This window comes from Callorhinus ursinus, unplaced genomic scaffold (assembly GCF_003265705.2).
Source record: "Callorhinus ursinus isolate GAN/ISIS: 27379988/994484 unplaced genomic scaffold, GSC_fseal_2.0 scaffold5, whole genome shotgun sequence".
NCBI classification, from domain to species: Eukaryota; Metazoa; Chordata; class Mammalia; order Carnivora; family Otariidae; genus Callorhinus; species Callorhinus ursinus.
Genome location: NW_027397067.1, coordinates 72230679 through 72481670, shown reverse-complemented (window position 1 = coordinate 72481670; position 250992 = coordinate 72230679). Strand labels below are relative to the sequence as shown.

Here is a 250992-nt window from a genome sequence, read left to right as displayed (position 1 = left end):
GAGCCAAGATGCCCATCGACAGATGAATGGATAAAGAAGAGGTGGTATATATACACAATGGAATATTATGCAGCCATCAAAAGGAATGAGATCTTGCCATTTGCAACGACGTGGATGGAACTGGAGGGTGTTATGCTGAGTGAAATAAGTCAATCAGAGAAAGACATGTATCACATGACCTCACTGATATGAGGAATTCTTAATCTCAGGAAACAAACTGAGTGTTACTGGAGTGGTTGGGGGTGGGAGGGATGGGGTGGATGGGTGATAGACATTGGGGAGGGTATGTGTTACGGTGAGCGCTGTGAATTGTGCAAGACTGTTGAATCATAGATCTGTACTTCTGAAACAAATAACGCAACATATTTTAAGAAAAAAGAAAAAGAAGAAGATAACAGGAGAGGAAGAAAAGGGGAGTATGTCAGAGGGGGAGACGAACCATGAGAGATGATGGACTCTGAAAAACAAACTGAGGGTTCTAGAGGGGAGGGGGGGAGGGGGATGGGTTATCCTGGTGATGGGTATTGAGGAGGGCACGTTCTGCATGGAGCACTGGGTGTTATGAACAAACAATGAATCATGGAACACTGCACCAAAAACTAATGATGTAATATATGGTGATTAACATAACAATAAAAAAATTAAAAAAAAATGCAAAAGATCCTTGCAAAACACATAGCCTTCCTCAATTGTTTTGGAAGATATTTTTTCCCACATGTTTGTTTGTTTTGCTTTTGTTTTTGATAAAGAACTTCTTTGCTTCAACCTCTCAGTACTAATGCTGGATGATGTAGAGGAATTAAGGGGGTCTCATAATGGGTAAAACCCTGATAAAATCTTTTTCTTGGTTCTGCAGTTTTACTCTAAACCTTCAGCATAGCACACAGGGCTGTCTTCTCAGAGCATGCCCTCGAGGCCGTCATTCAATGGACCATTCATCCCCTCCATGAATATTCCTTAGGCATTTACCCTGAGTCAGGTACCTATGCTCCATGCAAGGGATATGGTGGTAAATAAAATGAACAACAATCCAGTTTTCATGGAGCTTATATTCTCAAGGAGAAACACAAGGAAAACAACATTTAAGTAGAGTATGTGACAGAGAAAACTTTCAGACTGTAATCAATTTTATGGGGGGAAAAAAGAATTAATTAGGAGTAGGAGGGATGGGGAAATTGGGGTGAGGAGGTATTTCAGGTAGGGTGGCTCTGAAGAGATATTTTAGGGGACATCATGTGGCAAAAAAAAAAAAAGGCAGCCAATGGAAGATCTGAGGACCCAGAGGGCTACCAGAGGCAAGGGCAAGCACCAATGAGAAGTTGGGGAATTCAGACAACACTGTTGAGGTCTCCCATGGTGGCTTACTAGTTGTGTGGAATCAAAACATCTCATCTGATCTCCGGAACTTACTCATCTTCTAACTACAAGTTTATCACGCACAGCATGGTGATTACAGTCAACCATACTATATTGTATACTTCAAAGCTGCTAAGAGACTAGACCTTAAATGTTTTCACCACAAAAAAAGAGATGATAATTACAGACGTGATGGGTGTTAGCTGCCCCTACGGTGCTAATCCTATTGCAATAGAGAAAAATATCAAGTCAACACACTGTACACCTTAAGCTTACACAGTGATATATGTCACTGACGTCATTCATTCATACATAAATAGATACATAAATAAAGCTGAGAATGAAAGATGAAAAGTCTCATTTGACCTCTTTGAACCCCGGTTTATCCCTATGTATTAGGGATTATAATATTGCCTCAAAGGATTGCTGGAAGGATTACATGGAGCCAAGAAAAGTCTTTCAGTACCATCCCATGGTCTGCCAACTGAACAAACCCCCGGCATAGCACCCTAGGTGGTCTGGACCTACTTTTCTAGCTGCACTTCAGCCTATTTCTCCTCCCTCACATTTGACCCAAATACAGTGTGTCCGCACAGATCCCTAAATGTGCCAGTATTTTCCATTTGTCCCTGCCTCACACCGTTGTTCCCTCTACTTGAAATATTCTCTATGTCCTTCTTGTCTTAACTCACTTTTACTTGCTTATCAAGACCTGACTCAACCAATACTTCCTGCCACTCTCTCACAGTCCAGTGACAAGCTGAGCCCCCTTGATCTGGAGCCACTAATTCACTACTTTGGGTCTCACCCTCTCTACTGTACCCTCCCTGAGAAGGGAAACAACTCCATACCTGCACATCAGATTCCTACATAACCTGGAACAAGTGGGTGCTCAATGAATGTTCATTGGGTAATCCCCATGTCAGCTTGGATCTCCTTAGTGCTGAAAATCTGGATATAACTGGCTCCCACTGTGAAGTCGCATTTCTAGTGTTAGTCAAAAGAAGCTGGATTGTTCCATAATAACAAAGATCCCCAAAGCTCAGTGGCTTAAGACAAATAGAATTAGCTCTCATGCATGGGACATGTTCAACCCAGCTCAGCTAGGGGATCAGCTCATCATAGTTTCTAGGACTCAAAAAGTCAGAGGCTCCTTCTTGACACCTGATTCCTCAATTACCACCACAGAAAGAAGGGAACTCTTGAATGTCTGAAAGGGTTTGGCTAGAACATTCTCAAAGACCATTTTCTAATTTCTCATCAAATTCTCAGTTTCCAATTTGACTAAAATTTGAGAGAACAACTCCTTTAAATACATTTCAAGAGCTAAGTAGGATGGGGAGAAAAGGTACACACACACACACACACACACACACACACACATACACAGTGCACATGTGCATATGGAGGCACGCACACAACTTTCAACAACTAGTATTGAAATATCACAAGAGCTTAAAGTCCTGTAATCACCGGTGCCAATTGACGCATGTTCGGGAGAGAAGTGATTTACCTGGTGTTCTGCTACCTGGGCAGTCATATTGCCTTAGGGTTAGGTTTCAGGGGCATACATATGTAGGAGTTTTTTCCCCTCCACCTAAAATAAAATCTAGTTCCACCAGTAGATAGTGAGTGATATTGAGCAAGTCATTTAATCTTTCTGAAACTCAATTTTGCAACTCTAGTAATCAATAGCACTGGGGTCATAATAATAAAGCAGTTTACAACCATTGGGCATCTATGCACATGAGTTACCTTAATTCATTCTCATTCTTACACACACACACACACACACACACACACACACACACACACACACTATTGACTGGTGCTATTAACCTACTGCAGATTAGGAAGCCAAAGCACAGAAAAGAGACGAAACGTGCCTTGGGCCACAATGAAGCCAAGTTGAACTCAGGTCCAACTCCAGAACTAGAGCTGTTAATTCTACTCCTACACGTCAGTAAAAGAGGACAATAGTTTCAAGAATCCAAATCTGTGAATACATTAAATGGGAACAGGTTTATGGAAAGCTGGTAAAATGTGAAGATTAATTCTTCAAGATTACTATAAACCACTGAAGACAAGAATCATGTTGCATTCATTTGCGTGTTCCCTGGCATACAACAGATACTCAATAAATGCTTGACGTATGCACTAAACGCTAATTCAGGTGGTCCACACGGGGTATTATGGGACCATGCCTACTTGACCAAATATGGTACTCTAGGTAAAAGTACCTGACCAGACTGTCAGTGAAGCATTTCTACCCTCTGAGAATGAGAAACCTGGAAGTTTCCCGAGACCGAAGGGCCTTGGAGCTGTGAGTTAGTTCAATGAGTGTAATGTAGAAACAGAGAGAGAGGAAAGAAAAAAAGGAAAGAGGAAGGAAAGGATGAAGGGAAAGAGGGAAAGAGAAAGAAAGGAGGAGGAGGAAGAGGAAGAAGAAGGAGGGGGAGGGGGAGGAGGAAGAGAAGATGAAGAAGAAGGAGGAGGAGGAGGAGAAGGAGGGGGAGGGGGAGGAGAAGAAGGAGGGGGAGGGGGAGGAGGAAAAGAAGATGAAGAAGAAGGAGCGGGAGGAGGAGGGGAAGGAGAAGGAGGGGGAGGGGGAGGAGAAGGAGGAGGGGAAGAAGGATTAATGCCAAAGGGTAGCTCTGTGGTCCTCGGTCAGTTTAAGGCTTGGGACAAATGGGCCTTGGATGTTGGGAGCCCCACTCAGGGCCACATCACAACCCCAAGCCATCTCATCACCATGGGGGCTCTCAGATTAAGTGGGGTGGGGTGGGGTCTTCGCTCTGGGCACATAGAGAATGTGTAACCAAATCCCACCTTCCAGCCAGTCAGCCTCATGAGGAACTGAAGCCAAAGGACGCAGCTTTATTTGTGACGACCTCCTTCCTGGTTCCACAGCCACAGTGTCTAGACACTATTTATTGGCAACCCCCTGGGGTTTGTAAGGAGTACACTTGAGTCTAATTAATCAACCTGACTAACAGTGTGCGCAGTCATTAAAGAGTAACCACAGCTTTAATGAAGACAAAAGGGCGCCAGATGTCCCCTTTGATCATAACTTGGGCTACTTTGTCTCTTCCTCCCGGTTCTTTCCCTTCCTTGCCCAGCTCCTCCCAATCCATACTCATTTCCTGTCATACTCCTGCCTTTTCTCCTGTGACACGCACATGACTTTCAAAGCCTCTGCTGATGCTGAGTCCCATTCCTGAATCATGCAGATGAATTGCTGTGTGAGCTGGATGAGGCCTCAGTTTCCCCATCTGTGATGAGGGTGATTGGGTTCCATACAATAAAGTCTGTGGAAGTGCGAGGCTCACCCTCCATCTCTCCCTCCTGCCTTTCTCACTCCTCTGTTCTTCCTTCTTCCGCTTTATGATGTTGCTCTTTTTGAAATCTTTACTGCCTTTCTTCCCTACTTCCCCTTCCTTTCTTCTTTCTTCTTTTCATTTCTTTCTTTATTTCTTCCCTCCTGCTTTTTCTCTCCTTTTCCAGGTTTTCTCCTTTGCTCACCCTCTCTCCCTTTGCAGTCAGAAGTCATCACAGGCACAGTCAACTTGAGACTTCTCTGGATGTCTGGCAAGGCTGGCAAATTTGTAAAAGACTAAAGCACAGGAATAGCACTTGAAGTGGCAAAGCAGAGAAGGTGTTGGTTGCTTGTTGTTGTTCTAAGACTGTCTTTCTCTCACCTTCTTGGCTGGTGAGGAATATGCAATGAAACAGGAGATTGAGGAGGCCAGGAGAATCTCCATCTAAACATCTTGGAGATTCTGGCTCAATGCTTGCAATTACCCTACCTGAAGAAAAAGAAAGCACTAAGCTAGTTACGTATGTGTTGCTACGGACTGAATCGTGTTCCTCCCACCAAATTTATATGTTGAAGCCCTACCCCCCAGTGCTCTAGTGTTTGGAGGTGAGGTCTTTGGAAGGTAATCAGGGTTAGATGAAATCAGGAGGATGGGACCTTTATAATGGAATTAATGGCTTTATAAGAAGAAGAAGAAGAGATCACACATAATAGGAAGACAGCCAATCTGCAAGCCAGGAAGTGGGCTCTCGCCAGGAATTGGATTAACGAGCACCTTGATCTTGGACTTCCCAGCCTCCAGAATTGTAAGCAATAAATGTCTGTTGTTGAAGCCCCCCCAGCCTGTGGTATTTTGTCATGGCAGCCCTCATAGACTAATACGGGTATGCTGTAACTTGCAGCTGAAAGTAATACTAATCAATAACCTCTTGGCCTTTGGAAAGAAATTAGAGTCCCAACTCTTCCACAATCCATATCTGAGTGGGGGAGTTATTCTGGATGCATGCAGTTGCATTGAAACACCTTCCTGACCCCCTTACAGAGTAGCACTAACCCTGCTGTTTAGTAGGTGCTCTTAACAACTGATCTCATATACTTTGAGAGTGATTGCCCGATGAGGAAGTGCCCCACTTAGAATCCAATTTAACATTCTTGGGGCTACAGTCTTTCCTTTTCTAATTTTGAAGATTTTTTTTTTTTTTTTTTGCTCCAGCTCATAAAAAGTGTAGGTTTTCTCCTGGCCCGGCTAACTCTGCTTGCATGGTTTGCCTATATAAGTCACTAGCCAACCAGTTAGTTACCCAAACTAGGTCATTCTCACTAATTCATTCAAAAACTGTTTACTAAGCTAATCCCAGCTCAAATCACTGAGGACTTTATAAAAATAAAACTTTTTACTGAAACTAATACAAGACTTCTTCCCATATCTTATGAGTTATTCCTGTATTTTTATGAATGAAAAAGAAAGAAATGCTTTTCTGCCATTCTGATTAGTGTGCAACTGGTTCATTGTTGTTATGGCTTTGGTTTGGTTTGGTTTTTGTCTAAAGAAACATACTTTGGGGCACTTGGGTGGTTCAGTCAGTTAAGCATCCAACTCTTAATTTTGGCTCAGGTCTTGATCTCAGGGTTGTGAGATCGAGCCCCACATCAGGTTCCACGCTCAGCATGGAGTCTGCTTGAGATTCTGTCCCTCTCCCTATCCTCTGCCCCTCCCCCTGTTCATGAGCTCTCTCTCAAATAAATAAATAAATAAAATCTTAAAAAAAAAATAAACTTACTGTACCAGAGGCAGTCAGATAATGCATCTGTTATCTATAGCTGCATAACAAATAACCACAAAATTTTGGGGGGCTTCAAACAATAAACATCTATTGTCTCACAGGTGATATGGATCACAAATTCAAAAGCAACTTAACTGGATGATTCTGGTTCACAGACTCTCAGCTGGAGCTGCATCACCTGAAGGCTTGACTGGGGCAGGAAACTTCACTTCCAAATAGCTTCTGGAAGGGGACATCAATTCCTCCTTGACTATTGGTGGGAGGCCTTAGCTCCTCAATACATAGGATGCCTGAGTGTCTTCACAGTATGGTGGCTGACTTCCCCAAGAGTAGACAATGCAAGGGAGGGCAAGCAGAATGGTCTAGTCTTAGAAATGACATGCCACCATTTCTGCTGAATTCTATTGATCAAACAAACTAATCTCACACGATGTTGGAGGGGACTATGCATGGGCATGAACACCAGGATGCGGGGGATTCTTAGGGGTCATCTCAAAGTCTGACTACCACAGATGAACGAAGAGAAGGGGAGGTGACTGGATAGAGCTGAGATGGAGATGTACAACTTGCTAAGCAAAGAATTAATAGGGGCTATAAGATAATCTCTGTTGCCTATTCAAGACCCATCTCCCACATGCTTCTTTGTATCAGATCCCTTGATCACTGGAAAGGTGGCCAGGTCCTGGCTTTAGGCGTAAGCATGAGATACAGTTCTGGCCAAGGACACATATATGGAAGTCTTCTAGGTGATTCTGGAAAGACTTTTTCACCTCTGATAAGGAGGAGGTACTCAGGAGAAACTCTGAGCAGTGCTCCTACCTTTGCTTTGATCTTTCCATGTGGTGCAAGAGAATGAATGCTAAAAGAGGCTGTAACCATCTTGGAACCATGAGGTAAAGGTCAAAGGAATTCTAGAGTCACCAATACAAAGCCCCAGATATAACCGATTTCCTGAACCAAACCAGCAAATTTCTATATTCCCCACTTCTTGTTGTGTAATAAAAATAAACTCTTATTGGTTTAAGTCACTCTTACTTGGGTTTTCCCATTATTTGTTGTCATTCTAACTTATAAAGGCATCTAACCCAGACATAAGAGGCCAGGGAGAGCTTTCCTGGAGAAAGTGATATCCATGCTAAGAGCAGAAGGATAGGCAGGAAGAGACTCTGAGGAAGGGGGGCAGCAAATCCCTAGATTCAGAGAAAAGGGAGAGCAAGATATGTTTGGAGAGCTGAATGTAGTTGAGTGTGGCTAAAGGCCTGAGGGCAAGATGGGCAGCAATGGGAGAGGGGACTGGAGCGGGCCATCCTAGAGATATTTGTCTTTGATTCTAAGGCATAGGAAGGCAAAGAACAGTCACTGCAATGTTCTAAGCAAGGGAGTGACATGTTGGCATGGGCAAAGGAGGTGGGGAGTTGTTCTTTTGTAGATATAAAGTCTCAGTCATGGAGGGTGGTGAGGGAGTTCTGGGTGCACGCTGTGCAACAGTGTATGTGAAGTTGACAATATTGTACTGGAAACTTGGAAATTGCTGGTAGGGGGAATTTTATGTTGTATTTTTTCCACAATAAAAAAGAGTGACACATTCATATTTTTAATTTAGAATGATCACAACAGCTGGAGAAAGGAGGCAGGCTATAACTAGAGAGACATGTTCAGTCTACTACCATCACTAGGTGAGACAGGATGGCGGCCAGAAATAAGAAAACAGCAGTGGAGGTGGCAGAACTATAAGAAAGTTTTCATCTACTCTATCAGTAGTTAACAGACCTTATTAATTTAGTGGATGAGGTAGGGCGAGCTCTTAAATATTAAGCGTTTGCTACGTGTGTTGTACCATATCAGGTACTTCATGATGAATTGCCTGTAGTCTTCACAAAACCTAGCAAAGTTTTTGTAGACTTCACAAAACCTAGCAAAGGTAATTCTCCCTTGTTATGAAAATTCCAAAGTGTTAAGGAACTGGTCAAAGTCACAGAGATAGCACCTTGTAAAGTTAGAACTCAAGAATGAGTCTTCCTGACTAAAAAATCAACTCATTTCACTAAACCATGACTTTGGGTAAACATAATATTTAATGATTCTAGTAAGCATCTGAGGACTAGGCCAATCAATTCCAAACATTTTGTTTACTTCTATCCATATGAAGAAATCCACTTTACATCGTGCCCAGTACATGTAGTGTGTGTGTGTGTGTGTGTGTGTGTGTGTGTGTGTGTGTGTGTGTAGCTCACACTATCCAAATCTATTTGATTCCTATTTGTATAACAAGAGTTCAAATATCATTTTGGAGAATGAGAAATACCATGTCAAACTGAACTTTATGTTTTGTGAATTTCAGATACTGTAACACCAAGAACTTGATAAGGTATTTTTCTGAAATTTTATCAAATTTTCTTCTGTTCTTTACTTCAGAGAGGAAGAATTTGGATGCTAAAGAATGCCTTTGTACAGAGTAGCAAGACATAATTGTCCTTATTATTCTATTTTACTCCCTTTCATTAATTTATTCTTTAAATGCTAATTATGACCCACCAAGTAATTTTGCAATCTCTGATTTGGTTGGAACCCACAGTGGGGAAAAAAAAAAAAATCTTTGATTGGGAGAAAGAGTGAATCTCCTACATTTGTATATATGAATCATATTTTGAGATATTAATTCAAGGGGTTTACTTTTGTGTGCTCCTCTTTTTCTTTGCCTTCATTCAAGCTTTCTTTAAGTCACTTCCATAAAGAAGGGGCAGAAAGCAAAAGTAATCTTTTCATCTTTTGTTTTTACAAAAATATAACCTCCAAGGAGAACTTAAAGGTTTTAGAGGTACAAGGAGTAGAAGTTTTAGAGGGAAGCATGTGCACAGGGGAAAATCAGATGGGCTTCAAGGAAACGTAAAGGATTTTATCGGTCTAAAGGAGACACTCCCAAGCTGGAACAGGAAGACAGACAGACCGGAAGACAGACAGAAACAGAGAAAGCCAGCAAGTCTCAAATAACGACATTTCAGTAGTGCCCTGGAGAGGGTTCATCACCCCAGAGACGAAGGGCAATGTGTTACACCGAGCATATGGGACCATAGGCAGACCTATGAAGACTCTCCCACAGGGACCATGAGAGTTGGACAAAAGATCCACTCCCTCAGGGGTGACCTTTATGAAGGGAGAGCCAAAGACCAGAAGGCATGCACATTCACGGGTGCACACCTTCCTCCTGACACGCCTGGGCACTGAGTAAGAGCCCCGAACCAGGGCATCTCTCCAGGATAAGGATACAAATGAAAGCCTCAAGAAGGATGTGAGTCAAATGTCTCATCAACTGGGTAAAAACAGAAATACATTGTTTTTTAGAAGGTGAAGAAATGTATTTCTTTGATACTTATTTAATGGACAGAGATCCACACATACAATTACATGAATGTGTATAAATACCTATATTATAATGCCATCTATAAATTTTTAGCTTGAATATTCTACATAAACCCCAAAGGTCTCCTGGGGGGCAGGGGTCAGTAGTGGGGGTGAAATACTTAAAAAATAAGATGTTTCATGTTATTGAAATAGCACTAAGGTAGGGTAGTTTTTTTTTTCCCAAAAGAGAATGAGGAAAATGATCTGCTTTATTTCTCACTGAGTCTGATCATTTTGTCCCAAAACTTCATATGTGTGTCAAATTAAAAAGCAGGTCTTAAACCATGGCTAAAAGAGGTTTTGGTGATATGGGTGAACTAGGTGGAAACTCTCATATTTTTTCTTTCATTACTACTTCTTTTAGCTAACTTCTTAATGGTTCTTCCAATGGTCTGTGTATGTGTGCTATGAATTTTATGATTTCAATAAGTGAAGCCTTAGTAAGTAATGTCATAGTAAGCTCATGCTGTAGTTAAACCAGAGACAAGGGGATCGTCTTTTTTTTTTTAAAGGTTTCTTTTTAAAAAAAAAAAATTCATTTACTTATTTGACACAGAAAGAGAGAGCACAAGTAGGCAGAGCTGCGGGCAGAGGGAGATGTAGAAGCAGGCTGGACCCTGGGATCATGACCTGAGCCAAAGGCAGCCGCTTAACCGACTGAGCCACCCAGGTGCCTCAGGGATCATCTTTTTAAAAAAGATTATTTATTTATCTATCTATTTATTTATTTATTTATTTAGAGTGTAAGTGGGGGAGGGGCAGAGGAAGAGAATCTCAAGCAGACTCCCCACACCTTGGAACCCGATGAGGGGCTTAATCCCACTACCCTGAGATCATGACCTGAGCCGAAACTAAGAATCCAACACTCAACCTACTGAGCCAACCAGGTGCCCAGTGAATCATCTTTTAAGAAGAAAAAAAAGGAAGAAAAAAAATCATCTTTTAAGATTTCTTCCTCTCACTTGACTAACTGCTGAATTCTGCATATAGATACATTGTTTCAGAATTGTTTTCCCACTGATGAGACTCTCTTCTCCTTCCAGGCACCAGAATCCAATTTAAATTAGTTCCTGTGAAGATCCAAAATGTATACAAAGGGTTTTTTTTCCGCTTTTGCATTTTTTTCAAGGCAAAAAAATACAAGATAGGAACAAAAAGATACTTTGTTTTTTCTATCATACCTTGTGCTCCATTCCAGATGAAATGTGAGTCCAAGGTTTGTAATTAATATACTGTTTTCACGGATGAGTCCTACTTACTTCATTTTTTTAATTGAAGTATAGTTGACATACAATATTATAGTAGTTCTAAGGTACACCATAATGATTCGACATTTATATACACTTTGAAATAATTGCCATGATAAAAAGCAAGCCCTACTTTCTTTAACCATTGACTTTTCCTTGAGTTCCATCAAAGCAGTTAATAATGCCTTTGATATTTCCTAAGAGCAGTGCTTCCAGGCAAGACAGGCATGCCCTCCCCCTGACCTCCAGGTTTATTGGGGTATAACTGAAAACAAAAAATGTGCATATTTAAAACTTGTAAAACTTGATATAAAATGTGAGTTAATCACCACAATCAGTAGTTAACACATCCATCACCTCATGTTGTTACCATTTGCTTTGTTTTTTCTTTGTGTGTGGAGTGTGGTGTGCAGTTAAGATGTACCTCTTAACAAATTTCATGTACTTTTCCTTTAAGGCTTTCCAGCTTTGGAAGCTGCCCTGTCACAAACACCCTCCTTCCCCTGGGAAACAGGATCTCTCTGGTTTCAGGTCCCCTTCCTGAACTGAGTCCATCTTTTCTTTTACGTGTGAATATTTTATGTCTTCAGTGAGTGTCAGGGTTTCTATGGGTATTTTGCAAAGGGCCCAGTGCTTATAAAATTTAAATTTATATGTTAATATACTTAACCTGCGAGGTCAAAGATGCATTGGAGGGAAACAAATTTCCTTTTCTTAAACATATCTACTGTAAATGTGGCCAGTGGTATACATCAGCATCACAAAGCAAACAATGTTATTTTCTAATGGGGCAAGAGGATGTTTCCCCCAGGACCACCCAAAGGAAGTAAAGTAGACCAAAGCAATTATTTTAGTTAAATCCAGTATGTGAAAATCTGCTTTTGCACAAACTGCAGAAATAGTGTCTGTTCTGTGGCTTGACCTACACAAAAAACTAACAGACCCTCTACCCAAACAAGAATTAGTTCTGCTACCTGTATCTGCCACTCGGGGTCATGCTACCAGACTTCTCAAAGCCTAAATATCTCAGAAGTCTCTTACTTAATTTGTATTTGGAAAGTCCAAATATATTTGATGTTTTCATTTCTATCAGTCCTGTTTAAATTAGGTCAACACTTGTTGATTTCTTGTGACAGCATTTTTATTAAGCATGTGAAAGCTAGAATTATACAGTCTAAATTTAATTGCTGGAATTTTATTGTCTATTAACCATGAGGTCCCAAGCAAGTTATTTAGCCACATGGAGTCTCAGTATCTTAGTAAAATGGAAGTAATATTTTATTCTCTTTAACTCAGAGACTTGCTGAGATGCTTAAATGAGAGGATGGTAAAGATCTTAAGTCCTCAATAAATTGTTGCTGATCTTATTATCTTCATGTACACTTGGGGAAACCTCATTAAAGTGAGTAGGGAGGCTGGAAGGGGGAGCTATACAAGAATTACAATTACAGGAAGAATTGTAACATAGGCTTCAACAGAAGACTCTTCAACAAGAAAGAATGATCAATTCCAGGTCCCCAACAAGGAAAGACCTACACTGAATCTTCAAGAAATCCACTACACTTGCAACTTACCTGTAAGAACCTGGCATCACCCTGAACTCTTGCTTTTCTCCAATGGACTTGCTTTCAGAACAACCCTTCCTATCTTTCTCCTTCTCCTCCATAAAATAATGTTCCTCTCCTTTGTTTGTTGGATTGGCCTATGGTTTTTCCATAGTTTGCATGTCCCAAATTGCTATTCCTGAATAAATCCATTTTCTCCTGGTAAAATAACAGACAGCTTTATGTTTAAGGTTAATACTATAGTTGCTAGAAACTGGAGGTTATGGGCCCAGTTCTCCCCTTCGATGAGTTCACTGCTTCATGGGGAGAGGTGAGAAACAAATGGGTGAGCAAATGGGACAGAGCCAATCCCCATAGTAAGTGCCACACTAGCAGTACCAGAATAGACTGGCAGACAACAAAGAAGTGTCCACCAAGAAGACAACAAGGCTGTAAAGCAACCAAACATGTTTATTTGGGGTCCTAAGAATTGCAGTCCAAGAGATACAGAAGACACAGAATCCACAGAAGTCAAACATTTGCCCTGAAATGTGTAAGTGGTGTGCAGGTTTGTAAAGGCAAAACCCACAAGGCTACACAAGTTGTTTTGAAAGAATTATGATTGGCGCTGGCAGAGTTTGAAGTGACTTTCTGTACATGGCTGGATATTTGGCTAACAGGTGTTACATTATCGCTATTTCAGTCCAAAGTAGGAGGATGTGTTCCAGGAGGTGGTAGATTTGCAATTGACAAAAGTCAAAAGTTCTAAGAATTACAACAGGGTATGTGCCTAGGTCCTAGTTCCTCGAGATCCTTCTGATTCTATTTTGAGTGACTCTTTTAGCAATGCTTCTTCATTTTGGAAGCTTCTTTCACAGAAGGAAGTTTTTAATTTTCACTGGGAATATCAGGAAAGGATTTGCACAGAGACATCGCTCAGGCTTTGAAGGATGAGGTGAGTAGTATTTTGAGGGAAGGAAATGGCAGGGGGAGGGAAGAAGATACAGGGCCATTCTAAGAGAAGGCATCTATGTACAAAAAGATAGTGAGTTTGCAAAGTACTGTCCCTGAACATAGCAGAGACCACTCATAATAAATAGGCAGGGGACAAGTGAAAGCATGATGAGAGGCCCATTGTAGCATCAAAGCAGCATGTTAACTTGTTTTAAGTGATAATCATTTGGTGGTTTTCCTGTTTCAAAAAGCCTCTCAATATTTGTGTAAAGCCAACTTTGTCATTTGAAAACAGAATGTTTTGGGGGCTGAATGGCACTGTGTCACCCCAAGAAGAGGAAAAATAATTGAATCTAATTGTCATCTGTGCTTATTTTAAAATAACCTGTTCTAACACCCCTTAACAGCAAAGGAACTTTCAGAGGAGTCAGTTGACCAGATGCAACTTTCTCCCTGATATGTTAGTTTCAACCTGAGTTCATTAAATTCTTCGGGTTTTTCTTTTCTGTAGCATGCTATGCTCATTCATCAGCCTGAGTCATTTTATCTGATTGGGTCCAATCTCCCCCTCCTTGGCATGCCTGCTTTGCTGCTGAATAAATCATCCTGGGATATGTCCAGAAGGAAGATTTTCATAGGAAAGTTCCATCTGCATTCAACCCCTCATTTATTCAGGCTGAGTTCTTAGGCTCCCAAAGAGAAAGATTGAGAAAATAAAGAGGTATCTTCCACCCCCAAGTTTACTAATACGGTCATTAGCACAGATGACTTGGGGCAGTGCCTGCAGAAAGAGGACACAGTTGGTCATACAACCTGGCACAGGGTCTGCAGGAACCCACCTCCGTCCCCCACCAGCCTTCTGCCCTCTTTGGGCTCCCTCCTCAAGTCAAAACACTTATTACCCGCCAGTTTCAAGAGAGGGAGCGAGGCTGATGAGTCCAAGCAATTTAGAAAGGGAGAAGCAAGCAGTGTTTCTTTTCTGGGATGATTTCATTAATGTCTAGATAACTGCAAAACTGAGTTTTGGGGTGCGCTTTGCCCTTAACCCCCAGGCCCTTGGGAGTGGGACAGCTACCCCAGGAGATCTTTATAGTTAAATTAATTCATCCACAAACCGGCTTAAAAATAGAACCAACCTTCTTTCTATTTAGAGTTGAGCATTTAGTTTTGTTCTCTTGAGAGATGGGGGACTACAACTCTAAAGATCTGGGATTAAAGGAGTTTTTCGGGGTGTATATTACATCCCAGAAATCTACTGTTAAGGGATAGGGGAAAATGTTAGTCGTTTTCTCTCTTGGGATTCTCCTGACAAGGCAGTGGACCAGTTCCGGATTTAAACCGAAACCCATGTGTGTGGATAAGAAAGAATAAAAGGGAAGTAATTAAATCCCGTGTTTCTGGAACACAGTGGACACAAATAACTCTGGAGATGGAGTATGTGGTTGGGGAAGAGGGCCATCCAAAGCTATTCCCCACTCAGGGCAGGCAGAGTGCGGGGAGTTTCTCCTCGGGAGAACAAGGGAAATCGCTCATTCTTGAGGGCTGAGGGGGCTGCGAGGCGGTCTTCTGGGCTTTCACGGGACGCCACGGGGAGCCGAGAAAGCGCCCAGGGCTTGACGTCATTGGCCATCAGCTGACTGTGCTCAGGGCTCGGGCTCCACCGGCTGCAGCCGCAGTCGCGGTGGCGGAGGTGGCGGCCACCGCGGCTCCGCCACCTGCAGCCGGGCTCGGGACTGCGGCGACCACACTTGCCCTGCGGCCCCGGGACCGGGCGCTCCCGCTCGGCCGGGCGTGGGCGCGGAGCCGGGAGGGCGGGAAATCCGGGCTTGAGCGGGCAGCTGGAAATGTTTTCCCCTCGTCCTCCCCCTCTCCTCCTATTGTAAGCAGGGAGAAACTTGGTATGCGCGGCACTCGGGGACGAGCCCTCCACTCCTCCGGATTGGTGTAGTAAAGGCTCTTGCTGGAAGCCGTCTCTACAATTACGGCTTTTTGCTTTTAGCCCGATAGTTGGTTTCATCAAAAGATGCCCGGGTGGGGAGGACAGAAAGGAGACCCTCTATTTCGTCGCGCTGTGCTCTCGGAGTCCGTGGGCAGAGCGGCCTACGAGTCCTGGCTCTGCACCTGCCGAGGACCGGAGCCAGTGCCTAAAAAAGAATAGCGGAGGAACCGGCCCGCGCGGCCAGCTGGAGCGCTGGATACTCGCGCGGGGGGAGACAGGGGCGCCTGCGGTCGTCCTCACCCACGCCGGCCTGCGCGTGTTGCTGCCTCCAAGACCTGGGGCGTCCTGGCCAGATCAGGGTGCCAGCTCCCCGCCACCACCCCCACCCGGTTCCGGGGGCGTGGTTTGGCGTGGGGGCGGGTTTAAGTCGCCGCGGGTGTCTGACCGATCTGACAGGTCTCCAAATTCCTCCCCGCCGCCGGGTGCCCGCAGCGCGCTTCAGAGCGCCAGGGTGGCACGCGGCGCGTCCCTGGATCCGGTGGCGTCTCAGTCGACTTCCCCGCGGCTTCGGGCCTCCCTCCTCGTCCAGACCTTACACCCACCGCACCCGCCAAGCTTCTGTTCTTAGGCTTAGGGATCCGCACCGGTAGCTTCTCGGCGATCTCAGAGCTGTTGGCTTCGGAGCCCTCCCCACTTTTTCCTGCCCCCGCCTCCCAGCTCCGGGCCAAATGGACTCCGAAGAGCGAAGTGAAGGGAATGGGAACTGTGGGCTCCGACCCTTCGGAAGCACAGCTGGAAAAGCTTACCTCGTCTTCTAGCCACGACTGGGACCCTGCCGCCCTCCCCCTTCCCCGAGGGATGCGACGGGCCAGAGCCAGCGCCGCGCGGTCAGTCCTCGCGCAGGAAAAGGAGGCAGCCAGAGATGAGCCGAGGAGGGAGCCTCAGCACACCCCCTGCTCCAAATTAACTGTTTGCTGACTTGTTAGCCCCGAGGCTACCACCTCTCCAACCCTTCCGCGGGGCACCCCACCACTTCCCCGTCCCCCACACCTCCCCCTTCTTTGCCCCCGCCCCCAGCTCCGCCCCGGCTCCCCATCCCGGCGCAATGGAGTTCTCCGAAGGGCTCTGCTCCAGCCACAGCGGCTAACTTCTCACCCGCCGCCGTCGCCGGTCACCCTCGGCCAGTCCTCCTGCAGGCGCCGAGTCGTGGGTGTCCCGAGCCCAGTGCCGCAGCCAGGACCCGCCCGGCGCGCAGCAGAAAGAAGCACGGCGCCCAGGCGCCTTTTGGAGAGCAAAGGCTGCGCCAAGACGCTGAGCCGAGGAGCGGCCCAGAAGCCTGAGCCCGAGAAGGGGGCTGCGTGGCTCAGAGCGCCGCGGCTTCTGCGGACACCGAACCACCGCCGCCGCGCACCCCAGCTGCGCGGTTTGACTGGAGGGCGGCGCAGAAGGACGCAGGGGTCTGCGGCAATCTTCCAGACGCCCTTTGCCCCGGGGCGCACTATGACCTGACGCGCGGAGCCTCCTGTCCAGGGCTCGCGCGACCCGGCGGCCGGGGATACCAGGGCTCGCCGCCCAGCTCCCGCCAGGCCGCCGTGGGGTCTTTGGGACCCCTCCCCCAGCTGCCTCCTCCTGGCTGTGCGCCTCCCTGCCTGCGGCCCGGCGCCATGGAGCTCTCCGATGTGCGCTGCCTGAGCGGCAGCGAGGAACTCTACACTATCCACCCGACGCCCCCGGCCGGCGACGGCGGGAGCGGCTCGCGGCCGCAGCGGCTGTTGTGGCAGACGGCGGTGAGGCACATCACCGAGCAGCGCTTCATTCATGGGCATCGGGGCAGCGGCGGCGGCAGCGGGAGCAGAGGCTCCGGCAAAGCCTCGGACCCTAGAGGCGGCGGCCCCGACCATCACGCGGCGCAGCTCTCCGGCGACTCGGCGCTGCCCCTCTACTCGCTGGGCCCCGGGGAGAGAGCGCACAGCACTGGTGGCACCAAAGTCTTCCCGGAACGCAGCGGGAGCGGCAGCGGCAGCGGCAGCGGGGGCGGTGGCGATCTGGGCTTCCTGCACCTCGACTGCGCCCCAAGCAACTCGGATTTCTTCCTCAGTGGGGGCTATAGCTACCGAGGGGTCATTTTCCCCACTCTGCGCAACTCTTTCAAGTCCCGGGATCTGGAGCGCCTCTACCAGCGCTATTTCCTGGGCCAGAGGCGCAAATCCGAGGTGGTGATGAATGTACTGGACGTGCTGACCAAACTCACCCTCTTGGTCCTCCACTTGAGCCTGGCCTCGGCCCCGATGGACCCGCTCAAGGGCATCCTCCTGGGCTTCTTCACTGGCATCGAGGTGGTGATCTGCGCCCTGGTGGTGGTCAGGAAGGACACCACCTCGCACACGTACCTGCAGTATAGCGGCGTAGTCACTTGGGTGGCCATGACCACCCAGATCTTGGCAGCAGGCCTCGGCTACGGGCTTCTGGGTGATGGCATCGGCTACGTTCTCTTCACGCTGTTTGCCACCTACAGCATGCTGCCGCTGCCGCTAACCTGGGCCATCCTGGCCGGCCTGGGCACCTCGCTGCTGCAGGTGGTCCTGCAGGTGGTCATCCCCCGGCTAGCGGTCATTTCCATCAACCAGGTAACTCCTGCCTGCCTTGCTCTTCAGCCCCCCCCCCCCCCGCACTCCCCTGGGTTATTTAGAAATAGCTTTCAGAAAGGCCGGCTTGCCTTGCTTATTTTGAGGCCCCTCCCCCAGCCTGGCACAGTGCCTCGCACTTGGGAGGTCCTGGGTGTTGGTGGGATGGTATTTCGCTCATCTTAGAGGAGTTGGAACTAAATGACCTCTAAAGTTTCTTCCAGCCCAGTCCTTCTCGTCGGCTTCTGTTAGTAATTCTTCTCTGACATCAGCTAAGAAACAGCCTCCTTTCTGCTCTGCACATGTCCCCCAGGCTCTGTAGTCTCTGGAGCAGGAAACAGAAAGGGAGGAGAAGCACCCTGATTTAGAAGGTGACCCACTCCTTAACAGCTTTTACTCACAAGAGTCGCAGCAGGGTGTTGTAAGGGACTCTGGGATTCAGAGTTGGGTTTCTGTGTATCTCTGTGCCACAAACCCTCAATTCTAGAATTTAATAGCATTTTTTGAACACATAGCAATTGCTGGTGGGGACCCTACATATGTTATATCGTCCAGTCTTTCAGTCCCATGATACGTATTTTACTTGGGAATTATTCACTGCTTTGGAGTTCTAAGAGGGTATCTTCTCTTATAGGATCCGAACCCAGTGCTTTGCATAGATCAGCCTCATCTGGGACCGGTAGGGTAGGCAGGGAAGTGTCTTTGGCAAAGAATGCAAGTTTTGCTTAATTGATAAAGGATATTTTGATGTAGATGGTCTGAAATATTTAGGTGGAACCTGACCCTCCGTCGCTTTTCTTCCTTTCTTCCTGTCTTTCCTGTTAAATGTGGTTGTGTTTCTGGGAACAGAGTTCCCATTGTCTGTGAAGGAGAAGGTAGATGGTGATTTTATTGTTGAAATTCATTCAAATCAATAGATAATTAATGGTCTGGCACTTTGTTTGCCAAATGCTTGATAAATAGCAGGAGACTGAATTGGGGGGCTTCTCCATAAAAATGAGGGAAACATGTCAGCTGAAGTGTTTCCACATAAGAGGCTGACACAGGTGCTTGGACAGGGGCCTGCTTTATATGTTCCTGTTCTAGGCTCAGCCTCTGCCTTTGGCTCTATCAGAAGCTTAAAAACTCCTCATCCTTGTGTTCGGGTTTGAATATATCGTTGAATAACCAGGTACAACACCTCTGAAAATGGCTTGTGGTTTCTGGAACGCAGACACCTATAGAACGCTTTACCCATCATTGACCTTCTGGGTTTCTAGTAGATTTGGGATTCTCTCTCTTCTCTGATGGCTCTGTATCCATTCGCTCAGGTTACTTATCTGGTTGGCTGCTTTTACAATGCTTTTTGAAGTCTCCCTGGGTAGAGCAGAGTATTACGAAGTACATGGCTGTGATCATCAGACATGAAATGGAGAGATGAGAGCCTCTGTGAGTAAGGGCTGACCAGCTGAACTTGTCCTTATAAGACAGTAGTGAATGTTTTCTCGAAATCACTGTGAACCTTTAATACCCACGTCTGATAAAGTCTCAATTTGGGATTGTGTAAAATATGTCTTCAGAACTACGTTTCTCAGTCTTCACACTTGGATCTGAACCCCACTAGCCTCTGAAAGTCTCAATTTCTTCCAAGCCCTCCTCCTTTTTTGCATTTTCTTTATTACGTATCTCCACATCATCAGACTCTCCTTCCCCATCTTGCTCCTCTTCCCTTCCTCTTTCTCCTCTTTTTTCCTTCTTCTCCTCCTTTTTCTTTATCTTTTTTCACTATGAGTCATTTTCACGATCTATCACAGGTATCTGCTCATTTGCAGAAAATCCCATTGATCATAACCCACTGCTTTCCATGTAGGAGCCTTCCTGAGTACACATTGCTGAGAGACTTCATCAAGTAAGTTTGGAATAGTATTTAGAATAACAACATCCCAAGTGGCAAATGATGAATATTTTCAAAGTTCTAAGTATAGAGACGCTTTGCTTGCCAAATGAATCCAGAAAGTAAATTTTGGCTTCATTTTTGTTTTATGCTCTACTCAAATACTACCAGATGGGAGAAGATTAAAAATAACCCCAAAATGTCTTCCCACTTCCATCCCATGATAAACAGTCCTTCGCTTGAAAACCAAGGTCCAGGTACATGCAAACCAAGCTCATTTGACTTTCTGTTTGGGTAGGAATTGTAGATGAACTACACTTTCCCAGTGGAATCAGCTTTTCCCAGACTCCTGGGGAACAGCCAGAGCGCTCTCCTCTCACTTCAGGTGCTGAAAAGACCTTTGTGGCTTTGGTTACCAAATGTTTTCCTTTGGCGCCCTCTAGAGGTCCAAGCTTCTTTCTTAGATCTTGCAGGTGGGTGAAATGGAGCATTACTCGCTTTTAAAATCATCTTTGATTTTTGAATAGGTACTGTTTGGTTTCCTTGTTTGGGAACATATAAGGCATGCCCTGCTAATGACCTCTTATAGCAATTAGAATAACATCCTAACTCTTTCCCATGGTCACCCGGTCCCCTTACAAACTGGTTGCTCCTTCTCTCTATAATTGTGTTTCCTTCTGTTCTCCTCTTCAGGCTCCAAATACCCAGTACCTTTTCCTGCTTTCAGAGATCCTGAGCTCTTTCCCCACTTCTTAGCCTTTGTGCTTGCTGCCTAGAATGATTTTTCCCAGGTTTTCCCATTATCCTGGATGCAGTTCACACACCACTCCCTAGTGCTTCGCTTGTTCTGTTTTCTCCTGAGCACGTACACTATCTGAAATTATTTTATTTGTTTATATTTGCTCTGTTTCTTTCCCCAGCCCACCCGCACAGAAACATAAACATCACCTAAGGGCATAGACGTCTATGTGTTTACCAATTTATGCTCATCACCTAGAAAAATGCCAGGCACCCAGCACAAAGATACTGAATGAACAAGACTGTTCAATGCAAAGGTAATATAAAATATCCAAGCCCCCTCTATTGTGCTAGTGAAAGTTTTCTGCGTACACAATCACATGTAAGTTGTATGTGTGTAAGGCAGTCTTTTATACATAAACGCCCTTGGCAAAACCAAGGCACAAGGATAATCCTTCACATGTGCACAATGCTTTACATGTAACTAAGGGCCTTTACATACATTATCACATCTAATGATGACAAACAGATGGTATCCTTCATTTTCATTTCATAGAAGAAAGAACAAATTCCTGGGAACTTTAAAGAGACATCCCAAAGATGGTGATCCCAAGTGGTGAGAACATGATTCAAATCCTAGCTCCAAAGTCATTCATTCTTAAGAAACCTTCTGAGAGTTTCTTTCCAAACCCACATTTGAATTGACTCAAGACTGAGGGGTACCTGTTTCACGACTCAGGAGGACAATACCCAGTATAGCACATGAATGAACGTTTAATGAAAAAAGCCAAAGGGAAACCATGAGAGAAAAATGTCTGAATTTTTAGGCATAAGCTCTTTGTGGCTAGCTCATCATCTTGCTCATTGGATACAAACTTGTCAAGTGAAGGCCATTGACACTGGAATATCATCTTTCTCCACATTTATCTTGATTCCCATTAGAGGATGGCTCACATTTAACTTAGCATTTTCAAGAAGCAAGAAGCTACATGAGAGTGTAAAGTCCACACACCTCAGCAACTGTTCCACTTACTGAAAATGCCATTTTCAGAAGTAACAAATGAGTCAATGATTGCCTTCCCTTAACCCAAGCTACGAGAATCTGTTTCTGTTCTTTTCCTCCCGGCGGAAATTTTATCTGTGGCTTGACAGGGTAACAACCAAGCTGCAAATCTCGGCAGATGCCCTATATGAAGAGACAGGGCCCTGTGTTCATTTAGATCATCATGTGCTTTCCACTGTGGACACAAGATGCAACTGGAAAAGGGCCACGCAGGAGGCCCTTGCCATCAGCACGGAGATAGCTTATGTTTTCTCCCCTCGGTGAACCGTTAGACCTAAATCATGGATTTCCCACCCAAACTAAGAGGTATTGTCCTCTTAGTGGCAGATATATAGGATCACCTGTGTATGTTCTAGGTCCAGGTGGTACTGGACCTAGAGGTACAGAGGAACCTTCAGAAGGTTCAGAGCTCAGCTCACAGTGTTGCTTTTCTATTCACCCTGACAAAGCTCAGTTACAGGTAACACAAGGGCTGCAGCCATTCCTTCTTCAGGATGCCTCATCCACCTCAAGTTAAACCTGCTTCATGTGCATCATTTAGTTCATCAATAGTACTGCCTTTGTCCAGAGACGACAGATTTTTTTCTCCACATCTTAAATTGTTTATCCTGCCAGGTCTCTTTGTCCATCTAAACCTTGATTACAAAATCGGGTAATATGTATGAATAAAATATTAATAATAAGGGTCTTATTTGCTAGGTTCTTTCACGGCTCAGGTAAATCCTAAGGACTGTTGCTGTAATTCGCATTTTACTCGGTCTTAATTGCTGGTGACCGTAATGTGAGCTACTTCACGTTTGAAACTCATCTTGTTCTCATTCTTCAGCTCATTAGTGATAAAATGGTGAAGATCATTTAGTTATTGGAAAACTGAGAGGCAGCAATATTTAACCAGAAAGATCCCTGCATTATGTTTCCTCCTGGGGATTCTGAAATGTTAAAGCTTGTGGCTAATTAGTCTTCTGTATCTCTTGGCGAGGCAGATAAGCAGAAGTGTCAGAGTAAAGGTGATTTCTCCAAGATAACTCTAGGAGCGAAATCAGCCAGGTATGCAAATCCAGGTTAGTTAGTGCTCAGGGTCATGCTGTCAGATCTGAATTTCCATGCAGCATTTTTTTACTGTCTTATACAAATCCCATCAAACAATAGAAGCTAGAGCCAGAAAAAAAAAATACTAATTAAATCATGATCATTAAACTTGACTAATGAGGGACTTTTAGTTTACATTTGGCCTTTAAAAACTCCTTTGGGAGAAAATGCACTGTTTGTAGGGGGTAAGATAGTGGTTAATGGTATGAGCAGGTTTGGGTCAGGTGAGAAGCAGCTTTTGTGCATGCTTTAGAATGCATTCCTGCTGATTTAGGGGTGCCTGGGTAGCTCCGTTGAGTGTCTGTTGATTTCCGCTCAGGTCATGGTCTCAAGGTTATGAGATCTAGCCCTGCAGGGGCTCCACATTCAGCGGGGAGTCTGCTTGAGATTATTTCTCTCCCTCTCCTTCTCCCTCTGCCCCACCCCCTGCATGTTCACGCACGTGTGCTCTCTCTCTCTCTCAAAATAAATAAATAAATATTTAAAAAATACAGAGAATGCATTTCTGATTATTTAAATGAAGGATTGGCTTCACAGTAAACACAGAGTCAGTATAATAGAATCACCAATATCTCTCCCCCATTTGTAAAATTTAAACATAAGTGTATATTCTGTATTCTTTGTCTAAATCTGCTAACTCAAATCAAATCAAAGGAATTGTATGACTACTTAATGTACAGCAAATGGCACGTAATTTGAATCATCCCAATTTGGTGGTTAGTATCAAGGTAAGTGCTCAATTCCAAAACACAAAATATCCGTTAAATGAGTGGAACTGGGCTTCTATTTAATGCACCTTGCTAGTTATGGTGTGCATTTTTTAAAACTCCAAATACGTTCGTTTCTGTACATTTTCCTTTAGCAAATTCATACAGGCTTAAAAAAAATAATTGCAGTGTCCCAGCATGTCTCAGAAAATGTCTTTCAAAACCAGATTTGACTGTCACCATTTCCAAGAGGTTCCTCTGAATGCCAGAAAATGGAAATAATACTTTTTCATTCTTGTGAAAAATGCCCAGAGACTTGTTGGTTCTAATCCTTCCTTCCTTCCTTCCTTCCTTCCTCCCTCCCTCCTTCCCTCCAGCTCTCCCTCCCTCCTTCGGTCCTTTCCTCACCACCCCCAGCCTTTTTTTGTGTGTGTGATGGAGATGTTAGGCTTTGCAAAGGATATTTTTAATGACTGCTGGAGTGACCAGTTAAATTCCTTCAGCCCTGTCCTTTACCCACTTGGCCCTAGAGTTGCAAATAAGCTTGGTGCCTGTGTATTTAGAAATAGTTGTAAAATGGTTATAAGTTGTGTGCTTTGCAAGATTGAATTATGAATTTGTTTTCCTTCCTATCCGGTAATGTCACCTGACCGGTATCAGTGGGTCAGAACATAATTAGATCAAAACCGGGAAGGCCGGGAGGACTTTTCCTTCTGGCACAACTGCTGCAATGTCATGCTAAGTAGGACAAATGCATTAGTCATATTTACACCTTGATGATTGATGGCACTGTAAGAGCTCATCAAAAATAAGTGAAACCAAGTATAAAAAGGAAAGATTAAAAAAACAAAGCTTATCCCACATTCTGTGCTGCTGGTAACGTGTAATCAGAGGATTCTACTACAATCATGCTGCCGTGACATTTCACTGTTGTCTAAATATTTCTTGAGATGTTAATTTATTCATTTCACAAGTATATCTCTTTTAGTTGATCCTACATGGGTTTATTTTCAGAACATAGGAGACACTTGCAACATTCCTCTCAAACCTTTCCTCTTACCGACAAATGGGCACAATATTAATCCTTCAAGAAACCAGCAGGTCCAGAATCTTCAGCTGGACAGCATATCAGTTCACTTGACGTATGTTCTTTGCTTCCTCTGGGCTGGAAATCAAGGTAACAGAAACTGAAGGTTGGCAGATTTCTATGGTACATAGGTTTGAACCTTAGTTAGCAAGAGGATGGATCCTGGAAATAACGTCTTCCCTGGCTTTTCTCGGGGCCTGAGTGCAGGAACGCCGCCTCACCCAGCCAGCCACGGCAGAGCAGTGGACGCCCGGACCATCTGCTCTGTGCTTTCCCAGGAAATGTAATTGGATTTACACACTCAAATTATATCATGTGTGTTTTGTTTATGAAGGACTATTTTAAGGAGTCAGGTCAGTTAAGCAGCGCTTGGAAGCCAGCTCTTCTCACTGCAAGATTTCACTGTCAGCCCTGCAGGGTAGAGAAAGAACAAGGCAGATTAATTAACCACTGAGGTGCCAGACATTCTGAGGGAGGCCAGGCCATAGCCTGGTAGGAATAAAAGCCATGCTATCTGTAAATACAACCGTGTGACCACCTCCCTGACCAATGAACTGGGGTTATAGCTCAGTGTGTTGTCAGATAAACCTGCCAGTCCTTGTTTCTTCGATATCTGTGATTTGATATTTGAATTTGAATTCGCTAGATCATGTATTTTCATATGTACAATATCTTACACATTGCTTAGCTCCTGGGGGTTTATCTCCCTTTGGTCCCATGTCCTGCCTTCTATGCCAAGATGTCTTTGAGGCACAAAATTCTCGGAAATCAGGAAATGATAAAATTCTACATGGTGAGGGACATGAGCTAGATGTGAAATTAAATCACATTAATGGGGTTTTTTTAGGAGGAAATTTTAAAAACTGCCCTCTCTATGTAGAGTACATACCGGTATAAAATTTTCACATAAAGCAAGAACTGTTGCCACTTCCTTGTGTAAACAACACATCTTTTCCTGTGTCAGCTAGCTTTCCAGTTGACTGGAGGAAATCATTTCAGATCTTTTTTTTTTTTCTTTTTGGGATTACATGTTGAAAACACATGATCGCTTATAAAACAGAGATGACCAAGGATTAGGGAATGCATAATCAAAAAGTATATATTTCTTTAACTTAGAACATGGGAAGATGAAATGCAGCATAAACAATTTAACAGAACAAAACCAAGAAAAAAGGAAGAACCCTCGGAAACCTTGGGATACAGGGATGTAGAAGAGATATGGTGGGTTTTCCCAAATGTTTGGGGTGCTGTCGTGGTGAAGAGAGACTCGTTATTTTACGTGTCTCCTCTGGGACAGAATACAGATCAACTGATGGCCCCTATAGTGTGAGAGATTTGGGTTCATCTAAGGTCGAGATTTTAAAACAGACAGACCTGCCTGGGGGGCTGCCTTTTAAAGCGATGAGCTCCCTGTCATGGGGATTCTTCAAGGGAAAGTTGTACAGCAATCCATCAGGGATGGCCTAAAGTAGATTTCCATACCAGGCGGACTTTTCCATCAAGGTCAGTCGAAAGCCATTGGCGTTCATCTCCAAGCCATCAAGGCGTCTTTGTAGACAGGAAAAAGGAGAGGGCAATGGGCAAAAGGCAAAAGGTTGGGATGGCCAACGGGCATTTGCCAACCGAATGGGTTGCCCTTCTAGGAGCTCTTCTGGATTCCTGCCCAATGACATCTGTACATTTTGGGGACTAGAATACTGACACATAGCCACTCCATGGGTAGACAGGGTGGCAAAAGTAGATGAGATTTTACTGCGTCTCAAAAAGTCAGGATTGCATAGGAAGGAGAGAATAAGGATTGAGTAGGTAAGTTGTTCAACAAATATTTGTTGACTGCCTGTTGGGTGCTAGGTTCTGGAGCCCAGCTGTGTACTGGACAGTCAAAGCTGTTGCTGTAATGACGCTAATGCTTGACTGGAATTTGGAAGGGAGTTTGTGACTCTTGGTGCGGAAGTAGGGAGGTTTGTACCTGGTTCTTAGAATACATCTGGAGGGGTGCCTGGGTGGCTCAGCTGGTTAATCATTCAGCTCTTGGTTTTTGGCTCAGGTCATGGTCTCACGGGTCGTGAGATCGAGTCCCGCATCAGGCTCATTGTCCAATGGGGAGTCTGCTTGAAAGATTCTCCCTCTGCCTCTCCCCTGCATAAAGAAATAATTTTTTTTTTAAAAAAAGACACGTGGAACACAGCATTCGGTACAGATGCAAGTCTTTGGCTTTTTTTCTCTATAGACGTCTAAAGTATGAAAAATCAAAGCTGTGGTGTGTTGCTTTTAGGAGTTGTGTGAAAGGAAAGGTCAGATTCTAGAAGACATTGTGGACGGGTATGGATCTTCCTTCTTAGTGAAGAGAGTGCACGGGGACCCAAGAAAGGGCTAGAGGATTGGTTATTTAAGTAGTTCCTTTCCACAAACTGAATGCATCCCAAGCCTGGACTAGAAGATGTGGCAGGAGGGAGTGTCTGCCTCATGCTGGGGAGGGTCAGGCTGGTCTGCAGCTCTGGGCACACCCAGTTGGTCTGCGTTCACAGTAACCCCAGCTAAAAATTTGGGAGCTGCAGGAGACCTATCCCCACCCACAGGTAGGCAGACCAGGTATTCAGGTAAAACTCAATTCCCTCCCCTTAGTACATTGTACACCCTGCATTTGTCCTTTATCAGAGCAATGTCATAACATTGCCTGGGAGCCCCTTGAGGTCAAGGGCAGTGTTTTACTCACCTCTGTGTTCCTAGCATATAGCATAGCACTTGGCCCCATGGAACAGTTCTGAGCATGGTACTTTTAAACAAATGGAATTAATGAATGTTACATGACCCCTCCTTTCCTCTGCCCCCCCCCACCCCGAATCACACAGTTATCAACAGGGAATGAGTAACCAGTGAGAGAAGAGAAATTAGTTTCTCTAAGAAAGAAGAGAGAAATCAGAAGAGGAGGTCAGTGAGAAACCAGAAAACACATCAAAAGCTACCCCCTTCTAAAGTGCTTTGGGCTGGAAGCCCCAAGTTGAGTTTTTGCTAGACATGTGTTTAAAAAGTTATAGTAGACAACATGAAGAAAAATCCCAAGTGAATCCCAAGTAAATCCCAGATCATTTAAGTCAAAAAAGAAAGAAAAAGGAGAAAGGAGGTGGGGAAGTTTAGGCACCTAGAATATCCATTAAGTGTTTGTCCATTCATGAAAATTTTATATGGGTCAGGCCCATCCCCACAAAATAGAGTCCTAACAAGGGGCTCACCTCATTCACTTCCTTCTTGGTTCTTTAGGACCTTGGCTCTGAATCCCAACACCCAACACCTTGCTCAGGTATTCTTTGAACACACCACAAATGGCCCCTTTGGCCTGACTTCTTGTCACCAGTCAATGTTCACCTTCTAGCTTCTGTGCAGCTGTGGGCAAGAGGCGCTCTCACCTTCAGACCTCATTTCTGTCACTCCACACCAGCAGGGCTAGTCGGCCTCACTCCTCTAAGGGGAGAACATTGCACAAAACTGGTTGACTTTGCTGAGCATGGTATACAGATCATTGCTTAGACTACTGTTCATTCCCCTCAGCTTAAAACTTATCACAGAAAGGCCAGTTTGTACCCTAACTGGATCAGTTTATCTGTATACTGCCTCAGAGCAAAATCAAGCCTGATTTTAGATATTAGAGTCCAATGCAATTAACTAAAACAGTCATCATGAAGTCCCTTAAAAGGATGAGTTAAGTCTTCCCTTTTTGGAATTATCCCACTTAATTCCTCTTTCTACTGTCAATTAGTTCAAGAAACAAAGTCAGAATCAAGAACAGCAAGCTTGTTTTCTTTTAAGTTCAAAGTCAAACTCCCCTCATTACTTGGGTGAGCTTTCCTCGCCTGTTGGTGGTGGGCAGTGCATATGAAGATGGGTTCATGACCCCAACAGTCAGTTTCCAATGAACAGAGTCCCCTTCCTTCTCTATTTAAGAGTCAGATGTAGCTTCTTGCCTTCTACCAAGTGAATAATCGCATCATAAGCAGTCCTTGGGGCCCTGCCCATGCCATTTCAGCCAGAGACCAACTCTGAGCTCTGCCAATGGACAGTTAGAGATATTTTTGAAATCATATAAGTACATGTCCTTAAAACAAATTCTCATCCTATTTTTGCCATGATTTTTTTTTTCTAGCAACTTTGACCAAATGGCCTTGGCTTCCTTGGCCACACGTTTCTTTATGCCTAAAACTTTTGTGAGCAGTGGAGAGAAATACAGGATCACAAAGGGTTCCCAGGACCCCAGACCAAGTTAGGTATTCCTGTTCTGCTGCCCGCATCACCCTTTCTCTGCCCGTCTGTCCTGCCGCATGCTGCTGTCATTGGTCTCCATGTTTCTCTCGCCAGCTGGGCCATGAGCTTCACAGAGCAGGGGTTGTACCGGAGCCATGGTGGTGTCTCTCTCTATGCTATAGTCTAGCGCCGTTTACATTCTCTTCCTTCTTAGATGCTTCAGTTCTCCTCTTCAGTGTTGGGGCTGCTTAAATTTCCATTGCACATATCTCCTTGTTACCTCACTCCATACATCCCCCTGGGCAATCACTCCCTTCTTCCATTACTGAGCATGGACCTAGGTGCTGCTTACTCCTAAATCTGTATCTCGAGCCCAGTTTTCTTGGTTAATTACCAGGCCATCTAGTGACCTGCTGGGCATCTCCAGTTAAGGGTCTCACAGGGAGCTCAATCTCAACAAATCAAAAATCATCAGCCTCCCACCCAACATCCGTGTGAATGCCTGATGGTGTTGTCTTCCATCACTGGGATCTGTCCATAGCTCTCCATCCTTCTTGCCGTTCCAGTGCAGCCCCCATTATCACTCAACTCTGTCATTCCCTGTGCTCCTCCAAGCCACCCCTCACCCACCAGGGAGTAGGCTTCTCCCAAATTCGAGTCATCTCACCCCTTGTGCCTGAGGGTAAGTTCCACAGTTGAACACATCCCCAGTTTCCTGACACCCTGTGCTGGCTTACTCCTGTGTCTGCTTTCTGGGGCAGCTCTTCTGTCATCTTGTCCCTTCCCTGTCTGCTAGTACCCACACAGGGGTCACCAGCTCCAGGAAACCTTCCCTGTGCCCCTTCTCCAAGACACATGCCATCTTAAGAACAAATGGCATTTGTTTCATCGGAGGATCATACGTGCTTGTTGGATTTTGAGAATCTGAGCTCAGATGAGGTGTTTAAGGGAGGAGGGGTAAGCAGACACTATGGAATTTGACAGAAAGATAAATAGTCTTTCGAGCAAGACTCTTTCAATGGGTCAGTACATGTATGGAGGGCTGCCATGAGCCAGACCCACCCATATCACCAGAGAGCACTTGTGTGTGAGCCCAGTGCAAGATGAGGATTCACACCGCCTGGGATTGATTGCCATTGGTAATGTTAGGACATCAATGAGGGTCTTAATCTTTTTGCACCTCGCTTTCTTCAGCTGTAAATGGGAATAATAACATTAGCCCAGAAACTTGTTGAAGAAATGAAATAGACATGGAATATTTAGATCTGAGCTGGTTCGTAGAATTGCACAGTACATTTTATTTTTTGTTGTAACTTAATTTTTAAAACTGACCACCTTTTCTGTGGAGTCCTCTGCCCTGAGGAGTCCTTTCCCAGGCTTTACCTTTCTAAACACCTGTGTACGGCAGACCAATGCTTGCAAACTTTAATATGCGCAGAAATCACCTGGAGGTCTTGGTACAGCCTTTGGATTTAGGAAGGGGGTCCCAAGAGTCTGCATTTCCAGCGAGTGCCCAGGTGCTGCATGCTGCAAGCCTGTGGATCTAGTCTGGGGAGAAAGACCTCACTTTCTCTGCAGTGGTTTCCCTGACACTCCACTGATGGGCTTAGGTCCCTGACTCTGGGCTGTCCTCATTCTCTTTACACACCCCCATCATTTGTTGGTTCACACGTCTGTTTAGCCCTTTATCTGACAGATAAGCATGGAGTACCGTTGTGGGGGGGTGCAAGCAGTGGGATAGTGTGATGAGGTCAAGAACGCACGGTCCTGCTATGAAATGGATTCTAATCTAGAGTGAGAACCAGCCATCCATCAGATAATGGCCTAAGCATGTGACTCGTTTCAAACTGAGTTAAGTACTTTTAAACCAGATGACATGGTTTGGTGCCAGGCTATGACGACGTTGAGGCTAGGAAGGCGTCCAGGGTAGAGTTTAAAGAGGCACTTGCTGTCAGGAGCCAACCCTGCGATGTAGTGAATCCTACGCATCTAGCTTGCCTCACCCTATCTTGGCCCTGGTTTCTCTTTCAAAGGAGAAACCTGACTTGGGCTGAGATAAGGAAATTCTTCCTGATTAAGACCTGAAAGGGGAAAAGGGGTTGGCAGGTGAAATTGGAACCGTGGCATCTTTATTTGTTTCTGCTACTAAAACATGTGCTCTCTGAGGTCGATCTCCCCTTGTATATACCTCTGGACTAGACATTGGCACATCCCAAGGGAAGCTTGCAGCAGAGGCTCACCGAATAAATGCCTGAACCGTCATCTTAGCATGGGTATGGCTGCTTCCCTTCTCGTAGCAGAGGATGCTGAGCTCAGAGTATTACGTCATTTCCCTTTTGGTCATAGCGCTAATAAGGGATTCTCAGCCACATCTGTCTCATTTCAAAACTACCCCTGGATTTGATGGTCTTTTAAAGCCACTTTATCTCAATTAACTCTGCTAGTTTCAGAGGCAAGGAGCTAAAAGTAACAAAGAAGAGGAAAAACGAGATTTCTATTCAAAATGGTAGCAAATGCTTATAACAATGGTCTTGCTCCATGGAGCCAGGGGACCCCACATTGTATTGAAATAGCACCTCAACCGTCGTCAAAAGACTGACCCCAGATTTTACATCCAGTGTGGTAAAACTTCGTACAGACTACTCCACGTGTCTCGGCCTCAGAATGAATTCCTTACAGCTCTGAAAGTCTGTCACCATGAAATGATTTCTGAGGTTCCTCCCAGCTGTAAAATTTTTATTCCCGTGAATTACAGGGAGTGCGAATGTGGGGATTTGTATGCTTTTCTGGTTTGTTCGGCTCCCAAGATCAGATAATGACATTTCTTATAGAAAACATAGCTTGCCGAGGTCTCTGACCTCTGAGAAGGAGGAGAACTATGATGAATAATGATTTAGCACATACTGAGAGAATTACTTACTAGGTGGTATTTAATATTTAATTTTTCCTCATGGCTTAATTACATTGACACCATGAGTTGTAAAATTGTGGATCATTTTAGCGATTCAGTTTGTTTCAAAGGGAATAGTGATGGAGAGATTTAATTGACAGACAATTGTTCCTTTTGAGTATTTAATTAGTAACTTTGTGGTGCCTGTCAGAATTGCCTATCTGGCTTTTGCAAAGTGGGAATGTCCGCTGTGATCAACAAGCCATTTTATGTCGGTACTACCCAGAAGCAATTGAGCTGGACACTTAGCAGCCTGAATAGCCACAAACTGGGGGGTCTGGCTTTTGTGGTTCCCTCTTCTTTGTCTGTAGACCCCGGGAAATAGAGGCTGAACCCTGGAGGAATTCACTTAATCTTGCTGCCCATAAGTCACTTCATTGGTAACAACCTGAGATATGAGATTCCTCTTGTCAAGAATTTCACTGTTTTTCGATATGGTGGGAGCTGAAGACTATGAAAGGTCACGAACAGAGAAACAACAGTTGCCAAGCACTGGGTAGTAGTAGTATTACTTCTGTAACACAGATGGGTCTGCTTGCTGTGGTCACAGGCAGCAGGCTGTCTTACTCTGGGGTTGGTGTGGAGCTCTGCCCAGCACAGGTTGGTTGCCTGAACGGTGGGTGAAATGGGAAGGCCCTGCCACTTCCAGCAGTAATGATCATCACAAGAGCTAGGAGCAACAATCGGAAGCAAAACTGCCCCCAGGATGAGGGGATGTCCACTAACTTTCAGGCTACCCACTGCTACCCCTCTGTTCCTTTTTGTGAACAAAACCACCAGTCATTAGGAATCACCCTTTGCCATGGATTTAGAACGTTCTTACAAGGAAGAGAAATCATTTTGCCTTTGTTGCTGCTATGTCTCCCTACAGATAACCACACTCAAGCCCTCTCTTATGGAAAGTCCTTCCTAATTTTATGGAAGGGAGAATCACATGCTCATTTGACATCCTGCAAATAAAGACTTTAGTTCAAGGTAATTTGAACTGTAAAAAAGGCTGAGAAGATCATTTTAAAACCTAGTTAATAAGCTATTTTTTTCATGCACACAGACAGGATTCAAACCGTGAACCTATTCCAATATTAAACAACCGTTAAATGACAGCAAAACAAATCCATTGTCAATAAAATTAGTAGGAAAACTCATAGTAGAGTAAACATCAAGTTACCTCGAACAATTAGGATAAACAAAAGATTTTAGAATAGCAGGGATCCCTTTTTCAAACTAGACGAAGTAATAAAACATGAAAATAAAGAAAGAGGCACGGCATTGTTAGGGGAGGGAGGTCCATTCTTTCTGTCTCCTTCCTGCATTGCTCTGTCCCACCAGCCAAGGCACCACCAAGCTTCCCCTCTGTCAACACCACTTGAGGACCACGCCCTTAGAAAACCTCTTCCAGGCCTCGGACTTTTGAGAACTTAACTTAGATGTTTCAAAAAGCAGAGCCATTATATGGTTTCACACACAACCTATCCACTCCTAAGGGTATTCCTGTACTATAGTAGAATTGTAACCTCCACTTCGAAATGAAGAAATTGAGGTTCAGAAAGTGTGCACAGAAGTTAATTTCCCTGAAGTCATTCAGGATGTGTGTGGCCAAGTGAGGATTCAGCTTCAGGTTTGTTTGGATCCAACCATACATGGGTTCCGGCTGGCTCCCATCACCACCCTCCTGCACATACCAGGCTGCCATTGAAGTAAATGTATACTCATATTTAATAGAGCATGTTCCTTTCACTCAGCTCTCTACCATGTGCTGAACTTGAGGACTGCAATTTCAAATAAGATCCGTTTCCTATCCTCAAGTCACTTTATATTTTCAGGGCGAGAAGGCAAGAAAGAAAAGTTTATCCATTGATACCTGGCTGCCTCCTGTATGGTCTCTTCATACCCTGAAACTATAGAGATATGAGAAATGGTACACTTCCTTACCTGGCCTTCTGTGCACACTTCATGTGCCCAAAGTAGAACTAACATTTAGGGAAGAAACTGAGACAGAAGAACTTAAAGTTTTGATGACTTCACAGTTCACCATCTGTCTTCAAGACCGGATTAGTGGCTACACCATAAGGAAAAGCAGAGGATCATTACATAATTTATTAAAATATGCAGACAAAGCTCTTTTTACCCAAGTCCCTTCTAGCAAAATAAATAGCTTCTTGAGAGTAATATAGACCTAGTTGCCCATGTGATTCTGAGTTACCCTATATTGTTTCACGTGCTTTAAAATGATAAAACAGTTGAGGATATTATTTCTCTACCTCGGGCAGGTTTCTGTATACTGTTGTGTTTTAGAGACTGCTGGGTGGTTGCAATATGCATTGTCTTTTCTTCCTTATATGTAGAGCCAAATTTTTATCTTGGGAAGTAATGTGTATGATGTGCACTTATATAGAGAGAGTGGGTGGGGGAGTTGGCAGGGACTGTGTGTATACATGCATGCACACACAGATGTACCTCCTTTGTACCTACGGGTAGCCAATAAAATAGAGGTACTCATTACTGGAGGATTTTGGAAAGTTTTGAAAAGATGCCTGATTCATCTGGGAGGACTTCCTTTTTAACCCACCCCGCCTCCTTTAGCCTTCTTACTGCCTAGTAAACAGATATGACGGCACCTCCACCAGCCATCTTGGACCATGAGGAGCCGTTGAGGATGGAAGCCACACAGCAGGATGGTGGACCACAAAGAAATCAGAATCCTAGGACACTGCCAATGCTCTGAGGTCACTATACCAGCTGTAGACTGCTCATCCCTAGGTATTTTTTTATGTGACATAAAATAGACTCCAAATGTGTTTCATCCACTGTTATTTTAGTTCTCCATTACAGCATCCAAATCAATACTGGCTGCAAAATATATTCGTGGTGCATCGGACAAGAAATTAAAGTTGTCTATTCTTCGAGATAACATTGCAACTCTTACACTTGATGATCTGATCGTCTTAAGAGAACAGACCCATTTTCATTTTGTGATTTTTTTTTGCTCTGTAGTTGAGATTTAGGGAACAGAAAGACCCAGATCAGATGTTGTGTCATCTGATATATAATTTATAGCACTAGAATAAATGGCAGGCAATAATTATGGCTGGAGAAGATGTGAGGGACTATTTCCCAAAGGAAGAAACCGATGTTTCCCTATTTATAGCTCTTTGAAATTATACTAGGCCTTGTGAGATTAAAAAGTCATTGCTGAAGGTGCCCTGCAGAGGCCAGCTGCCCATCATCAGGGGTATGGGACAAAGGGGAAGGGGTTGAGCTAAATGATTTTTGAGATCCCTTCTAATTTGAAGCTTATGAGTCTGTGGCTTGATGTTATAAATAATTGGTTAGATGTAGAATAATTGGACTCTAAAAAGGAGAGAAGTCCCAGAAACCTGAATCTCAGAAAGGAGTACTGGATATTTACATCCAGCTGCTCCCCTGACCTTGTCCTCTTTGTGGATCCCCACTTCAGTGAGGCTAGGGGTCTGTCGTCCATCCTTGCAGCTGCCCGAGCCCGAAAGCCCAAAGGCACCCCCAGCACTTCTCCCTCTGCCAGTCCCCATGGCCAGTCTATTGCTTTCCTGACAAATTTGCCTCCAGAATATCCTCAAGGCCACCCACTTCTGTCTCTGCTCCTTCCTCTTTGGTGCAGGAAACACTGTTCCTCATCTGAATCACAACAGCCTTCCTGCATCTGCTTTCAGCCTTTTGCAGTCCATATGATGATGGCTTAGAATCCTTCAGTAGATGTCAGTAGTTTCTGTTGCTCTTAAAACAAAGGCAGAACTCCCTCTTGGGACCCACCTTTAGATCTGCCATTCTTCCCCCTGTTCTTCTTCAAGTCACATGACCTTCATTCGATTCCTCAAAAGACCCGTGTCTTTTGCCGCCTCTGAGCTGTCTGAGTTTCTATTCCTCCTTTGCCTGAGGTGCCTTTCCCTCTTTCTCAGCTCAGAGAACCTTTCTCAGAGAAGCTTCCTCTGCCCTCTCTTAGGTCACCACTTAATCACATTTTCAAATGTGATTTTCGTACTTTTCTTAGAAAACACATACCACTGTGTGTGTGTGTGAGAGAGAGAGAGAGAGAGAGAGAGAGAGAAAGAGAGTATTTGTTCCGTGTCTGTCTTTCCTACCAGATAGTAACTGATGAAAATGAGAATGAGTCAGGGTTGCTTGTTCACCAGAATATTCTCAGCATCCCATGTTTAATAAATATGTATTTAAGAATTAAAAAAAGAAATTCACCAATCCCATTTATCAACAATAAAAGTAAAAAAGATAAAAAAAAAAAAAGAAAAACTATGGGGAAAGAAAGAATGAATGAATGAATGAATGAATGAATGAATAGGAATGGCTGGGGCTGGTGTTCAGGCCCAGTGGGTACTTCTGGTTTCTCTCGAAGATGTGTAACAGATTTCAATCATCCAAGAAGGTGAGATGATGCTGGTTTGGACCAGGGTTTGGGTTAGTGTTTCTGCTGGGTTTCTGGCCCATTTCTCTATGGCTCAAATCCTGGTTAAGGCTAAAGCTTGTAGATAAAATATTTCCAGTACCAGAGACTGAACAGGAATCCTACCAGAAGAAGATGACCTAATGAATCTGCCAAATTGTAACTCCAGCAATCTACACAAAATTGTTATGCCAGGGTGATGCTTTTCTTTTAATAGTCTATGTTCTGGTAAAAGTACTTGTGACTTCCACAGTCTTTAAATAGATGATATCATTAAAGAGGCAAACAACAATTTTATGAAATGTAATTACTTGCTCTTATCTTGTTGCTTATTTCTTATGATGGATCTCATTATGGCTGACTTAAATAAATATAAAGGACTTTATGAAGAGGAAATTGACACTAATATTGGGTCAGATAGATAGATAGACTACTGAGGAGGATTTTTGAGTCATGCTGCTGTTCATTTATCTTTTCAATTTTGGAAAAGGGTCTGGGAGGAGTAAAGAAACAACATAAGGAAGTGGGATATAGATTAACCTATTTAATCTATAAATTTCCTACCAAATTTTTATCCCAGTTCTGCTTGAGTATCCCAATGATGGGAACTCTTATCCCGAGGAGCTCTTTGCCTTATGTAACAACCCTACTTATGGAAAATAATGTTTGCTATGGACGTGATCTAGGCAGCTGCCATAACTGTGTGTTGCAAAAGGTGAGTGCTGCCTAAGATAGCACACATTATCATTTTTATGACTATCAGCATTACCATTGGTTTCGTCACTGCCACCATCCCCTTTCTCCTCTTTCATCATCCCCACGAGAGTCCCCAACATTTGCAGAGTATTTTAAGCTAGAAGGCAAGTGGCATTAATTCTGGCTGAGGAAGCCTTCATCATGGAGGTGGCAGATGAACTTGAAATTCAAGGGTAGGGGGCGCCTGGGTGGCTCAGTTGGTTAAGCATCTGCCTTGGGCTCAGGTCATGATCCCAGGGTCCTGGGATCAAGCCCCATGTTGTCCTCCCTGCTCAGCCTGGAGCCTGCTTCTCTCTCTCTCCCTCTGACGCTCCTCCCCACTTGTGCTCTCTCTCTCTCTCTCTCTCTCTGTCTCAAATAAATAAATAAACAAAATCTTTTTTTAATTTTTATTTACTTTTTTTAAAGATTTTGTTTATTTATTTGACAGAGAGAGACACAGCAAGAGAGGGAACACAAACGGGGAGTGGGAGAGGGAGAAGCAGGCTTCTCGCCGAGCAGGGAGCCCCATGCAGGGCTCGATCCCAGTACCCCGGGATCATGACCTGAGCTGAAGGCAGACGCCCAGCGACTGAGCCACCCAGGCGCCCCTAAAATATATTTTTTTAAAAAAAGAAAGAAATTCAAGGGTAGGATATGGAAAAACCCACACAAGGCGTGGTGACAAGGTTAGACCCCCATTGGGAGAAGATGAGATCCCTACATTCATGCCCTTCACTAGATCTTAATCTTCAGGAAACATACACTCTCCTGTATTTCGTCTCAAATAGAAGAAAATGTTTTGGCCAAGTGAGTGAGAACACATGCTCTGGAGCCCAAGCGCTTGCGTTTGGATTAGCTTCTGAGGCGGCAAATTACTCAACCTCCGTGAGCTTCGGTTCCTTCATCTGTAAAATGGGGCTAGGTATGGTGTGTGTCTCATAAGGGAGGTGTGAGCTTTCACAGAAGTGATGCGGGTAATGTCTTGGAACGGCACACACCCTGTAAGTATCACCTGTTAATTATGCAGGCTGCAGGGCAAACTGTGAAGGCAGAGACTTTGATTCTCTGATTTACTGCCATTACTCCAGCTGCTAAAACAATGCCTTGCACATAGCTGGTGCTCCATAGTGATTATGAATGAAGAAACGGTTACTGCGGAGAGTAGCGTGGCCAAACTGAAAAGGCTGGCAGTAGGCTCAGGTCAAAGCACTAGCAAATAGCTTGATTTATGAAAATGCATGCCTCTGATTTTTTTAAAAGGTTTATTCATTTATTTGAGAGAGAGAGGGAGAGAGCACATGAGCGGGGGGTGGGGTGGGGAGGGGCAGAGGGAGAATCTCAAGCAGACAGAGTGCGGAGCCTGATCTCAGGACCCTGAGATCATGACCTGAGCTGAAATCAAGAGTCAGAAGCTCAACCAACTGAGCCACCCATGTGCCCCTGCCTTTGACATTTCCAATGGATATTTCCAAATCCTTTGAAAGCTGGAAGAATACGTGTAATGCAAACATCACTTCTCCAAGATGGTGTATTTTACCAAAAGAAGAAGAAAGACAAAGAACCACCTCTCTATCTTTGAGTGTTCTCTTTGACCTTTAAAACATAATAATAGCTAAAGGAGACAGCATCGGAACTAACGTTGAGTCACTATTTTGATTAAATGTTGAAAGAGAACATGTATTTCAAAGCCCACTTCTTTCCCTTGAACCAACATTTACTCCAAATGATCCACTCAGAGCACTCATACCAAAAAAAAAAATATACTTGGCATTTGTAATATAATTTATATTTGAAAGTTTTCTCATATTTAATGTACCAGATGGTATAATAACTCAGTCATAGAGGGCCCATTTCTAGCCCCATTGCCTATTGGACCAGGAAGCTCAGGCCTGAAAGATTCCTTAATATCCAAACACTGGGCAGGCTACAATCCTGGGCTGTTCATCTTTTAGTTCATTTCCTACTGTTTTTTTTTTTTTTCCTCTTACATGTCATACTTCTCTGGTGCCATTTCTAAAACTCTGACGGGCAAAAGGAATTAACTGGTCATGGGCTGTGACTGCTACGGGCTCCAGCCTCACATCCTAGGCAGTGGGGTCAGACCCACTTGATGGGCACAGATGAGAGCAGCGACCCCTGGTGGCTGCCCCCCACAGACACCAGGACAGGGGGCAGCTCTTCTTGCAACCAGCACCGGCTGCTCCCTGGCTTTCTGGCATTACACTTCTAGATCCTAAAAAGCGTTTATGCAAACATATTTTCTCTACTTAAATTCAAAAGCCAAGACAATTATCCATCGAAGGATTTTGGGTGGGAGCAAGGAATTCTAATCTGAATGAATCCGCTCATCCAGCTCGGATTTCTACCTGCTTTCCCTTTAGAATCATTGGCATTCCAAGTCAGAGGGGGTGTTCAAGGCAACCGAAGACCCCTTTGGATCAAAGCAGGTGTCTTTTATCCAGTATTCTGGATGGGGCAGGACAGCGACTCCTGGAGCTAAAGAAATTTTCGGAAGAGTTCAGGAGACAGCCAACACGCCATTTTGTACTCTGCCAGTTCCAGCACTGGGCCAAGAGCTTTTTGGAGGATAACCCCTGAACCGAGCATACCATCAAGGCAGCCCCTCCTCTGCTCCAAACCTAACATGACTCCCCATTTCATGCTGGGTCATGCTTGTGTCTGTCTGCTGCCCTGTCTCCTGCTACTTTCTCCATTGCTCACTCTGCTCCAACCTCACCTCTCTCTTAGAATTTCTCTGAACATACCCTCCTGGCTTTACCATTGGTGCTCCTCCTGCCTGGAGTGTCCTTCACCCAGAGAGCCCATGATCCATTCACTCTCCTCCTCCAAGTTTTGGAAGAAAAGTCACCTTGGTCTCCGCATCCATCCTGGTGTTCTCATTAGTAATCTCTCATACGACATCCGCACCCCCACACCCCTCAACCTGTTACATTGCCCTAGTTTAAAAAAAAATCACTTTTACCTTCTACTACCCCAAATAATTTACTTAGTTTTATTGTTTACCTCTGCCAGCAAGGCAGGCACACAGAAAATTGTGTCCATTTTCCAAAAATGAATCCCCGGAGTCTAGAATGGTTCCTGGCGCGTAGGAGGCCCTTGGGAACGATGAACGAAGGAATGGATTTTCCTCAAAAATTGTGTCTTGACGTCTGCTGTCACTCTCTCATGGCCACAGGCTTCTCATCTAGGTATTAGTACTAGAAGCAGAGTCTTGAGAAAGGAGGCCAGACACTGGAGACCAGTAGACTCGGATCTGCGTTTCAGAGCCAGCCCCAGCTCCCTAACTGAGTGCACAGAAAGTCTGCCACCTCTGTGAGCCTCAGATTTCTCACCTGGAAAGTGGGTGTCTTCTCCATACTGACATGTTATTGTAAGGAAGGACATATTGTTTATAAAGCACCAAGCAACTGGGAGAGACTTAATGAATTCAGCTGTTGTTTTGTACTGGCAACAGCTGGATAAAGCAATAGATGATGAATGATTAAATATCCAATAACCAAAATTATAAAGAAGACCGTAGGCATATCTGAAATGAGTTGTTAAAATCTCTATAGCACTGGGTAACTTATATCTTGCCTATCATCCTTTATTTTTACCTTTTATGTCTATCAAGGCATTACTGTGAATGTTCTTGATAATGGAATATATATGGACGTTATTCCTTTGGATAGCTGCATGGTTTGAGTCTCTTCAAATACAGCCTATCAGAGATATCTTCTTGACCCCATATAAAATAAGGGTTCATTCCTTTCTCCCCTTCATCACCTTTAATTCTCTCCATAGCATTTTTTACCAATGCGTAGGAAATGCTATCATTTTGTATGTGTTTTTTTTTTTTATTGTCTATGTCCCCATATGGTGAGGGAGAGATCTAGTTTATTTCATTTATTGACATACACCCAGAGATTACTCATACATATACTATGAATTGAAGTGACTGCTCTTCATTCAGCAGCTTCCCAGGAATATAGTCTGAAGATTTATATACTTGGCCTCCCCCTCACCCAGCGGTGTGTGCCGTGGGTAGGATGACCACACATCACAGTGTGCCCATGACACTCCAAATAGATGTCTGTCTCCTCTCACTCTCCAGAGTGTCCCAGTTCACCAAATAAATGACACTGTCATGATAGTTATGAAGTCCAAAAGGATTACGCATGACACATAATCCCTCATTAGAGGAACTTACGGACTTGATGAGAAGGGGAAAGAAATCACTATTGATAGGAGCAACTAATGGGAACTGAATGCTCCTCCTATGTCTAGGGCTCTGTGTCATTACCTCTCTCAGTCACAACAACCTGTGGCTTATCACCTTTTAACATGAGTAGCCTGACACTTATAGAGGTTAAATAAATGTCTCCTCTTCCCACAACTAGTAAGAGGCAGGGTTGGGATTCAAATCCCAGCAGGAGACCTGTGCTCTGCCAAGTAAGTGTAGCAGGTGCCAAGGCGGGGTGTTTCCGAATGTGACATCCTTGTAGTCTGTGGCAATCCTGGAAGGTTAGTGGTTCTACTTCTACTTCTTTAAATCTGTAAAATTGGCTTCACTGCATTCAGTGGCAGAATTAGGCTTCTAAGTTAGAATAAGCATGTTTATGAGAAAATGGCAAACAGCATGGTGGGAGCTAGTCGTCATCATGAGCTGAAGACATTGTACGTTCCTGGCTTCCATGATACTTGTCACTTCCTACTGTGTCATGAGGTATATACCTCAGCAGTATAAACCAAATCACATTGCACTTAACTCATAACCCTTGTGTCTTAAATTTTGGAAGAACATCTTATTTGATTCAGACATTAAATGAGTTTACTTGAGGGGCGCCTGGGTGACTCAGTTGGTTGGGCGACTGCCTTCGGCTCAGGTCATGATCCTGGAGTCCCGGGATCGAGTCCCACGTCGGGCTCCCTGCTCAGCGGGGAGTCTGCTTCTCCCTCTGACCCTCTGCCCTCTTGTGCTCTCTATCTCATTCTCTCTCTCTCAAATAAATAAATAAAATCTTAAAAAAAATAAATGAGTTTACTTGACAAATCAAGGGTAAATGAAAGCCTTGTTAATACATGTATTTGTTCATGTTTATTCCCTCCTGCAGATGTCGAGCCAATGTTGGCCCTTAGATAAATTGTCCTTTTTAAACCACTCTGTGGTCTGTACTCCTCAGAGGAAAGGAATTCTGCGAGACTTCTTTGTCCCCCAACTCTGTAAAATAGGACAGTTGAGAAACTTTGTGAAATTTGTAAAGTCACCTTCCTTATGAATTAGGCTACTCAATTTGGACATAATAAACTATTTTCTTTCTTCTCTCTTAGGTCAATGTGATGTTCCTTTGTAACAATAAACACTTTTTTTTTCTCTTTTTGGTAAAGCAGAAGGTGATTTGGCCTTCTTTTGAGAAGTCCAGATCAGGACGTGGATGACTTGGGGAAAATGCTCCGATTTTTGGTGCATGTAACTGTACTTTATTAACCCCGAAAAACAGATGCATTTTAAGAGAAAACAAGCTCTTGGTAAGGTGCTGTTTTTAGCTCAGTAACTAATGATGAATCAAAATGTTTCTTCAAACCCAATTACCCAATAAAAATTGCCATAGTAACCATCACATTACACAACACATTCTCATGCTCACACCACAAACTTCTTTAGGAACTGCTGCCACCACCTTCTTGACACCGACATCTGCTATGTAGTGAGAAGGAGAGATGGGGGGAACGTCTAAGGAGGGAAAGGTAATTCTGATTTGTGCAAATCATTGCAGGGAAAGGGAGTCTTGGGGCAGAGACATACTGGTAGAAAGATCCTTTTCTGTGGAAGTCTGGTGGTTTTCACCTTGATCTAGGAGTGGCTCAACCCAAGAGCATCAGAGGAAATAAGATTAGACCTTAAATAAGGGTCCCCCTCCCCCCATCACTGTGTCTGCAGTAGGTGTTCCCTTGTTCTTTCCTTGGCTGACTCTTCCTCATTCCTCAAGTTTCATGGAAATATTTCATCCCCAGAGAGGTTTTCCCTGCACCACTTGATCTAAGTTAAGGTCTCCGCAGGATGCCTCCTAGGGAAGGGACATTAGTTATCTCATTTGCCCCTGGAATCTAAAGCAGTGCCTAGATCCTACTTGGGACTCAGGAAATATCTATAAAAGGAATGAAGAAAGGGGAAACTACCTATGAGACAGTCATTATCATCATTTATCTGATGGTCTGGATGGTATTCATTAGTTAAATCACCCATTCTACAAATACTAGAGGCTGACAATATTAGGAAGGGCAATGAGTGCTTTCTGGCTGGTACAGGTTCGATCCTCTGAGTAGCAGACTCTAGGAGCGAGGTTAGTGGGTAAGAAGTTTATTAGGGGATGCTATTGGGATCAGCACCCATGGACAGGAAGATGTGGAAGCAGAAGTAGGCAAAGGGACAAGTTGAGCTGTGATGGGGTTTCCAAAGAGACCTGTTGCTGTGGTGGGGAGTTCTGAGGCTGGGATGGTCTTTCTGAGATCTCAGAGTTGGAATTATGAGTGTATTCCAGGTGTCCTCCCGGTTGATCAGTCCTGAGCATGACCTTGGTGAGAAGGTCCCCTTCAGCTAGGTGATATCCCAAGGAGGTGGACAGCTGAGGGCTGTCTGCCCGCAGTAACCATGGGAAGATGCATCCTCCATTCCTGAGGGGGATCTTGTCCTACCACAGTCTACCCCTTGTGCCTCTAGGACTTACTTCACCACTGAAGTTCTGAGAGCCGTTCTATGATCCTGGGGGGCCTTTCTTCTTGGGGAAACCTAGAGGAGGACAGCTAATGGGATCAATTGTAGTCCCTACTGCTGCAGCTTGTCTCGGGACCCCTACTGATGTATGTTGTGTCCCTCCTTTCTGCTTTGTTCTAGATTCTCCTCTCCCTCAGCTAGTACCTCTGCTGGTCTTGGTCATTTACCTGATGGCATCGTGCAGATTCTAACCATGCCTTTCTCAGGCCAGGGTGTAACTCCTACCTGGATGGTAACTCTTCCTGTCTAATGGCCACTTGGCATGAGGAGCCCAACATGCCATATGTTATAATTCAGTGGGACTCTTGCTGCGTCACCTGGTGGATGTGCTCAGCCTGAGGAAAGCTGGAACTCTAAAGCTATAGAACCCAAGGTTCAGGCTCTGCAATCACAGGCTTCCCGGTTGGGTTACCAGGAGTGATGGCAACTAAGGCCACTCCTGCTTCTGGAAACACCCCTTGTTTCCCAGACTCATGCATCCTTCCTATCGGGCACAGCACCATATAGGGCCTTTGATGGAAAGTGGCCATTGCATCCTAGAGGGTGGCATCCCATCCTTGGAAAGTGTTGACTACAAGATGGCACCAGGGAGCTCGCTTGTTCGCTCATGGGATCAGCTTCTGGGAGTGGGTAAATGATGTAGCCACTGGGCCCCACAGCCTTGTGCCCCGTCCTGTCCCATACCCCTTCTGCCATAAGGGAGGTCCCTTGGTTTGACACGAGACCCCTGGAGCAGGACTCTCCCATACACATCTGTCCCCAAAGCTCTAGTGGAACCACCCCAGGCTCACACTGTCCCCTCCATTTCTAGAATAAACCTAACCCGGGAAGAATAAACACTTGAGAGCAGCTAAAGCAGAATTCCCAGCTCTTCCCTGCCCTGGGTGTCAGGAGCAAAGGGAGAATGTAGTAAAGGTGGCAGTTTCCTCAGTGACCTTCTGGCAACCTGACCAGGGTGGGGCTCAACCAGCACGGGAGCGAGTCACCTGAGTCTCCGCCAGGTAGGCCCTTTGCCTCCTTCCAGCCGCATCCATAAAGCACTTTTGATGTGCTGCTTGAAAAGCTCTAGGTGAGGAGGGAAGAGAATTGAATCAGTGCCCACTTGGGTTTTCAAACTATAGCTGATTTGCCTGCCAGCGAATATTTATAGACTTCATTTCCTACACAGTGTTGCAAATGCCCATGCATGAGGAGCCTTTCCAGAAAGTACTCCTGGTTCTCTTCTGACCGCCAACAGCACATGGGTCATGGATTCATTTTTTTTATTCTAAAAACATTTATGATGCCCCCACCATCACTAACTACTCTGCCAGGGGTTGTGTGAATAAAGATGTTGGCTTTTCCTGCAGCTGCTTCTTTGGTTAATGCCTCCGTTTCTCTGTAACATGTTGTAATGAGCCCTGTTGCAGCTTGTGTGGAGCCTACACCATACTGGAATCACAGCTTACACTGGGGTGAGGTTTGAAGGCTAACAACTTAGTCAGAAATCCTGCTGGAAAAAAAAAATCCCTGAAATGCCAGAAGAGTCAGTAAATGGGTGTATCCTCTCCGGAACCCAAAACAACCAGGTTCTTCCCTGGTATGAGTGAGCTCCAAGTGAAGCAGTTGGTTTGTGTTCAGGGACCACGTTGTGTGAAAAAGATGGAACTTTAAGCCTCGTACACACCCAGTCCAGTCAGGTGGGCATGCTGCTGGAGGCCAAAGGCGTGAAGCAGACTGTAGAGACTCATCACCTCATGCCAGGTCATGAGTGCTCATGAGCGGACAGCATTCTCAAGCCATTTAGAGTGCTTTGTCTTTTGATTTCTGTCCCCTTTTCTTCCTCTCCTTCTCTCTCCCTCCCTCCCTCCCTCTTCCTCACCCCCAACTTATAACAAATACATAAAAACTAAATGCACATATGTGAAAATTCCACTGTTCTAATTTGTCACCTTGTGGAACTCAGGGTCAAATAGAGAACCTTCCCCCAGTGCTCCATGCACATTGGACAAAACTTTTCCAGACCTGGCTCTTGGTTTTCCTTATAAAATGCCAGCTAAGTGGGCATTGTGCCTACGCCCCTAGAAGAAACATTTCTTCCCATCACGAAAGCCATTAGCAGTGATGCTCGTAACCATTCCTTGACGCCATCTCTAGCTGGGATGCTCAAGGAAGTATTGCAGACTCCTAAAATAAAGACGGCCAAGTGTTCTGCAGTCAAGGATTAGATGTAGTGAGATGGAATGGATTTTGGCATCAGACATACTCCCAGCTCCCCTGTCAAATGTAGGCTTTGGGAGTAGGAGGGGAGTCTAAGACTCTGTTTTCTTATTTGTATAAAATGGTAAAAGTTCTACTTTGCAGGATTGAGATGAAGATTTATTTATTTATTTGAGAGAGAGAGAGCATGAGCAGCAGGAGAGGTGGAGTGAGAGGGAGAGAGAACCTCAACCAGACTCTCACTGAGCACGGAGCCCGACATGGGGCTCGATCTCACAACCCTGACATCATGATCTGAGCCGAAACCAAGAGTCAGACACTTAACCGACTGCGCCACCTGGGGCACCTCTAAGATGAAAACTTAATGAACTAATTGGCCCTGTCACATGTAGTAGATGCTTCTCCTGCTCCCACCCCCTATATCCGGCCACTCCAAGCTTACAGTCCTACCCTCCGGCAATGCTGGACACTTTTCAGCTTCCCAAATGGTCCCTGCTTATTCTTGCCACCAGGCCCTTCCACATATTGCTGCTTCAATACCCCTTTTCCTGTTCTTGACTTGTACAACTCCTCTGCATTATTCAAGCTTCAACTTAAATGTCACCTCCTCCAGAGAGCCTTCCTGGATCGCCTGCCCTCTATTAGACTCCACTGTTATGCACTGTCTTTACAGCATACTGTTGTTAGTGCTTAAATGAGCAAGCTCTGAAGGCTGACTGGCTGGTTTCCAAACCTGGCCCTTCCACTTATGGAGGGGTGACTGGAAGCGAGCTCCTTAATTTGCCTTTGTCTCAGTTTCTTCATCTCTAAGTAGGGATTGGGCAGCCGTGCAACCCTGTTTTCCCCCCAGGGTGGGGGGTGACGTTCATGCCTCTGATCCCAGAATCATCGAATGACCCCCTTCACTGTCAGAATTGTTTTATTTGAATAATTAATTATGGTGTCACCTAATAATAGTAATCATGGCACCCACTTCGTTGGATTACCGTGTGAATTAAATGAGTTGGTACAGGTACAACATTTAAAGCAGTGCCTATCAAAAGTTGACAGGGCAAGAAACAACAAATGTTGGAGAAGACACGAAGAAAGGGAAACACTTTTACACTGTTGGTGGGAACTCAAGTTGGTACAGCCGCTTTGGAAAACAGTCTGGAGGTGCCTCAAAAAATTAAAAACAGAGCTACCCTGTGACCCAGCAATTGCACTCCTGCGTATTTACCACCAAAGACACAGATGTAGTGAAAAGGAGGGCCATATGCACCCCAATGTTCATAGCAGTAATGTCCGCAATAGCCAAACTGTGGAAGAGCTGAGATGCCCTTCAGCAGATGAATGGATAAAGAAGGTGTGGTCCATATACACAATGGAATATTACTCAGCCATCAGAAAGGCTGAATACCCAACTTTTACATCCACATCGTTGGGACTGGAGGAGATGATGCTAAGTGAAATAAGTCAAGCAGAGAAAGTCAATGATCATATGATTTCACTTATTTGTGGAACATAAGGAATACCTTGGAGGACATTAGGAGAAGGAAGGGAAAAATGAAGGGGGGGAATCGGAGGGAGAGATGAACCATGAGAGACTATGGACCCTGGGAAACAAACTGAGGGTTTTAGAGGGGAGGGGGGCGAGGGGATGGGTTAGCCCGGTGATGGGTATTAAGGAGGACACGTACTGCGTGGAGCACTGGGTGTTATACGAAAACAATGGATCGTGGATCACCAGATCAAAAACTAATGATGTACTGTATGGTGACTAACATAACACAATAAAATAAAATTTAAAAAAGCAGTGCCTATGACACAGCAGGTGCTCAATACTGTTTAATTAGTTAATGATGTCAGCTGTTGGCATGACAGCCATCAGTTGCCTTTGGGGTGTCTCTGTCCTGACACCTGTCACCCCATGTGAGAATTGCATACTTAATCGTCTCTCTTCCCCACCAGACCCAAGCCCCTTGAGGGCAAGGACATCATCTGTCGTATTTTTGTACCCCCCAGTGTGCCGCTCAGTAGATAGCTCAAGGTTAGTTACACAAAGAAAAAAATCCACATAACGGGGTTAGAAATGTGAAGATACTTGAAAGAGAATTGCTGTGTTCTGTAAGCAAAGCGAGTTTTGAAAATGAAGCTGTGCACTTCCCACTTACCCAGCAGTAAATTTACTGAGCATCTACTGTGTGCTGGTGACTGCAGGACTCCCGAGGAGGGTTTCTCCCCCTCGGCACTGTTGATTGTTGAGCAGGGTGATTCTTTGTTGGGCAGGGAGGCTGTGTTCTTAGGATGGTTAGCAGCACCGTTGGCCACCATCACCAAATACCAGTATTGCCCCCTCCAGATGGGACATTCCAAAATATCTCCAGACATTGCTGAAAGCCTCTGACTGCACAAAATCTCCCCTGTTTGAGACCCACTGCTCGAAGGGTAGGACCTGCCTTCTTCACCTTCGTAATAGTGTGGGGAAGCTGGGAGGTCTGGCACTTGTCGGTTTTGTACGAATGTGATCTTGACGTAGCATAGACACGGGCCTCTGATTTTCTCCCTAGTCATTAATATTTATGACAAGTTAATTCAGTGATACTCATTCTTTTTCGGGGGAAAGAGTTTATCAGACCATCAATTCAATACAAATATTTCTGCATGAAATATCTCATGTTTTCTACTGTTTGTGCATTCACTCATTATCGTGCACCTACTGTTTCCCAGATGTGGCTTCTCTCCATCTCTGCCGTGATCTGTGTTGGATAGAATACCTTTCTCTTCCCTCCTTTGGTTTGATAATCAAGAAGTCTTATATGTTTGTTGCAAACAAGAGTCATGAATGGTTTTGAAAGATCAGTCTCATCAAAAATGAAAATCTTCTCTTTGAACAAAATGCCTCCATGGAAGGGTTGTCATCTGGCCTTGGCACCCACCCATGCCTTTCTGGAGAATTATTCAGAAAACATCAGTTCTGACATTTCTCATGGAGATCTAAATAGTGTTGTGAGAGAACCAGTTATGGTTATTTGTATCTTCTGAAGCACCTTTCCTTTTTTGCAACATTGGCCACCATTTGCAATGGCCCAGGAAGTGATTTGTTCACTAAGCCACCAAGAATTGTGACAAGGTGGAAACACCCTCTGTGGGTTTCCTTCTACTTCACGGGGAAGAACACTGGACTAGAAACCAGAAAACGTGTATTCTAGTAAATTCCCCAATTTTTTATAAGTTTTTGACCCCTGACAGGTTGGTGAGCCAATGTCACCCATGACCTGTCCCACCTTCCCCTTCTGCCTCCCACACTTGCACGTATACACACACTGACACACAAGTGCTGTTACCCCGAGACCACCTTGAAGACCAAAAGGACCCACCTTCTTTCCCTAAAATTACCCCAGAATGATGGGGGAGGCAGGGTCAGCAAAATTTTTCTGCAAAGGACCAAACAATAGGGGTGCTTGGGTAGCTCAGTTGGTTGAGTGTCTGACTCTTGATTTCGGGTCCGGTCATGATCTTGGGGTCTGGGGATCGAGCCCAGAGTCGGCTCTGCACTCAGTAGGGCATCTACTTTAAATTCACTCCCTTTCCCTCTCCCTCTGCCCCTCCCCCTGCTTGTGTTTGCTCTCTCTCTCTCTGTCTAATAAATAAATAGAATCTTTAAAAAAAAAAAGGACCAGACAATAAATAGTTAAATATTTTAGGTTTTATGAACCACATAATGAAATCTTCCTCTCGCTCCACCTCCTCGTCCTTCGCCTGCTCCTTCTTCTTCCACTATTCCTTAAAAAACGTGAAAACCACTCTTTGCTAATGAGCACTACAATAACAGGGGCTGGACTGATTTGTCTGGCCCGTAGTTTGTGGATTGTGATGAAAAGCATGGATGAAAACTCCTCCTGATTTTCCCAGGACTGTCTAGATTTTAAAACTAAGTTCTGTGTCCCAGGCAAGCCAGGACAGTTGGCCACCCTGGTACCCCTTCTGATCTCTGCGACCGCAGGTAATTACTTAATGTCTCTGAGCCTCACCTTTCTGTGAAAGGGGGCTAATAAGACCAAGCAGGATTGCTACTGAATTGTCTATAAAATGGCACATTTGAAGGCCAAAGGACAGTGTCTGGTACACAATCGGGGCGTGGAAACAGAAGTTCTTCTAAACTCCCCTTATGAGGAGGTGGACAGGAGATTTTAAGTGGTGGAGTCACCTCAGGCTGCAAAACCGTCTTGGAACAATTAGGGCTACTTGTTCATCTGTTTGAGGACAATGGAGTAGACATTGTAACCATGTTAATATCTTACCTGCTTTGCATGAGCATGGTTTATCTTTAAAATTTGGGCAGCCAGCTCCTATTTAAGAAACAATTGACTTCGTCAATTTGTACCTTGTCCAGTTTTAAGGGGTTTAACCACTTATTTTTCCTCACTTCCGGTCTTTCCTGTGGTTAGCCTTTTCAATTTTTACTTCTTCCTCACATCAGTTTTTTAAGTCCGTGAGAAAAGTCTTCTAACTCCGTTCTGTTATTCTTTTAATTTTTTTTTCTCAAAATTCTCTCTTTCGTGGTCTTCTGAAAAGACTGCGTTGTCCCCTCATTATGTTGTCGTTTCTCAGGACACCAGTTGGGGAAGTCAGGTTTTTCATGGAGGTTTTTCATCAGTCTGTGCGACTTCTTACTGTTTGCTAACTGAGTTCAGCAGGACTTTTTTTTTTTTTTATCTTTTTCCTAGATGTTCACTTAAGTTCACTACTTGATGGCTCTGTTATATTTTTTTTAAACTTCATTCCGTTCCCTTCATGATTTATTTTTCCAGTTCCGTGTGTACTATTTATAAAGGGCAGGCAGGAAGCGTGGTCACGGGCCGGCAGCTGTGGGAGAGCCCACGACCCTGGCAGAGGATATTGCTTGCACTGTCTGTCCCACCCGTTCGCTCAGCCACTGCTGGGGATCCAGCTAATCCTTCCTCCATGCCATCAGCTAATCCTTTCTTCATGCCATTCTTCACCAAAGCCTCACAGACAGGAGTGTAACCTGGGTGTACGCATTCTGCATGCCACGTCATGAGTGATCTTTCCAAAACATAGACATGACTGTTTGCCTACCCGCTTGGACCCTCACTGAGTCACCACTGTGACATAAAAGATGACAAAGTAGTAATGACCACCACCACAACCACAGTCAATACTCATTGAGTAATTACTGTGCTACAGGCCCTTTGCTAATTGCTTTTCATCAATTGACCAACGATATTTCTAGGAAGGTATTCTTATTTTACAGGTGAGGAAATAGGAGGACCAGAGAAATCAACTAACTAGGCCAAGGTCATGCAACAAGGAAGTGGCATTATTGGGAGACCAGATCCTTAATCACTGGGCTAGGCTGCTGAGCTCTATACCAAACAACAAACTGAGCTGTTTAGTATCCGGCCCTTAGTGAGGGGAATGGTTTGCCTTGGTCACCCTGGGGGAACATGGTGATTTAAGGCCCACTCTGACTCCAGAGTTGGCTCCCTAATCCCCACCTCCACTATCTTCTCTGAGAGTAAATAATGGGAAATAAACATTCTTTGTAAAGTAGCATAAATACAAAAGATTTTAGTACTTTGTGGTTCTCTGGGGTGTTTCTTAACCTGAAGGAAGAAAATTTGTAAGGTATCATTTATTCAGAAAAAAAGTTTGTGTGACACCATAGAAGAGAATTTAGAAAAAAAGATGGCCTCATATTTAAATATATATAGAACATTTGTTGCATGTCTGCTATAGGTGCTTTCATATATACACATGTAGATGCAGATATGCATATGTATACATTACTTCTATAAGGTGAAGTTTTATTCCCATTGTTCAGATGAGAAACTTGAGGCCCAAAAAGGCAAAAGGTGACTTCCCTAAGGTCATAAGCCTAGTAAGTGGTGAAGATGAGATATGCAAATCCGGGCCTCTGGCTACAGAAGCTCTAGCACCAGGCAGGTGCAAAAGCTTCTTGTGGGTAGCTGCCCCACTCACTTTGTCAGGACCCCCTTCCACCAAACCTGAATATCCCTGGGGATTGTGGAGAGTATTATTTTCATCATTCGGCCCCGTATTCATGCTTCCCACTTCTGCAGCTTCTCCCTCTGCCCAGGATGCAGCCATCACTGTCCATGAGGACAAGCCTCAGTCCAAACGCAGAGAGGCCCAAACAGGAGGACATTTCTCCAGTTGTAAGAAGGACTTGTAAAAACATGCCACAGCTTGCCAGGAACATGGGCGTTGGGGTTAAAGAGCCTGGTGCTACTCACGGCTCTTGAATCTTCTAACCTTTGGGCAAGTTACTCTCAGGGTCTTGGTTTTAACATTTATGGATGGAGGTAACTGGTGCCCTAGAACATCTTTGTCGGGAGAAGAGTTAAGAATGCAGACATCTGGCTAACACAGGGCCTGGTTCACAGTCAAATGCTCCGTGAATCTCTGAATCGATTTAAGCAACCGTTTTTAAGATGTGTTCGAAGGCCTTTTCCGTGCCTTGGGTGACTCTCTTTTATGTCCTAGAACCACTTACATGGCTTCTGGACTATGTTAAAACAAGCCTGCTGGACGGCACACACATCTCTTGCACGGTTCCTTCCCCTTTCCAGGCTTCGCAACCGAGCCACAAAAAATGGCCAAACCCTAGTGTCTGCCATGCATGTGCCGAGTCTGCATTTGTGGCTCAAGTGAACTTTGTGTTCGTGCAGCAACGGGCTCAGGGAGGAGGGTGGAGGGCACAGTAGTTCAAAGTGCAAGAAGTTCTGATGCCAGTGAAGCTCTGCCGCTGGCTTCATCTGTTCTCTCGAGCAAATGAATGAACAGTGCCTCCCGCATTGGGCTCTTGTGGGGTCTACGTGAATGAAAACCTGCCAGGAACTTAGGACGATTCCTGGCATATACTAAGTGCTCAACAAATGCTAGGTTTCAATTAGAAAAGGACGCCAGACCCTCGTCTGCCAGGCTCATTCACCTGCAGATACCAGGCCTCTACCTGCATGGTTCACCTATGCCCATTATGTGGCAAAACATCCAACATGCCTCATGCGTGGTGCAGTATTTAGTTGCTAAATTCTACCCTAGTCTCCTGAAAGGCCTCCATTTCTTCTGACTATCCAAGGTCTCCTTCAGGTCCTGGCCAACCCTTGCTTGGATCCCGCAAAGTCAGACTTCCTGCGTTCAGTTCCCTGCCCTACCACGGGGAGGGCTGTTTAATCTTAGGCAAGTTCCTTAACCTCTCTGAACTTCAGCCTCCTTATATGGACATAACAATACTTCCTTCCCCATTGAGATTATGTAAGAACATGTATGAAAATTACTTGGTAAGATACCCTGTGCTTAATATGAACTCAAAAAAGTAAGTTATACGTGCGATTAGGTAGTCTCCCAATTTCAGCCTGTATATCCTCCAAAATTTATGATGCACCATTAAAGCAAAGGACAAATCAAGGTGGAAATCCTTTAAAAATTAGTTTTCAGCATTTCATATAAATTAAGCTGCAGGGTAACACCTTTTAAATTTCTGGTTTCTATTAAAATATTGGAAATTATCCAAATATAAATCAATCCTTATGGGATTACAACACATCTCTTCTTCATTTTCTTTCTAAGTTTTAAAAATAAAACTATCTCCAGGGACAGAATCACTTTTCCAGAACTGGAAAACACACACAACGGCACTTGAGTGGATGCTCTCTCAAGACCCAGAAACAAGTGGAAGGAGGGTTTTCCCCGTTTTTTTTTTTTTTAAGATTTTATTTAGTTATTTGACGAGGGTCGGGGGAGCACAAGCAGGGAGAGCTGCAGGCAGAGGGAAAGAGAGAAGCTCCCTGCTGAGCAGGGACCCCGATGCAGGGCTTGATCCCAGGACTCTGGGATCATGACCTGAGCCCAAGGCAGATACTTAACCAACTGAGCCACTCAGGCGCCCCTCTTTCCCCTGTTCTTAATAAAGCAGGCCGCCTCCAGCCATCAGCAGCTTAGGCTGTAGACCATGGTGAGGTTTCCTGTACAAAGTGAGCCACAGACAAAATGCAGTGCATCCTCCGTGGCACCAGAAAGCACACACTTTGGTTGTGAGGCCCCAGGGACCCGGTCCTCTTTCTCCACCTCCCATCTAGCTACTCGGCAATGAATAGCAGTGGATTTTTTCTGCAGTGACAAAATGCAAATCCTGTATCAAATGGGGAAGCCGACTTTGTGAGCCCTTCCATCTCTGAGCCTCCTGGCCTCAAACAGCAGTGTCCACACGTGGTCACCACCCCGGGGTGGAGGGAGGCACCTGGGGCCCACAGAGGACCCTTCCAGTGCCAGAGGTTGGGGGAGGCTGTGGGGGAAGGTAGGGAGGACTTGTTCTGTTCTGGATGAGGTTGTGGAGGGCTGCCTACCTCAGTGACACCTCCCTATTCCCAGTGATTACAAAACTGGACCAGAGCGGTGGGTGATTGGAATTTGCTCCTGTGACTGTGTCAAATCAGACTGGACAGGTGTTTGCTGAGCACTAGGATCCTAGGCCCTGCATAAGAGATGGAGATACAACAGACATGGCCTCTGCCCTCTGGGAGTTCAGAATTTAGTAAGGCTGGCGGTCCTACAAAAAGGAGGTCCTCCAAAAAGGAGGTCAAAAGGTATTGCTATGTGTGATCTTCAGACCATTTTTTTGAAGCAGAGATTCTCTTATGCCAGCCTGTGGACCTACTGCTGTAGATCATTTTGTGAGCTTTCTAAAATGAAAGATTCTCCGGCCATATCGTTAGGTATTTTTACCCAATAGGTCTGAGTAGGGCCCATAGGACTGGCATCTTTGTAAGCCCCCAGGTGCTTCTCCTGTGCAGTCACAGTAATGGTATTTCTGGAGGCCATTTGGTCTCTGACTTTTTCTGATACTCTACACAAAACCCATCTGTAAATCGGGCTGTCTCTTCCTTTGACATATTCAAGGTCCAGCCATATCACAATGCCTGCATGATTGCTGCCCTGGTCTGAGCCAAACTCTCTTTCCAATGGAACTTTTGTAAGAGGCCTCCAGCTTGTCTCCTTTCCTCTGGCCTTGCCCTTCCTGCAGTCTGTTCTGTTCCTGGTAGCCAGCATGACCCTTACAACATGGAAGATAACCCATCTTCTGAATCCCCAGAACTCAGAGCTCCCTTCCCATCTCATGGAGAGAAAAATCATTGCAGGTTTCCCCTGCTTTCCAAAAGTTCCACTTTGGAAGTTTGGAAGTTTGGAAGAGAAGTTAGAAGTTTGGAAACTTCTCATAGGCCAAAAATGGTGCACAGCCAAGAAGCAATTAGCATTGACTTATATGGAAAATTTTTTGAGCATTCCCAGACCCCTAAAATCACCTCATAGGCTTTTCTGGTCTACTTTGTACATGTGTGGCTAATGGAGGCACACAATAAGTTGAGATAAAAGACAGATGCTCCCAGACACAGAGCTCTGGCGGTTGCTGCTGAGATGCCGTGTGGTCCCTGGGAAGGAGCTGGGCATTGCCACTCTCCCTGCTCGGGGTGCCTGTGGCTTCTGTAACATACCAATGTTGGACACTATTTTTACATATGGCTAAAGCAAAAATCCTCTTCGGATTTCCTTCAGGTAACAAAAACAGGTGCTAATGTAGGTCTTTTGTAAAAGTGAAATAGCATAACATGAACTTTCAAAGAGGGACATACCTGTATCCCTCTCATGGTGCAAGACCCTACCAGGCTTGGCCCTTCGTTCCCTTCAGAGCTCAGCTCCTAAATGTGTCCCCACCCTCACGCACCCCTCTCCACTGCAGCCACAGTGGGCTTCATGCTGGGCTGGAGTGGGCTTCTTCCTTCTCCTGCCACAGAGCCTCTGCACTTTTCTATTCCCTCTGCCTGGAATGTTCTTCCCAAATATCCTCATGACTCATGGCCTCACTTCTTTCAGGTTTTTACTCAGATGTGTTCGTATCAGAGAGGACATCTTTGAACTCCCGAGGAATGAGCAGTCCTACCTCTCATTGTCACTTTCTATGCTGCTTATGCTGCTATATTTTTCGTCATAGCATTTATCACACACCACCACCACTTATTAAATATTCCTGGTTTATTTGTTGATTGCCTGTCTCCCACTACTAGAGTGAGAGGAGGCATTTATCTGCTTTGTGCACTGCCAGTTTATGAAACCATACCTGATGTAGAACTTGCTCCATAAATAATTTTGAATGGTTACATTTATTAATAGGAGCGAGGGGCTAGGAAGGCTTATCCATGGCAGTTTACAGATCTATAAAGGTAGAAAAATAGAGCATTGATCAACAAGTGCTTCTTAAGCATCTCACACTTAACATGTCAGCTCCAGGGCAGAGGTGGCTTACAGAGGGGTCTCACAGGGACCTAGGTAGAATTAGGTAGTTTGGAGGATTACAGAATATGACCAATCCAAAAGAGTTGTCACAATATATGCCGCTCCTCCATGGACCCACAGATCTGCAGCTGCCACAGTGGAAAAGTATTTCTTTCATAAAATTTAGTTATAAAAAGGAACAATAACTTATTGAACAATGTAGGGTTTGGGGGGGTACTTAGTTGATGCTGAAATGCAGCAGTAAAGATATTTGGGAAGTCAGTTACTAAGAATCAAGTCCATATAGGAGTGTGTGCTTCTGGGCTCTGTTCTCCTCCAGCACCTCTGCACCATTGTCTCTCCTCAGCTTTTGTTTCCCTGGTGCCATCTTGTTAGATCTTCGCAAGTGAGTTTGTCCTATTTCAACACACGCACATATATGCACACATTTACACATAGGCAAGCACATACACCTGCAAATATATATATATATATTATATATATATACATATATATATGCATTTCCTTTTATACATGTGTACACATATATATTTCCTTTTATTTTAAGCATGAGGATTACATTGGATTTATAGGTTTGTGTTTTAACACAGCTTTAAATTGAAAAGTTTTAAATTAAAGCTTTTAAAATTGAAGTTAATTTAGATTTAATCTTAAAAGTTTTGAATTAAAGTAAAATTACATTTTACTTAATGTATCATACAAATTGGCTCATGCCATTAAATATTTTCCTGTGATTTTATGTTCTTTTGTGTATGCACATCTCCAATGCATTCAGCCATTTCCCCAATGGTAAAAATATGCAATTTTCTTTTTCTCTCCATAAGAAAGCTTCAGTGAAAATCCCTTAACAGAAGTTTCTGGTCCTATACCTGATTATTTCCTTCAAATAGATAACCAAAAGTTGGGCCAGAGGGTCAAAAGAAATGAGTAAAACTTTGCAACATGTTGCCAATTTGCTTTCTACTTCAAAGATGATCAGGTTCTTTTAATTTAAAAAATTTTAGTTATATTTAATTTGAGATTTGGGTCATGCTTTTGTGCTGACTGGCTCATTTTCCACATGTAACTCTTTAATCCACTGGCATCTATATGCATATATATCATGAGATGACCTTCAATCTTTTTTCCCGTAGTTGACCAATAGTCAGTCCCTTTACTGACAGTTATTTTTCCCACCGAATTGTTGAGCTATATGTATCGTAATAAAAACTCGTTGTCTTCTCTTTTGTCTATTTCTGGGTGGTGTACTCCATTTTATTCTAATAATTTTTCAGTTGAGATTTTTTCTACTGCCACAGAATTTTACTTACTGGAGCATGATGATTTGTATTACCTTTTGGCTGGGCAAGCCCCCCACGTTCCCCACTTCCAAATCCCTTTTGTAAAAATGTCTTTGGTATTCTAACTCATGCATTATTTTTTTTAAAAGATTTATGTATTCAATTTAGAGAGAGAGAGGGCATGGGGGCATGGGGCAGAGGGAAAGAGAAAATCTCAAGCAGACTCCCCTCTGAGCGCAAGCCCGATTGGGGGCTTGATCTCATGACCCTGAGATCATGACCTGAGCCAAACCCAAGAGTCGGGCGCTTAACCGGCTGCACTGGCTTCCACTTGGGAGTATAATATTGAAGCTATAAAGTGATTCGGGCACATTTACATAGTTGATAATAGCATCCCTTTACTAGAAATACCTCCCTCCTTTATCCTCTGTAACGTTGCATACTTTAGTTACTCCCCCCCTACCCCCAGCTCTCACACATTTGCTATTGTTATTGTCAAGGATATTCTTTGGTGTTTTACATTATCATTGCTCTTGTGAATAAGATCACCGTCTCATCATATCTTGTAAATGATGATTAGTGGTACATAGGAAAGCTGTTTATCCATTCAGCAAATATATTTAGTACTTAGTGGTTGCTGAGCACTTAAACAGGTACTCTGCTAAGCACATCCACTATGCTAGGTACTAGGTGTCAATCAATGTCTAAAATGAGCACCATCCTTGCATTATTAGAACTAATAATCCAGCGTGACAGGCATCAGACAGCCAACCAAGCAAATAAATACACAATTACAATCTGTGATAAGTGCACAGTGTGCAGGAACAAAGAATAACAGGCAACTCCTACTTTGATGTAGTGATCAGGGAGCATCTCTTTGAAAAAAAAACAATAATAAAATCGAGAACAAAGGATAAGAGGAATCAGCTAGGCAAGAAATATGGGGAAGTGTGTCTCAGGCACAAAAAACAACATTAATAATAACCCAGAGGTGGGACAGGCCTATTGGAAGAATAGAAACTAAACCAGGTTGTTGGTTGGAACAAAATGAGTAAGGGGAGAAATGGTATGAAATGACCTTGAAGATGATCAAGCAGGCTTTATTGTCACGATGAGGAGTTCGCATTTTTCTCATTTTTAGCAATAAATTTATCAATCTTTTTAAAAATCCATGCATTGGGATAGGTACTACATGCACATATTCAAAATATAAAAGGTAGGTATTATAAACCAGACTTCAGTTTCTGTCCCCAGAATTACCCACTGCCTTACTGAAGGAGTCTGTGCATATAAAAATGAGAACAAATGTTAGACCTTTGCTCTTTCCCCCCACCTAGCAGTATATACTGGAGAATGTTCAGCACTCATATACAGAAAATCAACTTGGTTTTTTCAGCATATGATCTAGTTGTATGGCCTTATAATTTAACCAGTCCTCTGTTCATGAGCATTTACGTTCTTTCTAATTACATGTAAATGATGCTGTGTTATCCTTTGATGCTAACACCTGGTAGTCATATTTATAAGTCCATTGAAGTGGAATCACTGGGCTGATAAGCATGAATATTGTCAACTTTGATAGGCATTGTGAAATTCATATCTTCAACAACTAGGCATGAAATGACTTGATCCCACAACCTCTCCAGAGGAGTATGTCATCAAATTTTTGATCATTGACAATTTGATGGGTAAGGGAAAAAAATGCCATCAGATGCTATCTCATGTGTCCATAAGCAATATATTGTCTAGTTTTATTGCTTTTATCTCTATGTCACTGGATTATACCTTTTAAAATATTATTATTTTCTGTACTTATCCATTTGGATGCATGCAGCGATAGTTCATATATTTTCAATGCTCAGTAGTATTTCATTGTTTTAATTCATCACAGAATATGTATCTATTCCACTATTGGTGGACATTCAGAGTATTTCCAGTTTCAAGCCCTTATGAAGAACGCTATTCCAGACATTCCTGGATATGTCTCCTGGCCACACATGCAAAGGTGGCTGTGGAGTGAAAAGGTGAAGTTCTGGAGTGGCGCAAATTAAATAGTAATGTGTAAAGTCAAAGTAGTTGCATCATTTCACATTCCCACTGGCATCCTTGACAATTTGATGATGCTCCACTATATATTTTCTTTTTGGAGCCAACCTAGTAAGTGTGGAATGGGTGTGGACTTTAACTTAGAGTTCCTAGATGGTTGCACTCAGTTTCATATTTGTCTTTTCTTGTCTTTGAAATATCTGTTTATCTTTTGCCCTTGTGTTCTATAGGATTGTTTATGTTTTCTTATACATTTGTACAAGTTCTTATAAGCTAAAATTAATTCTTGGTGGTTATAAGTATCACAAATATCTTTTCTTAGTTTGTGAGTAGTTTTTTTCTTTCAATTTTATTTGTGGTGTCTTTGAATGTATAGAAATTCTTTAATCAAATATACTCCTCTGTTCTTTCTAGTTTGTATTCTTTGTGCTTTATTTATTTTTATTTTTTAAAGATTTTTAGTTATTTGAGAGAGAGAGAAGGAGAGAGCGAGAGAGAGAGAGTGCATGAGCCGGGGGGGGAGGGGCAGAGTGAGAGGGAGAAGCAGACTTCCCGCTGAGCAGGGAGCCTGACTTGGGGTTCGATCCCAGGACCCTGAGATCATGACCTGAGCCAAAGGCAGATGCTTAAATGACTGAGCCACCCAGGTGCTCCTGTGGTTTATTATAAAAATCTATCAAGGTGGTAAAAATATTCTCCTAGATTGTCTTTAATATTTTTGTCTTTCGTAGTGAAGACTTTAACCCACCTGCAGTGTGTTTCCATGGGTGGTATTAGGCAGGGGTTTACTTTTACTCTAGTTTCTAACTGGATAACAAACTGTTCTGGTACCCTTTGTTGAAAATCCCTTTTTTCTCCTTAGACCTGTGGTGCCCAAACTTTGTGCCTTTGTGTTTCTGGGTTCTCTGTTGACATCCACTGGTCAATTTTTGGATACCTATATCAATACCATGATGTTTTAATTGCTGAAACATTATAATAAGTCTCAATATCTGGTATCACAACTCTTTCTATTTTGTTCTTCTTTAAGAATATCTTTTGTATTTTTGACCCTTTGCCCTTCCATATAAATTTTAGAATCATCTTGAATTCCACTGGGGGTAAAAATACCTACTGAGATTTGAGAACTTTCCTGGAGCAATTCTTTCCTATCCATAACATGGTATATAACCCTCCATCTATGTAGGTCTTATTTGATTATTTTAAATTAAATCCCATTATTTTCTCCACTAAATTCATTTCTTTCTGTTTGTTATGGGTGCATAGAAATGCAATTGACATTTTATTTTGATTTTATATCCAGCATCTTTGCTAAATTATTATTAATTTTAGTCATTTTTCTGTAGATATTTTTGGATATTCCACATGGATAATCATCTGCAAAAAATGAAAGTATATTTCTTCCTTTCCAAACTATCATTTTTATTTTGTTTCTGTGTTTGTCCTATTGAGATGGCTAGAATTCGAGAATGGTGTTGAATACATTTGATGGTAACTGCTACCCTGGTCTTTAAACAAATGCTCTTGAACCTTTTTCCATTGAGCAGGATGTTTGCTTTAGGTATTTTTGGTTTTGTTTCTGTACATATTCTGCATAATGATTAAGAAAGTTTATTTTTAATCTCAGGTTTTTCTTTTAATGAAAACATACTGAATTTCATCAATGCTGTTTCATCTCAATGGAATGATTATACGTTTTTTAAAAGTTATAAATGTGAATTACATTAGTTGAGTTGATAATTTTAAACCATCATTGGATTTCTGGGAGAAATTCCCTGTTGTCAACTTGAAGTATTTTTTCTATACGTTGATGGATTTGATTTGCTAATATCACATGTAGTAATTTCTCTCCATGTTCATGAGTGAGATTTACTTATCCACCAACCATACCGGTTTTGGTATCAAGGTTATGTCAGCCTTATAAACTGAGTTTGCAATTTTTTGTTCTCTGGAAGAGACATGAAATATTTAAATTATTTCTTCCACAGTTATTTATAAAATGTTCCAATGAGGGCATCTGGGCCCATTGCTTTCCTTGTGAAAAGATTTTTAATTATGGTTCCTTTTATTGACTTTTTCTCCTTTTCCTTGAGTCAGTTCTGGTAAAGATGTATTTTGAGAAATACACCAATTCCATCTCAGATTTTTTGTAGCATTAAACTTCATAACATATTCTTATTACCTATTGATTTCTGCAATATCTTTGTCACATTTCCTATTCTTAATATTGCTTATTTGGACCTTTTCTCTCTTTCTTTTAAATTAAGCTTATAAGAATTGTTATCCTTTCTTAGTCTCTTCAGAAAAGGAACTTTTGACTTTATTTATATATTTTTCTTTATTGTATATTTGCTTTTATTTTTGCTCCTGTTTTATTATTTTTTTTCCTTCTACATACTTTGGATTTATTCTGCTTTTTGTTTTTTGCTAAATCCTTAAGTTGAATGGCTAGCACATTGATTTTCAGTTTTTTAAAAAAATAAAGCATTTATTACTATATATTCCTCTGTGAGGACTACTAAATTTTGTTCAGTAGTATTTTCATATTATTCTTTAACTATACCTTTTTTCCATTATGATATATTCTTAGATCCATGAGTTATTTAGGAATATTTTTAATTTCCAAACACATGATGTTGTCTTTGTAAATTGATTTTAGTGTAGTAATTGACTATAGTTATATGCTACTAATTCTTTGAAATTTGCCGAGACTACCTTCAAGTTTTATCATAAAATCCTATTTATAAATATTCAATAAGTGCCTAAAAAGAATTTGTACCATCTAGTTGTTGCATACTGTATTCCATTTCAAGTTTGTTAGTTGTATGTGATACTTAAGTTGTCTCTGTCTTTGCTGATTTTTTTAATCTGTTCGATCTGTTAACTGCTGAACATTGTGTAAAAAATAGATCACTGTGATGATAGGTTCGTAAATAATGCCATAGACTTATGTTACACTTGGCATTGTGTATTCTGAGCTATGTTGCTAAATGTGCTCAAGTTCATAATTTTTAGATCTTTCTGGTGAATTAAAGCTCTTAACATTATATAGTGACCTTATTTATCGCTAGTAATGTTTTTTTCCTTCAGTTCTCTTTCATATAGTATTTACACAGCAAAACCAGCTTTATTTTGTTTCGACTTTCAAACTTTTCAGTGTATTTTATTATTTTTTTAAGATTTTATTTATTATTTATTTAGAGAGTATGAGCAGAGGGAGGGGCAGAGGGAGAGGGAAAGAGAGAACCTCAAGCAGACTCCACACTGAGTGTGAGCCTATGCAGTCCTCCATCTCACAACCCTGAGATCATGATCTGAGCTGAAACCACGAGTCAGATGCTGGACCAACTGAGGCACCCGGGTGCCCCTCATTTCAGTGTATTTTAGTAATGTCTTCCTTTTTTATTTACCTGAAAATCATTATCATAACTAGAGGGCATGTCCCCTGTCTGTAACATTTTCTCTGACTGCTTTCAAGGTTATTCTTGGCTTATTGATTTATCTTTAAATTTATTGGTTTTTTTCTTCTGTCATTTACATTATCCTATTACTATCCTCCAGTGACTGTTTTAATTTTCAGTGTTGTGTTTTCTGCTTCTAGAATTTTCATTTTGTGTGCATGGTTTCTATTTCTCTGCTAAGACTTTTTTGCATTCATTGCTAGTATATTTACTTCTGTATCATCGAAAAAAGTTGTAAGAGCTACTAGATATAATAGTAGTACTATTAACTATTTCTTACTAGTTCTTTTCCCTTCTTCTGACCTGCTCCTCCAACCATTTAGAAGGCTAAAAACTTCAGCTAGTGAAGGGGGAGAGGTAAGGCAGAGTGAGAGAGAGAAGTTCTCCTATCTAACCTCAAGTTTCCAATTCACGTTCAAATCCACACTTGCAGTATGAAAAGCTTTAAATTGGATGGAAAGGCCAATGGGGGGGGCTGACATTTCACCCATGACCCAAATGGTTCTATTAGGCTGATGCTAAATGTTTGGGTTACTACCTTAAGATTTACCTTGGAAATCTTTCTTTATGTTTTCCTCTTTGTCTCCAAACAGCTCTTGTTTTAATCATCTGACCAGCCTATGTTTGCAAATGTGTTTTAGGTTGTGGCCCAGGCAGTGTTATTCATGTGTATGAACACAGCTGGAATCTTCATCAGCTACCTGTCAGACCGGGCCCAGCGCCAAGCCTTCCTGGAGACGCGGAGGTGTGTGGAGGCCAGGCTACGCCTGGAGACGGAAAACCAAAGACAGGTACCAATTGGAAAGGCCTAGTGTCTGAGTTACATGGAACTTTTTTCCTCCCCAAGCACATCCTGACTTCAAGTGTTTTCTTCAGGTTTGTGTCATGGATTCCAGAGTCTAAAATAGTTATGTTAAACTTATAGCTCAAAGCAGGTTGGTCTTGTTTCCCACATTCGATTAAATGTTGTCTACAAGAAATAAAATGATTTGTCACCAAGTGCATTTCTGACACTTTGACATCTGTGTTTGCGAACAAGGCCATGGTTCCTAAAAACCATTAGCATTCTCATTTTTGACCCTCTTTTTTTGAAACTGTGAACTCTTATTTGAAATAAATATTTTCATTACATACCAAATCATAATAAGCCTATGGAAGAATCTTGTACATGTGTAGTTCCTTATACCTCATCCTGATTTTCAGAAGAGATTCCAGAACACAACAAATTTTGTGGAACATGATACCAATCCTAGGAAGGGGATGCAGTAGGGAAAACAGGTTGTGTTGGGTCAGAGACCAGGTGTTTTCAGTTTGAAGAGATCGAAATGAAGATTCTTGGACATCCCGATTGGGTAGTTGTTAAAAGGATTTAAAAAATAGCTTTGGCCCTAAATTATATGTTTCCCCAAAATGAAATCAGCTTTCAAAAAATAAAGATTTGCCCCATGAAAATTATTCATGTGATATTCAAAATTCATGCCTATCTTTGCCTCTGATTGCAGTTTTCAAAGAGGGGTAGCAGGAATATATGGAAAAAATTGGTTATGGAATCAACATATAATCTCCTAAATATATATGCTCTTGGGAATTCTATGCTCAACAGATATATTAGTTTTATCACCCAAGGCTCTCATCTCTAGATACACACTTGTTATATTAAGCTTTATGCCATAATAGTTTGAGAAACTACCAAAAAGTGCCACATTGTCTTCAGCTTAATTTGATCAAATCATCAGTAAAACATGGATCTTTGAAGTGAGTGAAGCCAGGTCTGTGTGATCATGGATGGGCCAAAACTCAAGTCCCACTGCCATATGTCATTGCCAGGGGCACAGAGAAAACTACTGAATTTCCAGACCCTACGTGGACTTCACAGGAATCAGAGCTAGGAAATTTTTTAAATTAATTTCTGGAATACTTACGCAACCTCATAATAGATTTATTATAATTGTCCTGAATATCCCTATAAAATAATTTAGAAAAATAACTTGAAATCACCTTGTGCAATCAACACCAGCATCTCCCAGGATAAAATGTTTTGTTCCTCAGCAAAACAGAACAGTTGCCAGACTGGCACGTCACTCTTTCCATGGGATGCCTGCCAATTCAGAGAATACTGCTGCATTAATAATTTATTTGACTGTTCTTGATGCCCTATTGCAATGAGAACGGCAATTGTGGGTGAGATGTCTGGGAAGCTCAGGCTTTTATTTAATGTTTATGAAATATTGGAGGTCCTACAAATGATTGCTTTATCATACCCATAAGACTTTTCTTTTCCCGTCCTTCAAGTTGAGTGTCTTGGAGTCCCTGTGATGTAGTCATCCCACATGCCAGAAGGACCTTCCTCCGTCCTTTAGATAAGCTTTATTTTTTTTAAGCTGATGGAACAAGGAAGGAAAGGATACTATACAGGGAGAAGAACAAGTGACAGCTGGAATGTAGGAACAGTCGCTAGAGTTCATCCACAGCCGTCTTACCCTCTGGTGGGGTCACCAAAACCAGTGAACTCCCTGTTCTGGTTCCTCATCCATACATGGGGCAGGATCTTTCTTTCCAGCTTTGTGTTTCCCTCAAGTGAGATAAGGTGTATAAGTCAATACAAAATTATAAGTCAGGGGGCACCTCGGTAGGTCAGTTAGTTGAGAAACCAACTCTTGGGTGTCAGCTCAGGTCATGATTTCAGGGTAGTGAGATCAATCCCTGCGTCAGGCTGCATGCTTAGTGCAGAGTCTGCTTGGGTTTTTCTCTCCCTCTCCCTCTACCCCTCCCTTCCTCTCTCTCTCTGTCTCTCAATAATAAAATCCTAAAAAAATGTGTAAGTCAGCCTCATTAAAAGAAAAAACTGTCTTTTGGTGGAATACTCTTTGTTCTAAATATACAGCAAAATATGCTATAAGTTGTTATAGCCCTGTGCTCACCATTATAATAACGTGTTTCTGGTATATTGACCATGCCCTGCCCCCAGAGGCAGTAGCTAAGCTAGCTCGCTCTGTATCATTCAATGCTAAGGTTCCTTTCCTTTGACATGTGGTCTCTGCTTAAGGTCTCTGTTGTCTCTGAGAACTTCCTCAGTGGTAGACGGGCAGAGAAGGCTTTCCAATGAGACTGCTCAGGATTTGACATCTTTGGTGAATTAGTTACTGTCTTAGTGAGCTCAAGCAAGCTCTGAGCTTTAGTTTTTCCATCTGTAGCATGGGAATGATAATACCCTTCCTGAAGAGGCATCTTAATGAGAAGTAATGTATGTAGTGCTCTTGCAGCTCAGTGAAGTTTCTATTAGCATGATTGTGCAGAATGATTTCTATGAGTCAGCCAACAGAGTTCAATGCCAGGAGGACTCCTATGAGAACACATTATGGATTGGCTTGTCTCACTTGAAACCCCAAGTGAAAGTTAACTCATTTGGAGGGAAATCAGGATGGTGGTTTGACTTTGGTTTCCAGCGGTCAGAGCTCAGCATTAGGCTCCATATCTGTTAAAATATCGTGTGTCATTAACAAATCCAATCCCATTTACCTCTTATCAGAGCTAATTATAATACCATAATTGTTAGAAATTCTGTACCCTGCAAAAGAGACGCTATAAGGGCCTGAGTGACAGCGGATCCTTTTTCCTTGGGAAATTATCCCAGAGGAGACTAAACCGCATTTTTTGGTACCTATAAAAGTATAGAATTAGGAGGGCTTATTGCACATAAACATTCAGGTTTTGTGGGATTTTTCAAGACCTGGCTTTATTTCATGGTAGGCTACAAAGGAAATATTTAAATGACATACTTTGTTCAATCATGAATTAATTTATTTGAGAACCTATTATGTGCCATGAACTTTACTGGACATTGGGAACATAACAGTGACTAGCACTTGGTTCCTGGTCTTCCAGAGGTTACCAGGTATGGAAAAGGATGGCTACCCAGATGCCTCAAACCTAGAAGCAGGCTGAAGCAGGCTGATGGAAGCCTACCTAAAAGAAATGATGCCTGAGTTGCTGTATGAGTAGGATTTAGCTCAGCGGAAGAAGCAGTGAAGATTGCTACATAAGGGTCTAACCATACAAACAACCTGAAAGAAGGGAGAACACAGTTTGTTGGGACAGTTATGAGCACTCCCATGATGACTTCTCCCATCATTCTCTATTTACTCTCCATCCATTCTTGGTGGGGTTACAGAGACAAGTCAGTCCCAGTCTGCACTCTGGAGTGGGCCTGGAGGATGAATAGAACTTTATTATTGGAAGAGAGGGAAGAAAGAATTAGCAAAGATACTGATGACAGCAACATGGGAAAGTAGGTGTCCTCGACACCCTAGCAAAGTTACGTACTTTCTTCAGTGGCATACCACTGTGCTCATTTTCCATTCAGTATATATTTATTGAGTGTTAACTATGCACTGACATAGCTCCCTGCTGGGCATACCAAAATGATGAAAATCTGTTGCCCACCTCTGTTCCACCATGGAACACTGGACCTCGATCACTGCATGCCTGTTACCCTGTTAAGGTAACTGACCCCTTAAGAGTGACCCATGGCTCATTCCTCTATATAGCCCACCAGCAGTTCCTGAAAACCAGCATGGAATGGATGATTATAAAATGACCGAGATTGTCAGTATTTAATGGTGGTTACCAATAATTTTTCCAAAGAAAATTGCCAAGCAGTAGTTAGAGGCTAAGTGGCACATGAGCCCTCTTGCTTGGCAGGTCCCATAGTATGATGATATGCTTGAGGCCAAGGGAAAGAGGCTTTTTCCTGGGATAACCTGAGGTTGGGTGTGTGGGTCTATCATTGAGAGCAAGCAGGTAGGTCTCTTCAAAGAAGGTTTTGGGGTTGTTTTGCATTTTATTTTATTTTATTTTACTTTGATGTAGTGATCCACGATTCATTGTTTGCGTATAACACCCAGTGCTCCATGCAGTACACGCCCTTCTCAATACCCATCACCGGGCTAACCCGTCCCCCTCCCCCCTCCCCTCTAAAACCCTCAGTTTGTTTCTCAGAGTCCATAGTCTCTCATGGTTCGTCCCTCCCTCCAATTATGCGCCCTTCGTTTTTCCCTTCCTTCTCCTAATGTCCTCCCTGCTGTTCCTCGTGTTCCACAAATAAGTGAAACCATATGATCATTGACTTTCTCTGCTTGACTTCTTTCACTTAGCATCATCTCCTCCAGTCCCATCCATGTGGATGTAAAAGTTGGGTATTCATCCTTTCTGATGGCTGAGTAATATTCCATTGTATATATGGACCACATCGTCTTTATCCATTCGTCTGCTGAAGGACATCTCAGCTCTTTCCACAGTTTGGCTATTGCGGACATTACTGCTATGAACATTGGGGTGCATATGGCCCTTCTTTTCACTACATGTGTGTCTTTGGGACAAATATCCAGTAGTGCAATTGCTGGGTCATAGGGTAGCTCTGTTTTTAATTTTTTGAGGCACCTCCACACTGTTTTCCAAAGTGGCTGTACCAACTTGCATTCCCACCAACAGTATAAGAGGGTTCCCCTTTCTCCACAACCTCTCCAACACTTGTTGTTTCTTGCCTTGTCCATTTTTGCCATTCTAACTGGTGTAAGGTGGTATCTCAATGTGGTTTTGATTTGAATTTCCCTGATGGCTAATAATGATGAACATTTTTTCATGTGTCTGTTAGCCATTTGTATGTCTTCTTCAGAGAAGTGTCTTTTCATATCTTCTGCCCATTTTTTGACTTGATCATTTGTTTTTTGGGTGTCGAGTTTGAGTTCTTTATAGATCTTGGATACCAGCCCTTTATCTGTAGCGTCATTTGCAAATCTCTTCTCCCATTCTGTGGGTTGCCTCTTTGTTTTGTTGACTGTTTCCTTTGCTGTGCAGAAGCTTTTTATCTTGATGAAGTCCCAAAAGTTCATTTTTGCTTTTGTCTCACTAGCCTTTGGAGATGTATCTTGAAAGACGTTGCTGTGGCCGATGTCAAAAAGGTTACTGCCTATATTCTCCTCTAGGATTTTGATGGATTCCTGTCTCACATTGAGGTCTTTCATCCATTTTGAGTTTTTCTTTGTGTATGGTGGTAGAGAATGGCCGAGTTTCATTCTTCTGTATATAGCTGTCCAATTTTCCCAGCACCATTTATTGAAGAGACTCTTTTTTCCATTGCATATTTTTTCCTGCTTTGTCGAAGATTATTTGACCATAGAGTTGAGGGTCCATATCTGGGCTCTCTATTCTGTTCCATTGGTCTATATGTCTGTTTTTGTGCAGTACCATGCTGTCTTGGTGAGCACTGCTTTGTAATATAGATTGAAATCGGGCAACGTGTTGCCCCCAGCTCTGTTTTTCTTTTTCAACATTTCCTTGGCGATTTGGGGTCTTTTCTGATTCCACACAAATTTTAGGATTGTTTGTTCCAGCACTCTGAAAAACATCATTGGAATTTTGATTGTGATGGCATTGAAGGTATAGATTGCTCTGGGTAGCATAGACATTTTAACAATGTTTATTCTTCCAATCCATGAGCATGGAATGTTTTTCCATCTTTTTGTGTCTTCTTCAATTTCTTTCATGAGTGTTCTGTAGTTCCTAGAGTATAGATTCTTTACCTCTTTGGTTAGGTTTATTCCGAGGTATCTTAAGGATTTTTTGTGCTATTGCAAATGGAATCCTTTCTCTAATTTCTCTTTCTACAGTTGCATTGTTAGTGTATAAGAAAGCAACTGATACAAAATCAATGCACAGAAATCAGTTGCTTTCAAACTAGGTTTTTAGCTTCTTGAAGGTGGTTCTCAACATCTTTCCTTCCCATAGCCACGGCACAGTGCCAGGCAGAAACTACTGAATGGATCCAAATTTTGACATGTTTCATTTAGATTGGCATCAAGAGGTTGAGCACATATTGGCTCTTTCCTTTGGGGAGGCAAGGGCATTGCCTTTTTTAAAAATAATTTTATCCCCAGTTGTAACCAGCACAGCACATACTAAACATCTAGCTGGTCTCTTGGTCTCCAGCTTCTCTTCCTCCAATCTGTTCTTTCCAAATCCCTGGTCTGGTTTAGAGCCAGTATGAGATAGAGGTTAAGAGCTAAACCTTCAATGTTTGGAAGATCTGGATTCCAATCCTATTTTCTTTGCTTCCTGGCCTTGGAAATGTATGTAAACTATTCCCTTGGGAGACCTTGACTTTGTCGGTTTAAGATGAGCATGATGATTTTGCCTTCCTCCAAGGGTTGTGGTGAGGGTTAAGGATGAAATTAACCGAGGCAGGGGATATACTCAAGCTATATGAAAGAGGATGCTGTGATGATAATGACATTGATGTCACTCTTGTCTGCAAGAAAACCCTTCAGTGGCCACGTTCCCTCCCAGACAAAATCCAAACCCCCACATGGGGCCCAACAGCCCTCCACCTTCTAGCCCCCATTGTCTCTCCCCAGATTCTTCTCCACTCCCTCTCCATTCTTGCAATACCATAGGACCATCAGCTCCCTGAACTGCTCTTCGATGGCCCCGTGGTCTGTGGTTCTCTCGGCCTGGAAAGCCCACCTCCCTCCTAATGTCTTCACCCTGAAAATTCTGCACCAGGATCCCTTCCTCCATGAGGCTTGCTTTTCATCTTTCCAAGTTGTATGGAAATGCTTTGCTCCTGCTTCCAGCATGCTTTAAAGTTAACTCTGTTATAGAGCCTGTCACACTTTATGACATTTGCTAGCCTGAGTGTCTCTCTATCCTCCATGGCCAGTACAGACTACTTAGAGGCACCTGCTCTTTCCAATTCATCTGATTCTCCTGGCATTTACCCAGCACAATGGCTGGAATATAAGATCTTCTGATTAATGTCTATTTAACTCAGTTATATTGAATTCAAACTTTGGCTCCTGGCCTTATTTTTACCTAAGCGAGGGTTGTGTTGTAATAATTCTCCTATGTAAAAGGAAAGGGACTTTGTGCTCCTTGTGACCCCCATGAATAACGGTTGGGGGAGGACACTTACCCAATTCAGGATAGACTGGGACAGCCTGAACACATGTCTTACACAGACCTGTTAGGGGAATTTTCCATCTAGAAGCTGAATCTTAGAACATCTATCTTTGGGGAGCTGAATTCTAATTATTGTAGTTACTGAAATCCCATTTCTCCTCCCAAATGATCCAGTGGCCCATGTTTATTTTAAATATTAAAATGAATTAATTGTTTTTCTTTTAGTTTGAGAATTACCGAAACCCGCTTATGGTAATCCTGGCATTTCGAGGTGTCTCAGAAGCTCCGGGTGCACTGGAATAAAGTTTCTGTGATGCCATATGTTGCAGCAGCAGGAAGATTATTATTAAATGCAGCAGATGTTTTAGCTGTTTTAAAGCAATTCTGTTTAACTTAAACGTCTTCGTTAGACAACATTGGTATAAACTAGTGGTTAGGACAATAGTTTGGGTGAGAAAGTTAGGTTTCCTACTTGAGTTCTGAGGTGTTTGGCTCATATTTGTGCCCTACAGAATTGTTTTTAAAGTTACAGATAACCAAGTAAGGCAGTGCCTTGTCATTCGTTCATTCATTTATTCATTCATTTAAAGTTGACCTGAAAATGCCAGAATCTCAAAATATTTGGATTTTCTGCTCCAACTTGCTGTCTTCCCATTATATTCCAAAAAACCTCTTGAGTCTCCTATCATCAAGTCATTTTTCTACTGTTTTCCATCTATTGCATTTAGGACTACCCATGTACTGTCCGCCATGCTCATCCTTATCTTTTATTAATGATTTCATATTAACTGTTCTCTAGTGTATACTGGAATATTCTTGTTCTCCTAAACATTCTTCTTACCTTTTTACACTCGTGCCTTTGCTTCTGCTCTTCTCCCTTCCTGGTCCAACACTCCTTTCATCACTAAACACTTGGCTCAGATGTCACCTCCTCCACAAAGAGCCTCTCTTTTCTCCCCAACTGTGACTTCCATGAGTGTTGTGTGTGTGTACGTATGTGTGTGTGTATGTGTGTATTTCTTTATGGCGTTAATCTCCTTCTCCATTCTGCTGTGCTCTCGCTTTATTTTTCCTTCTACACTGTAAACTCATTGCAGATTGGATATATGTTTAAGTTGTGTGCCTCACAATCGCTCTGGATCCAGAAAGGGAGAAGCCCAAGCTGGGAAGAAAAGCAGAGACAATGACCATAATCATGAGTGCTGTCATTGTGTTTTCCCAGTAGTCTTTCATGCAGAACTACCTGTGAATAAATAGATCTGGGAAATCCTCTCCTCTCGTGCTACGGTGTCCAGGGTCTTTGTCCTCCAAAACCAGGAGTCCAACCTCTCTTTGGCAGTTAGCAACTCCATCTTCCTGATCTTCCGGTCCAGCTTCTCCTTCTGTTATTCCTTCACATAAATGACTTCAGCCTTGGCAGAGTTGTGCCTCGAATTTAAAAAAGTAAATCTCACTTCAAGGCATCTTCTTGATTATCTGACTCTTGCAAGTTTCTCCATCTCCATGCTATTTTTGTCATAGCGTCATTTCATTTCTTCTCATGGTTTCACTTTCATTTCCCTCAGGTATTTTGGGGATAAAGAGTGAAACGTTATTCCAGTCACCATCTTCCCCCAATATATAATGCTCTGCAACTCTGTTGTCCAGTTCCTGTGATGATGGGAAAATTTTAGAGCTGTATCATCCAGAAACCACCAGCCACATAGGACCACAGTGTAGAATGTGCCGTGTGGTTAGTGTGACTGAGCAATTGATTATTAAATTTTAATAAATTTAAATAGCCATTGAACCACCGTTCTTGTCTCTTGTCTCTCCTGTGGTGAGTTATCGTGACTTCAACCATCACTTCTGGATTGTTCCACATCAGTATCTCTAACACCATGTTCTTTTCTGAGCTCCCCATGCCCATCATCAGTATCCTGCTGGGCAGCTTCATCTGCATGGTATCACTGCCTCCACCTGTTCAGGATCCTCTCACCACTCCCAAAATGTACTTTCTTCTGATATGACACATTTTTTTTTTGACCTGATCCGTCCGAATCAACTGTGGCACCAATTCCTGTTGATGCTGTCTCTACCATATATGTACTAACTGTCCCTGAATTTCTTTTTCTAATCTTGTTTAAGCCCTCCCACACTGGTTAGCTTTCTAATGGGTGTTAACCAGTTTCTAACTAGTGTGAACTGGTCTAGCCACCGGTAGGCACTTCACCCTGAGGTTCCTCTTGAGAAAGAAGCTGTCTTTGCATTTTCTTTATGATCTATGAAATCAGAGACACTGCAACCATATGACACCTCATGGAAATGAATGAAGCATGATCCACAGTTTTCTCTCCATCTATTCTTGTCCCTGTCCATCTTACAGAGAGGAGGATTCCTGTGTAATGTGTTTATTTTCCAGGTCTCTTTGTGGAGTGACAATGAGGATCCTCTCCTCCAACAGGGAGCCCACTCCTGCAGGCTACTTTTCTCCCCACAGTTAGCGCACCGAGGCAGTGAGCCCCACAGTGGCCCAGCTGCCCTCTCTTTGGCTGGAGATCTGTAGCCAGTACAGAAATAAGGCATAGAACCCCATGTTCACTCACTTTGCAGCCACAGTCCCAATCCCTTTGCCAGCAAGACCAGTGTCTATTATGATTCCTGTATACTTCAGCTGTCTATTTCTCAGCTGGTTCTTCTGAGAGGTGAGACATGTGACTAATTCACATCTGAGAGCCCTACCCCAGTGTAACATCTGTCAGGATCATCATCTTAGTGTTCCCATTTTTTATTTATATTTTTTTTTGAGAAAGACACTTTTTTTACTTTTTTTTTATTATGTTATGTTAATCACCATGCATTACATCATTAGCTTTTGAGGTAGTGTTCCATGATTCATTGTTTGTGTATAACACCCAGTGCTCCACGCAGAATGTGCCCTCTTTAATACCCATCACCAGGCTAACCCATCCTCCCACCCCCCTCCCCTCTAGAACCCCCAGTTTGTTTCTCAGAGTCCATAGTCTCTCATGGTTCGTCTCCCCCTCCGGTTTCCCCCCCTTCATTTTTCCCTTCATGCTATCGCCCTTTTTTTTTTCTTAAACATATAAGGTGTTATTTGTTTCAGAGGTACAGATCTGTGATTCAACAGTCTTGCACACTTCACAGCAATCACCATAACACATACCCTACCCAATGTCTATCACCCAGCCACCCCATCCTTCCCACCCCCTACCACTCCAGCAACCCTCAATTTGTTTCCTGAGATTAAGAATTCCTCATATCAATGAGGTCTTATGATACACGTCTTTCTCTGATTGACTTATTTCACTCAGCTTAATACCTTCCATTTCCGTCCACATCATCACAAATGGCAAGATTTCATTCCTTTTGATGGCTGCATAATATTCCACTGTATATATATACCACATCTTCTTTATCCATTCATCTGTCGATGGACATCTTCGCTCTATCCATAGTTTGGCTATTGTGGACATTCCTGCTATAAACGTCAGGTTGCACGTACCCCTTCGGGTCCCTACATTTGTGTCTTTGGGATAAACACTCAGAAGTGTAATTGCTGGGTCCTATGGTAGCTCTATTTTCAACTTTTTGAGGCACCTCCATACTATTTTCTGGAGTGGCTGCACCAGTTTGCATTCCCACCAACAGTGTAGGAGGGTTCCCCTTTCTCCGCATCCCTGCCAATATCCTGTCATTTCCTGACTTGTTAATTTTAGCCATTCTGACTGGTGTGAGGTAGTATCTCATTGAGGTTTTGATTTGGATTTCCCTGTTGCTGAGTGATGTTGAGCACTTTTTCATGTGTCTGTTGGCTATTTGGATGTCTTCTTTGGAAAAATGTCTGTTCATGTCTTTTGCCCATTTCTCGATTGGATTATTTGCTCTTTGGGTGTTGAGTTTGATAAGTTCTTTATAGATTTTGGATGCTAGCCCTTTATCTGATATGTCATTTGCAAATATCTTCTCCCATTCTGTCGGTTGTCTTTTGGTTTTGGGGACTGTTTCCTTTGCTGTGCAAAACCTTTTTATCTTGATGAAGTCCCAATAGTTCATTTTTCCCTTGCTTCCCTTGCCTTTGGCAATGTTTCTAGGAAGAAGTTGCTGCAGCTGAGGTCGAAGAGGTTGCTGCCTGTGTTCTCCTCTAGGATTTTGATGGACTCCTGTCTCACATTGAGGTCTTTCAACCATTTGGAGTCTATTTTTGTGTGTGGTGTTAGGAAGTGCTCCAGGTTCATTCTTCTGCATGTGGCTGTCCAATGTTCCCAACACCGTTTGTTGAAGAGACTATCTTTTTTCCATTGGACATTCTTTCCTGCTTTGTCGAAGATGAGTTGACCATAGAGTTGAGGGTCCATTTCTGGGCTCTCGATTCTGTTCCATTGATCTATGGGTCTGTTTTTGTGCCAGTACCATGCTGTCTTGATGATGACAGCTTTGTAATAGAGCTTGAAGTCCGGAATTGTGATGCCACCAGGTTTGCTTTTCTTTCTCAATAGTCCTCTGGCTATTCGGGGTCTTTTCTGGTTCCATACAAATTTTAGGATTATTTGTTCCATTTCTTTGAAAAAGGTGGATGGTATTTTGATGGGGATTGCATTGAATGTGTAGATTGCTCTAGGTAGCATTGACATCTTCACAATATTTGTTCTTCCAATCCATAAGCATGGAACGTTTTTCCATTTCTTTGTGTCTTCCTCAATTTCTTTCATGGGTATTTTATAGTTTTCTGAGTACAGATTCGTTGCCTCTTTGGTTAGATTTATTCCTAGGAATCTTATGGTTTTGGGTGCAATTGTAAATGGGATCGACGCCTTAATTTCTCTTTCTTCTGTCTTGTTGTTGGTGTATAGGAATGCCACTGATTTCTGTGCCTTGATTTTATATCCTGCCACATTACTGAATTCCTGGATGAGTTCTAGCAGTTTTGGGGTGGAGTCTTTTGGGTTCTCCACATAAAGTATCATATCATCTGCCAAGAGTGAGAGGTTGACGTCTTTGCCGATTCGGATGCCTTTTATGTCTTTTTGTTGTCTGATTGCTGTGGCTAGGACTTCTAATACTATGTTGAATAGCAGTGGTGATAGTGGACATCCTTGCCGTGTTCCTGACCTTAGGGGGAAAGCTCTCCGTTTTTCCCCATTGAGAATGATATTTACTGTGGGTTTTTCAAAGATGGCTTTTATGATATTGAGGTATGTATGCTCTATCCTTATACTCTGAAGAGTTTTGATCAAGAAAGGATGCTGTACTTTGTCAGATGCTTTTTCTGCATCTACTGAGAGGATCCTATGGTTCTTGTTCTTTCTTTTATTAGAAAGAACATATAAGCTTATTGTGTCACATTGAGTGATTTGCAGATGTTAAACCAACCTTGCAGCCCGGGGATAAATCCCACTTGGTCATGGTGAATAATCCTTTTAATGTACTGTTGGATCCTATTGGCTAGTATTTTGGTGAGAATTTTTGCATCCATGTTCAAGGACATTGGTCTGTAAGTCTCCTTTCTGATGGGGTCTTTGGTTTTGGGATCAAGGTAATGGTGGCCTCATAAAATGAGTTTGGAAGTTTTCCTTCCAATTCTATTTTTTGGAACAGTTTCAAAAGACTAGGTATTAATTCTTCTTTAAATGTTTGGTAGAACTCCCCTGGGAAACCATCTGGCCCTGGGCTTTTGTTTGTTGGGAGGTTTTTGATGACTGCTTCAATTTCCTTAGTGGTTATAGGTCTGTTCAGGTTTTCTCTTTCTTCCTGGTTCAGTTTTGGTACTTGATACATCTCTAGTAATGCATCCATTTCATCCAGATTATCTAATTTGCTGGCCTAGAGTTGCTCATAATATGTTCTTATAATTGTTTGTATTTCTTTGGTGTTGGTTGTGAGCTCTCCTCTTTCCTTCATGATTTTATCTATTTGGGTCCTTTCTCTTTTCTTTTTGATATGTCTGGCCAGGGGTTTATCGATCTTGTTAATGCTTTCAAAGAACCAGCTACTAGTTTCGTTGATCTGTTCTACTGTTCTTTTGGTTTCTATTTCATTGTTTTCTGCTCTGATCTTTATTATTTCTCTTCTCCTGCTGGGTTTACGCTTTATTCGTTGTTCTTTCTCCAGTTCCTTTAGGTGTAGGGTTAGGTTGTGTATTTGAGACCTTTCTTGTTTCTTGAGAAAGGCTTGTATTGCTATATACTTTCCTCTTAGGACTGCCTTTGCTGCATCCCAAAGACATTGAACAGTTGTGTTTTCATTTTCATTGGTTTCCATGAATTTTTTTAATTCTTCTTTAATTTCCTGGTTGACCCATTCATTCTTTAGTAGGATGCTCTTTAGCCTCCATGTATTTGAGTTCTTTCCGACTTTCTTCTTGTGACTGAGTTCTAGTTTCAAAGCACTGTGGTCTGAAAATATGCAGGGAATGATCCCAATCTTTTGGTACTGGTTGAGACCTGATTTGTGAGCTAGGATGTGATCAATTCTGGAGAATGCGCCATGGGCACTAGAGAAGAATGTATATTCTATTGCTGTGGGATGGAATGTTTTGAATATATCTGTGAAGTCCATTTGCCCCGGTGTGTCATTTAAAGTCTTTATTTCCTTGTTGATCTTTTGCTTAGATGATCTGTCCATTTCAGTCGGGGGGCTGTTAAAGCCCCCCACTATGATTGTATTGTTGTCAATGTGCTCCTTTGGCTTATATCATTGGCTGCTCCCATGTTAGGGGCATAGATATTTACAATTGTTAGATCTTTTTTGGATAGACCCTTTAAGTATGATATAGTGTCCTTCTTCATCTCTTATTATAGTGTTTGGTTTAAAATCTAATTTGTCTGATATAAGGATTGCCACCCCAGCTTTCTTTTGGTGTCCATTAGCATGGTAAATGGTTTTCCACCTCCTCACTTTCAATCTAGGGGTGTCTTTGTGCCTAAAATGAGTCTCTCGCAGACAGCATATAGATGGGTCTTGTTGTTTTTTATCCAATCTGATAGCCTGTGTCTTTTGATTGGGGCATTTAGCCCATTTACATTCATGGTAACTATTGAAAAATAAGAATTTAGTGTTTTTGTATTGCCTGTAAGGTGACTGTAACTGTATATTGTCTGTGTTCCTTTCTGGTCAATGTTGCCTTTAGGCTCTCTCTTTGCTTAGAGGACCCCTTTCAATATTTCTTGCAGGGCTGATTTCGTGTTTGCAAATTCCTTTAGTTTTTGTCCTGGAAGCTTTTTTATCTCTCCTTCTATTTTCAACGACAGCCTAGCTGGATATAGTATTCTTGGCTGCATATTTTTCTCATTTAGTGCTCTGAAGATATCATGCCAGTCTTTTCTGGCCTGCCAGGTCTCTGTGGATAGGTCTGTTGCCAATCTAATGTTTCTACCATTGTAGGTTACATATCTATTGTCCCGAGCTGCTTTCAGGATTTTCTCTTTTTCTCTGAGACTCGTAAGTTTTACTATTAGATGTTGGGGTCTTGACCTATTTTTATTGATTTTGAGGGTGATTCTCTGTGCCTCCTGGAGTTTGATGCCTGTTTTCTTCCCCAAATTAGGGAAATTCTCTGCTATAATTTGCTCCAATATACCTTCTGCCCCTCTCTCTCTTTCTTCTTCTGGGATCCCAATTATTCTAATGTTGTTTCATCTTATGGTATCGCTTATCTCTCGAATTCTGCCCTCGTGATCCTGTAGTTGTTTCTCTCTCTTTTTCTCAGCCTCTTTATTTTCCATCATTTGGTCTTCTATATCGCTGATTCTCTCTTCTGCCTCATTTATCCTAGCAGTTAGTGCCCCCATTTTTTATTGCACCTCATTAATAGCCTTTTTGATTTCGACTTGGTTAGATTTTAGTTCTTTTGTTTCTCCAGGAAGAGTGTCTCTAATAACTTCCATGCTTTTTCAAGCCCAGCTAGTATCTTTAAAATCGTCATTCTGAACTCTAGTTCTGACATCTTACTAATGTTCATATTGATCAGGTCCCTGGCAGTTGGTAGTGCCTCTTGTTCTTTTTTTTTGAGGTGATTTTTTTTTGTCTTGTCATTTTGTCCAGAGGAGAATAGATGAATGAGAGAATAAAATGCTAACAGGGTAACAACGACCCCAGAAAAATATACACTAAACAAATCAGAAAAGACCTGAAATGGGGAGAAGAAAGGGAAAGAAAGAAGAAAGAAAAAGATAAAAACAAACTTAAAAAAAATATGATCAAATATGATCAGGCTGGTGCATAGATCAGTGCCACACACTAGATTTTGGGCGTATTTTGGTCTGTTAGAAGAACGTGCCTCCCAAAATTTTAAAGAAAGAGAAACATATATGTACAAAAATAAGGGTAAATATGATGAAGGGATGGAATACGACTGTAAAGATGAAAATTATAAAAGATTTTATAAAAGGAATTGATAAGATAAGAAGTTGGTTGAAAAAAGAAAGAAGAGGATTTAAGAAAAAAATGTGGGGGGAGAATGTGATTAGGCAGGAGACCAGAACAAAGCCATACACTAGAGTTTAGGGTATATTTCGGTCTTTTAGAAGTAACTATATCCCAAAATTTCAAAGAGAGAACAACTTATTTATATATACCGAAGATATGGTTAACTACTGTGAAGGGGTAGAATATGACTCTAAAAATGAAAAATAAAAAAGATTTTTTTAAAAAAGGAATTGATAAGATGTTGGTTGAAAAAGAGAAAAAGATAAATTAAAAAAAAATAAAGTTTAAAAAAATTAACTTTGAAAGACTAAAGAATCATGGTAAAAAAGCCATGAATTCTATGTGCAGTATTCCCCTAGCGCTGGAGTTCTGCCGTCCTCATTGATCGGTAAACTTGGTCTTGGCTGCCTGTTCTTGCTTATCTTCTGGGGGAGGGGCCTGTTGCTGTGGTTCCCAAATGTCTTTGCCAGAGGCAGAATAGCCCCGCCCTTGTCGGTACAGCCTAAGTAATCTGCTCAGGTTTGCTCTCGGGAACTTTTGTTCCCTGCCAGCTTTCCGTACAGCTTTGGAGGATGAGAGTGAAAACAGCGGCCTCCCAAACTCCGCCCCAGAGGAGCCGAGAACTCGGGGCCCCGCTCCTCAGTGCGCCCCTAGAGCAAAGCAGTCAATCACTCCCGTGTCCCCGGTCTCCGGCCGCACTCCGTGCTCACCCGGCCTGTGACCCAGCGTTTCTATCTCTGGCACCCGACCCCGTGTGGAGTCTCCAAACCCAGCAGATGCCTGCGGTGTGCTCCTCGTAGCTCCTCTGGCGGGGGGGAGTCTCCCCGGATCTGCCGCTTATTGAGTCCCTGCTGGAAGAGCAGTGGCCCGACTGTGCCGCGGATTATGGTTTATGGCCACCCCGAGCTGAAAGCCTGTTCCTCGGCCCCGTCTCTGCAGCCGGCTTCCCCGCTCCGATACCTGGGAGCTCTGCCACACTCAGGCACCCCCGGTCTTTCTGTGACCCCGAGGGTCCTGAGACCACACTGTCCCTCGAGGGTTCCACCCCCCCCACTTAGCCGCTGGAGCGACGTCCCTCAGTGGAGCTGACTTCTAAAAGTTCCGATTTTGTGCTCCGTGGCTCTATCACTTGCCAGAAGCGGCCAAAGGAGGCCCCCTCCCCTGCCGTCTATCTTCTCCGAAACATTGCCTTGGATTCACTTCTCTGCACGTCCTACCTTCCAGAAATCTGTCGCTTTTCTGTTCAGAGAGTTGTTGCTATTGTTTTCTTCGATCTCCTCTTGAGTTCGTAGGTGTTCAGAATGGTTTGATCCCTATGCAGCTGAATTCCTTGGACCAGAAGAAATTCAGGTCTTGTACTCCTTCACCATCTTGCGCCTCCCCCGTCCCCATTTTTTTTAAAAGATTTTATTTATTTGAGAGAGAGGGAGAGAATCCACAAGTAGGAGGGAGGGGCAGAGGGAGAAGCGGTGTCCCCCACTGAGCAAGGAGCCTAACTCGGGGCTCCATCCCTGGACCCTGGGATCACGACCTGAGCCAAAGGCAGACGCTTTACTGACTGAGCCACCCAGGCATTCTCTTTTTTTCCATTTGATTATATAAGCCTTTACAGTAAAGCTCCCCATTGATTGCTACTACCCACACAATACAATACAATTCATTTACCCAACATTATAGTCCATCCACTACTTGGCCCAGTCTGACTTTTCAATCGTTTTACTTACTAACTCCATTCTCGTACTCCACCCAGACCAGCAAACATGCCCCATGCTTCTGTGCCTTTGACTTTTTGCTGGATGTCCCCTGCTCACCCTCCAGATCCAGCCTTTACCCTTCTCTGCCTTCTCAGTGCCCCTGAAGGCTAACCTTATGGATGCATCAACAAGCTCAATACCATCTAGCTTCTGGTTGGGTTTGGCCGATGTGAAGTACAGAATGAAGATGGGAGGGCAACGAGGTCAATGGTTTTATCTCCTCATCAGCCTGGCCAAGCTGTGAAATGAGAATGGCTACATTTCTCTACCAAGGGCCACAGCTTCTCTCAGGCTCCCCTGTCCTCCCACTACAGGATTTGCCAGGTTCCAAGAGTATTTGTAGATTCACTCTTTCTAGCCTTAGGATGTTTTACCATTCATTGTTGGGTTCCTTAACTCTTCATTAAGGTCTCTTCTGTTACCCTTTTTGAAGTACCAGTTGTGTCCTGCTGGGACCCTGAATTACAAGTTGCTATTGCTTCCTTTGGGTGAGATGCCCTGCTGCCCTCCCTCACTCCCTGTACATGTGAGGCAGTTTAGGAGAGCTGGAAAGACAAGGAGTCGGAAAAACTGCCCTGCCCAACATGGTAACCACCAGCCACATGTGGCTATTGAGCACCTAAAATACCCTTCATCTAAATTGAGACGTGCTGTGAGAATAAAATACACACCAGAGTTTGAAAAGGATACCAAAAACAAAAGGAATGTAAACTATTTCCTTAATAACTTTTTAACTATTGGTTACATGTTGATTACACACCAAAATAATATTTGGACTATGTTTGATTAAATAGAATATACTATTGATGTGAGTTTCAACTGTTTATTTCTACTTTTTAAAATGCATACACTAGGGATTTTGAAATGTGGCTCACACGATATTTCCACTGGACGGGGCTGCCCTCGATGCTCCTCCCATTTCCATGATGTGACCGAGCAAGTTGTTGAACCCCTTTGTGTGTGAGCGTTCTCATCTCTCAATTAGAAGTGATAAGTCCTGCCCTAACTCATGGTGGTGTTCTGAGAGACAATAACATAATGCCTGAAAAACTGTTATTTCAACTGTAAAGAACTCTACAAATGGTAGGGCTCTATCTATGAAAATCTCACCAACACCCCCTCTAGGAAGCTGGTGCTCAGACGTCCCCTCTAGGAAGCTCCCTCTGCTTTTCCCAGTCATGAGCTATGACTGGCATTCAGAGATTTTTAGTTAGCACGGTTTTTTTTTACACTTTGCCTGGTGTCTCGATTAGCACCATGATTCCCTCCAAGTGCTGGTAAGATGCTGAGTGGTGAACAGAGACCTCGTGTTAATAGCTTTGACCCTCTTGGAAGAGCTGACTTCACTCAAGGGTCTGTGTTTACCCCCTGTGGGTGGAACACCAGCTCTCGCATTCCATCTGGCTGCCTTGTTCTTTGTGATCCTCCCTGTACGTTATTTGCATTTTCTGGCGCAGTGGAGAGAGTGTGAGCTCTGTAGAACAAACTTGGATTCGATTGCTAGTTCCAGCTCCATATCTGGGTGACCCTGGGTGCATCAGTTAAACTCTCTGAATTTTGGATCTTTCGTCCATCAAAAATGATAATCCCTCTATCTCAAGGTTGCTGTGAGGAAATCAAGCTTATGGGTGAAAGTTGGATGTCATAGTTGATCCTTGCACCTGGGTCATATGCTGAACTTCATAGCAGAACACACTCTGATTCTAGTAACTATAGTTTTTCTTCTTGCGGTTTGTGTTCTTATTCATATTTGCCATCCTGGGCAGTACTAATTCTAAATACTCCCCCTCTTCAAAGAGAGGCCGGCACCCTGTGCTCATTTGCATACAATTAACATTTCCAAAGACAGTTCCAATGGGAAAAATCAATCACCATCCCTGCCCTTAATACCTCTGATCCAGCCTGGAGAAGCTGAGGAGCAGCCAGAGAGCCAAATGGGCCCCTTTTATCTCATAAACCTGTCCAAGGAATTTTGACTAAAGAAATTGGAATTGGAAACCCAATACAGCCCAGCTATAAAATGCTGAAGGGAGGGCATGCTCTGTTGCCTGGATATAGTTGAAGGCACATCTCAAAAGTGGTAGGAGAATAGAACAGGGGAAAATAAAATAAGTGTTTTTAAAAAGTGATTCATACGGGGTGCCTGGGTGGCTCAGTCGTTAAGTGTCTGCCTTCAGCTCAGGTCATGGTCCTGGGGTCCTGGGATGGAGCCCCACATGGGGTTCTCTGCTCCACGGGAAGCCTGCTTCTCCCTCTCCCACTACCCCTGCTATGTTCCCTTTCTTGCTGTGTCTCTGTCAGATAAATAAATAAAATCTTTAAAAAAAATGATTCATGCCTACAATAGCTTATTTCAGCTGGATTTAAGTACAGGTCGAGTGATGGGAATTCTGTATCCTCTATTTGGTATAAATTGCAGCCAAAATGGATTGGCCATAAAAGAGGACAAATAATTTAAGAATACTCTTAGAGCAGTCTGAGTACAGAACCATCCTAGAATTGTTTCTAATCTTTTGTAAATGTCTTGCCCACACCTAATTTGAGAGCAATATTTTAGAGGAAACTAAGTATTTACAAAGTGTTCAATTTATTTTTCATAGAAACAAACACTTGCTTTCTTTTCATGCTTATATTTTGTTGTTTACATTATACTCAATTTAATTTGGTGATAGCAATGGCAAGTATAACTCATATAAACAGATTTGGGAACAAACATTACTGCCTGTTCGTAGAGATAGGACATAACTGAGGGAGCAGACATGGGTGGTGGATGGCCAGGACTTGATATGCATATTTAGCATGGTGGAAGCCTCCATCAATCAGTTAAGTGGAGGTCTACTGTAATGCAATGACATTTTAAAAATTATTTATAAAAAAATCAAAGGAATCCAAACTGATCTTTTAAAAATATTGAAACTACTCTTGATTAGCGGGCAGAGTTTACAAAGTTGAGAGAGCCTGAGAACTCTGGTTTCAAGGCAAGAAGACACACAGAGACAAAGAGGAGAGACCCCTGGAGCAAGCGCCAAGAGCAGAAGGAGGCGGAGACTGGAATTGACAGATCTAGGACTCCATTTGGACTTGAGATTGGAGAGATGCACAAGCCAAGGAAAGCCAAGGACCGCTGGTACCCAGCAGAAGCTAGTAAAGTGGCATGGGGCCGTCTCTTTCTGAGAGCTCCTGGAAGGAACCAACCCCTACACCTTGATTCCAGACTTCTGACCTCCAGAACTGTGAGAGAATAAATTGCTGCTGTGTTAAAACTGCCTAATTTTGTGGTGATTAGGAATCCAGTGCCAATTTCCATTGCCTTTATTTTTTTTTAAGATTTTTTATTTATTTATTTGACAGAGAGATACACAGCAAGAGAGGGAACACAAGCAGGGGGAGTGGGAGAGGGAGAAGCAGGCTTCCTGCGGAGCAGGAAGCCCGACCTTGGGCTCGATCCCAGGACCCTGGGATCACGACCTGAGCCGAAGGCAGACGCCCAACGACTGAGCCACCCAGGCGCCCCTGAGCCCCTCCATTGCCTTTAGAATCCAGTCCACTTCTTACCCCTGTCTTCACCTTAAACATTACCTGGAGAGAATTAACAACAGCTAGTCCTTATAAAGCATTTACTGTGTGCTGAATGCTGTATTATGATGCTCTTTACATATATAGGTGACCCTTCTTGAATAACACAGTGCATCCACTTACTACTCAGAGAAGGAGAACCAGCAGCCTGTGGAGCTGCTAGCTTCCAATGAAAACTTCAAGGGAAGCTTTCCCTTCATGAGAAGGCTCTTGCTGACAATGGGAGAGCCTGGCCAGGCCAAGGATAGTGTTGGATTTTCAGCAAATTCTCTTTGCTTTTGTCACAGCCAAAGCATCCTGGGTCCTCCCAACTATTCTAAAGGCTCCAGCTTCGTGCCTACCTGCCCACCATGGCAACAAACTGATAATGACCTCAGAAGGTCATCTTCCAAGGTATGTGGTCCTCCTCCCAGAACAGCTTTGTCCTGCCTGAGTTCCATTCTTAACAGGCTTCAGGCACAGATTGAGCCAGGGGCCATCCAGTACACTTGGTTGACTTCTTCCTTATTTAGGACTCAGTTAAGTCATCAAAATCCAATCAAAATTCCACATTAATTGACTTTTACTCAGAGCCTTCTTCAGAGCTTTCCTGATAGTAGTAAGTGTTATTATCACTATTCCGGTTAGTGCATTAGGGAATGTAGACAAAACCCTGAGTTAGATGTCAGGAGTAAAATAAGACGAGATTTTGTAGATCAAATTTCTCATAATTAACTGGAGTTTGGTAAGCTTGGCACTTTCCAACTTACAGTTATATGTGGCATGTCTTATATCTCTTCACTAGAATCCAAGTTTCTTGATCAATGGAAGACTCATGTTTTCCCCCCTAATATCTAACTTGGTATTAAACACTTAGTATTGTACCAAATAAATAAAGTAATGACTGAATTAAGGAGCATTTTCCATGAATCCCTTCCCCAAATATGAGTATTATTGACAAATATTGAGGAATAATTTCCCTTTCCTCCTTAATCAGTTTGATGATAAATTCTGCAGTGGATTTCATTTACAACAGAGGGTGTTCCTGCTCAACTTTCTTCTCCATCAGCTCCTTTTCCTCTTTCCCCATTATCCAAGAGTCTACAGTTTAACTCGGTGGAAACCACCTCTTCTATTAATCACTGGAATGTAAATATTTCATCTTACACCTCTTGACTCTCCAACGGCTCAAAGCATTTCATTTTTCACATCTATTAACTTGTTACCTCTTTGAAACACACAAGAGGCAGGTAGTTCCCTGTACTGACTTTTATCCTAATGCCATTAATATTTTATGGCAATCATTTTTAGTCTCCAAGTCAAGTAGACTGCAAGCACAGTGAAGGTCATCCCTTGCTTTGCTCAGTGCATGCGTGAATGAGTAGCGGATGATATTCCACAATATATTATACAAACAGGTGGAAAAGCTTGCAACAGGAGAGTCAGCCCTATGTGGTCCATTGCACCCACACAGAGCCTGGTGGATAGCACTCACTCACTAACAAATCTCGATGCCTGGATTTGTATCCGGGGGCTGCCACTTAACTCAATCCATGCCCTTGGGAGAACTATCGGACTTCTCTAAGCCTCAGTTTCCACTTCTGTGAAATAGCAGGAAGAAATGTATCTTACTGTGTGGATGCCTTGTGCGTTGCTGTGAGGATGGAATGAGATAAATCATGGACAGAGCTTGACCCATAGTCTAAGTGCCAAGTAAGACCCGTTGTTGGCTGTGGGGTTGTCACTGTACTTGTCAGTCTTTTGAAACATTTGTTTTAATCATAAAGTAATACATCGTACATTCCATCGAAAATGGAATCTTTGGACTACCCCAGGCTGAACTGATTTTAAGTAAGTAGAGGGAGAGACACACTGGTAGAGTGGCAGTGTGGAAAATTGGGGAAATCAAAGGCAGGCAGCCGAATTACACCTTATGTTGTAAGGAGTAGCTTGTGTTTGACCTGAGTTCAAGGGGACTAATGAGTGAGCATTGCATGTATTTTCCAGGTAACCTTACTGATTATGATATTTTTTGTTTTTTCAAATATAAATGAGGAGGGTTTAATTGTTCTTTTCATGAGCGGAGAATGGGCATAAGCTCATAATTAAACACTGGGGTGAAAGTAACAATTCAGCTCAGCAGCCAGTTGGTTTTATAGCCTGGGAAGAAGGGGGTTACAGAGACCACATGCCCACACCTGATCTGAACAATTTCCCCGGGCAGTTTTGCGGAGGTAGCAGCTGAGGGGCCACCAGCCACATTGCCCCTGCCGTGCCCTCTGGCCTCTGACTCCGTTTCATTTTTGGAGCTCAAGCATTGATAGCCATGCTTTTTTGAGATGCAGCAGAAGTGGGAAATGCAGCTTGGATTCTGCATTAATACATAGATTGGCCTCAAGCCGATCACTTTTCTGAGCCTTAGTTTCTTCACCTGTAAAATCGTTTTAATAATTCGTACCGGCAATTCCTGGGTGGCTCAGTCGGTTGAGTGGCCAACTCTTGATTTTGGCTCAGATCATGATCTCGGGAGGTGCCTGGGTGGCTCAGTTATTAAGTGTCTGCCTTAATATCCATATCCAGCTCCCTGCTCAGCAAGGAGTCTGATTCTCCCTCTCCCACTCCCCCTGCTTGTGTTCCCTCTCTTGATGTCTCTATCTCTGTCAAATAAATAAATAAAGTCTTTTTTTGAAAAGATCATGACCTTGGGGTCCTGGGATTGAGCCCCCCTCTGGCTCTGCGCTCAGCAGGGAGTCTGCTTGGGACTCTCCCTCTCCCTTTGCCCCTCACCTCTGTGCATGTGGTCTCTCTAAAATAAATAAATAAGTCTTTAAAAAAATAATTCCTACTTCATAAGATTCTTGTGACCATTAACTGAGTTGGTACATATGAAAGTTAAGTTTTGAACTGTAACCACATTTCAGATGAAAGTGACAATTTCTTCATTTTTTAACTGTTGTCTTTGAGGAGGATATATAACCTCCTGATAATGCTGCATGCAAGGGGCTCCTTTTTTAAGTTTTAACTAATCTTTTAACTTCTCAATTAGAGCTACTTCAATTACCATCACACATACAATGTTCTTGAATAAATATGAAAAGCCCTGCTCAATATCAAGATAAAACATAAAGACGGTGTTTAAAAAAAATGTCCGTGGATGAGTGTCTAAAGCTCTTGTAAATTAATAATTACATAGATCACAGAATCATAACAATTGAATTAGAAACTAAGAACTCCCTGTGTTGGATTCTCATCATTTGGCCTTTAGCACAAATATACCCTTTAAGTAGGTTGCACAATTACATTGTGAATATATATACGCTTACTCGGTTATTGTAGGTCTCCCGATTAAGAGTAATTCGGTAAAAATAGGGGTCTTATTAGTTTTGTGTTTCATTATATCTCCCAAACTTCAAAAGATGTTTCTTGAATGAATGAATGTTTTCTGGGAAAGAAAGAAAAAAGAACCACTGTGTTGGAAACAGTGTTCACATAGCCTGGGAAGCATGCATTGTGGCAGTTATAGGCAAATGTCACAGCTGCATAGTAATACTTGCAGTGGGCAATAATAATCGGTTGTATCTGTCCATATGCAGCCACGGGCTAGGTGGTGCTCCAACGTGTCGGCATCTTCCAATATTTATAGTAATAAAAGTTTGCCTGCTCAGCACAAAAGACTGTTTGCCTGCTATGGTGAAGTATGCTTAATGAAGTTTAAGCTTCAAGACCGCTCATTTAAAAAGCTCTTCCAAGGCCCTCCAAAGGGCCCTAGCAAGTGTGTACTGACTACTTGTGGTGTGGAGGTTTTTTGTTTTTTTTTTAAGATTTTATTATTTGAGAGAGAGAGAGAGAGAGAGTGAGAGAGCACAAGCAGGGAGAGCAGCAGCAGAGGGAGAGGGAGAAGCAGGGCAGGGAGCCCAATGTGGATTCGATCCCAGGACCCTGGGATCATGACCTGAGCCAAAGGCAGATGCTTAATTGACTGAGCCACCCAGGTGCCCCTTGCGATGTTTTTCTTAAAGAGGATCCCTCTAAAGTACTTAAGTGTGACAACCCACAAACCTGGATCAAGCCACTGTCCCTCCCCCCTTGGAGTGGATGGAATATCCTCTCCCCCCACTATACTTTCAGGACCTAAGCCTTCGCCTTGTAAACACCCAAGTGGTTTACTGGCCTCAGACATGGATGCCAATTTGAAAATGTGTGTGTTCTGCCGAGTCTGCTCAAATGTTCACAGGGGCAAAAAACTTAGAATGTGGAGGTCTTTTCCACATCAAGATTTGCAGTTGTCCAAAAGAGGTGTGCCTGTGTAGCATCTTGAAGCAATACTTGGTAGTTTTGTAACATTGTTCCTCATCACCGATGATAGCTCGCTGTGATAAATTTTGAAGTTACCATGGTTGGACAGCAATTTATCAGAATCGAGGGGTGTATAGCAGACAGTGCTTTAAAGGCAAGTCTGTTTGTGACTTCTGCTTTTTCCTTTGCTAGAATTTCAATGGGAAATTTATTTCTGAGGAAATCCCTATGGTGTTTATGGGCAACTTCATTATTGTGTGGACGGTGGAGTCAGATACACCTGGGTTTGAATCCCAGCTTTGAGCCTCAGTAGCTGTGTAAACTTGGGCAAAATTGTACCTCGATGTGCCTCAGTTTCCTTATCTGTTAAACTGGAATAATCCGATGTACCTCACTGACTATGGTGAGACTTACTTGAAATGAATGTTTGTGGTGTGACCCAGGAACAGGCACCACAGGTCCCTGCTTCCCCACGTCACAACTCGGGTTCCAAAGCGCGGCCTTCTTGTTTCCATGATTGAGCTTGTTGAATCAAGCCATCGGGATGTTCCCACATCTTGGATGCCCCAAGATGTGTGTTCTTTGGGGCCAGGGTCTGACTCAGCTCCCAGGAACACACTCCGAGCCTGGCACACATCAGGCATGATTACCGTTTATTGAAGGAAATCGAATTGAATAGTTAAACAGAGCCACATATGCATGTTTTTGGAGGGGTACGTAATGGAACAGTAGAGAGATGAGTGGTGTGACGTTTGCAAACATGTAGTCAGGAGGATTTCCAGGGTGTTTGTAATTTCTCCTGGTCTGATGAATTTTAGAAAAGATTGCTGACTATTGATGAAATTCTAAGATACCTTCCTGCTCTAATCCCCTGCCAAGGTTACACATGAAGACTTTTCATCTCCAATGGCCTTGGAGGAGGGTTAAATCCTCTCTAGGGACATCGATGTTCCTCTTCTAGACCTGGTGGACCAGCTTCCCAGTCGCGGTGAAGGGCAGAGGTCGGGAAAACACCCCCGCCACAGCTGTGAGCTCCAGAGCCACTCTGCCTTCTGGGTCCACCCTGGCAAAACATGGACAGTGGCCACCTTCTGGACCACCACAGATCTCGCCACTGGACACCAGAATGACGCTGCTGAAAATTCCAGTATCTCCATGACCATGATTGCCCGTGACAAAAAGAAGAAATAGCTAAAAAAAACCAGCCTCTGTCTCACCTCTGCATTCTAGATCTTGCATCTAATTCGCACAATTCAGATCCTCTCCAGAGCTGCAGGATTTGGGGAAAATGCAGGAATTAACTTTCCAGGCCTTTTAATTCAGAAAGGGGATACTTGTGGCTTTCTCAGTCTTTGGACCACACCTCCCAGTAGGAAGTTCATTTTACTTGGTGATCTAGCAGCATGTACTTAAAACAGAGAAAATGCCCATGAAGCCACATTTAATGCCCAGGAAACTGTTCTGATGTTTTCTGTTTTTACTTATTTCATTTTTTAATGCTGTGTAGGATCCACTACATTTGATTTCAGGCTCACAAATGTGCACAAAGTCCAGTTTTTAAAATGCTGCACTGTTTGCACATGGTGGGGAAGAGCAGGGAGGGCTAGATCACCACACCCACCATGCCCACCGCATACTTCGTTATGTCCATTCCAGCAGACTCTGTAGTCCCTGTGGCTGAAGCCTATGGCTTGTAAGTAATTCTGATGCCTCTGGATCCAGGACCCCATGGGGAAGCATCCTGGGAGCAGGGCATCCATACCTCCTCCAAGATGCTGGCTACCACTCTTGACTCTAAAGCACAGAAAGTAGGGGAGGTGGACAGCCCATTGAAGGATAAGGAAGCAGAAACGTGAATGGTGCTTTGGTGGACAGGGTACTAGCTTCACTTATAGACAGAAGGGCAGCTTTGGAAACTTGTGTACCTAAATCATCAAGAGTATTCAAAAGAACACTGGCTCTTGTGCCAAACTTACCAAATTTTTTAGTCCAGTTCTGCCACTTACAGTTAGATTTCTTGGGTAAATGTTTTCACTTCTGAGCCAGTATACTCATCTATAAAACAGGATAATAATTCCCACTTTGTGGTATGTCCTTGGACAATATATAATATCTCTCTTGTTTTTCTTGGCTGTAAAATAGGCTTTGCTCCATGGGCTAGTTGTAAAGATCAAATGAAATAAATTGTGTGAGAACTGTCACACACAGGTGCTCAGATGTCATTCCCTTTCTTAGTCATTTATCCTAATCAAACTCCTTTTCCTTCCATCTCTATTAACTTGGAGTATTAGTTATCTTTTGCTTTGTAATGACCCCAACGTGTAGTGGCTTAAGATAATCACCATTATTTAGCTCCCAATTCCGCGGGTTAGCTGGGGAGTCAGTCCTTCTAGGCTCTAGTGAGTGTATCCAGTCACCTTGTGGGACCGATGGCTCTCAGGTGATCTAGGGCAGCCCCCTAACACATCCAGCAGTGTGGCGGACTAGAGACCAGGGCATCCAATTCTCTACCACATGGCTTCTCATCCTCCAACAGGGAGTGCAAGCGCACTCACATGGTGGTCTCAGAGTTCCAAGCATTGCAAGAGGTAATATAAGCCTCAGTGAACAAGCACATTGCACACCTCTGCTTCTGTCGTATTTGCTATTGTCCCATTGGTCAAAACAAGTGATGTAAGCATGCCAAGAATCAACGTGGGAGGGCGCTACCTGAGGGTAATTATTATGCACATATTTACACACAGTCTACCACGATTAGTAAGTTTGGACTGTCCATGGTTGCCCTTCCCAGAAGCTCTGCAGAATACTGGACAAAAACCACATCCCTCAGGGGCACCTGGGTGGCTCAGTCGGTTGAGCGTCTGCCTTCGGCTCGGGTCATGATCCCAGGGTCCTGGGATCGAGCCCCACATTGGGGTCCTTGCTCCGCGGGAGACCTGCTTCTCCCTCTCTCACTCCCCCTGCTTGTATTCCCTCTCTCGCTGTTTCTCTCTCTGTGTCAAATAAATAAATAAAAATCTTAAAAAAAATTTCTATAAAAACCACATCCCTTATTTTTCTCCCCACCTATAGGGCTTACAGGAAGTGAGAAAATGTTTGTTGTAGACCATTGTGTCTTATCCAAAAAGGCACATGTTGAACGTGGATGGCCTAATAGTATATAATTCATATTAGATACAATATCTAGTATTAGATGTTTATATTATCTAATACAAACTTTCTTTTCTGGTACATTTTGGGAGGTTAAAGTGTAGAAGGGAAGGAATGTGGGGGAAGGAAAGGAGACAGAGCAGCCCATCAGCCTTGGTTGAGCCCCCACCATCCATCAGCAGCTCTAGTGTCTCTTCCACATGAAACCCTCACAGAACCATTGAGGGCTGTTTATCATCCCTATTTCCCAGATAAAGAAACTGACAGTCCAGCAAGATCACTCAACTAGAAAATGAATTCAAACCTCATCTGCCTTACATCAGAGCAAAATCTCTTCCTTCTCCGAGGTAGTATGAAGACCCAGGCTGGTAAATATGGGGCCTCGTTCCTGTGGTTTCCTAAATGCCCCCCAGAGAAAACATTTTTCATTTTAAATGAACATAGCATGCTCACCTCTGACTACAAAACGGGTTTACAAATACGAATGGATTCCTGAGAGAATATCAAAGTGTTTTGGTCGCATCGATGTATTTAAGAAATGTCATTTTTCAGGCTTGGAAAACCATTCCAAAATAGGTACTTTGGACTTTTTAAGTTTTATTTTTAATGTTGTCTTATTTCTGCTTTCATTGTTACAACCTTGCAAGTTGTTTTGTCCTGACAAGGCCAAATGAATCGAAGTCTTAAGTTTTGATCTTTCAGTGTGTGTGTGTGTGTGTGTGTGTGTGTGTGTGTGTGTGTGTGTGGCAAATTGATCCCAGCCCTGTTGACAAAAGGAACATAAAGTTTAGCAAAGCACGTGATGAAAAACCATAAGAGACCTACATTGACCTACGTACACTGAAATTTCTGTTCTCCCAAAATGTTGAAGAAAGGAATGTTCTAGGCGATTGAATATGCTGGTTAGTCCACAATTCCGTATGGATCAGCTGCTCTCAGATGTTCGTTCCCAGGGATCCCAAACGCTCTTGAGAGGGCTGCCGTGGGAGCACCAGTGTTTGATGGTCTCTCACTAAGGACTGTCTTCTCATTCATTCTGGAGTCACCCATCTGCTTCCCTCTTGTCCTCCTCTGATCCGTCGCCATTCCTTAGCCTGAGTATCTCTGAAAGATGCAGTGTGAGTCATTCATAAAGTAAGTCAGCTGGCATTTATCGAGTGCCCACCACGTCCCAGACACTGCTCCAGGTTCTCGGGATACCACTAAGATCCTTGCTCTTGTGGACTTACGGGGAGAGGAGAGGAGATAAGCAGTGAGCTGATGAACAAATGAATAACCATGAAATTATTCATGATGATGAATGCTATGATTATGGGAACTGATGAGGTGACAAGAAGAACCTGGAACTCTACTCCAGACTAGGGGTCAGATGCAATGTAACCTGTTGGAAAAGGCAAACCAAGCAAGGAACTGGGGGAAGAACATTCCAGGCAGAAGGAATACCTAATGCAGAGGCCATAAGATGGGAATAAGCTCGCCAAGGAGCAGAAAGGTTCATGTGGCTAGAGGATGGTGTTTATTGGGATGAGAGATGGAAAACTGGGCCAAAGCATGTATCTGGGTCATGTGAATTTAGATTACTGTTGTTCACCCTAGTGGAGTTGTCAAGTAGGCACCTAGGTATAGAGTCTAGCAGCGGAAAGGTTGAGGTTGAAATACAGACTATGGAGTGGGTCAACATACATATGGTGTAGAAAGTCATGTCTTAAAAGAGTGAATCCAGGAGAAGGTAGTGTAAACAAAGAAAGGAAGAAGCTGCAGTACTGAACTCTGGAGTTCCCCAACATTTAAAGGGGTAAATAGATGTGAAACAATCAACAAAGATGTTAAAAAGGTAAAAAATAATAATATAAAATGAAAACCATGCCACCACCAACAACAAAAAAAATCAGAAGAGCAGGTGCACAGACTGGAACCAAAAAGTGTCTCAAGGAGGAGTAGTGGATGACTCCCTTCAGTGGCTGCCAGAAGGTCAAGAAACATGAGACCACAAGTGACCCATTCCTTCTAGATGTAGAGTGATAGAAGCCAGACGCAAAGGAAAACATACCATGTGATTCCATTATACGAAGCTCAAAAACAGGAAAAACTCATCTATGGCACTGGGAGTTCTGACTCCAGTGGTTCAAAGCATTTCATCTTTCACGTCTGTTATCCTGGCATCTCTTTGGAACATGCAAGAGCCAGGTGGTACCCTGTGCTGATGTTTATGTAATGCTGTTAATATTTTATTAGAGCCATTTTCAGTCTCCCAGCCAACTGGACCACAAGCATGGTGAAGGCAGAAGAGAAGAACATCCCCAGTTTTGCCCAATGAAGTGCAAAGCAAAAAGCCCACCACTCACTCCTTCCTTAGTACCTGCTTGCTACATAACAGTTCATCAGATTCATGAGTGGGTAGCGGATGATATTACACAATAGATTATACAAAGACGTGGAAAAGCTTGTGACAGGAGAGACAGCCCCAGGTGGTCCACTGCACCTGAGAAAAGAATGAACCCTAAGTCAGGCTCCATAATGCAGAGCCTGGTGGATAGAACTCACTTACTAATGGATCGAGACACCCAGGTTTGCATCCAGGTGCTGCCATGTACTCGTTCTGTGCCTTTGGCAAGTTTCTTTAGTCTCTGTGTGCCTCAGTTTCTACATCTCTAAAGCAAGGATAATAGAAGTATCTTCTTTATGAGCTGTCGTGAGGACAAAAGGAGATGATTCATGTACAGAGCCTGACACATAGTAGTGATCAACAAGAGTTGGTGTTGGTGGTAGGGGTAGTGGTGGACAGAATTATACTCTGGCAATATGATTGCTACTCTTCCTTAGGCATTAGCTCTGTTAAATAATGTGTTCCCTACTTCTTGAAGTTGTGACTTGTTGGAGACACAAAGGGCTTTTGGGGTAATGTCATGTTCTGCTTCCAGGTCTGGGCTCTGTTCATGAAGAGTGTGTTCAATTTGTGAAAATTCATACAGCTGTCCATCTAGGATATGAACATGTTCCTCTATGTGAATCACACTTCAATACAAATAAGAAAAAGATCCTTCAGTGGCTCCCCTTAGCTTTCAAGCTGAAGTTACTGTTTCTTAACTTAGCACACAAGGGCCTTTAAGACCCAGCCCTTATCTTCTCCACATCAGCTCTTTGAAGTGTTATGAATATACCATCTCTGTTACTTCATCATGGCTTCACTCATAAAATTTCCTCTACTCAAAACCAAAACTCAGCTCAATACCATCTCTTCCGGGAAGACGTCCCTGACCAGGTCAAGATGTCCTTAATGGGATTCACACTGTCCCTGCACTTCCATCCATCACTGCATTTACCACCCTAATATCTTTATGTACTTGTCTGAAGTTTGGTGAGAGTAGCAACCTTTTTCTTTTCATTAAATTGTGTCATTTTGAGTAAGAGCTTGAAAAATAATGAATGATTACTTAATTAAATGGATGAATAACATTAAAAGGAACCCCTTTTCAGATTTATGACCATAGAGAGGTGGCAATGGAAAAAGACAGAGCTGGAAATTCTTTAGTACAGGTTACTCGGGTTTCTCTGAGGATGTGCATTAATATCATGGCCTGTCTCAATTTTATCCACTTAACTCTGTTGTAAGAGGTGTTCTCTAACTGAGAGCAACGCTTTTACTTCTAAACAACCTAAACGGGAGTATTGAATGCAAAGGACATAGCTATCTCTGTGACCAGTAGTTTATTATTAACATGGAATAATTAACATGACAATGGCCACCTGTTAGCACAGAAACAAGCAAGAGATATTTAGTAAGCATTTATTGGGTTCCTACTGTATACCATAGTATACACTATCCAGGTGGAATTCAGACTTACATGTTCAGCAACTCTGGAAGAAAAAACTGAGGTGGCTTTCATGGAGCCCCTCTATGCATTAGGTATTATACAGATTATCTCAATTCATTCAACACCCCCCAAGGTGGGGGTTATCAGCCCAATATCAAGAGATGTAGCTGTGTAATCAGACAACTAGTAGAAGAACGACAAGCAGTACAGAGGTCCTTTCATCTCTAAAATCCAGGTTCCCCCATCCCCTAGATGCCAGTTCTTAAGCAGAGCAGTGGGAGCTAGTCAATTTGCTGAGTGGTTTTTTTTTGGAGGGTTGGAGGGATCAGGGGATGCTGATGGAAGAGGCAGAGAGCTCCAAGACTCATATTTCTCAGGTTAGAGAAAGACCCATTGCCCTTTCCTTACCATGCTCTCCCTTGCCAAGTCCCACGCCAGGAGTTTTGAAAACCAGAAGCAGCAATTTGTCAAGCAATTTCCTTTTGGTGCATGCTATGTAAGAGACAGCCATGGTGCGGCTTTGCGGTGGTTGAGATTTTGAGTGCTTTTGCGCTAGGGAGCGTGTCTGCATACTTCCTTGAGCCCGGGCAGCAGGTAAGCAGTCCCTGCTAGCACTGAATGTTGTTTACACTGCAGTGTACAGAGACTGTATAACTCCCGGTGCTCTGTGTTGTTCAGTAGGTCCATCAGCATTGCTGGGCATCACTGAAATGACCATAGTGAAATAGAGAAGACAGAGCACTTTGGGTTCCTAGGCTACTGTATAAGCAGGGTATCTATCTTTCTGACTACCTATTGATTGATCAATCTATATCTGTATTTGTCTACATACATATTTACATATTACATATTTATAATTTAATATATAATTTATTTATATCTTTGAGATAGATATATAGATATATAGATATATACACACACATACACACACACACATACCATTTTCCCTCTGTTTTGTATGGTTTCATCCCTTGTGGAATTTCAAAAACTTTTTGGAAAATTTTCCAGCCCATATACAATCACAGTACCTTCCCTTTGTCTCTCCATTCTAACCTTTCTCTTTGCCCGCTGCACTGGCCCACATTCAGATCTGTTCTCCTTGCTGGAGACATGGCAACAACTATGTCACGTATTTTCTGTCTGTCCCCTAGCCTTGCAATCCATTCTCTAGAGTCATGCAAATAATGATGTCACCTCCCTTCTCTGCCCCCACTTAAAAAATCACTCGTTCCCTATTTCCCTATTAGCTGAAGACCAAATTCCTTGCCACAGGATACAAGGGCCATTCCAAGGGCTCCTGGGTTGCTCCGTGGTTAAGCGACTGCCTTTGGCTCAGGTCATGATCCTGGGATCGAGTTCCACATCCAGCTCCCTGCTCGGCAGGGAGTCTGCTTCTCCCTCTGACCCTCTCCTTTCTCATGCTCTCTCTCACTCTCTCTCTCTCAAACAAATAAATAAAATCTTAAAAAAACAAAACAAAACAAGAGCCATTCCAAACTGTTTCCAGGGAACTCTCAAGTCTCAATTCAGACCAGTCTTTCACAGAGAACCTTCAACCATGGTGAACTCACCCACAAACTTGCCATCTGCTGTCCATCCCCTGTGTCTTTGCTTGTTGCCTGAATGGTCTTCCCTAACTCTAACTGGCGAACCCCTATTTTTTAAGACACTGTAATATCCAGCTGGAATGTCACACCCTCAGTAAAGCCGCTCTGTGAAGTAGGCAGAGCAAAGGTCAATGACTGCCTTTACATCTCAGAAAACTCAGATTCAGAGAGAGGAAGGAGCTGGTCCAAGATCAGACAGTGAGTACGCCCATGCCAGAAAGAGACTCAAATTCAGGTCTTCCGATTGTGATTTCCGACCTATATGTTAATGTCTCTTTGTTGAAAATGGCTCAGTACTTTTCTGTGTCGGAGAAAAGTGGCAAACTTTACGTGAAAGAACCTTTCAGCACTCCCTAAAAGGACTGAAATCCTCAAGCCATAAGAAGTGCTTAAAAGAAAATTTTTCAAGAGGCGATGCTTGGCAGCAGATTGGGCGCCTAATGTCTGCTGCATACAGCAAATGTGCTCTTTTGCACATTTGACTAAATTCCTTTCAGGAGAACTCAGCATTGTGCTTTTAGTGTCATATTGCCTTTGGTTTATTGTTGTATTACCAGAGCAAAAAACTGCCTTCCTTTTTATTCGATTAACATTATCGTGGGAGTGGAGGGGAGTATTTTGTCACTGACTTTGTTTCAAATAGTCCGTGAGTGGTGATAATGATAAAAAGCAAAGCAACTTTTAGTCCTCTTACTATTGTTTTAAGTTCTCTACAGACCAGGGACCCGCTTATTGCCTGCACCTGAGACGGACCACTCCCCACTTCATCCCCCCGACTCCCAGGGCATGTTGATCAAATGTATCTCACGGGGTCCTGAGGATAACCGCAGAAGGGAACTACTGTTAACATTTTGCACATGAGGATAATAGGCTTGGAGAAGTTAAGTCACTTGCCCACTTGCCTAGGGACACACAGCAGTTACAGGATCTGAGTCGTGATCTGTGAAGGGCAGGGCCTTGATTGGCTTTGTGCGCTGGGGTCTCCCGGTATACAATAGGCATTCAGCAATGCTTAAGCAAATCAAAGAATGAAGAAAGAGCTTTGTCTGGCAACTACTAAATGAAGGGATCTGGGAAAATCTTAACTCCTTAAAAAGAGAAACATAAGAAAAAGTTCCCTGAAACCTGAATTTTGTTACTCATCCCTTTAAGTTCTATTCCGTATCGTGGACCATAGACTATAGAGTAATGCTGGTTATGATCTGTGAACCAGCCACCGGAATGAATTAAAACACCCTTGACGACTACTGCTATTTAATAGGCACCTACTGTGTGCCAGGATCTATAAAAAGGGCTTGAGTGTAAACCACAATCCTGGGAGGCAGGCAGTATTTGTTCCCATCCTGTAGATGAAGAAACTGAGCCACAAAGTGGTCATATAAGTTATCATGGTCACAAGGCAAGCCACTTGTTGAGCTCAGCCAGGACTTAACTCAAGATTGCCTGACTCCAGAACTTTGGTCTTTGCATTTCCAGGCAGAACTAAATTTCCTGGTGGTCTTAGACCCCCACCAGGTAGACACAGACGTTATCCGGACTGTCAGCCCCCTCACTGAATCAGCCTAAAGAGCATATACAGACTATGGCTTTCGGAGCCAGCTCAACAACACCTTTTGCACGGCTGGGTTCACACTTAGCTTTCAGAAACAGTAACAGTTCTGGGTGACAGTTCCATAAATTCCCTTTCAGATACAAACTCAACTGCCAGAGTCAAAATTTTGGTAATAAAAATGGAAGAATTTTCATTTTTACAAGTGTGACTGAAGCTTTTCATTGTGTAGTACGATGGCTTTTTTATATTCTGTCTATTCATCCCTCCCATACTTCCTGTGGAACGTTCCTACTTCAAGAGCTTAAAGCATTTGCACCCAAGTACAATTCGAGTTCTAAAACAATGCTTAAAATAGAGCATGCTTGCCAGTGAAATTCATCAACATTTGGGCTGTGGTTACAGCAAGCTAGACACTAGATCTAATTCTTTTACCAACACTAACTCACTTCATCCTCCAGCCTTGTCAAAGAGGTGCTGTTATGGGGCGCCTGGGTGGTTCAGCCGTTTAGCATCTGCCTTCGGGCTCGGCTCATGATCCCGGGGTCCTGGGATGGAGCCCTGCATTGGGCTCCTTGCTCAGCAAGGAGGTCTGCTTCTCCCTCTCCCACTCCCCCTGCTTGTGTTCCCTCTCTCGCTGTCTCTCTCTCTGTGTCAAAAAATAAATAAAAATCTTTAAAAATTAAAAAAAAAAGGTGCTGTTATGATCAGCTCTGGGTTACAGACGGAGAAACTGTGGTACAGAGAAGCTAAAGGATGTGGCCCAAGTCACAGAGTTAGGAACGGGCCGAGTTAGGTTTTGAAGCCAGAGCCTACCTCCGGGGCAGTGCACGTGACCACCAACCTACACTGCTGCTTCCGCTTACTGACCTTCCCTCCAGGTTCCCTGCTCTCCACCCCTATGGTCAAAGTGGGACCCTTTTCAGGGACAGCTATTTATCTTGTACTCATCTATTCCTTCCACAAGTGTGCACTGGCTACTGTTTTGTGCATCTTTGTTTTCTGCCATGTCCCCACTTGGTTGGGACTTACTCTCTCCCCTCTGTATCCAACCTGCCCCTCTCTTAATGGTCACTTCAGTGATGACCACGCTCTTTATTGTGGCCCTGCACCTGACCATGAGCCTTAGGCAAGACTGGATGTTTGACCCAAGCAGACTCCTTCTGCACACACGGTGAGTCTTGAACTGAGCAAGAATCTTCTCAAAATGGCCAAAGAGAGAAGGCATAAGGTACAAGGCATACAAAGATAGAAGGCATAAGAACTCTCAGTAAGGGAGAAGTGAGAGAGCCTTCTTGCCAGTTTGTAGGACAAGTAGAAATCCAGGTTCAAGGGCCATAGTCATTAAGGGTCACTGGGTCTTTTTGTTCCCAAGACCCAGCCTCTCAGTTTTGCCCTCAGCTTCCATGAGACACTGCAGTATCCTTAGGATAAAGCCTGAGTTTTCTGAAACTGTGTTGAGTTGGGTATCGATCTGTCACCAGAGGAATCCAGATAAATATGGCTACCCCTTCCTTCTTAAGCCTGTGTTGGGTTCTGGAGGTGGACAGGACACCGCCTTGGCTCTCAAAGGCTTCGTGGTCTAGAGGGGTGACAGACATCCAAACAGGAATTGTAAAACCACTTTAGTGGAAGTAATCAGGGCGCACGGTTGCTTGATTCATTGGAAAAGTAGGTTAAAATGGGGAACTATTGAAAAATTATACTTGAACATTTTATTTATGACTTAAACACAAAACAATACATTCATTATCTGGTCTTCTAAAATAAGGCCAAGGCATTTATTTTTAGCTTTGATCTGTTGTTTCTTATTGAGACCATAGCTAATTGTGCATCAGCCAAGACTTCTGGTTCCTTAAAATGGAGCAAGAATTTAAAAGTTCTTGCAATATTATCAGAGTGACTTTTGAATTTTCATCACTTTTCCCATAAACGTTCATGGCCACCTCACCCATGTCTTAATTCGGTGTTGATGTTTTGGTTATTCAGCATTACCAAGTCTTCCTGAAGCATTCAATTCCATTTTCATACAAACAGCAACACTCATTCCTACTTGTTTAAAAATTTTAATTTGCTACCTAATTAAATAGAGTGAACACACTCACAGATAAACCGACATAATTGCATTTGGGAATAAGCCCAGAGGCTCCTGGCCAACATGGGGCTAATATGGAATAGAAGCTGTGGGCATTTAGAGAGCTCCTTATGAGCTGGGGACCTTCAGCCCTGTAAGTGCCCAGCTGACAGGTGTGAGGGAGGGACTGGAAAACGGACCCACTGAGTCAGGTAATCCAGAGTGTCGGTAAGTGGAGGTCAGCCAGGAGAACTGTTACTGCATTCAAGTAGTACAGGAACTGGTTCACAAGTTGGTGGAGGTTGCCATCAGGGCAGAAACAGGCGGGTCAACATGGCATAGGATTCAGGGCGGGTGCTTCACGGAGGATGTCACTTCCGCAGAGCAGTTAGAGAAGGCATCCCCCGGGCAGGTCCAGGACGATCAGAGGAAGGCGTGGCTCATCTGAATAACTGCCTGGTTTAGAACACTTGGGTGGCAAGCCCCTGGACCAGGGATGAGCATATGCCTTCTTCCTGAGACTTGCCACAAATGTTTAGGCTCTGCAGATCCGAGTTCCCATCACTTGCTCTGTGCCTGGCTCTGAATCTTGATGCCAAAACTGGGTAGAAGCCCGGCCTCTCCTCCTTTACCTTTACAGCTCTAGCAAGGCTCCCAGGACCTCATCGGTGGCTTACAGAGCGGTCTGCCCCAAGTCACTGGGTTCTCTGCCCATGCTGCTAGTGAGAGCTTAGCCCTGACTTACCGTCAGAGTGCTTGTCAAGCTCCTGCCAGCCACATTCGCCTGACCTCTCTGCTACCATGACTGTCACTTCTTGAGCCTGGCATCTCTGAGATGGAGCCTGTCAGCCCGCCCCCCCCCCGCCAGGGAATTCAGGATCGCATCTGTTTGTTCACTCCTATCTTCATAGCAGCTAACCTACTTGTCTACAGAAGAATCGCAGTAAACGTGTGGAATGAATGAATGAGTGAATTTCAAAAGAGACCGTATCCCACAGCCTCAGTACTAGCTGCCCCCTGTGCCTGCAGCACGTTCTCTAGCTTTCTATAGGACCGCTCTTTCTGTCCTTTAGCTCCCTGCTTCAGTCACTGGGTGGAGTCCTTCACTGGCCGTTTGCAATGGACAAAGGAGTAAACCACTGAGGCACTCAGCTAAAGCAGCCACCAGCTCCTCTTCATCTCTTCCAGGATCCGTTTATTAGCTCTAGAACACTGGCTCTCCAGAGGCGAGTGCCATGCCTGTTTTGGTTTTCTGCCAATTCTCCACGCCCAGCCCTGCACCTGTCACATGGCACCTTCTCCTTGACATGGTAACTGAATGAATAAATGGATGAATCATGATCCAAGTTCCAGTGAGGGCGAGGAACTATAGGCTTAAGTCTCTGCCATCTGTGTGTTCAGCATTTGTTTAGGAAGCATTTACTGAACTTCTCCTATTTTCAGGCACTCAGTGCCCCTCAAAGCCGTGATTAGCACCTGCTCCCATGCAGCAGGGATGCATGAGCAGGGCCACGGATACCCAGGAAGCTGGAAAATTGTGATAATTAAGACAAAATGGACATGATGCAGGGTCATTTGCAAGAACCACGCTTCTCAGTCTCATGATGAGACAGCTTTCAAGAGCGGAGAAGCCTCATGTATGAAGCTCCGTGGGCACTTCACTGATAAAGCCCTTTGCATGGGAGCAGAGTTAAGGGGAGCAGAGAGGAGGGAAGGAAGTCATGCTAGGCCTATCGCACGTTTTATTTCATGGAATGCTCACAACAAGTCTGGGAAGTAGATGATTTTATTGCTATTTGCCAAATTAGGAAACTAAGGCACAGATATGACCAAGCTCACCTAATACTACTCGACTATCAGTGATGGAGACAGGGTCTCAGACTTGCTGGTCAGCCTAACAAGCCTGTCCCTCTCCATTGTTTTGTTCTAGGAGCGGCTCGTGCTCTCTGTGCTCCCCCGCTTTGTCGTCCTGGAAATGATCAACGACATGACCAATGTTGAAGACGAGCACTTGCAGCACCAGTTCCATCGGATCTACATCCACCGCTACGAGAACGTCAGGTGAGAACCACGGCACCCTCCCCCCCACCCCGCACCCCGGCTCCGTGCGTGATCTGGGTGTGCACCTCGCTGCTCTCATCACTTCTGTCTGCCTGAATGTCAAAGCCTTTCTTTATTTGGTTGATTAATTCATTAACCTGTGATTATTCATCATAGAGTTCCTTTCCAAATTGAGGCTCAAGAAGAATGTCAGAGAAATGCAATTATATTGGCTTGCCTGCCTTTATATTTTGAGTGGAAAAGCAAAAGTCTTTTACATTATGATTGAAAAAAATAATTCCAAGATGTGATCTAGAGACCTCAGGAGTGATCACATAGCTCCTCTCCTTATATCCCTTATAACTTTCTTCAAAACAATATAAAAAAGGATTACAGCTGATTTTTCTTTTGTGAACATATTTTTGGCCAACTATCCATCCATCCATCCACCCATCCACCCAACTACCCACCCACCCATTCTTCCATCCACCAACCCACCTTCCCAACTATCCACCCACCCATCCATTCACCCGTCTACCCAACTACCCACCCCTCATCCATCCATCCACCCACCACCCACTCATCCAGCCATCTACCACCTTTGCACCCACCCACCCTTCCCACCCATCCACTCATCCGTCCTTCACCCATCCATCCATCCATCAGTGCCCCTCTCTGCCGAGCACTACCCTGGACAATATGGTATGTACCGAAAAGTTAGAGGTGGGGGCTCCTTGATGAGGCAGGGCAGTTTTAAAATTCCAATTCTACTTCTTCCTTGTGTGTGACCTTGGACAATTTACATAGCTGAATCTTAGGGCCCTTCTCTGTAAAACGGGCATTTTAATAACCACCTTGCAGGGTTGATGGAGATGATGTGAGTGAAGATACATATAAAGCGTAGAATATAGGGATAAGCATATAGCAGAGCATTGGGCATATTGTAGATGGTTTCAGACATGTTTCCTAATTATAAGCAAAAACAACCTAACCCTGGTTGATTTAAAAGAAGTCTGTAGAAAGGCTGAGTAGTGGCTCACAGAGTAATTGGGGAAGGATGGAGAGGCAGGCTCAGCAAATGGGCTAGAATCACAGCAGAACACTAGGCCAGTGAGTACGCTGCCTCCACTGTTTCTGAAGAATCCCCTGCTTGTGCTACCAACTCTGTCGCCTTCCCCAACACAGCTGCTACCTCTTGGATTCCTCCTGCAGTCCCCCAGGATCTGGAGTAGCTGACTCTTCCTTGCCCCCACTCCCTGTTCCCCCTGCCTCTTTGCGCTGCGAGTTAACTCGGGCAGATGTGTCTGATTGGCTTAGCGCAGGCACTCACCAGAAGAGCAGATTTTTCATGAGAGGATTAATAAACTAAGAATGTTAAAAAAAAGAAAAGTGCCTGGAAAGCAGATATCTGACCTTTTCAGCTTGTACAGTAGAATTATATCTCCTTCCCACTAAATACCATAGAGTGAAAATTCCCAAATGGAGAAAAGTTTATATGTTAAATAGCTCTAAAACACCAGTGTATCCTCTTGGTTCCCTTCTTCTTGACTTTGGTCAGAGGGAAGAACAACTTTTCCTTCTTACCAGCCTCTCTGGGCATTCACCTGGCATGCTGGGACACTCATTTGAAAGGAAGTCCAGCGGAAAGCATGGTTCTAACCCAGCAGACATATTCGTAGAGGTCATTATCAGAGTTTTGTCCAAGAATAGAGCTACACTGGTTTAGATGCCTGGGTTTGCAAAGCAGCCTTTTGTCAAATAGCCACTCCCATAAAAGATAGTCCCCAGATCCATGAATTGGTCCCATCCGTAATGGGAACTCATCAATACCAACTGTAGACAACAGGCTCAGGGAAGCATGTATAATTATAATACATTGTGGGATTCTATTTTTACGGTAAGCAAAGGGTGCAAATGGATCATAAAAAGAGGAACACCTAGAGAGGGGGGTGGGGTGATAAAAGAAACCTTCCTACAAGAGATGATTCTTATTTGCCTTATTGGAAATTGAGTCCGCTTAGTGAAAAATATCAAAGAAAAGGAATCCTAAACCGAGGGATTAGTACAAGTGAAGGCTGAACAGTAAGCGATATCTGTCTATATCTGTATCTCTATATAATATATACCATATATTTTATGTATATATGATGATATTCTCTGATATTGATGATTATCATTATTATATGAGATATATAGTTATGTAGATATGAAAAGAGTATTATGAAAGTGCCTGTCACCATGGAAAAAGTGATGGTGGGGGAGGAGAATTACCCTTAATAAAGAAAAAAAAAGGAAAAAATAAACAAGCCTGCACACCCACAACAACATACTTGGGCGCCTTAAGTTCAATAAATGACATGTTTGGCTTTCTTTCTGCACCGATCAGTTTTCAGTGCTTCCCTTAGTCGAGAACAACTAAAGTGACTTCTGTCCTCCCCACCTCACCCATTTATTTTAAACCATTAAACGGAGTTCTTAAGCTTGAGACGGACCCTCTTGCAGAAGTGCACACTGCACTAAATTAGAATTGGGTTTGCTGCCCTGCATTTCTCAACGGCCTCAGCCCACGGCAAAGAAGCCGTTCCTAACAGCAGAGTCTGCAGACCCCTGCTGCCACATTGGGCCTCTCTGGCCCAATCACAGAGGCGGGGCGGGGGGAGGGGGGCGGTGGGCGGGATGCCCACCGCTCCTTCTGGCATAGGGAAATGGAATTCTGGGAGGGGTGGTGGGGTCCCTCCAGCCACTGCAAGGTTGCTAGTTACTAAAATAAGACCAGAGATGAGAAAAGCAGAGGAGGATGGTCCTTAGCCCATGTCTGAGAACAAAGCCAGACCGGCTGCTCTGCCCTGTTCCCCAGCCCCTAGAGCACACCCACTGCAGTGGAGGGAACATTTTTAAAATTATTTCCAATCCTGTGTCTATCTCTTCAGGGCAACCCACCTAGTTCATTCTTTCTTCTCTGTTGCTTATATTATTGTCTGTTGTTTTGTGACCCTTCCCTAAAAACAGTCTGCTGTAAATGTCTGACTCTTGATTATATTTCCTACGATTCTTGGCCTCCTGTTGTGTATATAGGCCTCCGCATGTCGGTTCAGTGTGTCTGGTAAGGCATGCACGCGGCCCTTCCTGTGCCCAGGGGACTGGGAGCCAATGGATTAGGCTTCTCATTCCAGAACACATTCTCTGAGCCACTTCTACTGCTAGACTTTGGCTGCATCATTTCATCTTTTGGGACCTCATTTTCCTAATCTAAAAGCTGCACTGTTTGCAATGGACAATTTGGATTCTCATGTTGATTTCAGCTCTGTGCATCTGAGACTTCCCTGGATTCTCTCTGGAGACCTACTTGGCCACTTGATGTTTTACTGGAAGCCTTTCGGGCTTCTAGTACACACCCCCCCGCCCAATTCTATTTATTTCTCCTATTTTTTCCCATATATTTAAGACGCTTACATTATTCAGAGTAATACTGTCTGCTCTAACAAATCACTTCTCAATTGCATTGATTTAAATTCAAAAAATTTTTCACACAACTGCCCACTGCTGATGTTCCTGGTCAGCGGGTGACTCAGGGACCAAGGCCCCTGAGTTTTATATCTGTGTCCTCCCCTGAACTCAGGGATTTTGGCATTTGGCTCTTGGAGGAAAAAAGGGTAGAAAAGGCACACCTGCTTCTTCACCACCTTGGCCCAGAGATAACACATATCGCTTCTGTTCAGATTGCATTGATGAGACCCATGATCCCATGGCCCTACCCAGACATGAGAAGAAAACAGAATCCCTAGCTCAGTGGCCTTTCCTAGTGACAGGGGAACATGGATTTGGAGGATGGTTCGCTTCTTTCCCAGAGCTCCCTTCCCCTTCCTCTCGCCCAGCCCCACGCCATTGGCACACTTGCTGGCGCACAGTTTGGATCTACTCAGGAGGCAGATTTGTCTTTACCTCTCCCAGTGTTAGATAGTTCAGTGAACCTTCATCAGGGATCAGAAAATCCTCAATTTTAGAGGCTTACTCAGTCTACTCGCTTTCTGGGCTGGCTGTTCTCTCCAGTCAGCCCTGTCCACATGGGTAGCCACCACATTGGCCATGTAGACCAGAGTTTCATGTACAAGCAAAATGCAAGTGAATGCGCCCAGAGAACCTGTTGGCTTTTGAGACCTATCTGCATGACAATCTATTAAACGCTCTCTGACTCCCAAAAATTTCCCCAAGGAGTTACATATCCTCCACTTATCAAGAACTATGTTGTGATTTAAAAGTTACCCACTTGTAGGTAATGGTACAGAGTTGCTTCAGTGATCTCTTCTTTATTATCAAGAAAATGGAAGCTCAGAGAGGCTAAATAAACTTTCCAAGGACACGCAGTTTAGGAAGAAGAGTCTACCCAGGGCCCATGTTCCTAACGATTCTTTAGAACCGTGCTAAGGCTTTCTTGAAGTCTCTCCATTTGCAGAACAGCTATTAGGTAACAACACTTATTTTTAGCCAAATAAACAACATACATAAGCAAATTAGATTTGAAAATTAACATGGCCTCTTCAGTACATTCCTAAATGAATACACTCCAAGATGATTATCATGGAAGGTTCCAAGTTCATACGTAGAATCAAGAGACCTGACCTGGAGCTCACCACATGGAGGGTAGTAGAATGAGCAATGCAGAGAGGCCAGAGCCCTGGTTTCTGTTTTCCTCTTTTAGTCAACAAACTCTCATTGCGTAACTATGACTTAAACAGGTGCTCCTCATCTTGAATGTGCACATGAATCACTAGAGGCTCCTTTATTTTTTTTTTTAAGGATTTCATTTATCTATTTCAGAGAGAGAGCGAGCATGCAGGAGTGGTGGGGGGGGAGGGCAGAGGCAGAAGAGACTCCCTGCTGAGCAGGGAGCCCAACTCAGGGCTTGATCCCAGGACCCTGGGATCATGACCTGAGCCGAAGGCAGACACTTAACCAACTGAGCCACCCAGGCACCCCTAAGGGCTCCTTTTTTAAAAATTTAATTTAATTTTATTATGTTAGTCACCATACAGTACATCATTAGTTTTTGATGTAGTGATCCATGATTCATTGTTTTCATATAATACCCAGTGCTCTATAAAGTACATGCCCTCCTTAATACCCATCACCAGGCTGACCCATCCCCCCAGCCCGCTCCCCTCTAAAACCCTCAGTTTGTTTCCCGGGGTCCATAGTCTCTCATGGTTCATCTCTCCCTCTTATCCCCCCCCTTCATTTTTCCCTTCCTTCTCCTAATGTCCTCCAAGCTATTCCTTATGTTCCACAAATAAGTGAAACCGTATGATAATTGACTTTCTCAGCTTGACTTATTTCACTGAGCATCATCTCCTCCAGTCCCATCCATGTGGATGTAAAAGTTGGGTATTCATCCTTTCTGATGGCTGAGTAATATTCCATTGTATATATGGACCACATCTTCTTTATCCATTCATCTGTTGAAGGGCATCTTGGCTCTTTCCACAGTTTGGCTATTGCAGACATTGCTGCTCTGAACATTGGGGTGCATATGGCTAAGGGCTCCTTTTAAAGCGGATTCTGATCCAATGAGTCTGGGGTGGGGCCTGAGATTTTGCGTTTCTGACCAGATCCCAGGAGATGCCAGTGGGGGCCTTTGACCACATTCTGAGAAGAAAAAGACTTCATTCTGAAGATTTCTGTTGATTCAGTTCAGGAAGCAGGTCAATAGGCCACCGTGTGCTAGGCAGTTGGGATACAGAAGTGACTTTCTTCCTGTCTTTTAGTTAATAGGTGGAGCACACTTAGTCTTCAATGATTGTGTTGTTGAGTGTTAAGTGTCATGACAGAGGGGCCACAGGCTGGGTAGAAAGCTGGAGTAGGAATGACTAGCTGTGCTTGGGAGAATTCCCTATAAAAGCAGGGTCTCTACGTAGGAGTGGGTTCTTGGAGGACAAGTAGGAGTTTCATAGGTAGCAGCAGGAAAGAGAACTATGCCAGGGAGCAGGTACATCATGTTCAGATGCTGTTGCATGAAGTACGGTGTGTTCAGATCACAAGAGATTTGATGATATTGGATCACTGAGCACATCTGAAACTTTTTTGACCTTTGGTTTCTGCAAATCCATTTTTTTTCAATAGGTTGATGCCCCATAAGGGCTGCGATGGTTCTTTCTGCTCACCACTGTCATTCCACCGCCTGGCACAAGTAGGCATTCCATTAATTAGCTGTTGAATGAATGAATGAATGGACCGTCCTTGGAATAGACAGATAGATATCAATAGTTTTGGGTGAATGTGTTGGACTAGATGATCTATGGGCCCTTCCACTTACACCTGCCATGGCAATGACCATCCTTACTTCAAAGGTAGCACACCAGAGTGATAAAGAGTACAGATTCCAGAGCCAGGCTGCCTGGTTCAAATCCTAGCTTTTCATGTCCATGGGCAAGTTACTCAGGTCTCCATGTCCTTATCTGTAAAATGGAGATGGTCACAGTAGGTCCCACCTCATGGAATGTTATGAGGAACGAACGAGTTAATACATGTGGAACTTAGGACAGTCCACAGTAGCTCCTCTGTAAATGTTGCTGCTCCTCTTATTCCCGTTTGTGTCAAGTCAGGAATTCTTTCAGCTGCAGGTAACGAATGATCTAATTACTTTCTCCTCTGATACCTCTCTCCTCCCGTTATCTCTCAAATGCAATCATTCAGTTCTAGTACATTTTTGTAGAATAATGAAAAGAGCTAACACACTTACGGAACACTTACTATGCCAAGTACTGTGCTAAGCATTTGCTACCCACCAATGAGACAGATACTAGAATTATCTCCTGCTCGCAAATCAAAGGCTTAGAGAAGTTCGGGAAGTTACCCGAAGTCCTGGTATTCCTAAGTGGTGAGCTGGGCTCTGAACTCTGATCTGTCCAGACTCAAATCCTATGCACTTGGCGGATGCTGTGCCACCAGAACACAGGACAGTGACCGTGTAGTGACTTGCCCGGAGGAAACTGTATACACTAGAAATGTAAAGGCATCAGGCCCATGCTTAAACCCCTTCACTGGCTTTCCATCACTTTCAAGACAAAGTCTGTATTCTTGAACCTGGCTTACCAGCCCATTGCCAACATTGCCCTGCTCCACATCTCTAACTCACACACACTCTCTGTCTCCCCTCTTCTTTTCCCCACCCCATTGCTCAGTGCTACCCTCTGACCAGCTGCCCCTGAATTCTTACAGAGCTTCGGTACATTTGCCCCACTTCCACCAGACCCTAAGAGGTGCCGATTGCTCTGCTCAGACCCCCCATCCTACTCACTTAACCATCTGTCTAGACACATGGGTCCTTCAAAACTCAGCTGAGACTTTGTTGCATCGGGAAACTCTTGATCCCCTGTGACTGGTCATCCCCCAGTGTGTCCTTCTGTCAGAGTACAGCGGTCCCCCTGTTATCCGTGGTTGCAGTTTCCCACGGTTAACTGCAGTCCAGAAGCAGATGACCCGCCTCTGACTTAATGTCAGAAGGTAAACAGTAGCTTCACACTGGAGTGCAGTGCCTGGGTCATGCCGTCACTCACCCCTCGCTTCATCTCATTACGTGGGCATTTTATCATCTCTCATCACAAGAACAGTGGGTACAGATGTTTTCAGAGAGACCACATTCACATAACTTTACGGTATATTGCTACAATTGTTCTATTTTATTACTATTGTTGTTAATCTCTTGCTGTGCCTAATTTAGAAATTAAACTTTTTTTTTTAAAGAAATTAAGCTCTATCATAGGTATGCATGTATGGGGGAAAAATAGTCTCTATAGAATTCAGTACTATCTGCAGGTTTAGGAATCCCCTGGGAGGTCTTAGAATGGATCCTCCTGCCCCACCCACCATCCTTGGATAAGGAGGGGGCTGCTGTATTCATCTCCTGTGTTGTTTCTGTCTTTCTCCCTGACTGGCCTACCTCAGTCCCTACACTGTGAGCATCTTGAGGACACACACTGCATCTTTTTTATCATTTAATCCAACTTCCTAGTACAATGTGTAGCTAGACACATGGTAGATGCACAAATATTTGTTAAAATAATGAAGGCATTACATAATTAATTCAAGCAATAGTTGTTGCTGTTTTTTTTAAACCGGGGCCTGATTCCTAATCGGTCCATAAATGGGCTTCAGGGAAGGTGCACATGCCTTGAAATGAAGTACAAAATTGTGAATACTCGTGCATTTTTAGGAGAGAGAATTCATAGCCTCTGTCAGATTCTTAAAAGGGTTTATAATGGAGATAAATTTAAGAACCACTGAATACTGAGGTTAGTAACCAACGTAAGTCAACACACATTCCACAATGTCTTCTGGCTAATGAACCTATCGCATTAAAACTAAGTTACACTGATTGTAAGACTCGCCATTACTTTATGCAACACTAAGAAAAATAAAAATGAAAAGTTTGAAACACTGCTAAGATGGTATCCTAGCTTCAAAGATGATACAACATGAAAAGTGCCTCTGCTCTTTTTTATGTTCTTCTTCTTTTTTTAATTTTAATTCCGATATAGTTAACACACAGTGTTATATTAGTTTCAGGTATACAATATAGTGATTCAGTAATTCTATACATGATTCAGGGCTCATCACAGTAAATGCACTCTGAATCCCCTTCACCTATTTCCCCCATCGCCCACCCACCTCCCCTCTGGTGACCACCAGTTTGTTCTCTATGGTTAAGAGTCTGTTTCTTGGTTTGTCTCTCTCTTTTCCCCTTTGCTCATTTTTTTGTTTGTTTGTTTCTTAAATTCAACGTATGAGTGAGATCATATGGTATTGGTCTTTCTCTGACTGACATATTTCACTTAGCATTTCTAGCTCCATCCATGTCATTGCAAATGGCAAGATTTTGCTCTTTTTAAAGGCTGAATAATGTTCTATTGCGTATATATACCACATCTTCTTTATCCAGTCATCGACTGATGGACACTTGGGCTGCTTCCATATTTTGGTTATTGTAAATAATACTGCAAAAATAATAATTTTTTCAAATTAATGTTTTCATATTCTTTGGATAATTACCCAGTAGTGGAATTACTGGATCATTTAATTTTTTGAGGACTCCATCCTGTTTTCCACAGTGGCTGCACCAGTTTGCATTTCTACCAGCAGGGCACGAGGCTTCTTTTTGCTCCACACAGAGGGACCTCTGCTCTTGCCTGGGTCCCTGAGCTGGTGCGGAGAGGTGGGGTGGGGAGGCAGTGCCCTACAGTTTAAGTGGACAACCCCAACTCTGCCACGTATTACGAGGGGACTGTTAGGCATGTCTCCTTGCGTCTCTGAGCCCCAGTTTGCTCATCTTCACGGTGGAGTGGCATTCCTACATACTTGCTGGGTGGATGAACTAAGGCAGTTCTCATACAATGCCTTGCTTTCAGAGGGCTTTCAAGGACTACCCCCTTCCCTTACTTTCCTCATCCTTTATGCCTAACATATGCAGCGCTAAGGCCTGACCTCACTTAAATCCTTAGTCAGTGTGAGAGTTTTAGGCAATGAACTATTCTGCCTGAGTCTCCCAGCTCTGCTACCTATTCCCATAATTTTTGAAAAATGCCACTTTCTATTTGCCTGCAATTTTAGGTATGTCATTTGCTGGAGATAATGAGATTTTTTTTTTTTATTCTTTGTTCTCCTGTGTCCATTTCACGCTATGTTCACAGCATCTGCATTGTTGTTCACTGTGAAAACAGGTAATTCATAAAGCTTCATGTTGCTTTCCACAAATTGATCTGTTCATAGTGACAAATTCCCTTTGGGGTTGTTTGCATTGCCCACACTCCATTGGCCCTGCACAGGAAGAAGGGCTTTCCCTTGCCCCCTTGCCCTTCCTGAACCCCTGGGTGAACTCTGTCTGCTGAGATATTTGTTAAATACTGACACATTCCTCCTGACTCCCATGGCAGGGAGAACTAGAATCTCAGACCACGGCTGGTTATTTGGACGGTGTTGATGTTTTCCAGGATGGAGTAAAATATTAATATGCTTTCTCCCCACCCTGTCCCTCCCCTGTTGTCTAGTATTCTTTTTGCAGATGTTAAAGGATTTACCAACCTCTCCACGACCTTGTCCGCCCAGGAGCTGGTCCGGATGCTCAACGAGCTCTTTGCCAGATTTGATCGACTGGCCCATGTGAGTTGAATTTAATTCCCTTCTAGTCTTTTGTGGGAGTGAGGGACTGCATGTGGAATTAGGGAGAGGAAGACTCAGGCTTCATCACCAATGATCTCCTGTCCTGCTTCCTCTTCCCTGGTGTGGACTCTCAAGCCCCGCACCTTCTGGGAACCGATATTAGTTATTTACAGACCTCGGACGGGAGGTTTGTCAGATTAATTTTCCCAACTGAGAGATAGCCGGTTGAGTGACAGTTAAGTCAAAGCCCTTTTTTTCTGTTTTCTGCCCCTTCCCCCTCATTACTTCCCTCTTCGTGTGGCCAGGTGCCATCCAGCTGCAGCCTCAGTTTAGTTCAGGCAGTGATGGCTGCCTGCAGCCTTCCAGCCAACTCCAGCCATCTGAAACAAATTAGCCTGTTCTTTAGAGCCAGTAATCCACTGGACCGCCATTTTGTTTGACCTAGCCTAACTGCTTTGTTTTTAGCCAACAGAACACTATCTTTATTTTTCAGCTGGCTCGAGAGAACAGGCTAAAGGAGATGGACATTTGCTCTCAAAACACAGATTGCTAGTCCTAAAGCATACAAGTTGCAGAAGAATATCATTGTCACACTGTATTTTAGAGTGGGCTTTAGGTTCAAACAGGCATGCCTTAATTTCCTTCTTTGTAAAGTGTGTTTCTGTCAGTGCCAACTTCACAGGGCTCTTGAGAGAATCCCATGCAATCATATCAAGTGGCAGTTCATTTTTCAGAGTGTCCAAAAGTCCGAATTTAAGGCTGCCTCCCTCCCACGAGAGCCATTCATACTTGCATCTGAGGACCTGCTAGGTGTTGTGCACTGTGCTATGTGTCGGGAGTGTGGGAATAACAAAAACATACTTTGTCCTTCCTGGAATTAATTCTAGCCAGGAACAAACACATCAATAAATGATCAATGCACAATGTGTTGTGTGTATGATGAGGGTGAGTCTGGGATGCTGTGGGAAGGCAGACTCCACACATAACCCTGGCATCAGAGAAGACTTTCCGGAGAAAGTGACCCTAGACTGAGTCTTAAAAATGGGAAAAGAAATACAATTGAATACTATTCAGCAACAAAAAGGAGTAAACCACTGAGGCACACAGCAATATCAGTGAATCTCCAAAGCAGTATGCCAAGTGAAGGAAGCCAGACGGAAAAGCCTAGATAACTTTATGATTCTGTTTATAAGACATTCTAGAAAAGGCAAAATTATAAGGACAGAAAAGAGATAAATGGTGGCCAGGAGTTGGAGGTGGACAGAGAGGATTGATTGCACAGAAGCATGGGGTGCAGTGATTTGGGGAGTGATGTAGCTCTCCATATGTGAGCATGACTGTACCCTTTTTCAAAATAGTCAGCTTTATTGTTTATAAATTGTACATCAATTAGCAAAGTGAAGAAGACAAGGACGGTCATTTTTTAAAAGATCTATCTATTTATTTGAGAGCACGAGCGTGAGGGGCAGAGGAAGAGAGAGAGAGAATCTCAAGCAGACTCCAAGCTGAATGCAGAGCCTGCCGGGGGGGGGGTGGGTTCAATCCCAGGACCGTGAGATCACGACCTGAGCTGAAACCAACAATTGGATACTTAACTGACAGTCCCACCCAGGCGCTCCTGGCAGGGAAGATCATTTTATGCCAAGGGGAGAACGAAGATAAAGATGCTACCCTGTATGTGTGAAGAAACCAGAAGAGATTTAGCGCTGCGGGAGGGGCGAGTGAAGGTAGTGAGCGGTGGAGATGAGGCCGGAGAGATGGCCAAGGACCTGCCAAGGAACCCGCCTTGTCACCTGTAGTTACTGGACAGCTGTAAATAGGAGACTTGACTTGGCAGAGGAGGAGGGGCAAACCGAGCCCCCCTCCAGCCCCCCTACCCCAGGAGAAGGGTTGAGTTTACCTGAAGTGCTGGAAATTTGGAGGTGGAAAAGAATGTATGCCACTTCTTTTTACTGTTGCACCTCTGGGGCTTGGTGCCAGTTCCAATAGTTATTCTACTTCATACTACGGTTCTATTTCTGTCCAAAGACCTAAGATGACCAAAAATGGCCCTCCAGTGAGAACCAACAGATGTGATCGGGGTCAATTTTTAGTGTCACGGTAAATAAACTCCACTGCCCCAGGGACGGTTGCTAAGTAAAATCTAACCCAAGTTGTTCAGCCAACATTTATTGCTAGGTATCGTGCAAGACTCTGGCAAGACAAAACCTGTCCCAGCCCCCAGGAAGCTCAATTCTGGTAAAGGGAGTGCAAATCCATAAGAATTGCAGGACAGAGTGGGTTCAAGCCATAATAGGCGCAGAAGTCCTGGTGGAGGAAGGAGCAGCCAGTGCTTGGGCGACGGGGCGGGGGCAATGGTGGTGATTTGGTAGCACCCAGAGAAGTGGCCATGTGCAGGCTGGGTCTTGAAGAAGAGCAGAAGCTTTCCTGGTATCAGATTAGACCAAAACAGACAAACAAAAATACCTTTTAGGCTGAGCTGTGGTGCACACGCAGGAAAATGTGAAAATTCAAGAATGTGCTGCTTGTTTGGAGAGTTATAAGAAGCTAAAGATTGGGGCACCTGGGTGGTTCAGTCAGTTAAGTGTCTGTGTTTGGCTCAGGTCATGATCTCAGAGTCCTGGGATGAAGCCTTGCATCAGGCTTCCTGCTCAGTGGAGAGTCTGTTTCTCCCTCTCTCCCCGCCTTTGCACGCGTGTACACTCTCTCTCTCAAATGAATAAATAAAAATCTTAAAAAAAAAAGCTAAAGATTACTAGAACATCAAGGGCAGGGATACTGTAGTGAGAAAGGAGCTTAGAGAGCAAGCAGAAGTACGTTTGGAGGGCATGGTGCAACTTTTTAGGGGATGTGAACTTTGTCCTGTAACTGGGCCGAAATTTCCCCTGGTTACCTTACACACAGTGCAGGGGGAGCAGGGAGACAGGGTACACAGCCCACTTGGTCCCCAATGGGTGCAAGAAGCTATCATCCATCATCTGGGATGAGGCTTACTGAAATTTTAAGAAAAACATTTTGGAGAAAAAAAAATTAAGCACAGATCCATAGTGGAGTAAAATTATTATTAATTTGATAAGACTATTAAACGCTCATCAACTGCCTGGTGTATGTTACTTACCGTTCTGGGTGTTTGCCCTGGATTCCCCAATTCAGTTCTCGCAACAGACCTACAAGATAGGTTATTGATTGTTCCCATTTTACAAAATGAGTGACTGAGGCTCAAAGAAGTAATCTTCCTAGAACCTGGTAGTTGGGTGTATTTGACTCAGGCCGACTGGGCCAGCTGCTCACTTTTTTTTTTTTTGAGATTTTATTTATTTACTTATTTATTTGAGAGAGAGAGAGAGCAAGAGCACAGGAGAAGAGTAAGAGGGAAAAGCAGATTCCCTGCTAAGCAGGGAGCAGGATCCTGGGATCATGACCTGTGCAGAAGGCAAAGGCTTAACCCACTGAGCCACCCAGGGGTCCCACAAGTGCTCCATCTTGACCACCAAGCAATGCCACAGGCATTTCAGGAGACAGAACACAAGACATTGGCAGATGTGTTGCTGCCCATGCGGGAGCTTGAAGGGTTAGATCCGTGGGACTTCAGGTGTGGGCTGGACTTGAATGTACCTGTGGAAATTCCTCTCTGTGTCTCTGTTTTCTATCAGAATTGCAATGGAGGATAAATGAAAAGGAAAAAAAAAAAAAGACAAAACACACGAAATGTCTCTTAACCTAGAGACTGTCTCCAAATAAGTACTCAGCACCCATTAGCGCTCCGTAGCTCTCACCCCCACCCCAGGTGCATCAGTATCTATTACTCTCAGGGACCTCCCTGGAAAAGTTTGAGAAACACTGCCAATGAAAACAATTCTACTCATCTTGGAATGAGAAAACCTACTTTCAGGGCTTTTTGCCCCCAGCGGTGGGCCAGTCACTTAACCAACTGGGTCAAACTCTGCTTCTCTGTATGAAAAGGTTTTAGAGTTGACCATTTTTGCATTTTTTAGCATCAAGATTCTGTGGCTTTATAAAGATTCTCTATCTGCCTCACCATGATTTTTCCACTGTAGATTTTTTTATGTTGCCTATCAGAGAGAATTCACCTTGCATGTGAATTTCATACACTGTGCCTCTTTCTCTACTGCATTATTGAAATGCAGGAAACTTCAAAGCTTCCTCTTAAAATTCCTCTTAGTTTGATTGAACTCCTGAGTGCCCTTGTGGTTCAGGCTGCTCAGAATAGAGCTTTGTTGTTTGGTTTTTTTTCTTTTTTTTAAGATTTTACTTATTTATTTGAGAGAGAGCTAGAGAGAGAGAGAGCACGAGCTGAGGGGAGAGGTAGAGAGAGAGAAGCAGACTCCCTGATGAGCAAGGAGCCCAATGCGGGACTTGATCTCAGGACCCTGGGACCATGACCTGAGCCGAAGGCAGACGCTTAACCAACTGAGCCACCCAGGAGCCCCTAATTTTGTTTTTTGACCCTTGACAGTGCCCTTGGCAAATTTTGTAACTTTCTGTCTTTGATCTTTTTTTAACATACTCTCTGCCTACTCCTCCCACATCCAAATTAAGAACGAAGAATTTGCATACTATTATGAAGGCTTTAAAATTGTAAAACAAGGAACATATTTACTGTTACGCAGTTGACATGATTGCATCTTAAACTTTATTTTAAATTGCTGACAAACTGGAAGCAACCTAAGTTATTGCTGGAAGGAATAAATCCAACACTATGGAAAGTGAATGAACAGATTAAAAAGAATGAGCTAGCCATTTCGGTACTGACATAGAAATTCAAGACCTGTTTTGCCTGAAAAAAAGCATGTCTCAGATCCATAAACATGGTATAATATGGCTAAGGGTGTGATACGGCTGCAGAGGATGAAAAATAGTACATATATATAAACATGTAATGTACATGTAGACGCATAGTAGCCTCTGAGGAGGGGAACAGAGCCAGGCTTCCAGGCGGCTGTGTGTCTGAGGGGGAGGGGCTTCCCAGGGGGATTCATTTGCGAGGACAATATATTCATGTCACTTGTGTCATGACAATTAGATAGAATCTTATAAAATTGTCATGATTTCTAATACAACTTTTTCAAAAATACATAATGCTTTTGTTCTGAGAGTCTTTCATTTTTTTTAAGGTTTTATTTTATTTATATGTCAGAGAGAGAGAGCAAAGGCAGGGGAGAGGCAGAGGGAGAAGCAGGCTCCCGCTCAGCAAGGAGCCAGATCTGGGACTCGATCCCAGGACCCTGGAATCATGACCTGAGCCGAAGGCGGATGCTAAATGGACTGAGCCACCCAGGTGTCCCATGGTCTTTTACTTTTTATTGACTTTTTTCTGATTACTAAAGCCAATCTTAGTCATTATGTAAAATTCAAACATCAAAGGTATAGAGCATACAGCAGGTATACATCCCCGTAATTCCCTCCCTCCCCAATAATATAACTACCTTTGATAATTTGGTGCTTTTATCATCTCATTATCATCTATGATCAACATGATTTCATAAATGTCCAAAATTTTTATACTATATCATAGCCATCGAGATGGGAAGAAAAAGCTTATATTAAAACTCACTTAGTAAAATTTGCAAGACCCTCACCCTACTTTATTTTTCCTTTTCAATATCTTTTTTTCAAAGCAACCTGCTTCCTTAATATTTTAAGGAGTTTCTGGTAAAAAGAAGCAGTTTCTGGTAAAAAGAAGTTGCTTGGATATTACTGTCAAGTCATCTGACAGCTCACAGGAATTGATCAGAAAAATGTGCCTGCAAATTGACAGAACTTGACAGACCAGACAGGTCTTTTATGTATGTATATTTTTATATTTCACACACACACCCCATTTGTGTTGAGCTCAAAGTTTTTCAAAGAGGCTGCCAAGCCTCACCTTTTGTTTATAAGCAAAATGGACCCTGGGCACGAACATATTCACCCTATTATGTGTGTCTGCTCCAGAAGGATGATAAACCATTTTACACCCTTTGTTTCAAAAACATATTTTTGTCAGGAGAGCTACCATTCTGGACTCTGTCATCATGTCTTCAGGTTCCTGGAGAAAGAGCATGGAGTCCAGCAAAGGTCAGACAGACTCAGGTGTGAATTCCAGGTCTGCCTCTTACTTGCTTTGTGACCTTCACTTCCTTAAGCCATCTGTGAAATGGCACATGACTCAAAATGGGCTCATGAAGACTCACCAACATAAATGCAATGCAATTAACTCATCGCCTGGCGCATAGTAGATGCTCAATAAATATTACTTCCTTTCCCTACTTAAGTTTTTCCAGAATGCTTTTACCTCTGTTTCCATGGAAAAGTCACTGATTAAGAGTTGATGAATATCACATGTAGTCCATAACCTTTTTTTTAAATTTTTTTAAGTTTTTATTTAAATTCCGGTTAGTTAATACACAATGTGATATTAATTTCAGGTATACAATACAGAGATTCAGCAGTTTCATACATCACCCAGTGCTCATCCCAACAAGTGCGCTCCTTAATCCCCATCACCTATTTCACCACTCCCCCACCCTCTTCCCCCCGGTAACCATCAGTTTGTTCTCTGCAGTTAAGAGCCTGTTTCTTGGTTTCCCCCTTTGCTTATTTGTTTTGTTTCTTAAATTCCACATATGAATAAAGTCATATGGTATTTGTCTTTGCCTGACTGACTTATTTTGCTTAGAATTATACTAAGACGATAGACTCTGAAAAACAAACTGAGGGTTCTAGAGGGGAGGAATGTAGGGGGATGGGTTAGCCTGGTGATGGGTGTTAAAGAGGGCACAATCTGCGTGGAGCACTGGGTGTTATGCACAAACAATGAATCATGGAACACTACAACAAAAACTAATGATGTAATGTATGGTGATTAACATAACAATAAAAAAATTTAAAGAAAAGAATTATACTCTCTAGTTTTTTTATTTACATTATTTACAATAGCCAATGCATGTTGTGCAAGTGGCAAGATTTCATTCTTTTTTATGGCTGAGTGATATTCCATTGTATATATATATGCCACCTCTTCTTTATCCATTCATCAGTTATCAAAAGAAAAGTCTTCTGCACAGGAGAGGAAACAATCAACAAAACTAAAAGACAACCTTTTATGGAAGAATGGAAGAAGATATTTGTAAATGACGTATCTGATAAAGGGTTAGTATCCACAATATATGAAGAACTTATAAAACTCAACACTCAAAAAAACAAATAATCTAATTAAAAAATGGGCAGAAGACATGAATAGACATTATTCCAAAGGAGACATCCAGATGGCCAACAGACACATGAAAAGATGCTCAACATCACTCATCATCAGGAAAATGCAAATCAAAACCACAATGAGATATCATCTCATACTTGTCAGAATGGCTAAAATCAACAACACAAGAAACAACAGATGGTGGTGAGCATGTGGAGAAAATGGAACCTTCATGCACGGTTGGTGGGAATGCAGACTGGTACAGCCACTCTGAAAAACAGTATGGAGTTTCCTCAAAAAGTTAAAAATAGAATTACCTCTATAATCCAGCAAATACACTGTTAGGTATTTACTCAAAGAATACGAAAATACCAATTCAAGGGGATACATGCATCCCAATGTTTATAGCAGCATTATTTACAATAGCCAAACTATGGAAACCGCCTAAGTATCCATCAACTGATGAATGGTTAAAGAAGATGTGGTCTGTATATACAGTGGAATATTACTCAACCACAAAAGAGAATGAAATCTTGCCATATCGTTACTTTTAGCCAGCTGATCTGTGGCACACGAAATTTTTCACATATTTCCTATCTCTCATACTGAAACGTTCATATATAAAAACAGGTGTAAATCCTAACTGTCCTCCTGTGTTCAGGGCTATTATGACAAGACTCAAAAGAAGAAAGATCACTGAACACTGGGATGACTGTTTCCAAGGTGTTTGTTCTCATTGCTACCATTGCTAACTGATGGCCATGCTTACATTATTATGTATTAAGAACAAGATGGGTTACTTTGACACGTTTTCTAGATGGGGAATTGAAACTCACGTATCAGTGGCTTCAGTGATTTAGCCAAGGTCAAACAGCTGGTAAATGAGACCAGAATGCAGATGTTAGATTCTTAGACTAGAGCATTTCCTGCTCTACCCTTCCCCTCCTCCTTCCCTACTGCCAACACACAGTGCTCCAGACTATCATTAGTCTGAGTCACGCAGAGCAGATTCTGCCCCCAAAGAGTATGGTTGACTGAATTCACCTACTGAACCTCTCAGCCTCAGTGTTCCCAGCAAAATCTCCATCAGTGATCTATTTGATCAGTGGTTCTCAAATGCTCTTTCACAATCAAATATCAGGAAGTTGAATTTGTGGCCATGAGATAAAATATACACATATTTATCTGCAATGTAGTGAGTTTTCATAATGATTTTATTTAGTTCAAAAAACTTTCTTTTAGGAATTTTTTTTACTTTTTTAGTGTTAAAAGTGTCCTTTCTTTCAGAAAGTCATGGGGATAGTGGATGGTACTTGGGTTATTTTGTTTGTTGATGGATTTTTTTCATATTTCTTTGGCAAAATACAAAAACTGAACTTTATAGCAGTCCCTTGAGCCCTCTGGTTTGTTTTTTAGTTTTTTGTTTTGTTTTGTTTTGTTTTTTTAGTATAACTGTACCATGGATGCCACAAATCTGGAAACTGCCAGGACCCGTAGGCCAAATACTCTCTGGCTCTGTTCCAGCCATACACTAGGGGTCTTAGAAGACCCAGCTGAAGGTCTGGAGTTTCCCTTGTTGATCAGACCCCCACCAGAAGGTCTCTTGCAAAATTAGCTGCAACAAAGCAGCCAGAGGACAGGAACCACAGGTTACTAAAAATAACCCTGGGACAGCTGTGCATGCCATCAGAGTTCTGAAGATTGCATCTGAGCCCATTTGGGAAGGTTGGCAAAGTCCTGGCAATCTGATCGAGGCGGGGAGGCTCTCGTGCCTGTTCTTCTCTTTTCCCTGTCAGATATTTGTGTTTTGTATTGGGAGAGTGATTTCATTCATTCATTACCCAAACACAATGGCTGAATCCCCCGATCTGATGAGGAAACCAGCATGGTGCTGTGTAGGTTAGCAGGACAAAGGTGTCCATTATACTGCTGGTGTCTCAGGGGGTCCTTTTCTGTGTGTGCCTCCTCTCCTCTGCCCTTGGACCCTGCTTTCCCAAGGAGAGCCTCGCACTCAAAAAGCCCGTAAGCTTTTAGGACTTCAGATTGGAGATGCATTTCAGAGGTCATTCAGTTCCACCCATGTAGCCGAGGAAGCCGAAAAGGAAAGTCATCTGCCCACGATCACAGACAGATGTGAGAAAACTGGGGCAGGAGTCCCACTCGTCATCACAGAGACAGGTCACACTGATGTAGTACTCTGTCTGCTGGACCCCATACTCAGCCTCCACACGCATCATCTTATGGTCCTCGCAGTCAAACAATGAGGTCGCCTTCATTTACCATTTTACGGATGAGGCAACTGAGGCTCAGAAGTTAAGTAGCTGTAGGGAATGTAGGATTTAATCCTGTGCAGTGTGACTCTTTAGCTGGTGCTCTTAGCTCCTACTTTATGCTGCCTCAAGGTCTCTTTCCTCGAAAACCTGCGTCATCCGGCCTCTTCCCATCCAGTGCGAAAAGGCACCATTTCCCTGTGCTTTTTGCCCTTTGAGACTAGGTAAGAATCGTGTCCTCAAGACTGCGAATCTGCCAAACAACTGTGCCATCCTCCTTACCTATGAGGTATTGAAGGTACTACCCTTACCTTAACGAGGATAAAAACTGTACCTACTTCATAAGGTTGTTGTGAGGGTTAACTCTGTTTAATATAGTGTGCATCATAGGGATGGTTATTAATTATCTTTGTGTCAGGGACAATGCTTGACTTAATCATCGTGCCCTACTGGCATTTTTTTTCAATGAACAAGCATATGAACTCACACATGAATAAAATGATAAGTAAGACATAGTCAGCCCCTCTTCTTAAGGTGCCAGTACCCTAGTAGGGAAAGGGCCTAAAACAGAGTTGAAGTAGTAGGTATCCCTGCATGATTTATATTTTTATTGAGCTAAGACTGCTAAAAAGTGTTAATTCAGAAACATGTCCTGTGAAAAAAGACATTGATGAGCAGGATTCACAGGGGAACACTGAATATGGGTGTTTAATGCCCAGACTTTGGCAGGTCTGCCCACATGTTGGGTGTTCATCTGAAGGCTAGTACATGGCAGAGCTGGGATACAGCCCTGTATCTGTTGAGCTCAAAGTCCAGTGTTTTTCCATGACTCCATTCCACCTCTGAGGCCTTCAAACTCTTATTTAGGGTACCCCTCCCCCAATCTCTTAGGAAGATGATAGAAGCGCATTTCAAAGGTAGGTGCTCCCCCAACCCCAGGGTGAAGACCGCCTGACCCCACTGCCAGCCTTTCCAAGCCTTTCAGAAGCACTTACCTGTGTGCTGACTCAGTCCTCTCCTCTCCACCCTGTTCCTTCCAGGAGCATCATTGCCTTCGCATTAAAATCCTGGGGGACTGTTACTACTGTGTTTCAGGGCTTCCCGAGCCCCGCCAGGACCACGCCCACTGCTGCGTTGAAATGGGCCTCAGCATGATCAAAACTATCAGGTAATCTGGCGTCTCTTCCATAATACCCAGGCCTTCAATGTGCATGAACACAAACCACCCCATCTGTCCTTTGTGGTGGATGATGTGTTTGTTGAAAGGTGACACACTTTGACTTATGGCACAAAAACTTCATGCCCATTAACTCTCATATGAACCCATGAACCTGCCAGCTTCATTATGTTCCTGGTGTATCTCCCTTTCAATAATTGTCCAGCATATTGGTATTACCAGTGTCCTTGTGGGGATACAGCTGTTTTCTAAAAGGTGAGCAAACCTTAGATCCTGGGGGAGTGGAGAGTGTGATTTGACACGTGGGGGGTCAGGATGTGCTACAGTGACAGCCTGGGGAGGAAAGGGTGGTGACAGATGCATTGCAGGTTGGAAGCCGGCAGGGCTCACAGGGCTTTCTCAGCCTTGATAAGGATTGTACTTTAGCCTGAGGCCAACAGGAAATCATTATAGGGCTACCACCAGGGTTGGCTTTATGAGTGTGTGACAAGTGCTTTTGGCTATGGTCAGTGTATCTGCCAAATAGAAGCTTAATCAAGAGGGCAACAGTTATTGAGGTCAAGGATTTTGGAATTAGACTGTGGCTTTGGGACAGAAGCTCAGTGGTGTCAGAGCTCCCCTTGAGGTTCCAGATAGGAGGCTCCAAATCGAGCCTACAGGCATTGCAACCTTCCCCGACCACAGCAAAGACAATAAAGAGGGTACATGGGTAGAAGTCTTCTCTGTGGCTTATGCCTTCATCTTACAAAGGAAGAATAATCCTGCCATTAACAGGCCAGAAAAATCTTCCAATGAACTCATGCCTTGGTTGTGTGGTCTAGTAGTATGTTCATGATCCTTGGCTGTATCAGTCTGATTTAAAGAGCAGTAGGAGGACAACTCATGTACCCCACACACATCCTCCACTGAAGGCTCAGATCACCTGCTGGCTTCCAAGACCAACCCTGGAGTGGGCAGGAGGGATGTAAGCAATTGGAGCCATGACCAACACAGTGTGCCTGCCTCCTACTTGCTGACAGATCCCTGACTTCATTCAAATTTGGGGCAGAGGTCTGTTGACATCAGGAAAGGCTGTGTAGTCCCCTAATTCAGAAAAAGATCGAAGCTCTTTCCCTAAATATGATTTTGCTTCATCGATGTGACACTGGTCGTTTCAAGACTTAGCCAGATAATCTCATTCCTGGTGGGCAGATATGCTACCCTGGCAGACCCTAGGGTCCCACCTCTGGAACCAGCCCATCACCAGGGCCCAATCAAGGTGGCACTGTGCTTTGCTATGGGGTGTATGATGAAAACCCAACCATCACCATCCCCAAGAGCAAGTAGACTGGTGGAGAAAGAGATAGGACATGCCCCCTCTTTGACAGAAATGCAGAAGTTCTCACCTTTAGGAACTGTGGAGAGAGGAGCCTACAAATTCCAAACCAGAGTTTCCTTTTTTTTTTTTTAATTTTTTTTATTGTTATGTTAATCACCATATATTACATCATTAGTTTTTGATGCAGTGTTCCATGATTCATTGTTTGTTCATAACACCCAGTGCACCATGCAAAACGTGCCCTCCTCAATACCCATCACCAGGCTAACCCATCCCCCCACCCCCCTACCCTCTAGAACCCTCAGTTTTTCAGAGTCCATCATCTCTCATGGTCAGAGTTTCCTTTTTTTAAATGGAAAAGCTTGCAGATGCTTCTTGGTTGTTAATTTGGACACTTGTGAGTCTTGCTCTGAAAACTGGAATGAATTGTAATATTTTAACTAGCTTCAAGGGAGGCAATGGGACTGACATGCAGAAGACTTGCTGTCTTGTATGCATTCTACAACTAATTAAGTGTGTGAACTTTATTCTACCAGCCAGTTGGTAGAAAAAGAAAAAACCAAAACAAAACCTGTGGAGCTCTACCAAGTGTCAGATGCCGCCATGTTAGTTGCCAGAAGTACAGTGATGAACAGGTCACAGGGCGTCGTTCTCTTGCCCATGGGTGTCCATTAGGGAGATGACTTGGATTTTCTGTTTGTGAAATGAGGAAATTGGGCCAGACCAGCTCTGAAGTCTTTGCCAGTTCTGAAAATCTGTGATTTTTGGTCAACCACATCAAAATCAAGTTTAAGTAGCAAAACTTGCCACAGGCTTTCTTTTTAACTTATTTTTATTTTTTGTGGTGATATAATTGACCAAAAAAAATGGTATGTATTTAAAGTGCAGAGCATGATGATTCAATATATGGATATATTGTGGAATAATTATATAGTCAAGTTAATTAACACATCCATTGCCTCACATAGCAATCTTTTTCTTTCCTTTTTTTTTTTGTGAGAACGTTTAAGTTCTACTCTTCTGGCAAATTCCAAGTACAGCATTATTAACTGTAATCGCCATGCTGTGCATCAGATCCTCAGAACTTAATCATAACAAAAAGTTTGTGCCCTTTGACCAGTATCACCCCATTTCCCCCACCCTCCCTTAATGCTGGCAATCACCCTTCTACTTTGTTCCTATGAATGTGACCTTTTTGTTTTTGGTTTGGGGTTCTTTTAGATTTCACATATACAGTATTTTCTTTCTTTGTCTGGCTTATGTCGTTTAGCATAATGCCCTCCAGGTTCATCCTTGTTGAGGCAAACAGTAGGATTTCCTTCTTTTTTAAAGCTAATTAATATTCCGTCCTTATATGTGTGTATATACAGGGATTTTCTTCTTTTTAAAAGCTGATTAATATTCCAGTGTATATATGTGTGTGTGTGTGTGTGTGTGTGTGTGTGTGTGTGTGTGTGTGTGTCTATAGATACCACATTTTCTTTAACCATTCATGTACAAACTTGCCATAGGAGTTTGTATCTTGAGCTTAGAAGAAATGCTGCAGAGATGATATTGCAGAAAAAATGAACGGTGATTATCAAAATGCTTAAGATACTTAGGACGTTACCATTTATCTCTCTGGGGGGACCTTATTCCTCCTGACCATTTTATCCAATCTGAGGGCTCCTCTCTCGAGTTCTGGAGTAGGTCAGTGAGAGGTGAGAAGTTGAAATGACTCAAGGACTTTCTCTCATCCGTTGCTTAAGGGCTGCTTTCATTCTCTTAGAATAAGACAGTTCAGTAGGATATTTTTTTAACTGAATGAATCAGAGTCTATTAATACTCAAACACTCCTTGATTATAACGTAGGTGACAGGAGGTCCAGCATTAATTCTTCCAGTTAGCACCAAAACATGATGCAGAGGAATACATGAGAACTCTGGAATGAGACAACTTCAGTTGCAATGGGCTCAGACTTCTAGAGCTCTCACCCTTACAGTCAAGTGTTGCAGTCTGAGGAAGGATTGGCAGACAATATTTCTACCTGAATGCATATAGAAGAGAATCCCATTTACATAACTTTATCACAATCTTAACATTGCTTACACAAGATGCAATTTTCTTCTTCAGACCCAAAGGCACTTGTTCCAACCGGGAAACTCAAGAGAAGCCATAAAGTCTGGAACCATATATAACATGACGCTGTGTGTGTTGTCATATAATGAAAATAAGCCATTTATTTACTGGTATGCCCAGACTTGATGGCTGCTCTGTATATTTGTCATCAGAGATGGATCCCTATTTGAGGTATTGTCCCCAATTTGTCAGGGTCTCTCCTTGTTCTTTTTTTTTTTGGCATTTCCTCAAAGAGTTAGGGTCCCATGCTGGTCCACAGAGTGCAGACTGGCAGTGAGGGGCTGGTGTTTTGTTGGAGAGATGGCATCTGGATCTTGGGTCTCTAGATCTCAGGAGCTCCAGTAGTTTCTTTGTTCGGTGAGATTTACAATTTTGGCACAAATGGCAAGCCAGCACTCAAAACGACCCTGTACCTTAGTCACCAATGAGTCTAAATATGGGATGGAGGTCCTCCTACAATTGTAGACAGGTGAGGACAGGTGCCAAGCTGACCCCGAGGTCAGCTGCTGCTGCTTAGAGCACTGGCAGGATTCACAAGTGAGCAAGAGTCGAGGCAGTCAGAAGAACAAGCATGACAGAAGTAGTTTCCCCTGCATTTTGTCTTCAGATGTATCTCCACAGTAGTCATTTTGACGGAGAAATAGAGGTGTTTTCCTGGAAACAGAGACACGAAGAATATGCCCTCCTAGCTGTTAGGAATGGCAGAAGCCGCGCACGCGCGTGTGTGTGTGTGTGTGTGTAAATGCGTGTGCATATATATACATGTGTTCATTTCTATCTGAGTGTATGTGGCATGTGTGTGCACAGACGTGTGGTATGTAGGTGTGAGTGCATGAGTGTGTGTGCGTGTCTATACACGCGTGTAGGCATGTGTGTGTACACGTGCATATTTGTGCAGGCGTGTGTGTATTGAGCATTTGAAGCAGCCTTTTGTGATCACACTTCTAAATTCAGACAGTGAATTTAGAGTCAGAGTTAGCGCACAGTTAGTTGATGACCTTGTGAGACAACTGTGGCTTTGTCCCTCGGGCAGTGGGTTCTCACCAACACGTAAAGTAGGGAGGCATCATTTCCCAGCTGGGGCATGAAGAAGGTAATTGTGGACATAAGTAACTCTCTCTTCAGTTAACTCTAGAGAAGAGGAGGCAGATGCTGAAGGAAGGAAACTGGTTGGAAGATATTTTTGTAGCAATTCAGGGAAGAGAAGTCAGGCCCTGAATAGAACACGAGCTCTGGAGCAAAAAGAGGACGGTGGTAATATTCCATCCGACCCTAGATCGTGAGAGCCTCTGTAAGAAACAGTACATGATATGGACATTTAAATTAAACAAAACACTTGTCAGGACAGTGAGGTTATATATCGCTTGACAATGCTCCAATAATTTTAGACAGGATTCCATTTTATTAGAGATAGAGTTCATTGCTAGATCTTGCTGACATGGCCATGTTCCTTGAGTGGTGACTTCTGGGGAATGTTCTGAGGGTACGTATGGAGGGAGTCCCTGGCCTGCAATCAGCAGACCTCATCTGGTTTCTGCTTCTTCCTATTATTAGGTATGTGGCTGGGGACAAGCGTGACATCACTTCTCAGAGCCTGTGTGGTCTCTTCTTTAAATGGGGATCATAAGATCCCAACTTCAGAGTGTTCTTTTGAAAATTCAAATAGATGGCAGGCACATGGTGACCATACAAATATTTAATAGAATCTTGTAGTTAGGGCTGAGTTTGGACACTGGGAAATTTGACTCAGTTAAGTTATAGAAACCTATTCCTTTCTCATGGTTTCTATTTTATTCCAGTAAAATAATGATAGTAGCTGGGTTTATTGAACACCTGCTATGCTACTTGCCAAGCACTGAGACAAGTGTTTTACATATTTTATCTCATTAAGTCTTAATGACAATTCTAAGAGTTAGGCAGGGGTGGTAGGCAAAATATTGAACAACCAGTGTGGCCACAGTACGGACTAATCAGAATAGTCCAGGGCAGCTGATGAGAGCGGATGTCAGCCATTAGCAACAAGTACAAATTTGGGGGTTCATCCTGAGTAACTGAAGCTCTGGAAGTTGGCCTCTCCTTTACCAATGAGGAAACTGGAACTTACAGAGTTTGTGTAATTGCACAAGATCACACAACTAGTCAGTGGCAGAACAAGGAACACCCATCTGGAGCCATCTGAATCCAAAGCCATTGGCCTTAACCATATGGTACCCTGCCTCTCAGCATCAGGTTTCTACGATTACTTCTGATGCCTGAAGCCTGCCATTAATAGCCAAAGGCTCAACACACAGCTCAGGAGATCCTCCATACATCCCTAAAAAATTAGCAGAACCAATATTGAGGGGGAGGGAAAGTCAGTAAACATCTGAGAAGAACAAGATAATAAGTTGTAATCAAGCCTCACAGTAAATCCATCCCATCAAAAATACTTGATTTTAGAAACATGACATTAGCTGGATGAATGGCAAAAAAAAAAAAGTGATTGTAACTTTATTTCTAATGAAGCATTTAATACCATCTCATGCATGTCTGTTCATAAAATTAAATTAATTAAAATTGGCTTAGATAATAATTCCATTAAATAGATTGAGAAGTGTCTCCAGGTGGCTCCTCTTCACATGCCCTGGGTCTATTTTGGGGACGCTTGATAGCTGAGAAGACAGTGGAGTTAAGGTGGGCTGTTATGTGCAGGATCTTTATTAATGATTTCAAAAGGCTTCCTTGATGAATCTTAATGAAAATTGCAGAGCCTGGTCTTTTCATTGTGGTTGCTAAAAAGTCATAGAATGACACCAGAATGCCAAGCAGGAACTGGCTGTTCCCCAACAGTTAATTGGAGCAAAGATCTTAATCCTTGTGGCCGGGTTCCCCTGCCAAGCAACATAGCAGGACAAGGAATGAAACACAGGAGATTCTGCTGCCCTCATTTGAGGCAAGAATGCCCAAGCCCCCTCTTGGTGTCTCCTACTCTCTCTCTCTCTCTTTCTTGTACTTCCTTTTTGCTCTGTTTCTCCACTCCCCCACTGTTCCCCCTCCTTTCCTTCCTTCTTTCCTTCCTCCTTTTCCCTCCCGCACCAATCACTGTTTGTCTCTCATCCTGTCCCCCTAAGAGCCCCCCCTTTCTTATTCATTGTTCTGAAACGCCATTCACTATAGGATCCATAAAGTCCCCTCTCCTCTCACAGATACAGCAGTCAGAGTGGTCCTCAGTCCATGGACAGGATTTTTAAATTTTTTTGCAAAATCATTTATAATGGTGAAGATTGAATCTATCTAGTAATGATAGCTGATAAAGCTATTTTTAAGTGAAGGCTCACCATGTGCCAGCCACTAGACTAGAGTTCCTGGCTCACCTCACCTAAACCTATTGAGGATGCTACTATTACTTCCCCCACTCTTCAGAGAAGGAACCTGAAGCTTTGACAGGAGAAATAACTTCTGAACAGTGACATACAGCTTGAAAGTGGCAGAGAAAGAACTTAAGCTGGTTCACTGGACTCTGTAAATGCCCAAAGGCAAAGAATTACTTAAATAAATTTTGGCGTACTACAAAATAGGAAAATGGGGAACTATGAAGCATCATGGTTTACATTAATATTCAGTGGCACAAGAAGACGGTTGTGAGTTTAAAGAAGTATGCTTTGTGGAGCACACACACAAACACCTATCTGGGCAACCTCAGTTTTTTAAAAATCTATTTTAGCAAAAAAGAGAAGAACATAAAGCTCTGTGATGGAAAATGGATGGCCAGATTGTTTCTCTCACTAGGTCCACACTGTTTTGGAACAGGAATGCAACATTAGATCTTTCCATTACTTTCCACTCGAGAAACAAGAGTCTAATGCTGAAGGGAGTGCAGGCAGCGGTTAAGTTAAGCAGAGCACTCAACTTGGAGTCTGGCGCAGTGTGGACCGATGGGGCCATTACCTACTGTGCTTGACTGAATGACTTAGCCTCTCTCTTGCTCAGGCTTTCTTAGCTGTGCAGTGGAGTAAACCCTCCTCATGGAGCTCTATGAATACGGACGCTGACTTCCTGACTCGTCCATTTGATTTACTATGGACGCTGACTTCCTGACTCGTCCATTTGGTTTACTACGGACGCTGACTTCCTGACTCGTCCATTTGGTTTACTACTTATATTGGCAGAGGTCTTCAAGAAACGCTTGTTGAATGAACGAGCGAGTGAATGAACTCTGGTGGCATTGGATGGTTGTGAGGATGCAATGAGATCATGAACATAAAAGGCCTGACACAGAAAAGGTAATAGAGTGGGTGCCTGGGTGGCTCAGTCAGTTAAGCATCTGCCTTCAGCTCAGGTCATGATCCCGGAGTCCTGGGATTGAGCCTCTCATCGGGCTCCCTGTTCAGCGGGGAGTCTGCTTCTCCCTCTGACCCTCTCCACTCTCGTGCTCTCTCTCTCTCTCTTTCTCACTGTCTCTCAAATAAATAAATAAAACCTTAAAAAAAAGGTAATAGACTCACCTGAATTGTCTTGGAGCCTCAATTCCTGCATCTGTAAAATGGAAGCTTATAATCCTTATAGTTCTCTACCTCTCAGAATCACTGTAGGCATCAAAAGGAAGCACTTTGTGAAATTGCAACTTCTATGCTAGGATAAGACATGGTGGCTTTCGAACATTTTAAGAAGTCTGATGACTTTGGAATTAATTGGTAGAGACTGTCATCGGCCTATTGGGCAGAGACCAGATCAGACCTCAGTGGTCCATATACCCTTGAGCATGGCTTCTTGGGTTTAGACTCATACATCCGGGGTGAAATTCCAGCTGTTTCACCGGTAGCTGTGTGACCTAAAGAAAGGAACTGCTTGAGACTCAGTTTCCTCATTTGGAAAATGGTGTGGATGATAATAATATACAGGGTTATTGTAAAGATAAGGTGTGACACAGTGATCGTAGATGACCTCCGTAGCTAACTCTCTCACCTTTCCTTTTTTCCAGAATGTTCAAGGGCACTGTTTCTCCCAGGTAGCTGAGGAGGACCCAAGTTTTTATTAAATTATAAGTTAGTTCTTCCTTTTGGAGCCAATTTATGCCTAGGAACTCCTACCTGGTGTATGAAATGGGTTTGGTTGCAAATAGAGTGAATGCAGGCACAGTTTAAGCAGGAAAAGTTTGTGTGATCAATTTATAATTTTTTTATCCAATTCAACATGTGTAGTTATAAGTTGTTATTACTAACAAAAATTAGTATTTGTTATTATTTTTGCATGTTCACCAGTTTAAGGGCTTTATATACATGAGTTTATAAAGCATCCTAACAGTTCTGCAAGGGACCCATTCTCTTTCCCATTGTACCTTAAAGAGCAGGACTTGGGGCCTAATGCATGCAGCCTAAGGGCCACATCCAGCAAGTGGGGAAACCTAACTTCACATCCTGGTTTGCTTCAGTGCACACTCTGCTCCTTGGTGGTGTTGAGAGTGATTTGCTTTGAGGAGCTGATATCATTCCCACTGACAGAGGAGACGGGGGAATGCGTACATGTGTTTGTTCTAGCTCCCACAGCCAGCGAGGGATAAAGCCAACATTGGAACTCTGGTTTCTGCCCCCATAGCTGAGGAGTTGGGTATCCTTCCTCCCACAGTACCAACTGTTGCAGTGCTGAAGTTGGTCTCTCTCTCTTTTTTTTTTTAAAGAGAGAGAGAGAGAGAAGCATGGGAGGCGGGAGGGGCATGAGGGGAGTTGGGCAGAGGGAGAGGATGAGAGAGAATTTTAAGCAGGTTCCACACTAAGGGGGAGCCCCACACAGGGCTTATCTCACGACCCTGAGGTCACGATCTGAGCCGAAATCAAGAGTCAGACGCTTAACTGACTGAGCCACCCAGGTGCCGCTGAAGTTGGTTTTTTCATTCATCCATTCATTTAACAGTAGAGAGAGTCTGATTTACAGATCAGTGATGGCTACTAGATTATGCTTCCTATCGTTCCTCCAGCATCTTCTACAGATTGATTAATTGGCTAAAAAAAATTTGAAGCATTGAAATCAAAAGAAAAATTCTCAGGGTTTTCATGTTTTACCATTTACCAAGCACTCTCCTCTTTAATGGTTCAAATAAAAGAAATGACATCTTCAATTTTTTTGCAAGTTGTGTTACTGGTTCCCGGCTTGACATACAACTGCAAAAATTCATAATAATTAATACTTTCTTTACTTAAAAGAAATCTTAGATGGAAGCCTGCCATGAGAAACAGATGAGAGCAAAGCTGCCTAATTTGAAGGGGGAAGATGCGGCAGGTTCAAAGACACCTCTGTGGTTTCCTGGGACTCTTAGAAGCATCCTGGGACAACATGGAGCCACAGAGCAAGAAAGCCTTTGAGCTTTGTCCATTAATTCAGTAAATACTTTTGAGCACTGACTATACCTACGCACTCAGCGTTGTGCTATGGTCTGGGCATGTGGAAATAAAAGATAGTAAGTACCCCTGCCCTCCAGAGGCTCAAGAGTTTGTGGGGAGGAAAGAGAGGGTACACATATGTAGAATGCAAGTGATCTCTAGTCATATTCTCTTTATTTGTGGCTGATGAGGCGCACAGCAAAGCATCCCTAGGGCTCTGCCTTGGAAGAAGTGAACAAGACTTGTAATGCAGAGCAGAATTCCTTCATTTTAGCTTCAAGGATGCTCACAGGTCCTCCCCTCCAGAGCTGATCTTGAAACACATGGTGTGTGTTTGCGATTCTGTACAACCACCGGGTCGCCTTTCCAAGGAGGATCAATACCTGTAAATTATTCATTACTTTTACACACTGTTTATTCCTATCTTTCATTTAAGTCAAATCCCAGACATAACAAAAAGAAAGGAAAAAAAACAGTGCAATAAGGAAATTTTGTCTTATGATTTTTGTTTTGCAGAAGAAAATAAAAAATCTAAATGCCTTTTCATTAAGAGGTTCCAATGTATTCCCTGTATCGTGTTAATTACCTAATGGCATGAGCACAGTGTGCTGTTCAATAGTCTCTCACAATTAGTTGGCAAAGCATTTTAACATCCATTACCTCCTTTGGGACTCACAAAGGCTCCATGAGTGAGGCAATCTGCTAGAGCTTTATTTTGTAGCTCTTGAAACTCAGGGTCAGACCAAGCTATTTGCCCAAGATCACATGCCGTAGACAGTACCTATGTTACAAAGAGGGTGAGGGGTAAAGACACACAATCCCAGGCTGGTCCTAGAATCCTCCTTACCAGCTATGTGACCATAAGCTTTTACTTCCTTTTACTTCTCGGCTGCAGTTCCTTTGTATGTGATGAGCAACCAAGTCATTCTTCGCCTGTGCCAGACACTTTCTCAGCTCTCCGTTCATCTGTTCACTTAATCCTGACAGTGCTATTATTATTTGCATTTTGTAGATGGAAGTTAAGTAATTTGCCGAAGGTCATACAGCTAGGAAGTGGCAGAGCAAGACGTACACTCAGGTAGTCTGGCAGTAGAGTTCATATTAAGCCCTCCACTGTAGGGGTAATGGGAAGAAGGTAGATTGGGACTGATGACTGTACCAGTCAGCATGGTCCCGGTTATGCTGAAGTAACAAGCATCCTCCCAAATCTCAGTGGCTTAAAAGAGCAAAGAGTTATTTTTCACTCATATTTTCTGTCCCAACCCTATGATAGGTTTAGGGGGAGTGGCAAGGGACCACTAGACATCATCCTCATTCAAGAACCCCAATTTCGAACTCTCTCCCAAGTGTGCTTGAATGACAATTGACACAGAAGGAAGGGGGGGGAGAGAGAGAGAGAGTGTGTGATTTTTCAAGCTCTTAAAGCTTCTGCCCAGAAGCAAATCATACATGTCACTTTGTTTACATTTTATTGGCCAAGACAACATGGAATATACAGGAGAGTGCAATCCTGCCACGTGCTTGGTATTGTAGTACTTGACCCAGCCAGCCGACAGCACAGATGACCTCTCCCAGCGACCTGCCCCACACACATTCACTGGGTGACTGTGTCAGAGCTGAAATGCTCCTCTCAGCTGCTGGACGCTGTTTCTCCTCTTGTCTTGTTAAATTCTTCCACATGGCTTCTACTATTTGCTTCATTAGTGGATGGCGGGGTACTATATAATTTTAACATAAAAGTTAAAGTTAAAACCTTGGCCCAGAAACTAGAATCTTCACCAGGGACAAGAATTATTTCTTTAGCCACAGACATTCTCCCACGACTGCCTTCCTAGTATCTGATTTATTTCAATATTTCTATATTTTCAACCCACAGCAATTTTGCTTTCTTATTTAAATAACTTTGTATTATCTTACCACTTGTGAGGAACAGTGAAGACAGAGATTCGGGTTTTGTACGTGGAATCATCCATTCATTTATTCTTTCAAATAAAGGCTGGAGGAGAGGGGTCATGTTTTTTTTCTTTTTTTTATTATTATGTTATGTTAATCACCATACATTACATCATTAGTTTTTGATGTAGCGTTCCACGATTAGCGGTCACGTTTTTAAGCCCAACTATTGGCAAGGCTTGAATCTCCACGCATGATTTCAAGGGTTGACTGTATTATGTTCTACCATTTGAATTTCTTTCTATGAAAACAACATCATTTAACTCAAACTAAAATTGTTTGAAATGCTCTGAAATCGAAGAAGGGATGTGGGTGCCTGCAGAAACCTTCCAACAGCAGAAGTGCTTTCTTTCTTCAAGAAGCTTCCTCCATGCTTACAATCTGGCATGGACCCTGTGAAGTCAATGAGGGCAACCCATATATCAAATTTGGGTAAAGATTTTTAAAGAGCTATAAATGGAGGTTTTAACATTTCCTTCCTGCATGCCAGGGATGAACCCGCTCAGCCCTGGGACGTGAGCGCTCTGCTCTGGAGTCCACTGCTCTCGGGGTAGGAGGTCAGCAAAGAGTCTTCAATGAAGGAGTGATGGAGTGACGAGGTCACATTTGTGTATGTGATAGCCTGGCAGAACATGGGCTGGAAGAAGTTCAGCCTGGGGCAGGGAACCCAGACTGAAGCCTGCTGAACTGGAGTGTTGATGGAGAGAGAAGGAAACAAAATGAAAATGAAAATACTTGTCTTGGAAATGGAGTATGCCATGGAGGGCAGAATCTATAGTCGATCCCAGGTTTATGCACTAGTGGGCGGAGAAAGATGTTGATGCCATTCTCTGAGACAGATTGTATAGCATGAGCAGGTTTGGGGAGAAGGGTGATAAGGACACTTAAAATTTCAGGTAGAGGGGTAGGGGAGCTCAGGGGAGCAAGAAATTCCTTCCTGTTACCAGAAAAACCTAAGAAAGCTTCATGGAAGAGGTGGCATATGAACGGGCAGGAGTTGAACTTACAGAGTTGGGAAGAACTGGGCTGCCACCAAAGCCAAGAGTGTCCACTCCGGCCTTATGCATGTGTCTCCATTTCACCTATGTCAACAGGTATGTGAGGTCAAGGACGAAGCATGATGTGGACATGCGGATTGGAATCCACTCGGGCTCAGTGCTGTGTGGAGTGTTGGGCCTGCGGAAGTGGCAGTTTGATGTCTGGTCCTGGGATGTGGACATTGCGAACAAACTAGAATCTGGAGGAATCCCTGGGTAAGTCAAAGCAAAGCCATCTTCTTGTTTAACCCCCATCGTTTTGCTCACTCTGTGGCAGTTGGTTTCCTGTGTGCAGAATTCTGAGGTATCGATCTATGAGAAGCAGTTGTTTAGGAGGAGACAGGACATTAAAACGTCATACAAATATTGGCCTCAAAAGTCTAGTGAAATTCATCACAGGTAGTGAAGGTGGCGGGACGGCAGGCAGATGTTCAGGACCCAGCCCTGCAAAACTTACTGCTTTCCAGACTGGACTCCCATTCTAATCAACGGAGGAACATTTTAAAACCACTGGTGTCCAGACCCATGTCGGTACATATAAAGCAGAATCTGTGCAGAGTCTATAACTTCTTAAAGCAATTCTCATGGGCAGTCAGGGGTAAGACCTCCTGACCTTCTATATGACCTTACTTACCTTGATAACTCAGCTCTCTGAATTTGGCTGGCAAGACCAGTGGGTATAGAATCCCCAGTGGTACTAGTGGCCTGGAAGGGGTCACTGAACCCTGAAAAGTAGTAGTGAGATTCTGCTTATGCAGATTGGGTCTAATAAGATTTTGGATATATGTGAACCGGTAAGTTGTACTGAGTTCTTGCACATACTTCTCTCTAACAGATGATAAATATTAGATGATAGATAGATAGATAGATAGATAGATAGATAGATAGATAGATAGATGATAGATAGACCAAGAGGCAGACAGAAAGTTTAGACAGACAGGAGGTGTACACATATTCCTTTCCCTACGCCTCATCCCCAACCCTACCTTTGGAGTCAGAGTTCTCTGGTGTCTGCCATCATTCCTTGCTAATTATATTTAATATCAGGTAACATAGTATCATGGGAAATAAACTGTAGGAGGTGGTATCAGAGAAACTAGGATTTCCACGCTGCCCCATACCAAGCTCTGTTGCCTTAGCAAGTCATGTAAAACACACATACCTCCTGGCATGTGATTTTAGCACAGACTTGGCTTTTGTTGCTCTGTCTGCATGATCTCAGGCCAATACTTAACTTCTCTGAGTCTCACTATAAAAAGAGAGATGATAATACTGATATGGTACCTTGTGATTTTATGTCCCTTCTCCATGAGGGTTTGTTTTCTCATCCGCCAAATAGGCACAGTCCACCTCACAGATTTTGTCTGAGGCTATGTCGGGCAGTGGGTGTGAAGCGCTTTGTAAACCATGCAGTGATGTCCATCCTTTTAAGGGAGCTTCTGTCTTTAATGGTCACCACTCCTTGCCATGCAGCTTGGAACTAAGATAAGCCTAACATGTCACCACTGGGTTTCTTAAATCCTTACATTCTCTGGGATTTTCCTACAATAACTACCTGCTGGATCCAAACAAACCAGACAGCTAATCTATCTGTGTATATGTCTTGAAAGCGTAGCTGCATGAAGAGTTGCCGTATACCTGGTAAATTCCCTTTGCAAACTGCAGAATACAGCTCTGTGGGTGTGTGACATAATTCTGGAGGCCAGTTTAACTAATATTCTCAATCACACCAAGAAACACAGCAGTGACTGAGTTTAAATCTGATGATGTATTTGAATGGTGGATTTACTACTTACCAGTTATAGAGGCTGGGGCAAGTTTCTGAATCTTCCTGCCTGGTTTCTTCACCGTAAAGTTGGGCTGAGAATGCTTTCGACCTCAAGAACTTGGCTTCCAATAAGATAGTACTTACAAAGTACTTAGTCTTCTATACATTATCCAGGTCTGCTGAGGCGTAGGATGTGCCCATGTGCAGAAATGTAGTAAAACTGAGACATGTCTCCAAATCCTACCTGGTTTGGAATTGTTGGGTTTTGTTTGCTTTTCAGATGTCTACTTCCTTTTCCTGTCCATCAGGACATATAGGAATAAACTCAGCTTACTTTTCCTTTTAGTGAGAATTAGCCCCCAATTCCAAACATGTATTCAGTACCTACCACGCACTCACAAGTCGGCTAACTACCATCAATATGTTATATCGTTTGGTCTTATGACACTCCACATAGTAAATACAGACATACCTTAGAGATATTGTAGGTTCAGTTCCAGGTCCTCTACAATAAAGCGCAAATTGCAATAAAACGAGAAATGAATATTTTGGTTTTCTAGGGCCTATCACAGCTATGTTTACACTCTACTGTAGTCTCTTAAGTGTATAGTACCATTATGTTTTAAAAAAAAACAATGTGCGCTAAAAAATGCAAACTATCATCTGAGCTTTCAGCAAGTCCTAATCACTGATCACAGATCAACATCACAAATCCAATAATAATGACACTGATTGAAATATCGTGAGAATTACCAAAATGTGACGCAGAAAACCGACGTGAGGAGACACTGTTGGAGAAATGACGCTGATAAATTTGCTCAATGCAGGGTTGCCCCGGACCTTCAACTGGCAAAAGATGGACTATCTGCAAAGCGCAGTAAAGCAAAGAGTACTGAAAGCAGGTGTACCAGTCTTAGCTTTCTTGTGTTCATAAGGAAACTGAGGCTCAAAGATATTAAAGATGTCACATAAAAACAGCTTGTAAGTGCCTCACTGTCCCTCACTGTTAAATCACTGTACTCTCTAATGTATCTAACTTGCTCATGACTGTCTTCTTATTATGACTGTCCGGGCCCTCACTGTGTCCCCAGAGGCTAGCACGAGGCATAGAACAGAAGCGAGAGGGAGGTGTACAACTCCATGGCATAGTGGTTAGTACCCTGACCCTGAGGTCATGCAGAATTGGATGAAAATCCTTTCTCTGCCATGGACACCGGCCACGTGGCCCCAAACAAGCAGGGATTCTCAAAACTTGGCATGCGTCTGAATCACCTGAGGGCTTGTTAACCCGTAGGTAGCTGGGCCCCACTCTTGGGGTTTCTGATCCATATGTCTGGAGATGATCTAAGAATAGGCCTTCCTAACAAGGTCCAGGTGATATTGATGCTGCTGGCCTTGGTACCACACTTTGAGGACCACTGTTCCGGAGCTTCTGTTAAATGATATAATGCATATAAAGTCCCTTGTCCTGTGCTCGGGACATATTCACTGTGGTCACAGCTGTCATGGTGGCCATAGGCTACAGTGTAGGGTCTTGAAAAGACTCTGAAAATGCAAGTCCTTGTCTCAATCTTGCACTGTCATCTTCCACTGATAGAACCTCAGGCCAGTTACTTACTCATTATCTCCAGGCCCATCTCACCATCTGCGAAAGGAGGTGAAGAAATGCCTGTCCCCGAGAGTGGTTGGGAAGGATGGAAATTATATGAGATGATCCACAGAGCCAAGCATCTAGGAATACCTTTGGCTACAAAATAACATTTATGCAAAATAAGTGTCACCCAACTGTTACATCTTATTTACTTTCATAACTGTTATTATTATATGCTGGCATTTGAAATTACCAGAAAATGTTGACCCAACATTCCATGTATGAGAATATTGTCTGAGACTGGATTCATTTCTTTAGGGGGAAATGTAATTACCACACTGTCATCTGCAAATACCTCACTCCCAAGCTCAAGGCACTAACAAGGATGAAAATGAACATCTGAAGCCCAGTTTCTGTCAAAACATTTAAGTGTATATTGATTATAACTTCAGCAGAACAGTCAGCAATAAATAAAAGTGAGGATGTCTTCCACAGTGTTTGAAAACATACTATTGATTTAGTATATGCAAATATTAGTCTCCTTGAGCACTGACAGCAGAATAATAAAATGTAGAACCCATATAAAATATCAAATGAGGTTGATATTTAACTTATTTAAAATCAACCATCGGACTTAACAAAACCCTCCCAAGAGTTTTGTTTTGCCTGGGAGAAAAAGACAGCTTTCTAGCCCCTAGCTCTGGACTTGATCTGAGAAAGAAGACTGGAGCATCCATTTCATAGAAGGTCAATGACTTTTCTATTCCCCTAGGTTAACATGACTGAGTTCCCAGGTGTTAACAAAATTCATCATGAGAATAATTTGCACTTACACACATTACTCACATTTCTTAAGAAAGCTCAAAACATGTTTCACATGCTTTTATTTTTAATATCTTCCCTTGCTTTTGAAATCGATGACTACGTATAATGATACTTGTTTGGAAAACATGGAGAATGTATCTTAAATGATCAGAAATGCATTTTCTTGTAATTTCTATTTCTTTCTGTGTCCTTTGCAGTGAGTTATTCTCTATAAACAGGAGCTTAGCAGGATGGGTAAAAAGGGTAACGGGGAAGTAGAGATAGTACTAAAAAGTACGATGCATTTGGAAATGCTCCTTTTAAAAAATTTTATTGTTTCCTTCCTTGGATATATTTTTTCTATGATTGCAAAAGCGAAGCAAAATTTTAAGCATTTCCCTTATTCATTCATTCATTCATTCATTCAGAAGAGCGGTAAAGTCAGCCTAAGGAAAATGACTTTTGAGCTGAATTGGGGAGTAAGAAATTGTCCTGTAGAAAAGATGGGATGAGCATTCCAGGAAAAGGGCATGGCTTGTTCTGAGTTTAATAGGCATGAAATGGTACCTTGGCTTTAAAGAAATGCCAGTTACTTGATTAGCTGGAGAAAGCATAGGGTACAGGAAGGGAGCAGTGTCAGAGAATGAGTTTTAAAGTGGTAGAGCCCAGAAGAGAGGGGCTCAGAAGCCTTCTTCAGAGCTTAGGTTGTATCCTGTAAGCCTTGAGGAGGCATGGAATAGACAACAGTAATTTCACAGTGGCATTTTTGAGAATATTATTTAAGCATGTGCTTTTATAGTATGTTCAGTGTACCGTACACACTGTCTTTACACAAATCAACTTTGGAATACAATGACCTTAAGAGATGGGTACTTTTATTTTCCCATATTTAAGGTGAGAAAACAGACTTATTGAAAGTTTAAGTAGCTTGCCCAAGATCTCTCAGCTAGCAAGTGGTAACGCTAGGATTTCAATCCAGGCAATCTGGCCAAACAGTCCATGCTCATCATCACCATACTAATCTACCCAGACCACAATACAGCACAAATAAGTAGTCTGATTGAATTAGACAGTTAAGAGAACAGAAAAACTCTTCCCCAAAGGGTTTACGATGTGAAGTTTCCACAATTCAAGTCTGATCCTTAAGGCTCTTGATGTCATCTGTTGTTTTGCTAAAACAAATATAAAAACAACAACTTGGATCATGAGCTGTGATGGAATGGTGATGCAGGAATGAGCACTTACCTTGTGAGTGAGCCTAGCCAGCCACCTGCCTACCTGTGTTGACTTCTCTGTTCCCTGCTCCTTGCCATATACACCTTCTAGAAGAAATTGCATCTTAGAGTAGTTTTCCGAAAGGACCCTCCATGCAGCCGTGTGAACTCCTAAGACCTGCCTTTATTTTTAAGAAGATGATAGACAAGTAGAAGAATCCAGGCACAAATATATGAAAATTAAAATGAGGAGAAAAGTCCCAAGACACTAAGGGAACTGCTGTGGTTTCATGGTGATTTGGACAATAATTACTTTTGGGCTCAGAAACATTTATGGAGCTTGGTTTTCCAATACAGTCAACAATACCAAAAAATCACCGATTCTTGAAGGTTGCTGGGATCAGGCTGACAGTCATAGGAAAAGTCAAAAGAGGTGCTTAGGTATGGCTCAGCAAGGCTGGATTTTATCAGAGGCTGCAGTGTCCCTTGGGGTGAAGTCAGCGATACGCTGCTCACTGATTTATGCCTGTACTTCTGTTTTCTTTTATTTTTTTCTGCTTTTAAGGGGAGCACATATTGTCCTTGAAAATATGTCTTCACAGTACCCGTGTGTAGCCCTGATGTTGGCTTTGCCCAGGACGGCAAACAGCAATGGTCTTTGCAGGCCACCTCGGGGGTGTATAATGACCTATGCTTTGTGCACACAGGAGGATTCACATTTCCAAAGCCACGCTGGACTGCCTCAACGGTGACTATAACGTAGAAGAGGGTCATGGTAAAGAGAGAAACGAATTCTTGAGGAAGCATAACATAGAGACCTATTTGATTAAGCAGCCTGAGGAGAGTCTGCTGTCGTTGCCCGAAGACATTGTCAAAGAATCGGTGAGCTCCTCAGACAGGAGAAACAGTGGGGCGACATTCACAGAAGGATCCTGGAGCCCCGAACTGCCCTTTGATAACATAGTGGGGAAACAGAACGTAAGTCCTGGCTTCCTTCTTCTGGTTAGCCAAGAATGCATGCTCGAGTGCACCCCCAGCCCAGACTCCTTAGAGAAAACTGATTCATCTTTAACCTTTTCTCTGTGGAGCACCATAATTGCAAATGATTAAACATCTCTCCTCAGGACAGATTTAACCTATGTATGCAATTTCAGGAAATACCAGAAATATCAGAGGGTTCCCAACACCCTCTCTCTCTCTCTCTCTCTCTCTCTCTCTCTTTTTTTGATCTAGCTGAAAATAAACATCATGTGAAGGTGGATTAATAATCCCCTCCCTCCCCCACCCACAAAACTACTCATGTCGGAGAACCTGACATGATTAAACTAGCAACAAAAGTAGAAGGTAGAAGTCCATGAGAATGCCATTTCTCAGGGAGCTGGCAGGCCAGGAGTTCTGAGTTGCCCTCTGAAATTTAAAATCAGGAGGGCGCTGTTGATCTGGGAATATAAAAGCAGCACCGAGTGAGGCCAAGGGTGAGTATGAGCGCTTTAGGAGGAGCCTGCAATTTCAAAGCCACCCACATAGTTCTCTTCCTATTTAGTGTGGATTTGCATCTTAAATGAGGGATAGGGCTACAGAGTTAGTACAAAGGTATAAATCACCAATAATCAAATTATTTTAAAAAATTATTTTTTCCAAATCCCAGAATCACTCTAAATCCAATGAGATGCTCAGACTCCGAGATGTACTGGAGAAGTGAGAGAACCAGAGGGATTCAGAGATGCTCTTGTCCCCAGCGTGCTTGTCCAGAGCACAGGCAAAATCACCTGCTCTCCTAGGAGTTTACTTTTAATCCTTTAGGCCAAGTACAGGATAGTCGAATTCATGTAAATTCATGGTGTAACTCCAACATACCTTTTTAAAGAAACAAACAGAAGCCAGTATATAACACTTAGAATCAGTTTCCGACAGGCTCCTGAGCCAAGCAAAAGCTGAAAGCAGTGTGAAGAGTGCTGTAGCTTTATGAGGACATAAATGGGTAATTGTCCTCATCCGTGGACCTGAGCTTTTCTCATTAACTTGCAGATAAGACAAATCTATCTGCTTAAAGGCATTTAAAATGGAGCAGGTTAAAATGATGAAAGCCTTCCCTCTTTCTTCAGCACTTGAAAGATGGATGTGGGGTGCCCCAAAACAGGTTAACCTGTTTCTTTCCAGTTCTGTGTGAAGAAGCTATGGAACAATCCATGAATCAGATTCCACTGGGGAAGGATGTAGGTCCAGCTAAGCCCACATGCCTTGTAAGAGTTTTACCTTTAGGTCTTCACTTGTCTTTTGTGAGTGTTTAATTTGCCCCCAAATTATATGTCCACACAAGTCATCATTGAGTTCAATGTCTACTTCTTTCCATCCTTGGATTGGTATGCATGGTACAGTTTGATGTTACATAAAATAACTGTCTTGTACATTTGCTGCAGTGGATGCATGGCCAACTGACAGTGTCCTCCCAGCTCCCTCTGCCTGTTGTTAGCTTGAGCCTGAATGCTGGTTATTGAGAGGAGATGCGTGCCTCACCCTGGATACCTCAGTAACTGCATAAAATTCTCTCTTTGTTTTAGTGTTTCTGTTTTTCCCTTTTTGGTCTTTCCATTTGAAAAATTTTCTATTCAAGCTGATCGTAGAAATTGGGAAAATTCCTAATTGTCCTCACCTCAGTTGTACCCAACCTTGCCACTAATAGTTGAGAACCAAGAAGAAAGAGGTGGAGATGCTTGGTTTTATTTCATGATTGAGCCATCTGGCAAAATTGTATAGGGAGAGTGGAAATATTTTCTTTGCTGATTTCCTGAAGATATTTTCTGGTGTCATGAAATATTTGGGATGACATATCATTATCAAAGATTATTAATCTCGGTGTTTAAGCATACCGTGCATTTCTTGTGATGCCTGAGTTTTACCTGGATACCACCCATCTGCTCAATGTTCAGCATGCATAATCTCAATTCATTTTGATGCCATCAGACCTACAAGCCAGTGAATGTGTATCGAAATTCATAAATAACCAAGTGGAAGTGACTGAATCAATGGAAATGCCCACAAGCTCTCAGAGTTCATCCTTAGGCTTAGCTCTAGAAGTCAGTGAGTCGTGTGTGTGATTCAGAGATAGGACGTGCACCTGGAAGAGATCAGGAGTGATCTGGCTAAGCCCATGCTCTGCCAGACACCCAGTCAGTTCCACAGACAGTCCAGACCATCTGAGTGTTTGCATAACACAAATAAAACATACTAATGCTTCACTGGGGGGTGGGGTGGTTTCCAACTAAATTGGCCAGATGTTTTAGAGTCTATTAATTCATAATGTGTGCTTAGAAATCGTGTTAATGACATCAGTATGCTGAGCCCTAATCTGTGCTATGCAGATGTTCAGATAGTTACATTCTCATGTATTCATTCATTCATTTGATAAAGATAAATAGAGCATCTATTATATGCCAGGTACTGCTAGGAATAAAAGATAAGGGGAGACAGAGGAAAGAGACACTTTAGAGGTAAAGTCAGACAGTGGTTTATATGCATCATGAAGACAGGAATTACGTATTTCACTTACCCACTGTTTAGCCTGCAGTTAGAACACTACCTGGTAAATAGAAGGGCTTGATTACAGTTTGTTGAATGAATGAATGAGTGAATGAATGAATGAATGAAATGATAGCGACAGATGGCAAGGGAGAGGAACCAGTCAAGTTTGACGTTCAGATTTCTTGTTTGAGTGACTGGGTCAACGATAGAACTGCCCTCTAAAATAAGCACTACTGGAATGGAAGGAGACAGAGGGAAACATTAGGAAGTCAGTTTGGGACATGAGGAGCTTGAGCCTGGGATGGATCAGGGAAAGATCTCCAGAAGGCTATTGGACACACACTTCTGAAGCTCTGGTATGAAAGAACAGTGCAAGAGAGGAATCTGGCAGTCATCAGGATTTGCATGCTCGTTCAAGGCATGAGAATGGCACAGATCACAGTAGGGAATATGTAACATAAAACAATAAGAAGACACAGGGCAGATACTGGAAGGCACCAGATGGGAGGTGAAAGAGAGGAAGGATCCCATGATGGAAATAGACAGGAAGCAGTCAGAGTGATCAGGAGAGAATTAGGGAATGTGGTGTCATGGAAGCCTAGAGAACAGAGCATTCTGATAAGGAAGGGGAAATCAACCATGTCAACTATAACGAGGAGGCCCAGTAAGATGAAGACTAAAAACTACCAATTGGAATTAGATTGAAAAATATCACTGGCAGGAAGCAGATTTGATGAGGTGATGAAGTCGGAAGCCAAATTGTCACAGTTGATAAGAGAGAGTTCTTGGGTTTTGAAGAACCCCAACGCAATCCCTCTCCCCATCCCAACGCCCATTTCAGGAGTCTATCAGTGGTTTGGAAGAGCAAGAGAAGTCACTAAGCATTCTCTCTGGCCCCTTGTATGAATCTTCCAGTCCCTGTCTATGCCTGAAGATAATCTCTTGATTTTGATGTCCTGCACCTTCCCTGCCCATATATCTGTATCCATTTGGGTTAAACTTGCTGGTTCAGCTCTCTGAGTTCTGGTATCCAGGTTGTGTTTGGACACACTGAGCATTTCTGCTTTGCATCTCTAACTCTTGACATGGGCAGGTGTTCTGTTCATTGATTTGGTGTCTTGGCTTTCTGAACCCAAGGCTCAGTTACCAGTGAGGCTTCCTATGCTCTGAGCCTATGGGTGGAATGAAAGTAAGAAAATTGGAAGGCAAGAAGCTTAAATCCCTGATGGACTATTGAAAGTTGAGATTGTAATAGCAGAAGTAGGTCATTGAAGTAGACCAAAAATTAAAATGTTGACATTTAGGGGAGGATGTCCAGAAACTTCAAGGTGAGATTATTGGGTAAGTCATCAACATGGTCATTGGATCTCTCAGAATAAAGACAAAACTTGAGATGTGAAGTGAAAACTTAAGAAAATGATCTTTATGTTAAAGATCACATTTCTCTGCTGGTTGCATGCTGTATCTAAAAATCTGTTTGTGGGCTTGAGCTCTTATTCATTTAGTTATTTAATAGGCACTCTATATTCTAGATCCTGGGGATCCAGTAGTGAGCAGACAGACTTGGACCCTGTCTTCCGGAAGTTTGCCTTTTAAGGGAATGGGGAATGCAGACAATGAACTAAAACATATAAGTGCTACAAAGGAAGTAGAGATATATGAGTAGGAGGTGGATAGAATTACTGCAGAAGAATTATATAGGCCTCTGCAGATTCTGTTTGAGTGCTGAGAGGACTGTAGATGCAAATAACCAGGAGAAGAGCTTTGCAGACAGAGAAAACAGTAGTGCAAAGACCCTGAGGTACGAAAATTTTGGTCTGTTAGAAAAAGAACAGGGCGCCTGGGTGGCTCAGTTGTTTAAGCGACTGCCTTCGGCTCAGGTCATGATCCTGGAGTCCCGGGATCGAGTCCCACATCGGGCTCCCTGCTCAGCGCGGAGTCTGTTTCTCCCTCTGACTCTCCCCCCTCTCATGCTCTCTCTCTGTCATTATCTCTCTCAATAAATAAATAAATAAAAATCTTAAAAAAAAAAGAAAAAGAACAAAAAGGAAGCTAGAACATAAGCAAAGAAGAAAGGGGTATGAGATGAAGTTTTAAAGGAGACAGGAGCTCAGTGTTACAAGCCTGCTGGTTTTAGATTTTATTCAAAGGGAAATGATAGAAAGTTTTTAAGCAGGGCAGTGACATGATCAGATTTAGATTTTTAAGAGATCACTTTGGCTGCCTTGTGGAGAATAGGTTCTGGGGGCAACAATGGACTTATCCTCAGACAGACTGCATCTTAGACTTACCATTTACAAGAGGATACCAAAGGGTGAAGCTTTCATGTTGCAGTAAAAAGTATTGTGTGAGGTCATTAATAATTTTAACTTGATTTTTATGACAAGCAATAGGCCAGGGGAGGTGCAGCTGCTCTTTCAGAAGCAAGACCCTCTCAGTGCCTGGGTTCTGTCCTCAAATACTTTGAAATCCTCAGCCCCGTCCCATCCAACCCTTTCACATTCACCATGGCATCCCAATCCAGACATTTTGCTATTACTCCTCCAGGCTTTTTAGAAGAATCACCTCGAGAAAAATACACATTTGCCACTTAATTGTATATATTAGTCATTTCTACACCGTAGACTGACTTTGGTCATCATTGTTACCATGAAAATAATGCCAGCCCTGTGAAGATTGAAAACATAGGTAAAACTTGTGTATTCCACACAACAAAACAGAACGTGAATGCACTTCATTGCTGAGGGTATAGCTAAATAACCACAGCATCGCTAATGCTAACAGAGATCTAGGGTCTGGGGTCAGGTGCCATGTTGGGAATATTGTTCCTACCCTTTCCATTTAATTTCCGTACCAACCTTAGAGGGTAAGTGTGATGTGCCTGTTTTACAAATGAGGAAATTGTGATTCATAAAGATTAATTAATAGCCTTAAAGGACGTGTAACCAGTATATAGCAGGGCTGCAATTAGAACCCAGTTATGTCTGATTTCAGGCCACACTGCCTCCCCTTTGTGACCTGAAGGTAGATGCTGGGTGTCTACCTTCTACTTTGTTTCCAGGTCAGTCAGTCAGTCTCAAAAGTGTGTGTCTGTGTGTGTGTCTGTGTGTGTCTGTGTTCACCCACTAAAGATGGGTAGCCACTGATATTTAGGAATTTTCTGTGAAAGCTCCAGGAAATGACCAGATTTCCCCGCAGCTTGTCCTGACATACTAGGTAGCATCTCATCCCGTGAGTGTCCTGATGTGATCGCTGTTTGCGTGGCAAAGGCTAAGCTGGGCAGCCTGCCATGTCTACCTTGTGATAAAATGACAACACACCATTTGATGTAGTACCACTCTCACTGGAGAATCTTGAGCCCAGGAGACAAGGAGATGTGGAGAGAGTGAAGCTGGCTCGGCTGGAAGCAGGACAAAAAACCTTCGTGGGTTATTATGTCTTCATCAGTCCCAGACTTTTCTTAGGTCCTGCTCTCTTTGTCCATAGGGAGAAAAGAAAGAATTCTCATTTGATTGCCTGCTGATCAAAACCCTCATGTTGACCTGATGCTGAGGGTCACAGGTTCCTCATACTAAACTGGTTAGTCCTGTAGGTTGTGAGTCTCATGATCCTGGGACAGATCTCCGCAGGACCCAAAATTTGTCCAAATGAGAGTGGGAAGGGCCTGAATGGAAACTCCAGAGAACCAAGTTGGAGCCCTGATTGCTCCACTTACGGCCTTAAGGCCTTGGGCAGTCACTTCCTTTCAGCACTGACATTGGCCCATTCCATTTCTCAGCCGCAGACGCATGCCGGGAGTCCGTGGCTGTGCCAGGGAGTTACCCACACCTCAGAATCCCACCCTCCAAAGCTCAGGAAACACATAATTCACCAGGAAGCAATGGGGCCACCTACTGTTTACAGTTATCCTAGTATATAGGATGGCAGCTTAGCACAATTATCATCCAGTGAACTGTCTTAAAACATCAATATCAAGCTCAGCAACAAGTTAAAGCAAAACACTGGAAATATTTGAGGTAAAATCTTACCTAACTAGACAATGCAATCTCTCAGCACTCCGGATAGTTGAGTTTTGATTATATGAGCTAAACACCCAGACATCATCACAAACATCATCACACTTTGCCTTCTTTCAGCATCTTGCTTTCAACATGATCATTGTGTTCTGTTGAGTAGTGTTGATCCCTGGGTTTGGTGTCTTCACTTGGGTTTCTGCCCCTAAAGGGCACGGGGCAAAGTGGTGGGTGCCTTTTTTGTGTAAACCAATGCCCACAAGAAGAACTCTCTAAATTCAAGCTCATTTTACCTCTGTGATCCACCTGATGATAGCAAGTCACTTCCCATCAAGGTGTTCATTTGTTTGCTCATTCAGTCATTCATTACTTGGCTCCTCTTTGAGTAAAGGCCAGGTGCCAGGCACTGTGCCGGGGGCTGGGGAGAGAGATGAGAAAGGAGGTCCAAGTTGTCAAAAGACCTCATTGTTCCTGGGATCACCGCCAGGTCAACAGCTCAGTGTGAACTTGCTATCCTTCCAGCAGGACAGTGTTAGTAAAGGACAGAAAATTGAACCAGGGTAGTTGGGGAAGATCTTCCCAAAGAAGTGACTGTAAAGCTGAGACCCACAGACAAGTAGGAGGTAGGCCAAGGGTGAGAGAGCAAGATCCCAGGAGGAGAGGGATGACAAGGCCACCATCTGCTGCTCAAGAAGAAACACCTGCTTCTCCCCCCAAACCCCCAAGAACTCTGACCTGAAATTCCCACTCCTAAAGATGCCTGAAATACTGGGTATTAGTTTTAAAGGAAAAGAAGGTGTGTTCTCAGACCTTGCTGCTTCTGTGATAAGCTGCTGAATATCTAATTGTCCACATTCAGTCTTGTATGCAGGAAATCACAGGCGGATTTTTCTCCATCCGCAGTTTATTTTTAACTATTTAACATCAGATTAAGTCTTGATGTTCCCTGGATGGGACATCTGCAGGCTGTTTGGGCAGAGAAAATGGAGGGCTTCGTCCATTTCCCTGCAGTGCGTCTGCACTCTTCCCGTAACATGTTTTTTTCTGACAACAAATCTCCCCAGGCTCTCCTTAGCCCTGACTCGGAATATAGCCTCTGGGTTGAGCCAGGGAGAGTCATTAGAGGGGTCTGGTTTTTCACTCTCTTCAGACAGGCAAGTGGATTTGAAGCCTTCGGGGAGTGTTGAGTGGATTAAGTAGGCAATTTGATCCATTAACTTTGACTAATCATCCTTTTCTGTGAAGTTCCAGAGCTAGCCAAAGGTGGGAGAGAGAAAGGTAGAGGTGAGCTTGTGGCTCATGTGGGATCTCAGGCCTGCAAATGTGCATTAGTTGGCAAGTGTACAACACACGGCCTATGCTTCCCCAATGGTCAATACCTGGCTGAAACTTTTCTAAACAAACCGGCCGGACTTGACTTTCACTAGGGGTTGACTTGTTGTTCGGGGAGTCACAAAACTGTGGCCTGAGGAACCAGAACCAATGAACTCTTGGTATCTTAAATAGGAGAAAGTTAATGTATGATATTTTAAATATTTGAAGATACGTAGCAAAAGAAAGAACAAAAATCTGGATTTTTTTTCCCCTGACTCCATTATATCCTTGAACTGGGATCTCAGTTTTATTAACCTTGGCGCTAATGTGACCAATGACCGGGATAAGATTCTTCAATGTAAAATTTCTTCATTGAGCTGCATCAAATTTTTTCCTCTTTTCGCCACCAAGGATACTTTTTATTATTTTGACCCAGTGCAAGGCATATGTATGAAGGTTTTTATTTCCACACAAAATTGCATCTGATGTGAATGAGTGTGCATGCCCACTTTTTAAAGCGGTGGGGTAGCATGTGGCATAGCCCACCATCATGGCTGTGGCTCTGCACAGGGAGGCGAGGGTTACCACTCTCAGGTGATTTTCATTCCAGTGCAGAGCAAATGCTTGACATTTCTGGTGGCCTCAACAGCCTCATTTTGGTTATTCATGCATGTACTTATTTTTACTTCACTTAGGTCAAAAAGGTATTGCCCTGCCTTATACTTTCTTGGGTACTGATGGAACTTTGTGAAAGGTTTACTCACATCTCAAGGCCCCAGCATGTAAGAGGAAGTAGAAGACACAGTGTCCCAAAGACGTAACATGACCTGAGTAGCTTCTTTTCCGGGTTCTGTCCTACCATACCTGATGAGAAGTAAGAGACGTTGGGCTCTTGAAGGTCAGTTATTGTAGCTCCACTGGAACCAAATTAAGAAAAACATCAATAACCAGATTTAATTAACAAATTGCAGAAAGGAGCCTGAAAAAAAAACCCCAGACAGAGAGACTTTTTAAAACACCGAACAGGAGTCATTTATCAGCAACTCACATTTATAATACTTCTTTCTCTTTTTTTTTTCTATTTTTATTGGTAACTTTTATTTTAAATAATTTCAAGCTTACAAAAATCTTCAAGGATAATACAAAGAACTCTTTTATGCCCTTCACCCAGATTCTCCAATTGCTCACATTTTGCTAATTTGCTTTATCCTCTTTGTTTTGCACATATGCATATAATTATAGGTTTTTCTGAACCATTTTTTTATTATTATGTTATGTTAATCACCACACATTACATCATTAGTTTTTGATGTAGTGTTCCATGATTCATTGTTTGCGTATAATACCCAGTGCTCCACTTATTCCTTATTCCTACATAAAACGAGTTACTTCAGAACCTTACAAAAAATAAACGTTTTGGTAATGCTTATATTTCAATTCTCTTCAAATTTCTAAGAACACACACATACACACTCCACCCACAAACGTGCCCCGCCCCCACACACACTTCCATTTTCCCCTGTGGCACTGACATTCTGAAAAATATACATCTTAGATGTTCACACACACACACACACACACACACACACACACACACACAAAACCAAATAACTTAGGTCCTCATATGTTTGTTGATTCATTTCCTGAGCTGAAAGTACCCATTTTGTTAACCCCGAAGGTCATTTGGTCAGTGTGTAGTGGTTACCTCTCCAACCGCAACCTAGTTGACATTTTGGTCCAGTTATTACAGCGTTACAAGTCCTTTGATCCACACCAGCCCTGTGGCCCTATACACAAACCATTAATGTGTCAGAGTCTCTCCAACTCATGAGTCATGTCCTGAGCAGGAATCCTGCCTCCCTCCCTGGGCTTGCCCCATCCCTTTTACTCATTCCAGCTTGATCCTGAGATGAGGTCAGTGCTGGGGTTTACATATGTAATCCACGCATCACAACGGATGTGATATTTTAAAAGCTAAAACTTCGATTGGCAGCTTGCCTCAAATCATGTGGCTTCAAAGTGGCTACATCTGAATGGTTGTGCCAAGTTCTGTTTCAGCCAATTCTACAGTTTAGCGACTCTTTTTGATTAAAAATGGCCCAAGTGTTTAGTGACTCAAGCACAATCACATTCCCATCCCAAGATGAGCATCTTTCTGAGAAACTCAAAGGATATTATCAGAGTAAGAAATCCTGAATTAGCTTAATAAAGGATCGGCTGAACAGAGCCAAACAATCTTCTCAGGCAGGACAGAATCCATGTCAGGCACCACTTGTCCTGGGTTAACCTGGCTCTGCGGTCTTGAGCCAGAGCTTGGGGACAAAATCTGGGACATTGGTGATTCCCTCTGTGGGCTCTGAGCCCCCTTATTCTGAGAGCTCTGTGGTTGGCCTGAAGTTTGACCACAGCGGACCATTTGCCCACACCTCATTCAAAGAGAACCAAAACCAGTGAGTTTCCAAGACGATGAGCCTCCGATAGGATGAACTGAGGCAAGGAGCAAAGCATTAACTGTCAGACAAAGCACACTGGGAAGAGAGCTTAGCATGTCTGAGACCTAAACCCCCAAATGAAGAAACTGTCTTAATGATCTGGCTTATCAATATTAGTTGAAAGTTCAAGAGCGAGGATGCGGGCTTTATATAAGTAGCAAATTCTAGAAAATTCTTCTTGTGGGATCTACCAGAAGTAGGGTACCTGCCACATCACTGTTTTATTCTCTTAATCATAAATTTCAGGACACAGAGTGACAAAGGCCAATGAAAGAATTTCATACAACTTTGATTCCTCATCAAATGTACCATCCAGACAATATTTGCAAACTTTCAGTTCAGCTGAAAGCTGGAAAACAATGATTGCCCAGATAGTCTGGGCCCCGGACTCATGCTCATGATTGAAGTTTGGGAACCAAGTTACACAGGGTTGCTGGAATCCAGCACAGGCTGACTGGAAACTTCTGGACTATTTCAGCAAACCGCCCCCTTGTTATTTCATTTCTTGGAGCAGAAGCTAGGAGCTTATGAAAATTACTGAAACCTCTTCCCATAGCAATACCACATAGACCTCTCCTGCAAGAAGATCTCATTGGCTATTATTTGGCTTTGTTTGGAAGACAGATTATGGTGACATAAATATCCAGAACATAAAAGAGAAGTAAGTACTGTTGGGCATGTAATCTGAATGTGATTCTTCATTTTCTTTTAGTATAGATGAGGAAAATTGTAACAGTCTTGACTAACACTCCATAACCTCGTTTATGGAGGATGGTCCAGTTTGCTAACGCTAACATTCCTATAAGGGGAAGAAATGTTAGCAGTGGGTTCCAGGAAGCCCCATAGGGATAGTTTCCCAAGGGTCCCCCAACTCAGTACTTACCCAAATGCCACTTAGAGCCTCCTCACCAGGAAAACAGTATGTACCACATTCCAAGGAAATCTCTGCTCCCCTACCCCTAGATTGGAGGGGAAATATTTGTGTCTCTTTCAAACACAGCAAACGTTACCCCTGAAGCACTGAATGAAAATCATCCTGGATTAGATCACCTCAAAGCTTTCCTAAGAAGTGAGCTTAGGGAAAAAAAAGAAAAAAAAAAAAACCTTTCTTTTTTAAAAAGGTAGGAGCTTTCTATTCTGGGGGTGGGATTGGAGTTTTAATAAACAGAGAAAAAAATAGCTCTAATGTGTGCCGCTGGGTACTCTTATTCAGGCTTAGTGTTTGTTCCTGGCCATTTCTTCTTACATTTGTAGGACCTGGGAAGTGGGTTTGGAACTGAGTGAGGTAGAAACCTCCGCCTTTTGCACAACTCAAACCGTGCAGGTGGCAAGTTTGATGTAGAGCTGCAGAGACCTCCAGGGCAGGCACAGGGAGATGCTTCCAGGGAGGCAATGCAGGAGCAAAGCAGGAGTTGGCTGAGGAAGCCTCAGCCTTTCCTGCTTCTGAGTGCAGGCTCCAGCCTGAGCCTGGAAGCAAGCAGGGTCTTGGGAAAAGATAAGACATCTCAGCACAAGAGAGGAAGGCACTGAGCCTGCTGGACTTGGCATTTTCTCTGGGTCTTTCCCAGATCAGCAACAAGCTGGCCCATACTGTGGGGTCCCGATCACAACCGCCTACAGCTAAATCTCAAGACTGCCATGTCCATCTCCCAGAGGCACTCACAATGATGACTTCAACCTCCACTTCAGGCTGTGTTGTGGCAACCACTCAGGCTGATGTGAATCCAGGCTTTGGTCTTTGTCATCTGTGACCTCTGGTGCTTCAGTGGCCAGCACTGGGAGGTAGTAAGGGGGTGGTGCATTCTCTGGATTCCAAAAACCTGGGTAAAACCTCATGTTGACAAGCATCATAAGGCTGCCTTTCAAGGCTCTTGCTCTTGGCTGGAATTATATTCAGCTGTGTGCTAATGCCTTTTACTTCCTGCTGATCAAATACTAGGCATTTGATTGAATGGTAGAAAAAGAAACCAGGTTTTATTTAATAACCACAGTTTGCTAAACAGAATCTTTCCCAATCAGAGTCCACTTGGGAGAGAATAGGAAAAAAATTACAGGGCTTTTGATAGCAAGAGTTTGGAAACAATGCCCTTATTAGTGCTCTATAGTCTCTCAACCTTATAGCCGCTCATTCACGCATGCATGCACGCATTCACTCGACACATACTTATTAAGAACCTACCAAATATTCCAGATGCTTGAGATTCAGTTATGGATAAAACACAGTGCCTGATCCTCAAGGGGATCATAGCCTAAAGGAACAGACAAACTACATCACAGTAACTGCTCTTCTGAGAATAAGTGCAGGCTCAAGCAGGCTTCCTGGAGAAGGTGATGTCTAATTTTTTATGTTATGTTAGTCACCATTAGTTTTTGATGTAGTGATCCACGATTCATTGTTTGCATATAACACCCAGTGCTCCATGCAGTACATGCCCTGCTTAATACCCATCACTGGGCTAACCCATCCCCCCAACCCCCTCCCCTCTAAAACTCTCATATTGTTTCTCGGAGTCCATAGTCTCTCATGGTTCGTCTTTCCCTCCAATTCCCGCCCCCCCCTTCATTTTTCCCTTCCTTCTCCTAATGTCCTCCATTCTATCCCTTATGTTCCACAAATAAGTGAAACCATATGATAATTGACTTTCTCTGCTTGACTTATTTCACTTAGCATAATCTCCTCCAGTCCCATCCATGTGGATGTAAAAGTTGGGTCTTCATCCTTTCTGATGGCTGAGTAATATTCCATTGTATATATGGACCACATCTTCTTTATCCATTCATCTGATGAAGGGCATCTCAGCTCTTTCCACAGTTTGACTATTGCGGACATTGCTGCTATGAACATTGGGGTGCATATGGCCCTTCTTTTCACTACATCTGTGTCTTTGGGGTAAATATCCAGGAGTGCAATTGCTGGGTCATAGGGTAGCTCTATTTATAATTTTTTGAGGCACCTCCACACTGTTTTCCAAAGTGGCTGTACCAACTTGCATTCCCACCAACGTGTAAAAAGGTTCCCCTTTCTCCACAGCCTCTCCAACATTTGTTGTTTCTTGCCTTGTCAATTTTTGCCATTCTAACTGGTGTAAGGTGGTATCTCAATGTGGTTTTGATTTGAATTTCCCTGATGGCTAATGATGATGAATATTTTTTCATGTGTCTGTTAGCCATTTGCATGTCTTCTTCGGAGAAGTGTCTGTTCATGTCTTATGCCCATTTTTTGACTTGATTATTTGTTTTTTGGGTGTTGAGTTTGAGAAGTTCTTTATAGATCTTGGATACCAGCCCTTTATCTGTAGTGTCATTTGCAAATATCTTCACCCATTCTGTGGGTTGCCTCTTTGTTTAGTTGACTGTTTCCTTTGCTGTGCAGACTCCACCCCCAAATTACTACAACTCATACAGCAATTCAGTAATGTGGCAGGATACAAAATCAATGCACAGAAATCAGTTGCTTCCTTATACACTAACAATGCAACTGTAGAAAGAGAAATTAGAGAAATGATTCCATTTACAATAGCACCAAAAACCATAAGATACCTCGGAATAAACCTAGCCAAAGAGGTAAAGGATCTATACTCTAGGAACTACAGAACACTCATGAAAAAAATTGAAGAAGACACATAAAGATGGAAAAACATTCCATGCTCATGGATCAGAAGAATAAACATTGTTAAAATGTCTATGCTACCCAGAGCAATCTATACCTTCAATGCCATCACGATCAAAATTCCAATGATCTTTTTCAAAGTGCTGGGACAAAGAATCCTAAAATTTGTATGGAATCAGAAAAGACCCCGAATCGCCAAGGAAATGTTGAAAAAGAAAAACAAAGCTGGGGGCATCATGTTGCCCGATTTCAAGCTATATTATAAAGCAGTGATCACCAAGACAGCATGGTACTGGCACAAAAACAGACATATAGACCAATGGAACAGAATAGAGAGCCCAGATATGGACCCTCAACTCTATGGTCAAATAATCTTCGACAAAGCAGGAAAAAATTTGCAGTGGAAAAAAGACAAGTCTCTTAATAAATGGTGCTGGGAACATTGGACAGCCACATGCAGAAGAATGAAACTCGACCATTCTCTAACACCATACACAAAGATAAACTCAAAATGGGTGGAAGACCTCAATGTGAGACAGGAATCCATCAAAATCCTAGAGGAGAACATAGGCAGTAATCTCTTTGACATTGGCCACAGCAACTTCTTTCAAGATACATCTCTAAAGGCTAGTGAAACAAAAGCAAAAATGAGCTTTAGGGACTTCATCAAGATAATTGGTTTTTAAAGTAGTGGTAAGGCATGCAGCTTAGATGCTCCATGTTTGAATGCATAAAATAGAATGTGCTGAGGAATTGTTTAGTAGATCATATTATGGCAGGTATCTAGACTCCAGCACAAGGTCAGATGTCATTTGCATTGGGTCTGATTCTATACACTTGAAGAGGGGCACATGGAGGGAAGTTAATAGGATCTTACTCAGCGATCAGAGACAGGACCCCAGGTAGAATTGTGAACAAAAACAGGGAAGAACTTCAGACCAACGTTTCCCAAATGATATTTCATGGAACATGTAGAGGTGATTTGAGCCAAAAAGCATTTTGTGGTTCTAAGTTTGGAAAATACAGAGTTTTAAATCTCATTTCTGCAGAATTTATCAGTACCTTAATTTCAGTGACATGTACTGTAAGTCTCTGAACAAACACGTGCTGAGTGGCTATGATGCAATGAACCATAATGGATCCGTATTCCCTAAACTGATTGGTCCACAGAATCATTTTGTAAAGAAGCATCCCTTGATTCCCTGTGTTCTTGGAACAAGTTTTTTGGAAAGGACTTAACTAGGAGAATTAGTGATGACTTCCCCAGATGCCAGCACTGCAACTATGTCAGCGGATTTGCAGTATCTCCAGGGATGCTTTAGAGGGTGTTTTGCAATTGGAATATGCGATCCATAAGAACTACAGTGTTTCTGACTCAACAAAACTGGATGTTTCTGGAGAGTACACCTTCAGCCGGAAATCTTACTGGGAAGGATGTATTTGCTGCCACAACCTGATGAAAGGACTACCAAAGTTCGTGGCCATCCATGAAGTGAGAGGACAGTAGGAAAAATGGATTTTCACTCTGTATGTTGTATAAGACAATTCCCAAAGAAAAGTCACGGGCCAAACCAGATGGTGAGTTTAAGAGGATTTATGACTTGCTCCACCCCATTCAGATGCTGTTTACAAAAGCATAACTGGGACCTGTGATGCTGATTTTCACCTGAACCCCCAGATTCTCAGGCAGACCCTATGTTCAGAAACTTGGGAGAAGGGGCTCTGGGCTTCTCATCTGGGCTTTGATCTGTCCTAAGTGCCTATGAGTAAGGAGGTCATTGAAATGCATCAGGAGGGCATGGATCTTGGTTAGGATAAATCTCAGGGCTCCTGTGCTTTTATGTGAAGAGACTCAGATATGAGAGGCCAGCTCAGCAGCAACATTTTTTTAAATTTTTTATTGTTATGTTAATCACCATACATTACATCATTAGTTTTTGATGTAGTGTTCCATGATTCATTGTTTGTGCATAACACCCAGTGCTCCACACAGAACGTGCCCTCTTTAATACCCATCACCGGGCTAACCGATCCCCCCACCCCCTCCCCTCCAGAACCCTCAGTTTGTTCTTCAGAGTCCATCATCTCTCATGGTTCGTCTCCCCCTCTGACTTACTCCCCTTCATTCTTCCCCTCCTGCTATCTTCTTCTTTTTTTTTCTTAACATATGTTGCATTATTTGTTTCAGAGGTACAGATCTGTGATTCAACAGTCTTGCACAATTCACAGCGCTCACCATAGCACATACCCTCCCCAATGTCTATCACCCAGCCATCCCATCCTTCCCACCCCCTACCACTCCAGCAACCCTCAGTTTGTTTCCTGAGGTTAAAAATTCCTCATATCAGCGAGGTCATATGATACATGTCTTTCTCTGATTGACTTATTTCACTCAGCATAACAACCTCCAGTTCCATCCACGTCATTGCAAATGGCAAGATCTCATTCCTTTTGATGGCTGCATAATATTCCATTGTGTGTATATACCACCTCTTCTTTATCCATTCACTGTCGATGGACATCTTGGCTCTTTCCACAGTTTGGCTATTGTGGACATTGAGCAGCAACCTTTGATATTTCCCAACATTGCTGCTCTAATCTGACCTCCCAAATATCTGGAAATAGCAGCTAAGGTAAATAAATGAATATATACACTTATGATTGTATATAAGCATAATATGTATTTGAGCTATACATTGAAACATACATTCAGATACATGTGTTCAATTTTGTATGTATGTGTGTGTATGTATGTGTATGTGTGTGTATATATATATTTCTATTATTCTCGGGCATTTCCCATTTCCTTCCATTTCATCCATTTGTTTTCTTAGTGCTAGCCAACTGCTTAAGTTGTTTACATAAAAGAATAATATCAACTTTTAAGAGGTCAGTTGCAGTTAGAATCCTATTTGAAAGCTTATGCTATTTTTTAATATGATCTTAATCTTGCTCCCACTACAGCTGTCCATCTCGAAAAGAGAAAAAGGCATATTCTATTAAAAACAACTGGTTCCATAATGACTCTAAATCTGCAAATGAGACCCATTACCCATTTCCCCAGTACCACTTACAAAAGAATCCCTGTGAAGTATCAGCATATGGATTTTTGGTGTTGACAACCGTATCCAACTTGGTCAAATCTTAGTGGTCATCACTAATGGAGGAGGAGAGGTATACCAGTTCATCTCAAACCACAGTCACCCCCAAAGCGAGCCATGCTTTGCAGTGGTGCATGGGGGGTGAGTGAAAGCAGATGATTTCCCTCCCTAATTCCAGTTCGCTTGACTTCTTGAGTTGATGCTGGTCTTCCCTTGAGCATATACATCCTGAAGCTGTGGGGTGGGTACCAGAGACATTGCTGGTCAAACAGCAGATATGATGGTCCTATGTCATTGACAAAGTGAATGATCAGGAAAGGGTCCACTGAACACTGACAACTTTAATAAAAACCTAGGGATATAACTGCAAAGAATAAAAATAATTGCCCGGAGAAGAAAAGAATTCTCCAACACAGCATCATTGACATGTTGATACAAGGGCTCCTTCCCAGCTCTTAACTATGACCTGGTAGCAATGATGAAAAAGAGAGAGGTGCTTCCAGACTTTTATTTGAAGTAGCCACAAAGCTGGTAGAATTTTGTGGGGGGTAGGAAAGCTCTGACAGGGACTCAACTGGTCTCTGAAGTGGCCAATGGTACAGGCAACCAGGAAGCAACGTGTATTGTTGGTTTTCGGAAGGACTGCTTATAGACCAGAGTCAGTCTTTCATGACATTTTCACCAGTCCCAATCGACATAAGAAAAAATGAGCAGAGTTATCCATTAATTTAAATGCATCCAATGTAAAGGACTATCCTTTGTTTCGAGAGTATAGCATTCTCATTGAAAAAAAAATGCCCTTTATTTTATGAAGTGGTGGTCACATCAGAGACCTGTCATGGCACTGGTGGCAGCTTTTGTAATTTATATATATCTGTCCCAAAGATATTTTTTGAAATTCCCCTTCTCTGTGAAATCCAGAGGTTCAAGAGCCAGTGAAGGCATGAGGGACTGGTAGAGTAAGTAGGATCAATTTCGTTCCAGGAAGGAAAACCGTGAGAAAAATAAAAATGACAGGGAGAGAAAGAAGTACCTAACGATGAATGTACTAAGCCAATATTTAGCCGATTCCACATCCAACTGTTGGACCCCAGCTCCAAGCACTTGCTGGGGAAGCATCTTGGCATCTCTAAACCAGAGGATAAAAGTGCATGCCCAGACGACAACAACAACGTGAACATTTCCCCCTCCCCTCCAAGATAGAGAATGAAATCTTGTCATTTTCCAAACTGTGTGGGAAGAATCTCTGCCCAAGAAACCAGTGTGGGATGCACCGTGTGGCTGACAGTACAGATGCCTTTGCCTTCTGAGATTCTGTTGTAACAGCATTTAGTCCCAGGGGCTCAAGCCCTCTGGCCCTGCATGGTTCCTGCTGTTCAATTTTCTGGAACATTGGTCCCTGCTTCCTTCTCCCTGCTCCTCACTTCTCATCCTGCCATTCCTCCCCCTAACATCTATCTTTTTCTCTGCAGTAGCCTCCTTGGTAATTCAGAGCTGAAATTAACTGCTTCAGCGTTCTATGAGCATGTACTTTACTTTCTTATGTTGGCACATGCAACTCCATCCTTTATCCTGGGGCTGGAGAAAGGGTTTCAGTAAATTCTACTGGTGATGAAGCCGTACTATGGAATTCCTTAGAGACCTTGAATTTAGGTTACATTAAATAATCTCCATGAAAGTTAAAATGAGGTACCAGAGGAAGAATCCTTATGGAATGGGCTAGAAGTTTTCCATGAGCTCAAAGCCCCTGACTCTGGCTCTGGAGTCAGAGGATCTGACCCGACTGTAGATGAGCTGATGGCTCTTGAGCACATGCCTCTGAGGCTCAGAGATACATGAAGCGTTTGGGCAAGACAGCATCCCAGGTGCTCTGTCAGGTCCCACAGGCTGCCATCTGATGGCTCCATCACCTGACCCCAGTCTAGTCTGTGGGCTCAGCGTGGCCAGGCTGGGAGGCTGGCAGAGAAAAGCAGATGCGGTGAGCGTGTACAGAGAGGCAGGGAGTTTTCAGTTCCTGACTCTACAAATGCACCGCATCCTGGACCTCTCCCCAGGAAAATCTCCTGGAGGAGGAGATGGACATCCCTTGTCCCCCTATCCCTTCGGCTCTGACTCCCACTATTTTGTCAAAGCAGTTGTCTTTAATTGGAGCTGTGAGCAAGCATTGCATTTGGCTTGATCCAGCCAGTTGGTGTTGTCACCTGCAGCTGAAACAGCGGGAGACAAAGGCCTCCGTGTCACACCTGGTGGATCTTCACAAGCCAGTGCTGTTGCTGCGTCCATGTGACCAACCAGGGTGGTCACGCCTTTCCCCACCTCATGCTGTTTAATCCCTGGGAAATGTTGAGAGGCTGCAGCTGCTTGCATTTTTTGCCTAAAAGGAATGAAGCATTATATATCATTATATATCTATATCAAGATATAGATCTATGGGGAAAAAGGTATTTGTGAAGTGCAAAAATCTAACAATCTTCGAGTTTAAGTAAGAGCTCCTGGCACGTTTGGCTCTCCGTCCACAAGGAATGTGAAAAACAACAACAACAAAAAAAATGCAAGCCCTGGGTCTCCCAGTCTCTCCCCCGCCATTAAAGGAAAGACCACACGAAAAGTGTGGACTCTGCTCGGTGAGAGATGATCATTTCTGTGGACTTTTCAGCTGTTTTACTTTCTGTTATTTCTGGTGGTTCTCTTTCTCTCATACCAGCCATGTGCCTGGTTAGAGAAAGGGTCTTGATTAACATCTCCAAGCCAACAACTCTTTAAATACCTGAACCAAAGGAATTCAGTGCACCTACCCAGAGGAAAGGCAAGTGATCCTCCTGATGTGATATTTTGTGTTTCTCTGAAGCAAATGGCTAACTGATCGACTTCGGTAGGTTTCACTGAATATGACTGCATGCATGGAGTGCTATTACTGTTTGCAATGCAACCTGATCTAAAAACATTGCATTTCTTTTTAATCCAAAGGGGACTAGCAGGTTTATTGTGTTTGCATGTGCTTTCCCCCTAGACTCTGGCTGCCCTAACAAGAAATTCAATAAATCTACTTCCAAACCATCTTGCACAAGCTTTGCATGTCCAGTCTGGGCCTGAGGAAATTAACAAGAGAATAGAACATACCATCGACTTGCGGAGTGGCGATAAATTGAGAAGAGAGCATATCAAGCCATTCTCACTGATGTTTAAAGACTCCAGCCTGGAGCACAAGGTAGAGCTGGGTCTCCATAGTGGCTCTTTTTCTGAAGTTACTTGTCATAAATGTTTATGGGACCAGAGAGAGAGCCCAGGGGCTGCGGTGTTGGTTGGTGTGTTTGTCGTTTGTTTGTTCGATTTGGTTTGGTACTGTCTTTCCTTTTTCTCTTTGCAAATCATGAGTAGACTGAAGGCCATGAATGGAGATGCTAGTTAGGGGAAGAGGGCCTCAGCTTTGCTCTTTAAGGAGAAGATAAGTAAAAGAACAGAGGAGATCCCTCGACTTTGAGGTTTTTAACCCTAAGGGACATTAGCAGCCACTTGCTTTTGCTTTTAGGAGAACTCATGTCCGTTGTAACCCTTGTCACATAATGTATGAGAACACCCAATAACTAGACGCAAGCATTAGTGATAAAGACTGCCTTTCTTAGATTACAGACACCTCTTCTCCCATTTTCCCAGTTGTCTGATGGCTCAGAGGCCCCCTGATGTAGGCATAGTGGAAAGGAGTTGGGTGGTGGGTTCAGCATTCGGTTGGAATTCCACCTCTGCCACTTCCTTGCCATGTGACCTTCAGTAAGTGAGGTAGCCTCTCTGAGAACGAGTTCCTCAATGCACCATGAGGATCTTGGATGTGCGTCCCACTTAGGCTATTATGAGAAGCTCCAGGCAATGCCTTGATTAGGTTTAGTGTTCAAAAGTGGAAGCCATCCCGATACTGATAATGACGTTTTCCCATGCCTCTCTCCCTCCCTAGCTCTAAACTGTAAAGGGTTGTGGGGAGGTAGGCGCTGTCCCTGCCTAGCTGGGCTGCTCCTCTGCACTGAGGGAAGCAGACAGACCTTCCTGGACTGAGCACAGGAGATGCTTGGCCCCTGCAGGAGCCTCAGGCAAAAACAGCAGGGAATTCACAAGCAAATTTCAGGAGTTTGATCCAATACTCTGCAAAGCTCCAGTGAGCAATTTTTTATTACTTTGTTCAGCTGCCTGGGACATTCCTCTTTCCTCGATTTGGAGAATTCACACTTTTGTGCACATACACCATTCCCAGTGAGTTTCTGTGATTAACTAACTAAAGGTTGCAAACTCCAAAATTAGTATCTTCACCTCTAGTTCACAATTTGAAATGGATTGTGTCTGTGTGCTAACAAAAAGAGAAGAAACATTTTGTCTCACTCAGCCCCTCCCCTCCTCCAAAGAGCAAGTAGGCTTTTCTTACTTGTAATATATTTAAGGGGCTTAGGGTCCAAATTAAAAGCGTTTTCTTTTGTGGTTGCCACATTGAAGGAGTTAGGAAGAACAGGGTGGTCTAGCAAAGAATCTTCTCAATTAGCCTGGATACATACCTACGTTCAGAGCTATACAAAACCCTTTTGTTCATTCTTGCTAAAGATGTAGTTGCTTTGCTAATGACCTGACCCCTGCAGACTGTAGATAATTTTTAATGTGTTTTATTCAATAGCATCTGCATCTCATCTGCGGGACCTGGTGTTGGAGCAGGAGTGGGCTTGCGGGGGGCGGAGGGGCGGGGAGGGTGTAGAGTGTGTCTGAGGTTGATTTCTAGGTCCAGGAGAGATTCTTCTAGGAGAAGCAAAGGGTAGCATCCTGAACTGACATGTGGAGATTTGCCCCCTGACTGTCCAGCCTTGCACTATCCAGCGTGGGCTCTGCCTTGCATGGGTTCCCCATGGTGAGGACAGTGGGGCACATCAGAACGTTTGTTCACTCCCCCCTTTCCTGTCACAGAGACCCTCGCATTGACTTTTGCTCTGAGACTCTCTCTAGGGGCTGCATTACTGTCGAGCTGAGGATGTATCATAAGTAGTAGCCATTGGGTGTTTACCAAATACCAGGCACTATTCTAAGCTGTTATCACAAATTCACTAACAATGACAGTGTGAAGTAAGTGCTCTTATGAGCCTCATCTTATACTTGATGAAATGGAGACACAGAGAAATGATTAAGTGGCCCACCCCAAACTCCACCTGTCAGTAGAGGGGCTTCAATCTGAGCCCTCTGTGAGCCCCCAGCTGCTGCCTGGTCTGTTCACCACACTGCCTCTCCCAAGAGTCCTGGAGCTCGTTCTCTCCCAGGCCTTCATATAAAGACAACAATCCTGTGCTATCTGCATTCTCTCCTCTTTGAACTTTGGATGGGGTGGGAGGCAGGAGGCAGAAGGTTCTGGAGAGCGAATAAGTAGGAAAGAGTCCTGGAGCCTTAGCTGACTTAACACAGCACCTTCAAGTCCATAAGTTTCCAGAACTGGACAATATTATCAATGTGCATCTACTGTGTGCCTGGTGTTTATGTGTGTCAGCTTATTGCATCCTCAGAGAAACATTACTATCCTGCTTACAAAAAAAGAAAACTGAGCTGTCTAGAGGTTAAGTAGAGGTCCTAGTTCTCAAAATTTGGCTGCCATATTCTGTTGACTCTCAGGTACCATCATCCGTGAGATGCCCCATTTTCTATGCAGCACTAAGAAAGAAAAACCCAGTATGGGGAGTCTGGAAGGAACTCCTCCCGATAAGCTGGGCTTACCCCTTGAGGTAAGGATGGACAGAAAAAAATCCCACCCAGCAGATAATCCCACCCACATGCCCATTCCCTGGGACTGGTCTGGAAAAAAAGGAGCTCTCCAAGAGGTTAAACTCCAAAATGGAATCCATATAGCCTTGCCACCTGATTTCACACCCTCGATGTGGTCTTTAAAAAACCTTAGTCAGGGAATTGGATGTGAAGTGGTCCCGGGTTGATATTGCCCCCTGCTGACCAGCAGAAGCAATCACAAACCTCTCTGAAAGAACTCAAGGCTTTACCACTCCATGGAGAGTTAAGATGATGCATCCTGGTTTCAGAGATGTTTAAAAGTGGGGGGAAAATTGTGCATCTTAGGATTGTTGTTATATATATATATATATATATATATAGCATTTGTGACTCCAAAGACCTCTTTCTCCCCACTGCCCTACCCTGCTTCTTAGGAGCAAGTTTGCACCCCTAAAAGTATATTTTCCAAAAGGAAAACAGGAAATGGAAACATTGATTTTTACCATTGGAGCTTTTGTGGGGAAGAAAAGGCTTCATTTTGTTTGAACAATAAGATGTGTGAACAAGGGAACGCCTTCCCTTCTCCACCCATGTAGTGAGTTAGAGAACATAAAATCTCCTTCGAAATGTCATTCAGACATTTCCTGATCACATTTGCTTATAAAAATGGGCACTGTTTCACAGTGTTCTGTGAAACAGGACCTTTATATGCCTCGTGGTATTGCACAAAAATACCTGTTGAATGAATGAATGAAGACTTGGGTTAAGGAGCAGTTTAGAGGAGACTGTCTTGACTCCTGTAAGCTGGTCTTGGGATATTTTTTAAGAACTCCAAGAGCCAAAAGACATGAGTCAGTGTTGATCTGACTCTTAGCAGTGGAGCTTCGAGAGAGAAGACTGTGAAGTTCTGCTCGTGTCCTACCATGTCATTTCATGGTGGTACACACACACACTTACACACTCACACATACACTCACACTCTTGTACACTTATACACTTACACTTTGTCACACACATACCCACACAGAGGAATCTTTTGAGTTAAGCTTCAGAGCAGCATGCTCATGACTCGTCGTCACCAAGGTTGGGCAGCACGTGTTTGCTTCTCTCTGCGGTCCTGTTTCCTCATCTGTGAAGAGAGCTGGACAGGCCCTGGCATCTTTCAGCAATCGATGCCATGAGCCCCACAATTCCCTATGACCATGGTGACCATACGTCCTGGTTTGCCCAAGATGTTTCTTTTCTTTTTTTTTTTTTTAAGATTGATTTATTTGAGAGAGAGAGCCCAAGCAGGGGAGGAGGGGCAGAGGCAGAGGGAGAAGCAGACTCCCTGCTGAGCAGGGAGCCGGACGTGGGACTCGATCCCAGGACCCTGGGATCATGACCTGAGCCAAAGGCAGTTGTTTAACTGACTGAGCCACCCAGGCGCCCCAAGACATTGATTCTCTCAATGTGATTATCAGTAACACCTCCCTTCACTTTCAAAACTCACCACTGTGGATGACAAGAAACATGAGCCAGGGCTTGGACCTCAGCCAGGTTAGAATCCATGGTTCTTAGCATCTCTAGTTCCCAGCATCCCCATGAGGACCTGCTGAGCAGACCTCTGGGTGGGATGGGGGGCATAATCCAGGCAGCAAAAGTCCCCTCCAGTCCTCCCAAATTTCACGGAAAAATCCTCTGCCCTTCTTTAGCCTCGAGCTAAATACTTCCTGAGACAGCTTACAGATCTCAGGGGCAAACAAAAATCAGAATTATGGGAAAGGGATGTGGAAACATGGCAGGTTTGTCAAATACTGTTGATCATATTGGATTTTTTTCTTTCCTTACGTATGACTTTTTTCTTATAAAAAAATGAATGCATTTTCACTAACAAAAGTTTATGCCAAGCATATAAGACAAAAAGAAGAAAATAATATCTCTTGTGACCCTTACAACCCAGGATAACCCCTGCAAACATTTTGGCATCTGACTCGCTACGCCTTCATGATTACAATTCTGTCTGTATGCTTATCTACGCGATTTTTGTATTAAAATGGGACCATTTTGTACATAATGATTTGTGATACAGTGTTAAGCACTCTTTGCTTGAGCCTTTTCCCTATTATCAAATATGCAGTTACCAAAAAAATTGTAACTACATACTACTGCATTGCATATTTTAACCATTTTTGGCTTTGTTTCCTTAGTTTTTCACTCTTATAAATTATAAACTGCATTGCAGTAAGCATTGTCTTAGTTAAATCATACACCCATGCTTAATTCTTTCCTTGGGAAGAAGATCCTAAAAATGGCTACAAAAGAACGTACATTTAAAAATACTTGATGTGCATTACAAAATTGATAAGAAACAGCGTATCTCTGTCCCTTTTATTTTTTTTAAATTATTCTTGAGGTTGAAAGTCTATCTGTATATGTTTTTGTGTTTTGGTCTTCCTGTTTCTCCTTTTGTGATTGTCATCTTTCATTGCAGTGCTCACCTGTTACTGATTTGTCAGTATTCTTTATATATATAGTGAAAGACTTAACCCCACAACACTTACAGGAAGGGGGATCAGCCTCTGGTCCTCATTTCTCTTCTAGGACAAGGCTCTTTATTTATTTGTGAAGCTTAGGATGGGGAAGGCAATTAATCATAATTGCTTATGGATGTTTCCAGGCCAAATAAATCAGCCTAATACCTGTAGTGCCTGAAGAGAGCTCAGTAACATAGGGATACATACTTGGAGGGACTTTGTTAAGCTTAGTTTTCGAAAACAGTATCGCCATCTCCGAACAACTCAGCTTCCTCATCACGAGTAAAGATTAGGCTATGTTTAATATATACTTCAGAATTGGTTTATGGGAATTATACTTTTGATGTGAGCATTTTAGGAGGCTAAAATGTATTTAATCAAGTATTAAACCAAGTATTAAAATCAAACCATATCAATGATGACTAGATTTCCTTCTTCTTTTTAAATGCCGGCATCTTTTTTTGCTAAATTCCAAAACCTTTTCCATTGAGAAATGACGTCCTTTATGTGATTGTGAAAATTTTAAGGTTAAAAAGCCTCTTTGTCCTAGGCTGATATTTTTCCAAGTAGAAGAGTATTTGGGGATCTTGTTAAAAATACAGGTACCCACCCATCACTCTGTCCCCAAGATTCTGATTTTCCAGGGGGACCTACATTTAGGATTCCAGGATTCCTTTGTCCCAAATTGGTGGCCAACTTTCTCTGTCTTTGGCTGCGCATTAGGATTTGGGGTTGTCACTTGCCAAACACCCTCAGAAATCAGGTCATATCAGAAGGTCCTAGATCCACACTGGATGCCAGTATGGCCTCAGGGAATGTCTCCATAAGGCTCACAGTGTTCCTAGGAGCTCAGACTCTAGAGTCAAGCAGACTTTGGTTCAAATCCCACTTTGGAAATAGAAGTGGGTGCAAAGAAAGGTTGATGGATTTATGGGTCATGAGTGGATGCTGACACACTGAGAGCCTTCCATCATGCCGGAGGACATTCATACACCTCCTTTATCTCACAAGTGTCTGGTCTTCGTTAAACAACAGAGAAAAAACATACACTTGATTGCTGGATAGACATGCTTGAATCCAATTCCTACCAATTACTGACTGGGTGACACAGGACAAGATGATCTCACTGAGAGGATGATGATCATAATACCTGCCCCTCACTGGGTTGTTGTGAAATTTAGTTGACATCATACTCATGGAATAGATGTTTGAATAAATGCAATAGTTATTCTTTTCCCTTTCCTTGTGATTGATCCTATGTCAATCCACATCTGGGTGAGGCTAAACCCTCACAAATCTCACATTTGTAGAGCTTCCGTAAAGAAACTACTTCATTAAAAATGGTGGGAGGAAACAGTGTTCCTGTGGCTTGTATACCAGGGTCACAACCTTCACAAATACATAATCACATAAGTACATAAAGGTGCGAACTAACTAAGTACACACGGACAGCCCATTGTGCGAGGCCTTCCCAGCCCTGCCTTCAGGTCATTAGAGCACAAGCAGTGGCCATCTTGACCCCCTGGGATATATTTAAATATGTAAGAGTCATTCAGTTGTCTCTTCTCTAAATGATTTTATTTTTCCAAATTCTCTATTATCACTACCTTCCAAATAAGATGAGAAAGATCGGCTCTCTCTAAGGGCATTTAGTGTTTGATCATTCCCAAAGGCCATGCCCTTCTTCCTGGGAGACCAAGCCAGCTAAGGATTTTAGATTTCACAGAAAGCTCTCTTTATGCTCCTGCAAGGACTGTCCTTCTGTCCATGCTCGTGAGTCCTGGGAAGTCCCTCAGGCCCAGTGCAAAGCATATGGTACCTACTGACTGCTTCAGACATAGACCAGGGCAGGTGCTGTCAGAAGACAGAGAGACGTGGCTTCCACTCCCTTCAAACTTACACTCCAGCTTGTGATCTCAGGCAAGTCATTGAACTTCCCATCCCCACAAGGTTGCCGTGCAGATGAAAGACAGATAACTTGTATGGAGTGCCTCGAGGCAGCAGTGTTGCAAGGGCACTGACATTCGTTGATCACTTGCTACTCTATCAGGCCCTACTGGAAGCATTTTATATTTGTTACCTCATTTAATTTTTACAACAGTCCTTCCATGTAGGAATTAGTTTTATTGTCTGATAAATGAGGGAGGCTCAGAGAGTTGGAGTAACTTTCTCAAGGCTCAAACATGTAGAAGATAGCAGAGCAGGGATTCAAATCTAACTCTTTTTCCAAAACTCAGATTCTACCATACTTTACAAGATCTATTGTTTTCAGGGTGTCTACTTTTCACATAGTTTGGAATTGTGTTGAGGATGAGGATGATGGGGTGTGCTGGAGATTATATCGCTGTGCATGTGGCAAATACCTTGGAGGCAGAAAAAAAAGCAAAATTAAACCATGAAAATGTCTCTCATTCTTTGTTTACTCCCCCCACACACACCCATGCACATGCACAGACATGTACACATGCATGTGTGTAGACACATGCGGGTGCACAGACACACGTGCACACATGCACACATACCCATGCACAGACATGCACACATGGACACATACACCCGTGCACATGCACAGACATATATACATGCATGCATGTAGACACACGCATGTGCACAGACACATGAAATGCATACATGTATACACCCATGCAATGCACAGACATGTACATGTGCACACATGGACACGCATGCATACATATACACACCCATGTGATGAAAATACATGTACACCTGCATACACAGACACACATGTGTATGTACGTACATGCACACACGTGCATATGCACAGACACATACACGTGCATGTATGTACACATGTGCGGGTATACAGACACATGCACACGCACACATGGACACGCACACCCGTACACACACACAGACATGTACACATGCAGGCATGTAGACGCATGCATGTAGACACATGCACGTGCAGACACATGCAATGCATACATGTATGCACCCATGCAATGCACAGATGTGTACACGTGCACACATGGACACACATGCATACATATACACACCCATTCGATGCACATACATGTACACATGCATACAGACACACATGTGTACATACATACATGCACAGACGTGCATATGCACAGACACATGCACATGCATGCATGTACACATGTGCGGGTATACACACACATACACGTGCACACATGTACAGACATGCACACATGGACACACACACCCGTACACATGCACAGACATGTACACATGCATGCATGTAGACGCATGCACGTGCATAGACACATGCAATGCATACATGTATACACCCATGTAATGCACAGACATGTACACGTGTGCACATGGACATGCATGCATGCATATACACACCCATGCAGTGCACATACATGTGCACATGCATACATGCATGCACAGACGTGTACATACATCCATGCACACACGTGCGTATGCACAGACACACATGCACATGTGTACACAAGCACATGCATAGACAGGTGTGCATGCATACATGTGCACACGCCCATGTGCATGCATAGGCACATACACATGCATACATGCACACATGCACAGGCACACATGTACATATGCAAGACAGGTACACATGCATACATGTACACAGAGAGACACATGTAGACACACATGCATATACATGCACACACAATCTACCACATTTCCTGGCAGCACCCAGATACAACAAGGACAACCCCATCACTCTCACTGTCCATGCACCTGTGAAAACCCAGTAAGTGACTAAGCAGACACGTGAGATAGCTCTGTCTTAGGGCCATGGGGGTGGGCATGCTGAGCCCTCAAGTTGCCCCTGAACTGTGTATCCAGACAGAAGGCTGGGTGGTGTGAGCCATCGAGGAGCAAGCTGTGTGAGCCAATGGTTTGAGAGAGCAGGCAAACCGGACAAGAGCCTGTCTGAACAAAACTGACAGTGAGCTTCCTCTTCACACCCAAGTCAGCCACCAGGTCTTGCCCACTTTTTAGGTAATAATAATAATACCTGTCATAGACAGTACTTGCAATGACCCAAGTTTTGTGCTGAGTCCTTTCAAAACATTCATTTGACATTACTCTTCTTTCTGTCAGCAGCCACATAAAAACAAGGACAACAAAGACTTGTCACACAAGGGAGCCTTTGGGTAATCCTTTCGGAGTACAGGTGGTTCTTATCTGCATTCAGAATTTCTCTCAGTTTCCTCTAGCCTTTATAAAGAAAGTTAAGTAGGGGCTTGAAAGAGTTCTGGAAAAATGCATATAAACTTTGACATTTCTCTTTCTTGTTTTTCCACCCACTCCTGTTGGAGTTATGACAAATGGAATGACATCATTAAGGAGGACTTGTGGCAAAGCCAAGAAATCTAGGCAGATGAATGAATTTTCCAATGGATTAGGATTTTGGACTCTGGAATTAGGTGTTCAGAATTTGTTGAACCATTCCGTTTCTTATTTAGGTGCAGAAAGGTAGGAATCTGGAGCCTGAACCAAATGGTCTCAGGTCTTCTTTCTTATTTTTCTGAATCAGACACTTCCTGATCCTCTTCATGACCTTATTTTTTAAATTATTTTTATTTTTTATGTTTTTTTACTTTTTTATTATTATTATGTTCAGTTAGCCAGCATATAGTACATTGTAAGTTTTTGTTGTAGTGTTTTAAAAGAATTATTCTGTTGTAGTCTCAGGTTACTCTTGAGTTTTACTCTTAGTAAGGCCCAAAATACCAAGATTGTTTAGGCCACCTCCTTCCGGTGGGAAGAACAGATTTCAAAGAAGCTTAGGAAGAAAATCCTTCTCTTATTCAAACAGTAGCTTTGTGATACTCCTTAATATTCATGATATTACCCTGTAAAATTACTGCTATTTCTAACACCCTCTAGGCAATCAAATGATATCAAGGGTCATTTCACCTGTCTCTTTTTATCAGACCAATTAGCTAGTTCCAGTCCCCCAAAGCCAGTATTATCAGAGTCAAAAGTACCAATTCCATCCATAAGTGCAGTGTAGAATGGTAGAATTAGGATGATTTCAACCCAAAAGACATTGGCTCAGTCCTTAGAGCAATCCTAATGCCTCATGTGTAGACCTCATCAACACCTACAACCAGCGGCTTCTAGGCAAGGAACACAAGAGTAGTTATCACTCCTTTGGGCTTATCGTGGCTTGGGGAACTGGGCCAGTAAAGAAAGGAAGAGTCTGTCCTCCCAAGGATGAGAGATTTGAGAAAGGGTGAGGTGGAAGATTCAGGTGGGAAGCTTTGTAAAGTCCTGCTTGGAATTCTCATATGTCAGTCAACCTCCCTACCAAGGAAGATGATAACATAGTATCATAACACATTAACGATATTGTATTGTCATTAAGGATCTTCTATAATGCCCAGTGTAGTGTCCTCTCAGCCTCATTCTTCTGAAGCTGTCCATCTTAGATATGTGTCCACATGATTCCTCGTGAGTTTATTAAAGATGAAGAAGTCTACCTTTTTCAAAGGTCAGGTTACCTGGGAAGAAGTAAGACAGTGAGACATTCTTCAGACACACCTGTCACTCATAGAATTATTGCTGATAATGATTTGGTTAGACACTAGACAGCAAGAGAAGGAAGATTATTTCAAAATATGAAATTATTGAAAATTAGTCCCTCCCTCTTTTATTGCAATTATGTCTTTTACTCAAATGATCAATTAAGGGTACTCTAGCCATTGTCATGCTACATAATGCATGAGTTTAACAACAGAAGTTAAATTCCTTCATTCACTCATACAAAACGAACAAATTGTCCTGGTTGAGATTCTTTAATTTAACAAACATATTAATTTATACTAATGAGAGGTGTGCTAGAAAATGATCTTTTTTCCAATTAGATTTATCCAAAGATGGAATGGGCTCTCAAGTTGAGGGGCTGATTTCCCCCATCACTGGAAATCTTCAGGCAGGATTTAATGAGAGATTTTACTGAGTGAAACTGACATGAGTAAGCATTGGAAGAGGTGACAAATACAATCCACTCCTCCTGTAAAATTGTGTAATCTCACATACACAATTGGGTAAAAACAGTATAGCTGTAGTTTAGACAATTAACTAGGTCATTGCTTTGGTTAGAACTATTCTTTACAACTTATAGAGACACAAGAATTTAGTCAGTACTCTTTAGCTCATAGTTGAAGTGGCCAATCTAGGAGAAAGAGTAATTTTCCTCCCACACATATAGGAAGATTTTCCAGGCCTGACTCAGGCACAGAAACAAAAAATTGTGAAAGCTCTGTTCATTCATCTCTGAAAGCTAGCTTCCCTGGTCACACCTTTGTGGATGAAGAATCTAGAATAGGCTTTTCCTTTGTGACCAAACTCGGGTTCCAAGCTTCCTGTGACAGATCTAGGAACCCGTAGATCCTCATGGCTCTGATGTCATTTCTGAAGATGACTTCCAAGAGAATGCAGGACCAACGTCCCCAGACATGAACAAAATGGAACACTTGTTCTTCCTGCCCCCACTTCCTTGGAAGGGACCCCATGTCTCAACCTGGTCAAACGAGTAGGAGAGTTTTATTTTTAAAACAATGTTTTAATCACTTGAAGATTGTGGTTCTTCTTATTCTGTAACTCTTAAATAAAGCCTACTGTGCTTTTTCTTTTCTTCCTTGCTAGTGGTTCACTCCTGCAGGCTTTAAGAAAAGGGCTCTTCCTTTGTATTGCTTTGTGCTGAGAATCCATCCATCAATCATGAAAATTCAGCAGTGCCAGTTTATTAAATTCATTCATAGGGTGTTCTTAAGGGCCATGCTTGGCCCAGATCATGATTTACTCTCATTCTAACCATGATTTAGATAGACTCAAATTTTTAATACATTTCCTTTCTTTGTATCATGAACCACATCACTGAAATATAGCAAGACCCAGTATAGTGCATCCTGTGAAGAAGATAACCATGCCTTAAGAACATCAAAGTAGCAGCTGCTATACTACAGCCAATGAGACATGGCATTCCAGGGCTAACCTCAGGATTCCCTACTTGTAATCCGTAAAGTCCTGTTTGAGTTACTCGATTATTCTAGTCCTCAGTTTCATTATCTGCAAAATGGGGATATGATAAACAGTATCTTCCTCAAAGCATTGTTGTGATAACTAAAAGAGATTGTCCACGTAAAGCATATGGCATGGTGCCTACCTTGTACCAGACATTGGTTATTATTATTCCAATATGTTACAAAATTTTGACCATTTCCTGAGTCAACCAGAGCCCCACAGATTAAAAAAATAAAAAGTAATCCAAACTCTAAGATCTCATTATTTGTTCCAAGTGGCATGCTCTTTAATTGGTATTAATCCCAATATACTTGGCTCAGGTACTGGCTTCAGGCTTTTTCTGCTCTCAGACAGTGGTCTAATAGAGTGAACACTCCACTGAGAGCCAAGAGGTGTGGCTTATTGTCTGAACTTGGCCACCAATCCCCTAACTGACCTTGACAAATGCTTTCTCCATATCTGATTCTCAAGTTTCTCTATCCTTGCAGACCAAGGATTCAGTGAATTATAAAGGCCCAGTAGTCATTTCCAAGGACATCTTTCCTAAAGGTCCCTGGAGAAGTGGAGAATTCTACCCACTGGTGGAGGATCTTTTAGGAGGCAGGGGAAGGAATAAGGGCAGGGTCTTTTCCTAAGACAAAAAAACCACATACAAGATTACAATTCCTTTTAAAAGTATCCTTTCTAACATGATAGACCAATCAGTCAGCCACACTCTAGGGGACCCTACTGAGTACAAGGTACCATTTTGTCCAGAGGAATAGAAGACAGCATTCTAGAAGGCAACACTGAGGTTGAAAAGCAGGCTCTGAAAAGGTAACAAGCATAGCAATACAGCAAATATAATTAACTGATTACAGGGAAATTTTATATGAGGTTGCCCTGCCCCCTCAGCACCTGCTCTAGGCACTTTGCATATATTAACTTTTCCATTCTCCCAGCAACCTTAGTGAGATAGTTCCTATTATTATCCTTATTTTCTTGATGAGCAAACCATGGCCTACAAAGCTTAGTCAACTTGTACAGGGTTCCATAGATAGTAGGTGTTGGAGCTAATTCCAAATCCAGGTAGTCTAGCTCTAGGTTAGTTCATTTTGCTCACCACTAAGGCTTAAAAGGATAAGCGGAGCCAAGTGAGGACAGAAGAGACGTGAAGTGAGCAAGAGAGAGCTCTAACGACGGCAGGAGAGAGCGTGCGTGTAACTTAATATAACTGCAAGCCCGAGCGTTCAGCCCTTCACAAGTCAAGAGGCAGTGAAATGAATCACCACCCAATGTCAGTACCCTATCATCCTGAGCCAACTAGGAATGTTCTTTCCATAGTTCTGTTCTCCTTTGTGTTTCCAAAGTAACAATGCCCTCCGTTCTGAAACCCAGTATTTTATATTCGATTGACATCGGCTTCCCAAATATTATAAGGCTCCTTCTTGTGACGGTGCTGACACTGGAGTTCAGACATGAAAATAATAGAATTTATTATTCAGTTCTAGCACAAATAAGATAATAGCATTGGGAACCTATGAATTGTATTCATGCCCACATCTGACAGATCAGAAAAAGGAAGTTCAAAGAAGCTGGCTTCACTCACAGTGAGCCACTGACAGAGTGGACCATCTGGAGCCAGAGGAAGTCTTTCCAGCCTGCCAGCCGAGGCAAGTGAAAAACCTAAAGCCATGTGCAACTTTAGGCTGGACCAGTGATGACTAGGTGACATTTTTAAGGTCATCACTGAGAAGCATTCAGGAAAGGAGAGGAGACAGAGACTCAGGCTTGAGGTCTACAGGAAAGACCTCTTCACAGTAAAAATGGACCCTACATGGAAAGGAACCTTTGCAAAGGAATGAGTTCTCAGGCACTAGGAGTGTCCAAGGCAAGGGTGTTTAGAACCCCCTAGAATGGTCTGCCCCAATCCAGCGGGAAGAAACCCACTTGCCCCAACAAAGCAGAGAGGGTCATCTGATGATAATGAGCAGGCATTTGAATAGACCTCAAGAATGTCATGGAAAGGATTCCTGCTGGCCACGATCCATTACAACTCCAAGGTGTTGTGATGATGGTCGGGATGATGAAGATGCAGAAAATGAGGAAGACAGGGATTAGACACACTAAAAATTATCATTGTTGTTTTAAAAATCTCATGACCAAGTCTCTGTAACCTAGCTGGTTTGAAATTCATCAGTCAGCCGACCAAGAATAATTAGAGCTTGTACGATTCGTTGTTAGAAGAAATTCAGACATGTATCTTTCCTTGACTTAACTGCTTTGTGGCTAACTTGCTGATTTCCAAGCTGGTGTGCATATGCCTCTCTCTGATTGTGCCCCGTCCTTAGGTAGCGCTCTTGGTAATACAGATTTTCTGTAGTTTTATCGGGAGTGAGGGTGGCTTATCGTGAGGGCTTCGGGGGAGTATTCCAGTTTCCCCTCCAGATACCAAGCAGGTTATTGGCAAGCAGACAGAGGACTCAGTACTGGGGAACAGAAAAAGCGTTGCCCTGAAGAAGCAATGAAGGTGCATTCTCCGAGCAACTTTGTGCTTCCCCCGTGGAGCTCGCTGGCCACAGGACATTGCCATTCCCCACATCTTAGCCAGGACACTGAGCAGTCTGTTCAGTCTAAAACCCAGACCACACCAAGAAGTAGGCAAGAAAATAAAAATCATGTAACTGTTGATCATGACTACCACCCCAACAAGTTGGACTGATTTTATTATTTCATTGACCTGACCAAAACCTTCTCGGTACTGGGGATGAGCCTACAGTGTTGCCAGAGTTCCATTTACTTGTTTCCTTTATAAAGTAACTCTGAATTTCAAGCCAGGGATTACAAAGTTCCAAAGCCAGGCTTAGCTTTCTGTTCCCCCGCCCTAAAAATGATCCGTATGCTGTGTGATCTATGGCAAGTTGCTTGACCTCTCTGGCATTGAGGGAAAATGAGGAGCTTGACTGAGGCTAATTTTAAGGTCTTCTTCAGTTTTAGAAACATTTTCTTCCTTCTGAAGGAATTGGATTCTTCTTCATTTAGTGACTCGAAGATGGTTTCAGGAAACTAGACAGGACTAAGGCAAGTGCATATTCAGTGTTGACCTTCCAGAAGCTTTTAAGGCTGGACAGTGAAATCACTGAGCCCTCTGGATAATCAAAATTAAGTTAGCACCATTATGCAGGGATGCCGGGAGCAGACAAGAGAAGGGCATGGAATACACTGGGCGATCATTTGCGTTTCTCGGTGTGAAATGAAAAGGCTTTGCACTCGCTGGAGTTCTCTTAGGCTACTCTCTCCTCTAAGATTCTGTGATCTTATTTTTTAATAGTTTTCATGAAAGAGGAGGCAGGAAGACTCGGGCAAAACCTTTTCCTGTGTCCCCCACCTCACAAGAAATAGAGAAAGACCCTTTAATGACTTAAGTTTACTCATGAAGGAAGTCCATGTGAATTTGATTTGTGACATACATGGCTGTGTGCTCTTCTGTTTTGTTCAAGTGATGCTAGTTCAGAGGGAGGAGAGCTGGAGAATCTTGCCCAGAATCCCCTCCCATTCCTTTTTGCTGGGAAGGGATTTGGATTCACTCCTGGGCTCTCACTGGAAGGGTGGAGGGAGGGATGGAGATAATGCTCTGTGAAGAGTTAATTAAGATATGGATTCCTCCTTTAAAAAAAATGTTTTAATATTTTTTTTCTTGCCGTTTGCCCTTAACTCCAAACACCAGAAAAACTTAACTCTTCCGGAAGTCCAGTTTTGCTGTGAAGTAATTTATTCTCCTTCTTTTTTTTTAATTACAGTATTCTCAAATGAGGGATGAAGTATTCAAGTCAAACTTGGTCTGTGCATTTATTGTTCTTCTATTTATCACGGCGATACAAAGTTTGCTTCCTTCTTCAAGGTAAATACGAGAGGACTAAGTTCTCAGGTGAAATGTCTTTGTGAGTTGATGGTCCCTCACCTGGAGCCAGCCAGCTGACCTTTCCAAGGGATCGGAATTTAAAATAACGGGATCCAGGATCCACACCAAAATGTTTGACAATATCAGTGTCTATCCTGGTTGTCTTACTCGGCATCATCTCACTGCTCTGCAATGAGTCTTTCTCACGATCTTAATAAAAACAACAACCAAAATCAAAATAGGCCCCAGTCTTATTTGCTACTGCACCCGTGAATGCAGCATGTAAGTATTAGAGCCTCTACCACCATGGTCTTGTGCCTCTGTTAATCACTTCTTTGTTGTTCATAGATACAGCACCAAAGCTTCCTGGGCCAGCAAAACTGGCCCTTTAATAGTACCACAAACACCTATATGTGGCCAGTCACTGTTCCAAATACTTTCCATGCAACAACCCATGAAATCCTCATGGCAACCCTATGAGGTATGTACTACTCTTGTCCCCATTTTAAAGAGGAGAGTACTGAGGCTCAGAGTCATGGAATAATTTGTACCAGGTTTCACCACTGAAAAAGTTACAGCCTGCATTCAGACCCAGGAAGTCTCCCTCCAGAGTCTGGGCTCTTGACATTCTATCAGACACAGACGTATATTGTACAGGTCGTCGGTGCCAGAGCCAGCATTTGAACTTAGTTCTGGGTTAGTCGTGAGGCCATGCTTTGTGCTCTTCCTGTACTTTAAGGAAGCCCCCACATCCTTGCTCAGGTAAAGTCCCTTCTCCTTAAACTTACTGTGAATTTTCCCCTTTAATGGGATCGACACATATCTGTGAAATGTCTCGTACAGGCTAGCAATATGCCAGCCCTCGACTATGGTATAATGTTGTAAGAGGAGGTCTGCATCCTCTAAGATGTAATTTATTGGGAGAGAGAGACATCAGTGCTGACTTCCAGTTAATGAGCACTTATTACATGGAAAGCACTAAATCCTTGGCATGCATTGTCTCAGCAAAGCCCTCAAAGGCAACCAGTAAGTGAGAGAGCACTCTGATTCCCGTTTTGTGATGGCTGAGTTGGGAACTGAACCCAGAGACAGAGTCTGTGCTTTTGACTACCTACCTACTCTGTACCAAAATCAGTAATTCGTTCTGACCAGATGGCTGAAGGAAGAGTTTGCAGAAAAGGTAATATTTTGAGCTGAGCAGGATGAGATAGAAAGAGTAAGTGGAAGGGCATTCCACGTTTAAAAAAACAGCACTGGCAAAAGCACAGGGGTGTGCAAGACGTTGTGTTTGTAGCGTAGTGGATACGTGGGAGAGTCTAGAGTAAAGGGTTTGTGTGAGGACGTGGTGGGCGCAGTAGCCGAAGAAGGAATGAGCTAGTGCAGGTTCAGTGTCTATAGTGATAAAAGGTATTCAAGCTAAGTAACATTCCGAGAATGGCCATGCCTGACCTTCTCTGGATTAGCAGAGATACTAGGAGAAAGAGAAAGGGGACTCCAGGGAGTTGGTGGCAGAAGGTGGTGTATTTCGGAACAGCTAGATAGCAAAACCAAACACTTCGTGGACTGTATTTACCACAAAAACAGGTGAGATGATAGCCCCAGAAGTTCCCAAATGGAAGTAGGTGGTGACAGTTTCCCAATAGCCCCAGGATTGGTGTGACATCAGCATCTGTGTAGGAGGAATCAGAAATAAGCAAGTAGGCATCTGTCATGTCTGGGAACAAAAGAATCCCAGTACGGCCAATAGATACTCACTGGGAAGTACCACCGGGTAAACTGAGGAAGCCGCCGGAAGCAGGAGGGGTTTGCCCAGTCCGGCACCCAGTGAGTGCGAAGGCCCACAGTAAGTTCAGAAGAGCCGGAACTGTCACACACCTGGAACCCACCAGACCAACCACCCTGTCTCCCTCCCAAGAGAGCGCCTTGGAAGGATCTGTGTGCGGGGAATCCAGAGAACTCACAATAAAGACTATAGAGAAGAAGAAAAGCCAGGGTCATTGTAAAAGTGGAAAGAGAATGTAGCCATCACGTTTTTGAACACCACATGAAAGCAACTAAAGAGAGAGTTCTGTAGAGTTAAAAAATAAACTCTCCTAAACCACACCTATTTCTGGAAGTTCAGCAATGTTAATTTGACACAGAAATGAGCAACAAATCATCTTGGTGGCAATCCCATACCAAGCTATTATCAGAAGAAAGAGGGAAAAAAGTAGATCGATATCCTTACAGTTGATGAAAACATTCCAAAAATACAGGCCCACAATGTATATCAAATCTACAACCCACTACCTCAGAAGAATTGAAGCATTTCATGTGGTTCAGGACATGAATTAACAACCTAAACCAGAAGTAGAAAAACTTAGAAATTCAATAAGATAGCTCAGGAAGGAAATAAAAATGAAAAGAAAGATACATTTCGGAAATGAAGACCTAAGAAGAGGGAACATAGAGCACATAAAGACACCAAATAGTGCCTTAAGAGGAACAGGAGGTAAAAAGGAAGAATTTTTTTAATAAAAAAGAAGAGTAAAAGGCGGAGCGCCCTCCCCTACACCTTCCCACCACAATGACAAGAATCCAGAAAATTAATGGTGGACTATAGCTGAAAGAACTGCAAGACACAGACTCTTTCTGAGGAGGAGTTCTCAGGGGAGCCCAGTTCAAGAGGGGAGACAAAAACAAGGACACGAATTTGAAGCCACTGGTAGATATATAGCTACTGAAAACACTAAATGTAGCCCAACTCCAAGGGACATTTACTTAAATCCTCACCGTAAAGATCAATTCACTTCAGTTTCTCGAACCTGATACAATGTGACCAGTTTTCAACAAAAAAATTACAAGGTATGCCAAAAGGAAAGAAGAGACAGAGCAATCATTAGAATCAGACTCAGGGATGACAAAGATGCTGAAATTATCAGAAAGAGAATTTAAAATAACTATTTTTAAGGTATTAAGTGTTCTTCACAGATTTGCACATAATGCTTGCACAGAGGCCATGCTAATCTTCTCTGTATTGTTCCAATTTTAGTATATGTGCTACTGAAGCAAGTACAATATATTAAGTGTTCTAATGGAAAAATTAGACACCATGCAAGAACAGATGGGCAGTATAAGTACAGAGAAACTCTAAGAAAGAATCAAATGGAAATGCTAGAAATAAAAAGACTGCAACAGAAATAATGAATGGGTTCATCAGTAGACCCAACAAGGCCAAGGAAAGAACCAGGGAGCTTGAATATAGGTCAACAAACTCTCAAACTAAATACAAAGGAAAAAATAAGTGGAAAAAAAAAAACAGGTCAAAGTATTTAAGAACCCACTTTAAACATAGAAAATCAAATATGTTAAAAGTAAAGGGATGGAGAAAGATAGACTATGCTAATATTAATCAAAAGAAAGCTGTAGTAACTATACTAATTTCAGTTAGAGTAGACTCAGAACAAGGAAAATTATCAGAGGTGAAGAGGACATTATATCATGATAAAAAAAAACACTTCTCAAAGAAGACATAACAATATGTATGTTATGTCTTGTATCTACCTATGAAGAGAGTGTCAAAATACATGAAGATTAAATAATACATGGGCCAAAAAGAAATCTCAAGAGAAATTTCAAAATATTTTCACCTAAGTGAAAATGAAAATACAATTTGTCAAAATTTGTAAGATGCAATGAAAGCAGCACTTAGAGAGAAATTTACAGTAATCAATGCATATATGACAAGAGAAAGATCTAAGATCAATAATCTAAGTTCTACCTTGGGAAACCAGAGAAAGAAAAGGAATTTAAACCTAAAACAAGTAGAAAATAAGAAATCATATAAATTAGGTCAGAAATCAATGAATTTGGAAACAGGAAAATAATAGAAAAATCAACAAAACTGAAATCTGGTTCTTTGAAAATATCAGTAAAATCAATAACCCCCGGTCAAGTAAACAGAAGAGAGAGGCAGAGAAAGTGATACGCACACAAATTACCAATATCATAAGTGGAAGAAAGGTTTTCACTACTGATCCCATGGGCATTAAAATGATAATAAAAGAATATATGCCCATAAATTTGGTGACTGAGATGAAATAGACCAATTTGTTGAATGAGACACAAACTACCGAGATCCACACAAGAAGAAAAGGTTAACCTGAATAGCCCTATATCGATTAAAGAAACAGAGTCAGTGATTTTAAAACTGACTAAAAAAAATAAAACACCAGACCTAAATGGTTTCACTGGTGAATTCTATCAAAGATTTAAAGAAAAAATCATACCGATTCTATACAATCTCTTCTAAAAATTAGAGGTAGAAGGAAGAGTTCCTAAGTTATTTTATGAGGTCAGCATTATCCTAATACCAAAATCCAGTAAAGACTTTGAAATAAAGGAGAACTACAGACCAATATCTTTCATCAACAGAGACACAAAAATTCTCAACAAAATGTTAGCAAATCAAACCCAACAATGTATGAAAATAATTATACACCATAACCAAATAGCATATATTCCAGATAGGCAAGACTTATTCAGCAGTTGAAAATCAGTGTAATCCACCCTATCAACAAGCTAAAGAAGAAAAATCTTACGATCACATCAGTTGACACAGAAAAAGCATTTGACAAAATCCAATGCCCATTAAAGCAAAAACTCTCAGAAAACTAGGAATAGAAGGGAACTTCCTTAACTTGATAAAACACAATCTACAAAGAACCTAGAGCTAGCATCATCCTTTGTGGTGATAGACAGGAACCTTTCCCCCTAATATCAGAAACAAGACAAGAATGTGCTATCTCACTATAATGACTTAATATCATATTACACATTCTTGCTAGTAAAATAGAACATCAAAAAGGAATGAAAGGTATACATATGGGAAAGGGAGAAATAAAACTAGGTGTATCTGCAAATGGCCTATGTAAAAAATCCAAAAAAAAAAAAAGCCACCAAAAAACCCTCCTAACACTAATGAGCAAGTGTAGCAAGCTCACAGCATACAAAGTCAATATACAAAAGTCAATTGCTTTCCCATATACCACCAATTAAAAATTAGCATTTAAAGTTAAAGAAACTTTTTAAATCACCAAAAATTAAATACTTAGGTATAGATCTAACAACATATGTACAAGATCTGTATACATAAAACTAAAAAACACCAATGAAATAAGTCAAAAAAATATGTAAATAAATTCTATGTTCATGGATTGAAAGACCTGATATTACTAAGATGTCAGTTCTTCCCAACTTGATCTATAGATTCAATTCAGTATCACTCAAAATCCCAGCAAGCTAGTTTGTAGATATCAACAAACTGATGCTGAAGTTTATATGAGAACACAAAAGCTGTAGCATAAACAATAAAATACCAAAAAAAACCCCCACCAAAACTAGAGTATTCACACTACTTAATTTTAAGACAATATAAAGCTATAGTAATCAAGAGAGTGTGATATTGAAGAAAGAATAGGCACATATTTCAAAAGAAGAGTGAGCCCAGAAATAGACTCACACTAATATATATATATATATATATATATATATATATATATATATATATAATAATCAACAGGTTTGTGACAAGGTGCAAAGTCAATTCAATGGAGAAAGGATATTTTTTTCAACAAATGGTACTAGAAAAATTGGATGTCCATATGAAAAGAAAAAAGAACCTATACACAAACCTTACACCTTTCACAAAAATAACTGGAAATAATACTTAAATGTGAAATTATAAAATTCTGAGAAAAGAACATAGGAGAAATTTGTGATCTTGCATTTGGTTGTGAGTTTTTAGATCTAATGCCAAAATCATGATCCATGAAAGAAAAAATTGACAAGTTGGACTTTATTAAAATTAAATTTTCTGCTGTGTGGAAAACACTGTTCAGAGAATGAAAACTCAAGCCACAGATTAGAAGAAAACATTTGTAACTCACATATCTGGTAAAGGACTTGCATCCAAGATACACAGAGAACTCTCAAAACTCAACAATAATAAAACAAACAACCAATTTTTATAATAGGCAAAAGATCTGAACAGACACTTCACCAAAGAAGATACGCAAATATCAGAAGAGCATATAAGGGGCGCCTGGGTGGCTCAGTCGTTAAGCGTCTGCCTTCGACTCAGGTCATGATCCTGGGGTCCTGGGGTCAAGCCCTGCATGGGGCTCCCTGCTCAGTGGGAAGTCTGCTTCTCTCTCTCCCACTACCCCGCTTGTGTTCCCTCTCTCGCTGTGTCTCTTTCTGTCAAATAAATAAATAAAATCTTTAAAAAAAAGAGTAAAATAATGACACTATACCGCCACATACCTATTAACAATGATAAGGACCAGAAAATAAGGAAGTATTAAAATGCACAAACCACACACACACACACACACACAATGATGGGAGAATGTCAAGGGACACGGGAGTCAACTGAAAGAGCTCTCAGGAGCCAAAGATGGAACAACTTGAATAAGAAAATAAATAGAATTGGGCTAAAACCTAAAATATAAAATAAATATCTATTGGTTGGTACGGATAGAAATAAATGATTGAATGAATAAATTAAGAATAGATAAATCTCCCATTCAGAAAAATCCCAAATAATTTATGTAGATACTCTGTCCTCAATGGTAGAATTTAACTCCCTGCTCCCGTAGGGGGCATGTGGCTATGCTGAACGTAACTTCCTTCTGAAAAGTACAGTATGGGTGGACGGAAAGCCTGGAGAAACATGACAAATGCTCTCAGTCAGCTGATGAAGACTAATATCAACAGTGATAAGTCATGTTGAATGAGAATGGCACGTAACCTCTGTGGTCTTCCTCTCAAAACCCCATAACCTAATCATAGGGGGGAAAAAAGGACAAATTCCAATTGAAAAACATTCTACAATATACCTGGTCAGTACTCCTCACAACTGTCAGGTCATTTAAAGCAAAGGAAGTCTAAGAAACTGTCACAGTGAGTAGAGCCTAAGGAGATATGACAACTAAAATTGAAGGTGGTATCCTGGATTGGAGATAGGAATGTGGAAAATCCTATCAAGAATGTCCAGCCCAGTATCTATGAGCCTAACATGGGGCCAGACTGTGCTGTTGAAATAATAATCCAGTTTTTGTTTAAAAAAAATTTTGGAGATATGTATGATTCCAGGGCCGGGACAGGAGATATACAAGACAATATACAGGACAAGAACATCTTGTTCTATTAGAAAATAAGGAAGCCATCAAGTTTATTCGCCATGTCTAAAGGACTCGGAAGCCACACTGAGGAAGTTCTCATTGTTCCAAAATGGAAGAACTTGAGCTTCAGTATGGATAATTGTTAAAACATTCAATGAAAACCCAGCAAATATTTTTAACTTTGTGGGTTTATGATGACATTTTTAGAAGTTGGATGGATGATAGAGAACTGATTGGTTATCTTGGAAAGAACAAAAGAAAGAAAAGAAAAGAAAGAAAAAGGAAGAAAGAAAGGAAAAGAAAAAGAGAGAGAGAGAAAGAAAGATGTTTTCTGTTTTTCCGGCATGAAGTGTACTACGAACTCACCAAATAGTAGGTAAGTGAAACATCATAAAATTATTCATGCTAATAGTTTTTAAAGAAATTTTAGAATTAAAATACTGCCATTTTCCAACATCCCAATGAATTAATGGATCTAAGAACTGAGCATCAGAGGACGTTATTAACACAAAAGGAGGGAGAGCCTTATCTCCTGACGGGAGAAGAACATAACATGTTTATAGTCTTACCGAAAGGATTAAACCTAAGTCTGATCAGACCTTTGAATCCAGCTTCCAATTTGCAGGAATCATGGAGGGTAAAGGATGCTGAATGAGTCTGCAAAAGTAAAATCCAGGCAGTCGGAAATGCTATAGGTCAAGGGCACATATTCTTCAATAAAGACATTGTGAAGAAAATAAAGGGATAAAGAGAGAACCTGCAGATTTTTTGGAAGACTTGATAAAACAATTTAATTTAAAAATGGGCACAACTAAACTGTACTGTCTAAATATAGATGATAAAACTATAAAGGAAAGGAAAGTGATTGATTGAGGGTAGGAGAGAGGGTTATAACGGAGCCTGGGGATGGGCTTTCAGAGTGCCCGACAGAGTTCTGTTTTGTGAACTCAGTGGTCATTACAAAGGCAGACATGTTATAATAGCTAATTAAGCTAGACTCTGGTGTGGTTTTCTGTGTTTTTGCTTCATCTTACAATTTAGTCTTTAGTGAGAGAGAGAGAGGGAGAGAACGAAAGACTGTGTACCTCTGCTCAATTGAATGCCTATTATGAGCCAGACCTGTGTGAGATGCTGGGAATCTATCAGTGAACAAAAAAGACAAAAAAGTGCTCTCCCGGATCTTATAATCTAGTGGAAGGAGTCAAAGAAATAAGCAAGATATGTGCATATGTCTATATGCTCTACAGAGGTACATATGTAGATACACTTATGCCCTGCGTATGGATGACATATATACTATGTATGCAGATCTGTATTTGCTATTGCAGTGAATGAATGAATCAGGAAAGGTACCAGGGAGTGCCATAAGAGGATGGACATCCTGCCTCCCTAAGAACCACGTGCGGCCTCGAGTCTCAGGGATGGCCTCAGGGTGGTGAGCTGTGAGTGATGGCATGGTCTTGTCAGATTCACCCAAACTTCCTGGACTCCCCTCTTGATTCCTGCCAGTGGGGAGTTGGGGGCCAAGAAGGGCCCTATCTGGGGGATGCTCCCTCCTGACTCCTGGATTCCCAACAAACATCCTTTATGTGCCTGTTTGGCAGCTGGACACCATGCTGGACACTGCAGGTACACAGTCCTGGTCCCTCCCATCAGAAAGCTCACAGTGTAACGGGGGGGGAAGGCAATTAGCCGAGCAGCTAGAATACGGGACAAAGACTCTTACGATAGGGCAAGTGTAAGGTGGAGGATGTGTAGGAGTGAGGTGAGGAAAACAGATCCAGGCAGTCGTCCCAGAGGAGGTGACACTGACATCTCAACCCCCTCCTGAAGGACTTGCCAGGTCACGGGAGAGCACTGAGATGGAGGGGGCAGGGAGACTGGAAAGTGAGTGTCTGGAGGTGAGGGGTTTGTAAGCCTTGCTGAGGAACGGTGACGGGTTGGCAGAGAAGATACTATTGAAGCTTTTCATCGAGGCAGTGATGAGGTCGAATTTGTGTCTAGAAGGATCACACTACCATGGAAAATGGAAAGGTGGAATGGCCTATAGTTGGGGTGACCAGTAGAAGGCAGGTGCAAAACTCTGGGGTGAGAAATGGTAGGGACAAGGTAGTGGTGGCGGCCATGGAGGTGGGCGGGACCAGAGAGGAAAACTTTGCTAGATAGTTAAGGCAGAGACGGCCTGGGTTGTGGGGAATGGGAGACCGAGAGGAGCCCAGGGCGGACCTGAGGGTCTGAAGTAGCACTGGGACAGAAAGGGTCACTGTGCCAAGAGGAAGGGAGCATGGCACTTCTCGTGGCCCGGGCAGGCTCCCTTCCCAACGGCCTTGACCACGGAGGTGAGCCAGCCCTGCTGCCCGATTCCTGGCTTCAGGGGAAGAGACCTGGTTCCTTGAACAGCAGCTGGTGGGCAGTAGTCTCTAACTCTGGGGTGCAAGCTGAAATACCAGCCAACACCCTGAGCTCACTTGCACAGCTGAAGAGAAAAAACTGACAATGAAGAAAACATCCCAAGCCGATCTCTGACCAGACAGGCCACATGTTGTGGGGACTGAGGGGCCCCTTTGCCCCAGACACAGCACAGGCTTTCGTCAATGTGTGCTTGTTTCCTCTCCAACTCATTTTGTGTCTGATTGATTTCTTGAGACTAAACAGATGGCAGGTGCCTTTCACTGACATTTCTTCCATCACGGAATTTTTAGCAGGGGAGGCAGGCTCCCCTCGTATGACCACAGCTGACTCCCAGCCCCCAAAGCAAAGTGTAATGGACCCTGGCACGCATAGTGCTTGCTCCGCTCTTCGCCCTAATTTCCTCATGCACGCAGATGTTCCTCTCCCAGGGTGGTAAACGGAGGAAAGAACAGATAATAGCTTTTGTGATTGTAGAACAGTGTAGCTCAGTCTGCAAGCATGGTGATGAGGGGCTGGAGGGCAGATAGCGAGGAAGGTGGGGAAGTGGGAACGGAAGAAGGCAAAAGAGAAAATACGCAAGAAAAGAGGGAGGCTAGGAAAAAAGAGAAGAAAGAGGCCCTGGCTCTTACTACTTTCTGTGCCTCTCACTAGCTGTATGCACATATGTGACCTCTCCGGAGCTTCAGTTTTCTCACCTGTAAAATGGGAATAACAATGCCCATTTCCCAAGGTTGCTGTGAGAATTAAAAGAACCATGTCCATTTTGATAAATTCTGGTTCCCTTCCCTTTCCTGAGCCATAGTGTTTTCATCGTTGAAGTGGCTAAGAATACCCACCTCTCAGGGTTGCTGTGAGGCTCAGATGTACTATTGTACTCATAGGCTCTTTGCAGATTCTGAAAGGTGGTGTAAATGTCATCTTTGGGTATGATCCGACTTTCTGTTTCCTACTGCACTCCAAGCTGCTAGAGGCTGTTCACTCCTCCCCATTGATCCCCGCCTCCCCAGCAAACACCCAGTCGTGATACCAACCCAGACTCTGTTTTTAAAGACAGACTATGGGGAGCAATTAGAACGTAATGTCTAGAAATGATTTGGAGAGAGCTGTTTGCAAATCCCTTATCATTTCTTTCAGATTGATTTCAGAAATGAGAGGTTTCCTTTCCTCTTATGGACACCAACAATGCAAAGCAAACTCAGAACCCCTGGATGCCTAAGTAGCTCTATAATTAGATTAAAAAACTACAATTGGTTGCTACAATGTTTATGTGTGCAGATGATAGCTGAAGAGCTGCTGCAGAGATTCTTAGAGGAATTTTATAGGCAGCGCCAGCGCCTCACATCTTATAATTAATACTCTTCCCATCGATTTTTGAAATGCCCTTGGTTTTCTGGATTTCACTGTGAATAGAGGAGAACTAATGTTTCTTTGAGTCCGTCTTACGTGCTAAGCATACTGCTTTATTACTTTAACCTCAGAGCCTCCTTAAAAAGTGGGCTTAACAATTCTGGTTTTGCAGACTAAAAACATGATGCTCAGAAGAGTTAGTTACCTTGCCCAAGTCTGTGCCACTGGTTAGGTTTTGGAGCTATGGGTTCAGACACCCAGGGTTTTGTTTGCTCTTGCCACTCACTAACCCACATGCCCGCCTTTTACCTCCTGTCTTAGCTCCTTTAGGAGCTGTCACAAAATACTACGGACTGCGGGCTTATAAACGGCTCCCACAGTTCTCACAGTTCTGGAGGCTGGAAGTCCAAGATCAAGACACTGGCACATTCAGGGTCTGGTGAGGGCCCTCTCTGCCTAGTTTGTAGATGTGTCCTCATGGGGAGGACAGGGCCAAGGAGCTCTCGGGGGCCTCTTTTATGAGGGCACTGGCCCCATTCATGAGGGTTCCACCCTCATGACCTCATCACTTCCAATGCCCCACCTCCAAATACCATCACATCAGGCCTTACAATGCAATATCCAAATTTGGTAAAACACAAGCCCTCAGTCCACAGCGCCTCCCTTTCCTTTGTTTCAGTAAACCCGGAAGGAAGTGCTGATCACTTAAAATGATGTTGGGGCAGAGGTGGGTTCTGTGTGCCAATCCCACACACAGCCCTCCAGCATACCAAAACACCCCACCAAGAGTCGACCCAGAAGCACAATAGCTAAATGGGCAACAAAGCGTCAGTTTTGTAAATTGCCAAGCAAATGCTTGCTTTGCCTGTGCAAAACTTACGGTAAAGGCTGGGATACAGAATGTGGTTGAAGTCAAGAGACCACATGGTGTCCATTCTGAATCTCCTGGCTCTCTACTTATGTCCCCTACTCCACCTTCCCATGCCAGTGTGGGATCTCACTGCTGTGATGTTGAAGAAGACCAGTGTGAGGCACACCCTCCCAGTGCCAAAGGAACAAAGAAGATCTGGGCAGTTGCCTGTTGGTGCTTCCTGGGGACACCTGAGCTTTGTTGCTCAGGAGGAGATGGCCAGTCTTCTTCTTACAGAGAAGGTCCTGGTTCTGGCTTCCCAACCATCTTAGTGGATCTACAAGGAGGGGAGGGCCAGCAGCAGAACTTCACATAAACCTTGAACTTTAACACTGGCCCTACCTTCCGGGAAGAACCAGGTCCCCTGAACATCCCGGATAGGCTCTGATCAGGCCAATGGCAGACTCCTCCCAGAGGTATGGGGGCAGGTAGAGGGGCCGGAGGGTGGCTGGTGAGGGGAGGAACAGCATCTTCTTTTCCCACAAAAAGTATAAGTCAGTGAGTGTTTATTGAGTGTTGTCTGTGTGCTCAGCTCTATAGCAGGTGTCATGGAAGAATCCAGAGAAAAGCAGCTTTGAAGGATAAATGAGACATTCATTCCCTCAGGAGAGAGCACAGAAGGGGAAGAAGCCGTCCTTAGGTCACATGCCTGAGTGTTGCCCATGGAGGGCGGAGAGGCTAGAGGGGGAGCCCAGAGCAGGCCCCACGGCCCTGCACATCGCCATGGAGGTCCGCAGACTATCCAAATGGCAGCAGGGGCCGCAGAAGAGTCTGAGGCTCCTGCTGAGTGACTCTCAATGTCCTCTTTGCCGGCTTTGCTTCTGCCTCACACTTTGAAACAAGGCATTCTTATTCTTGGTGGCTGCCTCGCGGAATTGAGACGCATCAGCCTCGAAATTGGCCCTTTTTGTCTGGGGAACTGTCTGACAAAAGCGATCCTCCTCCATTTGCCTCCCCTGGGTGCCCCAGAATAATGGTGTGCTGTTTAGGAGTGTGTTTCCAGCCTGTTTGGGGGGAAGTTTCCCATCTGCCCAGAGCCCTCTGGGAACCCACTGCTACACAGACCTTCTGTTCTTATCTAAAACTCCTGCAGAGACTTCCTGTCAAGGTGATCTATAAAACCCAAACTGTGCAAGTATTTTTTTTAAAAAAAGGAAAATATAAAACCTTCAACAATAAAAGCTGGGGCTGTGAGGAGAGTGACTTGTCAGCCTTTGTGATGCTTGAGCATGCAGAGGGATTTGCCAGTCTTGGTTACCCACCCACCCCCCTTGCAAATGTCTTCCTCCTGGCTGTCCTGATGCCATGCACTCTTTCTCTCCTGCTCATTTGACTACATTTCCTAAATTCCTTTTGCTGCCTTCTCTCCTTCCAGCCCATCAACTTCCTCTGTAGCTTCATCTGTAGTGCCCTTACCTCTTACCCTCCTTGGGCAAACTCCTCCCTTCTCAGATCTTCAACCGCCACCTGTTCACTCCAGACCCAGAGTTCCACAACTGTCCCTCCAACTGCCTAGTCGTCTGCATGTCTCTAGCTGGGTGACCCACAAGCATCAGAAATCAACTGGCCCCACATCAAATTCATCATCCTTATCCTCTATGGATCAGCTTCTCTTCCTGAATTTACCAGTTCAGATGGTAAAAGCATGAGTGTCATCCTTAATGACGCCACTCTGCCACACACCTCTGCACACATGCAAAAAACACTTACTAGGATTATTGACATGTCTTTCCCCAAACCTCCCAGTTATCCGTGCTGCTACCTTACGTCCCTCCCTTGGTAACTCAGGCCCCAACTATCTAAACCTCTTCTAAACCCTTTCTCTTCTCTTCACTTCATCCGTCATCCTCCACCACGGTTGCCCTTCAGATACACAGATCCAACCCTGTCCTTCCTGATTAAACATCTGGAGTATCTGTGCATCGCCTCCATGCAGAACTTTCTACATCGCATGTATGAGACGCTCTCACTCTCCAGCCCCACAACCCCACCACCTGGATTAGTGGAACTTCTAAACATAGACTGGTCACTCTTACTCTCCTGCTCCTTACTTTTTCCTCCCTAAAACCCTCTCTTCAACTTCCAAGGTCTGACCCAAATGTCACTTCTTTTGTGAAGACTCCCTTGGTTCCTTTTCCTGTTTTCTAAATGATGGTTGTTCAAACCCCTTTAGAGATCATAGCATATTATCCAATAGTTCATCGTGTATATGTCCATGTTCTCCTCTAGATTATGATCTCCTAGAGGATGGGGAAGATTTGTCCTAGTGTCTACCACTGTATCTGGGAAGAAGATTGTGGAATGAATAAGTAAATGACACCACAGAATCCAAAATAAAAGATGACAGCACACGTGGGAGGTCTGTCCCTCACCAAAATGATTAGAATGGCACAGTGGACTTTAAATCTTAGCTCTAACACTAACCAACTCATCGACCTCTGGGAAATTGCTTTTCTCTGAGCCTTAAATCTTCACCTGAAAAAAGAGAGATCAAGAGACTTCATAAGTCTGTATCAGGGAATGGAAATCAGCTATTATATAGAGTGCTTAGCATTTTGTCTAGCACATAGTCAGAGCTCCATGCGTTACTGACACTAGTGTTATTAACAATAAGTATATGAAAATCCAAGCAGAATGATAGTAAGGCATTGTTAGAAAGTAGGTCTAACTTCATTTACTGAATGCACGTTGACTGAGCACCAACCAGTGGAAGATGCTAAAGCCAAATGGATGGACTTCACTGTAGAGAGGGAAGGGCCCCTTCCATGAAGGTACCCTTCAATGTGAACAGTTGGTTGGTTAAAAGAGAAGTAGAGAAATGAGACATGAATGGCTGGACAGAGAATAGAGAACGAGGGGTGAATTCCCAAGGAGAAGGAATGTGCCTACTGAGAGTTTGGTTGGTAAGGAGAGGAAGCAGTCAAAAATGCCTCCAGAGATGGAGTTTGAGATCACCAAGTTGCTGGAAACAGCCTGACACCCAGCAGAGGTGTCCAACAGACAGGGCTACCATTGGACAGAGCTTTGGTGAGACCTTGAAGCTCAAGATGTATACTTGGGAGTGATGTTGAAGCCTTGGGCAAGGATGAGTTCTCCTACCTACAACTCAAATTGTTCCCTTAACCATGTCTCAAGTGGCACATGGTATATTCCCTGCAAACCTTGAAAATCACTAACCAAACTGAGCAATTTGGAACAGGTGCCAAGTTCAGTTCTGGGCATCAGAGTAGACCAAGAGGGAAAGTGTTTCATAAAACACACCTCAAAGGGGAAAGGGCATGTGGGTCCCTCCCACAGTCTGGGTATTGAGATAAAATTCCAGTGGTGTGTTGCTTTGGCAGCAGTTGCCTAGTGAGAAAGATGATGATAGAAGAAGCAAAAAAAAAAAAAAAAAGGCAGGAACAATAAATCATGCCAAATATTTCATGGTCATTTCAAGGTTTCTCGATAGAATATTCTAGGGATGGATGTAATAAAAATGTCTCCTGCTGATTTTTCTTGAACAAACAGAACTTTAGAGAATTATCGGGTGCCAGTGGTGGGGAAGGGTAGTTATGAATGTGATTACCAGTGTTGCCCAGTGAGTGGAGATCAGACAGTTGATGCTATGTGACCCAACGTTCTGGGTTTCCCTGCAGGGTGATGCCAATGGCCATCCAGTTTTCCATCCTGATTATGCTGCACTCGGCTCTGGTCCTCATCACCACAGCAGAGGATTATAAGTGTTTGCCCCTCGTCCTCCGGAAAACTTGCTGTTGGATTAACGAGACCTATTTGGCCCGGAACGTCATCATCTTTGCATCCATCTTGATTAACTTCCTGGGCGCCATCTTGAATATCGTAAGCATTCCAAACCCACCAACCCTCTGGCTTCTCGCGTGCAGGCAGGAATGAAGGGTTTATGGAGCCTGCAGCTTCTTTTGTTTCTTCCTTTGTACCACTTACCTTCAAGTGCCTGGTGCAGCCCCAAGCTTAGGGATAGAGAACAGAGATACGGCTACCGTCAGAGCTGTGCATCTTACTGGTGGCAAATTGTCTTTTTCCCAGTGGGGGTGGTTATCTGCTCCAAAGGAGCGTAAATGCCCTAAAGTTTCTATATTGTCAGTGGCCAACCAATTATAATCGTCAGAGTTTCCTTTAAGTACCTACCTGCTATGTGCCATGCACTGAAGGAGGAGCTGTACGTGTTTTTCTTAATAAATCCTCACATAAACCCCGTGAGGTAAGTCTCCTTATCCCCACTTTATGGCTAAGGAAACTGAGGCTCAGAGACATGAAATAACTTGCTAATAAGGTCTGTCTGACTCCACGACTCATGCTCATTCTCAAATAATAAATTGTATCTCTGGGAGTGGGGGTGGGGTGGGGAGTGGAAATTAAAGATCTGTCATTTCTTGAGCACCTACTATGTGCTACAGGTAGGTATTAACGTTCCCATGCAATGGGTAAGGAAACTGCACTTCAGGAAGCTTGAGATCTTGCCTATGACTTTCTAAGGGTTCATATTGGATGTGACACATTGAACTTGGATGACTCTCTAGCTGCCATATTTGTCACTGTTTTTAATTTGGTAATACATGTTTTAATGATTTCATTTTCTCTCTAGAATGGTAACATGATAGCGCCAGCATTTTTTGTGTATATACAAACAGTCTGTGTTGTCCAAGGCTGAGTTACTCTAGATTTTAGGAGTGATCTGTCTGATTCCAGGTTTTGAACTTGGCACATTGAGAGAGGCTAGTGGAGGCATCCATCTTGTGGCTGAGCCCATCATTGTGGCCTTTGGGCCTGAGGGAGGGTCTCCACGTGTTCAGCGACCCAAACTGAGGACTCCCACAGTTGTCAGCCTGTGAGTCGGAGGCTTATACTGCCTGAAATTCACTGTCCAGAATGGCCCAGTAATTACTTACAGTCTATGTTGCCCAAGCTCTATGGTTGGCCTTGTAGGAAAGGATTCTATGGCGTAAAGAAAAAGGAAAATCCTAATCTAATTAAAGTCATCATCTAATGAATATTTTATAGATTATTGCAATTGAAAACGGAAGTGCTTAGGAACATTGATCATGGTCTGTGGAGGCGTAGCCAGGATCTCAAGGCTTGAGGAATCAGGTATTTCTGGGGTGCAGGATCTGGAAATAAATTCAGTGATTCAGGTCAGTGTTACCTCTGGGCCACCCATGCCAGAGTGGTGCAGCAGGTAGTTCAGAGGCTTTGGAGTCAGATAGACCTGCCATCAAATCTCAGCTCTACCGCTTACCAGCTCGGTGATCCCAGACAAGTTACTTTACTTCTCGGAGTTTCATATTTTTCTATTGTAAAATGGGGATAAAAACAGTAGCTACATCACAAGGTGGTTGTGAGGCTTTTTTGTCCAAAGTGTCTGGCACAGAGGAGGCATTCAGCCAATGGCAGCTACTCCTTCCCGAGCACCGCAAAATCTGCCGCAGTTTCTGGCCTAGGGAATGCCCACCACCACCCCCAACCGGCCTTGCCTCATGCTAAGAGTCTTTCTGGAAAACGTGCCCCCCTCAGATCCCTAGAATCCTCCCAGCTATTGAGGAGGAAGCAGGCTGCGAGCATCCCCCAGACCTTTTCTCCTGCCATCTGGCTCTCTTCAGAGCCCCACAGACACTCTCCACTGACCCTACGTGATGGGGCCAGCAGAGCTGTCTTAACCTGGCTTTGGGGCTGGCTTGCAAATGCTTTTTCTGAGCCAGTACCTTCTTTAAAATGAAAGAGGAGATCCCAGCTGGCACCTCCATTCTGGAATGAAGCCCCTTGTAGGGCCTGGTCTGCCCAGGCTCCTGCTGAAGCTCAGCACACTGCTTTGTTCCCAGCACTCACACTGACTTTGTTGTTCCTGTGTTGTTTTGTTTTGTTTTGTTGTTGTTGTTCTTTTTTTTTAATCCGCAGCTGTGGTGTGATTTTGACAAGTCGATACCCTTGAAGAACCTGACTTTCAATTCCTCAGCTGTGTTTACAGATATCTGCTCCTACCCAGAGGTATTTATTCTCGAGCTCCCCTTGGCAAGACTTGGGCCTAGGTACCGCCACCAGCTCCACACAAGCACAACTGGCTGAAGGGTCTCAGAAAACGTTCAAGAGGCCTGCTTCCTTCTTCTGCCGCCTGCTCCTCCTGCTCTCCTCTTCCTCCTTCCCCTTCTCTCCCTTTCCCTCCCTCCCCTGCCTCTTTCCCACCCCACTTCCAGCCTTTCCTGATTCTCCCTTCTTCTTCCTCCTCCTTTCTTCCTTCTTCACCTATACCTCTATCCATTTTCCTCTTCCCCTCCCCCGCTCCCCTACTCATTTCCCCTTCTCATCTCAGAATCCTAGAGTAGAATGTGCTGTTGTTCCCAATGTAGGGCAGAGTTAGGTCTCAAATGGTATTTGCTGCCTTCAATAAGGAGAGAAGGAAGGAAGAGAGGTGAGGAAGGGAGGGAGGAAGGAAGGAAGGAAGGGAAGAAAGGGAGGAAAGAAAGAAAGAACAAGGGAAGGGAGGAAGGAAGGAAGGGAGGGAGGGAGGAGAGAAAGAAGGAAAGAGGGAAGAAGGGAAGGAAGGGAAGGGAGGAAGGAAGGAAAGGGAGGAAGGAAGGGAAGGGAGGGAGGGAGGGAAGGAGGAAGGAAGGAAGGGGGGGAGGAAAGAAGGAAGGAAGGGAGGGAGGGAGGGAAGGAGGAAGGAAGGAAGGGGGAAGGAAAGAAGGAAGGAAGGGAGGGAGGGAAGGAGGAAGGAAGGGACGGAGGGGGAGGAAGGAAAGAAGGAAAGAGGAAAGAAGGGAAGGAAGGGAAGGGAGGGTGGAAGGAAGGATAAAGAGGGGAGGGAGGGAGGGAGGAAGAGAGGGAAGGAAGGAGAGAAGGGAGGGAAGGAGGAAGGGGGGAGAGATAGAAGGAAGAAAGCTGATGAGTCACAAACACAGAAAACCACAACTAAACTTAAAGCAAAGAGCAACACCACAGGATCAGGAGGTGTCCCAGCAGATACCCACCATCATTATGTAAGTCTCACCCTCCCTTGGCCACAGAGCCAGAGGTCTGGCCCTGGGTCTTGGGGTCAGCCTATGGCACTGGACAAAGGACAGTCTTAGGCTGTGTTAGCCATAGCCCAGAACTTTACATTCAGGGGCAGAAGTTCTGGGTCAGGACAGAGGACAGCTGGGATGTCCCAGCAGACCCCAGCCAACCTCACACCCCAAGGACCCAGGTAGACCCTTGTCCTCTAAGACCTCTCCACCATCTGGGTGGGGGAAAGGCTCTGTGTTGTCTCAACGAGGCCCCAGAATCGTTGTGAGAAATGTTCTGAAAAGGAGAGAAAGCCTCCTGCCCCGTACAAGGTACAGAGCATCTATTTGATGCGCATGGCATCATTCAATCCTCCAACTGTAGGGGGCACAGGTGGTTGTTATCTCCATTTTCTAGATAATGTAACAGAGGCCCAGAGAGTAACGTGTTCAGTGCCACCCAGCACCACTCCTGCCTGCCTTCCATCCTCCCTCACGTCTTTCCTTCCTTCTTTCTTTCTGTCCTTCTCTTCTTAATTCAGTTCTCGAGACTTGGAACTGCAGTTCAAACCCTATCTGGATTGTTCTTGACTTCGTGCTTCTGCATCCAGGCTCAGTCCTCCATCCCTAGGGGGGAAATAGGCTTTTCTTAAGGAAGTCCAGGGCAGGATGGGACTAGCTCTTGTTGGGGGACCTCCTCCCACCAAGTACCAAGAGAGCACAGACTTCATGGACTCTGTGGGCCACCAGCTCCCTGAGAACATCTCGGTTTGGGGGACATGAGCAGTGTTCCAAGAGGCAGTGAGTTGGCCACCCATCAGCTGTGGAGAGTTAGGCAAAGCTGGATTTCACTCCCGGCTGAGCCCCTTCACCTGCTAGCAGTGGAATCTTGAGTCAGCTCTTCTTCTCTCTGAACCTGAGCTTCCTTGTCTGGAAAGTGGGAAAAATAATATCTTCTTCACACGGCTTTTGTGGAGTTAGGGAATATCATGTTGTCATGGTGCCTACCTAATTGAGTTAGCAGATGTGGAGCTCCAACGTGTCATCTGACATGAAGTTGGTGTTCGTGAGCTATTCATCTGGGCTTCCACATCACTCTAAAACAGTGCATACCCTTGACCCCAAACCTAAACTCCCAAACTCAGGACCACAGCACTCATGGGTTTGCCAGTCCTAAGAAAGTGGCTTTTGGATCACATATCATCTCTGTGCTTCCGTTGCTTTACCTATAAAACAAGGAGGAAACTAGTACCTTCCTCAAAGGCAGTTGTGAGGATTAAGTGCATTAATCCATGTAAAGTGTCCAGAGTAGCATCTAGCACAAAGTGCTGATTTAATGAGCAGATGCTCATTAAACATCAACCATGATGTATTTATGATTTCCTGTAAGAAGGTTTTGAGCCTCTACCACTGATACACGTTTATCTCTAAGTTACATTCCTGTATCACTATGCTACTGCATCATGTACATTATGGAACGTATTCAAAATGTAGAAATGTTAAAAATGAGATAAATTAAATAAGAGTTTCAATACTTTCTTCCCACAACCAAAGGATCATCTTGCTCAGGGGTGAGCAAACTGTGGCCTCTAGCCAAATTCTACCTGCCACCTGTTTTGTAAGTAAACTTTTATTGGGGTCTAGCCACACCCGTTTAGTACCAATTGTCTATGGCTAGTTTTTTTGGGTAAAGATTTATTTATTTAATTAGAGAGAGAGGGAGAGAGCACGCACGAGTGGGAGGAGGGGCAGAGAGAGAGGGAGAGAGAGTCCTCAAGTATACTCCATGCTGAACGTGGAGCATAATGGGGGCCCAATCCCAGGACCCCAAGATCATGACCTGAGCAAAATCAAGAGTCGGCGCTCAACCAACTGAACCCTGCAGGTGCCCCGTCTATGGCTACTTTGATAGTACAATTCGCAGAGTTGAGTAGCTGCAAGAGATGGTGTGGGGCCCGGTGAGCTAAAATATTTACTGTCTGACCCTTTACAGAGTTTGCCAACTCCTGGCATTCCCACAGATGCAGGAATCCCACTGGCCTAAAAGATGGGGATCTGGACTCTTTCCATCACCATCTACCACCAATGGCCTGATTGGACTGACCAGTTGCCATCTTGATATACATGGTTGTGCCTCCCTACCTAGGGATTTGTCCACCAAACAAGAAGGAATTAGACCTTCAAACCTTGTAAAAGACTTATTCACACACAGCGCCTCCCAGCACTCACACTAGTGTGCCCCCAAATCCCTTCATCTCTCTGAGCTTTGGCTTCCTCATCTGTGTACCTGACCTCTCTACCTCACCCCATGAGAAACAGGACTCAGTGTGAAAGCATGTGATATAAACATACCATATAAACATGGATGATGCGGTGTAAGCATAAGAGGCTGTTCTAATATACGGTATCGAGTATAATTTAGTCTTGAACTGGAGCTTGCCAGTTACTCAAAATGGATGAAGATACAGTAAATGACTGAAGAAAGCCGCATTCCAACTATGATGTGAGAAATCGTCTTGGGGAGGAAAGAGACATGGGTTTGCGAAACGAATGCTAATCACATGCACAAACCCAGAGTGTGGTTATCTCAACACCTGCACAGGTTCTCAGCAGGCTCGATAGGAAGACCTTCATTTTAGAGTCAAGCCCCTTTATTATAGGCGCTGGCACATTTGAATAAATAGTCAACTGTATTTGCAGGAACAGTTAGAGCTTGCTAACGTTTTGAAGTGTCCCTGAGAGCCAGTCTCCCACAGGGGTGTCATTATCTGTGTCTTTGTTCATTAAATATTTGCTGTCTTGATGGAGATGAGAGAAGAAAGGTGGGGGGGATTGAAAGAGGAAGACAAGAGGGAGAAAAGTCAAAAAGAAGGCAGAAAGAGAAAGAGAAACAATTAAAAGAAAAGAGAATCCACGATCAAGCAAATAGGCAGTTTTTTTTTAATTCCAAAAGTGACGATAAAAACTAGTGCTTTCATTTCTCTGGTTAACTCCTCAGGTGGGAGTCCAAACCCTGAGTGGTTTTGGAGGAAACTTTATTCAGGGTGGTCAGAAATCCCCAGCTGCTATTCAGGATAAAATTAGGTTTTCCCACGTTCCTGCAGCGGCAGGCCCACCAAAACATTCAAACAAAGAAGGAGTGTCAAATGGCTTTGCAGTAATTTCAGAACTTTTTCTAGTTGAACAGAGGGCTGTTACGTGAGCTCATTGTTTCTGCACAGAGCCGATCAGATGTTATAGCTAAATATATAAAGAAGATCGATGTGTTTTTTTCCCAAGTGATAATCAGTTTTTGGAATCGCTTTTCCCCACAAAGAGCCCAAAAGCCATAAAGACACAGGATGATCCAAAAACCAACAAGCCTTGCTGAAGCTTAGATTTCAAGTCTTTAAGGACATTAACAGAACATGGGAAACAGAACAGGTATGGGTGGCAGAGGCTGTGTGGTGACCTCGAATGAAGGAGGACTCTTCTGCCATTTACTTGCTTTGTAGCCTTGGACAAGTCACTTAACTTCTCTGAGCCTTATTTTTCTCATCTCCATAATGGGATTATTTTTTGTTGTTGTTTTGTTTTGTTTTGTTTTCTGGAGCCCAACACAGAGTTTGAACTCACCACCCTGAGATCAAGACCTGAGTCGAGATTAAGAGTCGGCTGCTTAACCGACTGAGGCACCCCTATAATGGCATTATTAATAATATCCATAAGATTGTTGGGGTGACAAAAAGAGATGACATCCATAAAACACTCATTCAATTTTAGTTTCTTTCTTGTCTCTTTCTTGAAGTCTTTGGTACCTAGGGGAAAATAGTGCCTGCCCAAGTGGAGATCTGAATTTAAGGAAGATAGGGCCGTTACAAATTTCTTAAATGCACAACGTTCTGTGCTCCAAACATGAGCTTATCTACATGATCATGTGTCCAGTGTATGACTAAAAACTTTGAACAGGCCATATTTTCATAGCCTGTTTCCCTCTCATAATCTCGCTCTCCTGCCTTCACCAATTGTTTCCAAGATGGTGACCACCTTGCATTGTATCGTTCTCAGGGAGCCAGATCCTTCCAGACCCTGCACTTGTTGCCCATGCTTAGGGAGTGGCCTTGGAGGGCACACACTTAATTCCAACAATGTCACCATCTTCCTCTCTGCTGACCATTGTTAGCTGATTTCAATTTGCTGTCCTCTGGAAGCACATTTAATTTCTGAAAGTCACTGAGATGCATGATCTGGCTGGACATCCCTGTTCAGGAATCAAACACAGACTGCATTTTTTATATTTTTCAAAAATGGACTCTGATGATGATTTAAAAAAATTTGAGGTCAGTCATCAGAGAAGCACAGCCAAGACCAGGGCATAGTCTTGCAAGCGACGGCATTGAATCGACCAGTAAGCACTGCCAGGATAAGCATCGTCCTACATTTTTAAAAATATTGTGTAGTAATGCCTTTCCATGTCTCCCTGCGGAATTAAGTGCAGACTTCTCAGCAGTACATACAAGGGTTTTTGCAACGTGGCTTTGCCTCCTATCTCTGCCCTGCCACACCTGTGAACCCCTAATGCTCAGGACCCATTCAGGGGGCACTCCAGAAGCTATGGAGCATCTGAGTTCCTGGGCTAACTTAAAAGAACCCAGAGACTATCGGTCGTTTGACAGAAATTTAGTCATTGTGTTGGGCCCAGCATCCTTCCAAGTTGTAGGAAACATGCACCCAGATGCAGCTGAAAGAGAGGTTTTCACAAAGTCATAATACTTCCTAGCTTCCTGTTCCTCTCCATTTTCTGGCCTCGCTCCCACTATCCATTCAAGCCAGAAAAGAGACAGAGGAAAAGCTCCTGATGTTATTCACCCATGGTCCTCATACCTTTGACGTCCTATGGTTTACAGCATCACCATAAGGTTCAACTTTAAAGCAGAAAGTTTCCTAAACTGTGCAAGGCAGTGAGCAAGGTGGTTCTTTTCAGTGGAATGGAGGGTGATAACAGAGCTGCCAGGAGCACACTAGCACAGTCGATGGAGGCAACAAAAAGAGAAAGATCCACCAATCCATTGTGCAAACATGGGACTATATTTAACTACTGTGACTTCAGATGTCTTGGCAGAGAAAGAAGGAGGGCAACTCATTTGAAACTTCCCTGCCTGCCAATGTTACTAGCTCTCTTTATGATTAATTATGTAGGTGTTTTGATATACCCAAGGCATTCATTCTATAGATTTGTTCCTTTGTACCTTTGAGTTCATGTCATTCTATCTTCCTAGAATGTTCTCCCTTTTCCGTCATGTGAATCCTATCCATCCTTCAGATCCAGTTCAAATCCACCTATCCCGTAAATCCTTCTCCAAACGTGTGTTCCTTCTGCCTCTGTGCTCCATCATATTTGATCACGTTGCTGGCAGAGCACGCGACAGCACATTGGTGTTGGTCTTTCCATGTCAGCTTTACATCTTAGACCACAGGATATGGTCCAGGCAGTCTCTCACCTTGGAATTCCCAATGCCTAACAACATGCCTTGATTGCAACGGCCACTCAGTAAATCCTTCTTACACTTCTTAAACTTAACTGTTGTGCCCTCATAAAGTTTTTCTTAAAGCCATAGTCATTTTGACAGCTTTGATTTAATACACGATTCATAATTTTCATTGACAAAACTGTGCACAACCCTTCATTATGATGCAGGTAACAACGAAACAAGACGCTTCAGGCCTACCCACCTCTCCTCTATCTGTTAAAATGATGGATTCAGGGCATCAAGATGAGTTACCTGAAAATCTTGCCAAGGGAAGATCTTAAAGGAGAGTTGAAGAAAGCTCATCATCCATTTGAGACATGGATGTAATTGGATTTACTAAGAAAGAAAGATAAAAGTAAAGGGTGCCCAGACACAGGGGTCTTTAGGGATAGGCATGCTGCCTTATTCATTCCCAAGTCCACCATATGCACGATAAAGGCATGGGACCTGGCCCTCATAGGGGACTCATCAGGGCACTATCCACATTTGTTGATATCACTGTTGAAAGTATACATTAATGAGTCGGTTTGACTTAGGAACTCAATAACGTGTCTTCCATAGTTGCTTGGAGATTTCTAGAAATCTTATGGTTTCCTCTGCCCATCCAGAAACTGTCTTTCTGTAATAGGAGAGAGGAGACAGCCAGTTGCTACAAAGAGCCATGCATAAGAGGGCTGCAGTGGATTTTAGGGATTGTCAAACTCAGTGTGTCCACTGGAGTCACATATATGTGGACAGATTGCTTCCAAGGGTCCTAGGTGCCATTTGACAGTTGTGAGAATTCAAACAACTCACTTAAGCTCTGTGAGCTTCAGTCTCTTCACCTGTAAAGTGGGCGTTATGATCCCCATCTTGGCCAGTTATTTTGAAAATTATAAGAGAACCAAGTGGGCCTTGATAACACATCTTTTATTCTTTTTTCCCACTGGAGAGTCATTATCCAAACCTGACATTCAGAATGATACAGTGGGATGCTTCTGTAAGGGAAAGAGGCTGGGGAGCATCCTACAAAAGGCTGAAATCTGGCTGGGCAGACTGAGCTGTGGGGGCTGCATCAGGATTCCAGCTTGAGTGGCGCCAGACTGGCCTTTTGGACAGCTACTTTTTATACAAGGAGATAAATCTTATCCTGAGTGTGGGTGGTGCTATGGAGGAATGAGGCAGTTTCCAGGGCACCTGGAAATGCACACTAAGGCTTCTCAGAGGAAAGGACACTTGTCAGAGAAGTGAGGCTTAGTCACATGGATGAGCTCTGAGCAAGAGGACATGGGATGCAGAGCACAGAGGGCCAGGAGAGTCAGGAAACAGCCATGGGAGATGCAGGTAGATGGTGAGGCTGAAATGTATGTTGGGTTTGGAAAATGAAGGGATATCTGATCCGTGCTGGCCTTGTGAGCTCCCTCTCAGAAAGGAAAACACCATTTGAAGGAATGGTGAGCCGTAAAAGGCCTTCAAGCTGAGGCGTGGCATGATGAGGTCTGTGTTTTAGAAATTCAGGAGAGAGAAAGACAGTTGTGTGTTCAGTGGGGGGTGGGGGCTGCAAGCAGACAGAGTTGCCGGAAACTGTTCTGGAACCAGAACAGACAATGCTTGGGAGGGGAGGGCTGCCTGGATGTGAACTCTCTGAAGGAAGTGGAGGCTACAGACTTAGGGTGGCCTGACTGTGGAGTGTGGGGAAGAGAAAGGCAGCAAAGAAGAGACCAGTGGTTCTGGCTTAGGGCTGGTGTGAATGGTCCCCAAACGCCAGGGAACAGAGGCTCAGGAGGTGGTAAGGAAGTGATGAGTTCTGTTGGAGGCCTGTTGAACTTGAGGGCAGCCTGAGGTCTCCAAAGGGAGGTGCTCAGCCACCGTCTGCGTCAGGAGACCCTCTGGCACCCGTGCTGAGGGGATCGGCCCTCCCATATTCCTGTTGAGTCTGACCACCTCCCCTCTCTCTGTTTCCAGTACTTTGTCTTCACCGGGGTGCTGGCCATGGTGACCTGTGCAGTCTTCCTCCGCCTGAACTCTGTCCTGAAGCTGGCGGTGCTGCTGATTATGATCGCCATCTACGCCCTGCTGACCGAGACCATCTATGCGGGCCTCTTTCTGCGCTACGACAACCTGAACCACAGTGGAGAGTAAGTGCCCGCCATCACATGCTCAAAATGTGCTCAACTCCCAGTGGGAAATGGAGCCCTTGGGAGGCTGATTGTGATGGCGCCACTAAAATTTGGGGACCGTTGGATATTGACTTCTGTTTCTCAGCTCAGGCGCTCGCTAGCTTACAAGTCTAGGCAAAAATCCCTTGTTTTCGGTTTTAAACTTTGGGCTGAGTAGTAACTAAAGAGTATCTCCGTTCTCCTTCCTCCAAACCTAATAATTTATGATTCCTTCCAATTTAACAGCTCTGAGATGCATAGGGTCTGATTATAATTTGGCTGTGATGGTATTAATAGTAGCAGCCACTGTGCATTGAACACTTACTATGCTCCTTGCCCTGGATTATTTATAGAATACAGAAAAATACAAAAAATAATGTCTCAGCCTAGATTTCTTGGAACGGAGCCGGAGACAAGGCAAAGGGCCAGCACAACTCCAGGGCAGGGAAAGGGAGGGGAAGAGGTCAGGAGGCAAACACAGGCTGACATGGTATTCTGTGGCCATGTGGGTCGTGAAGAGATTGAAAGGAGCCGCTCAGGGGCACCTGGGTGGCTCAGTCGGTGAAGCGTCTGCCTTTGGCTCAGGTCATGATCCCAGGGTCCTAGGGCCAAGCCCCACGTCGGGCTCCTTGCTCAGTGAGGAGCCTGCTTCTCTCTCTCCCTCTGCCTGTCGCTCCCCCGGCTTGTGCTCTCTCACACTCTCAGATAAATAAACAAAATCTTAAAAAAAAAGAAAAGAAAAGAAAAGAAAGGAACCACTCAGTTGAAATGTCTCTGGATGGGCAGGGAAGTGGGGAAAGGCAGGCTCAGGAAGCAGAAAGGGAGAGGAATTTCTCTGCTGGCTCCATCCCTTTCCTGTCTCTTGTGAGTCACAGCTCCATCTCTGGATGAATGTCCTGGTGACAGCCCGTGGTCCCTCACATAGCCCCACGGGGAAGCTAGACCCCACACTTGCAACATGGAGCTTCACCTGCACCGGAAGTGGCAGAGGCAAAGGGCCTCAGGTGTAGGAAGCACAGGGCTAACTGAGACCGCAGTAAGAGGCCCACAGAATGAGAAAAAGATGAAGCAGAGATTGTCCAAAAAGCCTCAGAAAATGTGTGGGATACTAATCATATGAACATCTATGAACCATCCCCTGGAAATAAACAACGCTAATAATGAGTCATATTTACTTCTGCATTTTTTAAAGATTTATTTCTTTATTTTAGAGAAAGAGAGAGAGAGCAGGAGTGGAAGGGGCACAGGGAGAGGGAGAGAGAGAGACTCAAGCAGACTCCTCGCTGAGCGTGGAGCCTGATGCGGGGTTTGATCTCACCACCCTGGAATCACGACCTGACCCGAAATAAGAGTCAGACTCTTAACTGACTATGCCACTCAGGAACCCCTACCTCCACATTTTTAAAAGGATAAAGTATCTCAGATATTTAGCTGAAGTTCTCTTGTCCCCGGCATTATTTTCCTCTCTTTCCCCTAAGAGCCAACTTCTAATGCACTTAATGTGTATCCTTCCCATCCATGTTTTTTACATAGATTTAGGTATGTCTATATTATAAATTACTTATAAAATTGTTTCGGTATCGTGCAGTATTGCATTTCTTAGCCGCATCTAGGTTGATAGCCACGGATGTAATTCTGCAGACTGCTTTCACAGTCTGCAGCTGTAATATGTTCTGATTACATAATAGGAACGTACCAAAATATATTTATCCTTTGACCTATTAATAGACATTCAGGCTGATAGCAGTTTTCCCTACTTAAAAAATGCCCAGTGACCATCATCAAAAACGTCTCTGGAACTTATATCTAAAAGCACACTTGCTGGATTGTAAGGTATTTGTATTTTCCACTTTGTACAGTATTGCCAAATTGCTCTCCCATGTGCCTAAAACAATTTCCCTCTCACAAGCAATGGTCCTGTTGCTCCTTGTTCCCACCCCCACCCTTGTTAGACTTTAAAAATTCTTGTCGAATTTATGGGTGTGAATTTTGTCTCATTGTTTTCATTAGTACTTCCTTGATTGTGAGTAAGTTTGTGCATATTTGCTTGTTGACTGACCATTTGGATTTCCTTTTAGGTGAACTGTCAAGGTCATATCCTTTGGCTGGTTTTCTGTTAGGTTGTTCACCTTTTTCTTACTGGATTTGCAAGGGTTCTTTATAAATTCTAGATGCTAATTTGTGTCTGTTAAGCATGTGTGTCAGACACTTTACGTACATTACCCTGTTTGATCCTCACATCAACCATCCGAAGAACACAGTCTCAGAAAGGTTAAACAGTTTTCCTGGTAACAGGAAACAGACAGTAACAAACAGATCTGGAGACAAACTCAGGTCATCCTGGCTCCAAAGTCCACCTTTGTCAAAGCTGCACACACTTCTTTTAAGTCAAGCTGAAGAATCTCTCATGATATGTCCAGGGTTCAAAGAAAGTCGGAACAGTTTCAAATTAGGTGAAATGGTTAGTGGCGATGGTTGTTGCCATGGCCGAACAGAGGGCTAAGAAATGTAGAACAAAATAAGCCACATTTGTGGTAAGAATAAAATTAAACCAACAAGCCAGGGCTTTGGTTTCAAATCCAGAGTCTGTTGCCTTAGGAAGTCACTTCCCATCTCTGGACCTCAGTTTGCCCATCAGTGAAATGGAATAACTGTCCCCTATCCCAGGACCGTGTGAGGCTCTGATGTGCCTGGTACATAGCAGGTGATCCATAACAGTGCATTCCTAGCCCCTCCCCCCTATTTAGGAGAGAGGTTTATTAGTTCTGAATTCTGTTCTGCAGTCTTCAGGAAGAACTTGTAGTGAAATTGTTAAGCAGGGTTGTGAATGTGAACGCAATCCCAAACTCACTGCTGCTGACGTTGGAATGTTTTTCTCAGCTTCTTCCCGACTCAAGGTCAATTATTGGTGAGTCTCATATTAACTCACACTTCGCTATCGACAGAACTAAACTAATAAGGAGCAGAAGAGCTCATTCAGCCTTCTCGTCTGCTGTGTTATAAATCAGCAGGTCAGTGGCCACTGTGGGTCCAGTTGGCAGCCACAGCCTGCTCATGCTGTTGGGGAGTTAGCCGACACTTTAGGAGCTCACCTTGGTTCAGTGGCACTCCGCTGGTTGTACCTGGGGGTCAGGTACCCCTGTAACGCAGAGTACGAAGAACCTTCCACCTGCGGCCTGGCTTCATCTCCGGCGAGATGGTCCCAGACACTTCAGACCAGCATCTCCCAGTCTGCTCAAGAGGCCCCTCCACAACAACTCCACATCTTAGCGAGCCCAAAACAGGAGAGGCACCCCTAGTATCTTATCAATCCCTGGAGATTCTCATCATGCTTTGTAAGGAAGCACTCTATCACAACACGTGTAAGTACAAGTTAAGGAGTTAAGGCACTTAGGTTCAAACCCCAGCTCTGCCATCAGTCAGCTGCGGGATCCTGAGGTCACTTTTATGAAAAGTGACCATCTCTCTAAGCAAGGCTTTTCTCATCTGTAAAGTGAGGGTAATAACCAATCCTACGTTGTAGGAGTATCCAAGAGATCAAATGTGGTCATGGAAACTTAGCACAAGGCCTGGCATAGAATAAGCACTTGACTGATACTAAAAATTATTATCCCACATGCCCCCTCCATGCCATAAATGCTGCTATTCTAGAAAGATCCACAATCTCATCTCTGGGCTGCTGTCACCTAACAGATCTCCCAGCCCCTACTCTCAGTTCATCCCTCTCAAAGCCATCAGAGCCATCTTGTCAACTCATTATTCTTCCTAAAACCCTGAAGGGGCTCCAGGGCACGTGGATGGCTCAGTTGGTTAAGCATCCGACTCTCGATTTTGGCTCAGGTCATGATCTCAGGGTTGTGAGATCGAGCCCTGTGTCGGTCTCTGCACTTGGTGGGGAGTCTGCTTTGGGGTTCTGTCTCTTTCTCTGCCTCTCCCTCCTACCCCCCGCTTGTTCTCTCTTTCTCTCTAAAAAAAAAATAAATAAATCTTAAAAAAAAAAAAAAACCTCTGAGAAGCTAAAAATTCAACCTGTTTCTCAAGGACTCCACATGTCTGCCTGGTCTGGTCCCCGTGACTCCTTCAATCTTGCTTCCTACAGCTCCAAAGACCACCACATATACATCCTGTGTTCTGGCCATGGGAAGCCATGCTGGTTACCTACCCAGTGAGCGTCTGCACACACCCCTGCTGGACGCACCCATCTCCCTATTTCCAACCCATCCCTCTCAAGGTCCAACTCAAAGACAGTAAAGCCTTCTCTGATCATCCTTCATTTTCTAATCTGTGCACATCATCTTTTATCATTGTGCTTCTCCCTCTGTGTTGCAAGCATTGATTTTCATGTCTTCCTCTTCCATTAAAGTAGGAGTTTTTGAGGGCAAGGACCACTACTCATGCTTGAATTTTGGCACTTAGTAGAGTACCTGGCAGCAGATGTCCAAGTAAAAATTTGTTGAGTGAAACATCAAATAAATGACTGACTGAAAGAAGCCTTAGCTCCTTGGGAATCCTCTTATACCATTGAATCACAGCAAGCTAAGTGTCATCTCTCCACAACCTCTATGATTATTACTCACCATCACCCTGAAACCAAGTGTTCTCCATCCCATAAGCACTTATGTGTCCCACCTTTGCTAGGCCCTACAACTTCACAGATGAATAAGACATTATTTTCATCATCAAGGATCTCAGGGGCAAGCAATTACAAGTAAGTGCATATAGGAGAGCACAGTAGCTACTGAGAAAGTTATCACTGAGATGTAGATTGACAGCCTGGCTACACCATTCACTAGATCGGTGAACTAGAATGAGTCGTTGAACAACTGAGCCTCAGTTTCTTCTTTCCTGGAGAAGGGCTAATAGTGTCTTAATCATTGATATGACAATTAAAGAGGAACATGTACGTAAAGTGTTATTACAGGTATGGCATAAGATCAGCACTTAGCAAATGTAGTCATTAGCATGACAACAGAATAAAGCATCATTCAAACTGGCTGGTTTATTTTGAGTTTCAGAAGGGGAAATGGGAACTAAGAGCTAAACTAAGAATTTGGCATCAGGGGCACAAATGGCCAAAGCTCTGAACTTGGTGCTTGAGATGGTGAATGCACATCCTGGCTCTGATAGGAATCAGCTGTGTGAACTTGGGCAAGTAGCTTCACCCTGGTCCTCGATCTTAAATCTATAAAATCAAAGTCATGCAAGGGATATTACATTATCTATTGTACACATAGTATGGAATAGAATGGATCCACCCAACTTGCATTATAAAGTATTTAATCACATGGTATTATTTTCATAATATATACTAAGTACAGAAGTAGCTTTCAAAAATAGTATGAACCATACAGTCCTAAATTTGTAAACATATTTTTGCATGGAAGAAAAGGAACTGACATTTAGTTGGCTCCAAAATATTTTTTAAAGGTTTACTTATTTATTGAAGAGAGAGAGAGGATGACCTGGAGGAGCGACACACGAGAGGGAAAGAAATCCTCAAGCAGACTCCCCCTGAGTGTGGACCCTGATGCAAGCCTGGATCGCAGGACCCTGAGATCATGACCTGAGCCAAAATCAAGAGTCAGACGCTCAACCGACTGAGCCACCCAGGCGCCCCTAGTTAACTCCAAAATATTAACCATTGTTTTCTCTGGGTGGTAGGCGTAAGGACAATTTCTGTTTTCTAATTTGTGAATTTATATTAGCTTCCAAATTTACCACAGTTAGCATAAATACTTCTGTAATGGGTAACACTCAAATTAAATATTATTTTTTGTGAGACACCAGATAAGATGCTCTCTAAAGACTGTTATAGCCCTCGAGAATTAGCATTATTCTACATGTGTTTTTACTTAATTATGTGCCTTTATATTAGCATAGGGAGATGGTTGTATTAATTCTGTGATTTTATTACTATAAATAAATTAATTCAAAATATCACTGGATTTAAGTCTGTGCCACCCAGTATCAAACAAAGTGTTAAAATTTCATACACATTTTGGTCATTTAGCTCTCTTGGAAGTTCTTCAAAAAATCACAGAAGCTACCAGAAAAAAAAAAGTTCCTTCTAAATTCAAATGACAGTTCTGTTTTGATGTTCCTTGGCCTGGCTGACTTTCTATGCATATTTTGCAATCTTGACTCCGGCCATAATATTTCCAGGTGAAATAGAGCTCAAAGACTAAGAAACCATTCATAACAATTTTCTCGTACTTTTTTTCTGATCTAGCCACCTCTTTATTTTTGGTCAACCACTGCTTTCCAGAGGCATTTGTGTTTTCCCTTGAAGGTGTGTTGCAAGTGATACATTGCCAGCCTTCCAAAAGTCTTCTACGTCACAAAGAAAAGGATGTCAGAAGTGCCTGGGAAAGCAGGAGTTCTGTGAGGGCACACTCAGGAGGAGTTAAATGCAGGGTGTCTCCCATTCTATGAAGCTGTGGGAAGGAGGGATTTGTCTCAAGCATCCCCAACAGGAGCAAGAACAAGCACCAGCAGCTTTTCAACCAGCTAGCTTAAGCAAGATACATGACCCATGTCTATAGAGCCTTTCCTATCTTTTCCTCCTGAAGTCTTACCACCCTTGAAGACTCAGCTCCCGTGTTCCCTGAATATCCATCCTGGGTTACTTTCTCCTTCCATGTATTCCCATGGCAACAACGACGTATTTTTACGATGGAGTGCATTGTGTTGTGAACTTATCTATCCGTTTGGCTCTCTCCTTTCCTGGACTGTTTTGAGGGCAAAGACAATGTGCCTTCTTCATTTTCTGTATCCCAGCATGTGCCTGGCACACAGTAGTGCTCAGTAATTATGTGCTTTACTGGGGCTATAGACAACAGACACAATAAAGAGTATCATCTATTATTAGCATCTTCTCTCCAAGGAAAAGCAGATGGAACTAGGAATTCACAAATCTGAATCTTGTGCCAGCCTGCAGACATGGGGCTGGGCCCCTGGGTCCCTGTATGCACAAGAGCTCCCCAAGAGAAAGCACATTTCTGTCCCTGAGTTCTTGTTCTAGCTGCAGATCTGGACTGGGTCTGCCTGGATCAGCTGGGAGCGTCTTCGACAAAAAGCTAGATGAGAAGTTGGTCTTGGCAACGGGGTTCATGCCCCCATTTCCTGAGCCCAGTGCTACTCCTGCTCATCTCCCATGAGGAGAGAAAAGAGAAGGCTGGAGACCACCTGGGTGCAGCCATATCAATGTTCACTCTCCCCCCTCCCTCTACACACCGCATCTCCTCTTTGATGGCCCCCTGTGTCCTGAAGCCTCCTCAGAGTTAGGTCACTAGTGAGTATATGTGTGCTTGTGGTTGGGAGGCAATAAAACAGTCAGTGATGTGATCTGGTTTTAGTGACACAGAACATTCCAGCGACCATGTTGGAAATAGATGGTGGAGGGCAATAAAGGGGGCTACTGAAAGTCATGGTGGCTAGACTCAGGTGTCACAGGTAGAGATGGAGAGAGTGGAGGGACTGGGGATGTATTTGGGTGGAAGAGCAGACAGGATTTGGATATTGGGGTGGTGAGGGCTGACTCCTAGGTTTGCTTTTGTATTTGGCTCAAGTACTGGGGTGAGTGGATGAGGGGGGCATTGCCCGAGATGGAGAAAGGTGGGGGAAGAATAAGAGTTACGTAATGGAAAGCAAGTCCCACTGTCCCTACAGACAATTTGTCTAAAACATTTTTATTCTGAGTTTTCTTCATTAGCCCCCAGAAGCCTGTCCAGGGGACTGTTTATTGCCACAAATCGCCTGTGTCCATATTCAAAGTCCAATGTTGCTTCCTCCAAACCCTTTGCCTCCTGGCCTAGCTTGTTCTGAGAAAGGCTTCGTGCTGGGCTGAAATGAGAGAAAACATTCGGAATCAAACAAAGGTCTCCCTGGAACTTCTGAATTCCTTGGATGACTGAAAGTCACATCAGTGTTTAAATACACACTTATCCATCTTAGCTGCCTTCCAGCTTGGTCTCTGGAAGAGCCCAGGACAGGCCAGACCAGCAGCACCTCAGCTTGTACCCTAGCAAGGACTGTGAATGGAGCATTGAGGAGGGAGGGGGTGTCAGTCCAGGAGGAGATGATGCACAAAGAACAGAGTCTTTATTAAAAGATATAAGAATTAAAATGTGGATTATAACAGTGCCTGACTCATGGAATTGATGTAAGAATTTTAAAAAATTGATAGAATTAAAATAGTGTCCGACTCACAGAATTGATTTAAGAATCTAAGTGAAAGCAGTTAGAACAGAGACAGCCATATCATCGGCACCATGTACCTGTCCCTTAAATAGAATAACATCTAAAGGAAAAGGAAGAGATCCTGGTCTTTGCATGGATTTTTGTGATGAGAAAGTTTCAAAGCTCTTTGAAGTCCGGAAGAGTTCTGCAAAGGGAAAACATTTTTATCAATGTGAGGGCATTGTCGAGATGCTAGACTCTAGATTCGTCCACCAGGTGTGACCAAAGTGACCTCAGACCCTGGAGAATCAACTGATTTCTGAATTAGCCTATATGGAAACCCTCAGACAGCAGCCCGTATCACCTAGTGGGTGCTCAAGAAATATTCCGTCCTTTCTGTTTATCTCGCTTTTTTCTGAACCTGGTCTCCTACTGAGTCTCTCTGGGGTCCCTCCATGGTTGTAAATTCACCCCACTTGCCTTTCTTCTTCCAACAGAGATTTCCTGGGGACAAAAGAGGCCTCACTGCTGCTGATGGCCATGTTCCTCCTTGCTGTGTTCTACCATGGACAGCAGGTAATCTAACACTTTGCTCAAACTCCCCTCTGCTACCTGGCATTTCCCATTGCCATGAAACTGACCTACAAGGCTTCTGCTCTTCCTTGTAGCAAATGACCCATCAGCTGCTTACAAGAAGTGGTGATTCTTCATGAATCGATTCCTAATAAAGATCACCTAATTAAAAAAACTAAGCTGGAGATGATGATTTGGCAAGCCAGGTGGTTTTTATGTCTTTCAGGTATATCTCTTTCAAAGAGATCATTGCTATGAAAAAAAAAACTTTCAATTTCTGCCTGAGGTAAACCGGGATCTCTCCCAGTTCCATTATTGCCTGTATAAAGTCATTGCTGGAGAAGTTGTGTGCTGGTCTAGGGAACCATGCAGGTGTGAGGATCAGTTGAGCCAGGGTCTTAATCCAGCCTCTGACTCTCAGTTTGTGGCCTTAAGCAAGTCGCTCATCTCCCTGAACCTAGAGGTCTTCCTCAGATGTGAAATAGGATAATAACACCTGGATGGGTCCATTTTGAAGAATCATTTGAGATTATCATGTGCGGCATTTTGCACACTGCCTCACATAAGTATACAAAATGCTTCATTCCTTACTTGTCTCAAGCAGATAAAGTGCCTAAAGTATATCGATGCCATTTCCCTATGAGCCACTACTCTGCTGGGATCTGGGGAGGGTACTGTGGCTAGCTCTGTATAAAACCCCATTCCTGGTCCCAAGGGTTCCAATCTCCTGGAGGAGAGCAGACCCTAAATAATGCGATGAGGGACCTGCTATGTGCGGATCAGGCTGTCCAAGGACTTCAAGAGTTGGAGGGGCAAGAATTTATTCTGCATGGGAGCGTGATACCAGGCTTCGCCCAGGGGATTTACCTGCTGTGGCCAGTAGGACATCTCCATGTGGACTCAGACCATGAATGCTGTGGTGTTCATCAACTGGGGAGATTTTCTCTCCCCGGTAGAGCCAGGTCCTGCCAATATTCTCTGCCCTGCCCTGGATCCCTGTCCATCTTTCTTCGGTCTGCATGCACTTCAAAAAAAGTAACCAGGAAGGGAGAAAAACAAAACAGGAAGACTCTCAGCTAGAGCAGAAATAGAAACATAGCACTGAGAAATCACCATGGAAACGCGGAGGTAATCAACCCTGAGAAACCCTGAAACAGCCCCAAACCCCGAGAACCTAGAGATACATACGAAGTGATGTGTGTAGTAAGGGGGATAGTAACATGTAGTCAAGGGGGGAGAAAGACAAGTATAAAGACCTGATAAGGAGGAAGGGTTACTGTGTATCAAGTTCCTACTCTGTGCCTCTATTATCTGTATCATCCTCCCAACAACGCGGAATGGTAGTTATTAGCAGTCCTGTTTCACAGATGAAGAAAGTCACGTTACTCATCTAGTCGGGGGGTGGGAGGGACCAGATTCAAACCCAGATCTTTCTCTAAAGCCCACCCTTTCTACTTCTCTAGACTGGAGAAAGAAAGAAGCTAACATACCAACAAAATGGCCCCGGGCACTCAGTCTTGCAGTGTGACTTTGATTTGGTTTTAAATTTGACCTGAAATCATGGCAAAATAATAAGCCAAATATCAAAATCTAGCCATTTCTAGAATTCCTGTATTTAGGTATTTCTGGCTCTCTGTCAGAGCTGGGGTCATATCTTCCATGTCTTGATGGCTTCTGGTTACAGAGGAGAACTCCTCAGTCTGACACGCAAACAGCAATCCATCTGAGGGCTGTGAAGATGGAATCAGACAAGGCGATCCTACAGAGAAACATAGCCCCCCACCCCCCATGTTTGAAACTGAGGAGTGAGCAACCCCCCCTGAGATAACTAAGAAAGAGCAAATTCAGAGTGAGGGCCTCATTCCACAATAGGAAGGATGCTCCTTTCTCCTCTGTCACCTTATGGAAGTATTTTGTGCCCTGGCAATGCCCCTTCCTCAATACCCTTTTAACATTCTGATTCAATTCGTTCTATGCCCCATTTGTCCTAGGAAACAGACAACCTAACCATGTTAAGATTATGTGTAAATATGAGTATATTTGTGCATAGTGAGGATCCGAGTGCTTAAGTGACATCTGTTACGGCTCCTTCTTATTTTTAACTTTCAAAAGGCTCTAAAATTACATAATCATATCCCATAATGGTAGCAGTTTCAGGTCTATAGGCTTTGGAGTGGGGAAAAAGTATTCAAGCTCCAACTCTGCCACTTAGTGGCTATGCGACCTTCAGCAATTTACTTAACTTTCTGAGTCCCAGTTTTCTCGCCTATAAAATGGGTGTGCTAACAGGTTCTACTTCATAGGGCTGTTATAAGATTATACAAGAATATAATTGTAATATACTAATCCCAGTGGTTTGCACATAGACTATGTTTTCAAAAATCCTAAGCTATGGATGCTTTACTTTGAAAACAGGCCTCTGAGACAAACAGGGAAAGTATTATTATGCATCTGGTCCCAAGTCACCAAGGTCTTAAAGCCAACAAGGAACACCAGGTAGAAACAGGAATCCAAAACTTCCGGGTCTGTTCTCTCCCCACTGAGTGCCCCTGTCTCTCTTTGTGAAAGGGGTCTTTCTGCCTCACCTGCATCACTTCTGTGTCCTCTGTCTACTGCACCTGTCAGGCTCCTGTTTCTCTGAACCCAAGTCTGCCTACCCCTGGGTCTGCTACCTGCTTCCACCAGTTTCTCTTTTTGGGACTCAGAGCCCTCAATTTTTTTAAAGGTTGAATAGTGCCCTTTGATGCCTGGTACAGAGCAGCAGCCTGATGGGAGCATGTGTAATGAGACATGTCCAGAGGGACAGAGGGAATTATGTAACTGAACACTTGGGAAATTTCATCTTGTCCATATGCTGAAGGTCTATGCCATTCCTTCCTCCTCCTCCAAGGCAGGTGAACGTTCTAAACGGTGGGGAGACAGAGAGCAGTCAGGTGCCTGCCGCCTCGCCTGGTTCACTTGCAGCCCTGAGGTGTGGGCTTGGCCTCAGGGGCTCCATTTATAGCAGAGGAAGCCGTCTCTGCATACAGGGACAGAGATTAATGAGGTCTCCAGTCACTTACTTCCAGGTCAGATAAAGATAGGCACCAGGACTGTGTGGCTTAGAAGGAAAGACCCAAGCATTGGAACCAAGTATTCTTTTTTTTTTTTTTTGAGAGAGAGAGAGAGAGCACAGGGGGCAGGGAGAGGGAGAGAGAGAATCCCAATCAGGCTCCACACCCACTGCGGAGCCCCATGTGGGGCTCCATCTCATGACCTTGAGATCATGACCTGAGCTGGAATCAAGAGTCAGATGCTTAACCGACTGAGCCACCCAGGCGCCCCTGGAACCAACTGGGAGGATGGGTGACATTGAGAAACTCAAGCCCCTCAAGCTGACATTCCTCTACCTATAAAATGAGAAGGATAATAGTTTCCTGCGAGGAGTTTGAGAATGGCTCCATGAGGCCAAATACATATAGAGCAGGGGTTAAGTCACAGCTTGGCGTCAGAATGTCCTGAGTTCAAAGCCAGTCTCTATTTGTGAGCCCTTGGGCAATTGACTTTGTCTTACTGTGACTCCATTTCCTCACCTGTGAAATGGAAATAATAAAGTACCCACCTTGTTGAGTCGTATGACTAAATGAGCTTCGGTATATAGGAAGTGCTTAAAATAGTGCCTGGTCCAAGGCAAGAGCCGGGCCAGTGTTAGCTCTCATTCTGTGCTAAGAGCCTGGCACAAAGCTTCTGAACAGTAAGTGTTGGTTCCTTGGTACTCTTCTCATAGAGCCAGTTCCCTAATAGTCTGGTGAAAATCAAGAAAGAGATTGCTCTTCCAAATCCACTGATGGTTCTTGAGCAAATGCTGAAGAATTTTCACTTTTAAAGCTTCTCTGTGCCTTCTGTGTGCTTTGCCTTGCTGTCCACGCCTGCTGTAACCAGTGTGTTGAAATGTTCTCTTTCTTTAACATGTTCCTCTGTCTTTCATTTTTCTCCCTTCACCACTGAGCTGAGAGCAAATCAAAGGCAGAGACTGAATTTCACGCATCTTTGTATGCCGAGCACCGTGCACATAGTAGGTGCACAATACACTAGATCTTAGTAAACTGGAAAGGCTTACTTTCCTCCCCCAGAGGTTAAATAAACAATGCCTGCCTGCATGAGACTTGCTTTGTCAAGAGACAGAGCTGTCCTCGGATTAGAGTCTCCTTATGGACATGTCTTCAGCGCAGTGACCAGCCGTCGCCTGGCTGAAATGCAAAGTGTGTTCTTAACTTATAACTGAAAAATCCTGGCTGAAATCAACTCCAGGACTCCAGGTTTCCTTACCTGTGTTTCCAAGCTGAATTCAACCAGATGAAAGGTTTTCAAAAGAAAATAAATAAAAAATGATCTGCTTCAACCAAGCATGCACTTTTAACGGAGATAACTAAACATTTCATTTGGGTAAGAAAATACTGTCCTACAACTTGACAAATTAAAATTTGATGTTCTTGAATCTGGAAGGAAAAAAGCTAAAGCACAGCCTTGATCTGACCTTATCCACTGCTGCCTTAAGTTGCAGTAGTACCTTATAAATCTATAGTTCAGACATTTCAGAATTCTTTTGCAAGCAGAATGTGATTTGGTCCATATAATAGATCCATATAATAATCCATGCCTCTTGAACTAGACATGATGGGGACAGTTATCCTTATTTTTTTAGAAGGGGAACCAAAATACCAGAAGTTGAATGACTTTCCCAAAGTCATACAACAAAACAGTCAAGACCAGCATTCTTTTTTTTTTTGGCAGTTAATATGCATTTTATTTTTTCCCCTTTTTTTTTTATTATGTTATTTTAGTCACCATACAATACTTCATTAGTTTCTGCTGTTCCCTGATTCATTGTTTGCGTATAACACCCAGGGCTCATTGGAATACATGCCTTCCTTAAGAGCAGCGTTCTTTTGTGCAACATGCTGCCTCCACTCATTTTTGTTCTTATGGAAAATCTCAAACATATACAAAAGTTTGTGAAATGCATAATAGTCCCACAACTTCAACAATCATTAACTCCTGTGTCTTTTCTCGCCTATTTCTCTATTCATTTTGCTCATAGCTCCTTCCCAGTTATTTTGAAGCAAATTCGAGATGTCCTTTCATCTGTAAATGCTTCCATATGCATCTAATCAAGATAGAGAATTTTAACCTAATCATAATGCTATTAGACACTTTAAAAAAGAAAATGGTGTTTCTCTAACATTGTCAAGCCTCTAGGCACTGTATCAATTTCTTAATTGGTTTATAATTATATTTTTAAGTTTGTTTATTTGATTTGGGTTGCAAATAAAATCTGTGTATTGCCATTGGTTGATTATCTCCTAAGTCTCCTAAGTCTCCTAATTTGTAAGATTACTCTCCATGTCTTTTTTTCTGGCAACATTTTGTGAGAGTCGTCCAACTTCTATAATGCTTCCCAGTTTAGAGTTAGTCAATTGCATCCTCTCAGGACATTTAACACATTCTTCTGTCCATTGTTTTTCCTGTATTGGTAGTTATGTTTAGAAACTTGGTGAGATTCAGTTTCACTTTTTTTTCTACAAAAATATGTTATTGGTTGGTTTTGTGAATTATTTTTAACAGGCACATAATATCTGCTTATCTTTTTTTCTGTTAGCAACTATTGACAAGAATAGCCTCTATCCATTTATTTTATAGGTGGTGATATCTCCATTCTATCAATAGTCCATAAGTCATTAGCTAGAATACAGCTTGAATGAGAACCTACTCCTCCAAGTACAGCTCATAAAGCAAAGGCAGGATAAATGATTAATTCTTTCCCTGTAACTGCATTTCCCCATAAGTTTCCCAGTCAGCCTGTCCCCAAGCACCATCCAGAGATGATCAGTGAGGTTGTGTGTCTTAAGTGTCATTGTGAACTGAGGCATGTTACCATATTCCCTGTGTTTCAATCCATTGCAATCACTATCCTTATTAAAGCTCCATTTGTCACATCTTTGACACGTGGGAGCCTGTTCACATAACCCCCCATCATCTCTGGGGGTCTTCTTATTTTCTGGTGTGAAAAGATGGTCCAGGCTTGTACATTTCCTGCCCTAAAATTCGGCCATTTCTGCAAAGAGCGTGAGGTCATTTTTGTAGGAATTGATATTTTGAAACCAGTCTGGACACTGGGAGTGCCCACTGCTACTAGATTTTCATTATTTCTAGGCTTTTATATTAGTGGACCAAGGTAGGAAATATGTACATACCATGAGTTCATAGTAATACTTATTGACTTTTGGCTTAGACCCATCAATTTTATAGCTGCATCTCCTTTTTCTCTTCCCAGAAATATCAGTTCTCAGTGACACCAGTACAATTACCCATTTGCTTTATCCTGCAATTCACAAGCAATAGTCTAAGAGCAATGATACAGACACTGCCACCTACAATATGGTTGTTATAAATGGTTTTAAGATTCTTTTTGACTTCTTTTTAGCCTAGAATATTTCCCTCTACAAATGTGTCATCAAATTATTGTGTTAAATATGTGTGGAATATCTCTTCTCAGGGTGGTTATATGCATAGATTCATTTGCTTGTCTGTCTGTTTGTTTTTACAGAGTTTTTTTAAACAACTATTTAGTTTTATAATTTATAATTATATAATTTATAATATAATTTTATAATCCCACAATTCAATAGCCAAGCTTATAAAACAAGATACAATTTTAAAACTTTAAATTTGTCCCTATTTCTCCACCCTATTTCCTCCCTTCCTCATCTCTTTGGTAATGAGTTTTTATGTTTGACCTTTTATTCTTCAATTTCCCAATAAATAAAGAAAAATATATACATGTGGACAGAGAGGTAGATGCCCCCTTTTTATATATTTTTTAATTCTTTATTTAAATTCAATTTAGTTAACGTATAGTGTATTATTAGTTTCAGGGGTAGAATTTAGCGATTCGTCAGTTGCATACAACACCCAGTGCTCATGACATCACATGCCCTCCTTAATGCCCATCACCCAGTTACCCCACCCCCCACCCACCTCCAGCAACCCTCAGCTTGTTTCCTAGAGTTTAGCATCTCTTACAGTTTGCCTCCCTCTCTATTTTCATCTTATTTTATTTTTCCTCCCCTTCCCATACGTTCATCTGTTTTGTTTCTTAAATTCCACATATGAGTGAAATCATAAGGTATTTGTCTTTCCCTGATTGACTTATTTTGCTTAGCGTAATACCCTCTAGTTCCATCCATGCTCCTTTTTTAGATGCTCCCTTTTTAGATCAAAGGTGGCATACTCTACACACTTCTCTCTACCTTGGAGACTAGTCCATCAAAGTATAGAAAAACAGTTTTCCCCTTTTTTTTATAGTTTATTGAACCAACAAAATGAGCACCCGGGGTGTTTCCAGCTTTTGTTATTACAAATTCCGCTGAGGGAGTTATCTTATACCTCTGTCTTTCCATATTTTTACCATCCACTGAGACCTTCACCTAAGACAAAGGAAAGGAACTACCTGAATGTTTTAAGCCCTTGAATTCAGGACATTTAATCATGTGTTTGGCCATGCAGCGTATTGTCCATTTTGACAGTTAAAGACTTGGAAATAGGGATGCCTGGGTGGCTCAGTCGGTTAAGAGTCTGCCTTCGGCTCAGGTCATGATCCCAGGGTCTTGGGATCGAATCCCACATCAGGCTCCTTGCTCAGCGGGGAGCCTGCTTCTCCCTCTGCCTGCCACTCCCCCTGCTTGTGCTCGCTCGCTCCCTCTCTGACGAATAAATGAATAAAATCTTAAAAAAAGAACAGACTTGGAAATAATGGCGTCCCCAAAGCTGTCGTAAATATGGTTTAGGAGATTCTTTAGAAAGGAAGCTGTCTGCTCTCCAGTGCAGGGAAACTAAGACAAAGGGGAACTAATAATGTGCATTGGGTACCTACTGTGAGCCACGTGCCTTCTCTGTAACTTTCTAAGTAATTCTTCCAGTCCCACGTGCTCATTATTAGTGTCCATCCCAGTGGTAGAGATGAGGAATCTGTGATGAAGCCATGAGTCCAGGTTACAGCGTTTGAATGTGGGACTGGGACTCTAAAGCACATTTGTGTCATAACTTAAAATCCACAATCCTTCAATTCATTTCTTCTTGCCTAGTGATAAAGAGCTCAGACTCTGAAGTTGGACTCTGGAGTTACCTCCAGTCCTGGCTTCCCCCCCTCACAAGTGTATGACTTTGGTCAAGTCACTCAGCCCTGTTCGCTTTGACTTGCTCATCTGCAAAATAAGGGTTGATAATGATAGCTCCCTATCAGGGTTGTTGTGTGAGAAGGGAGTGAATGGTTGTATATTGGTTAGAATTAATAGCTGATACATAGCAAGCACCATCTAAGTGTTAGCTGGCTTTATCATCGGAATTTATTTGTGGAGTCAACAAATATTGACAGAGCATCTCCCCTGCACTGGGCACAGTGCTCCAGGGTAAAGATATCGTTGAGCAGGTGAAGGGACCCCTGATCTCACAGTGCCAACAATCTAGTAGACGACACAGTCATCCCCAGATAATCACGCAATCACAAAATCGTAGATGCCTTAATGGTAGGAAGGGAAGGTACATAGCCCCATGGAGTCTAATCACCCTCCCATCTCTGGGCACCCGCATGCTCAGCTCAGGCTCTGTTTTGTTTGCGAAGGGTTCCAGAGAAGGCTCCCCCACTGCGTACCTGAGCCTGTACCCCGAGATCTCACCTGTTCCTTCTCTCTCTCTCTCATGCACGGCAGCTGGAGTACACAGCCCGCCTTGACTTCCTTTGGCGAGTACAAGCCAAAGAGGAGATCAATGAGATGAAGGAGCTGAGGGAACACAACGAGAACATGCTCCGGAACATTCTACCCAGCCACGTGGCCCGCCACTTCCTGGAGAAAGACCGAGACAATGAGGTGAGCCCAGGCTCGTCTGGCTGTGAGGAGGGGTGGTGGTGGTAGGGGCGTAGCTGGGCACACTGGCCCGGAGCTCTGGGAGAATCCCCCTGCCCTCACATGAGCCCCCGAGAATAGAGACCATGCTACCCCAGAGTGCCAGTCCACCCAGACTGCCTAGCTCCACCAGGTCTACACAGGGCCTTCCCAACCCCAGGTACCACATCTGTAAGATGGACTTCCTGTGAGCTCCATCCCGAGACTAGATTGAAATTTGAGTTTTATATACATCTGTGCACATGTTTCTGTGTATCCATAGAGTGGGATCTCCAGTGTCTCTCCCTGTGTGAGTAAGATGTTACTGTTAATGTTACTTGCTGATATGCTAAAGACATTTGAGTTTGTGACCCTTGCCTGAGGGTAGAACTAGGAGAGACCCCCCGCCCAGGGCCGTTTCCCACCCAAGCCACCACAGCAAGATCAGTGGAAGAGAAGTAAAGGCAATGAATAAGCTGCTGCTTGAATAATCTTGATGCATCAAGACCCTGGAGGTCTCCCGGATGCACATCCAAGCACTGCCCACCCTCCTCGACAGACGGAGTTCTCTGGAATCAGCTTCAGGCCTGCTTTTCTCAAGGCCCCCTAAGGTCAGGGGCTTTGTTGCAAGAGCTTCTTGACAAAAGCCAAGAAAGCAGAGAGACTTGTGCATCCGCCATGACCACCAGAAGGAGCAGGTGAAACACTGGAGCCCTCAGAGGAAAAACTGGAAGAGAAATGAAAAGAAAGCTGCTTTTCAGTTGAAACAGCAAAACAATGAGGTATCTGGGACCGGGGGGAAGTGCAAGAATTTACTGGCTTTATCCTGAAAGGAAGGAAAGCCCCCAGAGATGCTGTCATCAGCTGTGGTCCAGGCCAAACCTCCAATGAGCAAAATAAATGACAGATTCGGCCTTAATCATAGAAGACATGTTCAATCCAATGTCTTGTCATGCTTCTTTGAGGTGTTAAATATTTAAATAGTTCACAGTTGACCAGGCTTAACCACAAAGTTTTGACATGGCCTAGAGAATGTTCACTCTATAAATAAGCATTTACAGAACACCTGCTGTGTTCTGGGCACTGGGCACTATCTCAGATACTGAGATAGGCAATTGATGTAAATGATCTTTGGTTCTAGTTACGGTCTTAAGAGGAGAGTTCATCACCCCACGCTATTGACGAGGACTCGGGGGCTCAGAGAGGGCCATGACATGCCTCCCTGTATGGAGGCAAAGCTGTGAGACAAATTCAGCCCCGCAGATTTCTTCCCTCTGTGCTGCACTGCCCCCACCGTGCCTCTGGGGGTTTGGCAAGACTAGCATGTGTGTGTGTGTGTGTGTGTGTGTGTGTGTGTGTGTGTGTGTGTGTCAGAATAACATGAAAAGGGATGACAGAGGAAGAGGCAGGAATGTTGTAACCTGTGGGAACTCCCAATAACCTGTTTTGTTATTGTGAGAGGCATTCTTAGCTTCTCTTCTTGCTACAAATCTGAACTATGATATGAACGTCTAAAAGGTTGGGGTCTAGACATTTTGAGTTTGGGGCCCAGCCTCCACGAGGCCACAACACTGCTCACAGATAAGAATGATTATCCCCGTTTCATAGAAGAAGAAAGTGAGGCTCAGAGAAGTAAGAACACAAAGCTAGTGAGTAGTGAGCTTGAATTCACACCCAGGTCTGTGCAACTTCAAAGCTAAATCTTGTGTTTTGTCCCATGTTGCTGTTAGGGCCTGAGCAGGAGAGAAGGGACAGCAGTGACAAGCAATGACTCAAACCATCTAAACACAGGGTGGTGGACAGTTTTGCCCCCTGGACATCCTGTCCGGTTGGTTCTGGCTGTGTCACCCCACATATGTTCTGGAAACTTCTGCTATTCCCTGGACTTTTGACTTAGATTAGTGCTCACCACCCCAGGGCAGGTACTTTCTCACAGATGAGGCCCCCTGAGTTGGGTCCTCAGTGTCGGCAAGCTATGGCTGAGTCCCGGGAAACCCACTTGCTCCTTGTAGCTTTTTTAAGACCTGCAGAAAGGACACTAATGAGGGCAGGTGTCCTGGGTGCTGCAAAGTGCATACAGCACAAATTCCGTCTCTGCGCCTTGCCAGCTGTATGACCTAGGGCAACCTACCCAACCTCTCCGAACCCATTTTTTTCCATCAGATTCATGAGGAAATAATCCCAATCTTGCTGACTTTAGCATGAGAACTCAACTGAGTAAGAACATACGAAGTGCCCAGCGAAGCGTGGTACCAGGTGGGTTTGGTATAGAAAAGCTGTGTGGTATTCTCAAAAGCTTGATGCCCTAGATTCAATCCTGGCTTCTCTTCTCACTACCTCTGGAACTGAGCAAGGGATGAATCCCCCTGGACCTCACTTTCCTCACCTACAAGGTAACAGTTCTTTGCAACTTGCTCCAGTTGCTACAATGTTTCCATGAATAATTATGCATAAAACATCTAAATGGTGCTTGGCCCATTTTAGGAACACACTGGGTTGTTGCTATTGTTTTTGATAAGGGTGAGCCATCATTATATTTTCGGTTCCTTTGCAATCCCAGCCCCCCACCCACCGACTCATTCACTCATTCACTCAGCAAGGATTTATTGAGGGAAACCATGTACCAGGTGTCATTCTAGATCCTGGGGGTCAAACAGTGAACAAAGAAGAAGAAGAGTCCTTGCCGATATGGACCATGCGTTTTCATGAGCAGATAGACATGAACGTGAATAAATACACAGGATAGTGCCCAGTAGTGATCAGTCCTCCTCGGACAGAAGAAGCTGAGTAAGAAAACAGAGTAGGTGAAGGGGGTGGGGTTGACACCGGAGGGTCTCTCCAAGGTGAGGGTGTTCACACAGAAACCTGAGGATGCTAATAAAGTCAACCGGCCCCAGACATTGTTTCTCCCCTGCAGAGAGGTGGCTTAACTCAGTAGAAGAAACACAGGACCTGGAATCAGGCAGGCCTAGGTGCCCTGGGCCAAGAGCTGGCTAAGTCTTCATCCTGATACCTGGGCGGAGCCGGGAGTGTGCATATGCTAAAAATCCTCTAAGAAGCCCAGACCCAGAGGACAATAGAACAGTAATAGCTTTACTATATTCATCAATCCCTCCCCAGTTTACAGTGCTCTTATGTTCTTTGAGCCCAAAATAGCAAGAAACAGATGGCATACTCAAAGCAGTGGACTGGGGAGAGTTGAACAATGGGGCTGTCTTTAAAGGTGTAGGCAGGTGGTTGGCACTTTTCCATACCCGCCCCCCAAACCCTTCACCTCCTTTGTGTGCAGCACAAATTCCATCTCTGTTATTAACTAGCTGTGTGACCTAGGGCAGCTTACCCAACCTCTCTGAGTACATCTCCTCATTTGATTCATAGGAAACAATACAGACCTTCCTGAGTCGATGTAGGAATTAAATTGGGTGAGAACACATGAAGTGCCCAACACAGCCCAGTGCAAGGTGGGTTCGGTACAGATAGGCCACCTGGTGCACCTGAAAGCCCACTGCCCTGGGTTTGGTTCCTATGGCCACTTTCTTCACCAGATAGCATCTGACAGAGAGGACTGAGCCTCCTCCCACCCCAGTCCCACCCCTCCAACCCCTAATAGGATGTAGCAGAGTCAAGATCTGAACTCAGGTCATAGGTCTTGAAGTTTATGCACTGAGAAACCCCAACCAAAGGTCCAATCAACCATCCATTCAGAAGGACTTACGGATCCAGTTTCCAGTCCCAGTGACATTTATTCCTAGGCATTATCCTGATTATTATTGTGGTTACTGGGGTGATGGTTGCAGTCATGGTGTTTGCTTATTAGCATTAGTAGCAGCCCCAGCAGCATGGGCTCTGGAGTCAGACTGCCTGGGCGGGCATGAAGTCCAGCTGTGTCTCTCAACAACTGCGGGTCTTGGGTGAATTATTTAATGGCTATGTGCCTCAGTTTCCCCACAAGTACACCAGGATCTTAACTGTATCTAGCTCCTGGGTTGTGAACATTCCACACGGTGATGTATGTGCAGCCTTCTGTGTCAAGCTTGTCATGCAGGAAGCGCTCCATGGATGTAGCTGACATTATTAGCATTGTTTGTGTTGTATAAGCAATCGGAACATTCCAGTTGTTGGCAGAGGCTGAGAAGTAAAACTAAGAACTGAGAAGTAAAACTAAGGCTGGGAGGAGCTAGGATTTGTGAGAACACTCAAGCAGATAAATGACTGATGAGAAACCCCTGGGGACCCGCCTTTATATCACAGCAGCATTTATATATCACCAGGCAGAAGTGGGAGGCAAGCTGGCCCACTGGGTCATTATGGACTGGGTTTCAGAGGGCTCTGATAGGGTTTTCTCTTTGTTTTAAAACAGAAAATAGAAATAATGGGTGTTGTGGGCTGAACTGTGTCTCCCACAATTCATATAAGTCCTAACTCCCAGTACCTCTGGATACAACTGTATTTAGAGATAGGATTTTTAAAGAGGTGATTAAGTTCCAATGAGGCCATTAGGGCAGGGCCCTAATCCACTCTGACTGTGTCCTTATAAGGGGCGATTAGGACATACACACACCCAGAGGGGAGACCACGTGAGGACACGGGGAGAAGGCTGCATCTCCAAGTCCAGGAGGGGGGGGGGGGGGGGGGGGGGGACAGCCCTGCTGACCCTTGATCTTAGACTTTGTAGCACCCAGAACAGTGAATCAGTTTCTACGTTTAAGCCACCCGGTCTGTGGCACTTTGTGATGGCAGCCTGAACAAACTAATATAATATGTAATAAACAGATTTTTTTTCCTCCAAATCACAGCCAGTTGGAGGAGTCGGATAAAACAGAGAGTCAGGCTCCTTCCGGGGTATCACTCCATTGCTCAAGGCCAAGGTGAATGGCCACCCCTTGAAAGCCACGTGCCATGGCTCTGCTCCTTGGCCACGATCTGCGCTCCCCACACCCTGCCCAGCCCAACCCAGGTCAGCCCGTCACCACCAGCCTGTGCTCTTTTGGACGAGGTCTAGTGAAAGTACTCACTCAGATTCATCCACGCTTGAAGCTCAAGACTTATTGATCTTGAATCAGGGTCACCATCTTTCTCAGACCGAGGGCACGAAAGCCAGAGGAGACAAGCCCAAGTGTGCAGCGTGGGGAGGGCCCTGGAGGTCCTCCAACCCTGGCTCGTCCACTGCTAGTGGTGTGGTCCAGAACAACAGCTTAACTCCTCTCTCTCTCTCTCATTTTCCTTATCTGTAAAGTGGCAGTAAGAATCAGTGCCTGTTTCACGGGATCATTGCAAGGATTAAATCATTGAATTCCTATGAAAGCGCTTGGTAAGCTTTGATGTTTCCTGCAAAGACCAGGGAGTAATTAATTCCAACAGGTTAGAGCATTACCTTGTACCAGATGCTATAGACAGCATGCATGATAGTGCAGGCATCCAAAAAAATATGAACTGGATGGTTAGAATGCACTAAGATGAATGCGTGGGGTCTTTGCCTCATGGAATTCCATGAAAAAGGAAGAGACAGACAGTAGGTGATGATGCAGGCAACCCGGGCGCTGCCACCGCACTGCGCTCAGCCTCCTGGCCCCAGCTACGGGTCCGGGAAGGTTCACAGCAGATATGGTATCTACATGGCTAGTGAAGGCAGAAAACAAGCATTAGCCTGGTTAGGGAGGCTAACTTCAAGAAGGAAGGACATGTCCCATCAAGGGACAGACAGTAGGAATCAAAGCATTCAAGTGTGAGGTGTGTGTGTGTGTGTGTGTGTGTGTGTGTTTGGCTCTTCCAGAAGCCGACCTTGAGACAAGGATTTGGTTGAACGTCATTCGCTTGGAGGTGGTTCCGGGAAGCCAAGGCAGGCAGGCAGGCAGGAGAGTGGGAAGGGAGGGAAGGGCTAAATGAGGCATTATCAGACTAGTTACCTCTGTGGGGCACTGGAGCTCCATCCCACTGGGAATTCGGGGACATGTCGATAGCATACCTCACAGCAACCTAGCCCAAGGAGTGAAGGAGCTGAGGACTCTAAGGCAATTGCCATCAGTCACTGGTTGAGAGCAGCTCCCCAGGGACATTAATTTCCTGGAGCACTGAGCCCGCTTCTCACGGGGCAGAGTGCCCTCTAGTGGTCAGAGAAAAGCTCCATGCAAAGCAAGGCGAGGACCCACAGCTGGACTTCTGGGAGAGAAGCAGTCAGTCAGGACATCTGCAGCATCTGCTACCGTCCTTACACAGGAGTACAATGCTTCGCTGTTTCTGGAACATGAGGTCTGATGCAGGGAATCGCAGGCAATGAGGCTGAAGAGAAAGGTGGAGGCAAGGGCATGCATATATGAATATATGTCATGCTGCTATGTTTGAGCTTTATCCTGCGGGCAGTTGTGGGCCACTGCAGGTTTGAAGAATGGGAGAGGCATGGTCAATATTCTGTCTTTAAAAGATCACTGCGGACACCATGGGGAACATGCCGCGGGATGGGACAAAACAAGTCAGGGAACCCAGTGTGGGGAGGAAAGTGGGTAGCCCTGATAAATAGCAATGGCAGAAGGGGCCGAAAAAAATACTTGAGACAAAAAGAAAGCCAGCAGAACTTGGCAATTTACTGAATCCAAACATGATGGGGAAGAAGGCTGACGTCAAGGCATCTCTGCGCATCTCTAACCTTGATGACTCAGCGACACTGTGCCACCCACTGAGAGCAGGTTTAGGTGGAGAGAAGGTGCATTTGGGTGTGGCATTTATAGCTTGAAGAGTATGAGGACAACCCAGCTTGGGACCCAGCAGCTGAGAGCCTGAGAACGGGAGCCGACTCGAAGACAGGAGTTCAGAAGATGTCCCACCTGTATGTTGGTGAAAGGTGGAGAGTAAACGAGACGGCCCAGGTAAGTGTGTGAACTTTGGACCTGGCCGTGGGTCAAGGACAGAACCACAGCCATCACCAACATTTCAGATGGAAGGTAAGCCCCAAAAAGGCATCTCTGAAGGAGCCAGGCATAAGGAACGCAAATGCGGCATCACTGAAACAAGGAAAGTCAAGAGACTCGTGGTCTTGGGAGGGATGACCCCACCGACCTGCATAGTGTCCCGGAAGACATGAACCGATACCCATGCCACGTAGTGATTTTTTCTTTCCACTTTGGCCAGCTGTCTGATCTGCTCCAGAGTCACTTCATCACAGCCTGACATGTGAATGAACACTGCCAGGGTAGGGACAGGCCGTGGAGGGAACTCATTTGGGAAGTTTGGTGCAAAGAGGAAGAGAGATGGGTGAATGGTCACAAATGTGTTCAGGTTCCAGGGGGTGTCATACTACTGAAGAAGTTAGAAGCAGGAGTTGTCAAGACATCTGGTAGAAACGTTGACCTTCAGCAGAAGGAAAATGCAGTCTGCAGTTGAAACAAAAGGGATGAAAATAAATATGAACATAGGAACAAGTATGAGTATTGGAACAGTGCTGGGTCACTGCCAAGAGGCTCAGTTTTTGCCACAGACTTAAGAGATGAGATCAGTTCTTGCGAGGAATCGAGTGGGGGGTGAAGTTAGGGACAGTGGTGAAGGTTTGGACTCGCTGCTAGGAGGACAGAAAAGGAAGGTGACCAAGGTCAAAGGGTGTGCAGTCAGAACTCGAGGCCCAGCCGAGGCTGGGGACCATGAATTGTCAATGGCCCGAGTGCACATGGCTACCGTGTTGACATGACAGTGTCAGAGCCCCGTTCTCTGTGCTGTCCGTGGGCACCTGTGAATGGGTGTAGGTGCACGTGCTCACGGGGCAGCATCACTGCAGAACCTCACCTCTGATGACCATTTGTGGCTCCCTCTGTCTCCACATGCAGGAGCTGTACTCTCAATCCTATGATGCCGTCGGAGTGATGTTCGCCTCCATCCCGGGGTTTGCAGACTTTTACTCGCAGACTGAAATGAATAACCAAGGAGTGGAATGCCTGCGCCTGCTGAATGAGATCATTGCTGACTTCGATGAGGTAAATCAAAGCCTCAGAAACCTACAGTCTCCAGTGGGCACCCCTGTTGTCCTAGCATCACGTTCGCTGTGGCAGTAGCCATGGTTGGTACTCACAGAACCCCAGGCTGCAGTATGAACACAAACATGTATTAGCTAATTTAAGTACCACATGAGATAAACACCATTGTTTTTCCATCTGGGAGATCGACATCAGAAGCGTCAGTGAGGCCGGGTAGTCTAACCCAATGGCAAACAACCATCATATGGCAAAACCAGGGCTTGATTGGAGGCCGCTGCTCTGCAGGCACTGGCATCGCAGAGACTGGGCACTGATGGGGACATTTCTCCATCTGCTCAACGTGCCAGAGATAAAACCATGAATTCGCATTTGGTCGAAGACCTAAACACAAGTATACACATGCTCCAGATACTGCTTTCTCCTTTTAGGCTCCGTGAGTGTAAAGAGCACATGACATGGGGGGATATACTCATACGGCACTGTATTTACATTAACAGATTTGGCAGGAAAGATCCTCCCCCACCCCAATCTTCTAGCTTCAAGTAAGGCACCATTGTCCATCCATTTGCCCAGGCCTGAGAAGGGAAGCGATTCATCAAGAAAATGTTAGGGAAGAGGCCATGTAAAGATGGGGGTTCAGCTGAGGTCTAGCCTCCTAGCCTGATCCCTGGGGAGCTCAGGAGTTTAAGTGGTACCACAGAGTTGTTTCAAGCTGAGGGAAGGGGGCCAAACTTTTGTACACCGTGTTGGTCAGCCATTGACTGTGGGTTGCCCCTTGAGGGGGATGGTTGCCTCACTTCCCAAGCATTTCCAGCATAGGGGCTCCCAGTGGCCCAAGGCAGTTCTCCAGAAAAGGGTACAGCAGTGCATTGTCAGCAGCCAGACCTCATGGCATTCTTGAGAATGGCCTCATAAAGGAGATGAGCGTGGGGCACCAAGAGCATTTGCAACACCACTCAATGTCCTCTCTCTCGATCCCCAGGTTCCATTTAGCTACTGGGTCCTGTGGGTTCCTTCTTGATGACTCTTTGGTCTGCCCTTTCCTCAGCATCTTCTTGCACTTGGCCATCTTACTTCTCCCCTGGATGGCTGCGGCATTCCCTAGCTGCCCCTTCCGGTACCTCACCTCAGCCATCACCAAAAGCACAGCTATCTTTTCACAACCCCTTGAAACCGAAAGGCCATCAGTGGCTCCCAACTCCTTGTAAGGTCACCTGAGGCTTTGCACTTGCTGTCCTGTACCCTCTCTGGCCTTACCTCCCACTGCGTGCCACCCGGCCCCCCACCCACCGTCCAGCGGCTTACAAGCCTTTACGCCCACCAGGCTATTCCACATTCTGCTCTTTTTGCCCAAAATTATACCATCCTCACTACACCCTGTTCTGTCTCCCTCAACTGCATGGCCAACAGAAAACCTAATACTAAACAAGCCATTCAAACATCATCTCCATGGAACACTACATCAAAAACTAATGATGTACCCTATGGTGATTAACATAACATAATAATAATAATAATAATAATAAAGGAAACTATGCAGAAAAAAAATAAACATCATCTCTACTTCTGACACCTCTTCTAATCCCCCTTCTATCTAGGTAAATGTCATCACTCCTATTTTGATGAAAAACTTATACTCTGAAACCTTTCATCACAGAACCTAAAACCCTTCAGTGTACAGATCCACCTCCCCCACTAGCCATGAAGTTCTGGGGCAGAAACCCATCTTATTAATAGAGGTGTTTACCACGTGTTGCCACAACTGCAAAATAATTTCAATATATAACATTCAGTTGGTACTTATCCCTCAGTAAAACGCACAGAGTAGGAATTATTAGCCTTCATTTTATAAATAAGCAACACTGAGGCTCTGGGACACCAAAAGAGCCCAGGCTTTGCCACCACTAAGTAGCACTGCCAACATTTGAACCCGGGTCCACCATACTGTTTTGGTTTTTAACCATTAACTGACGTTTATGGTTCCAGTTTTGTAGTCAAAAAGACAACAGTGGTCATTTTAGTCCTTATAGGGATGGGGGTGGGGATCGAGGTAAGTAAGACACAGTCACTTCTTGTTTCCATGGCTTCACAGCCTAGTGAGGGGCAAGATAACTGAATCACTTCCACAGGAGATGTCAGGGCTAAGTGTACTCATACAGAGGGCCTTGCACTGTGGAGACTGGAGGGTGACTCCATGATAATAGTACCTTTATTCCAGCTCTTTGTGGCAGGCCATACTCTCATAAAGGTAGAAATTATACTCTTATGTATCTTGGTCATTTTTTAAGATTTTATTTATTTACTTCAGAGAGAGAGCACAAGCAGGACAAGGGCAGAGGGAGAAACAGACTCCTCGCTGAGAAGGGAGTCCGATGAGGGCTCTACCCCAGGACTCTGGGTTAGGGTTAGGGCTGAAGGCAGACGCTTAACCGACTGAGCCACCCAGGAGCCCCAACTCTTACGTATCTTGTTAAGTCCTCAGGGACTAGCGCTGTGCCTAGAACATAGGAGATGTTCATAACAGGTGCTTACTAAGTATTTGCTAAAGGGATCAATCAATTAATTAATTAACGGGGGACAAAAACAAGCTGGAAAATAGCAAGGTGAAGATAAACTAGTGTAATCCAAAACATATCTTTAAATTAAAAAAAATTAAAATAACTGTATTTAAAAAAAAAAACAAAAAACAAACCCTGACTGAAGGTTGAGCCATCAGGCTGTTTTATTTTAAACTCTATAGTCCCCCATCCCCCAAAAGTACTCACGAGCATGTATTTAAAATGTAATAAATAAATATGAAGTAAATTTGCATCTCCGTGCCCCAATTTGTAGACACCTGGTATCTTACAAGAACAAGACAGCGCCCCTCTTGGTAGAGGTGGGTTTTTGCAGAGGAAAGTTAGATTGGCTAGGAGAGGGGGAGATTGATTGGTCCAGGAGCTGGGTTTTAGACCAGGAGGAGGAGAGGAGGAGGAGCTGGAGGAAAATGAGAGAAGAGAGGAGGGCAGAGATCAGAGGGAGAATCAAAAAGAAGACGTCGGAGAGGATGTGGAGAAAGGGGAACCCTCTTACACTGCCAGTGGGAATGCAAACTGGTGCAGCCACTCTGGAAGACAATATGGAGGTTCTTCAAAAAGTTAAAAGTAGAACTACCCTGTGACACAACAATTGCACTACTAGGTATTTATCCAAAGGATACAAACATAGTGATTCGAAGGGGCACCTGCACCCCAATGTTTATAGCAACAATGTCCACAATAGCCAAACTATGGAAAGAGCCAAGATGTCCATCAACTACATCAAAAACTAATGATGTATTGTATGGAGACTAACATAACATAATAAAATAAAATTTTAAAAAAACAGATGAATGGATAAAGAAGATGTGGTATATATATGCAATGGGATATTACTCAGCCGTCAAAAAGAATGGAATCTTACCATTTGCAATGATGTGAATAGAACTAGAGGGTATTTTTTTTAAAGATTTTATTTATTTATTCATGAGAGACAGAGAGAGAGAGAGAGAGAGAGAGAGAGAGAGAGAGGCAGAGGGAGAAGCAGGCTCCCAAGGAGCAGGGAGCACAATGCGGGACTCCATCCCAGGACTCTGGGACCACGACCTGAGCCGAAGGCAGACGCTTAACCATCTGAGCCATCCAGGCACCCAGAACTAGAGGGTATTATGCTAAGTGAAATAAGTCAGAGAAAGACAAATACCATGTGATTTCACTCATATGTGGAATTTAAGAAACAACATAGATGAACATAGGGGAAGGAAAGGAAAAATAAAACAAGACAAAATCAGAGAGGGAGACAAATCATAGAGACTCAACCCTAGGGAACAAACTGAGGGCTGCTGGAGATAGGGTAACTGGGTGATGAGTATTAAGGAGGGCACGTGATGGAATGAGCCCTGGGTGTTATAAGCAACTGATGAATCCCTGAACTCTACCCCTGAAACTAATAATACAGTATATGTTAATTGAATTAAATTTTAAATTAAATTTTTTTAAAAAAGGAAAGAAGGGGAGGAAAGGGGAAGAAGTAGAAGAGAAGGGGCAGGAAGAGGGAAGAGCATGCAGTCAGCAGGAACATTCCATGGCTTGCCCACCCCGAGCACTGTCAGCTTTCCCCATGTGGGTCCTTGGGACACCCAGACGTGCCTTATTCCTCTGTGTCAAGAGAGACCCTCCATGTTCTGCCCTGGCTAAGCTCCAGCCAGATGCTTCGTGCTGACTTTAGTAACAATGCTGCTCTTCTTGCTGATAAAAGTACCACGGGAACCTGGGAGCGTGCGACATTCATTCTTGGCTCAGAGGAAAGCAGGACATTGCATGGAGCACATGCTCCGAGACTGGGTTTGCAATAACCCAATGACGGGGCTCCTCTCCCCACAGCCCCTGCTTTGTTGAAGGCCAAAGGGTGCTCCCACATCTCGGCACTCTGTGCGGACAAGCGAAATAATAAAGGGGCTGATTAAGACCCGCATTATGCCCCCAGATGCTTTTAGCTATATGGCCGATACATTTGCTGCGTGGACATTCGATGAAATAATGAAGCCTCTTGCTGCCTTCTGATTGACTTCTGAGGAGGAGGCAGTTTTTCCTGGGCCTGAAGTTGGCCCTTGGCCAAGTCGTTCCAAGAGAAGAGAGGAAGGAAGAGTGCCCCCTCCCTGCAGGAAGCTGGGGAAAGGCAGTTGTAAGGAGGCAGAGAGAAGGAGATGGGCAACCGAAGACATTCCAAGATCCCTGAGCTAATATTTTAACAGCCGCAGGGCTGCTAAGAGACCAAACAAACCTGCTTAGTGGTGTGTGAAGGCGAATGTCAGACATGATCCGAGGCTGAGGATGTGCAGGATGCTCCAACCACTTCCTTTCCTGGGTGCAGTTGGTGGAATCTTCACCAGGGCAGAACAGTGGCTTTAAGAAAAAAAAATAATAAACAAAGGATGCCTCAGCTGTGAATCAGGCTACACATACACACACACACACCAAAGCAAATCACAAAAGCACCTGCCAGTTTTCCTTGTTTCCCAGAAGAATTTCTCTCCAGCTAGAATTTTTCATGTTTTCTTAGCTCCAGAATAATTTTGAGAGGATGCCTGTAGCAAGACATGTGTAGAAAATCCATCTCGTCTTCTTGGTCTGACCCACCTGTTGCATGAGCCCCTGAGCATATTGTAGTCTTAAAGGGAGACAGAGAGTTGGAGAACCAGAAGTTTTATCTAAATACCTGCCAACATAGGGGAATAAGAGGCTATAACTTAGCGCTGGGAGCCAGGGAGGTTTGTGTTTTGAACCTACATCCTCCATTCAGGGCTGGCTTCATGGATGTGTGGCCTGTGTGGGGCTGGTAGTGAGACACAATCAGAATCTGGGTATCTTTGAAGGTGAGCTAAGGATTTCCTGAAAGGTTGGATGTAGATTATGGTGTTTTTATCCAGAACAACTGGAAAAGTGGAGACACCGTTAATCAAGCTAGCAGGTGGGTAGAGGACCAAGGGTGTATTTTTGAGAATGGCAGGCGAGAGATGCCTCTGAGGCCCGTAACGGGGATGTCACTGAGCAATTTTGTGCAGAAAGAGTCTGATGGTCAAGGGAAAACACATACATTTAGGAATCTTCAGCAAAGAGATTGTGTTGAAAGCCATGAGCCATCATGAGATTGCAAGGATTAAGCTATTTTTTTTAAAGATTTTTTAAATTTATGTAGTGGGGGGAGGAGCAGAGGGAGAGGGAGAGAAGGAATCTCAAGCAGACTCCCCACTGAGCATGGAGCAAGACACAGGGCTCGATCCATGACTCTGAGATCACAACCTGAGCCGAAATCAAGAGTTAGCCATTTAACTGACTGAGCGACCCAGGCGCCCCTGGGAGTGAGTTAAAATAGAAAAGAGAAGAGGTCTGAGGCCTGAGCCTTTTGGCCACCAACACCGTGAGTTAAGGAAGATAAGAAGGAACTAGCAAAGAGGACTGAGGAATTGCCAGTGACATGGAAGTAAAGCCATGAGTGGGCAGAAACCACGTGCGTGGGAAAGGTATCACAATCAACTGGTCAGATCCTGCTGATGGGCCAAGCAGGGTGAGGCCAGTGGTCAGGCAACGGGAGCGGTCGTCACAGGTCTGGACAAGAGTAATGTCAGTGTTAAGGGGGGACTCGGGATGCCAGGTCTGTAGTGGATTTAGAAAAGCACAGGGAAGAATTTAGAGGCAATGAGGAGAGACAACAATTTGAGGATTTTTATAGCAAAAGAAATGTGGTGTCCAGAAGGACTTTTCTTAAGATGAGAAAAATATTCTTACTTCTCTGAACCTACCATGCCTTCTCCCCAACCTCCGGCCCTCATTCGTGCTGTACTCTCTGTCCGGATGCTCCCCCCAACCCTTTCCATGCCGCCAGCTTCCCAGCACACAAAGCCATGCACCCGCCGCTGAAAGACCTTTCTTTCCTTGCTCTTAAAAGTGAAGCTAGAAATCACTTGCTCAGGGAAGTCTCCAGATGTTACCAAAATGCTCCATTCTCCTCGTTCCTACACCCTGTATGTTTCCATCATGCACTTTACTAGAATTGAACTAGGGCATGTTTTGTGTGATTATTTCTTTAACATGTGATCCCGCCCCTGCCTGGGCTGTCAACCCTCTGATGGCTGGGACCTCCCATCTTGTTCATGAGACATTGCAGAAGATCAATGGATAGTTGCTGTATTAGTTACTACTGCTGCTGTAACAAATCACCACCAGTTTAGTGACTCCAAATGACAGAAATGTATTATGTTACAGTTTGGAGGTCAGAAGTCCAAAATGGATCTCACAGGTCAAATCAAGGTGTCAGCGGGGCTGTGTTCCTTCTGGAGGCTCCAGGGGAGAATCCATGTCATTGCAGCTTCCAAAGGCCACCTGCATTCCTTGGCTTGTGGCTCCTTCCCCCATCTTTAGAGCCAGCAGTCACACCTCTGACTCCTGCTTCTGCCCTCACATTGCCTTCTCGACCTTTCCTGCCTCCTCCTTTCACTTATAAGGATGCTTGTGATTACGTGGAGCGCAGCCAGCTAATCTAGGGAATCGTCCGATCTCAGGATTATTAACTTCATCACATCTACTAAGTCCTTTCTGCCATGGAAGGTAACATCCACAGGTTCCAAGGATTAGAACGTGGACATCTGTTCGGGGGAGTAGAATGGGAAGCCACAGGAGAGTTTTGCTCAGAGTGGGGACATGATCTGACTTGCCGTGGAATGGATCTCTCTGGCTGCTGGGCTGGGAGGTGAGGGAGGGAGTAGGTGGGTCATGGTGGTACAACAACCAGGTGTAAGCCAACAGTGGCTCAGACCAGGATGCTGAGAGCAAGTGTTAAGATTCCAAATACATGTTGATGGTATAGCCAAAAAAAGATTTGTTCACAGATTGGGGAACATTTGTGATTTCTTTTTTGAACCAATACAATAACCATTTATTTCAAAGATTCACTGAAACAGATCTACTCCTTAAAGAGTTATCTGGGTGTGCCCATCGTGGCGCCTGGCACTTAGCAGGTGCTCAGTAAACATATGTTGACTGCCTAAAGGCATGGTTCTCAGAGAGAAAAGTAGCTGTCTTGAGGATGCTAAACCAGGCAGAAGTAGTCCTCATTGTGAGCTGGGGGCCTGCTTCAGGAAAGCAACCCGTCTTCTGGAAGAATAAACACCAGGACTAATATCATTGCTTGGATCTATTTCAGCTGCTTGGCGAAGACCGGTTCCAAGACATTGAAAAGATTAAGACCATTGGCAGCACCTACATGGCCGTGTCAGGCCTGTCCCCTGAAAAACAGGTAAAGCAACTCCTTGCACACAGCCACACCGCATCGTAGGCACCTCACTGTTTTCATGTCGCTGAAGGCAGTGAGGCCACTGTCACCAGGCTGCATGCGAACTGGTGGGGAGACGATCTGATGAACTGGATATTCCAGTCATGTGACGTACATTTGCTCCCGTGGGAAGTAAGGTCTACTGGATGTAACGACGCTTCGTTATGATTGAGAAACCTCTAGGCGCCATTCTGAACCTCGTTGTTGACTTGATGAACAAAATCAGGGCCAAGAAATACCCTGGCTATGACTCAGTTGTGGGTGATTCCAAACCCCTGATACCAGCCTGTTTTCTTATTCTTACAGTATGTAAGAATAATAGCTCGCACTCTTTTGTGGGCTGACTGTGGGGCAAGCACTAGTGTCAAGTAGGAACACTAGCATCTACCTTCCAGCGTTAGTGGATGAGTTACCTGAGACCTTGTCATGCTCCCCATGCAAAAGCCTACATGGATATGAGTCTGAGTTACTGGGAAGAAGGAATCCTCATTTCTTCCTCTCATCGTTCCTTCGCTTGCTTTCCAACTAAAAACCTAGAAACATTCCACAAGCAGCTACCTGGGAAGACACCCACACTAGTCATTGGATGCCCGTGCATGGCACTCTATAGCAGGGTCCACAAAGTACAGCCTGCCTGCCAGATCTGACCCACCATCTGTTTTTGTCAATAAAGCTTTATTGGAACACAGCCATACCCATTTGTTCATAGTTTAGCTTTGGCTCCTTTCAAGCTAAAATGGTGGCATTGAGCAACCGTGACAAAGCCTAAAATATTACTGTCTGGCCCACCATGATTCACCAACCTCTGCTCTGGAGGGGCACAAAGTGCTTTTACATACACAATCTCATGCAATCCTTGGGAGGCAGGCAGGACATATATGTGAATCCCCATTTTATAATTGAGGAGATTGAGGTTCAGAGAGGCCCAGAGGCTTACTGTGCTCTTCCCTCAGGAGTTCTGTGAGCAATTGTCTATATGAAACATCCCTTGAACAGACGGTGTGAGCACTTCAAAGGAAATATACAGATTTCCCAGCACCTAAACACATACACACCGTCAGTGTACTCAGGAATGCATGGCGCATCAACCCGACAGGACAAGTGTAGATGTGGGGAAAGGAATATGATGAGCCACACATATTACACTCGCTTCAGCAAATCTCCCGTCATCCCGCGTTTTGGGGACGCTGCTGACTTGAGTGTACAGGGGCTCACATACCTGGTTATCTCCATCTCAGGGACGCGCAGGTGGGTTAGGACCTAGGACAGGCCCCTGCTGCAGAAAGGCTCACGTTCACCACAGTGAATGAATTCTTCTCTACCCTCTGCTCCAGCAATGTGAAGACAAGTGGGGACATTTGTGCGCCCTGGCCGACTTCTCCCTCGCCCTGACCGAGAGCATACAGGAGATCAACAAGCATTCCTTCAACAATTTCGAACTCCGGATTGGTGAGTAGCCGCCAGAGGTGTGGCGAGTGGGGGGCCCCACAGAGCTGGCTGGCCTGGCTCCATCAGACCCTCCCATGCCCTGGGCCATGGGTAGCTTTCTCCTGAGAAAAGCAGCAGGCTCAGTGTGACCTTGCCAAGGACAGGGACCGCATCAGCTCAGGCCAGTCTGGCCTTCTCACTCAGGGTGCTGGAAGCCAGGGAAAGATGCTGGCCTGTGTGCAGAAAGACACAGCAAATACTACACCCTAGCTACCTTTCTTCCAAGTTACTTGTGCGGTACCCCACCCACACAAGGCCCTGTTGAGGGAGAGAGCTGACTCGTCTTTCATTTCACTCCGACTTCATGTCATCTGATGCTGTTGGTCAGGGAGCTGCTCCCTGGTTCTTCTGGATAATGCCTTAAAGCAAAAGCAGGATTTGAGTCCTAAGGATGTCAGATGCTATGTTGCTCAAGGACAGAGAAAGCGTTTTGGCTCTTCCTTCGCCACACAGCTCACCCTTCCTTGAGCTTAGAGACACCCTGGAGCAACGCAACAGTGCAACTGAAACCATAGCAATGTGAATAGTGACCTTTTATAATGTGTATAATTGTCAATGTCTTCGGCATCCCTGCTGATTCTCGAAGGCCTCCTCCAGCAAGGTGTGAAGGCCCCGGCTCTAGTCCACATTCTCGTTCCATAGTGGGTCAACTCAGTCCCAGAGAAGGGGAGTAATAACTTACGATCACACAGCCAAATGGCCACTCAGGCAGGGGCTCCAGGATGTCAGGACAGACCAGTGATGTTCTGGCTGCCAGGCTGCAGGTTAACACAACCTTCGCTGCAGTGTTCGGATTTTAGATATCCTCTGGCCAGCATGTCATCTGACTGACTTAGGTCTCCCTGAGTAGCTTTCAAGAAACAAGGGTGAAGAAATGCCAATATCTGACTTGTCAGATCTAACAAATGCCACGAACCTTTGTTCACCAAAATAAAAAGAAGTCCTATTTTATGTTTTGGATCTATGGCTGGGATGTTCAGGGCTTGTTCCCACATGTTCCATCAACCCTACATGTCCTTTCTGAAATCATTGACCACACACTTGAACCAGGACTAAAAAAGCAGAACATCAACCCTGAACAAAGCAGGAGATGTCGCTGGGGTCAGGGTCGACCCTTGGTGTGAAATCTCAAAGTGCTGGCGTCGTTCAGAGGTTAGAAGATCATTTTCCCGACTTTGCTGGGCATCTCAGTTTGTGTTTGGGGTCCGCTGCAACCGGCTCTACGATGTTGGGCAGGCCATTTGAACCCTCCAAATGTCAGTTTCCTCATGTGCAAGCTGGGCATGTTATTATTTACCCCTGCTCCCCGCCCCCCACCCCTGCCCCCACCTTGCGGTAGTAACGTGGAATCAGATGGGGTAATGCCTGTAAGGTGCTCTGCAAATCATGGAGAGATCTCCATCACTGTAACTCCCACACGGTCTGAAAGGTCTGCTTCTCCGATTTCTCAGTCACTTCTATCTGACTTTGTGTGGGGCTGGGAGGGGTTTGCTCTTCCCCCTGCCTGGAATGATTTAACCCAGATATCTGCCTGGCTTGTCCTGTCACTGTCTTCAGATGTCTGCTCAGAAAGGCCTTCCCTCACCACCTCCTCCAAAATGTCCCCTCCCACCTCTCTCTCCCTCTAACCCAACTGGTTTTTCTTTATAGCCTTTATGATTCATTGATATATTACTTTTTTTTGTTTCTGTCTCTCCCCAGTAGAAGGTAAGCTCCATGAGGGCTGGGGCTATGTCTCTTTTCTTTTCCACCATTTCCCCCATGCCTGGAACAGTGTTGGTCCCGGGCAGGGGTCTAGTCAGGTAGAATACATGAGAAATTCTAAGTCTACTACAAGGAGACATATATGCCCACCAACATGATTAGTGAAATGTTATTATTCCTAAAAGAAGGCTACATTTCATGAAAGAGGAGTCACTGAAACTGTCTTCAAAGATATTTGCCAAATAAACGGTGGGATTGGGCAGACATGATAGTCCAAGCAGGGAGATGGGCCGGGACAAAGGCACAGACGTACTTCATGGCCGGCAGGTGAAGGCAACTCTAGCACTTCAGGGTGGGTACAGTGCAAAGAAAGGTGAAGGGGAGAGTGGTGGTGAAGGAGGTTGACAAAGCAGGCAAGAGCCAGAATCGAGAGGCCATTGGCTGGGGTTCCAAGGCCCATGGGCATCATCCTATAGGCCAAAGGAGCCACGGCGGTGTTGAAGTGGGTTGGAACTCAGTCAGATGCACCCCAGCAAGAGCCCTCCCGCTCTGGCAGTGGTGTGAAGGACGGTTTGCAGGAGGACAAGGCAGGGGACGGGGAGGCTGGTTGGGAGGCTTTTGCCATGGACCAGGGAATGATGCTCAGGACCTGGACACAGACAGAGAAGGAAGAGTTCTACCCGAGCTCTCAGAGTACTGTGCCAGAAGAGGCTGGAGGACACTGAATGTCCTGACTCCTGGTCCAGTGCTCCATCTGTCCTGGCAGCCACGATAAGTCTGTGTCCATGTGAGAATAATAATAATTTCCTCTCTAGCCCTCCCTGGTTGTCAGGCACCATGCCAAGGCCTTACTTCCATCATCTCGATTCATCTTCTACTTTGAAGATGGGAAGTGAGGTCCATGTAGGCTAAGGAACGGACACAGGCCACACACATAATGAGTGACTGAGGCGGGATCTGGGCCCTGCAGTTTAAGCACAGAGACCACCCCCTCGCTGGTCACTGCCCCAGGCTGGGGTACAGCCACCTCAGTGATGTCCCTCTTCTCTCACCTCTTGTTCCTTTGGTCACCTGCAGGCATCAGCCACGGCTCGGTGGTAGCTGGCGTTATCGGCGCTAAGAAACCACAGTATGACATTTGGGGCAAAACTGTGAACCTGGCAAGTCGAATGGACAGCACAGGGGTCAGCGGCAGGATCCAAGTCCCCGAGGAGACCTATCTCATCCTGAAGGACCAGGGCTTTGCCTTTGACTACCGAGGGGAGATCTACGTGAAGGGCATCAGTGAACAGGAAGGAAAAATCAAAACGTACTTTCTGCTGGGAAGAGTCCAACCCAACCCATTCATCCTGCCCCCGAGAAGACTGCCCGGGCAGTACTCCTTGGCCGCGGTCGTGCTGGGCCTTGTCCAGTCCCTGAACAGGCAAAGGCAGAAGCAGCTCCTCAACGAGAACAACAACACAGGGATTATCAAGGGTCATTACAACCGGCGGACTTTGTTGACACCCAGCGGGCCAGAGCCTGGAGCCCAAGCCGAAGGCACCGACAAGTCCGATTTGCCATAAAAGCATTTTCTTTGTGTTTCTTTTTTTGTATTTCTTTTATATATAAAATAAATATACTAATAAAAAGGTTTAATTTTTTTTAGAACAAGGATGGTTTCGTTGGTCTTTGGCTATACTAATTGAAGATAGGGGTTGAGTTTCTCTTCCATCACAGACCTTTATTGACCACCTCTTATGTACAAGTTTCTTTGGGAAGCACAGATAAATAAGGTCCGGTCCTTGACCTTGAGAGGCTCACAGTTGAGTATGAAAGAGGGACGTGTAAACAGACATTCAACACACCTGCCATTTATTGAGCTCCTGTGGTGTGCAGGGCCCAATACCCAACTCTTTACATAATGACCTCATGTAATCCCCACAGTACCTTGTACTTCCCTTCAACCAGCATATATTGAGCACCTACAATGTGCCTCTGCTTCCCTAAGCTCCAGGGAAATCCTGGCAAAATCTTGCCCTCGTAGAGCTAGCATTCAGGGTGGGGATAATAGATCATATTCCTATAAACCAATACATAAATGGTCTACTTCCAGTTAGGGGTAGAGGCAATAAAGAAAATTGGGTAGGACAATGGGGATAAAGAATTGGGGGTCAGGGAGGCTATTGAGCTGGAATCCACAAAGAGAGCTTCTTTGAGGCCTTTGTTTTGAAGATTTGCTTTAAACGATAAGAAAGAAGCACCCTGGGAGAAAAGTGAAGGGGTCAGAAAGAATCAGAAAGGCCCAGAAGTGGGATCAAGCCCATGCGACCTGTTGGAGGAACAGTGACAAGGTCATGGGCTGGGAAGTGGTTACAGGTGGATTACACCCTATCCTGGGAAGACTGCATCCTACGCCCTCCTTCTCCCTTGACCTCAAAGACTCCCAGGAAAGTTTCGTGCAGGTGAGAGAGCTCAGAAAATTAAAGGATTTTTCCCAGATGGTGTAGTTGCTGAACTAAGATCAGAACTCTCTCGGTCAGTCAACACTGACCGCTGTCACAGGTAATTCCCACTTTAGTGGCCAAAACACGAGATTTCTCTCATTCACATCCTGTTGGACAAGTCGGGGTGGAGGGGCCTCCATGCCATGATTTCAGACTTAACCTCCTGCCACTGGGGACATAGAGTGCTCTGCTTGATCCTCTATGTCCAGCCAGCTGAAGAGAAGACAGGAAGGAAGGGGCATCACTCAGAAGGTCTTAGGCACCCAGCCTGGAGGTGGCACATTCTTGCCATAGCTCAGTCACTGGCCCCACTCACCACAGGAGACGTTAGGAAAAGGGCTCTTCCTGTGTCCACTACTAAGAGGAAAAATGTAGTGAGATGCATTATCTCTTCCATAAGAATCTACACTCGTGTAAGTCCATCTTTGCAAACACTGAGCTATTCTGGTAAGTTCTGTGTTGGAGGAATGTACAAGGTTGAAGTAATGGAAGGAGAAGTATGAAATCCCAACCATTCTCTAAATTCTTGACTCTTAACAGCAGGCCATTTAGAAGAAACTTAGGTCCAGTGGACACGCTCTGAGGGAAATATCTACCTGATGTATCTCAGGTGAGAACCCCCCCTGGCAGAAGAGAGACTATGGTATCCACAGAAGCACAAAGCAGGGGAATGGGGAAAGGGGCTTGAACGCCGAGCCATGTTTGGAATGACCTTTGCTCTCAGAAACTATACAGGTATCAAAGAAATACACGAGGTCCCAATGGAGTGAGAAGAGGGTATCAGGTGAAAACCTTTGTCAACTGTAAAGCCTTCCAAACACCAGGCTTCATTATTACCTCTGCAGACCGAGAAAACCTCCAGGTTTATTCAGTGCAAGCTGCTGAGGACATTTAAACAAAGTCAAGCTCAGTGCGTGCTGAGACTTGGAACCACAGGAAGGAGGAGGGAAGCTGAGTTCAGCTGGGCTGGGGACTCGGCAAACGTCCCAGCAATGAGTCCAGCCTCAGTGATAGCCATCAGACTCTGACAGCACAGCATCCCAAAGACAGAGGAAACTTGATGTGGGCCATCAAACTTTGGTCTGATCCACAGCGCAGGGTCCTTCTGGAATCTATGGGCTGTGTTCAGCAGAGGCCCCAGGAAGCAGACAGCTGTGGGGAGGTGGATTCAGCCCCAGGGAGAGAGTTTACCAAGCACAGACGTTATCCCTAAACTCTGAGCTAGGACTTAGGACAGAGTTCCTGGACTGGAAGCAGAATATGGTCCTAAGCAAGATAACTGGGAAGAAACCAAGGTGGGAAGCATCGGGCCAACCCCAGGCTTGTGGATGCTGCCAATTTGGGGGTGATGGTGGGGCTGCTGCTGTCAAGCTTCACCCAGAACCTGCCCCTGGTTCAGTGATGACAAGGCCTGAAGTGAAACAGATGGAGGTGGTGGGGACCCCATCCTGAGTCTGGGAGGTGTGGCTTCCTTCCGGGCTCTCTCAAACAGAGGGGCCAGGGGGCAAGGTGGTGCCGAGAATCTTCATTGGATCATCAAGAACCCTGCCAGGTGGGCATCTGGCCATCTGCTCATTGGGTCATCAAGAACCCTGCCAGGTGGGCATCTGGCCATCTGCTCTCATACAGCCCCAAAACACTGAGTCCCTGCCCCTGGCTCAGCCCATTCCTTGGTACCCAGTCTTTCCATAAAGGGTAAAGTGCAAGAGACAGAGCCAGGAAGCTGGCCTGTGGTTGACGAGCTAGGAATCATGCCTCTTCTTGGGCCTTGTATAAGGCTAGAGGGGGTGGTGAAGAAAGGCAGTCTTCCTGACATTAGAGATGATGTTTTCTGTTTGCCTACTTCTTGGTCTGTTCGTCTCATTTATTAAAAGAACTTCAAATGTCATGTGATTTCTAGGAACCTGGTATAACTCAGAAACAAACCTGGCATCATATTCCAGCCAGGGACTCCAACCTCATGTTTTCCCCACTGATTTCTGCTTGTGAAATTTTAGGTTTGATCTTATTAATGCCAAGTGTAAACTCTGGCAGAGGGAACATACAAAGAGAAACACAGAATAGGAACTGCCTAGTCTCCATATGTTCAGGCCCAATAAAGGGCCTTTCTCAATAGCTCCGTATTCTTGACAGTCTTGACATCTGGCTGCTGATTCTGGTCGCCCCCACCTGCGTTTTTCAGCCTGTGTGAGCGATGCACGGCTTCCCATGAGATGAGTACAGTCCCTCTTAGAGAAGAGGTAAGGCATTGCTCCAGGGGCTGGGTCTGAGGACCTGCTGCCTCCCATTCTGCCCTCCCATAAAGTCAGGCGGATGACCTGGAACTCAGAAACGCCCCACACCAGCTCCACTGCATCCCCTCCTTTTTAAGAACCATGTGAGCGTAGCTGCTCTCGTTTGGAAGTTAGGACTGTGTTATCATCACCATTTCAGAGATGAAGAAGCTGAGGCTCAGAGATCTGAGCAACACTCCTGGTAAGGTCTTAGAACTGGAAAATGGGGGCGGTAGCTTTCAAACCCAGGAGCTCTCGTTCCAGGGTCCTGCCCTGAAGCACCACCTCCCAGCCTTTTGATGGGTACATTATATTCATTAAATGAGAGGCCAACAGCCTGCAGGCTAAAAAGACGGGTGAACCAGGGCAGAACTCTGGAACGGCAGTGGGCAGAACAGCCCGGCATCACTGGCCCTGATCCTAAACAGCCTCCCCAGCTCCCCCCTAGGAGGTCAGACAGCTTCTCACTTTCTCTGTGGGGTGTGATGTGGAAAAGGTCCCGACACGCTGGGTTGAGAGTTCCGAGCTCAGTTCTTCAAGGTGAGCAGACCATGGTTCGAATCCCCCACTTGTCAGTGGTTCAGTGTTGGGTCAGTAGCATAAACTATGCACCAAAATTCTTCATATGCCACATGGGGATAGTCATGGAAGCCACTGTGTAGAATTTTGAAGTTCTCAGATTTGAGAAGTATGGTTAAAATATCATATACTAGAGAACATCCCCAAAGGGGTCTGAGGCAATGCTCAGTAATTAAATCTGTTAATAAAAATGTTCTCACAATACACGAATATTCACACCAAGTGGCATAACTGGAGTCTGTAAATAGGACTAATTTCAGGGCATGTTTTGCCCCCAAATTTGTTATAAAACAAACGTCAGCTTTTAGAGCATTGTGGAATTTGAAGTGTCGATAAACAATTGTCCACCCGCAAGGCCTCACAAGGCTGCCTTCTGGATGACAAGGAACAATGTGTCTCATCACCCAGCAGCTTGGCCCTCTGCCCCACCCAACATAGCTTGTTGCTATTATTACACAGGACAGCTTTTCTGAAATAATGGGCATTTGTCCTTTGCCTTTATCTTTAAATCTTGGTTGTTTGTCCACATTTACAAAATTTGCTTTAAGGAGTATATGTTACTTTAATCATGAAGAAAATGGATAATTCAGCAAAAGTAAAGCATGTGGATTGCCTTAAAGGCATGCAAAGGATTTCACTGGACCCTTGGAGATTGCACCCTGAACCAGAGGGTCTGGACCACTCCCAGGATGGAGGTGGACACCTCGCAGAGGGGGCCGGCACAACATGGTGCATGGCGCTCCCCATCCCCCACCCCCTGAGGCAGAATTTTCCCAGTGATGCAGTCACCACTGCTGACCCAGATTTCAAGGCTCCCCTTTTGGATGCAGTAAGAGAAGGGGTGTCGGAGACTCATTTCCTCCCCTGACATTTTTATTCCAGACCCGCAGGCTTTTCTGACGCTCTGCTTCCTGTGCCAACCAGCATTTCCAAGTGAGAATGTTGTTCTCAGATGAGCTGTGGGTTCCAAACAACTGAACCAAATATTTTATTGATAAGTTACCAGGGGGGCAGGGTGTCCTGCAGAATAGGGCCCTGTGCCGATTTGAATTATTAATTCATATCAGCCACACACCTCCTGCCACCATCCTGCCCCTCCGGCCCCAGGAAGATAATATCGCCATTCTGATAAGCAATCTGAGTCTACTCCATGCACCTGTCTTTTCCTTTTAGAAAAACAGACAGCTCGACTTGAGTGCAATCAGCTTCTGCTTGGAAATTATTTCAAATATAGTTCTACACTGACTCCTATCTTGACATGATTATAACAATAATGGTAATGAGAACCATTTTCAGAGTGCTTTACAGTTTGTAAAGTCCATTTCTAAAAATGATTTCAGTTGATCTTCATAACAACTCTCGGGGAGAAATTTTATTATCTCAATGTTCCAGCAATCTAGGGCTCATAAAAATTAATAAAAAATAAATTTTTAAAAAACTCTATCTAAAAATACAATGTTAGGACTATTCCCTCTATCCCTATACTCTGAAGAGTTTTAATCAGGAAAGGATGTTGTATTTTGTCAAATGTTTTTTCTGCATCAGTTGAGAGGACCATATGGTTCTTCTCCCTTCTCTTATTAATGTGTTCTTTCACATTGATTGATTTGCGAATGTTGAACCACCCTTGCATCCCAGGGATAAATCCCACCTCAAGTTCATAAAATCCATCTATGAAAAACCCACAGCAAATATCCTCAATAGGGAAAAGCTGAGAGCCTTTCCCTTAAGATCAGGAACACGTCAAGGATGCCCACTCTTGCCACTATTGTTCAACATAGTACTAGAAGTCCTAGCAATAGCAATCAGACAACAAAAAGAAATAAAACGTATTCAAATTGATAAAGAAGAAGTCAAACTCTCTCTTTTTGCAGATGACATGATATTTTATGTGGAAAACCCAAAAGACTCCACCCCCAAATTACTAGAACTCATATAGCAATTCAGTAATGTGGCAGGATACAAAATCAATGCACAGAAATCAGTTGCTTTCTTATACACTAACAACGCAACTGTAGAAAGAGAAATTAGAGAAATGATTCCATTTACAATAGCACCAAAAACCATAAGATACCTCGGAATAAAACTAGCCGAAGAGGTAAAGGATCTGTACTCTAGGAACTACAGAACACTCATGAAAGAAATTGAAGAAGACACAAAAAGATGGAAAAATATTCCATGCTCATGGATCGGAAGAATAAACATTGTTAAAATGTCTATGCTACCCAGAGCAATCTATACCTTCAATGCCATCCCGATCAAAATTCCAATGACATTTCTCAAAGTGCTGGAACAAACAATCCTAAAATTTGTATGGAATCAGAAAAGGCCCCGAATCGCCAAGGAAATGTTGAAAAAGAAAAACAAAGCTGGGGGCATCACGTTGCCCGATTTCAAGCTATATTACAAAGCAGTGATCACCAAGGCAGCATGGTGCTGGCACAAAAACAGACATATAGATCAACAGAACAGAATAGAGAGCCCAGATATGGACCCTCGACTCTATGGTCAAATAATCTTCGACAAAGCAGGAAAAAACATGCAATGGAAAAAAGACAGCCTCTTCAATAAATGGTGCTGGGAAAATTGGACAGCCACATGCAGAAGAATGAAACTCGACCATTCTCTAACACCATACACAAAGATAAACTCAAAATGGATGAAAGACCTCAATGTGAGACAGGAATCCATCAAAATCCTAGAGGAGAACATAGGCAGTAACCTCTTTGACATCACCCACAGCAACTTCTTTCAAGATATATCTCCAAAAGCTAGTGAGACAAAAGCAAAAATGAACTTTTGGGACTTCATCAAGATAAAAAGCTTCTGCACAGCAAAGGGAACAGTCAACAAAACAAAGAGGCAACCCACAGAATGGGAGAAGATATTTGCAAATGACACTACAGATAAAGGGCTGGTGTCCAAGATCTATAAAGAACTTCTCAAACTCTACACCCCAAAAACAAATAATCAAGTCAGAA

General features: G+C 43.7%; 1 protein-coding gene and 1 non-coding gene across 2 annotated transcripts; one reads left to right on the top strand and one right to left on the bottom strand.

The window, feature by feature from the left end:
* The first annotated feature begins 17105 nt into the window (after positions 1-17105).
* ADCY8 (adenylate cyclase 8) lies at positions 17106-244238 on the top strand. Its single transcript, XM_025871521.2, has 18 exons — positions 17106-18169; positions 63805-63954; positions 103277-103407; positions 113427-113538; positions 124047-124174; positions 137023-137181; positions 143050-143320; positions 163405-163602; positions 179425-179525; positions 194996-195197; positions 197271-197360; positions 205807-205979; positions 214676-214754; positions 223499-223657; positions 231487-231633; positions 239353-239445; positions 240816-240930; positions 243751-244238. The coding sequence occupies exons 1-18, from the start codon at positions 17207-17209 to the stop codon at positions 244236-244238; spliced, it is 3759 nt and encodes a 1252-aa protein (XP_025727306.1). The 5' UTR covers positions 17106-17206.
* On the bottom strand, positions 182474-182580 carry LOC112823789 (U6 spliceosomal RNA). The gene has a single exon (XR_003208144.1). It is a non-coding gene; the product is annotated as a U6 spliceosomal RNA (small nuclear RNA).
* Positions 244239-250992: the final 6754 nt, after the last annotated feature.

Bases quoted from the DNA above. Each gene is read 5' to 3' on its own strand.
- ADCY8 (XM_025871521.2), top strand. From the start codon at position 17,207: ATGGAGCTCTCCGATGTGCGCTGCCTGAGCGGCAGCGAGGAACTCTAC. The intron at 214,755-223,498 runs GTAATCTAACAC...CATGCACGGCAG, and splicing joins TGTTCTACCATGGACAGCAG to CTGGAGTACACAGCCCGCCT. The intron at 231,634-239,352 runs GTAAATCAAAGC...GATCTATTTCAG, and splicing joins TCATTGCTGACTTCGATGAG to CTGCTTGGCGAAGACCGGTT.